Below are 288,358 nucleotides of genomic sequence, written 5' to 3'. Positions count from 1 at the left end.
CAAAGCTGAAGAAAGAGAGAGTAGAATGATGGTTGCCAGGGGCCAGGAGTGGGTGGTAAAAAGAAGAGATTTGGTGAAAAGGTGCAGACTGCCAGAGAAAAGATGAATAAGTTCTGTAGATCTACTATGCAGCACGATGAGTATAGTTAGCAATGTTGTATTATATACCCAAAAGTTGCTAAGAGGGGAGATTCTAAATGCTATCACCACAAAATAAAGATGGTAATTACGTGAGGGAATAGAGGTGTTAACTACCCCTTTTATGGTAATCATTTGCACTATATATGTGTAGCAAATCATCACATTGCACACCTTAACTCACAACAATAGGTCAATTATATCTCAGTAAAGGGAAAACAATTAAGCTATGTAAGTAAGTCCACACATAATACACATTCATGGGTGAAGCGTTGCTATAAAACAAGGTGATCATTGGGAATAACGAAGGCCCAACATGTGTGGTTTAGACGATAAATACTATTGAGAAAAGAGATCAGGAAAGTTAGATACCATGACCATTGTTCTCTGACTATAAAGAAATTCCAATTTTCGATTTTTTTAACTTCTATGAATTAAAATTCAGGCAGACAAAAATTGATATTAGTTTATGGATCACATTGTGACATTGTCGGTGGTTTAGCTCTCCTCCTCACTAAGTTCAAGTGAACCTCCCTCATCTTTAAGTCGAAGATATGAACTGAGTTTAAATATACAAAGAAGATGAAATATTTCTTAACTATCAAACATCTGATCTACAGAGTATTTGCAAAGGCTAACCTAAAACTCTTATTAACCTGAAAGAAAGAACAATAGTGTATTTTTCTCAGGACAGTAAGGATATTTAATAGAAGTATTTTAAAACTATTCAGTATTCTCATGAACCAAACATGCATGGAGAGAAGCTGACAGTGAGATCTACAAACCATAGACTTGCCTGCTAAGAAATCTTTGATCTGAGAGTAACAGTAAGATGAACTATAATGTAAAGATTTCAAGAAACATTGGTTTTGGGGTGCCTGGGTGGTTCAGTTGGTTAAGCATCTGCCTTTGGCTCCGGTCATGATCTCAGGGTCCTGGGATCAAGTCCCATGTCGGCCTCCCTGCTCAGCGGAGAGCCTGCTTCTCCCTCTCCTGTCCCCCCCTGCTTGTGCTCTCTCTCTCTCTCTTTGTCAAATAAATAAATAAAATATTTTTTTAAAAAAGAAGCATTGGGGGGCGCCTGGGTGGCTCAGTCGTTAAGCGTCTGCCTTCGGCTCAGGTCATGATCCCAGGGTCCTGGGATCGAGCCCGACATCAGGCTCCTTGCTCGGCGGGAAGCCTGCTTCTCCCTCTCCCACTCTCCCTGCTTGTGTTCCTTCTCTCACTGTGTCTCTCTCTGTCAAATAAATAAATAAAATCTTAAAAAAAAAAAGAAGCATTGGTTCGATACTTGAATGACAGGATTCTAAGCCAGACATTTCTGAAAACTCTTGAAGATTTTTCCCATTGCTGATGGTGCATTACATTATTTTAGTGAAAACTGGGAACTATTACAACTACTTTGAAAACAGTTTTTCAAGTAAATCAAAGATTTGTAAAGTACATTAGCCAAACTACAATTCCATGTAGGTTAGGGAGAAATCATGGGGATTTCTGTATTTCTTCTGTATGTCCGTATGCACTTGGAATTAAATAGTGCAAGTCTACCCCTTATGTGTCTCTCTCTTGATGTAAGAGCAAAAATGACACATTTCTCGTCCCTGAATATAGAATTTCCATGAATGTTCCAACAGTGGGGCTACCCCACAGTGTAATCACAGGAGTCTTTTTTTTAATCAAACCTGACTTCAGCAACTTTCTGGCAAATTTAGCTGGATATTATATTATGTAAAATGTATAGCATGTGTTTATACATATACATATATTCCACATCACCCCCTGATTTATTTGTCATCTTTTTGTCACTTTAGTTTTGTAATTAAGGATGTTGGTAATATTTCACACTTTCATTTTCATGTAAATCAAGTTTCTTTGGTGTTGCGTGAACCAGTGTTTTTACCGCTTTTGTGTTTGGCTGGTACAAATGTTTCATAAAATAGAATATAACTCAGCTGCTTTTGCATCTTAGAGAAGTAGTATTGAGGGTTGTTAGTTCAGCACGTGCCAGGACTGTTTGTGTATCTTGGCACTGGAACCCATTTATTAAGAGCGAAAGTTCAGGTCGTATAGAGAACAAAGAAAATGAACCTAAACTAGCTATGGCTTTAAATATTGAAGGCATGGTGCCATCTGGTGGGAGACAAAAATTTTAGAGGAGAAATACAAAGCCCGTTGCCTCCACCGATCACAGAAGGTTGCTGGGGGAAAGACACAGGCAGCCAGGGAAAGCAGAGATAAAGTGTCATTTCCTACCCCTCGAATGTCAGTTTGTGGGTGAGGGCGAGGTTGTAAGGGAAGGGTTACAATCTGCAGCCGGTCAGCTACAAAACCGTGCTGTGATGAAGGTATCGCAGATCGGAGAAATTGTCCCATCCATGCCTTGTTCCATTCATTGGCGTTTCACCCATCCCTCCATCCATTCATTGACCAACTACCTGCAAGGCACTGTTCTCAACCAGACAATGTCCTCAACACCATAAAACTTATGTTCTGATAGAAGGACATGGACTACAAACAGTTCTTTTAAGCCATATATTAAATGTTTCGGAGAAGAAACTGAGCAGAGGGTTCCTGGCAATGCTGGGTGGAGGAAGGGTAGGGAGGAGGTGCTCCAATATCGAGAAGAGCGTCCAAATACCCCTAAGTTTTGCCAATGCTCAAACCAATAATTGACGGTTACATTAGGGTTAGTGTATCTTTTATGAGGCCTTATTTCTGAAGGTCTTTTTAAGACAAAAGCAGACTGGGGTCTTTAATGACATGTATAATCACCAAAGATCGATACAACCACCTAAACCAGCTCTATTGAACAATGGTGGGCTAGCAGTGATATCTAATTTATAAGCTCCTAAACATGATGTACTATTCTTCTGTATTCTTTACCTTGTTATTTTTACTAACACTAAATTAGTTAGGTGTCTTTCTTGCTGCTTTATTCAGACATTTCCAAAATCTCCAGTGAGGAATATGGTGCTAGTAAATGGCCCAATCTTTACATATTACCATTTTTATGTCTAATATCTACACTAAAAATTTGCTGTTTGAGTTTTCACCTTACAGATCTTCTAAATAAGATGTAACTGAATATTAAACGAGAAAGCATTAAGGATGAAGATCCTAAGTAAGCAAAACAAAAGACAGATTTTAGCATGTTATCACTTTTATAAAGGGTGTCACTATCTAAGTTATTAAGTTATGCCAGAATCTGTTTATTAGTATTTTTTAAGTTTTTATTTAAATTCCAGTTAGCTATCCTACAGTGTAATATTAATTTCAGGTGTACAGTATAGTGATTCAAGACTCCCATACAACATTTGGTGCTCATCACAACAAGTGCCCTCCTTAATCCCCATCACCTATTTCCCCCATCCCCCCCAAACCACCTCCCTTCTGGTACACATCCTTTTGGTCTCTAGTTAAGAAACCAAGAAAAAGACTCATAAGCTTATATCTTTTATTTTTTTAGTTTTTACCTGAATTCCAGATAGTTATCATAAACTGTAATATTAGTTTCAGATTTACAATATAGTGATTCAACACTTCCATTTTTCCAGAGAAGACATAAAGATGGCCAATAGACACATGAAAAGATGCTCAGCATCACTGATCATCCAAGAAATGCAAATCAAAACTACAATGAGACCTATCAGAATGGCTGACATTGAAAACACAAGAAACAAAGGTGTTGGTGAGAATGTGGAGAAAGGGGAGCCCTCTCACACTGTTGGTGGGAATGCAAACTGGTCCAGGCACAGTATGGAGGGTCCTCAGAAAGTTAAAAATAGAACTACTCTATGATCCAGCAATTGCACTATTAGGTATTTACCCAAAGAATACGAAAATAGTAATTCAAAGGGAGACATGTACCCTGATGTTTATAGCAGCATTATTAACAATAGCTAAATTATAGAAACAGCCCAAGTGTCCATCAACAGATCAATGAATAAAGATGTGGTACACACACACACACACACACACACACACACACACACACACACTGGAATATTACTCAGCCATAAAAAAAGAATGAAATCTTGCCATTTGCAACAAAATGGGTGGACCTAGAGAGTATTAGGTTTATTCGTATTTATTTATAACTAGGTCCATCACTTGAAAGAATTCAGGAAACAATAAATACACATTGAATATTTTGACGATTAATTTAATCGTGGGCTTTGTTCCTTGTGTTGTTCATGCATTTTATGGCATACCATAAAATTAGGAGTCAGACAACCTGGAAGTGAGTTCCAGCCTTGCCCATTGGTTATGACGCTGTGATTGGAAACAGTTCAAGTCTTGTAGCTACCTTTTCATCTAGAAGTGACAGTAAAACTCCATACTAGATAATGGTTAGGGCCATGGGTTCTAATCCCAGCTCTGGCACATTCCAGGTGTGTGATTTAGGGCATGTATTCAATCTGTCTATGCTTTAATTTCCCCGTTTGTAAGACTAAAAATAATAATTATTATTATTTTTACATATAATATAATTTTAAAATCAGAAAATAATGGCACTTTGAATGATATTACATATAAAATTCTTAGCAAATCTTTGGGTGGACAGTAAATAACAAATAAAGGTTAACTCCTTCATTTTTCAGGGGTGGTGTATAATTGCGGTTGAAAAGGGTAACAGTACATGTTATAGCCATTCATAAATAATACAGGACAACGCTAATTTAGCATTGATGTGATTATAATAGTGCATCAGCAATATCACATGTATACCTACAACATATCCCATATCCTCTCTATTTGCTCAAGAAAAAGCTAAAATGTATTTCTAAGGACATGCAGTGGAGAATTAGTTCTTCACCTGGAAAATGTCCTAATTTATTGCTAAAAAACAAAAGATGAAAACACAAAGGAGTTTGCAAGGATTTTAAGTAGAGTAACTTCTGTGTCAATTTCTCCTAAAATTAGCGGGGAGGCTGCCCACATAGCTATGGTAGAGACCACGGTTTCTCTTGATTGAGAGGTCTCTCCTTGACACCTCTCCACTCTGAGAAGCCCTCTGCTGACCACCATAAATGAGCAGCCATTTAGGAATTAAGAAGTTAGAAAATGATTGGTCAATCTTAAATTTATATTCATCTTCCATTTCTCAGTCATAATTCAATTTATTAAAATGGCATTTTAAAACCATTTTTAAACTACATTTTTAACTACTCTCAAAACCACATGTACTTCGAATTTTTCTCTCTCTACCCAGAATATTGTCCTCTTTGCACTGCCTACCAACACATGTTTATTCAACTCATGAACTTGTATATATTCTTAAATTTTTGCTTCAAATTTCACCTCCTTCAGGATGTCTTCCTTGTTTTCCTTAGGTGGAAGTAAGAATTTTCTCTTTTGTCTTTCTTTAATGCTATGTATTCTGCTATGTATTAACCTCAAATGCATTTCTTGTGCATTGAATTTTGATCTGTTCTTGCATGCCTTTATTTCCCCATCAGAATATAAACTTGGGGATCAGAGACTATTTCCTAGTCATTTTCATATTTTATATGCTTATCCCAGTGTGTAGAACATGGTAGACACTTATTAAATCTTTGCAAAATATAAATCAAAATGAAAGAAGTTTCTAAGATGTTAGCTAGCATGGGTTTTGTCCCATTTATGAGAAGGAAATAATTCCTATAAGAAAGTGGTCTAAAATTCAGAATAAAATTATTACATCCATATTTTTAATTGCTATTTATTTTGAAATAAGTGAATAACTTACTTCTTCAACCTTATTATTCAAGTTGAATTTCTTATATGCATTTTAATATTCAAAAAAGCCTAACTACGGGCACCTGGGTTGCTCAGTCGGTTAATCGTCGGACTCTTGATTTCGGCTCAGGTCACGATCTCAGGGTCGTGAGATGGAGCCCTGCATCAGGCTCTGCACTCAGTGCAGAGTCTGCTTGTCCCTCTCGTTCTGCGTTTCCTTGCACTGTCTCTCTCTAAAATAGATAAATGAATGAAATCTTTGAAAAATAAGAATAAAAAAGCCTAACTAGAGAAATACAAATGACATCAAATACCTAATTCTTTTTCTCTCTATGAGGTTTATACATATATAACTGCAATTTTTTCTACATATAAAAGAATTAGTAAAAAAAAAAGTATGAAAGTGTAAGTGATTCAGTGACACTTTACAGAATAGAATGTGAAGTATAGTTTTCCTGGAATACTTGATGTGCAGATGCTTGCTATCAATGACTAGCACTTACTCCTAGCTTCAGCGTTAGCCCCCGTTCCCTATTGTGGGAAAGCAGCAATGTGAAGCAACTCTAGCTTCACGCTTTCCAGCCTTTATTCATCGTTTTCAAGCATGGTCATCCTATCTGGAGACTGCACTTTTCAAAGGAACCAGAAGCACAGCGAGGCTTAAAATATCACTCAACATAAAGATAATGATGCTTTGGCAAGGTTGTGTGATTTGATCGTTAGTTCTTTTGTAAGTGCCACTAAGTACCTCTTTGGCCAAGCATCAGGCTTAGCAAACAATGTGTAATTCAAAGCTCCAACGAGATTGGGCAGGAATGCGCACTGACTAATCAAGGCAGTGGCAGAATGAGACAGCCAAGCACTTTGGCTGGGTGTTCAGCTCCACCTGCTTATCAGTAAGGCAGCTCTCCTGGGGCTGATTCGGGCCCCTGCTGCTGTAGGTACAGTATCCAGAAATAGGAAATAACCAGCCTTAGGTTGCTATACCGACGCCATAATTATCAATGGTCTTTTCTCATAGAAAATTAATCGAGTTTAACAAAAATCAGAGCAATAGTTTAAAAATAGAAAGTACCAAGTTATTAGTGAAAAGTTAGTAGCCTTCCAATAACCTTAAAACATCCCTAGAGAGAAGGAAGCCCGTCTGCACTGGGCCCTTCACCTAAGGGCACTTGCTTTCCCCTTTACCGTAACACTATTCATTCCGTATTATTATGCCTACTTTGCAGATTCAGGGAACTGAGGTTCAGAGAAGTTATATAACTTTTTCAAGACCTCGTGTTTGGGAAATAACACGACTAATATTTGAACTCAAGAATCCAATCTCCTTTCCACGATAGCAAATGCGTCTCTATTTTCTTCCTGGACTTGCTATTTCTAGGTCCTATAAATCCCCCTTTTTCCTGTGCTAACCCGTTTTTCTATATTCTTCTTCTCATTCCTTTTTTCCTGATATTTCTAAAACCTTAGGAGAAAGAACCAACTTCATCGCATGCTTCTTAAGATTTCATTCACAACCCTCAAAACCTCAATCAAGTGTAGGTGAATTCTGGATTCTTATTTCTTGATGAAGTGTACACTTTCTTATTCTAGGAACTCAGTTTCTAAGCATATAGTATCAACCGTGTTTCAGAGTAAACTCAGAAAGAGGTAAAGAGAAAGCACTGCCTCTGTCCCATTGCTTTGTTGGAAAGAAGTGTCACTATTAGCGATGGGTGCCAAGGTGTCCTTGCTATACTTTGCTTACATTCACATGTAACCTGCTAAAACTTCATCTTGTACCCAAAGCTACTTTACCCTGGCTTTTTGCAAAAAAAAAAACAAACAAATATTTCATTTGACTTTCAGGTCATTTTTTCCTGATTCTAATTTTTCAGACCAATGAGCAACAGCCACTGGAGAACAAATTTATGGCAAGGCCTTGAATTCCTGGAAATGATTGCTAATTAGATGCTAGTTATAGAGATTATTTGTGTTTAGATATGTGCCGAGTTTTGAATTTTTAGGCTTTTGGGTTTTAGATTACAGATAAACTACCAACGTTTCAGTATCTGCTGTGTTGTCTGTCTGTCTACCCAAGTCCCACTGTCATCCTGGTCAACATCATCACAGACAGCACATATGACCCCCCAGAAAACCAGCCCCTTGATGTCCAAGGCTCTTTACCTCTGTCCTCCATTCCACTCTAGGAACCCTTATCATGGTTCCAAACTAGCTAATGTTACCTCCCAAATGGCTCTTCTACATTATTCTCAAATTCAGAGTACTTACAACCTACTATAATTAGGACTATCTCACTCTATTGTTCATATCGCACCAATCCTTCTACGTCATCAACACCTCTGGTTCTACTGTCCCCCAACCTAACATCCGTACCTGTATTGACTTCCTTCAATTAAGCTTGGATCCCAGAGCAATAATTTTTTTCACTGTCTGCCACTTCCCTCAACTATCTTGCCCTCCTCCCATTCACAGATGCTTGTAGACCCCCCTCTACCAGTCCCACAACTGTTGAGAACAACTGGAAAACAATCACACAACCTCCTCTTAGGTGAGTGTGTCTACTGACTCGTGGGGACCTCTCCTAATGGGGCCTTCCCTTACCGTCCTCATCCATCCAAGGTGGTTCCCCTCTTCTCCACAGTAGATCTTCCAGCTCTGTTTAACTTTGTTAGAGCTTATTACCCAAACATCTTCCTCTCTCTCACATTTATTTTTTTACTTATTTATTAGTTTGTGAAATATTTATTGAACACCTACTATTAGCCAGACCCTAACCTCAGCAAATGGCTCCACTCGTACTTTGCAAAGAAAATGGGGTCCAGTAGAGGAGTAAGTCTTCAGTTTCTTGTCATGCCACCCAAGCACTGCCTGGCATCCCTACTCATCTTTCCCTACCTTCCTCTATAGGAAAGCGTTCCCAGTCTCATTCTACTACAATATCACAGGTGTTTCCACCCAAAGATGCTTCTATCTTCCCATCCAGCCTTGGTTTTGTACTCCCTTAACACCAGCTCTCCTTTTCCCCAATGTCTGCCTTTCTACTGTCTCGGGGCAGCCAGCATGATAACATCCTCAAACTCTCTAAATTAAAAAAGAAACTAAGCAAAAATCAAGCAAGCAAGCCTCTCCTGAATGTACTTTCCATTCCAGCTACTGCCTTTCTTCTTTTACTTCAACTTCCTCACTTCTAATTTACTCCTCAGCCTCCTGCAAACCAGCTTCCTCTTACGTCACTCTGTAGTGATATCACTCACCAAGGTGATCGGTGTTCTTTGTGGATAGAGCTAATAGACACTTGATACTGTTTATCCTACTTCATCCTTCTGAAATGTTTGACACTCTTGACAGCCATCTTTCCCTTGAATTCAGAGGTGCCTTGTGCTCTTGCTTTTCTTATCATCCTCTTGGGTTCTTGGTGGGTCTCTCATTCTCTCTGTCCCGTGCCTTGAGATTAAAGTCCAAATCCACTAACATAGCAAACCTTTGTCTTCTCCCCAGGGACTCCTGGCCTCCTCCCCATCATAACACAGACAGTTCACTTTGCCTTCTCCCCAACACCTTCCCTTTTCTCTTTGGTCCGGCAATGCCCACCCGCTTACTGACATCACCTTCTCTAAGACTCTTCCCCAGCCTGCCATAGCACTAATCACCCTGTATTGAAATTGGCCTGTCTCCCCACTGGACTCTAAACTTCTTGCAAGCTCAAGTTATGGGGAATACATTGTTTTTTCTTTAGCACAGGACCTGGAAAATCGGGGTTCAGTGATTTTAAATTTATTTTATTTATTAATTCTGGGCATGTTTCTTTTCCATGTACCTCACTGGAACTTTCCTTAGTACTATACTCTCCCAGAAGATTTCCCAAAGACATAAGCTCCCTATTTGATTCTCAAGCATTAAACCATTGTTCTCTTAGATGTAGTACTTTGTAGGTACACACTATTAACATGTATTAACATTCAAAACAATTTAATTGGTCATAATATTATAAGAGAGTAGTAAGAGGTCAACCAACTATAGAGTGTAGTATGCATAATAAATTCTAGTTCAATTGAAATGTTCTCTCAAGGTCAAAGAATTAAGTCACATATTACAAGATACCACAAAGAGTAACATTAAAATAGTAGCATGTTAAACATACAGAGATAGACATCAATAGAACAAAACAAAAATTCCATGGTTAAAGTACACGATGGACAGTGTAATAGTTTTCTATTGCTGCTGTAATAAAATACCACAAATTTAGTGACTTAAACCAACACAAATGTATCATCTTACAACTCTGTAGGTCCGAAATCCAACACAGGTCTCACTGGACTAAATCAAAGTGTAGACAGGGCTGAAGCCCTTTCTGGAGGATTTCTGGGAGAGTTCATATCCTTGTCCCTCGTAGTTTCTAAAGGCTGCCTGTATTCCCTGCTCATGGACCCCTTCATCTTTAAAGTCAGCAACAAGGCATCTATCTGAGTCTCATTCTGTCAACACACCTCTTCTCTGATAACAGCCAAGAGAGATTTTCCTCTCTTAAGGATTCATGTGATTAGATTGTCCTCACCTGGATAATCCAACCATCTCAATGTCTTTAACCTTAATCATGCCTGCAAATTTCCTTTACCGTATTCACAAGGTTTTGGGATTAGGAGATGGAGATCTTTGGGAGACTATTATTCTGCCTACCATAGACATTTAGTATATATAAAGGTGACATCTCAGATTATTGGAAAAGGATGGATTTCTTAATAAACGATGTTGGGTCAATCATACAGACATTTGGAAAAAGATAAATTATATCTGTATCTCACACTATTCACTAGAATAAAATACTTAGATTAGAGCTCTAAATGTAAATCAATCAATCAATCAAACAATCATACATATGCCCCCAAATGAGAAAACATGGAAGACTGATAAATTTGACTTCACTATAAAATGTCAAAATTCAAATGACAAGAGAATGTATTTGCAATCTTCATTAGAAAAAAAAAAGCTAATCTTGCTGAACTAAAAATAACTCTTAAAAATAGAACAGAAGACAAAATGACAATTAAAAATGGACAAAGGGCCACAATAGCCAAACAATGGAAAGAGCTGAGATGTCCATCGACAGATGAATGGATAAAGAAGGTGTGATATATATGCACAATAGAATACTACTCAGCCGTCAAAAAAATGAAATCTTGCCATTTGCAACGATGTGGATGGAAATAGAAGGTATTATGCTAAGCGAAATAAGTCAGAGAAAGACAATTATCATATGATCTCACTCATATATGGACTTTAAGAAACAAAACAGAGGATCATAGGGGAAGGGAGGGAAAAATAAAACAAGATGAAATCAGAGAGCGAGACAAACCATAAAAGACTCTTAATCTCAGGAAACAAACTGAGGGTTGCAGGAGTGGTGGGGGGTGGGAGGGATGGGGTGGCTGGGTGATAGACATTGGGGAGGGTATGTGCTATGGTGGGTGCTGTGAATTGTGTAAATTGTCTGTTGAATCACAGACCTGTACCTCTGAAACAAATAATACATTATATGTTAAAAAAAAATAAAAAAGAAGATAGTAGGAAGGGAAAAATGAAGGGGGGGAAGCAGAGGGGAAGACGAACCATGAGAGATGATGGACTCTGAGAAACAAACTGAGGGTTCTAGAGGGTAGGTGGTTGAGGGGCTGGGTTAGCCCAGTGATGGGTATTAAGGAGGGCATGTATTGAATGGAGCACTGGGTGTTATATGCAAACAATGAATCATGGAACACTACATCAAAAAAAAATTACATAGATGTAAGGAGAATATGGGTGTTTATTATAATCTTTCAACTTTTCTGCATATGTGAAATTTTCACAGTAAATCTTAGTAGTAAAAAGACAAAGACAACATAAGAAATGAAGTCAAGACACTTTTTAGCTATTGTAAGAAGAGATTAAAAAAAGACTTCAGTGATTTTGATTTGACGTTTCTGTGCAATAACCATGCTGATTGGCAGAAGACTGCGTCTGCAAATCCTAATGCTTCTAGGCATATTTCCTATTATATTGCTTCTTTCCTACCTTTTACTTCTTCTTTAACTGTCATACTCTTTGCTTGAGAGAACAATCATAAACTCTAAGTCAAAAAATAAATTCTAGATTCTAGAAAAGTGGATATAATTTTAATACCAAAGTAGAGCATGTTGATTTATATAATATTTTCAATATTCACATGAAAACCTTCACTTTGTCAAGCATTGTGATTCTGAGGTAAATAACAAACTCAAATCAGGAAACTGCAGTTCTAAATCTCAGCACAGTTGTAAGATTTCAGTTTAGGCAGTATGTTTAACCTGCATAACCTAAACTCCTCCCATTAAAGTAAGAGCAGGAGAAGGGCCTTTCTTAGTGGATAATTACCAAGATTACCCTAAAGCATCATTTCACATGCGCTTTTGTTGTGCAGATATGACTGATGTCTACTAATTTACAGACAACTCTAGCAATCGGAATTGTGAAAGTCACTAATTTACAAATTACTTGAGAAATTTAAAGTTGATACAGTAAGAAGCAAAACTTAAGTAATTGTGAATTAACATCACCTCATATCCTCTGAAAATTAGAAGTTTAACCCCTAAATGAGTGAGTCTTTTTGGTTTTCAGAATTTGAGGATAGTAGTTACCAGTATAGTCTTTGCGTTAGTGACGAAATGCCTATTGGATTTACGAGCTAGGCTCTCTGTCATCATATTTCTGGATGATTTCTCTCTCTAGGCCAGTTTTTAGGGCTTAAAGAGAGGCATGGACTTTATCAAAGTCACCTTGTTTAGCAGAATAGGGCAGTACCAGCTTCTTTGAAGGTGTCAAGACGAGGTCAGCTCCAAAGATAATAACACAACGTGGAATTCAAACAAAATTCACTTTGTTTTGTCCTGGTCTCCTTTCCAAAATCTCCTAGAGTTTTAAGGAAGAAATGCTTTCAAAACCATAGTTGTTTAAGAAACTCTACAAATAACCTCGGAGATTTTAGCAGGGCATAGAGAGCATCAATTGTTACTATGAACTAACAGTATTTAGCAGATTATGTCACATATCATACACATTTCACTACACACTAACAGAAAAGTACTAGACTTCTCGCTAAATGGGTTAGTCGGTCAGTGTGTGAACCACACCAAATAAATCATCATGATTATCAAAGCACTGCTAAGTTTAAGGAACATATGGAGGAATCAAAGACATGACACATCTCTCTGTAAAACACAGACCCAATCTTGCCACTATTTTCATAAGAAATGCTATAGTACAAATAGCTGTAAATCAGATATGGACTCTGACCTCCAGATATTTATAGTTTTATAAAAGAGATGAAACCGCTTCCTAAATAGCCAAAAAGCTGAGACAGCTGTGGTAAATCCTCAAGAAAGAGCTTAACCCCAAAATCATCTTTAATTTCTTTTCCCTTTTTTTTAGTTGGACCTCCAACCCAGTAGTTTCTACATGTCTGCTTTCTATTCACATTGCCACCCTCCAAGTTTAGCTATTTTTAATATTTCATTGTAACGGATCACTCCCTCCCAGATGGGATCTCTCCTCTGTCCTAGCCAACATCCACACAGCCACCAAAATGCAGACCTCAGGTTGTCACAATCTAAACTCAGAAATAGTGCCCCAAGAAGACATTCAGGTAGCCAACAGATGCAGGAAAAGTGTTCAAAATCACTCATCAGCAGGGAAATGATCATCAAAACCACAATAAGGTCTCAACTCACACCTGTCTGAATGGCTATTTTTAAAAAGACAATAAATAACAAGTGTGGGTGAGGATGTGGAGAAAAGGGAACCTCATGCACTGTTGGTAGGAATGCAAATTGGTGCAGCTACTGTGGAAAACAATATGGCAGTTCCTCAAAAAATTCAAAATAGAACTACAATATGATCCAGCAATGCCAATGCCAGCTTTGGATATTTATCCAAAGGAAACATATATCAGAAAGATATATGCACCTCATGTTCATTGCAGCATTATTTACAATAGCCAAGGTATGGAAGAAATCTAAATATATACATGTTTATTTCATTTTCTTTAACCATGAATCCACTGATGGAATATTATTTAGCCTTAAAAAAGAAAGAAATCTTGGCATTTGCCACAACATGAATGGAGTCCGAGGGCACTATGCTAAATGAAGTAAGTCAAGCAAAGTAAGACAAATACTGTATGGGGCGCCTGGGTGGCTCAGTTGGTTAAGCGACTGCCTTCGGCTCAGGTCATGATCCTGGAGTCCCGGGATGGAGTCCCACATTGGGCTTCCTGCTCAGTGGGGAGTCTGCTTCTCTCTCTGACCCTCTTCCCTCTCGTGCTTTCTATCTCTCATTCTCTCTCTCTCTCTCAAATAAATAAATAAAATCTTTAAAAAAAAAGACAAATACTGTACGATCTCCCTTATATGTGGAATCTAAAAATAATAGAAAAGGAAAAAAAAACAAGCTCATAAATACAGAGAAAAGATTGGTGGTTGCCAGAGTTGGGGGATAAGGGGTGGACAAAATGGGTGAAGGTGACAAGGTAGAAATTTCCAGTTATAAAATAAGTAAGTCATGGGGATGTAATGGACAGCATGGTGACTACAGTTAACAATACTGTATTGTATACATAAAAGTCACTAAGAGAGTAGATCTTAAAAGTTCTCATCATGATAAAAAAAATTGTAACTTATGTGTGGTGATAAATGTTAACTAGATTGTGATGATTATTTCACAATATATATAAATATCAAATCATTATGTTGTATACCTGAAACTAACATAATGTTATATGTCAATTATACTGAAATTTTAAAAGGAAAAAAATATATACTTTGTCACAAAATGATGCATGATCAGTATGGACATCATACTATTAGTATGGACATCAACGGGTCTTGTTATCGTATACTGAGCTCTACTCCCAGCCTCATCTTCTGTATTCCGCTGTCTCCTGCACACCCAAGACTCTAGCCACACAACTATGCACTTTTCTGGAATATACCCTGCACTTTCATGACCCTGTGTCTTTCGTTATGGTGTTCATTCTGCATGGGTTACCTTTCCTCTACCTCATATACCTCATACTCCTTCAAAATTGCATTTAATTCTTTAAGGTCAACTTCTCTTAAGCCTTTCCCAATGTCTCCTGTCACCATTATTCATTTCTTCTTTTGAATATTCATAGTTTTTTTATTATACCTTTTGATTAGGACATTGTACTATGCATTGTATTTTATTTACATAATGATACTACGCAACTTGCAAAGCACTTTCACAAACGTCTAAAACTCACAAGTATGATTTGAGTGTAGATCAGGTGAGGGAATTGTTTCAGAGAATTGAATGCCATGCCATCACAGTTCAGTAGCTCTTCAACCATCTTTCTCAACTGTGGAACTTGTACTTCAGAGTACTCTATATTTCTGCTTCCCCTCGTAGACCATGGGTCCTTCAGGGCAGGGGCCCTTACCCTGCTTACTGCCTGGAATATAGTGAACCTTAGTGCCCACTTACTCAAATCCTGAGTCTACTGCTGGAATTCCTTCACCAGCCTGCCTCTCTCTTTAGCTGAGGTCACGTCATCCCTTTGAATGAATTTAAGAAGATAGAGGTCAATAATCAGAACTGAATCAAACCCACCTACTTCATATGTTGTATTCCATGTGAAGGAACTGTGTGCCTTTATCCTGTTTCTGAGACAAAGCCTCAAAGTAATGACCAATCTCAGTAGCCAATCTTTGCCTTTTTTCTCTGGTCCTAAATTCTGTCTTAAAAATCTGCCCAACAAAAGCAATAAACAGGGACACCTGGGTGGCTCAGTGGGTTAAGTGTCCAACTCTTGGTTTCGGCTCAGGTCATGATCTCAGGGTCATGAGATCAAGCCCCATGTTGAGCTCTGTGCTCAGTGCAAAGTCTGCTTGATATTCTTTCCCCTTCCTTCTCCTTTCCCCTTTGCTCCTCCCCCACCCCCCACTCATGCTCTTTCTCCTTCTCTAAAATAAAAGAAAACAAAACAAAACAAACTGAGGCTTCTAGAGGGGAGGGGGTGGGGGGATGGGTTAGCCTGGTGATGGGTATTAAAGAGGGCACGTATGGCATGGAGCACTGGGTGTTATGAACAAACAATGAATCATGGAACACTACATCACAAACTAATGATGTAATGTATGGTGATTAACATAACATAATAAAAAAAACCCGCTTAAAAAAATAAAACAAAATAAAATGGAACATGTTGAATAGTATGCAAAGTTGAGTAAAGCATTGATAGGGAAATATCAAATACTGCCATCACTTTCTTTAGGTCACATGTGGTTTGTTATCTTGGAAAATGCCATTAGCAAGAATCAAAATTCTATAGGGATTTCACCATTACATCTCTTTTCCAATGACTATACTATTGATTAGTAAGATTAGCAAGAGTGAAAAATTGATTGTGAATATACTAAAATAATTGCAGATAGTTTATTGGGTACCTACTACATACTAGGCATTCTGTTGGGCTACTCACATACATTATCTAACTTAGTCTTTTCAATTATGTAAAAGTTATTGTAGTGGTATTATAATGTGTCAGGAAGCTCAGAACAGTTAAGTAATTGGCCCATAACTGGTAAATGGCAGGACAAGTTTAACTATATATAATTATGAAGTCCATTCTCTTTCCTCTCTGCCACATTGTATTTAGTTGAGAAATTCTTGAGATAAAGGATTGGTTTATCTTTTAAATGAAAGATGATTTCATGCTTTATTGCTTACAGATGGGCCCCGACTTAACAATGGTTTGACCTATGATTTTTTTACTTTACAATCATGTGAAAGCCATAGGCATTCAGTAGAAACGGCAATTCAAATTTTGAATTTGTACAATCCTCTCTTGTGATGCTGGGCAACAAGCCCCAGCTCCCAGTCAACCACACAATCACAAGGGTAATCAATTGATATACTGACAACCATTTGGTACCCATATGACCATTCTGTTTTCCACTTTCAATACAGTATTCAAGAAAGTATGAGATATTCAACACTTTATTATAAAATAGGCTTTGTGTTAGATGATTTTGCCCAACTGTAGGCTAACATTGGTGTCCTGAGTGCATTTAAAGTTGGCTAAGTAAGCTATGATATGGGGTAGGTTAGGTGTATTAAAGGCATTTTCGACTTACAGTATTTTCAATTTACAACAGGGTTATTGGGATGTAACCCCATGGTAAATTGAGGAATATCTGTATGTTCAATGTTTTGATTATTCAAACATCTTTGATCTGCCTCTGTCTTCCAATTTTGTAAAAGGTTTACTATGTTACTACATTTTCTACATTGCCACAAGGTTTACTACAATAGGTATCATAAGACCTGGGTTTTATTTTAATCTTCCATGTGAACTTGGACAAACCACGAGATTTTTGTGCCATTTTTTATTTATTATATAATTGGGAGCTTGAACTGGGTAATTTAAGATTTTACCTAGCTCTGGTATTTCTCTATTAAATCTAAATGGATTCATCTTTTGAGTTTAGTCTTCAATGGAGGGAAAACATGTGGTTCTCTAAAGAATTTTTTTTCACAACAGTAAAAGACTATTATCTCAAATAACGTGATTTTTTAAAAAAATAAATTAATTTAACTTGGAAGTTATAGGGTTGAAGGACTCAAAATGTTACCTGCTTACTCAAAACACCATACATGAGATTTGTCAACGTTTCTACTAGAAGAGAATTTTTAAGTTTTCATTATTAATCACAATTTTGATACTGTGAGTCCTGAATATTTACCTAAACATGACTAAAAAAGTGGAAGGAAAGAGAAATGCCCACAATCCAAGTATGACATGAATTGACGAAGACTCTCTAGCCTGCAGCAAAAAATTTCAGGTCTGAGGTTTTTGATCTCTTTAGTCTACAGTGACTTTGTCCCAGTTTTTACAAGTGTTATTTTATTATCTTCACATTGAACGAAGCGGCATCTCAGGATGTATTGGAGAAAGGCATTAACCCGAGAATTCTCACTGACATTATCAGAACCGTCGTCCTCCTCTCTTCTGCTGCATGTTGCTAAAAGACCAGCTTCGGAGCATGGATCCTCACTCTCCCACATTACTCCTTCTGGTGAAATTAAAGAAATGTTAGGCAACTCATCAAAACATTTGGCATCTTAGTATCTGCGCCTCCCATTTCAGTGTCTTCTCTGATGTTGTAAAGAAAACAGGTGGTTCTACATTAAGAAAGCAAGATTGTGAGCTGTGAGTTTCTGCTTCACTCTATCTCAGTGTGATCACCTTCCCTGAATTTTAGGTTCTGTCTAAGCTAGAAAGATTCTGTTGTTACGAAGTAATGTCTGAAATGAATGATTAAAGGAGGTAACCGCATTGTGTTTGTGGTAGATTTAATCTAAATGGTAAATCTCTACCATAAAAACATTCTGTAATGAATTAGGCGTTTGAAATAAGGAAAAGAAATTTTTGCTCCACTTAAAAGCATTTAAAATTCATCTGAACTATTATCTTCCATTTTAGGCATTGTACTTTAAGAATAAAATGGCTAAATAGAAATATAACCAGGAGAAAAATCACCAGGAGGGTGAAGGAACATGAGCCCAACTGTTGAAGTAATTGGGGAAGAGGAGGTTATCTTGGAAAAAAAAATGAATATTCAGGAGAAAGATGATGATTATGTGCAAATATCATTTGAACAGGATTACATTTGTCTAATAAGACACGGAGAGTTAAAATAAACCCAATGGAGTGGGGCGGAGCAAGATGGTGGAGGAGTAGGAGACCTGGATTTCGTCTGGTCTCAGGATTTCAGCTGAATAGGGGTCACACCATTCTGAACACCTACGACCTCAACAGGAGATCGAAGATAAGAATAGTAACAACAGCCTGAACAGAAAAGCGACCACTTTCTGGAAGGTAGGACGTGCGGAGAAGTGAATCTGAGGCGATATTTGGGAGGATAGACGGCGGGGGAGGGGGCCTCCGTCGGCCGCTTCTGGCAAGTGCTAGAGCCACGGAGCACAAAATCGGAACTTTTAGAAGTCGGCTCCGCTGAGGGACGTCGCTCCAGTGGCTAAGCGGGGGGTGGAACCCTCGCGGGACAGTGTGGTCTCAGGACCCTCGGGGTCACGGAAAGACCGGGGGTGCCTGAGTGCGGCAGAGCTCCCAGGTATCGGAGCGGGGAAGCCGGCTGCAGAGACGGAGCCAAGGCGCGGGCTCTCAGCCCGGGGTTGCCATAAACTGTGATCCGTGGCCCAGTCGGGCCACTGCTCCTCCAGCAGGGACCCAACAAGCAGCAGAGCCGGGGAGACTCCCCTTCCTCCCCCCACTTCCTCCCCCGGGAGGAGTGGCGCGGGAGCGCACCGCAGGGATCTGCTGGGTTTGGAGACTCCACACAGGGTCGGGTGCCAGACATAGAAACGCTCGATCACAGGCTGGGTGAGCACGGAGTGCGGCCGGAGACCGGGGAGATGGGAGTGACTGCTTTTCTCTGGGGGCGCACTGAGGAGCGGGGCCCCAAGTTCTCAGCTCCTCCGGGTGGAGATTGGGAGGCCACCATTTTCACCCTGGTCCTCCAAAGCTGTACGGAGAGCTTGCAGAGAACAAAATCTCCTGAGAGCAAACCGGAGCAGCTTGCTTAGCCCGGACCGACAAGGGCGGGGCAATTCCGCCTCCGGCAAAGACATTTGGGAACCATGGCAACAGGCCCCTCCCCCAGAAGATCAGCACGAACAGCCAGCAAGCCAAGACCAAGTTCACCAATCAAGGAGAATGGGAGAACTCCTTCGCTAGGGGAATACTGCACATAGAATTCATGGCTTTTTTACCATAATTCATTAGTTTTTCAAAGTTAATTTTTTTAACTGTTTTTTTTTTTAATTTTTCTTTTTCCCTTTTTCAAAAAACATCTTATCAATCCCTTTTTAAAAAAAACATTTTTTATTTTTCATTTTTAGAGTCATATTTTTATCCCTTCATAGTAGTTACCCTTATTTTTGGCATATATATATAAGTTGTTCTCTCTTTAAAATTTTGAGATACAATTTCTTCTAACAGATCAAAATATACCCTAAATCACTAGTGTATGGCTTTGTTCTATTCTCCTGCCTGATAACATTCTCTCCCTTTTTTTCTTTTTCTTTTTAAATCTTCTTCTTTCTTTTTAAAAAACAACTTCTTATCTTATCAATTCCTTTTATAAAATCTTTTATAATTTTCATCTTTACATTCATCTGCCATCCCTTCATTGTATCAACCCTTATTTTGTAAATATATAAGTCTTTCTTCCTTTAAAATTTTAGCAGGCACTTTCTTCTAACAGACCAATATATGCCCAGAAGCTAGTGTGTGGCACTGATCTATGCACTAGCCTGATCATATTTGATCATATTCTGTTTTTCTTTGTTTTGTTCTGTTTTTCTTTGTTTTTATCTTTTTCTTTTTCCTTCTTTTTTTCCTCTCTTCTTTCTTTCCCTTTCTTGTCCCCTAGTTTCAGGTCTTTTCTGATTTGTATACAGTATATTTGCTGGAGACATTGTTAACCTGTTAGCATTCTGTTCTCTCATTCATCTGTTCTCCTCTGGACAAAATGACAAGACGAAAAAAATCACCTCAGCAAAAAGAACAAGAGGTAGTACCATCTGCCAGGGACCTACTCAATACTGACATTAGTACGATGTTGGACCTAGAGTTCAGAATCATGACTTTAAAGATACTAGTTGGGCTTGAAAAAAGTGTGGAAGTTATTAGAGAAACTCTTTCTGGAGCAATAAAAGAACTAAAATCTAACCAAGTTAAAATCAAAAAGGCTATTAATGAGGTGCAATCAAAAATGGGGGCACTAACTGCTAGGATAAATAAGGCAGAAGAAAGAATCAGCAATATAGAAGACCAAATGCTGGAAAATAAAGAGGCTGAGAAAAAGAGAGATAAACAACTACAGGATCACGAGGGCAGAATTCAAGAGATAAGCGATACGATAAGACAAAACAACATTAGAATAATTGGGATCCCAGAAGAAGAAGAAAGAGAGAGAGGGGCAGAAGGTATATTGGAGCAAATAATAGCAGAGAACTTCCCTAATGTGGGGAAGGAAACAGGCATCAAAATCCAGGAGGCACAGAGAACCCCTCTCAAAATCAATAAAAATAGGTCAACACCCCGACATCTAATAGTAAAACTTACGAGTCTCAGAGACAAAGAGAAAATCCTGAAAGCAGCTCGGGAGAAGAGATATGTAACCTACAATGGTAGAAACATTAGATTGGCAACAGACCTATCCACAGAGACCTGGCAGGCCAGAAAGGACTGGCGTGATATCTTCAGAGCACTAAACGAGAAAAATCTGCAGCCAAGAATATTATATCCAGCTAGGCTATCATTGAAAATAGAAGGAGAGATAAAAAGCTTCCAGGACAAACAAAAACTAAAGGAATTTGCAAACACGAAACCAGCCCTACAAGAAATATTGAAAGAGGTCCTCTAAGCAAAAAGAGAGCCTAAAAGCAGCATAGATCAGAAAGGAACACAAACAATATACAGTAACAGGCACCTTACAGGCAATACAATGGCACTAAATTCATACCTTTCAATAGTTACCCTGAATGTAAATGGGCTAAATGCCCCAATCAAAAGACACAGGCTATCAGATTGGATTAAAAAACAAGACCCATTATTATGCTGTCTGCAAGAGACTCATTTTAGACCCAAAGACACCCCCAGATTGAAAGTGAGGGGGTGGAAAACAATTTACCATGCTAATGGACACCAAAGAAAGCTAGGGTGGCAATCCTTAGACAAATTCGATTTTAAAACAAAGACTGTAATAAGAGATGAGGAAGGACACTATATCCTAATTAAAGGGTCTATCCACCAAGAAGATCTAACAATTGTAAATATCTATGCCCCTAACATGGGAGCAGCCAATTATATAAGGCAATTAATAACAAAAGCAAAGAAACACATAGACAACAATACAATAATAGTGGGGGACTTTAACACCCCCCTCACTGAAATGGACAGATCATCTAAGCAAAAGATCAACAAGGATATAAAGACTTTAAATGACACACTGGACCAAATGGACTTTATAGACATATTCAGAACATTCCATCCCAAAGCAACAGAATACACATTCTTCTCTAGTGCCCATGGAACATTCTCCAGAATTGATCACATCCTAGGTCACAAATCAGGTCTCCACTGGTACCAAAAGATTGGGATCATTCCCTGCATATTTTCAGACCACAATGCTTTGAAACTAGAACTCAAATCACAAGAGGAAAGTCGGAAAGAACTAAAATACATGGAGGCTAAAGAGCATCCTACTAAAGGATGAATGGGTCAACCAGGAAATTAAAGAAGAATTAAAAAAATTCATGGAAACCAATGAAAATGAAAACACAACTGTTCAAAATCTTTGGGATGCAGCAAAGGCAGTCCTAAGAGGAAAGTATATAGCAATACAAGCCTTCATAAAGAAACAAGAAAGGTCTCAAATACACAACCTAACCCTACACCTAAAGGAACTGGAGAAAGAACAGCAAATAAAGCCTAAACCCAGCAGGAGAAGAGAAATAATAAAGATCAGAGCAGAAATCAATGAAATAGAAACCAAAAGAACAGTAGAACAGATCAACAAAACTAGGAGCTGGTTCTTTGAAAGAATTAACAAGAATGATAAACCCCTGGCCAGACTTTGCAAAAAGAAAAGAGAAATGACCCAAATCAACAAAATCATGAATGAAAGAGGAGAGATCACAACCAACACCAAAGAAATACAAACAATTATAAGAACATATTATGAGCAACTCTATGCCAGGAAATTAGATAACCTGGAAGAAATGGGTGCATTCCTAGAGATGTATCCACTACCAAAATTGAACCAGGAAGAAATAGAAAACCTGAACAGACCTATAACCACGAAGGAAATTGAAGCAGTCATCAAAAATCTCCCAACAAACAAAAGCCCAGGGCCAGATGGCTTCCCAGGGGAATTCTATCAGATATTTAAAGAAGAATTAATACCTATTCTCCTGAAACTGTTCCAAAAAATAGAAATGGAAGGAAAACTTCCAAACTCATTTTATGAGGCCACCATTACCTTGATCCCAAAACCAGACAAAGACCCTGTCAAAAAGGAGAATTACAGACCAATATCCTTGATGAACATGGATGCAAAAATTCTCACCAAAATACTAGCCAATAGGATCCAACAGTACATTAAAAGGATTATTCACCATGACCAAGTGGGATTTATCCCTGGGCTGCAAGCCTGGTTCAACATCCGCAAATCAATCAACGTGATACAATCCATTAACAAAAGAAAGAACAAGAATCATATGATCCTCTCAATAGATGCAGAAAGAGCATTTGACAAAGTACAGCATCCTTTCTTGATCAAAACTCTTCAGAGTATAGGGATAGAGGGTACATACCTCAATATCATAAAAGCCATCAATGAAAAACCTACAGCGAATATCATTCTCAATGGGGAAAAGCTCAGCTTTTCCCCTAAGGTCAGGAACGTGGCAGGGACGTCCACTTTCACCATTGCTATTCAACATAGTATTAGAAGTCCTAGCCACAGCAATCAGACAACAAAAAGAAATCAAAGGCATCCAAATCGGCAAAGAGGAAGTCAAACTCTCACTCTTTGCAGATGATATGCTACTGTATGTGGAAAACCCAAAAGACTCCACCCCAAAACTGCTGGAACTCATACAGGAATTCAGTCAAGTAGCAGGATAGAAAATCAATGCACAGAAATCAGTGGCATTCCTATACACCACCACCAAGACAGAAGACAGACAAATCAAGGAGTCGATCCCATTTACAATTGCACCCAAAACCATAAGATACCTAGGAATAAATTTAACCAAAGAGGCAAAGGATCTGTACTCAGAAAACTATAAAATACTCATGAAAGAAATTGAAGAAGACACAAAGAAATGGAAAAACGTTCCATGCTCATGGATTGGAAGAACAAATATTGTGAAGATGTCAAGTGCTACCTAGAGCAATCTACACATTCAATGCAATCCCCATCAAAATACCATCCACCTTTTTCAAAGAAATGGAACAAATAATCCTAAAATTTGTATGGAACCAGAAGAGACCCCGAATAGCCAGAGGAATATTGAAAAAGAAAAGCAAAGCTGGCGGCATCACGATTCCAGACCTCCAGCTCTATTTCAAAGCTGTCATCATCAAGACAGTATGGTACTGGCACAAAAACAGACACATAGATCAATGAAACAGAATTGAGAGCCCAGAAATGGACCCTCAACTCTATGGTCAACTCATCTTTGACAAAGCAGGAAAGAATGTCCAATGGAAAAAAGACAGTCTCTTCAACAAATGGTGTTGGGAAAATTGGACAGCCACATGCAGAAGAATGAAACTGGACCATTTCCTTACACCACACACAAAAATAGACTCAAAATGGTTGAAAGACCTAAACGTGAGACAGGAGTCCATCAAAATCCTAAAGGAGAACACAGGCAGCAACCTCTTCGACCTCAGCCACAGCAACTTCTTCCTAGAAACATTGCCAAAGGCAAAGGAAGCCAGGGCAAAAATGAACTATAGGGATTTCATCAAGATAAAAAGCTTTTGCACAGCAAAAGAAACAGTCCACAAAACGAAAAGAAAACCGACAGAATGGGAGAAGATATTTGCAAATGACATATCAGATAAAGGGCTAGTATCCAAAATCTATAAAGAACTTAATCAAACTCAACATCGAAAGAACAAATAATCCAATCAAGAAATGGGCAGAAGACATGAACATACATTTTTCCAAAGAAGACATCCAAATGGCCAACAGACACATGAAAAAGTGTTCAACCTCATTCGGCATCAGGGATATCCAAATCAAAACCTCAATGAGTCACACCAGTCAGAATGGCTAAAGTTAACAAGTCAGGAAATGACAGATGTTGGCAGGGATGTGGAGAAAGGGGAACCCTCCTACACTGTTGGTGGGAATGCAAGCTGGTGCAACCACTCTGGAAAACAGTATGGAGGTTCCTCAAACAGTTGAAAATAGAGCTACCATAGGATCCAGCAATTGCACTACTCGGTATTTACCCCAAAGATACAAATGTAGGGATCCGAAGGGGTATGTGCACCCCAATGTTTATAGCAGCAATGTCCACAATAGCCAAACTTTGGAAAGAGCCAAGATGTCCATTGACAGATGAATGGATAAAGAAGAAGTGGTATATATACACAATGGAATATTATGCAGCCATCAAAAGGAATGAGATCTTGCCATTTGCAACGATGTGGATGGAACTGGAGGGTGTTATGCTGAGTGAAATAAGTCAATCAGAGAAAGACATGTATCATACGACCTCACTGATATGAGGAATTTTTAATCTCAGGAAACAAACTAAGGGTTGCTGGAGTGGTGGGGGGTCGGAGGGATTGGGTGGCTGGGTGATAGACATTGGGGAGGGTATGTGCTATGGTGAGCACTGTCAATTGTACAAGACTGATGAATCACGGATCTGTACTTCTGAAACAAATAATGCAATATATGTTAAGAAAAAAAAAGAAGAAGATAGCAGGAGTGGAAGAATGAAGGGGAGTAAGTCGGAGGGGGAGATGAACCATGAGAGACTATGGACTCTGAAAAACAAACTGAGGGTTCTAGAGGGGAGGGGGGTGGGGGGATGGGCTAGCCTGGTGATGGGTATTAAAGAGGGCACATTCTGCGTGGAGCACTGGGTGTCATGCACAAACAATGAATCATGGAACACTACATCACAAACTAATGATGTAATGTATGGTGATTAACATAACAATAAAAAATTATTAAAAAATAAAATAAAATAAACCCAATGGATAAAAGTTCTAGGTAGTGAAACACTAAGCAACGACAAGGAAAAAAAATAAGCTAATTTTTGGGTATCTCTGAAAAAGGAAGGGCTCCCCTAGAAGATATTGTAGTACTATAATTACTATTGCTAGAGACAGGGTTAACAATGACCTGGTTAATGTAAAATGGATTCTGACACTAAATGACTGAGTGGGCCAGATGACCATTTGTAATTGACCAACTGCAATGAGAGATGATTCTTCTTTTTTTTCTTAAGACTTATTTATTTGAGAGAGAGAGAGTGCCAGGGGGGTGAGGAAGGGCAGAGGAAGAGGGAGAGAGAGATTCAAGTAGCCTCCATGCTAAGCATGGGCTCAATCTCATGACCCTGATCAGGACCTGAGCAGAAACCAAGAGTCGGCTGCTTGACCAACTGCACCATCCAGGCCGCCCATCAATGAGAGATTCTTATTCTAAGTCAATGATAACAGAGTTCTTAGAAAAGTGAAAAAGAACTTCTAAATAATGCATTTCAAGCATAGAAATAAATAAAAGTTATTGTGACTCCAATTACAAAATGTTTCTTTTTCATTCTCCCTAACACATAATTCCAACGGACTTTTCTTTCATCCTAAAGTTTACAAAGAACATGTTAAGTAGACAACTTGTTAGAAATAAAATATTTATTACCAGTTTTGTCAATTCTTTATGCAACTCAATTCAACTAAAAAAAAATGTACCCAGGGATGAAGATTTCATTCATTGAAATTTTGTAGAGCAAGTAGAAAAACAAGTGGCAGAACAGAATAGTATTTGGTTAAAATAAGGAAAAAGAAAAGAAAACAAGTCTGAACATATGCCAAACTACTAAGTAAAGATTGATATAGAGAAGGAGAAATTTTAACTTTTTTACTCGTTCATAACATTTGAAATTTGTTCCAAAAATCTGTCTTCCTTTAAAAAGCTATATTTAAAATATTTTTAAAATAAAGCTAACAGAGGGCTAACTCTTCTGCAGTACCCAATAAATATGAATGAGTTTTGTTATAGAAGTTCTCAAAATATATTGCCTTATATATGATTTAATTTCAGATTATACTCTGAATAAAATGCCTGTTAAATTTAAATGCATACCAAAGGAATAACATAAAGAAAGTGAAACACTATTCCTTTCTTCATGAAGCCTATAATCAAAGGGAAGGGGCATCCATGAACTAACAGAGGGGCAAACTACCAAGCAACGTATGAACAGCATGGTGTTCTCTAGAGAGTAGTACAAACTATGTACATAAGTGTAAAGGATTCTTAAATAAAAGCAGGGCTAAAATGAGGTGGAGTTACACAAAAATATTTTCTGGATGAGGTAGGGATGTTAATGTTTTAAAGTTTTAAAGAAGGTAAGAGACTAGGAACAAAGTTAACTCATTGTAACCGTAAGACTCCTCCTCTATCACTCTTTTAATTATTAAACAATTTAACGGATTTTTAAAAAGAAAAGACCACTCCTTCTCTCTTTCCAGATCATTTGGCTTTTATTTGCTAATTACCACTTTAGTTTAGGTTTGAGAAAGTTTTACGTTATTTAGGCTTAGGTACCCAGATGCTGGCTGTTCTTCATAGGCACAAGATGTTTTAGAACATACTGTCAAAATAAGCTTTGCTCTGACTTGCATTTCAAACACTGAGAGGTCACAAAAGGAGATCCTGTGTTCTGCTTTCTGCGGTGAGTGCCCCGGCAACTCCATGACCCACTTATTCTGGCTCTCACATCCGTTGGGTAGAGATGCCGATGACATAATAGGTAACTTCATGCATTAATAATGGCTTTTACACTTTCATTACTTTTTTTTCTGTTTTTATTGCTTTTGAATGAAAGATAATCTTGTCATTTTCTTACAGACTTAACTATTTCAAGCTAAATTGCCCATTTGTGGCATCCAAGACCTAAGCATTCTCTAAATTACGACCACTGTAGATTTCATGATCACTTTCATCAAAGGAAGAGAAAAAAGGAAGGAGGTAGGGTAAATGTATCCATATTACCACTTTGAGCATCTGTGATATGGAATGAACTAGATGGCTTAATTTGCTTAAGACTTTTAAATCACGTTTTGCCTTTCTTTGCAGAGGTGTGGTTAGAGCAACCCAGGATTCTAGACCGGACTCTCAGTCACTTTGAGTAGTCATGATGTGTCTTACACAGTGTTACACACTTTCATACGTATACACACACACACACACACACACACACACCTCATTTTTAATCTTCGAAATAACCCTATAAGAAGGTATTTTAGCCTCCTCTTTGAGAATTTTCCCCAAAGGCCAAAACTTTTTCATTCTGTGTCCTGGATTCCTTGATGAACTGGAAGGGAATTTCTCAATGTCTTTATCCTTTTAAGATGTAAGGACTTCCTTGTGACCTTGCATGTCTTCCTCAAGGGTGTCTGGACTGAACTGACTGTTCAACACGATCAATGCTAACTTATAAGCCCATATTCCAAAGTAATAGGCAAACATTTAATTCCAAGATTGTCCCTTATTCCTCCAAGAATAGGCCAATTATCTTACTTTGGTTTAGAAATAAATGAGGTCACAATTCAAAAAAAAAAAAAGATATTTTAGCCTCACTTTTTAAATGAAAAGAGAAATGTTCACAGAATTTAAACAATGGACTCACAGAAATTCATAGCATAACCAAAATTTGAACAGATTTCTTCTAAATCAAACTCCCACATCTGTGCACCTCTGAGACCCGGCATCCCTGTGGGTCTTGAGAGCATTGGGCTGGGACCTCACACTCTTGAGCATGGAGCCTGCCATTCCCTTCAGTGGTAGCGTCCCCATCCCTGTGACCTCTCCCTGTACACGGGACCTCTAATTGCTTCTGCACCCCCACTTATGAAAGCAGAGACTCAGTTGCTCTATCTGCCCCACACTGGAGCATATAGTCCCTGGGGGGCTGGGCCCAAGCCCACCCACATCGACACCCTCCCTCCTAATTGTGCTGCTGCACCTTTGGCACTCCTGTGCAGGTGCTCCAGTGAAGGCCATGTAATTGAAAGGTTTGCACACTTCCTGGGGAGCACTCAGGAAAGAGTAGCATTAAACTTGACGTTCTTAATTCAACTGAACCTATCCCAGTGTATTCACTATATAATTAAGTTTGGACTGAGTGATTTAGTTGACTGAAACCCAATCCTACCTCCTGGGCTTTCAATGCTGAAACAGAAGATTCAAGTCCCACGCTCTACTCTCTCAAGTCCTAGGGTCTCTCCTCTGCTTTTCAGAAAGCAATTGTCTTAGTAATTCATTCTTCCCACTCAGAGGTTCTTTGTGGAAACCTCTGTGTATTCCAGGCTTGGCTTTCAGGATTTAAAGGAAAAGCCTTTCCCCATTCAACAAAATCAATTTTCACAAATTAAAAGCACTTGCTTTTAGGCTATGATTTTCCTAGGTACTTAAAAAAAGTGTACTTCTTTTAAAACACAAAGCAATTTCTTCTTTGTGTCAGGACTTTTCACTTTCAGTGGGGGGAGGGCCACGAGATAATTAAGAGAAAGCTGCTACAGGAATTAAAGACACTGATTAAATATTTATCAAAAAGTTTATCTCCAATATTCTACACTTGTTCATTTTTTTTAAGATTTTATTTATTTATTTGACAGAGAGAGACACAGCGAGAGAAGGAACACAAGCAGGGGGAGCAGGAAAGGGCGAAGCAGGCTCCCCACTGAGCAGGGAGCCCAATGCGGGGCTCGATCCCAAGACCCTGGGATCTTGACCTGAGCCGAAGGCAGACACTTAACGACTGAGTTAAGTGCCAAAGGCAGACACTTAATGACTAAGCCACCCAGGTGCCCCATACACTTGTTCATTTTTTAAAGTACATTAAGTTTATTAATTGTTTTTAAATTTCTTGTTGGGTTTGGTTTAAAAAGCCATAACAATCTTTAAGATTATTTAATTTAGAGTAATAGCTCCTTGAAAGCATCTGGGAGAGACAAATAGGAATTATTGGCATAAGAACTGTGAAAATAGGCTATAAAATACCTCAAATTAGGTCATCTGAAGCTTTAGAATATTATTCATACAAATTTCATCACTCAGGAAATTTATGAAAAAGATAAGTTGCTAACTTTAAGCCTTTAGCCATGATTATACAGACACATAAGTAAAGTTTACTCTATAAAATGGTACCTGTTCAATCTATGTATAAATTCAGAAATTAAGCATTAACCTGGTCCCTAAATCATTGGGACCTCAATGGTCAGTTAGATCAATTTACATTATCACATTTTAGAATGTATAGAGATCACTGCAATAAAAAGATACAAAACTGAAAAAAAGAGAGAAGTCATATTCTACTCAACAAAGTTTAGTATCTATGATAATTGAGCAGTAAGTGTCTTGCTTTACATTTTGCCACAGAGATAAATAAGGCTCTGGTGTAATAAAGTTGATTTATGCGTGCAAAGCACTAATTTTTATTTCTTATTACTAGGCAATATTTTCAAGGCCCCCTTAGGAATGTCAAAGCTCACATGAAAAGATAATAAAAATTTCATCAGCAAATAAGTCACTTTACATATTTTTGAAAGCTGATGAGGCAGGTTGTCTGGTTTTTATTCTATGTTCTTTTATGTGACAGATACTATTCTGACATTTTAAAACATTAGGCCAGAGGATGAAGACACAAATGATTTGGAAATGTCTATCTGTATATCTCAGCCTTTCCTAAAAAGTATTTGTTTTGAGCAGTGTAAATTCATGAATAGTTCCGTTAAGAAACACTTATGGCCATGGTCACAAGCAGAATCAGAGAGTCCCTTCTATCTTTTTTCTTTGTGGCTCTTCTTGTCAGCCTACAATGAAAGCAGACCCTTGCCCTCCTCCCAGGAAACAGCACAACAAAGTATGCAAAAGACAGCAAAGTGTACAAAGAACACTTTGATACAGGGCTTAAAGTATCCCAATGAATACAGCCAGAATCTGCATCCTGACCCCATAGTAACAGCACAGACACTGGTGCTGGTCTCCAGGAAGTATCAGGGTCTAGGAGACAAGAAAGATGGAGGATGTGGTCAGAACAACATTGATTTCATTCATGACTGACTAATGGCATCTTCCTTAGCACTAGTGGCAGATGGAAGACCACCTGTAAGAAGAAGCTGCCAGAGGATGCTCTCAGGAAACAAAAGAAATAGCAGAGAGGAGAAACGTGGAGAAAAAATTAGCAGCAAGAAAAAGGAGCTTTGATTCCTTTATATCTCTCAACACCTGAGAAGCATCTACCTACAATTTGGGAGTTTGGGATGCAGGCAAGAAAGCCATAAGCAAGCGTTGTGTGGACATGGGCTGTAGATGTCTGGCTGGTGGAATGGAGGTGATTTCAGGAAGCCTCAGATAAGTGTTAAAATAGCTGGAATGCATGAGTCTCCTTCACCTTCAGGGATACACACACACACACACACACACACACACACACACACACACACACACACACACACACACACAAAATGTGTCTCTGGGCAAAAGGCCAGAAATGAGGACAAAAGCTACTGATTAACATTATTTCCTGATTTATGATGATTAGACTTGTTACATAGGTGTGTTCAAGGCCAATTTATATGTTGGAAGGCAAACCACTACCCAGTCCAGTGTCATGGATATTCTATATAAAGCAAAATATCCATAAGATTCTTAATCCAGGTCATTTGGGGCATCAATAAAAGACTGTGTGTGTGTCTGTCTGTGTGTGTGTGTGTGTGTGTGTCTGTGTGTCTGTGTAGCTGAATTATACAAAGGCATTGGTAGAACATTATTTTTGAAGTACTTATTTTGAACACTGATTTCAACAAAAGAAATGGTCAATTTGGAGAAAGCAATAACCATCTTCAAAACCGTACTTTTAAATTACAGTGTTCTCTTGTTAGGTATCATTCATTAATTTATTCAACTTATTTTTATTAAATACCTACTCTGCCCAACCAGTGTTTGGGCAGAGGAGCTAGAGCAATAAAATGAAACAGAAATGTACTCTTGAGATCTATAAGGAGAGAAAAAAATAAAATATATAAAATGGAAGGCAAAGAGAGTGCCTTAAGGGAAAAAATGGTAAGAGAGTGAAAGCAGGATTGGGGGTTGCCTGAGAGCAATAAGTTATCAACAGAATATGATCAGGGGAGATTCCTCTGATGAAGTGACATGGTAGCAAAACTTTGAAGGAAGTAAGGGAAAGAGTCCTAAGGATATCTGGGGGTGATGGCTGTTTTGATATGGCAGCTTCACTCAGCCACCATTTCCAATTATTCAAACACTTATCTAGGTCCTACTGTGAAGTCATTTTGCATGTGTAATTAAAGTCTGTAGTCAGTTGACTTTCAAAAGAAAGATTATCCCAGATGATCTGGGTGGGCCTAACTTGCTCAGTTGGAAAGTCTTAAAAGCAGGGCTGAAACTTTCCAGAAAGAGAGAAGAAATTCTGCTTGAGAGGAGAAATTGTCAGCCCACACCTGCAGAATTCCATCCTGCTTATAATAGCCCTTTCCTGACTGCCTGGCTTATGAAGCTGAAACATGCTTAGCTAGCCCCACAGTTGCCAATTCCTTTTAACAAAAAATCTTTCTATCCAACTTGTTCTGCTTCTTATTGAGCCCTGACTGACCCACTGGAGAACATTCCAGGCAAGAGGAAGCAGCAGGCCCCGAAGGAAGAAGATGTTTGGCAGGTTGAGGAGACATCAAGGAGCCAACATGGCTTCAGCACAGGGAGCAAGAGGCAAAGGCAGAAGAAATCACTTAGCTCTGGACACATGTTTAGACGCTTATTACATACCAAAGTAGACACAGCAAATAGATACTTGGATATATCGGTCTGGAGTTTGAGGGCAATGTCTGGATTAAAGGTGTACATTTGAGAGTCATCAGTGTAGGTGTAATTTAAGTAAATGAGATTGGATCATCCTCAGGGCACCCAACACACAGAGTTCAGCGGAAGACTCAGAGGGAGAGTGAGGAGTGAGGCTAGAGCCAACAAGACCAAGGAAAAGGGAGCGGCAAGCTCTGTTTGGAGGTGGACTTACCTCTCTGGCTGATTCCTGAGGAGCAAGAGGGAAGTCACTGTTGATCCCAGTAGGAACAATTTTGGGGAGTGTTGGGATAAAAACCTGATGAATTGGATTCAAGGGAGTAGAAGGGAAGTGGAGACAGCAAGGCCAAACAACTATTTTCTTTTTCCGGGCAGTGAACATCACTTAAGAAGTAATCCAAGTAGTTGACAGACCAGCAGAAATGCAAGATTCTGAGAGTTGAATCTGGATTATGTGTAATCATCCTATCCTAAATTTTGGACACATTTACATCCATTATTGGGCAGCCTGTCAGAGATTGTTGTTTTGTTTTTGTAATTTTTAAAATGATTTCAATTAAGATGTAATTGACATGTAACATTGTATTAGTTTTAGGGGTATAACATAATGATTTGATATATGTATATATTATAAAAAAATTACTAGTTAACATCCATCACCACCCAATTATAAAAATTTTTTTCTTGTGATGAAAACTCTTGAGATCTACTGACTTAGAAACTTTCAAATCTACAACACAGTATTGTTTATTAGAACCATCATGTTCTACATTACATCCCCAAGAGTTAAAAATCTCATACCTGGAAGTTTATATCTTTTCACCTCCTTCACCCATTTCCCTCTCACCCCTACTCTCACCAGTGGCAACTACCAAACTCTTCTCTATATCTATGAGTTCAGGGCTTTTTTTTTATTAGATTCCACAGATAAGTGAGATCATACAGCATTTGTCTCTCTCTCTCTCTCTCTCTCTGACTTATTTCACTTAGCATAGTGCCCTCGTGGTCCATCCATGTTGTCACAAATGGCAGGATTTCTTTTTATTTTTATAACTGAATAATATTCCATTATACACACACAGACACACACAGACACACACACACACAGACACACACACACACCATATTTTCTTTATCCATTCATCCATCCATGGACGCTGAGGTTGTTTCCATGTCTTGGCTATTATAAATAATGCTATAATGAACACAAGGGTACAGATATCTTTTCAAGATAATGATTGCATATTTTTTGAGAAAACACCCAGAAGTGAGATTGTTGGTTCATGTGGTATTTCTATTTTTAGTTTTTTAAAGAACTTCCCCACTGTTGTCTGTGGTGACTGTAACCAATTTACATTCCCACCAACAATGCACAAGGGTTCTCTTTTCCCCACATCCTCACTAACATTTGTTATTTCTTGTCATACTTGAAAACACCCAATTTAACAGGTATGGGGTGATAGCTCATAGTGGTTTTGTTTGCATTTCCCTGATGATTAGTGATACTGCATACCTTTTCATGTACCGTTGGCCCTCTGTATGTCTACTTTGGAAAAATGTTTATTCAGATCCTCTGCCATTTTTAAATTGGACTGTTTGTTCTTTTCTATTGAGTTGTAAGAGTTCACTATTTTTTTGGACATTGACCCTTTATCAGATATATGATTTGCAAATATTTTCTCTCATTTGGCAGACTTCCTTTTCATTTTGTTGATAGCTTCCTTTTCTATACAGAAGCTTTCTCTTTTGATATAGTCCCCCTTGTTTATTTTGCTTTTGTTGCCTCTAAAGGTAAAATAAGGTTTTCAACAAGCAATTTATTCAATGCCACAACCTCAAAACCTTTCAGGAATGAGGAAGAACATAAAAAATACATAAAAGTAAACACTAGATACTGTGACATTTTGCTATAAGACTTGAGTTATAGGACAAGTGTAAAACATAGATTATAGGCTTTCAATATAATAAAAATATGTTTCACCTATACTTATGCTCAGAAGATATGATTTAAGTGGGAATTAGATGGAGAATAAAACATTTTTTGCAGTTTTATAATTGCCTAAAAGTTTTTTATCCACTTTTTATGCTTTGGAAAAGTTGGCTTGAAATGAAAAAAAAAAAAGCATTATTTATAATTAACTCTTTTGTTAAAATGTTTAAAAGCAGATAATTCTTCAGAAAACATAACATGGTCCACCCCCAGTTAGAATGAATTAATGCTTCATTTTTCCCAGGAAATATCTCACACCTGTTTCTAATATTTGTTCCTTTGGAATAATTCCATGCACTTGGTTCACTGATTTCTCCTTTTTAGGTCTGCCTAGTATAAAAGAATTGAGGAGAGCTATTAAACCCAGGTGGTCTAGAAATCTTCACCACTGTTGAATTATAGTTGACCCTAGTGCGTGGGAGTGGATATGATGTGAAACAAAACACACCACTTTCTTTAAAGAAATCCCATAGACCACACATTCCTACTTCTTCCCTTCAGAGGTGGATAAATGAATTTGGCTTCTTTAAAGAAAAAGATATAGCAACTTCCAACATAAACATAAATTGTTATTCTCCAAGGAAAGCAGGTGGTGATAAATCTTTCTTGTGGTTTTGAAATCCAAGTAAAGAAAACCTGAACAGAAGTGCTGGACATTTGAATGGATTTCTCCCTCTAATGTACCGGGGCTTCATTTTCATTTTTGCAGTGAATTTTTGCCATTTGATTGAAAGCCGTGGATGCACAAATAAATGATCTTGGATTCATTTGAGCCATGCATGAAATATTTATTCAGTGTTTATTCTGAAAGATGGAATCCCTGCCCTTATAAGGGCCACAGTCTAAAGTGGAAGGCAACTAAAACCACCCCACCAAAGACGATACGCAGATTGCAAATAGCACATGAGAAGATGCTCCACGTCGTATGCCATTAGGGAAATGCAAATTAAAACAGCACAGATACCACTACATACCTATTAGAACGATCAAAATTTAGAACAACGCCAACACCAAATGCTGACAAAGACATGGAGCAACAGAAATTCACTCATTATTGCTGGGAACGCAAAATGCTACAGCTACTTAAGGGGGCAGTTTGGCAGTTTCTTACAAAATTAAATCTATTCTTACCATATGATCCAGCAATTACACTTCTTGGTATTTGCCCAAAGGGGTTGAACTCTCATGTCCACACAAAAACCTGCTCAAGGATATTTATAGCAGTCTTATTCATAAGGCTTAGAGGGAAGGGAGTGTTGAATAGGCAGAGCAGAGACAATTTTATAGTAATAAAATTACTCTGTGTAATTTTGTAATGGTGGATACGTGTCATCATACACTTGTCCAAACCCATACAATGTAACCACCAAGAGTGAACCATAAGGCAAACTATGGATTTTGTAACAAATGTTGCAAGCTGGTGGAGGAGGCTCACAATGGGAAAGGCCATGCATATTCCAGGGCAGGGAGTGTACAGGAGATCCCTGTACCTTCTAACCATTTTTCTGTGAACCTAAAACTGTTCTAAGAAATAAAGTCTATTTTTAAAAAAGTAAAATATTGCTCCTATTGTCTTTTGTTTCAAACAGTTATTTTAGGCTAGATGGTGGAAAGAAGAAACATCGAGGAAGCCAACTGCTACATGCATGGTTCATCTTCTTGATGAACAGAACATGTACTGATAGGATATAAGGAATACCATGCTAGGTATCCCCAAAATACTTCCAGATATTTCCAGATAATTCAGAGCAATGGAGAAACACTTCATTCATCTCAGAGGACACTAAGTCGGAGTTACGCTCAATAACCTTCAAAAATAGAAAGTTTCTTTGTAGACAATTATGAAAGCAACAAGAAAACATGGAAACTGGGTGCATAATACAATGTTGCACAGAGATGCCCCCCCCCGTAAGTCCCCTTCCCTCATATGGAGATAACATCAGTCAGTTAAACATTCCAAAAATGTGCTTGAGGCTTTAGTCTCATAAAAGCCTAGAATTTGTTGCCCTTCTAAGTAAAAGAGATTTCAGAGATCATGGTGTCCCCACCTTTCATCCCTTTTGTCCTCTTTGTAGAAGAGGAAACTGAGTGTGGCACATTGCCCAAAGCTACCCAAAGACAAGGGCAGAATTAAAGCTAGAAACCCAAATTGTTTGCCACCCAGCCCAAAATTCTTTCTGCCTAATTATGACTCCCTTCAGTAAAATTTTCACATTTTTTCCCTAACTTATCAATCCTGCAAGTCTCATCTCAAATATTTCCCTCAATAGGGTGTTAACCAAAAAGAAATCTGACTTCACAGAAACATTATCCAAAATATAATTTACAGGCTATAGCCTTGCTATTTAGTACTGTCTAACCTTTAACTTTTAAAGAATATCATTCTAACATTTAACTGGGTCTTGAAAATATAAACCTGTCTGAACTTGTAATATGCATCATATAAAAAAAAAAAGACAGTTATTGCCTATAGGCCACATCCAGAGAGTGATGAGAAAAGAAAATTGGGCAGATTTGGCAAGCCTTGCTAAACACAATTTGACTAAAAATCATATGATGATCCAATTTCTGGAAGAAAACAATACACGTAGTGCTAGAAAGAGATGTATGTAGGAAAACATTGAAACCAGAGTTTTCTGAGGTGTCTAAGCAATTCTTAAAATCCCTGAGCGTGTTTGTATGTGTGTGCATTTTTTCAAATGCCTTACAGAATAATAAACAACTGAAATATTTAACAAACATATTTAACCTTTTTGTCAGGAAACCATTCAAAATTAACCGTAGTTAACATTCACACGCTGCACTCAGGTTTACAACTTTTTACAGATGGTTCTTCTCCGGTCTTGTAACAATTCTCGTAATTAGGTGGTATTTTGATAATAATATTTATGTCCTCATTTTCCAGACAGGGAACCTGACGGTCAGAGGGCTGACTTCTCCAAGATTACATGACTAGAAAGTGGTCGAGTTGAAACAGGCACAAGCTTTACTTGCCATAGGTCCTGTATCCTTGCCTTAATGATTTTAGATTTTGTGTTGGTCCAGAAGCAAGAAGACCTTAATGATTCTTACTTTAGAAAAAAAAAAAATTATGTTCTGTTCAGCTCCTCATTTAGTTCCCGAGGGTTTGTAATTAAAGATGGTCCAATTAGACCAAGCCTCGGGATCACAAAATGCAGATGAACTGTTACAAAGTTTAAAACAAAATGAGGGCTCCATAATCTCCCTTCCAGCAGCAAAAGTAAAAAGGACTTTTAACTATCTCTGTGGTTGTAAGTTTCAGAAACATGCTAGGATGCTACCACTTTTTATTATTCTGTTCCCTACATTCTTCGGAACCTGAGTCTAAGACGAAAACTTTTTTATTCAAAGACTTCCAGCTACAAAACTGTTTTAGTATCTTGAACTCAATCCTGTATCTCTCCTCCTTACTCTTCACCTCAGGATTAACCAAATGGTCCTGCAACCGTGCTATGCTTTTGACACACGTCTAGAGTATTCACAACGACTTCAAACCCAGTATGTCCAAAGCTTTCATCATTATCTTATTCCCAAAGATAGCCACCCCTTCACCTGCCACTTATGGTTGTCTTACTTAGAGAACAAAACTGAATATACATTGTAGAAATAAAAGCTAAACTGCTATTCCATAAGTCAGAGGACTCTGTCTGACTTGTGGGTGAAATACCTCATGAAATCCCAATATTGTCAAGGTAAACAACTGGGATTGGAGAATGCAGTTTATGAAATAAATCTATATAAGGATGGAATTTGGATTCATTGTGTCTTCAGACAGACCATATTTCTAATTACTCCTGAGTGAGAAAGGAACAGAAAGGAATATTGGAGATGACTTTTAAGGAGGTAGCCCTGTGCATGTCAACTTAGCATGTGGGAACAGGGGGTGAGAGAAAATAGGTTGGCAGAGTAACTTCTCCCTTGGGTAGAGCATGGTCCAGTGACTATTAGGTCTTATATTAAATTATCAACTCCTCTTGTTTTGGGGAAAAGCCAGAAAGGTGTGAAAAGAAAAATAGGAAGGTCTCCTCCCTCGTGGGCCAAAGGGTTGACATACAGGAAAGAGCACCTGAATCTTCCTCGCTTCTCTAGCCCATGGCCTTTTGCCTCTGACCCAAAAAGGAAAAAGGAAAAGAAAAAAAAAAAAAGTTTCTTAGCTTCCTTAGAGCAGGAACCAAAATATTTGACCCTCTATGTTAGTTTTATATAAACATTCTAAATGAATGATTTCTGGAGATTGTAACGAAGTAAGTCTCAACACAGTTTGAAATAGTTTATTTCATAACACTTCTATAACAATTGGAACTCCTAACATTAAGATTGCCAGAAGATATTTACCTTGGTTAAGATTGAAGAAGAGATAAACAAGCTTCTTATCTGACTTAGTACCTTTGTTCCTCACTCAACAAGTGAATTGGCAAAGATAATATAACAATAAAATATTTCTAGAACCAAACTGATGAAGGAACCTAACCAATACAAACAATATTTTTCATCATTCAGTATATCAGTCCTTGTTCAACAATTCAAGTCATCCTTAACATCAATAATGTGTTGACATCTTAAAACTTTATTAACCATTTCATCAAACTTGCTTGGTAAAGCACTTACTTTTTACTTCCTTTTTCTTTCTTTCTTTCTTTCTTTCTTTCTTTCTTTCTTTCTTTCTTTCTTTCTTCTTTTTTTCTTTCGTCTTTCTTTCTTTTTTTCCTTCCTTCCTTTTTTTTGTGACAAATTTTTGTCAGGTTGAGGAAGTTCTCCATTTATAGTTTGTTGAGAGTTTTTATTATGAATCAGTGTTGGATTCTGTCAAATGCTTTTCTTGTATGTATTGACATAATCACATTTCTTTCTTTTTTTTAGCTTAATTGAAGTATAATTGATATACAAACATTGGACACATTAAGGGTCTACATCTTGAGTTTGGACATATGCATATACTCATGATCCCATCACAACAACCAAGGTACTAAACATATCCACAATCACATGGTTTTATTTGTTCAATATAATGAATTACATTAATTGATTTACAAATGATGAACCAATCTTTCATTCCTGTGATAAATCCCAGTTGGTTGTGGTGTATGATTCTTTTATATATAGTTGGATTTGATTTGCTAACATTTGTAGAATTTTTGCAACTGTGTTCATAAAAGATAATGGTCTGATAGTTTTCTTCTCATGTAATCTGTTTATCTTATTTTAGCATTAGAGTAATGCTGGCCTCATAGCATGAATATTCCCCTTGCTTCTATTTTCTGCAACAGACTGTACAGAATTGGGATAATTTCTTCCTCAAATATTTGGTAGAATTCAACAGTGATACCAGCTGGGCCTGGGAATATCTTTCTTGGGAAGGTTTTAATTATTGATTCAATTTCTTTAGTAGTTTAGTTCTCTTCAAATGATCTGTTTCTCCTTCTGTGAGTTTTGGTAGTCTGTGGCTTTCGATGGGTAGGTCAATTTCATCTAAGTTAACAAAGTTGCGGGCATTAAGTTTTTCACTAGGTTACATATTTCTGTGACCATTCCTTGATGTCAGAATTAGATTCAGTCCCTTTGGAGTAGCAAAATTGTTTTCTTTTCTTTAATCCACAAGTTGACTCTGATGGGTTTCTAGGTTTAAAGAACCAGTAATATGTAAGGAAAATCAACAGGTCTAATTCATTGCCAGAGGTGAATTACTTGACCATGTATCTTTTCAGAAGGGGTATACTCTGCTGAAAAGGATAATCATCTAGGCAGCAGAAGTCACTCAGGCACGTGACTACAGACATATAGCCATGTGCCTCCACCAGAATCTCCGTACAAGCTCAAGGTCCATTCTAAAGTGCTTGGAGTATTTTAAATTAAGGCTTCAGATTTAAAAATCCATTATGTGTAGAATATTTTATTATAGAAGAATAAAGTTTAGAATCATCTACGTGATAATGGATTGGTTTTGGAAACATCAGTATGAATTCATGTTTAGCTTAACATAAACACATATGGTTAAATATAAAAATATTTATAGAAATATTTGTATACTTGGGTTAATTTATCCACATTTATCTTCTTGTTTTGTCAGTTAAGGGAACTTACAATCAATGACATCCTTATAGCAAGGAGGGTATCTATCCTTGGAGTAATCCATATTCTAGAACCGGGGCAGAAAATATACAAGATAAGCCTGGAGCATTCTGAAATGCCAGATTGTTAAAATAATTACAGGAGTATGGCCAAAAAACACAGAAGCCAATTAAAAGAGACGCCAACGGCAAAAGCTGGAACAATTTGAACAACAAAATTAAACAGCATTGGACTATAATCCAAAGTCCATATTGATATAAATAAATGGTTGAAAAAATAAATAAATGGGGGAGAATACATAAATATGCTGTGCAGGAGAATTCTAAGTAATTTATATAGACATTCTCCTCTCAAGTTTGTGGAGCACAGAGCATTACTTCCCACTCCTTAAGGGTAGACTGTACTAGTGACTCCCTTCCAAAGAGTACAGTGTGTAAGAGTGAACAATAGTAATTTACAGTGGAAAAACTTGACAAAAAACCACCATCTCAGCCAGGTGATTAAGGTTCACATCCACAGTGATAAGTCATGTAAAGCACATGCTCACATGATATGAGGTGAATGGCACTTTCTCTCAGTGCTCTTCCTCCCCAAAACACTTAAGTCTACCCCAAAGAAAATCATCAGAAACATTCTAATTGAGAGACATTCTACAGAATATTTGACTGGTGCTCCTAACAGGCAAGGTCACCAAAAACAAGACAATTTTGAGAAACTGTCCAAGCCAAGAGGGGCCTAAGAAAATCTGGCAACTAAATATAATACGGTATTCTGGATGGAATCCTGGAACAAAACAGAGACATTGGGTAAAAATTAAGGCAATCTGGTGAATTATTGACTTTAATTAATAATAATGTATCGGTATTGGTTCACTGATTATAACAAATGTACCAAACTAATATTAGATGTTAATAATAGGGGAACCTGAGTGGGGCCTATATGGAAATTCTTTCTACTATCTTTATAATTTTTCTGTAAATCTACAACTGTTCTAAAATTAAAAGTTTATTGAAAAAAAATATATATATATTCCCTGTGTATAAGATTTGGGAACAAATGAACTTAATAATATGTAACACCATCTTAGATTTTATTGTACTACATGCAAATTTCATATGATAATGCACGAACTCTCTATCTTGTATACCAGTGTTTCTCTAGTACATAATACAGTGGCTGGAATATATTAAATTCTTAAAAATATTCATTTAATAGATATAAATACAAAACTATATATATGTGTGTGATCTTATAACATATTCATATAAATATATTTGTATATAATTTTCTATATTAAATGCTTCACCCATATAATATTAAATGGATCTAGTAGTATTTAAAATGTATTCAACTGGGGCGCCTGGGTGGCTCAGTTGGTTAAGCGTCTGCCTTCGGCTCAGGTCATGATCCCGGGATCCTGGGATCGAGCCCCGCATCGGTCTCCCTGCTCTGCGGGAAGCCTGCTTCTCCCTCTCCCACTCCCCCTGCTTGTGTTCCTGGTCTCGCTGTTTCTCTCTGTCAAATAAATAAATAAAATCTTAAAAAAATAAAATAAATAAAATGTATTCAACTAAAGTTCCCCAATCTACTCATATCCAAATTTCAACTTAATTTATTTCAAATAATTTGTTTGATTGCAAACAATACTTTGCTTTCCAATGTATAATACCTAAAAATGACCACTCAAGGGTCACTCAAGGAGGAATTATTTATTGTATTTATTATGGATTTTCTTTGAGTACTTGAGTACTTGACCTGTTAATAACTGCAAAATCCTCCTTATTCCTACAGGTCTAATTCTAGTTGAATAATTTCATGTTAATTAAGAGATTTGAACTATTTTATGTCTATGTATACTTGATGTAACCTTGAATCTTTATGCTCTTTTGGTAAGTATTAATGTCTGTAATGTGCTAGTTAATATACATTATAACCACTATCGTTGTATTTTGGTACGTATTTAGGAATGTTGCCTTTTGATTTATGGCCACAGAGGCATTCCTGACAGGCACCCAAAGGGCTGGATACAAAAAAAGTATATGCAGTCTTTTCCCGATCTAGGCCAGTGACATTGATTCTGGGGGATGCATGCCTCAAGAGTTTAAAAAGTTTTGTCACACTTTATCTAAACTCCCTTTCTCTTTTGCTGAGGGCATGCTTGGAACTTTGCCATTCTCTCTCCCTGTCGCTGGGAGGTCTCTGTCTCTCTCTTTCCTTATTTGCATTTTGACAAATGTCTGGACCTCTTCTACTGTGTTTGAGCCTTCAGTAGGTGGTGAAACTAAGAAGTTTGGGAGTAGTCATTGAGCTGTTTTAGTTTTTAAGTCACAAAATATTTAGTGTTTTGTAAGATTCCCAAAGAGTGATCTTTCTCTGCATTCCTATAGTATTTACTCACTAAATCAGTTGAAAGAATAACCACAACTCAGTACTGTCACCATACACAGTTTACGGCTTCAATTTCATGTAAATAACTTCACTGCTTTTTAATTTTATGGTGTTTCTTGTTGGACAGAACTATGAAAAGAAACTATATTTTCTAAACTGCTAGGGACAGTCTCTCTAATCTACTCATACCTGATACATGACATACAAAACAGCCTGATACCAAACGTGCTTAGATATTTGATACACGTCTTTCACGTCATCTGTCAACTCTCTGACCAGCTGCAGCTTCCACCCACTGTCAAATAAGAGAGAAAAATGTATACTGTGTCTTTTTTTTCTTAAAGATTTTTATTTATTTATTGAGAGAGAGAGAATGGTAGAGAGAGAGCATGAGAGGGAAGGAGGTCAGAGGGAGAGGCAGACTCCCCGCTGAGCAGGGAGCCCGATGTGGGACTCGATCCCGGGACTCCAGGATCATGACCTGAGCCGAAGGCAGTCGCTTAACCAACTGAGCCACCCAGGCGCCCGAGTATACTGTGTCTTAACATGTGCCTTTTGGGGAAGACCACTTAACATTCATTCATTTATTAATAAGTCCAATGGACATTCATCAAATATCTACTATACATAAGGTATTGTTATAAACGCTGTTGGCAGAAATGCAGAAAACAGAAATAGCATTTTGATCTACTTCATCCAAACCCTTACAGCTCATTCCATTTTATGTTTGCATATACTAAACAAGCATAGATTAAGAACACTTTGTATGCACATTATGCTAATAGCTACCATATGTTTTGCTAATCCTTGCAAACTTTCTCTTGACTTATTTGAATAATAATTACTTAGTCTACATTTTAGAACTATGGGGCTGGGATTCCTGACACTGCACCTGTGCATCCAGAAGTTTTTAATAAACCGTGATCTGATGTCTACCAAATATCAGGCTAGCAGAGAAGGGGGAGAACAGAACAAGAGATCCAACCTCCATCCAAGAATCTCACAAGTGAAACAATTTCCCAGGCTGACGCTGGGCTGAAATCAACATGCAATCTCAGAAAATAGGGCAGCCTACAGCTGTAAGAGTGACAAGTGAATTTGCAGGTCATGTCAGATGGAAATCCTACGGAATGCAGGTGAATCATGGTCCCAATCCTGGGGCATGAGGCTGGCAGGAGCAGGCCAAGGGATGCAGGCCCAGGCCTGTTATGTGGGCGATCAGATGATTTCCTTGGGTACCAGCAGAGGTCTCAAGAAGTGTCCGCTGACCAGATTTTGCCTCCCAATAATCCCCATCATGATATCCTCCAGCATGTCAAATAAAAACAAAAACACAGGTTCACAAAAACATTTACACAAATATTGGCAGCAGCTTTGTCTAATATCTAAAAAACAAAAAGAGCCCCAGTATCTATCAACAAGAGAATAGATAAACAAATTGTGGCAGGTTTATACGAGCAAATACTACTCTGCAATCAAAAGCCATGAACTACGAACACAGGACGACGACATTGGTGAATCACCAAAATATTGAGGGATAAATGAAGCCAAACTCAAAATGTACATTTCATATGATTATATTTATATGAAGTTCCAGAATGGGCAAAACTAATCTCTAGTGGAAAAAAAATCCGAAGAACAGTTGCTTCTGGAGGACCTGGTGGCAGGACTGACTGGAAAGGGGCATGAAGAAACTTTCTAAAGTACTGATAATGTTCTATACCTTGATTAAAGCTTCGGTTGCAAAAATGTATGCACTTATCAGTACTCAGCAAATGTATACTTAAGATTATACTTTGTCTTTTATGTAAATTTTACATTCAGCTCTAATTAATAATTTGCATGCCAAAACATTTATGGAAAAGTATACTGATGCCTGCATGGATTTTAAAATGCCTCAATAAGATGGTATGGCAAATATAATAAAATGATCAACAGTCTACCTAGGGGTAGACGTAGACGTCTTCTATAAAATTCTTTCAACTTTACCGTATGTTTTTGAAATTTTTCATAACATGTGTTGGAAAAAGTGGCCTTTCAAAAAAAAATTAGATGGTTGTGTTAATAGTCAAGTTACTCTAATGTTCATATTTATTGTTACATTTTGAAAATTTAATTATATCAAATTTTATTAGCTACTCTTCCAAAGAGATCTCTGATTCTTACTCCTTCATGAGAAAGGTAGTGAGACTCATAAAAATAAAATGCTCAGTTTCTATCTTTATCCAAAGTCAGAGTCTTAGAGTCAGTCCCACCACAAAAAGTCACAAGGTCCATTTCTCCCCACCAGCGCTCTAAGGCAGAGTCTCCTTATTCAACAGTGCCGTACACAGGCTGCTCACGAGGCCCCCCAATGTTCACTGCTTCTGGCATTAAGAGAAATTTAAATCCCTATACTTTAAGACCTGGACAGCACTAATGACAGGAAAGACCAGGGAGGCATAGAAGCTGGGATATAGCAACTTTTATCAATCTCTTTTTAAAATAGAAAGTGCGTCCTGAAAAGATGACTTTGTTGGATCAAGAATTTCAACTCCCGGGGCGCCTGGGTGGCTCAGTCAGTTAAGCGTCTGCCTTCGGCTCAGGTCATGATCCCAGGGTCCTGGGATTGAGCCCCGCATCGGGCACTGTGTCCAGCGGGGAAACCTGCTTCTCCCTTTCCCTCTGCCCCTCATCCCTGCTCATGATCTCGCTCCCTCTCTCTCTCTTTCCCTTTCTGTCTCTCTCTCAAATAAATAAATAAAATCTTAAAAAAAAAGAAAGAATTTCAACTCTCTTCATTTCAAGCTAATTAATCCTAATTAATACCATTAATTACCAGTGCCTCTTATTCCTTAAAGAGGGTTCCAGTGAATAGCTTCCAACAATTTATTTCACAGGTATCGTTGATTAGTATTTCATACGTTGCTCTTATTGTCAAGTGTTTTATAGAAATGAGAAAAATTTTAGAAGAGAATCCAGAATGACTCAAAATTTTTATAGTAACACCCAAATAATCAAATAAAAACTCTAAAGGCCATAAATAGTGGCTTTCTTCATATATTGAAATTCATCCACGGTGTTTTTGTTTTGCTCTGTTTTTATCCTAGTGAATGACAATATCCAGAAACAAATAATGTATTTTCTCATCACTGGTCAAATGATTTTTTCTGCATGACAGAATCATTTTACTGGCAGGCACTGATCTAAACATTTAGTGAGGTAAGAAAGTGCTAATACATTTCAATATGTACAAATGTAAAATAATAAAAGAATACAATAATTATTTTATCATCTCTAATATGGATTGTATAATAAGCTATACTTATTTTAAGTTTGGTTTCAATCTACTAGCCATACCTTAACATAATGCCTCATTCTTTTATCCAACAGACTTCCATTGAGTATCTAACCATGCCAAGCCCTCGCTTGAGCTCTGCAATTAAAATTTAACTTTCTACCCTCAGAAAGCTCATAGTCCTTTGCCACAAAGCACAAGTGCTATACTATAAATATGTGGATGATACCTTGCAGCACATAAAAGTAGTTCTTAACTAAGCCTGGGAGAGTCAGAAAAGACCCCTCACAGACACAGTAATGTAAAACTGTGAAAACACTGTATATTCAAGGAAAAATAATTCACTGCTCTTGAGCCATGGGACGCACACAGGCTGGAGAGATGATGAGGCTAGAGATATAAAGTAGAAAGAGATTAGGCAGGCATTGTATAGCAAGCTAAGGAATTTTGGATCTGCACCATGAGAACAATAGGGAGACAAGGAAGAATTTTAAGCATGCAGGTGCTATAAGCAGAAGAGTTACGGACCCTGGCAGATTAAAACCTAATAGCTATGGCCCTTAACTCATTTCCCTGGCCATGCACTGCTGATTTTAGAGTCTTGTCTGCAATTCTTAAATACGGGCTGTGTTATATGCCAGACATAACTCCTCCCTACCAGATGCACCTTGTTTCTCCCACTGCCTTAATGTACGCAACAAGCCCATGCACTTGTTTTGTAGAAATTGAGATGGGAGAGGAACCCTGAGGACAGTGCCTAGCATGTTCCCAGGATGGGAAACAGTATGGCATAGCTATTCATAGTTGGGCTTTGCCCTCAGAGCTCCAGTGTTCCAAACATGGTTGAGGGAGGTAAGCAAGTTTAACTAACAATCCCTCATCTATCAAAGAAATTATATTGTTAAGTTTAAAGCCTAAGTACTAAAACAGAACCCCTAAAGTACAATGCTTTAAAAAAGTTACAAGTGTATTGCTCTTATGAAACAGTCCAGAGTTCACTGACTGGGTAGAGGCTCCACCCTCCTTAACACATAGTTTTCCTGGGTTCAAGGAGGCTGTTCCAGTTCTCCCCAAGGCCAGGGAAGTAAGTGCACACACCTTCTGAAGGGCATGACTCAGAAGTCACACACATCACTTCTGTTCATATTGTATTAGCCTAATGGCACTGTAAGCAATGCTTGGAAAAGCATGCTGACCAGGCAGACCCATGTCCAGCTAAAACACAGAGCTGCTGTCATTTAAGAGGGAAGAATATCAGTGGAGAGCAGGAGACTCTGCCCCAATGATAATTGTAAAAAGCTGCTTTGCAGATCTGTTGTGTTTCGTACAGTAATGTGGAATGTTTATCATAGTAACAGGCACATAGCAAGCGATCAACATTGTAGCTTGCATTTATAATAATTATTATTATCACCACTTTATGTGTGCATGAATCCAAAGGAAGACTTACATTATCCAATGAGGCTCTAGGCTCAGAAGAAACTGTATTGTCAGCTGAAAACCAGTTCTAGCCTTAATAAGGATCCCTCCCGCAAAAAAAAAAAAAAAAAATCTACTAACATCCCTTTCAATAATGGAATGTTACTCTATTTATCTTGGGTGGTCTGATTTTTTTTTTTTTTTTTCTGTTTCAGTTCAAGGTTCCAAGAAGGGTTACATCACATTTAGAGATTCTTAGCAGGATGAAGTTTTGTTTCCATGACTAGCTATAATTAGGGTTTTTTGAATGAAACAAGTGGATTATGTATACTTTGCAACAGATTTGCTAATTGCCAACAGGAATTATTTTTGATATTCACTTCCTAAAATCATTCCCTTAAAATGACTGAGGTATTGTTTCATTAGATTCAAGGTTTCATGCTAATGGATTAGAAGAAAATATACACCAAAAAATGAAAAGAAGAGGATATAAAAATAATTTTGAGAAAAAATTAAAGCTAGAATTTCCATAGGATGTAGCAATTCCACTTCTGGGCATACACTCAAAGAATTAATAGCAAGAATTCAATAGATGTTTGTACACCCGTGTCCATAGCAGCATTATTGGATGGAGACAACCCAAGTGTCCATCGACGGATGAATGGATTAACAAGAAGCGGGCTGTACATGCAATGGAATATTATTCCACCTTCAAATGGGAGGAAATTCTGAGACAAACTACTACATAAGTGAACCTTGAGGACATTGTGCTAAGCAAAATTAGCCCATTGTGATACTGTATGATTCTACTTGTATGAGGTACCTAGAGTTGTCAAGTCATAGACACAGAAAGAGAATGATGGGTACCAGGAGCTGCGGGCTGAGGGGAGAAGAGTCAGTGTTTAACGGGTACAGAGTTCTAGGTTGAGAAGGGGCAAACAGTTCTGAAGATGATCGTGATGGTTGCATAATAGTGTAGATGTACTTAATGTCCCTGAATTGTACATTTCAAATAGTATCTTTTATGTTGTGCATATTGTACAACAATTTTTAAAAAATAAAATAATGATTGTGACAGGAATATATGTTTTAACTACATTGAGTTCCTTCTCCTGTATTCTGTCACCCTGCTGGTCCTGTTACTAGTCATTATGGATCGGCAGTGGGCCAGATGCGATGATATGTTACTGTAGACATATGTGTACATAAGAAGTGTTGACTAGTGTTTCTAAGTTAATTAAGAGAGCCTTAGAGTATGTTCGTGAGTGATTTCCTAAGAGAAGACGATAATAATACTGCTTTCCTTATGAATGAGTAGTACCTTTTTATTAATGTAAGGATTCATTCATTTATTTGTCCATTTTTTTCATTCATCTCCTCATATGTGTCCGCAGTAGGTTTACTCATTACCCCTCTCCTTTTCCAGATTTCTTTGTGTTGTAACATGAGATTAGTGAATCCTATGGCTGGCAGAGAGAAGTTAAAGCAGAGAAATGAGCCTCAGAGTTCACGCCTGTGGGTGGGAGCTTCAGAAATATTTAGAAATGTCAGCTGTCAAATAGCGTATACACATCTTTAGGAATTTCTGGTTTTTAGATGTTTCGAGATATAATATCAGTCCTTTATTTGCAAAGAAACTAAACTCAAACTGGCTTCAGGACTAAAGGCGCTTTGTGGCTCATAGTGAAGCCCCGGCTTCAGAGATGACTGGACTCAGGGAGAGAAGGGCTCTTCCTGTTCCTTGTCTTTGGTCTTGCGTCCATGTGTGGATGCTGGCTTCATGTCTCCGGCTGTCAGCTGCTCTACGGCTCACATACTCTCCTGCATCTGCACTGCTGCTGTCTTCAGTTTCAGAACGTTGGAAGCATGCTCCTGCCTCGGGGCTACACCCTACTGTCCTCCCTTCTTGAGCCCCTCTCCCCTCCCGCAACCACGCAGCTCACTCCCTCGTTCCGTTCAGGCCAAGTGCCGCCTTGTCGGAGAAATCTTCCCTAGTTACATTATTTGAAATAACACACACATAAGGATGTACTGTATGGTGACTAACATAACATAATAATTAAAAAAAGAAAAAGAAATAATAACACACACACACACACATCCTCTGGCTTACACACACCCTTATCCATCCCAATGCTCCCTACTCTGTTTGACTTTTTCATAGCACTCATTAACCATCTTTGCTTATTGTGAACTAAAATGTAAGCTTTGTGTGAGAAGAGACATTTTTTCCTTTGGTTGTATCCCTAGCGTCTAGACAAGAGACTGGCAAACTAGGGCCAACCGCCAAATTTGCACCACCTGTTTTTGTGTGGCTTATGAGCTAAGAAAAGGTTTTACGTTTTCAGATGGTCGGACAAGATCAAAAGAAGAAGAATGACACACAACACAGGACAATATACGAATCAAATTTCTGTGTCCGTAATAAATATTATTGGACACCATCACATTCACCTATTTATGTGTTGCCCATGGCCGCTTCACCCTACCATGACTGGGTCAGGAAAGTAGGGCAGAGACCATAAAGCCTAAACTCTACAGAAAAAGCTTATGGACTCTTGGTCTAGAACAATACCTGGCACGTAAAGATTGATGAAATAAATAACGATGCACAAATGTGTTTCTGCTCTCTGAATAATAAACCTCTTTCAGAGATCTGAAAACCACACATAGCTTTTGTTGGATCATTAGTTCCTCTGATAAAAGGATTTAACTTCCTCTAACGATAAAGGAATTGATACAGAATCTAAAAAATTATACCACAAGGAGAAAAAAAGAATAGAATAAGAACAAATAGCAATAATATTACAACATATTATGTAAAAATTATGACCAACCCTATCTCCAGGAGCTTAATAAATTTAATGAAATAGTCACCTCCACACATTACATTATCCATAAATGCCTAAATTCATTCATTTTCTCTTTTTTTTTCCTACTGTAATATAACCAAGTCATTTTCTGATACACCCTTTCCTTCAGAAGTAGTTTTAGCTAAACTAAATGTGACTCTCAGTTCCCAAACACAGCCGATTCCCCTTACTCCAGGAAACCTGCACCTTCTCCTCCCTCTGCCTAGGATATTTTCTCATTTGCCCACCTGACGAATGCTTGCTTGCCATTCAAAACACAACAGCTCACATACCTCCACTGCCTCACCGCTCCAGTATGAAAACGTCAGTACCTGATGGCAAACCTCTTCATTCATTCATTCATTCATTCATTCATTCATCCATCCATATGTTCGTGAATTCATTTGTTTGTTCATTCAACAAATATTTGTTGGCAAACCACTGTATGACAAGCATTCCTCCAGATACTAGGGCTATAGCAGTTATAAAGGGATTTCATTTCACTCTCAAGGAAGTAAAATTTTATTGGGGGTAAAAGACAATAAAGATGTTTATATAAATACTATGTCAGATAGTGACATGAGCAATAAAAGACAAAAATAAATTTGAATGTGGTGATAATGATGAGAATGCTTTGTAATTCTGGGCTGTGTGATACTTTATCCGTAGGCCTGTGCCCAGTTAGAAATAGCATTATGTGGGACTGTGTTTATGTTAGGCCTCCAGCAAGCACTGTCTCAGATTTGTTCTTATCCCCAGCACACAGCAGTGCATGGTATATCATCAGTGTTGGATAGACAGAGGGAGGGTGGCTGAATGGGGGTCGCTGATACACATTGTTACTTTGATCTCTCTCTGTAGAAAGTGGCACACAGAGATGATAATTTTGAAAGTATTTTGAAATATGAGAAAAACTACGCTGATTTCACAATTATGACATTCGTGAGAGAGAAAAGAAGAGGTTAAAAATTATTCATATTTACAGGCTCATTTTTAAAAGGAGCATAAAAGTAAAAAAGGGTAAAAATTCAGCATTAATTTAAGATTATGTGAGTAGGACAAGTTTCGGTTGTTGGAACCGAATCAGATCATTTTTTTTTTTTAGTCAGTTGGTTCATTGCTTTGCAACTTATCTATGTAGATGGAATCTGGAAGTACCAGTTTCACACAGTATTAAAGCAGCCCTTATTTTTAAGTTGGACTGACCAGTTTTTTAAGATTTCATTTTTTTAATCCATTGACTCCCTGCTGAGAATAAGGATAAAAAAGGATTTTCTCAAGCTAATTATTTCCATGTCTAATAAAAAATTTAAAAGGCATAAGAGTCCAAGAATGAGAGTATTGAAAATGTTTTAAATTTTAAATTTAAAAAATAGGTAGATGTCCTACTCATTTTCCACAATTTCATATTCAACGTATTCAAATGTATTCAGTAGTTCTGAATGATGGGAATGGAATAAGCCATCATAATTTTTTAAGAGTGTACTTTTTCAAAAGGATCAAAAGGTCAAGATTTTTTGCTGATGCCATGTTTTTGCAAAACTTTTGGAGAAAGGCAGGGAAGACAGCTCTTTGAAATAATGGCTTTAAGAAATATTACTTCATACCCAAAGAATTATGTGTGTGTGTGTGTGTGTGTGTGTGTGTGTGTGAGGGCCCAAGCGATGTGTGTCACAAAGAGAGTCCACGTGTGTGTGTACCTGTGTGTATCTTCATGCTGAGAGTGCAAGGATAACATAAACATTTGGGAATGTTCTTGAAAAAGCCTTACTCCCATGTGATAAAAACAGAGATTACATGGTATTTGCTGTTAACATATCAGTCCTAATTATAGAGTCTCAGTGTCTCAGGGTGATTCTTTTTTTAGACATGTGAAGACACTCCCATTGAAAGAAAGACAGTTGCTCAAGTGTGTTATGTATTAATGCTGAGGGCAGAAAAGAATAGGGTGGGAAGGCCTAGGCTCTAAAATTCATCTCCTTTCTCCTACAAAAGAATCCCTATTTATTGACCTTTTGGGCAATGTGCAGAAAGATCACCTTTTGTCTCAGTTTCTGAGAATTAGAAGAAAAATGCAATTGAGTTGCTGGGAATAACATGTTCTCCTATTCATCTGTCTAATAAATAGTTTCCTGTATCTCATTTCTGTCTATCCAAAGAGTAATCTTCTTGCAGGATGTCTCTGAATCTTAGAGTGTTCTATGTCTTCAAAGATTAAGTACATAATTAAGTACATAAATAGAGTGGGTCATTATCAATCTGTGACTGTCTGCCCCTCATTAAAAGCAAGAAATATCTGACAATCATTTGTTTACATTAAACTGACTTTTGATGCATAGAAATATTTAGAGGATACTTCTGAAATAATCATTAATGTGGTTGCTTCTGATTGGTTTGACAATACGAAAATGTAATTTTGGGTTCATCAAGGAGCAGCTCAAACTTATTCAGTTGGTAAAAGGGGGTTAAAAACTGTGCTTGGAGTATTGTCCATCTTGATATTGCAGTCATCTGGACATCTATTTATCAAACACCAGTAAAAATCTTCATGGTCTAACCAGAATAGACAACCCCCACACCCACACAAGGGTTAGTCATTATTATACCCAAAGAGAACAAAGCAAAATCAATGAACCATTGGATTGGATCAGATTGGATGGATTAAAAACAAGACCCATCAATATGCTGTCTGCAAGAGACTCATTTTAGACCCAAGGACACCCCCAGATTGAAAGTGAGGGGGTGGAAAACCATTTACCATGCTAATGGACACCAAAAGAAAGCTGGGGTGGCAATCCTTATATCAGACAAATTAGATTTTAAAACAAAGACTGTAATAAGAGATGAGGAAGGACAGTAGATCCTACTTAAAGGTCTATCCAACAAGAAAATCTAACAATTATAAATATTTATGCCCCTAATAAAGGAGCAGCCAATTATATAAAGCAATTAATAACAAAAGCAAAGAAACACATTGACAACAATACAATAATACTGGGGGACTTTAACACCTCCCTGACTGAAATGGACAGATCATCTAAGCAAAGATCAGCAAGGAAATAAAGACTTTAAATGACACACTGGACCAAATGGACTTCACAGATATTTTCAGAACATTCCATCCGAAAGCAACGGAATACACATTCTTCTCTAGTGCCCATGGAACATTCTCCAGAATAGATCACATCCTAGGTCACAAATCAGGTCTCAACCGGTACCAAAAGACTGGGATTATTCCCTGCATATTTTCAGACCACAATGCTTTGAAACTGGAACTCAATCACAAGAGGAAAGTCGGAAAGAACTCAAAATACATGGAGGCTAAAGAGCATCCTACTAAAGAATGAATGGATCAACCAGGAAATTAAAGAAGAATTAAAAAAATTCATGGAAACCAATGAAAATGAAAACACAACTGTTCAAAATCTTTGGGTTGCAGCGAAGGCAGTCCTAAGAGGAAAGTATATAGCAATACAAGCCTTCATAAAGAAACAAGAAAGGTCTCAAATACACAACCTAACCCTACACCTAAAGGAGCTGGAGAAAGAACAGCAAATAAAGCCTAAACCCAGCAGGAGAAGAGAAATAATAAAGATCAGAGCAGAAATCAATGAAATAGAAACCAAAAGAACAGTAGAACAGATCAACGAACCTAGAAGCTGGTTCTTTGAAAGAATTCACAAGATTGATAAACCCCTAGCCAGACTTTGCAAAAAGAAAAGAGAAATGACCCAAATCAACAAAATCATGAATGCAAGAGGAGAAATCACAACCAACACCAAAGAAATACATACAATTCTAAGAACATATTATGAGCAACTCTATGCCGCAAATTAGATAACCTGGAAGAAATGGGTGCATTCCTAGAGATGTATCCACTACCAAAATTGAACCAGGAAGAAATAGAAAACCTGAACAGACCTATAACCACTAAGGAAATTGAAGCAGTCATCAAAAATCTCCCAACAAACAAAAGCCCAGGGCCAGATGGCTTCCCAGGAGAATTCTACCAAACATTTAAAGAAGAATTATTACCTATTCTCCTGAAACTGTTCCAAAAAATAGAAATGGAAGGAAAACTTCCAAACTCATTTTATGAGGCCACCATTACCTTGATCCCAAAACCAGACAAAGACCCCGTCAAAAAGGAGAATTACAGACCAATATCCTTGATGAACATGGATGCAAAAATTCTCACCAAAATACTAGCCAATAGGATCCAACAGTACATTAAAAGGATTATTCACCATGACCAAGTGGGATTTATCCCTGGGCTGCAAGTTTGGTTCAACATCTGCAAATCAATCAATGTGATACAATATATTAACAAAAGAAAGAACAAGAATCATACGATCCTCTCAATAGATGCAGAAAAAGCATTTGACAAAGTACAGCATCCTTTCTTGATCAAAACTCTTCAGAGTATAGGGATAGAGGGTAAATACCTCAATATCATAAAAGCCATCTATGAAAAACCCACAGCAAATATCATTCTCAATGGGGAAAAGCTGAGAGCTTTCCCCCCTAAGGTCAAGAACGCGGCAGGGATGTCCACTATCACCACTGCTATTTAATATAATATTAGAAGTCCTAGCCACAGCAATCAGACAACAAAAGGAAATCAAAGGCATCCAAATCGGCAAAGAGGAAGTCAAACTCTCACTCTTTGCAGATGATATGAAACTGCATGTGGAAAACCCATTGAAAACTGCTAGAACTCATACAGGAATTCAGTAAAGTGGCAGGATAGAAAATCAATGCACAGAAATCAGTGGCATTCCTATACACCAACAACAAGACAGAAGAGAGACAAATCAAGGAGTCGATCCCATTTACAATTGCACCCAAAAACCATAAGATACCTAGGAATCAATCTAACCAAAGAGGCAAAGGATCTGTACTCAGAAAACTATAAAATACTCATGAAAGAAATTAAGGAAAACACAAAGAAATGGAAAAACGTTCCATGCTCATGGATTGGAAGAACAAACATTGTGAAGATGTCAATGCTACCTAGAGCAATCTACACATTCAATGCAATCCCCATCAAAATACCATCCACCTTTTTCAAAGAAATGGAACAAATCATCCTAAAATTTGTATGGAACCAGAAGAGACCCCGAATAGCCAGAGGAATGTTGAAAAAGAAAAGCAAAGCTGGCAGCATCACAATTCCGGACTTCCAGCTCTATTACAAAGCTGTCATCCTCAAGACAGTATGGTACTGGCACAAAAACAGACACATAGATCACTGGAACAGAATAGAGAGCCCAGAAATGGACCCTCAGCTCTATGGTCAACTCATCTTTGACAAAGCAGGAAAGAATGTCCAATGGAAAAAAGACAGTCTCTTCAACAAATGGTGTTGGGAAAATTGGACAGCCACATGCAGAAGAATGAAACTGGACCATTTCCTTACACCACACATAAAAACAGACTCCAAATGGTTGAAAGACCTAAATGTGAGACAGGAGTCCATTAAAATCCTAAAGGAGAACACAGGCAGCAACCTCTTCGACCTCAGCCGCAGCAACTTCTCCCTAGAAACATTGCCAAAGGCAAGGGAAGCCAGGGCAAAAATGAACTATAGGGATTTCATCAAGATAAAAAGCTTTTGCACAGCAAAAGAAACAGTCCACAAAACCAAAAGACAACCAACAGAATGGGAGAAGATATTTGCAAATGACATAAAAGATAAAGGGCTAGGATCCAAAATCTATAAAGAACTTATCAAACTCAGCACCCAAAGAACAAATAATCCAATCAAGAAATGGGCAGAAGACATGAACAGACATTTTTCCAAAGAAGACATCCAAATGGCCAACAGACACATGAAAAAGTGTTCAACATCGCTCGGCATCAGGGAAATCCAAATCAAAACCTCAATGAGATACCACCTCACACCAGTCAGAATGGCTAAAATTAACAAGGCAGGAAACGACAGATGTTGGTGGGGATGCGGAGAAAGGGGAACCCTCCTACACTGTTGGTGGGAATGCAAGCTGGTGCAACCACTCTGGAAAACAGTATGGAGGTTCCTCAAAAAGTTGAATATAGAGCTACCATATGATACAGCAATTGCACTACTGGGTATTTACCACAAAGATACAAATGTAGGGATCTGAAGGGGTGCTTGCACCCCAATGTTTATAGCAGCAAACTGTGGAAAGAGCCAAGATGTCCATCGACAGATGAATGGATAAAGAAGATGTTTTTATATATACACAATGGAATATTATGCAGCCATCAAAAGGAATGATATCTTGCCATTTGCAATGACGTGGATGGAACTGGAGGGTGTTATGCTGAGTGAAATAAGTCAATCAGAGAAAGACACGTATCATATGACCTCACTGATATGAGGAATTCTTAATCTCAGGAAACAAACTGAGGGTTGCTGGAGTGGTGGGGAGTGGGAGGGATGGGGTGGCTGGGTGATAGACATTGGGGAGGGTATGTGCTATGGTGAGCGCTGTGAATTGTGCAAGACTGTTGAATCACAGACCTGTACCTCTAAAACAAATAATGCAATATATGTTAAGAAAAAAAAATAGAAGATAGCAGGAGGGGAAGAATGAAGGGGAGTAAATCGGAGGGGGAGACGAACCATTAGAGACAATGGACTCTGAAAAAAAACTGAGGGTTCTCGAGGGGAGGGGGTGGGGGGATGGGTTAGCCTGGTGATGGGTATTAAAAAGGGCACGTTCTGCGTGGAGCAGTGGGTGTTATGCACAAACAATGAATCATGGAACACTACATCAAAAACTAATGATGTAATGTATGGTGATTAACATAAAAATAAAAAAAAATTATAAAAAAACTTATCCAATGAATTGAAGTATCAAAGCAGAGAAAAATTAATAAATTTACCAAATTCTTCTCTCAAAAAAAAATCTCATTTACTCATTTACTCATTTAACATGAGTAATAATTTGTCTCTTCCAAAGCATTGATAATGTGCTTGGCTCTGTTCAACACTCGAAGAAGACACAGCTTCTGGGTGGCAAATACTGTCCCATTTCCATCCATGAGAACTGTTACTCCTGCTTGGCTTCTTTCTCTCAAGAACCCCTTTCCTTTTCATCCCCACACCCCACGCCAGTATATACCTGTCTCCTGATGACACACTAAAAATGGAAAAAATACTCAGCCCCCACGATGCTTGCTTTGGTTCTTTTGGGGGCTAGAGCCTAAAGACTCAAGATATTAAATTACTACTTATAAAAGGAGAATTTCCAATGTATGAACATAGTAATATTCACATCTCTAATTCTCATGTATTTTACCTATTCTTCAACAGAGACACAGTGACACTGTAAATGTGCTAGGACCTGCAGATTTAAAACTAAATGGTAAGTTCAAAATGTTACAAGTAGTTTCATATGGATCACTAGAGAGAGGGGTTAACTTGGAGAAGTAGAGATGGGCATTATCACTTCATAAAGAGCTATGCATGCTAAGCCAAGGGATCATGAAATTTATCCCCATAGCTATAGAGAGCCATTGATGTCATACTGAGTGGTTACTACAGGCAGAGATTGTCATGGTAGTAACATGGAGGGGGCCCATATTAGGGACAAAGGGAAAAGACGGGAGGAGAAGGCAGCAATCCAGGAAATAAAGGGTTACAGCTTGAATTCAAGCAGTGGGTATAGAAGCTGGGTAAAAAGGAAAGATTTAGAGATATTAAGGTGGTTGAATGTAAAAAACTTGGAAAATGAATAAATGTAGTCTAAGTGAAAGTGAAGGATGAATCAGGAAAGAATTGAAGATGCCTTTCAAGTTCCTAGCTTGGGTGACTTTGTGATAGCAACCAGGGTGGAAGAGAACTTTTTTTTTTATTAACATATAATGTATTATTTGTTTCAGGGGTACAGGTCTGTGATTCATCAGTCTTACAGTAACAGAACTTTAAAAAAAAAGTTTAGGGGTTGCCTGGGTGGCTCCATCAGTTAAGTGTCTACCTTCCTTAGGCTCAGGTCATGACTTCAGGTCCCTGGGATGGAGCCCAAAGTCAGGCTCCACACTCAATGGGGAGTCTGCTCCTCCCTCTCCATCTGTCCTTCTCCCCTGCTCTGTCTCTCATTCTCTCTCTCTCTAATAAATAAATAAAATCTTTTTTAAAAACAGCTTAATTGAGATACAATAAACATACCATACAATTCACCCATTCAATATGTATAATTCAGTGGCATTCACTATGTTCATAGAGTTGTGCAGCCATCACCACAATCAAATCTAGAACACTCTCATTACTCCATAAAGAAACACCACACCCTTCAGTTGTCACTCTCAATACCCCTCCCATCTCCCCCAAGCCTACCCAACCATTAATCTACTTTTGGTCTCTATAGATTGGATATCTCTTTAGGACATTTCATATAAATGGGACTATATAATACGCAGTTCTTGGTGACCAGCTTCTTTCACTTAGCATAATGTTTTTAAGGTTCATCCGTGTTGTAGCATGTGTCGGTACATTATTTTTATTACTGAAAATATTTCATTATATGTCATTTCATTATATACCATCCCTTATTGGTCTCCATTTATCAGTTGATGGGCATTTCAATTGTTTCCAGCTTTTGGCTAATATGAATAAAGCTGCTATAAACACCTAACATGTAAGTTTTTGTGTAGACATGTGTTTTCATGTCTCTTGGGTATATACTTAGAAGGAGTATTACTGCACCACATTGTAACTTAATGTTTAACCTTTTGTAGAACTGCCAAACTGTTTTCTAAAGGGATTGCATCATATTATACTTCCACCAGCAGTGGGTGAGACTCCAATATCTCTACATTGTCACCAATACTGGATCAATACTGATTATTCTCTATCCTTTTTGTTATTATAGCCATCCTAGTGGATATAAAGTAGTGTCTCATCGTGATTTTGATTTACATTTCTCTGGCAGCTAATAACATTGAGCATCTTTTCACTGAGTTCTTTATATATTCTGGATACAAGTCATTATCAGATATTGATTTGCAAGATTTTTCTCCCATTCTGTGGGTTGTCTTTTCACTTTCTTGATGGTACCCTCTGAAGTGCAAAGACTTTAATATTGATGATGTTGTTTTGGCTGATACTTCAGGTGTCATTATCTAAGAAATCATTGCTTCCTCCAAGGTTACAAAAATTTATATCTATGTTTTCTCCTAATAGTTTTATAGTTTCAGCTCTTACCTTTATATCTATAGTCCATTTTTAGTTAATCTTTGTATATGGTGTGAGGTAAGGGTCCAATGTCATTCTTTTGTGGATATCCAGTTCTCTTAGCACCTTTTGTTGAAGAGACTATTTTTTCCCATTGAATTGTTTTAACACCCTTTCATGGTCCTAACCGATTGGGGCAGGGTTGGGCATATGACTTAAAGATAAGTAATGAAGTAACCTGAGTTAAAAAAAACTCAGCCCAAATAAGAAAGAACTAGGTCAATGGGATTATTCCTTCTTGGAAATTTGAATCGAGACATATAAGAAGAATTTAGTAACTGGCAGACAAACTAAAAGATGATGAAGAAAAAGAAGTTGTAAGTCATAGAGTGATTATGAATGAGCTGAATTATTAATAAGTAGAAGCTATAGATGGAGAAATATGGACAGGGTAGAGAATGATTTATTTGATCTGACAGCTGAGAAGAAAGTGACAAGATGACCCAGGAAATGCAGAGCCTAAGAGCCAGGTCATTGTCAAAGGTAGAATGGAGAGATGATATAGAAATTGTTGCTAAGAGTCTTTTACGGTTTTCTTTTCCCTTCAATTCCTAAGAACTATTAGACCCTTCCTTGTATTAACCAGAGAGATTCACGGATCCTTGCAACCAAAATGACCACCCATATGTCTCCCAACAGTTAAATCTATGCGCTCTATAGTATACTATTAAATGAAATGAAAAATCTTATGTTAGTGAGCCTAATACATACCTGGCTCTTAAAACAATTTGCACAAATCCCAATTTCCCTGACTTCCTCCCAGACTGCCTTTGTAGGTTTCATGGGCACTATCTGAATTCTGCAGGTATCTGAGAAGCTCCAAGTCTTCCTGTTGTAACATGGGTACATGGCATTCTAAATCATAACTGAAATTCCTTTTGCCTTCAGGAGTAAATACCAAACTAAACTGAACAAATGGAGCCTGTCCAACGTGACTTCTCTCTTTATATTTCCTATTCATTCACCACAGATATTTTTTTTAACTTGGAGTCATTTTACTCATAGAAAATATGCTGGACCAGATATAATATTTTCTTCACTTAACAGGAGAAGTCATATTGGAAATTAATACACACAGATGCCCCGATGCCATTAATATGTGAATGATTTCAGAGACACTGTATCAGCAGTATTCTTCCTTTCAAACTCATTGTGATCACCTTTCTGTCTTTGATTTCAGGTAATGTGTAGTTTTGTGTTCTGTTTTGTTTTTGTTTTTTAATCTCATTTGCCAAGGGATTACATTTGCGATGATAAGCCTCTAGTAATGCAGTTTTGCAAGAAGTCAGGAATATTTAGACAGGAATGATGGGGGCGGGGGTACTCAGATTTTAGGCAAAGTTTCCAGGTAGGCTACAATAACAACATTCTTGAAGACTTAGAACTTCATTCAGATTTTTCCAATGTTGATTTTGCTGCTAATATTTAATGCATTATAATTCCTCTATTTTCATTTGAAAATAAAGGAAAAAATGAGGCAGTTCCTGTCACTGAACTAACTATTCAGTACAGTTTATGTTTGTCAAGCAAATGCTGTGTACAGACACTATGCTGCTAAGTGACAGGGATAAAAAAAATGAGAAAAGAATCTATGTCTAAGCTCAAGGACCTTGTGATCTATATCCGGGGGAAATTATCATAGCCAATTCCTTGATCTGGAAAAGAAGAGCCCGGATCTGCTTTTTGAACCATCTGGAACCAGTAAGATTTCTGGAATCCAAATTCCCTCTCCATGAACCTAGTCAAGTTACTTCAGTTCTCCGAATCATCAAGTGGGAAGAATTAGCAGTTCCTGCTTCAGAGGGCTTTGGAGATGATATTCTGGAAAGAAAATCAAATAAAACATGTACTTGTCACAGTTCCAGGCAATAGCAGGACTCCATAATGTTACCTCCTATCTTCATCATTTTAATGACTTCTTTTAGAACTTCAGTCATCTTATTATTATGACTTAATAAGATTTTCCATTATTGCTAAGATATTAACTTAGATTTTACTTTTGTTTTACAGGCTGCAGAGACAGCACTGGTTGTCAGTTTGACACAGGTCAGTTCCAAAAGCCATTTCTTTAATGTATATCATCACAAATGTGTAATCAAAGGGCTAAGCAACTTCAACTAGGATAAAAATATTCCTCATATGTTGAAACAATGTTGAATTTTATATGAATATTCTGAATATAGTCCCAATCTCCTAAATCTTCCTGGATCTAAGTGACACAATTTTTTTTCATGCTGTAGGAAGCTATTCCCATAAGAAAATTTTATGATGTCGATTTCCATAAGCATTTGTTTTTTAAATATCCCCAGTACTTGACTCTGATCAATATAAAAGAATATATATTGTCAGTGACAGTTCACCTTAAATGAATTAACAACCCTCCATTTACCATCCCATCCATTTGCTTCCCCTGTAGCTACAGTTTTGATTATTTTTTTTTTTATACCTCAGAACTACACTCACTTTCCCTTACTCTTCACACGGACCAGTCTGCCTTTCTTCCTTACCCTTCCACGGAAATGCTCCTGAAAGAACTAAGAATCCCATTGTTGACACATCTTCAGATACTGTTCTCCCCTGATCATGTTCAACCCTTAGAAGTATTGATTCACTTAATACCTGAAAAGTTCTGAAATACTTTTCCGAAGGGAAACATAATATTCAGTAGTATGCTGGCAAATATTTAACAACTGGCTTTTGGGGGGTGGGGGGGAAAAGCCCAATTTGCATGTTGGCTGATTTTCATAGTTTAGATACTTCTACCATGACTTATTTCAAGCTGCCAACATAGCATTGCTGAACACACTAGAGACACACACCAATGCCCCAGCACATCACTTGTTCTATAAGTTGATATCTGCATGCACTGAACACTAGAATAGCAAATAATTGGGGCCTGGGTGGCTCAGTTGGTTAAGTGTCTGCCTTTGACTTAGATCATGACCCCAGGGGCCTGGGATCAAGTCCTGTATCGGGCTCCTTGCTCAGTGGGGAGCCTGCTTCTCCCTCTGCTTGCCGTTCCCCCTGCTTGTGCTCTCTTTCTCTCCCCGACAAATAAATAAATAAAATCTTTCAAATAATTTTACTTTTGTAAAATTTTAACAAGATGTACTTACATATTCAAAAGAGTAAATTTTAAAAGGTTAGTTATATTTAATGATTGTGATTCAAACACTTGATACTAATTAATTATAATTTGTATCTTTGAATTTTAAAAGATAAGTTTGGCTTTTTTAAAAGAAAAAAAAACTTCTCTGAAAACCTAAACAAAACTTACATTTTTATGAAAAAAAATTCTATAGATAGATATCCTTTGGCTAGAAATTTATTTATTTATTTTTACTCTTTAGATCGTTGCTGACAATAGAACACAATTTACATGAAAATCTTGGGTACAACAATATAATTAATGATTTTGTTAAAATAGCACCAAAAGTAAATTTTGTAGAATAAATAATAATTATAAATCTTTATAGGTCTTTATTTTATTGTTCATCTAAATCTCATTGGCCCATCAGCAGAACTTCCTGATATGTAATGACAAATAAACTCATTTGCCTGATATTTTGCCAACTTTTGGCCCATATGAAAAGCACATCTTTACACCTATTTTTGAATATTGGCATTATGAAGATGTATTTTTCAAGGCAGAAGGGTAGGGCAAATTTTTATTTCACAGATTGTTAGTGTTATTTATTAACTTTTAAATATTTAGACATATCAGATATGCATCGTCATTTTTCCTCTGGCCCAATCCCTACAGATTTTATTTATTCATTTTATTTTTGAGAGAGAGCGGTGGGGGGTGGGGGGCGCCTTGGGTGCAGAGGGAGAGAATCTCAAGCAGACTCCCCACTGAGCTCAGAGCCAGACTGATGTGGGGCTCCACCTCACAACCCTGAAATCATGACCTGAGCCAAAACCAAGAGTTGGCTGTTCAACTGACTGAGCCACCCAGGTGCCCCTGGCCCAATCCCTACAAATGATGGGGGACAGCCTTGCCCTAGTACAATACTAAGTCTGCACGTACTCTATATGATTTGGTCATCACGATAAAGTAATAAGGTAGAGATTCTTACCAAGTTTGTTTGAACCTAGGTTCACCTGATTCCAAAGCTATTGTTACTAAGAACTACAGTTTATTGCCTTTTAACTGTTAGAATATTTTAAAAGTTAGTAAAGTTAATGTTGTTTTTAGAATACAATACCTAGTTCGACAGTTCAAATGGGAAATTTGTATTTTCCAAATGTCACTAAACTGCAAAAACAGAATTAAAATTTCCCAAATTGAATTAATTTATTCTGTTCAGGACATTGATCATTACATGCTATGCTACAAATAGTATCACGCACATTATTGCTGAGGAACACATTTATTATTCAAGTAATTCACAATATCAGAATCAAGATGAAGGGATCCGCCATCAAAGCCATGGAGGTGATTGAAAACAGTGAGAATAGAGAATATAGAAGACAGAAATTTAGGGTAGAAGTAAACCAGAGAGTGGGAATGTGGTGACATTGAGTGGCCTTTGAATGAAAAACAAGAAAGAGCAGAACTTGGGCTGAGAATTTATCCATGAGGCACATTGCACCTATTTTTTCTGGCATGCTAGAATCATCTTATTTGCTTTCTAGCTTGCACCCCCAAATGCCAAATCTTTGACACTCAGCTGAAGCCACCCCCAGGTGGCGTGCTTTTGTCTTTAAAACCTCAGATATCTGATAACTGCCTCATTGTTATTCACTTTTTAAGATTGCTGTGAATTATTTCATACAGGAGAAATAACCAGATGTTAAAATAGGAAATGTTTTATTTTCCTGTCATGTTTTATTTTCACACCTAAAATATAAAGACTTTACATCAATGGAGTGTAATGCAAAAATATTTCTGGCAAAGACAAAGGCACATATGCTGCAAAGGTTATAAACACCACAAGTAACACTGGTCTTAAACTAAGCATCATCAGTGTTATGGGAGAGCTGTGTTCCTAGTTCATGATGCCATCTCAACTCTGCAGTGAGGTTAATAATAGCCGCAGGTGGCATTAAGTTATTTTGGTAACAAAAATCAAGTGATTACTATTTATTATTATCACCTTTTTTTATCACCTAAATTGAAGTCACCACTTTGAATCACTTTAAGGATTAAGAATTTTCCTTTCATGCAATTTTGAAGAAGGTCTGCATCAGAAACAATATTTTCGTATTAGGCTTTCTAGAAAGATAAGTTCCATAAGTACATCAAAAGGCAGGTTTCCTGTTACACTACCCTGTCAGGACAGATGATGCCTTCCTATCCTTTAGATCAAAATTGAAACATCATCTCTACACAAGGACCTTGCCTGATTTCCCAATCTAAATTTGGTCACATAGTTTTGCATTCTCATGGTAATGTGCGTGCGTGTGTGTGTGTGTGTGTGTGTGTGTGTGTGTGTGTGTGTGTGTGTTTCCTTTATAGGGATTATTACAACTGCCGTTTACTTATGCCATTATGTGTTTAATGTCTATTCCACTAAGTGAAGTTCCACAGCTACAGGGACTATGGTTGGTTCACTACATGTCCCTGACATCATGCACTATTTCTGGCAAACATTATTTGCTCAAGAGTGGTATGGAAGAAACGTTATTCCCTGCACTTAACAGACACCATTGACACATTCCAAAGCCCATGATATAGAAAGGTTAACAAGTGCAAAGGGAGAGACATAATGATGTGATGGAGACTTAAAGGTTGCTAATGTTTAAGGTCCCAGATGATCACAAATCAAAGAAAAGGAAAAGGCTTAAAGAAGTAGAAAACAGTTTTATTTTTGTATGAAGAGGGGTAGGAGGATCAATTAGGTGGGCCTGATTTCAGTCCCAACTTTTGAAGGATGCCAAGCAATAGGGTGGGAGTATTATGGCCTCTTGAGTTCCCCTTGCTTAACAAAGGTATGACAAGCAGAGGAGGCACGGTTTTGTTCATGCTGTTGTCAAAAGTAGACAGCATCTGTATCAACACCTGTAAAGGGGCATTTACTTCAGTTTAGGTCAATCATTTACTAGTATGGTGGTTGTCCCAAGGGGAAATAAGATTTTCAGACTCTGATGTAAGAGAAACATGGATTGGGCGCCTGGGTGGCTCAGTCGTTAAGCGTCTGCCTTCGGCTCAGGTCATGATCCCAGGGTCCTGGGATCGAGTCCCACATCGGGCTCCCTGCTCCACGGGAAGCCTGTTTCTCCCTCTCCCACTCCCACTGCTTGTGTTCCTGCTCTCGCTGTGTCTGTCAAATAAATAAATAAAATCTTCAAAAAAAAAAAGAGAAACATGGATAACAATGTTTCCACCTCATAGATAAATTCATTTTTGAAGTGTTTAATAAGTTCAAGTTTTCGGGGCACCTGGGTGGCCAGTCAATTAAACCTCCCACTCTTGATTTTGGCGCAGCTCATGGTCTTAGGGGTTGTGAGATTGAGCCTTGCATTTGGTTCCACACTAGGTGTGGAGCCGCTTGAGATTCTCTCTCTCCCTCTCTCTGCCCTTCCCCCACTCTATCTCGCTCACTATCTAAAAAAAAAAATTTTAATTTAAAAATTAAAAAAAAGTTCCAGTTTTCTGTTTCTTGTCTTTCTTTCAGGTTCTGTACTTACTGGCAATATGTGATGGACTTTACTTTGGCCCTACATGAGAACATGAAAAATTAGATAATATCTATAACCCACTCCGCTTCCCAAACTGAAAGTAAACTTCATGTCTTATTCATCTTAATGCCCCTAGGGACTGGGACAGTGCCTGACATATAGCAAATGCCCAACAAGTATTTGTTGAATAAACACCCACGCAAAATTGTCTCATCTATAGGTAATCCCATCCCAACCCTCAATCTCAGATTGAAGAATCCAAATTTGTAAGATCTGCTTGGAGTCAAAGAGATAGCACCATAAAATAAGGATTCAGCAGAAAGTTGCTAAGAACCTGGAGAAGTTCCCCCAGATAGGAAATCAGTCTCAGGCAAGTTCCAACCAGGATTAGGCAGATCTATCCCAGTTTTCAGTGTAGGGCATTTTGGGTATGTGAGGTGAGTAGCATTAAGACCGGATAATTCCAAGACCCTTCTGAAACAATAGGAGCAAATCACCTGGGGAATAGAATAAGGTTTTACTCTCTCCCACACAGTCTGTCCCCAGAGACACAGAATGTCTGGGTTTACCAAGCAAGGTATCAAGAAGGTATAGCTTTCCCCTGCTTTCCCTGGAGGACAATGATCTGTAACATTTTGTTATCTTATACCCCTTAGAGAATCTGATGAAAGTATTGGAACCTATGAATATTGTTTACAAGTTTTCTGTAGTGGGTGGGAAAGGGCTCTATCTTATACTATCGTGGGAGAGCTTAGCACCTTTACTCTCCAACACAGAAATATAAGAATATTTTCAAACCCTTACCAAATGTGAGGCAAAGCTTTTAGAAATACTAAGTAGATGACTCTTTGCTGGTCCCCTACAAAGAAAGAAATAGAAAGAAAAAAACAGTAAGAAAGATATAAAACAATAAGCATGTAGTAGATCTAATTATAAATAATTATGGTGGGGCAAAGCCTGGCACCCACAACACTAGGTGTTAAGGAAAAATACTTTCCACCCACTCTTTATTTTCCATGAAAATTCTTAGGGAATTTACCTGGGGACTTCTGGGCTTTCTACACCCCATTACTCAGTCAGCTCCAAGTGTCTCATCAGATTGATACACTTAGTAAAAATAAATCAAGCATGCCCTGCCTGTTCCTCTTGAGAGCAAGCCTAGGGCAAGCTGTCCCCCAGTGATGAGGTCAACCTTACTCTTCTCGTATGCCTAGGTCTTAATTTGTGCAGAACCTTGATGGGGAAGGAGCTCTTTGTTGGGTCCCCTTAGAGACTGACACCATGTGGTACAAAGTTGTGCAGAGTGTATGTCATATTTTGTTTCATTGAGTCACTGATGTGCACATGTTCTGACATTAGCAAGTCTCTTGGACATCTTGGCATTATTCTCAGAGATTATCATCATAAGGAGGTTTTGACATGTTCTATAGAACCTTTTAAAATTACATAAATTATCTCAATTTCATTTTAAATTTAAACATACTCTTGTATGAAAATCAATAATGAAAGGGGCACCTGGGTGGCTCATTCTGTTAAGTAGTGGACTCTTGATCTTGGCTCAGGTCATGACCTCAGGGTCATGAGATTGAGCCCTGAGTCAGGCTCTGCACTCAGCGTGGAGCCTGCCTAAGGTTCTCTCTCTCCCTCTCCATTTGCCCCCTCCCCTCCCCCGCCCCCTCTCCCCTACTTACACACACTCTCTCTCTCTAAATATATATATATATATGTGTATATATATATATATATATATATATATCAGTAATGAGAAAAAATTATCAATGTTTAGAAAATCTTGATAAAAGCCACTTTAGAATTTGTTCAGAGCAAGAAACAATTTATGATGAACCTGTCACCAAGGTTTTCAAAGTAATGTGTGTTTGTTCTGGGGCAATGTGCTCTATGTGGCTGTCATTGCCATTGCTGTTTTCTCAGCATTTGTTAGGGAGGATTTTTCCTACTAATTTCCAAGGCCATTAAATAGCGATATATCAGGGAAATAAATGGTAGTCAGGCAAAAAAAAATTTTTTTCCTAAAGTGTAATTGCTGAAATAAAGCTCTGGAAAGTATATAAAATCCAAATGCGCAGGTTGTATAGGGATATATAGGTAGATTACTTTCTTGGTAAACTTTGAAATTTGTGATAAATGTCAACAGATAACAACACAGATTTTGCTAAGAGGCTTTATTGTTCAAATGAGTGCCATGTAAAGCGTGGTTAGCTAGTGAATAGAAAGAAGAACATGCCAACGTGCATCCAGCGAAGTCTGGCTGAAGGTCTGCTCTAAGTGGTCTGTCATTAAGAACGAGTTGAACAGGTTGGCCCACTCTCCATCAGTGCATGTTATCAACAAAGGCGGATTAAAGTTTAACTGCACATTGGGAAATGTTTGTGGCTGAGAAGACTGAGGGTATGTATAATACAGGAAATGCATTTTCAGAATGGTTACTAAGAGGTAATTGCTAGATAATATTTGTGTCTATTCTGGCAAGGTTGAATGATGAGACATTTGATATTAACATTGATGTTTAAGTGTCATTTCAAATCCAGCAAAACACAGACACAATCAAAATAATGCTTATTTTTAGCAAATGTTGCTCCTCTGAATATACTGTACTCAGAGGAAGGTTTGAGTATGTTGGGGGTGGGGATGCCTTTAATCCATGCACTGTTTATTGAACTGCCATCACAACTACAAATAGTTATTTCACATTTGATATGAATTTCCTAATCTCTAAAAAACTGTTATTATCTTATAATCTAAACAGTTAACCAAATTTGAATTATTTCTTTAAAACACTTTGTCATTAATAAATCCGCTTCATTTCTTTTTTATTTTAAAGATTTTTTTTTATTTATTCATGAGAGACAGAGGAGGAGAGAGAGAGGGAGAGAGAGAGAGGGAGAAGCAGAGGGAGAAGCAGGCTCCCAAGGAGCAGGGAGCCCGATGCGGGACTCGATCCCAGGACCCTGGGATCATGACCTGAGCCGAAGGCAGACGCTTAACCATCTGAGCCACCCAGGCGCCCAAATCCGCTTCATTTCTATTCAAGTCATAAAAAAGAGTTAATGGAAATAATTTATTCGGCAACTCTGATTTCTAAAATGCTAAGTTAAGCGAAGTATTTAAATAGATCTCAGTTTCGGTGAGACATTCAGTGGTAGGTAAACACAATTTATGTGACAGAGTCACAGTTCATTGCAGCTGAGTATAACCACAATCTGGAATATGCCATAAGAGGAGGGAGGTGCCTTCTGAGGCCACAAGGTTTCCCCTAAGCTACAGCAACTAATAATCCTGTTTTGTCTTTTTTGGTTTTTACTGACGGCAAGCCAAAACATCTAGAAGATGGATGATACAGGTTTGAGCTCATGAGGTAGCATTTTAGTTTTATATCAGTTAGGAGCCCTCACAGACATTCTAAAAGGAGCAGCATATTCCAAACAACACCCGAGCAAGGAGCATGTAGAAGATGAGCCAGACGGAAGAAAATCGTAGGTAGGGAGCAAAGAAAATAATGACAGAGGCCCAGACTCCACATGGTTAAAGCCCACACAGGAGTGGTGATAAGCTAATGCATAGGGTTAAACGAGTGATTGTGAAAAATGTGGGAGAGAAACATGGTAGATTGAACACATGTGTTTTCCTCTACTCTCTCCTGAAACTGCACTCAGATGATGATAAAGGGATTTTTTCTTTTTCTTTTTAAAGATTTTATTTATTTATTCATGAGAGACAGAGGGGGAGAGAGAGAGAGAGAGAGAGAGAAGCAGAGGGAGAAGCAGGCTCCCAAGGAGCAGGGAGCCCGATGCCGGACTCGATCCCAGGACTCTGGGATCATGACCTGAGCTGAAGGCAGACACCCAACCATCTGAGCCACCCAGGTGCCCAAAGGGTTTTTTTTCTAAAGCATAAATCCCCGGGGACAAATAGAAGAGATGATGTGGCACCAGCCAAATTCTGGAAGCTGGAAAGCAGGTGAACAAATAGTAACTAACTTCACAGACTCAAGGAAGCCAGGACCAGAGTGGCAGCAGAGAAAAGCCAGCAGCGAGGCCGTCTGAGCAGCAGAAACCCAACAAAGCACCAAAACTGGAAGGACCATAGGCCTCTAAAAGGAAGGGGGAAGTGAAGAATAAAACTAAGATGGGCTCAATGTCCACGTTGGTAGCAGTTTGCTCCCCAGATCTTGCCCTTTATCCCACCCATCGGAGCAACTGCCCCTCGCCCACTGAGGCGGGGTGCCTTCCAGAAAGGCTGAGTTAGGGGGATTGTGAGGCCAGATACCAGGACCTGCTGGCAAGGCACTTAGCTGTGGAAGCTGCAAACTGAGGATGCAGTGAAAACCCTACATAAGAAAAGGAAAATCGCCCACCAGTTTTTCCAGTCAACTCTGAAAAAACACTAGCGGGCTTACACTCATCCTTCCCAAAAAGAATAGAAAATCCCTTTCGGGGGAAACCATTCAGACCAAGAGAGAAGACACACAGACCCGACTGTTGAGAGTTTCTCCAACAAAATATCCCAACCAGATCATCCTACAGCGAGAACACCCTTCCAACACACACACACACACACACACACACACACACACACACACACACACACAAGTTCCAGTCAGTTTCTAACATGAAAGACAAAGGCCAAAGTAGTCAAAGGAGTAACTCAGAAAAGAACAGAGAAAATGCAAGTAGCAGAAGAAAATTTCCCAAAACTCGAATTAGGATCTTCAAAGATACTGAACTAAACTAAAAATAGAATGTTATTCTAAAAAGGAGCAGTCTAGGGGTGGCTGGGTGGCTCAGTTGTTAAGTGTCTGCCTTCGGCTCAGGTCATGATCCCGGGGTCCTGGGATTGAGCCCCGCATCAGGCTCCCTGCTTGGCAGGGATTCTGCTTCTCCCCCTCCCACTCTCCCTCCTTGTGTTCCCTCTCTCGCTGGGTCTCTCTGTGTCAAATAAATACATAAAATCTTAAAAAAAAAAAAGGAGCAGTCTGATTAAAGAACTCAAGGAATTTGAAAATAAGATAGCAGAAATGGAAAATTTTTAAAAATGAACTGGAAAACAAAGTTGAAGAAATTTTTCAGAAAATCAAAAAGAAAAACATACAAATTGCATAAGAAAATTATGAATCAGCATTAAAATAAGAGACTTCCAGAGAGACAGAGAACAAAAAAATGCCAAAGAGGAGACATGATCTCCCAGAGCTGGGCATGAGTTTCCAGATGGAAAAGTCCCACTGAGTTTCCCAGACAATAGAAGAGCTACATAGAAATACAGCAACAGAAAAATTCCAGGACTCAGTGTCTAAAGAGATAATTATAAAAATTACTGAGGGGGGGGGAAATGATCAAAATTGAAAGATCAAGAATCAAAGTGCCATCATCTTCTGAACAACTTGGAAACTAGAAGACAATGAAGCGATGCTTTAAAAACTCAGATTATTGGGCGCCTGGGTGGTTCAGTTGGTTAAGCGTCTGCCTTCGGCTCAGGTCATGATCTCAGGGTCCTGGGATCGAGTCTCGCATCGGGCTCCCTGCTCAGTGGGGAGCCTGCTTCTCCCTCTGCCCTTCCCCTCTGCTCGCGATCTCGCTCTCAAAATAAATCAATAAAATCTTTAAAATAAATAAATAAATAAATAATAAAAACTCAGATTATTTCTAAACATCAAATCATCACTCAAGTGGGAAAGTATAATTAACATCTTTTTCAGCTAAGCAAGTTTTCCAAAACTACCTAATTGATACTTGAAACTGAAAAATCTGGAAATACCAATAGAAACATATTTACAAATACGAAGGGAAATAGCAAAGAAGCAGCTATGTGAGTTGTGAACTCCTGCCTCCGAGCAGTGACAATCATAACAAAGAGAGGGGACACTATTTTTTTTTAGTTTTATACCTAGTAAAACTAATTTTCTTATACAACCATTTATTTTTACAGTATTGGTTAAAATAAAAGTTCAATTATGTACATTAAAGTACAAAATAAATGGATCTAAAAACTTAAGGTACAAAATAGTACATGTAGTATGCTCTCATTTGAATACAAAAGAATGGAGGTATAAATGTATGCAGAGAATATCTCTGGAGGATAGGAGGAAACTGATAATCATCTCTTTTAAAAAGAAAATTTGACTTGCAATGGAAGGAAGATTTACTTTCCATTGTATGTTTATTGAATTATTTTAATTTTTAATTATGTCATTTCTATTTTAATTTTTTTAATGCTTAAAGTTTTTTTTGAGGGCCCGAGACAGCATAAGATACTCAGATACCAAGAGGACAGCACTCCAGCCCAGCAATCACAATCAATCTCAGAGATAGATGGGAATTTGTCTGAATTCCAGGCAGGGCTGATTTGAAAATACATAAAAAGACTTGAGCACAAAGGAGAAAAGGAACAAGGGATGTTGCTTAATACGGGCTATTGGCATTCTTAATCACCATGTGTTAAAAAAAAAGTAAAATCTCGGGGCGCCTGGGTGGCTCAGTTGGTTAAGCAACTGCCTTCGGCTCAGGTCATGATCCTGGAGTCCCGGGATCGAGTTCCACATCGGGCTTCCTGCTCAGCAGGGAGTCTGCTTCTCCCTCTGACCCTTTTCCTTCTCGTGCTCTCTCTCTCTCATTCTCTCTCTCTCAAATAAATAAATAAAATCTTAAAAAAAAGGCACTGATAAGGATTGAAAATATTAAAAGTATAGTTTGTGATAAAGAATCGTTGAACATCTTTGTCTTGATGTCAGGTAACATTTCCACTACTCGCTTTTCCACGTGAACTGTGGAGTGCTCTTTTCCGCATATGAAAGTTGTGTCATCAGTTCTGTGGGAATCATTTCCCTAAATCCTCTCTACACCCTAATCAATAGTACATTTGCAGGACAGAGTTCTTGGTTTTTGTTTTCCTCTTCTTCTGAGTTGACTGGCTAATCTAGGCACCAAAACCAAGGTCTTGATCACCTAATCCTCATTGTTTGCTAAGACTTTTAACCAGAAACTAGGTAACTATTTTTGGAGTCCTTGGTGTTTTCACATCTTATATCTTTTATGGAATGAAAAAGAGATGAAATACTCAAAGGCAAGAAAGTAGGAAATAGTTATTTTTTTTTAGGACCTATCACTTTCATGTGTCACCTTGAACGATCACAGCTGACAACTGATATATAATAGGTAGACCTATTGCAAATTCAGTACCACAAAGAAGGGTTCTTTCAAGCTGGCACTCCACTGCCATGAATGGTAACTTTTTATTTCTGAAGGTATTTCCATGAATGGTAACTTTTTATTTCTGAAGGTCTTTGATCACTATAAAGCAAATCGCATACTAGAAATATTTTAAGGCACTCACTTTTAAAGAAGAAACACTCTAATAAATTTCCTGCAGTTGGTCCAACCATCCTTTGTTTGAGTAAGTGAAAAGAAATCCCATTTTATGTTGTGATAGCAATTTTCATATTTTCTGAATCCTTTATTCTTGACCGTAGAAGGGAGGAGGGTACTATTTGAGGAATCATCTGTTTGCGCAAATATAGTTAGTTGCCTGGTTTTTGCTATTACCACCCTCTAGTGGATGCACGGACTAATTTTTACAGAATCCACTAGACGTTTTCCTTAATAATAAGCTACCTAGAGCTACTTTGTCCAATATGGTAGCCACTAACCGCATGTGGCTACTTAAATTTAAATTAGTAAAGAGTAAGTAAAGTGAAATATTCCATTCCTCAGTCATTCTAGCAGCATGTCAAGTGCTCAGTAGTCGCATGTAACTATTGGTGATCATAAAAGACCATTCCAGCATAGAATATTTCCATCATCACAAAAAGTTGTATTAGACAATACCGACGCAGAATAATGTGTGTATTATAGAAAATGGGGACATGACTTTATTCCACCTGAAGGGAGTTTATGTTCCTGACAATAGATGATCCCAAACCATCCCAAAGCCCTAGATTCTACTCTCAGCATCCAAGATCCACAGAATCAAGCAGCTAACTGTGGCTTGAATTTTTCATAAGAGTTAAAATTCACTTTTTTATATGAGTTTATTTATTTAAATCTAACAGATTTCATTACTTCAACAGATCCCAGGCTTTGTGGTGAGAATATTTTAAATTATCTTTGACATATTTCTGCCTTCTGATCTAATAAGGTATAACCATATGATTCTCTCTTTCCTTCTTAGATAAGAAAAATCAGAATAAAAACTTTCCAACGAAGTTAATTAAAAGCAGAAGTGAAAAGAGAAATTATTTTAAAGCATGTAGAGCTATAATAGGTGTAGACAGCCCTCATTCCTGACAACTGCGTTAGAGGAAACCTCAAAGCATTCAACATAAAGGTAACATTTTTGATTCTGGTTTTTGGGGGCTCTTCTTTGCAACTCTGAATGTAAATTTTTGCCACTGAGGAAATTACTTTTTATTTATTTATTTTTTTAAAAAGATTTTATTTATTTATTTGACAGAGAGAGACACAGCGAGAGAGGGAACACAAGCAGAGGGAGTGGGAGGGGGAGAAGCAGGCTTCCCGCGGAGTAGGGACCCCAATGTGGGACTTGACCCCAGGACCCTGCGATCATGACCTAAGCCGAAGGCAGATGCTTAACGACTGAGCCACCCAGGCGGCCCGAGGAAATTACTTTTTTAACTCAGTCATAAGAATCTATTAAGCCCTATACTGGGCTGTATACCTGCATTTTTCTAGATGAATTAAATTAACTCAAAACTTCTAAAATGTTAAAACATTTATAGATAACATGTATAAATATTATGCTTTATCTCATTAAGTGAATATCAAGATAATTGATTCAAAGTATTGCTATCCCTGCCTCAATATGTCTTATTAACCATGTAATGGGTTGAAATTAATTCAATCATTATTAGAATGAAAGAGGTAAGAATTTTTTTTCTTTTATACCAAAGCAAAAAACCTATTCTGTAAATGCCTAGGATGTCAGCATTGGACAATATTTAAAGTATAGCTAATTAATATCTGTAAGTGGTGGAGCTAAGTATAGCTCTGGCCTTTATAAAATTTTCAGGCCAGTAGTAGAACTGAGAGTCACATAGACATTACACCCATTTGTATATTGTGGGAATGTATTAAAAAAGATCATGAAACAAGTGAACCTTAAGAATCTCAGATAAAACCCCCATATATCTATTTATTTATTCAATAATGATTTAATGATTTGTGCTATGTGTCAAGCACTGTGCTGGTCCCGGCTGATACAATAATAAATTGGACAAGGTCTTGTAATCCAAAGAGCAATCAGGATTAGTTTATATAATTACATTCAAGTTTTATCTTTTGTTTTTTCTGAAAGCTCATATAGATTGAGAGGGAATTCACCTTGCCACAAATTTCACCTCCTGATTATTTTGTTTGCACACTGGGTGTTGAAATGGGTGGATTGACTCCTTTCTTCAAATCTTAACAAATAGGTTTTGAGCTTAATAAATGGGTTTTAGATACTCACCATCTGATAATAGTAACCAATAATTAAAAAAACACAAAGTGACAAGGTTTTAATAGAAATACATCCAAAGGGTGCCTGGGTGGCTCAGTTGGTTAAGCATCTGCCTTTGGCTACAATCATGATCCCAGGGTCCTGAGATGGAGCCTTGCCTCAGCCTCCCGGATCAGCCACGAGTCGGCTTCTCCCTCTCCCTCTGCCCCTCCCCCCTGCTCGTGCACTCTCTCTCTCTCTCTTTCTCTCTCTTTCTCTCTGTCTCTCTCTCCCTCTCTCAAATAAATAAATGAAATCTTTTTTTAAAAATTAAAAAAAATACACCCCAATACTGCTGGATATTAAAGGGAAATGCAGAAAAGTATGCTAGGGAGAACTAGTAAGGATTTATAAAAAAAAAAAAAGAAGACATTTGAGCTTAGTCTTAAAGGGAGTTTCCTAAGCAAAGGGCATGCCAAGCATAGAAAAAATGGGAGCCTGCTAAATTCAGTTTGGTGATTTCAAGCACAGAGTTGAGGGAGGAAGATGGCAAGGAAATAAGATGACATATTTTTAGAGGGTGTATTTTTACCAAGAAAAATAAATGTGTTTGAACTGAATTATCAATCAAGAGCTTTTTTATAATGTGACCTAAGAGCCAAACATCCGCTTTCCCCTTTTATATCAACCTTTATCACAAAAAAAGTTATCATTTTGAGGCATTCTATTTTGGTCAATGGTGATTGATGGAAAGAGTGTAAAAATCATCCTTAGTACGTTTCAATTTAAAAAATTCATTTCTTCAAGAAGTATTTTAAAGCATCGGCTGTGTCCTGAGCACATTACCTGTAGTAATACAAGAAGTAAACAAGATCCAGTGTACCTTTAAAAATTTGCTGTTTAATTGGAAACGCAAAGGCGATCCAATATAATTCCATAAAAATATGACATGTGCTCTGTGAGAAAGATGAGGGTATTTGGGAAGAGCAAAAATATGGTCACCTCAGGGAAAATCTAGAATGCTTAACAGAAAAAGTGATATTTTCTGTGTCTTTAAGAATGATTAAGAGTTTGACAGAAGGAAAAGTGAGAAGAAAGTATTTTAGGCAGAGGGATAAAGATAAATGATGTCTTCTAGCTATAAATGTTCCTGGCAAACATTTCTCTGCCCTAGTTTTGCATGTTAACAAAAATATTTTCAAATTTAAGAAAATCATATTTTATAAACATACTTGCTCATTCTAAATGTCTGTTTTACTAGATTTTATATGCAGCCAACTAGATATCATACTTCTGGAAAATATTGTTTATGAAATAAACATATATCTAAAATCAAAACCAAGGGACCCACTTTTCATTCCTCTGTCATATCCTGGATACATCTCTTCTACTCAGAGAGTTCCTCTTGTTATTGCTGTTAACAAGAGTGAAGCAACATTGACAGTAAAACAAAACAAAACTAGCTGGGAGACTGAGAAGCCCTATCAATTTAATCTAAAAATTCCTTTCCAGTGTTTCTCTAAATTTGGTCCATGGCAAGGCTGGGAACAGTAATACCCATTTGGATAAGATTTCCCCCCTTCTCATTTTAATTCTTCCGGTATCCCACTTGTTAGTCTTTATAAATTTTTACTAAGGTATAATTTATGTGTATTGAAATGCAAAAATCCAAATGTCTGTTTGATGAGTTTTGTCATCAAAATGTGTATAAACCACACTCTAGACAAATCAAGTATTTCTGTCACCCCAGAAAGTTCCTTCTTTTCTCCAGGTATAAAAATTGGTATCAATCATTATTGGTGTCCTTATAGCTTGCCATACCAAGTGTACAGGAAATCTAGCCTCTGCTCAAAGAGAATGGTGTTTAAACACATACACAGGCAATCCATAATTTAAATTCTAGTAAGCTAGTAATTTAAATTCTGTAATAAGTTTCCTTGTAAATATAGTAATAATTTTGGTAGGGAATAGATATCAAAACATCATCATCACCAAAAACATTTATCAGAAAAAGAATACATATGACTATATTTCTATAAATGAAGCACAAAACCAAATGAAAATTAATGCCAAACAGAAAACCCAAATAATAAAGCAAGGCTGTGCACAGACTTTATAGTAAATACTTCATGGAAGAAATGAGATTTCAGCAGAATGTTGAATAAGGAAGAAAATACAGGAAATATCAGAAAGACATGTGGAAAACATGGAGGAAGAAGCATGTATAAATGGCACATGCGTGTGTGTGTGTGAGAGAGTGTGTGTGTGAGGGTGAGTGATGGAGGGAAATCAAAGATGGAACCAAGTGTAATTTGTGAAATACGTGTCATTAGTAATTGTTTAATAAAAATGAATTGAAATAGACTGTAGAACCCATTGAGTAACTGCCGAGTAAGAATGTCTACACAAATATCTAGTGAATTATGGTACAAATGTTATTGGTGGAGATTTTTGTCCTGATTAGCTGACATCGATCATGGGTGACTATTTTGACCTTCTGCCCTTGGATGATTCTCACCACTAATAGATACAATAATGCTTCTTTTAAATACCTTCCAAGGTTATTAAGAAGATGACATTTTATAGATGAAAATAAATAAACAAAAATCCTGTTTGTATCAGTTAGTGTTAGAGTATTCAACTTTTACCACATTGAAAATATAACCTCATACTGACACAAGAAATCTGTATTGGACTTGCTTGCATGCCTCTTTAAATTCCTTATTTATCTTTCAAATTAATATGATCTGTGTTTCCCATTAGGCTGTAAAACCCCAAATGTCTTGAGCCTACTTCTATACATTGTAAATATTTAATAAATGTTGAGGACTGACTGATTTTAGATGGCCACTTCTAATATAAGCTCCAGATGCTTCGTATATGAGTAAGGGACAGGAAAGGTGAGGTAGGGAGAGACATGTAGGGGGCTAGTGACTAGGCTCCCCCCGGGGGGCCAGGAACCAGGTTGTCAGAAATCCCAGCTGTGGAGAAATGGACATGATACTTACAAGAACAACCTGTTTTTTCTCATGATAGTTACAAATCCACCTGTTTGTTCTAAATATAGACATGATATTCACAAATCCACCATGATATTGACAAGAAACATACCAAGTTCCCTGATCAGAATCTTATAAAAGGCGGATCATACAAGCCCTCAGCGGCAAGTCAGACCAAGCCTTGGGGACTTTCTCACTTTAGAGAGCTTTTATTTTTTTGTTCTTTCCTTTCGATTCTCACCTTTATTTAATAAATCTTCATTTCACTTCACACTTTTGTGTCCCCCAGATTCATTCTTCGAGATTCATTGTTTTGACTCTGTGAGACAAGAACTCTGCAATCCTTCAACAATTACTCTTCAAATATATGCATAAGAACCTTTATAAAAACATGAGAAGTGTTAATTTATTAAGCTTAGGTATATCTTTGTACTCACTTTGCTTTTCTTACGTTAGTGCTTCTATATTTAGTTCTACTGGAAAAGTGCTTCATGGAACTTAAAGATCAGTAGACTTAATGATACATTCCAAGTTAAGAACCATGCTACTCAGCTGGGATACAGTATTATGAGCCGAGCAAGCTGGCTCTCAACGACTGTTCCTATTTGGGAAAGATAAGCCTTTCTGAAAAAAACTCATACTATTTTGAATCAACACAATATAGAACTATAGAAAGTCAAAAGGACAGAAAACACTAAAGGCAATAAAGGGAAGGTCATTAAAAGTAAATGTTATGTTTCTAGGTGTAATGGTCTTTTAACCTGTCCCTTTGGCTAGGCTACAATCCCCAATTAATCAAACATTAATCTAGTTGTTGCTGTGAGGGTATTTTATAGATGTGATAAATTCATAATCAGCTGACTTTGAGTAAGGGAAATAATCCCAAATAATCTGGGTGTGCCCAATTCATCAGATGAAAGTCTTTACGAGTAGAACTGATGCTTCCATAAGGAAGAAATTTCACCTGTGAACAACAGCTTCAGCTCCAGAGGTCCAGTCCGCCAATCCCTACTGTCTGGTCTATGGATGTGGGACCTACCTAACCAGCCCCCACAACTATCGAAGCCAAATTCTTTTTTTTTAATCAAAGATTTTTTATTTATTTGACAGACACAGCAAGAGAGGGAACACAAGCAGGAGGAGTGGGAGAGGGAGAAGCAGACTTCCCGCAGAGCAGGGAGCCCGATGCGGGGCTCAATTCCAGGACCCTGGGATCATGACCTGAGCCGAAGGCAGACGCTTAACGACGGAGCCACCCAGGCGCCCTCAAAGCCAATTTCTTACAACAAATACCTTAATGTATACCTCCTACTGGTTCAGCTTCTCTGACTGAACCCTTTCTGATACTAGGCATGCATACCCAACAATAATGTTACTGTTTTTATAGAAAAACTTTTATCTCTGCTCCTCATTTTTAGTGACAAAGAACTTGCTACAACTGCATCCCAAAGAAAAAATGTCCTGAGACCAGGGAGATTAAAAAAAAAAAAAAAAGGACTTAAAATCATTTCAGAGAGCTTTGTATTAACAGAGAAATAAAACTGTATATTCAAATATTTTAAGCATTTTAATATTTTATAACCAGAAAGTCATAACCAAGAAAATGTCCCTTAATTTATTTGGTGTAACATATAAACAATAACCAAATAAAATTTTTGTGGAGCCTTTGAGGTCATGACCTTCATAGGTTTCAAGGCAAGTACCTAAAGAAATAGTTCGGCATTCCTAGCTTATTTGTTTATGCAATGAGAACCATTAATCATTCCATTTGAGGTTAAGTGTCTGCATTTGAACCTTGAACTAGAGCTCTGAGATACTTGAGGACTGTCCAGGCGAAATTTCTTTTCTTACTTCAACAAACAATTCAGTTCAGTTCAAACATTTATTGAATACTCATTAGTTACTAAGAATATACATTCTTTATGATTAAGTTTTGATTATTTGCTTATTAACATCTCAAATACAAAATGAATGTCAGCATTCAAATATTTATACTATTGAGAAATGTTAGAACATTTGAAAGTCACTTTTATTCATATTATGAAAGAAATGTTCTTCTACCGACGCTCAAATGAAGCTATTTCCAATGATTTTCTCAAATCTTAAACTATGCCTCTCTCTCAAATAGAGGAAAACATTTTAAATTGCCTTTGTAATGCAATTCTGTATCTAAGGCAATTAGCACTAAATACTTTCCTAATGGACAGATCAGAAGAAAAGAAAAAAAATTTGGCCTGTATTTAGGGGATAAAAATAGATGACAGAATTAGGAGTATAAAAAAATGAATATGAAGACAGGGCAGAGAGTTGAACAAAGAAAAAGAAATACACCAAAAAAAATAGAATAAGAAACAAATGAGGGATGTGAATTAAAAGTTGGGAAATAAAAGATAAAAGTAAGGAATAAAGTTTAAGCAAAAGGAATTTTAAAAGCTGTAAGTCTGTGGAATAATCAATCAACAATGAAATATTTTTAGGATCCTTAGAAAAAAGGTTTTATAATAAATCTCACACATTTGGTCTCATTCTTTCAACAACTAGACGGCAGGAAATCTAACTAAACTCCTGTTAAATCTAAGGTGAGAAAGCAGACACTCCAGAATTCAAATTTAATAATATCATTGTAGATGATGTTGGAATACACTCTTATTTTTCTGATCAGAAATCTGGGAGAGAAAACTTAGGCCTAAGAAAATGTTTGCTGGAGAGAATGATGGATTGGGGCACGCAATATTTTTTAACATGTATCCGGGCTTGGGGCACCTGTGTGGCTCAGTTGGTTAAGTATCTTGACTCTTGGTTTTGGCTCAGGTCATGCTCTCATGGGTCACTGGATCAAGCCCACATTGGACTCTGTGCTCAATGGGAGGTCTGCTTGAAGATTCCTTCCCTCTGCCCCTCCCCCACTTCTTTCTCTCCAAAATAAACAAATAAATCTTTAAAAAAATAAAATATATCTGGGCTCATTTTGCTAATATATTAATAGCATAAATTACATATGTCTGTCTACATCTACATTTAGCTGACCACGTCCGTGCAGCTGGCTGGCTTTATTAAGGACTCCTTTTGTCTTGATGGGATTGAATAGGTATGACTGCAACCTATTTATGGAATGAACTGCTGTAGATCTTACCATGAATCTCTGAAGTCAGACCTGTTCTTCCCATAATGCACAAAATCTCAATCTTCCTTCGTTCTTGTGAAGGAGCAGTTTTCTATGCATGAAAGGTTAGTTGTGGGCAAATCCTACGAACCAAGACAAATTGAGGGCAAATTCTACGAACCAAGACAAATTGAAAGAGGGATGCTGAAAGGTCAATTTCATAAAGATCCTTCATCTGATTATTTTCTCTCCTGTTACAACTCCTCTGGGGTAAAGTAAGGCAAAGTGTTCTTTTCTTACAATTGAGATGCTGGATTGTGTCAACACCAGGACACTGGGAGAGGAGGTGCAAAAGAAGTAAAAAGGACACTGAGAGAAAAGACGGCAAAATGGCAAACACATAGCCAGCCAATTTAATGTCAATCCTAAAATGAAAAAACCTTCATTACAAAATCCCTGTTTGCTATGTTAATCTTTCCACCCTCGCCACTGCTGAAGAATTGTTCTCTTCTGGTATTATAAATTCTGGATTTTTTCCCACCAAAACTCCCTAACCCAAGAAAAATGTCTCAAGGTCCTAACCTCTCTATAAAGATCTATGAACATGAAACAAAAATAAGGATTTAAGTATTAAGCATGGTCTCTCTGCTTATTAAGTTGGTGCGGATGTTGCTTCTTTTGGCATAGTTGACATGGTGGTGTTTTATTGGAATGTTGGAAATTTCCAGCTTTGTTTGTCTGAAGTGTTAGTTACTGAGATCCTAAAAACTTCCTATAGTGTATTTACATGCCCAGTTAGAGTAGATGGGAGAAGAAATGTTTCAGCAGAAAAAAAAAGGGGGGAGAGTCATTTTTGTCGATTAAGTGATCAACTAAAATATTAGATATTGAAAGCCTGCAGAGGAACATGATAAGTGGAAAAGGGTATAGGATAGGAAGAAGCAGAATAATGGATAGTATTTAAGGAATAGTTACTATGACGTTGTCACACTTCTAATGGCTTTATATCTCTTATCTCATTCAATCCATATAACCATTCCTCTACGCAGTAAGTTACAGTACTTTTATTTCTATTTTGCAGGTGAACTGAGACATGAAGAAATTAAATAATGTGCCCAGTGATTCTACAACTGGGCTATGGTGAGGGAGGATTCGAACTCAAGCCCTCCGATTCCAACTTCCACAGTATCACAGAATGCTACCCTGGCTCACCTAAATTATTTTCCTGAATTACACACTAATATCTCTATTATCTGAATATGCCTGAGCTACATGTCAGGAACTCCCAACACAAAGGCCAGGATGACATTCTAATCAACGTTTCAGTCATTTACACAATCTCAACATATCACTCAACGATGATCCTTCCTGATTGTTACCACTTAAAAAAACAAAATCTCTTTCCTGCTTATTCCTGTATAATAATGTAGGAAAACAATTCTGTGCTTTTTGCCTCCATGGCTCCTTCATGCTCTTGATAATGTTCTTAGTATTTATTGAGGACGTCAAAGAACTTTTGTCTGTGTAGATGGTATCTTTTTTATATTTGCTGTATTAGAAACTGGAGAAATTTTTTTTTTATTTTTTTTAAAGATTTTATTTATTTGAGAGAGAGAGAATGAGAGAGAGAGAGCACGAGAGGGAAGAGGGTCAGAGGGAGAAGCAGACTCCCCGCCGAGCAGGGAGCCCGATGTGGGATTCGATCCCGGGACTCCAGGATCATGACCTGAGCCGAAGGCAGTCGCTTAACCGACTGAGCCACCCAGGCGCCCCGAAACTGGAGAAATTTTTAAAGGGTGTATTTACTAACTGATTAATTCATTAATTTATTTATCCAGCTGCAATAATCCCATTAATGTTAACATAAGTAAACATATTTTTATGAAAAATAACCACATTCTCTAAAACAAAACAAATAGAAAATTGGCATTACTTTACATTTCTGGCAAATCTTTCAATGTCTAGCATAGTAGAAGACTGCTGAATCTTACGACTACTTCTGCATCAGTAACATTCTCAACTGCACATGCAGTGGGGGGTAAAGAAAACAATGACTACTGGTATAGATGGGTGCACTGTGTGGCTGTGTGCTGAGGCACCATGAGTTTGGCCTACCACTATGTTTGCCCATTCAACATAAAGACCAAGAGAGCTGATGTTTAAATCCCAAATGTTTTCTCTTTTAAAGAGAAAACAAACTAAGGGAACACTGGCCAAATGAAGCCTCTGTTTCTACCAGGACACCAAGAAAACAGTAAAGTAATGGAAGAAATCATTATTTCTTCTGCCATGGTTTTCCTCATTGTCTTCTAATCCAATGAAGAAAGTTTGGGGAAAAGAACGGAAGTCTTGATCTGATGCCAAGAGCAAAGAGCAGCAACACACCCCTCCTTTTCAGGTGGCAGCTGTTTCTTGTAACCAAGACCCATGTTTTGTTTACTAAAATAATTGTGAGGACCAAGTAATAGCTACACATGGCTTTTGTGAAATTAGAATCTCTGTATTTTTATTTGGTGCATGGCTCTTTACCAAAAGAAGAGATCAAACACTGTTTAAAGGAATCGTTTGAAGTACACTGAAGGGAAGGTCGGAGCAAGAATTTTATGATGCTTAGGTCTTCTCTTTGATACATACTGATAAAACTCAGGCAGACGTTTATGTCTAGCTAACAAGACTGGTGGTGCTTATGTGGCCCAAAGAATATGCGTTGGTAATGAAGAATGGCTGGTGGTGAAATTTATCAGCCTCTCTTCCGATAGTAATTAGCACTTTGGTTACGTACAATACAACCAACACAACTTGTCTTTGTTACAGCATTATTGTTCAAAGATACCTTTTACTTGGTATGCGTACCAAAGACAGGAAAATCTTGCAGTAACCAAGTGGGGTCCATAAAACTGAGTTCTCTGTTTCTTCTTCCTAGAGGGCATCTTTAAGCACAGAACAAATGAAGAAAAGAATGAATTGATTCAGAGTGGTTGAACCAACACTATCCAGCTGGGAAGCATAAACAGAAGTCCTGCCTAGATGTACTAACAACTTCCTTGCCACTCGATACTCTGGGCTTTGCCAATCTCAAAGCTGAAAGAGCAACAGAAGTTAAATGTAATGTCCTGTATCATCTCTATTTTCTGAGCATCCAGAATTTTAGCTGAAGACTTTTCACCAGCTTTATTTAAGACAACAGTTTTTCTGTAATACTCTTAAATAAATGGTGCCCCACCAGTGACTTATCTAAGTAAGAGTTTCTCCACTTAGTACATTGTATTTTTGCACTTACTTGAGTGTTTGTATCTCTCTCTTTCTCTGGGAGAGTGATGTTAAGGCTGAGAAACATTCCTCTCTGTGTTCCCAGTGCCTAGCACACAGGGGCATATATGTTATAGTCCATGAGGTCAAGGACTTTCTCCTGTTGTATTCCCAGTGCCTAGAACAGCAGTGGGCATGCAGTAGGCACCCAGCCGATTTTGTGGATTGAAGGTCACCATCACGATTATTGACCCACACATTCCCCCCATGAAAGGTAGAAGAAACTATGTTCCTTTTCTGTTAGTTTATTTTAAATTGTATTCTCCGTATCATGACATAGACTTCAGTGGCTTCTGTTTATCCTGGTGTGCCTTCGCTAGGCCTTTCAAGCTCTTCAAAACCTAAAAGCAGGGGTGTCTGGGTGGCTCAGTCATTGAGTGTCTGCCTTCGGCTCAGGTCATGATCCCAGGGTCCTGGGATCGACACCCGCATCGGGCTCTCTGCTCGGCGGGAAGCCTGCTTCTCCCTCTCCCACTCCCCCTGCTTGTGTTCCCTCTCTCGCTGTGTCTCTCTCTGTCAAATAAATAAATAAAATCCTTAAACACACACACACACACACACACACACACACACACACAACCTAAAAGCAGTTGTTTTACCCATAATGGAACTCTGTACAATTTCTCTTCTCAGTAGTAAATTCCAATGATGTTACTCATGGTAAAATGCCATGTCCTATTCTTACCTCTTTTATTTTATGTTAAGAAAAATGTCAGGGGCACCTGGATGGCTCAGCCAATTAAGCGTCTGACTCTTGATCTCAGCTCAGGTCTCGATCTCAGGGTTGGGAGTTCAAGCCCTGAGTTGGGCTCCACACTGGGCACGAAGCCTACTTTAAAAAGAAAAAGGAAATGTTAAATCTATCTCCTTCATGCCTCACCTTCAACATCCATCCCTAAAGTTAAGAAAATTAAGTAAGCCTATATTAGAAAATGCAATTAATATAAGCACTTAGTAGAATACCTTTCTGTCTCCCATCCACATCTGCCAGCTCAGGTCCAAGCTTGTTCTAAGACATCTCCCCGACAGTAGGGATCAGGGTCTGGCTCAGGAGGCAGAGAGTAGGGTCTTCTAATTTGTAAGCCTCACCATGGGTACTTATGATAAAAGAGGGAAAGTCTATAGAGTCCTATTTCTGTGTGATGTCTACTATGAGAAAATGTCTGTTAACGCTCTACTACGTTCCTGTAATGCTAAAGTCATTTTGGGTCTAAATGAAAAGTTTAGTTTAATACTAAAGTTACAGACATAATCATACCAAAGTTAGGGAAAAGAAACAATTCAGGAAAATGTTCTTTAGCATAATAAAAATATTTCAGTGAGTGAAATCAGGAATCAATGTACAGTTGGATATGGCAGTGTGAATGTGAACCAGTTAATTTCCCTATTATCTTCATAGTGTCCAGATTGTGATAAGCTTTCTTTGCAATTTCCACGTGGTGCTGACGCAGTTCTTGAAACAGTTTTCAGTAACTCAAACAGTAAATACATCTATGTGTGTGTGTGTGTGTGTGTGTGTGTGTGTGTGTGTGAGAGAGAGAGAGAGAGAGAGAGATAGAAATGGATGGAATAATCATGAACCGAAATGACGAGAATGTCTCACAGAGAAATAATACAAATGGGAATGAATAAGCTCATTTTTTGAGTCATGATGGTTGCTATGGATGGCATTTGACTCAGGTCCGAGTGTTTGGGCTAAACAAAAACTGAGAACAGGAAGGAGCTCTGCGAGTTGTGTGCGCCAGCTTCTATCAGGTTTATCTCGACTCCTGATCCGAGGGCCCTGGCAGTCTCACACCGTCCAAATTGCCTCCACAGGCGCCCTGCACCTGGATGTGAATGCTTCAGGCCTAGCAGCCGAGATCAGGGTGGGAATTCACAAGAACACAATCAACACCAATAGGGTAAACGCGGCTCTGGTTCTTAACTGTAAACTGGAACTTCTTTAAGACAGTTTCATCTATTTATATTATGGAGTGCTCCAAGGGAAATGATTCTGAGTGCCAGAGAGAAGCCCAGACATGCACAGAACTCTAAGAGATCACTGCTTCTCCTTCCTGAGGGGCTGAGGTCACAGAGCACAGTTGAATTTTGCTTCTACTAACTAGCCAGATTTATAGGTTGGGCCTGTCCCCTCCGTCATAGAAAGCTACAACCACCTTTATCCATGGCCTCCCTTTTCCTAAACAGTCTGGCTTCATCCCCATTCCACTGCTGAGCTGGCTTCCTCACAAATTATGAATCACCTTCTAAGTTCAAAACCAACGACTGGTACTCACTGCACATGGTGGGGGAATCCCACTAAACCATTTCCCCTTTGACTTCTGATCCCTCCTTCTCCAGTTGCCCCTCACTTTTAAAAATGTATCTTTGATCTTATTCTTTTGTTACCCACCCTTCCTTCCTCAGAGATCCTATTCATTCCCCTGGCCTGTAAGGTGAATCTCTAAAACCACATTTTCATCCTCGACTTTGCCCTGAGTTCCAACCAGTTCTGCATATTCCACTACCAATGGACATCTCCCTCTTGTCACCTCAAATACAATATATTTAAAATTGGGCTTTTCAACCCGGCCATTTGGGGGGAGGGGGAAGCATACCATTGGCTTTCCTTCCCAAAGTTTATTTCTTTAAAAAAAAAAAGATTTTATTTATTTATTTGAGAGAGAGTGAGCACGAGTGGGGGTGAGGGGCAGACAGAGAGTGACGAGCAGACTCCCGCTGAGCAGGGAGCCCAAGGAGGGGCTCCTTCCCAGGACCCTGGAATCATGACCTGACCCAAACGCAGACACTTAACCAACTGAGCCACCCAGGTGCCCCTCTCGCTCTAGGTTTCTTATTTCTGTTTGTGGTAGCATCTTTCTTCCAGTCACCATCACATATTTTGTTCAAATGTTGAATTTTGCCAATCCTTTACTCTATTGAACCGTAGGAAATCTCTCCTTATGTAGGTCCAAAATAGTCAACTATCAATAATTTCATATGATTCATTTTATGATTGCCACTGTAAAAGTTCACATCCTTCTGGTCTCAAATTACTCCAGTGGCCTCCTGCTCTCTGCACGTCCATTTCTCTATCTACAGCTCATTCTGAAGGTTGCCAACTTATTAATGCTTCTGAAAGACCCATCTTTGAGAACTTCCTCTTATCTAAAGTGAAAAGAACTAAATTCCTGTACTTTCACTTCTGCCCCCAAACCTACATTTTCAGGCTCCTGGCTCTACCCACCTTCAGGTTTCCACTGTCCCAATGGAACTGGTGTAAATACCATCTTTCCCCCGCTCTTTATTCAGGGAACTCTCTTCTTTTCCTCCAGACATCCCTGTGCCTACGGGCTTACTCAGATACTAACTGTACATAGCTCAGGAAAATTTCCAGTGTCGTTCACTTCACGTTTAATTATTTTTACCCATCTACCGAACTTCTACACTCTGTTTAGACACCTTGAAAGTAAAATGGTGTCTTTGATGTCTCTTTATTTCTTCATTAAGCAGAGCATAGAACTTTACATAAAGTAAGTGGTCAAAAAATAGTTACTGTCGCTTTTAGTGATTTTTTTAAATGGTCCAAATCCTGGGCCAGATACCATCATTTAATCTGCTGTTCTGAAAATAGCTTTCTCGCCCGGAGATGGGATGTCTTTTAAAGTAGCTTTGGGGCTCAACTCTTTCCCATGAGTGCTACTGCACTTCACGCTATCATGCATTGTGAGCAGATCTATCTGCTGGACAGACTCCTAGATTTCATCAGAATGAAAACTGATCAAAGACAGAGATTTTCTAGAGATTTTTAAGTTCTTGGACCAGACTAGAATCTTTTTATCTTTCTAGCAATGCAGTCTTGGAGAGGTGCATCTCAGAATCTATTAAATCTGTGCAGCTTAATGCTTACAGTTAAATTGAGAAGCTTTGACACGTGAATCCTGTTTTTCATGGGAACTCATAATCTGGTATCTGAATATCCAGGCAAGAAATTGCCTTTTTTGTCATCAGGTCATAATTGTCTGGTTCTTCCACTGCTGGCTTGATTTATTTTCAAATGCCCTTGATCTTTGTCTTCTCGTGGATATAAATAAAATAATTCTTACAAGCCCCACTGGCCTCTGAATGTCTTCTATGCATGTTTCATTTGTGCTGCCAGACAAATGCTGAAATTTAATCCAAGATGACTTAAAAATAAGCTAGTTTACGTTTTAAAATAACTCCCCCAAAAGGCAACTCTAAATCCCAAAGTTGTATTTCTTGAGAGATTTCTATTGTGTTTGTGTATTTTGCTATATTGCACAAAGGAAAAAAGGCAAAGAATGGGTTGTTTTAATTTTATAATAATTCTGCTAAAATTCATCAATAAGGATGAAGATAAGAAATAACTCCTGTAAGAGAGCATACTCCCTTTTGGTCCTTTAGGCCATTTTCAAAGGCCACTTATCAAAAGAAGAGTCAACAGAATGAAACAAAGCCTTATACCATTAAGCTTCAATGAGGAAAAGATTCAGTTCAGAGGATCAAAAAATATTAAGATTTGGGAATAAAATAAATTCAATCTGTAACTTAATCTTCAAATAGAATATACCTAGTTAAATTTTCTAAGTATGATAGCATCCAAAGTCATTTGGTTTAAATTTATGATTAAAGAAATAAAGATAACACATTTATTTAAATATACTGTATTCATTAATTATTGAGCCATATAACCAAGTTGCTATTTTAACTTTAGTTAAAGATTAATTCTGGTTGTTTTTACACTTTCCTTAAGTCCTTTTACTTTGTAATTTAGTGGAAAGATTGTGCTTAAAATTAATTTCTATGTCATATTAGAAAGGAAAGAAAATTGATTGCACGAAGCAGAAGAATGTCCCTTAACGCAGACATGTTGATTTAAAAATGAGTGCCAAATAAAAGATCCTGGTTTTCTTTATTTGATCTTTGTTCATTCCTCATTTATCTTAGGATAGATTACAAAGCTTTCATACTAAAAGCTTCTTTTCTTAATTTATATTCAATGTAATATTATTAAAAAGAATTTACCCCATCAATACAAATTCATACTTCCATTAGTTCTTTCTTAAATACTACTAACTGTGAACTAAGTGCGATTGATATAATTTTCAATTAAACATAATTCATTTTTCAAAAGAAAAAAATTACATTTCTCCTTGCTATATTTCAGTTCACACCCAAATTATTTGTTGTTTGCCTGCTACGTAAAAGTACTTTAATAATTTCAATAGTATTTTGTAAGAATATATTAATATTTTGATCTTGTTTGTATTAGGTGCAGCGGGCAGCCTCTGAGGTGGTTCCCGATGATCCCTGACTTTTGGTGCTTGTGCCAAAATTATATCAGGGATGGTCTATATGGAAATAGAATATGGCAGAAGCATGATATTGTATAATAAGGAATTTTCCTGGCCTTCATGCCTGGTTCCTGGGACAAAAAGTTAGGGTTAGTGTCTGTTTCTCATAGTGCACCTCTCAGAGCACACCATGATTTATGCTAATGAGCTGACTCTTGAAAGGTCCCTCGATAGTTTCACAATGAGGACCAGCCACACTAGAAAAACCAACCACGTGACTATAGGGGTGGGACTTAGAGCCACATGATACCAATCAGATCTCCTGGGAGGAAATGGAAGGCTGACATTGAATTTAATACACTGGTCAATGGTTCAGTCAATCAAGCGCATGGAAAAAACCTTAACGAAAACCCTGGACATCATAGAAGCTGGGTGAGCTCCCTGGGTGATGTATCCTGAAGACATGGAAGCTTTGTGCTTGAGACCCTTCTAGACCTTGCCTTTTAGACTCTTCATTTGGCTGGTTCTGATTTGTATCCTTTAAAATAATTGTAAATATAGTGCCTTCCTGAGTTCTGAGTCATTCTAACGAATTACTGAGCCTGAGGGGATAGTAAGAACCCACAAATTTGTAGCTGGTTGATCAAAAGTGCAGGTGGTCTGGGAACCCTGAGCTTGAAGCTAGTGTTTGAAGTTGAGGGCAGCCTTGTAGGAGGCTGTGCTCGCCATGAAATATAACCAAAGTTAGAGTCAAAATTGTATTGTATATGGTATGTCACTTCCAAGAGTAAGTATAAAAGACACGGTAGCTTTTGCCTTTCTCCTTGGGATCCCTCACTCTGGGGGAAATCTGCTGCCATGCTGTCAACAGTCCTAGCAAGAGTTCCCTGGGTGAGAAACAGACCTCCAGTGAACAGCCATGTGAGCGAGCTTCTTTTGCTACTGGATCCTCCAACCTCAGTAAATCCTTTAGATGACTAGAGCCCTGACTGACATTTGATTGTAATCTTATCTGAGATCCTGAGCTACAATTACCCAGCTGAGCCACTCCCAGATTCCTGAACCCCAGAAACTGGACATAGCAAATGTTTAGTGTTTGTAGGCACTAAGTTTGGGGCAATGTGTAATACAGCAATAAAGAATTCACTCAACAACATGAGGTCATTTGAGCCTGGTTTTAAGATTCAGATTCCTTGTTTTCCAGTTCATCCAAAAGTATAACGTGTTAACTGCCCTTTCCCTGCCGTTGATTGATTTTTCTTTAGCGTGTATCTCAGTAAATTTCAAATGCCCCCATAACAAGCGAGATTATCATTCTTGCCTCTGGGATAGGCTAAATAAACTAGCCCCAAAATCTCAGGGGTTTTTCACAGAAAAGTAAATTTCTTAATCACACAGGAGTTAGATGTGGTCTGGACAACTGTACCCCAAGCAACAGATCAGCAATGCAGGCTTCTTTCATCTTTTCATCTCCCCACATGGGAGAAAGTCAAGCGGAGGATCTCACATGGGGTCTTATCACCAGGGGTGGAAATTGCGCATCTCACCTCTGCCCACTTCCCATGGCCAAACTCAGTCACCCATCACCAAATGAACTTCAAGGAGAGCTGCACAATGTGCTCTTTATACCTGGCCAAGAGGAGAAAATGGAATATGTGACAGTGAGAAGGCTCTGCCATAAAGTAAAGACTGGCTTTCTTTGTGGTGTACTGGATCTGGTGAGGAGCATCAAAAGGTACAAATAGCAACATCCTCCACCCAAAATAAAGGCAGGAGTCTTCATGATTCATGGGACATAGGCTGATGTGGTAACAATAAACATCTATGAGTTGGCACTCATGCTATATCGTGATTTTTAGTTTCTATTTTGATGAAAATGTTATGCTGTTTACTCTGTCACAAAACAAATAGAACCAAATATCGATCTATTTCATGGACTATCAGGTTTTTTATTCACTTGAGACAGTAACAATACCTATATATTTATGTATGGCTTGATTGTGTGGAGTGGATTGAAGGATATCAAAACCCATGATGAATGGAAGAAGGGCATTTTCACATGGATCCCGAGACACACACAGCCAGCTCATATGTTCTGATCTGGGTTGCTTCCAAGATGGACTAGTTAGTGCCTAATTTCTCCAGCTCCTCTCTTCTGCAGGAATTAACTTTATTGAACTTTCAGGCTTTGTTCAGCTCCGATACTGAGCCAGTCCTCATCATGGCAGTCTGCATTCCGATGGGCTTAGACACGCCAACATGCAGCAGCAGAGTATAATTAATCCTGCTGCCCTAAACATATGCTGAGCCTTTACCTGACACCTTCTCCTCCAGTCCACACCCCTGCCCCGTTTCCTCTAACCCTCACCACACACACACACACACACATACACACACACACACACACACACACACACACCTTCCGTGCGTACCCAGGCCACACGCTTGGGCTTATGCCTAATTGTGTGTCCATTTCCCACTCTGGAATTGAAGACACTGAAGCCATGGGCTGAAAGCCCTAATATCCAATTTAGGTCGAGTTAAATTTGAATCTGAAATTTCCCTACCCCTTTATGACCTTTAATGTGAACTAAAGTACTAGAAGGAGACCAACAACATACGTACTTCTGCCTTGAGACCTACCCATTACTGAATTCTTCTGCGTGGGCAGCTTCAGCTGAACTTGAAGCTTGTATCAGTGCCAAGCCTCCGTGGATATGACATCACAGTGTGACTGGTTTGATCCAAATGCTATTGAAAGGCTAGGTGAGCTAGAGACAAAAGAGAAGCTTAAAAGGACTGAATATTTATTTTTAAACATTGAGTATTTTATGTAATTTTTGGTATTTGTAAGACATTAAGAAATCACCATAATATTGCACCTTCACACACATGGATGATAATGCTACAACAAAATGAAGAATACAGAAACATATGAATATGTAAAAATAGATTATGTTGGAAACAAGAAAGACAATATAGAAGAATATAAAACACCTTAAACCATTCTTTTCGTATACTCATTCTTTGGTTCCTGGAAAACCAGAAGAAAAAAAACAGATATTTTTCTTCCCCCAAGCTATCTGGTGCTCACACAGAACGTAGAATTTAAATTGAAACTTGAAATAAAAAAGTCGACTTTTTTGGCTACGAGGCACACACCCTTAAGAAGAAAGGGATGATCCAAAGATCCAGACTCCCTTGGCTCTCAAAAATCTGTCTGTAGTTACCTTGAACTTTAAAGATGATAATGAGATTGAACTTCAATCACGTTTTATTACCTTTCTGAGAAACAGGTGAGGATGGGGGTAGAGAATGGAAAAAATGTGCACTAAAAAGCATAGTAATTGCCCTCTTTTGTTTAAATCTTGATTCATCTAGACTTTGCAAATTTGGAAACTCTTGCTATCTTATTCTGAGCTCTGCTCCTTATCAGTGGATAGATTAGAGAACAAAAATTAAAAAACAGAATAGCCTCGTGTGTTTTGACCTCTTCGGTAAGCGCTCTGAGGTCTACGGCCATACCACCCTGAACGCGCCTGATCTCGTCTGAAAATATGCTTTAAATAAGTAGACATGTAGTATTTTTCTTTCTATTTTCTTTAGAAGAAGAATATGGGGGCAGAAGTTTCCACTGTCCTTTTTTCTAAATACTCTATATTTTATCTGCTAACCATGCTTCTCAAAGAAAGCGGGCTGATTACAAAATCAGTTCCAAATCCTCTTCTTACCATGAGTTTGTATGAGTCATTGAACTGAAGACCTGGGCAAGACCCTAGCTGTTTACAGGCAGTAACTCTTACAGTTGAGATTAAAACAAAAGCTAACAGAGAAAAAATTTAGATGGGAACAAAATTTAACCTTTTCCTCTCTGGAAATTATTACTGAACCGATTTTGTCTTCACTTTAAAACTGGATGGGGGAGCATCTTGGTGGCTCAGTCAGTTAAGGGTCTGCCTTTGGCCCAGGTCAGGATCCCAGGGTCCTGGGATCAGGCTCCCGGCTCAGCTTGGAGTCTGCTTCTCCCTCTCCCTCTGCCTCTGCCCTGCTCGTGCTCTCGCTCTCTCTCACACACACACCTTCACTTTCTCTCAAATAAATAAATAAGCTCTTTAAAAAAAAACTGGATGAAAAGTTTTTCTCCCAAAGAGAACATGTGGAAAAATACTTTTTTTGTCACTCTAAGCATTAATTCTAACATTCATATGTAGCTTGCCTTTTTGGAGGGCTTTAAGGCACATGATGGTGCTTTCCATCATTTGCTTCTGTGAGAGACATGAAAGATGATGCACCTAACCCCCAGCCCCATCCTCACTCAAAGGGGTGCGGACCACAGGGTAAGATGTATTTGTTCACAAAAATTCTGAGCACTGTGTGTCTGACACTATCTGAGTTTTAGGAACAGAAAGATGAACAAGAAGGACAAAGAAGATCATCTGCCTTATGATCTGCAGGACATTCATGTCATTTTCCTCAATTCAAAAGCTTAGTTCCAATGATCCCAGCCCCGAGAAGATATCTCTGCTCCCAAGATTTCTTCCTTCCTTCTTCCCAAGTAATTCAGAATATAGGTTTTCTTACAGGGCACAGAGACAATGTTAAGGTCCTTTGGGATGTTCCAGCCCTCCATGTGTGTAGAGGGTAGAGGTTGGAGTCAGGAGGAGGTGACTGGGTTTCTAGTAAGCTTTCCAAAAGATGCAAGACACTTCCAATCTCCCAAATAGAGTCAACTTCTGAGAAGCTATTGCCCTTCTTCCCAGGTACGTGCTTGGTCCAAGGATAGGATGGAGGAATCAGCTCTAACTGATCTCTTCCTCTCATGTTACCCCACACCCCTTGGGCAGTGGTCTTCTTTCTTATGTATCATACCCCCCCTTATGTGCCACGTGTGCATTTATTTGTTTATGCTAATCTTTTATTCCCTCTCTGAGAGAAATGCTGAAATTCCCTACAATCTGTGTAACACTTGGGTGACATAAATAGGAACAGACTCTATTTTTCAGCACTATTCTGTCAGGGATGCTGTTTTAACTTCTCCCATATATTAAGATTTAGCTGCTCCAGGTGGTGATGGGATTATTTGGGTATTTCTCACTAACAATCCCAACGGGGTTTAGCTTTGCTTGCTTTTTTCTTTGTATTAATTCGGGAGATTATAAAGTCAATTAAAGGATTTGTTAATAAAACAACATAACTCTTTAATAACAAACATTTACTGAGCATTTATTATGTGTCAGGCACTTTCTTGGCACAAACAGACCAAAAACTGACAAAAAAAAAATCCTCTCTTAGGGAGTTTCAAGCTATGAAGTGTAGGCACGTGTGCACGCACACACATACACACACACACATCTACATACAATGGCAGTGTGAGTCTTAGGTTAACTGCATAATACATTAGTGAAGTCTTTAGCAAGAAAGGGAGAAAGATGGGGAGACCAACGCTTACCTAGGCTACTCTCCATCACAGGTGTAATACTCATTACCTTAATTCTCACAATTAGCTGAGATCCATATTATGAGAAAATTGGGAATATGAGAGATTATAGAGTTATGTGGCAGAACATCAAAGTTCTTTTATACCCACAACTCCCTAATGCCTTCTACGAAAGAACAAGGCTTGAAATAAACAAATGAGCCTTTGACATGTTAAATTCAGAATCATGAAAATTCACTGAGCATGCTCAGTGGAGAGAAGCACCTTCCCATTCTTGCCACCTTTGCTTTTATGCTCTCGCTTCCCTGCAGATCAAAGTAGTGCTGCCATGTCCCCAGAAACCAAAAGTGAGAAACAGAGTATTACTAACTCTCCTGGTCTTTAATTTGCACAATTAACTGCCTCATTTCTGTCAAACCCCTTCACATTAATGCCTTTTCCTGAAATCTTCCTATTCTCTGTACCCTTCGCTTGCTTGACTTAATTGCAATATCTCCTCTGAAATATTAAAATCTTCTCCCTGCCTCCCTCTGTCTCACTCCCATGTTACTCCCTCTGACCGCTAGTGCAGGGCAGTCCATGTATGCAGAACCTCTACTCCTCCTGTGGTGTTAGGTCCCAAAGCAGCAGCTAAACCTTCCTATCCTTAGTCATTACGTAAAGAAAGCAAAATGCAAAAAAAAAAAAAAAAAAAAAAAGTTCTTTCCTCATATGTTTGGATTATGGAATCTGTCGTTAAATCTCTAGATGCCATTGCATTTTTCATAGCACAAATGAGAGAACTTTTAGTAAAGTCCAAACATTACACCACGGGGGCCATCTTGCATTTCTTCCATAATGTTGATAAAATCTGCAATTTTCTCCTCCATCACTTGTCTTGGGCTAAGTCATAAGGTCTATGGCAGAGACCATTTGCTTTGCTTTGTTTAGTTTGGCTTGGTTTTCTTTTAATTCAGAGCCTGAGCGAATGAATGACACAAAACTCAAGATTGGGGCCTGGAACAAAAACTGGTCTTGTGACCTAGCTACCTAGCTGCAAACTCAAAATTAGTCAATAAGTATTTACCACATCCCACACAAGGTGTGGTACGTCTGCCTGTGGTCTGCCTCAGAAACTTGTATCTGCTTTTCAGACTGTCACCACGGCTTTTCTTCTGCCTCACAAAGGTAGCAAGAGACATGCAGGGGTGGAGAGAAAAAGAACCATCCTCTGCAAGTTCAAACTTGATGGTGTGTCATTTCGGTGTTTGCATAATAAAATCTGCCTAAGAATGAATTATGTCAAATATGTACAAGTGGTATTTTGCCTGCAGTCGTACCAGAATCCTTACAGCCTTCAAACCAAAGACAGACACACAGTGCCAGCCACCGGGTGATGGAAAGGGAAGGTTTTCCTATTTTGTGGGATAGACCACAGCTCCGAAGTTAAGTCATTTGCCCGCGGTCGTGAAGTCAATCAGTGAAAATACCAAGGTTAACACGAGTGGGGCGACAGAAACAACATATGCCCCATGGAGGAAGATTCTGCTATTTTCACACAACATTTCCTATTTTTCATTTCCATCTGAGCCTCTGCATCTGTAGCTGAAGCCACACTGAAGCTGGGTGACGGGGCAAATGGACCTCCCCTCCCGAGCTCGCTTAGGAAGAATCAAAGGTTATTTAGTAGGGATCTTTGTTCTAACGTTGGTCCACCTTACCTTAATAGTTTTAAACTTCAAAGCTTTCAGAATCAGAACAAATCAAGACAGGATGGGATGACTTTTACGATCCAGCAGAGGGATTCAATCTGAGATTCTCTTCCTGCCCCTCGCAATCACTGCTCTCCGTTTCCACTTCGGTCCCTAGGTGGAAACTTCAGTCTCGAGCCTTCTGTGTGTCTTTCTTTTAGTTTCTAGAAAGCAGGTGCTCTAAATCTAAGATCCACGAACTCCTGGACTCCCGTGGATGAGCCTGGGGAGATGGGAAATTTATATCCACGAACTCCCTGAAACTGCAAGGAAACTTCTCTGGGAATGTGCAGTTGAGCATTTTACAGGGAAAGGGTCAACAACCTTGAAAAAGTTGCCGTAGGTGTAAATACTGCACAGAAATGAGTCCATGGCTGCCATAAAATATAAATAACAAGGTCCCCACAACAAGTCCCATTCGGAGATCAAAAACTGTTTTGTTTAGAAATACAAGGAAAAGCTTGGCTGAAAAAAAAAGGGGGGGGTTGACGAGAAGCCTAATATTGTTAAATGGTGTTACGGCTATGCCAGCCTATGGGGTAAAGCAGAATTATAGTAACAGTCACTTCTCCCCCACAAAGGGTCAAGCTGCCCAAGCTGCAAGAATGCTGTCCTCCAGCTTTTGCTTGTCCTCTCTCCCCTCTTGATGCCTGCGCTGATGGTGATGTCTCTGTTTTCTTAATATCGCCTGCTCTTCGGTTTCACTGAAGTCACAGCTTTACTTCTGATATTTTCTGGACTTTCTCTCTCTCTGTCAAATATATACGTGTATATATTATATATATATTTATATATACATACACATATATTTATATATACATATATTTTTACATATATATATAATACACACACACACACACACATATATATATATATATATATATATATATTTTCTGTCCTTGGGGACAGAAATCACCCTTGGTTGAGAATGACTAAGCAAGGGTGCCTGGGTGGCTCAGTTGGTTAAGCGACTGCCTTCGGCTCAGGTCATGATCCTGGAGTCCTGGGATCGAGTCCCACATAGGGCTCTCTGCTCAATGGGGAGTTTGCTTCTCCCTCTGACCCTCCCCCCTCTCATGCTCGCTCTCTCTCTCATTCTCTCTCGCAAATAAATAAATATATAAAATCTTAAAAAAAAAAAGAGAGAATGACTAACCAAGCACAAGAAGCAAACGTGAGGGTCAATTAAGTAACTTCATCTTTTTGCACAGAGCAGGATGTGACAAAGAAGAGTCACTTATCAGATGTTTTTAAATGATATTCCAAATAGTGAAGTAAAGACAAGGGACTCTATAAGAAAGAATTCACAGGTGACTCTCCAGTAATAATTATCTCAACAATTTGCTCTTCCCAAGTACAGAAATATGCACCCGTTAATTGTTTTCAGTGCATCCATAAATGCATCTAAGTCAATGTGACACATTTACCCCTAAATATTACTGTGTTTTCTCAAGTCAGAAGGCACCCGTCACCATGGTGGTTTTCTGGAGTGACAATTACCATGCTCTCTTTTTCTTAAAACTGGGCAAGTTAAAAAGATATCCATTGTCAAAAATAGGACTCAGAGTGGGCCATCAGGTGACAGGATCTGAGCAGGGCTAAGCGGGAAATTAAAGCGTGGCTAACAAAGCTTAAAGTAAAATGTCAATGCAGGGGAGAGAGGGACAGAGGACACCAATTGTATCCAAGCGGAAACTGAGAACATGATCAAAGGTATTTCTGCAATTAGTGGTTCAGTAGGGCACGTGTCAAGTTGAGCTTCAGCCATAAGTAAGTGAATCAGCCATGGGGGCATCAGGTTCAGAGATGACATGCCTTCCAGCCTGTCTACTTGACGGACATGTACCGATCCCTTGCTCAGGACTCAGCTCTGAGTTTCCATCTTCACAGTGAAAACTTCCTGCTTGCTGTCGCACAGGCAGAGATGAAGCTTCCCTCTATCCATCTATTGCATCCAGAACATAGCTCTGTTCGAGGATTTACTCATTGTTTTGTCATTATCGGACTGTCTTTTTTCCCCAATTAAATGGTACGCTTCTTAGGACAGGGTTTTGTTTTTGTTTTGTCTTCATGACTTAAGCGTCTAGAACGTTGATGCAATATTCATTCAACAAACCTTCCCTGAGTATGAACCAGATGCTGTCTGCTTCAACCCTCATGTTCTGTCCTACCATCCTTTAGTAAGGGGAGAATATGGGGCGCCTGGGTGGCTCAGTTGTTTAAGCGACTGTCTTCGGCTCAGGTCATGATCCTGGAGTCCCGGGATCGAGTCCTGCATCAGGCTCCCTGCTTAGCAGGGAGTCTGCTTCTCTCTGACCCTCACCCCTCTCATTCTCTCTCTCTCTGTCATTCTCTCTGTCAAAAATAAATAAAATTAAAAAAAAATAAGGGGAGAATATGCTGCCCCACCCAAACCCCCCCAAAAGAAGTATTACTTCCCATTGTTCAGAGAAAGATAAGTCAGCCTGTTACCCTAAGTGTATGTATGCTTCTGTGTTGGGCTGTGGTTGCCATTCTCCATCCCAGGAAGAACTGCACTGTGATGGGCTCAGTGTCTCATGAAGTCACTATGCCCTGGGCACTCCCTGTAATTTAAATTGGCTTGTGGAAGGCAAGCACAGAGCTCAGAATCCTTGCCCCAGCTTTAGCATTATACACGTAATGAATGTATGACTCTGTTGATGAACACCATCAGCAGAGTGGAACATTGTATTTTCTATACCTCCCTCAAATTGCCTGATTTTTGTTGCTAGTTCTTAAGAGCTTATATAAATCAGAGCCACCACTTCTCATAAAATTGTTGAGATTTTTCTAATATTATTAAAATCTAATATGTCATTGCAGTGATATTAGAAATGGAATTGATTGCGTTCTATTGGAGGAGTCAAATGGATTCTGATATTCCAACCGTTGTCTTCTTTATTCACATCACCAGTATGGGGGGCAGGCAACATATTCCAAGAAAGAGAGAATATTTAGAATCTACTTTCATTTGGAGGCATCAATTAGTTCTTTTAATAGCCTGGTTTTCCCCTATCTAATATTATCTGGAACACTTGTGAAATATGTTGATATTTATAGTTGTAACATGCTACTACCTTCAGTCACATCAACTCCCAGATGACATCATTGTAATACTCTCTCAAAACTAGGAATGTTTTATAAACTTTTAATATTTCAATTACATATAACATATATGTTTGTCTCTCTCTGTATATGTGATATATATATATATATATGTATTTCTATTATTCTTTTAATAGCTCTCCTACAGTCAGTGGCCAGCAAAGCAGAATCAGCATCTGAGATAATATTTTTAAGCACCCACAGTAGCCTGTCTGGAAACACAATAATATTGTGGGTACTGTGGGCCACATGCTCTGGGGAACAAAGATAGTCAGCAGCTAAAGTCAAATATTCCATCATGGCCTAAGGTAAAAAAAAAGATAATCTTCTGCCATATCATATACCCATATCAGCATACCTATAAAAGCAATATATTTCTAGATAAAACACAGAACCCAAAGATATATATTTTTTTTCTGAGTTAAGACTCAGCTTAATTGCATATTTTTACAAAAAATATCCACACATATTGAAAAGTTGTAGTCAAATACATAGCCAGACAGATATCAACATGCAGGAATCTTGAGGCATTAGGAAGAATAAGCATGAGTGTGCCATAAAATATTAGTTGGGAAAAAAAAAAAAGAAAGGTTTATATACAGTGTAGTTTCAAAGAGTTAAGGATAAAAAATATTGGTTTAGCTACATTAAAAAAAAGAAGGTAACTTGTAGAATTTAAGTCCCAAGGTACACATTTGAAATTTTGTAATTATATTATTTCAAAATCTAAATAATAGTGCAAAGAACTAGAAGAAAAAGGCCCAGTGGAATTTGAGACATTACAACCACTCTCTATAAGCAGAGCCCATTATGAATATCTTTAAATACAACAGTTTTACACCAGGAACAGATCAAAGAAACTTCCCAGCCTTGTGTTTATAATTATAGCTTCCTTTCCTTTGATGGTAGATGTGGTTAATATGGTAGACGTGGCTATGTACACATGGATGTTAATGCATGCTCTTTTGGAAAAAACTTGGGGCAAAATCTCTTACTTAGATCGTGTTGAGTTTCTGTTCTTTGGGCCCATTAACGTCTTCCCACATGCTTGAGCTGTAACAGTTCCTCTTCTGTTCCTTGTGAAATCTATCTTCCACTCTTCCAGTCAGAAACCAGACAGCTATCTTGAATTCTTCTCTCTTCCTTATTCCTTGTGCTTCCTTCTGTTCTCAGCGTCGTCCCTTGCACACAGTAAACATTCAGTGATTATTTCTTCAAATTACCTGCTATGGTCATATTTTTACTTCCAAACGTGGTAACCTTTCCTCTTTCTCCTTCTTTCTGCAGTGACACCGGTCTTTCCATTGCAATGATATCCTAGGCACTACATTCTTTTTCACCCTGCAGAGAGCTAGCTGCCAGACTCATCTTCCTAAAATACTACTTTAATCGTGCATCACTTACAAAATCTCCAATAGCTACTTCTAGTTTAGTTTTCAAATCTTAATACTTGGTTGTTGTTGTTTTAGTGAATCTCTAACCTGAGCAACCACAGCATGTTCATCAATACTTTTCTTTATACCAACAAATAGCCTATTTTCCCCATGACTATCACTACTCAGGTGCAGGTCTAACCAAAGCTCTGAGCTTTCCATCATGTACTCCCTTGGCCTGTGGCACTCCTCTCTTTCTTCAGTTATCCAAACTCATCCTTTGATTTCCAACTCAAGCCCACATCCTTCATTAAAACCTTCCTATTTCTTACTTCAACTACCTGAAGTACCTTTTTTCCCCCCTGAACACAGTCATTAATCCACCTTGCAATATTCTTTATTCAGTTTTATACTATTCTTACTTTCCCTTCCAATGTCCCTTAGGTTCCTTCTAATTATTCCAGTCTGGTCTATCCAATTTGATGTCCTATCCTTACAGGTCAGGACAAGGTTTTAATCACCATCTCTAAGCTCAAAATCATGAATAATAGGTATATAAGGAATACTTACTGATCTTATTAATGCTACATACTGATTTTGATGCACTAAGTCAGAAAATTCAAAGAAACTAGTTGAAAGGGGAGTAAAAAACTACTTTTTTTCTTTCCTGGAAATCAATGCCAATGATAAAAATCATGTGTAAGTTATGGAAAACAGCAGGTACATTAAGTTCAAAGCAATATGAATTTGAAAACTCTAAGGAAATCCAGAAATTGCTTCAGTAGAGTTCACTTTTATTGTTCTTCTAGTCACCTATTATTCTAGCTTTCTGAAGTTGTAAAACAAAGAACATGAGAAATCTGAATATTTTTATAAGTAGTAGGAAAGAATATGATCACATTTTACAAAAAGAAAACAAAAACACTGGGATGCCTGGGTGGCTCAGTCAGTTAAGCATCCAACTCTTGATTTCGGCTCAGATCATGATCTCAGGGTCATGAGATTGAGCCCCACGTTGGGCTTCACACTGAGCATGGAGCCTGCTTAAAATTCTCCCTCTCCCTCTGTCCCTACGCCCCCACTCACACATGCGTTCTCTCTATCTCTAAAAAAACAACCAACCCCCCCCACCACTAACAATTAGAAAAATTTGTTTCAAGTTAAGTTAGTTTTTAAAATGTGTTGGATTTAGTATTAAGTTAAAATACATTCACTCGTTTCAAGTGAGATGAACACATTTTGTTGTATATAACTGATATTTTCATTGAGAAATGATCTCCTTCCTATATCCTTACAAATCTCCTCTGCTTAGCCTTGCACATAGTATCAGAAGTTATTTTCTCAAATTACTTGTGATGAACACATTCTTACTTCCAAATGTTCCAATCTTTCTTTTTTCTCCTTATTCCTGTAGCCACCCTAATCATCCGGCCCTAGCAACCCAAAATATTATGAATAATAATAACAGCACTTGTTAAATAAACATATTCACCTAAATTGATTTCCTGGTGTTCTTTTGTTTGCTCGGAACATGGAGTTAATGAGCTCAAGGTGATAGGAATGTACAGAATCATAGCCTAGGACTCAATAGCATTAGCTCATATATAAAAAGGCAGCATTTCCCTGCCATATTGTGTGAAGTGACTTCTCAGTGAATCCTAAGTCCTACATTCTGCCTTATATCCATTTTGTAACTTCTTGCGCATACAGATGGTTGTCTGTGATAATGTATCTTGACAAAGCTAAATTGAGTAAGAGTTCAAAATTTTCAATAACAAATCTAATTATATAATTTTAACTATATGTAAAAATCAAATAGTGCACATTACATTTACACATTTAATTAAGTAAGTTAAGTCACTTAATTCAACTGAGTATAGATTCTTCAGGGAAAGACTGAAATTTTTACTCTAAATCTCAGATATTGGTATTATACTTTAAAGCCTATTTTTAAAGGTAACATAAATATATTGATCCTTCCCATAAGGCTACAGTGATATATCTTGTTCAGTGAAAAACTATTTTTTAAATAATCAAAGAACACTGAGAACAGAAATCAAGCAACATTTTTAAGGTCTCATATACAAGAAGTAAGTGTAAAGTTAAGATAAAAGAGATGTTCTTGTATTGAACTTGAGAAATCACTAAATATTATTTCCAATATTACTCTATGTAGAAGTTAGTAAGCCACACAAATGATATTCTCAGATTTTTTTAAAGAGAGAACATGTGTGTGTGTGCACCAAGGGTGGGGGGGGCAGACGGAAAGGGAGAGAAAGAATCTCAAGCAGGCTCCATGCCCATGTGGAGCCCATCAAGGGGCTCGATCTCACAACCCTGAGCTGAAATCAAGGTCTGACGCTTAACTGACTGAGCCACCCAAGCTCCCTGATATTCTCAGATTTTTAAGCTCAATAAATAACATTACTTTGAATATGCTTTGTATTGAAAACCTTTTATTCATATTTATTGGGTAAAGATATATGATCATTAACATTGGTTATGAAACAGTACCTTCCACGTTTCATTTTGTGCCTTCAGTTACAAGTGACTCACTATCCTAAAGTGTAAAGGCCTATAATTGTGGTAGGGTAGGCCACCCGATATTTAATAATAGCAAGAAAATGTATACCTTTCTGGGAACAATGTTTACAATCTAGTACATTGATAAAGCATTTTGTATATGCTGTTTTTATTATTATAACAATTGCTATTAAGGTGCAAGCCAATATCTTAAGAGAAGGGAGAGGAAGAATTACAATTTATAGCATGACCAATATTTATCTTAAGCATTCGGGCCTAAGTGTGTTGAATTGTTATACAAATTCAGTTCAAGAGTGGGACTTCGGTTCACCTTTCAAAAGATTTTGGTGTAGCTTTTAAAACAAATCTGGATAAACTATTTAACTTTTAAATTTCCTTTGTTATAAATTCAACAAATATGGTAACCAAAAATAAGTGCCATCCACAAACCCAACAAGAGAACACAGCAATGATTTTCTGTTTTGCATATTACTTCAGTTCTTGTCCATGTATTACTTTCATATTTTGGGATCATAGTATGTAGATTTCATATTATACATTTTCCGTGTTAGCTCACATAATTATCATTTATAAAATATGCATACTAATATAATGAATCAATATACGTGATTATCCTTAATCTTTCCATTTGCTTTTAGACACTTGATTTTTCTTTGTGACTTTTTAAAATCAATAATATTACCATAAACATCTTTATTTATATAGAGCTTATTTCAACTTTGGATTAGTTCCTAGGACAAATTCTTGAAATTGCAATGATGACTTCAAAGGAACAAAAATATCATCCACTCACTGGAAATCAATATACTAACAATAAACTAACTCCTTTCCAACATATACACACACCCTTCATAACTTAGCCTTCTTGCTCTTTTCTCTTCCTTTTTAAATTTTTGTTGCTGTTCTCTTGTTTGTTTTTTGAGAATTTAAAAGATAAAAATGGAGCTGGGGCTCTTTCCAGTTAATTTCCTTCTACTTTGTCACAATATGTTTCAGAAGACAATGTAGCTTATTCTAGTTGAAAATATCTCTAAACCACAAATAATTGAGGCACAGTGTTGCCAGATAGGATTGTCCAGTACAGAGGAAGCCAGTCACTGGATCTATACTATCGGTGTTCAAATCCCAGCCCTGTCACTTATCAGTTATGCAATCCCAAGAAAGCTGTTGTGCTTCGGTCTCGGTGCCACCTTTTAAAAGAGACACTGAGATACAGCAAACAAAATGGCAAGGGGTGTGGGGAATGTGTCATAAGGAACAGTTGAGCGAAGCAGCAATATTTAGTCCTGAGAAAAGATAACATCATGGGGATAGGTTGGTTGCCCTCAAATACCTGAAGAGCTGTCATGTGGAAGAAGGAATAGATAGAATCCATTTCATGCAGAGAAGAGAACAGATGGAAATCACAAGAAGGCAGTTTTCAACTTTAGAGAAGGATGGGCTTTCTAATAATTACAGCTGTTCAGTGATAAACCTGACTTCCGCCCCGAGGAGCAGGCTTTCTGTCTTTGGGGGATTTCTGGTTGCAGCCAAATGACCCTCTAATCTAGATGGTGAAAGTTAAATGCTAGACAGGGAGGTAGGGGATGGGGAACTGGAATTTGGGGGCCCTGCCAAAACCTAACAGGACTGGCCCTCCAGGGAGCAATTCAGGAACACTCCTTGAGATCCTGAGCATGGCACTGGTGGGAACAAGGCAGGCATCTTTCTTTCTTTTTTTTTTTTAAAGATTTTATTTATTTATTTGAGAGAGAGAGAATGAGAGATAGAAAGCACGAGAGGGAAGAGGGTCAGAGGGAGAAGCAGACTCCCCGCCAAGCAGGAAGCCCGACGCGGGATTCGATCCCGGGACTCTAGGACCATGACCCGAGCCAAAGGCAGTCGCCCAACCAACTGAGCCACCCAGGCGCCCAAGGCAGCCATCTTTCCAGTCGAACCTAGAAAATTGCTGAAAATGGGGTCTTGGAGATTGATTCATAAATAAAAAAAAAAAGAGAATATTGGTGGAAATTTTTAAGTGACCTATCAAGGGAATCATTCTCAAGAATTGATACATCTTAAATAATAATTCCTGAAAACAAACCTGTGATCGTTTCTCTATGTTATGACTTTGTATTTCTGATTAAAGCTACTCAAGAAGGAGCTTTTTCCCCTCTAGAAGTGTATGCACTATTCACCTCAGATTAAAATTAGATAGATCTTTTTTTAATTTAAATTCACCCCTTACATTTCTGTCTTACAGAATTTAATTCACGTGAGATAGCACTCTGTATCAGAGGGCCTTTTGTTAAGTCCCCCCGTGGTATAAGCCAAGGACACGGTGAGCATTTCCATGAAGGCCTATTAATAAGAGTCAAAAAATAAGATTGCTATAAGAAACATACAGAAGTCATGCCATAATTTTTTTTTTAATTTAAATCCCAATAAGAGAAGAGCTTTTTCCCTTATTCTTTGTTTTAGTTCCTGTTGGTTCAGCTGAGTCATGGTCTCTTGTTTCAACTGTGTTTAAATTCCACTTCATTCTGAGTTTTGTTTGAAAACTTACAAGTGGAAAATCCACGGATATTAATGCCCCAGAATCACTGGCTTAAAAGATCTCAACAAGCGACAAGCCAAATCTTCGGGAAAACTATTTTCAAGGCTGCCAAGTCAGGGCTTTGTGCTGACCTTCAGGCCACAGGGAGCTCTCCGGCTGGCTCAGCACAGGCCTCTGCGGCCACAGGGAGCTGGTCTCTCCCCTTTCCTCCTCCATTTATGACTTGCCTCAACAAGAAAGATTTTCACAAGGCTCCCCAGTGTGGACATCCAGGAATCCCCATTACCACAGGCTGTGGGAAGATAAGGCTGTCCTGAACCACTTCCCCCACTCTGTAGTTCTCAAAAACCCTTTCTCTGAGGAAGAAAAAATTAAGAAGTTTTGCCAAATATTTTTAAAAGTGAAAAATGGCCTATTTCAGAGGGTAAAAGGAAAAGCAGCCTACAGTAGACTACTTGGATTCTAGTTCATTTAATTTATTTCATCTACTTTATTTAATTCTGGTTTTTAAAAAAGATTTTATTTATTCATTTGAGAAACAGAGAGCAGGGGCTGGGGTAGGGGCAAAAGCAGGCTTCCCACTGAGCAGGGAGCCTGGTGCAGGACTCGATCCTAGGACCCTGGGATCATGACCCAAGCCGAAGGCAGATTCTTAACCATCTGAGCCATCCAGGCGCCCCTAATTCTGGTTTTTTCTGTATGAACCTGAAAAGAAGTCACGGATCCCTGCTATGTCTCTGTTTTCTCAAACATAAAATGGTAAGATTGCTACTTAGCCCGTTATGATGAGTAGGCTGTATTTGGCTCCCTGGAATGTGAACTTCTTTCTTCTAGATGAGACGTTCCCATGGTACGAATCTTAGTGGGAAGGGGAGCCACTCAAACCCAGGAAGCCAAAAAGGCCAGACAAACACTCCCCCATGCCTCGGCAGCTGGGGTGTGGGCCCATGACTTAAGCTTGGATAAGCCAATCCTGCCCAGACCTCTGATTTTGCAGTGACAGAGACATAAAAATCTCTGGGCATGGGCTGCAGTGACATCTGTGCCCACGAGCAGCGGAGGAAGTGGCTTTAAGGCTGCTGACTCACATCTAGTGTTGGCCAGAGTGGGAGTGTCACCTGCAGCCTTCAGTGTCTCACAGTGGCTCAGTGCTGTCCCCACAGACCATCACCAAGTGGAAGGTTTGGTTTTTGGTTCATGTTCACTTTTCTGAGCCTTATGTTGCTGCCTTTCCAGGAATGATGTGAGCGATTCACTATTTTTTTCAGTTCCTTTTTGCTTAATTCAGCCAGTCTGTTTGTCGCTTGCTACTAAGAAAACTGAATAACATACCTGGTTACCTTGCGAAGCTGTTGTGAATTATCTGGCTGAGTTATTTCAAGCGAAATTGCTTGGGAAATGATAAATTGAGATCTAATATCATGTAGTGAATATTTATTAAGATCTTTATGAAGGTAAAGGATGAGTACATGCAGGCTGTGAGCTCAAGATGCTTTCAAAACAGTGAAGGGCACAACAAGAACTCAGACGACTATAACACAACATACAGTCAGAGGGATCTCATAAGAGATATAAGCAAAGGCATTTGGCGCAAAGGGGAGGAGGTGGTATGAGAAAGTCAAAAGACGCACAGCTCATACTAAGTTGGGTAGATAAACAAAATTTCCATGGGGGAGTAAGTATTTGACATCATCCTTAAAGGCTAAATTGGAGCTTAAGGTAGGGTATGGATACTGACCTTGCAGTCAGTCAGTTATCTCTCTGCCTTTCCAGCTCCACTCCTGGGTCTTAACCTCCTTGGTTCTGTTTCCATGCCCATGAAATGAGGAAGTTCCAGCAAGTGGTCTGCAAGCTTAGTAGGGCTCTTAAATTTCCGATTGATTCCCACAGGCCGTTCGGGAGAATACTGCAGATAGAAGGAGCACGGTAAACTAAAAAGTAACTTGAGGAAGCCAAATGGCAGGTCATCCATAAATTTGGTCTCACAGCACCAACACCAAAACCAAAGGGGACCCAAAAGAGAATTTGTCTGAGAAGACTGAGTCCCTTGGTTTACAGCTAGGGAGACTACAGTCGCAAAAGAGAGAGAATTGTTTTTGTTTTTGTTTTTGTTTTTGTTTTGGCTCTAGGGCATTTATTGCAAACAGAACATCTGAGGTATGTGAAGCTGACCAGGAACCCACGACTGCCCCGGCTACGATGGGGCAGTCTCGCCTCACCCCACGCCAGGCCCCCGGCACTAGGGACCCAAAGCAGCCCGCCAGGGGCCGGGACCCACACTCTGAGGTAGCTGCATCTTAAGCCCCCACAGTACAACTCCCCAGGCTTGCCCAACTCCCATGCAGATCCAGGCCTGGAGAGGAGGAGGGGGTCAGTGGATGTCAGAGCCAAGGCGGGGACCCAGGTCTTGGTCCATCAGTCCAGGGCTGTTTCCCCTTCAGTGTTGCTCTGCAATCAGTCAAGTTTGGTGTTTACAGGCAAGCCATGATTTTGAAGCCATCAAAGACTACAATTCTATTGAGAGCTCTTAAAGGTGCCTGGCATAATGCTTCAATCATTCATCTGGGAGCACTCTACAGGGGTCCTTGAAGCCATCTTTTCTAAGGGGGTCTTACAGGCCAGGAGAGTGATATAAGAAAAGTGAAATAAACTTTGGAATGACAACGTTATATTCAAAATTTAACCTGGTGTAAATTTAACCAGAGTCGGTTTACACCTGAATATCTCGCTTGTATCTTGAATTCATCACATAACCTTCTTTATTTTAGGAAATAAGTTCTCTGGTGCTTAACCCTAGGTCGGAGGTCATTTGAGTTTTAACAATGAATAATTTCAGCTTTAAGTTGATTTGAGGGGACATTTTAGCATGTTTTTCATATGCTAAGCAACTTTAAGAATTTAAAAAAGATATTTTGCCCAGAGGAAGCACAGTCAGTGTTACAAGGATAATGAAAGGAGCACTGAATAATTAAGCTCAGATTTAAAAAAATTACAAGTTTGCCAGCTTATTTAATCCCTTATGATATTAAGACTACTGGCCATAAAATAATATTTCCTTGCCACTTAGGTATAGAAATCTTTTAACACTGAGGTATTTATCCTAAAGAGAGATTATCATCATAAATAATGCTTGCAGATGAGAATTTAATATTTCACTATTTTATCAATAACTATGAATGCAAAATGTATTTAAGCAAATCACAGTATGTGTTACTTCCTATGTGATTAAAAAAAACAACAACAAATAATGAAGGCACTTACCCCTCCTCCAAAGAAAAAAAGAAAGAAGAGTAAGAATCATTCCATCACTTCAAGGCAGTCTAAATTAAAAAGTCAAAAAAAGATTATAGTTTATTGATTTCCTTAGGCTACTTAAAAATAACTGTGGACCTCTATTCTTCTTACCATGAAACAAAATACTGAACTCTGCCCTTTGGGCATGCTACCATACTTCAAATGCTGATCTTATCATCGCTTGCAAGTCAAACAGAGTTGGACTTTAAAAGGAAGAAAGGAAAAGCCTGGAGCCACTGGGAAGCATCAAGGGGTCAGGCTGTTGGTCTGGTCCTGGTCAGAGTGGACCCAGGGTCACAATGCCTGAATAAGAATCACTCAGCTCCCAGTTGACAGGTTTCAAAGTATGTAACCAGAATTTGAAATATAATATATAAAGAACCATATTCTGAAACTGATGTTCTATTTCATTTGGCATCTTTCCATTTGTTCTATTTGTGAACGGGAAAGAGTAAAATTTCTCCTTGTCACTGCAATTTGAATTCTGTTTGCCATAATGAATCATTATAAGAAGCTATAAAATAATAACACCAAAGTAAATTGGAAATCGGTGGACTTGGATGGGGGTTTTCTCATATGTTTAAAATTTCAGCCACATCCCTTCTAGGTTCCTGGATGCTCATTTTATACTAAGTTGTGAAATGTATTCATCAATCATAAGTGGGAGTTAAAAGCTCCCCCAAAGTGCAAAGCATTAATAATTAGTTCGATTAATATTCAATTAACTAAATGTCATTTGTTTGCTGGTATGAGTGGCTCCTTTAAATTAATCTCTCTCTGTGTGTGTGTCTGGCTTCTTTTTAAAAGATTTCAGAATTTTCCATCTCTAACTCCCAGGGACAGACATGGCTCAGTGGCCTTCCTGGAGCAGAATCTGACACTTCCCAGCAATACTCCATATAGAGGCTGGGCTGTGACCAGGAAAGTAGCTGTGAGTGTGCTGGCAGGGATCAAAATTCTGGACTGGAGAAGCTCAGGGGAACATCCTGGAAGGGTTAATAAAGTATTTCTTACCGAAATGTACCTCCATATGCGTTTTAGATCTTCAGTTTTGACTGAAATTGAAAATGTCACAGCAGTGTCTTACACTATTTTCTTTCCCAAATCTAAACTATTTTTAAACAGGAAAAGTGCAGGATGACCATGATTCCAATTCTATATTCCGACTAATAATCTGATTTGTGTTACTGAACAGAAAACAACATTCTCCAAAAGAAAACATTTTGATCAGGGTAAGTAAAGACTGCTCAAGAAACGAATCTGGAAATGGCTGGGTTTTAACTGTGAGGTCTCTTCTTTTTTCTTTGAAGAGGTGGGTGCTGTTAGAAACCTTGCAGAAGGGGAAATCGCACACTTCTCAAACCGCACAAACACAAGGGGGCAGGAAGAGCTCAAACTCTGACTTAAAAACCGGCTCACTGAAATGGGAGCTGACCTATTTTCGTTGGCCCTCCGGATATTTATCAATTCTCTTGGCATGCAAAGAAATGTGATGCTGACAAGTAGGTTTAGTTTGTACTTGGTCTAATTACTGCAAAGAGAACAGGAACGTTTCTAACGACAGCTACCCGAACAGCGGCTGCTTTGGGAGAGCCTGGGGCTACATTCCCTAGATCTTATTTTGGGGGGCTAGTCTCGCTATTCCGATCGGGCTGAGTGCATTTCTCACGCGTTCCAAATGTCCCTCCCGACCCCCTCCCACCTCCCTTTTACTCTTACTCTGAACTTTGGTTGCAAAGGAGGGGCTTGTTTAAAACTCACCACCAAGGACTGTGCCCCTTGTAATTTACGAGGAGACGGCAGCGGCCCCGGGTGGGGTGGGGTGTGTGTGTGTGTGTGTGTGTGTGAGCAACCTGCTCTAGCATTGACTTTTAATTCTAGTTGTCCTTCTTTTGCATATATGCCCCAGCCTTTCTTCCCAAACTGCTCTGGGTTTCGAATCAAACACAAGAGACATTGCGAATAACTTTCCTCTCCGGTTTGCAAATTTCAGTGAGCAATAACCACACACTCCCCCGCGCGAGACTGCATCGAATCGAAGGGGATGGGAGCTAAAATGGGTAATCCTAGATCCCAGGCAGCTGAAGAACTGATTTAAGCCCAGCCGCATGTCCCAACCCCTCTGCTGGAACCACAGCCCTGGCATCCCACAGCGAAACGTGAGCAAAGGTGGGCACCCCGAGACCGCCAGTGGCTTCCAGGACAACATGTAGCGCCTTGTATCTCCTCCCCTCCGTACGGTTTCCCCGCCTCCGCCCCTAGGAGCTGATTGGCAGATATCACTACCCAACCCTGGACTCGGGGCCTCCTCCCGGGACCAACGATTGGCCTCCTGGGAGGACTGGGGGGTGCTAGGGGAGGAGTTTCCCTCAAAGCTCTAGGTCCCGGGACCTGGGAAGCAGGAGTGGAGGGACTCGGTTCTCCCAGCCAGTGTGCGGCAGGCGGCGGAGCGGGACGGCCAGTGGGGCTCAGCCTCCGCAGCAGCGCCAGCCCGGCCCGGCCCGCGCAACTTTCCAACCTGGCCCAGCCGCAGCTACAGAGTACGGGTTTCCAGGCACTTTCCGGAGGGCTCTCTTGCTCCCTGCCGGGGGACTGACTGCGCTCTCTCAGGCTGACCTGTCCGAACTCTAACACCCGGACCATGCACGTGGCCAGGACCCCCGGGATCGCCTCCCGCGCCGGCGGGGTGTCCTACTCCGCCAGTTTTCAGCCGATACCTGCGCTGCCGCCCCGCCTCGTGTTGCTGCTGCTGCTTCTCCTGTCACTGGTAAGGTGCGTCCCGGCACAGCCCGCTGCCCCTGGCCGGGCGTTGCTGTCCCCGGATCTCGCGGGGGCTGCAGGGGTCCCCGCCGAGGAGGCCATAGTGCTGGCGAACCGTGGGCTCCGGGTGCCCTTCGGCCGCGAGGTCTGGTTGGATCCTCTGCACGACCTGGTGCTGCAGGTGCAGCCGGGGGACCGCTGCGCGGTGACCGTGCTAGACAACGACGCGCTGGCCCAGAGGCCTGGCCGCCTGAGTCCCAAGCGCTTCCGGTGCGACTTCGGCCCGGGAGAGGTGCGTTATTCGCACCTGGGCGGGCGCAGCCCGTCGCGGGATCGCATTCGGCTGCAGCTGCGCTACGACGCGTCGGGAGGGGCCGCAGTGCTACCCTTGGTGCTGGAGGTGGAGGTGCTCTTCACCCAGCTGGAGGTTGTGACTCGAAACTTGCCCCTCGTCGTGGAGGAGCTGCTGGGGACCAGCAATGCCCTGGACGCGCGGAGCCTGGAGTTCGCCTACCAGCCCGAGACCGAGGAGTGTCGCGTGGGCATCCTGTCCGGCCTGAGCGCGCTGCCTCGCTACGGGGAACTCCTTTACTACCCGCAGGTTCCGGGTGGAGCCAGCGAGGGGGGCGCCCAGGAGCCTCTCCTGATGGACTGCAGGGCTTTCCAGGAGCTAGGCGTGCGCTACCGCCACACGGCCCCCAGTCGGTCACCAAATAGGGATTGGGTGCCCATGGTGGTGGAGCTGCGCTCTCGAGGTTCGCCTGTGGGGAGGCCTGCTTTGAAGCGTGAGCACTTCCAGGTGCTGGTGAGAATCCGAGGAGGGGCAGAGAACACCGCACCCAAGCCCAGTTTCGTGGCCATGATGATGATGGAGGTGGACCAGTTTGTACTCACCGCCCTGACCCCAGACATGCTGGCCGCCGAGGATGCTGAGTCGCCCCCTGACCTGTTGATCTTCAACCTCACCTCTCCTTTCCAGCCTGGCCAGGGCTACCTAGTAAGTACTGATGATCGTAGCCTGCCCCTCTCCTCCTTCACTCAGAGGGACCTGCGGCTCTTGAAGATTGCCTACCAGCCCCCGTCTGAGGACTCTGACCAGGAACGTCTCTTTGAACTGGAGTTGGAGGTAGTGGACCCGGAAGGAGCTGCCTCAGACCCTTTTGCGTTTATGGTAGTAGTGAAGCCCATGAACACACTGGCTCCCGTGGTCACCCGGAACACCGGTCTCATTCTTTACGAGGGCCAGTCCCGACCCCTTACAGGCCCTGCGGGCATCGGACCACAAAACTTGGTCATCAGCGACGAGGATGACCTGGAGGCAGTGCAGCTGGAGGTGGTGGCTGGGCTCCGGCACGGTCACCTTGTCCTTCTGGGTGCCACCGATGGCAGTGCTGCCCCTAAGACCTTTACGGTGGCCGAGCTAGCAGCCGGCCAGGTGGTCTACCATCACGATGACAAAGATGGCTCACTGAGTGACAACCTTGTCCTTCGAATGGTGGATGGAGGACGCAGGCACCAGGTGCAGTTCCTGTTCCCCATCACCTTAGTGCCTGTGGATGACCAACCACCAGTCCTCAATGCTAACACGGGGCTAACACTGGCAGAAGGTGAAACGGCGCCCATCCTGCCGCTTGCTCTAAGTGCAACTGACATTGACTCAGATGACTCTCTGCTGCTTTTTGTGCTGGAGCCGCCCTCCTCAACCGTAGGGCATCTGCTTCTCCGCCAAACTCATCCTCCCCGTGAGGAGGAGGAGGAGGAGGAGGAACTGAGCAGGGGCCTTTGGAGGAGACAGGGAGCATTCTATGAGCAAACGGTGACAGAGTGGCGGCAGCAGGACATAACTGAGGGGAGGCTGTTCTACAGGCACTCAGGGCCCCATAGTCCCGGGCCAGTGATGGACCAGTTCACATTTCGAGTGCAGGATAACCATGACCCCCCTAATCAATCGGGACCACACAGGTTTGTGATACGCATTCATCCTGTGGATCGCCTCCCTCCAGAGCTGGGCAGCGGCTGTCCCCTTAGGATGGTGGTGCAGGAATCCCAGCTCACCCCGCTGAGGAGGAAGTGGCTTCGCTACACTGACCTGGACACAGATGACCGAGAACTGCGTTACACAGTGACCCAGCCCCCCATGGACACAGATGAAAACCGCTCGCCAGCACCACTGGGCACCTTGGTCCTGACTGACAGCCCCTCAGTCGTCGTGGCCCATTTTACCCAAGCCCAGATCAACCACCATAAAATTGCTTACAGACCCCCGCAGCAAGAACTGGGAGTGGCTGCCCGAGTGGCCCAGTTCCAGTTCCAGGTGGAGGACCAAGCTGGGAATGTGGCTCCGGGCACCTTCACCCTTTACTTGCAGCCAGTGGACAACCAGCCACCTGAGATCCTCAACACGGGTTTCACCATTCAGGAGAAGGGACACCACATCCTGAGTGAGACTGAGTTGAGTGTGGATGATGTAGACACTGACGTCGCGCACATCTCTTTCACTCTCACGCAGGCGCCCAAACATGGCCACATGAGGGTGTCTGGACAGGTACTGCATGTAGGGGAGGTCTTCTACTTGGAAGACATAAAACAGGGTCGGATTTCCTATGCCCATAATGGAGATGAGTCCCTCACCGATAGCTGTTCCTTGGAGGTCAGTGACAGACACCACGTGGTGCCCATCACTCTCAGAGTGAATGTCCGGCCAGCGGATGATGAGGTCCCCACGCTGAGCCTTCCTGCTGGCACTCTGGGGTCATATCTAGATGTTCTAGAAAATGGAGCTACTGAAATTACTGCCAGTATAATCAAGGGGACTGAGGAGGACACTGATGATTTGATGTTGACTTTCATCTTGGAAGATCCACCCTTATATGGAGAAATCCTGGTCAATGGAGTTCCAGCAGAGCAGTTTACCCAAAGGGACATCTTAGAGGGCTCTGCCGTCTATGCCCACACTAGTGGTGAGATAGGCCTGTTGCCCAGAGGGGACTCATTTAACCTGAGTCTGTCAGATATGTCTCAAGAATGGGTAATAGGTGGCAATACTATCCAAGGAGTTACCATGTGGGTAACCATCCTCCCTGTTGATAACCAGGCTCCAGAAATTTCTGTGGATGAACAGTTTATAGTCGTGGAAGGTGATAAAAGTGTTATAACCTCAACACATATAAGTGCTGAAGATATTGATTCACTAACTGATGACATCTTGTGCACCATAGTTATTCAGCCTACCTCCGGTTATGTTGAAAACATTTCTCCAGCTCCAGGCTCTGAGAAATCAAGAGCAGGAATTGCCGTAAGTGCCTTTACCCTGAAAGACCTCAGGCAGAGTCATATTAACTATGTCCAGAGTGTCCATAAAGGTGTCGAACCTGTAGAAGACCGATTTATATTTCGTTGCTCTGATGGCATTAACTTTTCAGAGAGACATTTTTTCCCCATTGTCATCATTCCCACCAATGATGAACAGCCGGAAATATTTATGAGAGAATTTATGGTGATGGAAGGCATGAGTCTGGTGATCGATACGCCCATTCTCAATGCTGCTGATGCTGACATCCCCCCGGATGATCTAACTTTCACTATTACCCAATTTCCTACTCACGGTCACATCATGAACCAGCTGATAAATGGTACAGTTTTGGTTGAAAGCTTCACCTTGGACCAGATCCTAGAGAGTTCAAGCATTATTTATGAGCATGATGACTCTGAGACTCAGGAAGACAGTTTTGTGATTAGACTAACGGATGGTAAGCACTCAGTGGAAAGGATGGTCCTCATTATAGTTATCCCAGTTGATGATGAAACCCCCAGAATGACTATCAATAATGGACTAGAAATAGAAATTGGGGAAACCAAAATTATTAACAACAAAATATTAATGGCAACTGATTTGGACTCTGAAGACAAATCTTTGGTTTATATTATTCGTTATGGGCCAGGACATGGCTTATTGCAGAGACAAAAACCTACAGGTGCCTTTGAAAATATCACACTGGGCATGAATTTCACCCAGGACGAAGTGGACAGAAACTTAATCCAGTATGTCCATTTTGGACAAGAGGGCATTCGGGACCTAATTAAATTTGATGTGACTGATGGAATAAATGCCCTCATAGATCGCTACTTTTATGTTTCCATTGGGAACATTGACATTGTCTTCCCAGATGTGATAAGCAAGGGAGTATCCTTGAAAGAAGGTGGCAAAGTCACCCTCACAACAGACCTACTAAGCACCAGTGACTTGAACAGTCCTGATGAAAACTTAGTTTTTACCATCACCAGGGCTCCCATGAGAGGTCACTTAGAGTGCACAGATCAACTTGGAGCATCCATCACATCTTTCACTCAGCTCCAACTGGCTGGCAACAAAATCTACTACATCCACACAGCTGATGATGAAGTCAAGATGGACAGCTTTGAGTTTCAAGTCACCGATGGACGTAACCCTGTCTTTCGGACATTCCGAATCTCCATTAGTGATGTGGATAACAAAAAGCCAGTGGTCACCATCCATAACCTGGTTGTCAGTGAGGGTGAAAACAAGCTGATCACTCCCTTTGAACTCACTGCCGAAGACAGAGATACTCCTGACAAACTTCTGAAGTTCATTGTCACCCAGGTGCCTGTTCATGGCCAACTCCTATTCAACAATACCAGACCTACCACGGTTTTTACCAAGCAAGACTTGAATGAAAACTTAATCAGCTACAGACATGATGGCACTGAGTCGAGTGAAGACAGCTTCTCCTTCACGGTGACTGATGGTTCCCATACAGAGTTCTATGTTTTCCCTGATACAATATTTGAAACAAGGAGACCCCAAGTGATGAAAATCCAGGTCTCAGCTGTTGATGATAGTGTCCCCCAAATTGCCGTGAACAAAGGGGCCTCCACACTTCGCACTCTGGCTACTGGTCACTTGGGGTTCATGATCACAAGCAAAATATTGAAAGCGGAGGACAGAGACAGCCTACATTTTTCTCTCAGGTTTATTGTGACAGAGACCCCTCAACACGGATATCTCCTCAACCTGGACAGAGGCAACCACAGTGTGACTCAGTTTACACAAGGTATGGCATGCTTTTCTTTCCTTATACCCAATGGAAAATGCAGGTCTTATTTTCTGAGGGTATGGCTATCCCCAAAAACTTTGTAAGTAAGGGATCAAATTTGAATGTAAGGGAAGAAAAGGTAAGGGAAATAGATGGGGGGGGCAATACAGAGACTCACTTTTCTGGGAGAAGAGCTCGCCTCTTGCTGTATGTCCCACTGCAGTGCCCGGCCATAAGAAGAAGCACGAGTGTCTTTCAACAGCAGCAAGGTATGCTGCCAAGGCAGGAACTAGACTTGGGTGAATTAAGAATGAAGCAGGCTTTTTAGTTCTGCTTTCTTTGCCACCCCTGTCCTCCACCCCTGTACCCAACAGTGGCCTGTTGGGTATGCTGCAGGTTGCTCATGAAGCATTTGGGCACCTTAGAGAAAGATGTGCTATCTACATTCTTTGTATTCTTCTTGCTGTTATTTTCACCTACCATTGAAATAGAGCCTTCAAATCTATATTACTTTGATTAATTGTGAGAGCATTGTTCTAATCCTGTTACAGTTCTTGGAAACTTTGTAATTGAAAAAAATGTGTTTATACCTACTTTGTAGATTTATAATTCTTCTCTGATATTTTATGACTTAGGCAAACACCTCTAGCATCTGCATTCTTGAAGCTAAAGCGTTTTTCTAACCTAAATTTTCTTTGTGTGTGGACACAATCTGAGACAGGAAGGGCAGGTGACCTCTGCAGAGTTACTCAGTGACTGAAGGGAGAAGCCCATTCAGTATGCTGGCTTGGGAGGCAGGGCTCTGTTCTCTAGAATGTGCGACCTTCACTACAGAGGGCTTCGGGTGGCTTTCATGAAAATCTCACCATGTCAGGATGGAAACTAGATCTCTCCTATGTGGGCTCTGTGAGTGGAGATGAAGTTTACCCTTGGAGCATCCCAGTGGGGGTGTTCTTTTCCTGCAACAGTGTTGGGCTCTAACAAATGCTTTAATAAACGGATGTCGCAAAGTATAGTGTTAAAGTGAACTGCTTCTCTGTTTTAGATGCTGGCAAATAGCCCTTGCACTCCAACCTCCTGATGCTTGGCTGAAAGCCTGAATATATTCTAGGGGCTGCAGGGACAGGAAAAGCTCAGAGTGCCAAGTGTCATGCCAGACCAGCAGGACACTTGTGTGTGAGGGCTTTCTGAGGACAGAGATGCCATGCAATCTTAGACTGGTTTATTTTCATGGAAAGTGAAGAGGATGAAAGGAATATATTACAGGATAGAAAATGTGACTTCACATTGGTCCTCTGACCTGAAAAAGTAATCTGACTTTAGGATTTTTTTTTTAAAGAATTTGTGGAAGAAGACAAGCAGACTATTTAATTTAAAATTCTATGGACCAGGTCCAACAGCTGAAAATGTTGGAATATTATATCTTAAATATCGAACCCTAAATTATGCTATTTCAGAAAGAGGCTGTCTCTCTCTCTCTCTCACTGATAAGGACTCACCATGATTACTCTTTATGGTCATTTGTAAATATAGTCAGTTTATTATAACAAGTGAAGATACATTTTTAAGATTATAAGAGAAATGAGCACATTCCAATAAGAACCCAAACACTGCTTGGGAAGGCTGTTGGTAGTTCATCACAGAGCACTCATTTAAGCAAGTTGAGGCTGCGGTTTGGTTCAGGGTGGTTATTTCTTGAGACGAGATGGATGAGTAAAAATGGAGATGCTCCATTATACAGCTACTGTGTTGCTCTCTTCGAAGGGAAATAAAAGCAGTACCTTTAGTGAGGACGACGCTAACTTTGTATTTGTTTTTGTGTTTCTGTTATCCCGAAGGGATAAGCTGAACTCTATTTTGATGGATTTTCAGTGCGCTGGGTTAAGTCAAGTTAGCATATGTGGGCAAAGAAGGTTATTCCCAAATCGATTTGCTAGTTGGTCCCTGGGAGAAGAAAATCCATTCATTTCTAAACCTCATTCAATTTTATTATTAGGAAGACTTAACAAGGTAGAATTAGACAAATTAGAGAAATTATTTCAATGTTGCCTCTTTGCCAGGGTGCCCCTGCTGTCTCCATCACTTGTCTCAAGGACCTGGACTTTTTTCTCTATAATAAGTACACAGTGATATCTTGTGGGAGATACATTACAGATCACTTTTAGAAACTTCCCCCAACGAGTTTGAACCAAGGTGTGGTTGCCAGGTTTGTCAGTGAACTTAGAATTAAAACGAAAACACAAAATCATGGAATGTTTGTATACATGAACTGAAATAAATCCAATGCATGATCAGTAATTAGAAGAAAAAGTTGAAAATAGAGCTACCCTATGACCCAGCAATTGCACTACTGGGTATTTACCCCAAAGATACAAATGTAGTGATCCAAAGAGGTACATGCACCCCAATGTTTATAGCAGCAATGTCCACAATAGCCAAACTATGGAAAGAGCCAAGATGTCCATCGACAGATGAATGGATAAAGATGTGGTATATATATACAATGGAATATTATGCAGCCATCAAAAAAACCCCCCAAACCTTGCCATTTGCAGCAATGTGGATGGAACTGGAGGGTATTATGCTGAGCGAAATAAGTCAATCAGAGCAAGACATGTATCATATGACCTCACTGATATGAGGAATTCTTAATCTCAGGAAACAAACTGAGGGTTGCTGGAGTGGTGGGGGTGGGAGGGATGGGGCGGCTGGGTGATAGACATTGGGGAGGGTACGTGCTATGGTGAGCGCTGTGAATTGTGTTAAGACTTGAATCACAGACCTGTACCTCTGAAACAAATAATACATTATATGTTAAAAAAAAAAAAGAAGAAGATAGTAGGAAGGGAAAAATGAAGGGGGGGAAATGGAGGGGGAGACAAACCATGAGAGACTATGGACTCTGAGAAACAGAGGGTTCTAGAGGGGAGGGGGTGGGGGGGATGGGTTAGCCTGGTGATGGGTATTAAGGAGGGCACATATTGAATGGAGCACCGGGTGTTATACGCAGACAATGAATCATGGAACACTACATCAAAAACTAATGATGTAATGTATGGTGATTAACATAACATAATAAAATAAAATTAAAAAAAAAGAAGAAAATCCAGTTAATTGTTAGTTGTTTACTGAAAGGAAATAACATTTTTTTGCTAGTAGGTTTTGATCTTCCTAATACTAGTGTGCCTTAAGAAGTGAGTGTTTATATATAATTTATGATGTTTTTGATAGCTTTAGAGTTTCCTATAGAATAACAGCACTATGATCAAAGTCTTTACTTATTTGAGATTTTTTTAGACCTTTTTTAGTCCCTTTTTTGAACCATGAATTATTAACTGAGTTATAAAGAAAATGAAAAGGGTTTTGATTTGTTCCAACTAATCAATATTGCATGCCCTAACATGGACAGAAAATTTGACACCTGCATGTCTTAATTGCATTCATGTTCACTTTTAAAAAAAAGTTTTTAAAAAATCACTTTTGAAGTGGTAATTTATGCAGAGCTTGGGTGTACTAATGAATTTTTCCTTTTCTCATAGTAAAGCCTTTAGATTTTCTTACATAGTTAAAGAGCAAATGGGGAAGTTTGGAAAAAGCTCTTTCCACATGACCAGAGGACTTTGTCCTTAGGCTAAGGATGTGTCCTCAGGGTACAGTTCACTTAATTCCTTCCTGATGAATTAAAAGGTTGTAAGGGGTCAGAGTTGTAGGAGTAGACAGGTAAAGACCTTGCAGGGGCTTCGCTCCTTACCTCTGTTGAAACATCACACATGCGGAGGTAGCAGTCCAAGCGTGGTCCACCAGACCTCTGGGCTCTTTCGTTTTAAGAAACATTTGAGCCGTTACTGAATATTAGATCCTAAGCAAAGGACTCTGGGAAGTTAAGATGGAAAAAAAAAAAAAACCAATCCCAGAAGTTTTCTGCCTTCTAGGAAAGGTAGCCACACAGAAAGATACAAAACTAGGCAGAAATTGGGGAAATTACAGCAGAGTTAGAAATAAAATGCTAAGGGGGAATAAAATGTCTTGAATTTGCTCCATCTCCTATACCCCTTTTACAAGAAGCTACCCTTAACTATTAAATCAATTTTACCCTCCTCGGCTGTCGGGTTGTAAGCAAGTCACCTTTCAGAACTCTATGAGCAAGGGAGCTTGTACGTTTCACATCTGTCAAATGGGGTCACAGAAATTCATGGAGTGTTGATGCCAGTACCTTACATCACTTGAGCTTATTCTTTCATAAAGTCATTTTCTTACATATGATGCTTGTGGACTTGATAGCACAAACTTGGTAGACCTCTTAGAAGATGGAAAAACTATAGAGTCCCCCTGAGACACATAAACATTACATGCCACTGTGGAAGCTACCCTTAGCTGTGATCTTGATTTTAAGTAGCCTTGGAAATAACTACTTACTGCCTGGCCCAGGTCAATAACAGCGTATTGCGCGAGCATCACAGAACAGGATGATGCTTGGTTTATTATGTTGTCTGTGCTGCATAATTTAGGAGAGGAACTAGTAAAATGGGTGAATAAATTTTTGAAGTTGTATGTTAGTCAATCACTGAAAACAAACTATGCCGGTATATTTGAGAGCTAGGGCAGAAAGCAAAAGAAAGAGCCTTCCTGAGGCAGGATAACTTTTCACTATGAATAAAAGTTTCGGTTTTTATTAGATGTTTTCTATGCTAATTGCTTTCTGGGGTCATGACTGTTATTTCAGTCTTTGGGATTTAAAATGCCTTTTATTATTTTTTTCATTCGAACTCTGGAGAGCTTAAAAACAACCTGTTATATATTGCAAGAGGTAAGAAAAGTTAGCCAGAGGAGGGCAGGGAAGTTCTTTCCTCCGAGGGCCGCCCTCCAGGGAGGGAAAGAGCGTGATTTTTGGTAGTGCCAGGAAATCTTTCATGCCTCAAAATATCTCCCTTTCCACCTGTCATGAAGTCTGACATTCCGTATTTAGACAGTCACTTCTTTAGTGCATGAACATGCAAACACCACTGGGAGGGGCAACACCTTGCTATTATTATAGCCTAACTCTTGCACTCTATCTGGGTGAGGGATCAGATTTCCGTGGGACAGCTGAAATCAAGGGGCTTAGAGATAGAAGAAATCAGATATAGCACTGCTTCCCTTGGAATTAGGAAACCTAAACATGGTTGCAGAGAAGTAAGAGCCAGTTGAATTTGCCATAAGTAATGAGTCACCAATCTCACCTTAGTAATGAATCATCTTGTTCTTGGGTTATTTTCTAGCTGACATTGATGACATGAAAATATGCTACGTTTTAAAAGATGGGGCCAATGCCACAAGTGATATGTTCCATTTTACAGTTGAAGATGGTGGTAAGTATTCACTCTCCTGTTAGTATAAACAAGGAGAGTGACTTTTATTGGTTGTTCTTTGATGACTTCACTACAAAGAATCTGTATCAGGTATCCTTTTCAGCTCACCTGAATTTATACTGAGTGAATTTGTCATTTGCCAATAGATAATCTTACATTCTCAATCTGACACTGTACTACTCTGCAATGAGTATAGATAAATGTTCCAGTTACATTATTTTTGTCTTAGGATTTGTAATGTGCTAAAAAGAAAGACCTATGTAAATAGGATCCCCGTGTCCAGTTGTTCCAAATACGTTCTACACAATGCTGCCTGCTTGAGGTGGCAAGAGGATGTTGGAATCCAGCCCAGCTCCACTCTCAAGCCATGCACCTACCCACATGGTGTCTGCAAAAAGGGGGGGGTCCCTTTTGCTAATTTGTACTTGGGTGCTGTGTGGACTAATGCTGATGAATAATTGCATTCGCCAGGAAATCAGTGCCAAGCAAATGTGTGTTTTATCTTACCAATTTCAGTATGTCTAATGATTTTCTTAGTTTGGGGGATTTTGTGACTTAGTCTAGCTAAAATTTTCCTCAGTGGGGGTGCCTGGGTGGCTTAGTCCATTAAGCGGCTGTCTTTGGCTCAGGTCATGATCTCAGGGTCCTGGGATCAAGCCCCACATCAGGCTCCTTTCTCAGTGAGGAGCCTGCTCTCCCCTGCCTGCTTGTGCTTGCTTTCTCCCTCTCTCTTTCTCTCTGTCAAATAAATAAATAAAATCTTTAAAAAATAATGATAAAATAAAATTTTCCTCAGTGAAGTCTGAAGAATACTGTGCTCTGAGTCTCCCAAGCAGTGTTATTGTCACTGTCCCCCAAAGCCCTGAGTGCTGCTCACTCTCTGTTCAGCTCTCTTCCTAATCCTGTAGGCAGAGAGAAAACCTGGCCACTTCTAGATTCATCATAAAGATGTCTCTGTTCTCTCGTGCTCTCAGGAGAAGCAAAAGAATCTCAGGAAGTACATGTGTCGTGTGAACAGGACACAGGAAGTGGGGGCGTATGGGGATAAGAGATGAAGGAAGGAGAAAAGAAATGATTCAGATCCAGTCATCTGTTTTCTTATGATGCTTTTTTTAAAAAGTACACTATTATGTCATCTATCTCAAAAGGATGACATGCTTACCCTCCATATTTTGTGAAGCATTAAATAGCACTTGTTTAAAATATCATCGGACGTAATGTGATCACAGCTCTGAAAAATGGCATCTGCTGGGTGCGTGCGGGAGAGGCAAAAAAGGATGTTAACTTCGGTTCAACTATTTGATTTTCCCTAAAGGCCGGACATTTAATAAATTTGATGCCTTTATTTTTATAGTAACCAAATCATAGTTCAATGTTTTATGTATTGATAAAAGGAATCTTTGTATAAAACCAATTTCTAAGAAGGAAGCCAATTTCTAAAGAATGATGTGCTTATTGAATCTTGATGCTCAAATGGGAAAGTCTACTGTCAGTAAACTTTAGAGTGGAACTCTGAAATAATTCAAATCTGTGTAGTAGATCTAAATTTGTAGACTAAATTATTGGCTCGAGGCACCAGGTTTGTCACTAGAATGACTGAATATACCCCAGTAGCAAAAAAGTATGATTTTTTTTAATATTACCCAAAAAAGCTTGAAATCAAAGAGTTACAATTCTAAGATATGATAGCTTTTACTTTTTTAATATTTTGCTTTTTCCCCTCAGTTACTACATTTTCAATCCGACACAGCACCACTCTGTTATTCCGCCCATTTCTTTCCTTAGCTGGAGAGACTGGTAGCATGTGCTTTAAAATTGTGATTTATACTTCAACTTTAGAAAACATTGTGCTGTATCGTGTTTCAAAATATTAAGTGAGCGATGGCTAGTTGAAGAAACTGGGTTTATTTTTGGATTTGCTGAAAATATGGCTGAGCGTCTAGGGGTTGTGTTTATGGAGATAGGAAATACATCATTTTCAGGAGCTTTTTTAGAGCTGGAGTTTCACATGAAAGGGAAACATTCCAGAGATATTGTTCTTGAACTTTCTTCTAGCCACCGACATGGCATTACTTATGGGGCTCAGGCAGATTCTGGCCAACTATCTATGGAACAGAATCTATCTTAATTCACCTGATATTAGAAAACTTCCCTCTGGCAGAATAAACTCAAGAAACCTGCAAGATTAAAAAATAAAAATTCATGTATGTATTTCAAAATTGTTTTTTAGGATTTTTGCACTGTCTTGTAAAATACTCTAACATTTGAATGAGAAATGCAATACTATTTGAAGAGTATCTTGAATGAAATTATGTCTCTTGGAAGTATGAGGTATTTTGCCATACAGAAATAAAAAAATATTGGCAATATTTGTGGTAAGAGAAAAAATAAAGCTATCTTTCCTTTCTATAAAAATATTAAACTAAGAGTTTTGATTTTTTGATCCAATTATATATATCTCGTTCATACAGTCAATAATTTTTTTTTAAAGATTTTATTTATTCATCTGAGACATAGAGTTAGAGAGAGAGAGAGAGAGAGAGAGAGGAGAGAGCCTGAGCAGGGAGAGAGGCAGAGGGAGAATGAGAAGCAGGCTCCTCAGGGGGGTGGGGAGATGGTTCAGCCTGGTGATGGGTATTAAAGAGGGCACGTTCTGCGTGGAGCACTGGGCGTTATGCGCAAACAAGGAATCATGGAACACTACATCAAGAACTAATGATGTAATGTATAGTGATTAACATAACAATAAAAATTAAAATTAAAAAAAAAAGAAGCAGGCTCCTCGCTGAGCCAGGAGCCCGATGCGGGGCTCGATCTAACTCGATCTAATGACCCTGGGATCATGAGCCGAAGGCAGACGCTTAACCATCTGAGCCACCCAGGCACCCCCAGTCAATAATTTGTTTTTAAAGATTTTATTTATTTATTTGACAGAGACACAGTGAGAGAGGGGACACAAGAAGGGGAAGGGGGAGAGGGAGAAGCAGACTCCCTACTGAGCAGGGAGCCGATGCGGGGCTTGATCCCAGGACCCTAGGATCATGACCTGAGCCGAAAGCAGATGCTTAAGGACTGAGCCACCCAGGTGCCCCAATAATTTTTTTAAAATACACCCAAAAAAATCTTTTTGTAGAGATTATAATATGAGCCTTTATTTTCAAAATCTTCACGTTTAATGCTGTAAATTTTATGTAACAGAATACATGTTTGTGAAGACACATATATGATATGTTTTGACACTTCTCAAAGATATGTATGTCTTAGGAATTATGGAAAGTGCTTGAATCCTATGAACAAACATTATTCATGTTTTTTAGTTGGAGGAATCCAGGTCTCAGAAAAGCCAGGTGACTTCTCCAAATATATCCAGACCTCTGTCAAGGGTAACTTACTCTTCCCGCATAGGTGATGACAGACTTCTGGACCAGTGAGTTTGGCTACCAAAGTCAGCCATAGTGATTTATTATCATCTCTTTTATACAAAGATAGTAAGCATATCCATAAACCATCTCCATGAAATACATGAAATGCTTCCAGTATTTCACATCTGGGAAGCCAGTTACAGCACCATGGCCTAAAATTAAGAACTGTCTACTCCAATTCTCTTTCCAATCCATTAAATTCACCTTCTTCAAGTCCTCAAGAGTGCTTTTAGAGGGGCGCCTGAGTGGCTTAGTCAGTTAAGCATCTGCCTTCGGCTCAGGTCATGATCCCAGGGTCCTGGGGATTGAGCCCCACATCAGGCTCCCTGCTCAGTGGAGAGCCTGCTGCTCCCTCTGCTTGTGTGCTTGTGCTCTCTCTCTCTCTCTCTGTCAAATGTATAGATGAAATCTTGAAAAAAACAGTGCTTTTAGGACAGTGACTAAGGAAATTACTGGAGCAAGCATAATCCTTGAATAACCTAAAAAAGTAAATATAACTTTTACTTTCAAGAGTCAAGAAGAGAATTAGGAAAGCAAAGAGCTGGAAACCGTTGTTTCAGATTTAATTATATCATCATAAGAAACTAGCTAGCCACAGAAATCTTGTTATGATGTCGTGATGGATTTGGACCACCCATCACTAACGGGATGGTGCTTAGGACAGGTTACCACTTTTTAGCTTGGGGCTGTTACCAAATGGCAGGACTGAAGAAGAATAGGCAATGTCAGGATTTTACTTCAGGGAGTGCTACTGTGTTTGGATTTAATAAGTGTTGGTTGATATAACACATGTACACACACACACGGAGAGAGATTCTTATATTTTGGGATTCTTTCAATTAGATCTTAAACCTTATATAAGATTTATGATTACTTGTGCAGTTTTGCCTTCATAGCATTCCTATCAGCTGAGTAAAAACAAACAAAAACATTACTGTTCCTTTTTGGCAGATGAGGAAACAGTCACAGAAATAGGTAATTGACCTTCCTCAGATTTCGTAACCAGGCAACAAGAGGCCAATCTGAATCCCAGGGTTCTTTCTGCAAGCAGTAACTTCCATACTTATTCAGGATAGGCAAAACAGGGAGTTAACTCGATGTTTTCTGGGTTCTCCTGACCAAGGTTTTAAAAATATTTAATGGTGAGAATGAAATTGAAGAGGATTTTTCCATAGGCAAAAAGTTATGTCTCTTATATAGTGTGAATTTTTATTTTAGAATTCTTTAAAGGCCACCGTGTACTCAAATTTATAGGATTCTTTTCTGATATCATACTGTAATTCTTTTTAAAAAATACACGTGGAAAAATATTTAGTCTTTCTAAAGTTCGAATAAACACAAATCAAATCAACCTTACAGTACCATTTTTTGTTTTATCAATTAAATTACAAAGAAACTTAAAAAAAAACACACTTACTATATGAGTCCTGATGACACAGGTATACTTCCATAATGTGTGTGAAGTTGTAAAGTGAGAAAAGGCTTTGGAAAAATCTGTGAATAAGTAGTTGGAGTCCTGCAAGATGTAATAATCCACTTAGGATATGGCTCAATGGAAGCAAACACTTACAGCCATGTTCATGTCACCATGTATTCAAAGAGCAATCTGGAAATTATTCTCAGTGCCCAATAAACGTAGAAAACGCTTTTTAGTAATGGCGGTTCTTAAAATGTTATGCAGTTCTCAAAATTTTAAATTACAGAGTCTGTCATAGTGTAATTCTTAAAATGAGCATTTAGTAATGAAATATAATTTTTGGAATATTGGTAAAGAACATGAAAATAGTATATCAAAAGGCCGTCCATCTAGGTACTCTGGGGCCAGCGATCTACTATATGGTTACAATTTATAAGTTATGATTTACAAGGTCAAACCCTAAGTTGGGAAATGTGTTCTCGTTATCCTTGGCTTCACCTAAAGAGCCATGTAGCCATCACCTGCGGATTCAGCAGAACCGTCTTCCATTTCTTTTTGTTTCACCCTTCCTATCTTCCTGAGGGGAACTCAATATAAAAATACTACAGACCTGGAAAAAACATCCCCATTTGATAATTGCCTCTTTGAAGTCCAATTCCAGATCTAGTGCTCCACAATTTTAGCAGAAGACAGAAGCGTGCATTCTTTTATCCTGCTCCTAATTGAACATATTCTCTGATTTTGTCTCAGCCTTTAAAGCCCTGTAATTTTCCTATAAAGTATTCTAACAGGAAAGTGCTTCTGTCCCTTTTTAGTCTTCTTTCCAAGGAAATTTTCTAGCTCTCTCTTGTGATTCGAAAGCTGGTCTCACACCACTGTTCCCATTGTGTCCGGCCCTCAACCCTGATGAACTTCATCACTCTTCGTCACCTGACTCAAGTGGCATTTCCTCTCCAGAGCTGCTCCTGACATCGTGATGATAAAGTTAGCCACGCCCCTCTTTGTGCATCTGTCCCTACCCTTATTCTACAAGAATGTTGTATTCTGGTTATTTGCTAATGTGAAGACCTCTATTAGTAGAGAAGGAACTCCTTCAAATCAAAAAAAGTGTCGTTAATCTTTGTACCACAGCGCCTCCCCGGGGTTGAAAACAGGGTAAATATTTAACAAATATTAAAATGAATGGATAGATAAATGGGAAAAAGATGCTCCCTTTTTATATAAGGATCATTTACATCATATTCCAAGAAAAGCTTTTTTGAAACAATTGCCAGTGGACCTCGACATTCCTTTAGAACATTCTCTTATCCTAGCATTAATTTAAATCCCTGTGGCATCAAGAAAAATTTTTAGTAAAGCTTTCACATTTTTAAACACATGAAACCAACTGCTGTGAAAATTCCTTTAAAACTTTCAGTGAAATACACTGAGGACCGAAGAGATTCTCAGATTCCCGGTAACCACCAGTTCGGAGCTCACGTTATCTTTAAAGAATTCTTTCCAGGAAAAAAAAGAAGAGTTGTCAGTATCTTATATCAACAATTGTACATCTTTAAAATTTAATGGGTAATCGATATTTTCTATCAATCAGTGTAATTTTAAAGTCAGCACCACTACCTTAAGTATTTTTAATTACCCCTATTTTGTGCCTCATGTGATAAGAGACGGAATGCCAGGTAGAGAAGTAGAAAGCTCTTACTAGAAGAAAGTATCCTCAGTCCCCGTTAAAATGTCATTCTATAAATTTTTATTAGATTCTTGTTTATGTGTTTAAGTTTCAAGCCCTCAGCATCAGATCCAAGACCTTTTTTTTGATGGGCATAGGAAAGAGGAGATGTGATCATCCATCTGGCTCGATACACTGAGTAGGAGGAGCCCTACTTTTTTCTCCATTGTGAAAATTGGTTTGCTGCTTCCTCATTTGACCTCCCGTGTGACTTGGGCTCACGGCGGGAGAGAGTGCCGTCTCCTGGTTTGGCATTAAAACTGAGGCGTCAGATATGATATCTGTGTTGGCCATTGTAACGTATCTGGTCCAAAGCCAGTCATTTGTTGCCTCTGTCTTTGATTATGTCTTTTGGTGCCCAATTTTTCTTTTGCCAAGATCCTTAATTCATATGCTTTTGAAAGATATAAATAGCATCTTGACATAATAGGAGAAGCTGCCCAGTCAGTTCTTATATATGAAATGTCAGTTAAGGACAAGGCTTTCAGATTTTTATTCCATATTTGATGACTGACTACTGAGACGCAAGCAGACGGGAAGCTCTTCGCTCTAGTTAGAAGGAGCACAGATTTTTGCATGAAAGTGACCAGTAACTCAGGGTTTAAGGCAAAGTCATTATTGACAATTAGCTGGAATTGAGAGCAAAGCCTGGAAAAATAGAAATAAGTGCAGTAAGTCGGAAAACGAGGTTTGAGGACAAGCATTAAAAATTATACAGACATATACAGCTTAGAGAAAAAAGCAAGCATTCTTGGCAATAAAATTAATTGCTAGTGACATGAGAACCAAAGGAAAGATACCAGTGCCTTCGGGAATTATAATAAGATGGTGAAGTCATGTCAGGCACTGAGACAAATATTTCTAATCTGTGAGAAAGCCTAAGATCTACTAGACTACAGGTCCTGGGAAGGGCTGTTGGTTACTATGGCTAAACATTTGTAAGCCTTTCTCTTTTTCAACGAGCAGTTTAGAATGGTTCAAATCATCCAGGTCTTTCCATAGCAGAGCCCTGCTTTTAGCAGGTACCTGTACTGTGTGTCCATGAGAGAAGATACGCCTTTTAAATAGAAAAGTATAAAGTAAATGTTATCAGTTACTATTCTTTAGGTTCATTCCAAAATTATATTTATTGGCTTTAATTTAGAGGGAAATTTTCTTAAATGGCTAAATCTTCTGGTAAATATGAATCCTTACTAATCACGTTTCTAGAGGCTTAGCATGATTCTATTTTTACTCGGAAAAGCAATGATAGTTGCCTTTTAAAACTAAATAAATCTTTTATAGGTGATTAAAATACCATAATCTCAAATCAAATATTTATATGTGGTGTATATTACATAACTCTGATATTCCCATCCTTTCTCTTTTTAAGTTTGCTCTGGGTGGCTGAGAGAAATAGAAGGTGGTATTCAGTGGTCTAGTACATAGTCGTAATTGGTATGATTCTATATTTGCTAAAACTTATGCCAATCCAAAGAGAATCAGAATATAATGTAGGAGGAGGGTTAGAGTTTCTCTGGCAAAACTTATTTGCTATAAAGAGGTTTTCTATTCATTTATTTATGGAAATTATGCAACAAGCATTTTGGGAGCACCCACTATACTTCAGGCATCTACTGGATTCTGGGAAAACAATGATGACCATAACAGTTGTGATCTTTGACCTGAGGTTCTGATAGGCTCAGATGATAAAATAGTAGACAAATAAAACACTTATACAATGTTTGAAGTATTAGGGAGGTTATCATTAAATCCGAGAAAGAGATGCAGCTGTCAGGCATAGCTTCTGAAGGCTGATATTTGAGCTTAGACTTAGGATGAGATGAAGCTGCCACAGGAAGAAGGGATAGAGAAATGTTCCAAGCTGGGGAGAAAGCACGTGCAAAAGGCACTGAGTTCTGTGTGTTCAAGTGACTGGAAGAGCATCAACTCTGCTTAACAAAGCAGAGTGCCACACAAGGTGATGCTGGAGAGCTAGACTGGAGCCCGATGGCGGAGAACCTTATAACCCAGCACAGTGATGTAGAATTTGTTCTAAGGCAAAGCGAACCCCCTCCCCCAATCATATTAAAGCAAAGGAGTGACATGGCCTAATTTATGTCTTGAGAAGATGACTCTTACAGCCGTAGAGGATTCAGGGGAAGCGACAAGGGGGAAAGAGAGAGGCTAATAGGAGGCTGGTGCTGCAAGACAGATGTGATATGGAAAGAAGATGACAATTTTTGGGTCTCAATCTATAGGACTTATTGACAGATTGGATTATGGGGGAAAAGGGGAACATAAGCATAATTCTGGGTTTCTTGGCCAGAAGAGAGTGGTGGTGCTATTTATTGAGATGGAAGAGACTTGTGGGGGGGGGGGGGGGGCGCATAGAAAAAGTTTCAGGGAGGAAATGAAGGGGTCATTTTGAACATATTAATTAATGAGATGCCTTACTTTGAAATATGTATACAGGAAGGCCAGCCTATTGACCCTGCTTATCTTCCCGTCCATCAGAGGAGTTAGGAGCGCAGCCAAATATTGCTTCTGTCCTTTGCAGTAACGGCGACATGACCCTGAGTTCAGTCACTGAGTCTTTCTTAGCCTCGGTTTCATTTGCCAAGTGGGCCAATAGTCGTCCTCTAGCTAATAAGGTTCTTTTTGAAGGTTAAGTAAGACAATTCATGGAAGTGGGATCATTCATGCAGCACACTTCCTGCCTCTGAGGAATGACTGTGCAGGTAGCTGATGTGCTTTTGAGGTTACCTCTGGGACGCTTTCCAGGGCTTTTCTTCCTATTTTTCTTTCATTTCTTGCTTATTTCCCCCCTCTCTCTTTTCTCCTTCTCTCCTTTGCTTTCTTCTTCCTCTCTCTTATCTTTCCCACAACAGCTGTTTGGAAAATTTGACTTTGTTTTTGGTGGAGAGATGGGATAAGACAGGGCTGCAAGTGGAGAAATGGGGAGTGCTTCTGCAATGCTCAGTTTAAAGGCTAAGAATGCTTCCAAAGTCGTTTTGCCATTAGCAAGGAGCTACACAAAAATTTTCATTAAGCTAATAATAAAGAGTTTTCCCTGGGGTCAAATAACGGAAATACAAAATACTATCTCTCTTGAGTTCAGTTTATATGTTTTATTTCTTTCTAATAGCTAGAAGTGTAAATTTTATAGACTTGTAAGTTATATAGAGTAACCAGCTTTGATTTAAAAAAAAAATAGCACTCAAACATCTGGGTTTTAGCAAATGGGAGGCTCTGATGATAGTTTCGACTGCGACTCTAATACACTGAGCCATAACTAACTAAAGACACTGATAAAATAAAACAAGTATTAAAGCCATGTGTCTTTCTGTAATTATCCAGTGAGGTCCAAAGGGACAAATGTCACACCTAATCCTGATTGCAAGTAAGGAAAAAATAAAATTTAGCGAGGCTTAATTTCTTGAAAAAGTGGTAAGTGAGTGAGCAACGCACACAAATAAATACAAGTGTCTTTGTTCTTGCTTCACAAGTGTAGATTGCTATCTTAATGTGCATTTTCCTAAGAGCAAAAATGTGTAAATGAGAAAAAAATAATTTTCTCTAATATTCTGTTTTAGAACAGTTAGTGCAAACTTAATGAAATTATCAATTTATGAATCTCGTTCTGCCGGTAAGAACCAAAAAGTCAATTGCCAAGTAGCTGTATAGAAGTAATTTCTCACTGCAGGAATAAATGCCATGTAAAGGAAACAATGTAGCTTCAGAAGTTTACATTTAGAATTCTTCCAGTGCTGTTAGGGTAGAAGTTTCCAAAATGAATTATTCAGTCCTGGCTAGGAACCATTTAACATAAAATTTACTTTTTGCAAAGGGCATCAGTATCATTGGTACCAAGAAATTAAAAGAAAAAGATGAAGGGAAAATAATTATAGCGCTGTGTTTGGTTTTCAATTTAGCACTATTTTTTTATTCTTCATGTAAATTTTGAACTAAGCTGGGAAAATAACTCCCTCAGTAGTAGCTTTTGATGAAGGAAGCCAAGACACAATTCTCTCTCTTTTTGTTTCAAGAGAGCTCTCACTACATTCTTCCAAGCTGAGACAGCAGAAGTACTTGCTCTCCATTTTTTTTTTCCTGCTGGTTAGCTCAGCTCAGAAAGGTTTAATTATTTCATCTTGGTAATGCTCCCCCCAGCTACGTTTAACTCCACTTATATGACTGTTAGAGGCGTGAGTTGAGAACACAGAAAACAGTGTTCTCAAGCTTAGCTCAAGAGAGCCACTTCAGAAATTGAAAATCAAGTGGTAAAACTGGTCAGTAGACTTCAGAAATGCAGGAGACAGAAAAGAAACATTCTGTGTTCCCATAATTCTTCTCTTACTTCATTTTATGTAGAAATAGCCCCAAATAAAGGGCACTGCATCCTTGCTATACAATTAAGAAAGGTAGGGTACATATAACCATTTCAGAAATTATTATTAACCTTTAACAAAAAATTACCCTTGCTACCTAAAGCTCAAGAATCATTTTGTTCCACCATGCATGTCCATCCGGTTACTAAATCCAGTTAATTTTACCGGCTTCCTGAATTCCTGTTGAATCAGATTCCTTCATTAACTCAATCCCTGTTGATCCGTTAGAACCACGTTGAGGTTTGTCTTAAATGACTGAATAGATAAAAACTGCTTAAATATAAGGACCAGCACAGAGTAAGTGCCAAATAAATGTTAGCCATTTCCCCCACTATAATATAATACCGTATCTTTGAGAGCCAGGATTCTTATCTTTGCTTTTCATTGATGTATCCTCAGTGCTTGGCACACATAGATGCTCAAGAACTAATTATCGAGTGAATGAATACATTTTCCCTAATGTGATTTTCCTAATGGATTTCTTTGTCTCTCACGACTTTCCCTTCTGATCCAGGTATACCATTTCTATAGTTACCTAAAAATACAAATGTGATTTTTAAATTGTCTTAAAAAAACAAAACAAACAAAACAAAAACAAAAAATTTCTGTCTTCCCCTCTGCTGCCACAGTTGACTTTCTAGCATGCAAATCTGATGCCATCTTTATTTTCCAACTTGCAAATTGTGTCTTGTTAAGCACCAGATAAAAGTCAGACCCTTGTTGATGTACACACTGGCCACTACGGATCTATCCGGCCGCGGCGCCTACACGGGGTTTCCTCACGTGCTGGGCTAGTTCACGTGTCCTGCCTTTTCTCTTTCTTCCTGAATATCCTTCCTCCTGCCTCCGCAAGAGACTCAGTCTGGATAGCAGTTTCTCCCTGACTTCTTCTACTCTTGTACTTAGGGTCAGACATCACCTTCTCTGTGTTTTTATTATTATTATTATTATTATTATTATTATTATTATTATTATTATTATGTTATGTTAATCACCATACATTACATCATCAGTTTTTGATGTAGTGTTCCATGATTCATTGTTTGCGTATAACACCCACTGCTCCATGCAGTACATGCCCTCCTTAATACCCATCACCAGGCTAACCCATTCCTCCACCCCTCTCCCCTCTAGAACCCTCAGTTTTTCAGAGTCCATCATCTCTCATGGTTCATCTCCCCCTCCGATTTCCCCCCCTTCATGCTTCCCCTCTTGCTATCTTCTTCTTTTTTTTTAACATATAATGTATTATTTGTTTCAGAGGTACAGATCTGTGATTCAACAGTCTTGCACAATTCACAGCGTTCACCATAGCACATACCCTCCCCAATGTCCATCATCCAGCCACCCCATCCCTCCCACCCCCCACCACTCCCAGCAACCCTCAGTTTGTTTCCTGAGATTAAGAATTCCTCATATCAGTGAGGTCATATGATACATGTCTTTCTCTGATTGACTTACTTCACTCAGCATAACACCCTCCAGTTCCATCCACGTCGTTGCAAATGGCAAGATCTCATTCCTTTTGATGGCTGCATAATATATAGACCACATCATAACTGCTCATATTTGTATTCAGGGATGATATTCAAAATGTTTATGTATAGACCCACATATTATCTACGTAGTAATTTAAGTCATGCCAATTGATTGATATATATATAAAGTTATATATACACATATATACACATAAATACATATACAGTATATGTACAATACATATGAATGTGTACATATATATATATACAGTATATATAAAATTGTTTACCAAGTGATAGACATGGCAGCATAAATAATATGCTGTATAAGATTGTTAATATACTGTGTAGTATAAAATATTATATATGTATAAAAGTGCTTGCAAGTGTATTATTATAGTACAGATTACTCACCAAATCACTAATAATTTAAGTGTATTTTATTTTGATGTCATCTTTTATTTAAAGCAGCTTCCACAAACTAAAAAATGCCCTTCCTGGACCATGATTTGACATGAGATCAAACTTTTCTGAGGACTTAGCCTCAGAAAACTGGTTCTTGCCAAAGGGCTGGTAACTCCAATTGGTAGAAAATTGCTCTTAACATCAGTGATACTGTTCATGGTATTAAATCTACTCCCAGATTTTTTTGAATTAATCAGTGACATCCAAATTATTTCTAAGACTAAAAAATACAGGGCACTTTTATATATTCAATATCACTATTTATAGACAAAGTTACAGAAATTATTCGCTGGAGTGCAAGGTTAGTGGAACTTAATATTTTAGGACCAGTGAGAGGCAGTGTAATATGTTGGTTAACAATATGAGCTCTTTGAGGCTTTGGGGGTTTGAATCTTGATCCTGCAAAGTTTTAAATCTTTCTGTCTATCTATTAATCAGTTCAGATGGCATTCTCCATCTTAGAAATTGGTATATCAGCTCAGAACGTACCACTTTGTGCTGCAGTCGTTTATATACAAGCTTCTCCCCTGCAGGAGCTGCTTCGTATGGATCTCCTTGTCCAGTGCTTAGTCTCCACATGGTACTTAGTAGGAGGCCAATAAATATTTGCAGAGTGAAGCCATGAATAAATGCTAAACATAAATAACTGGTTTCTACTTTCTCTTAAAGTTGTATGTGGAATTATTTCAGAAGTGAGAAGAGGAATCTAAAGAAAAATAGAATAGTCTTATCAGTTTAAAAAATGTAAAATAAATGGAAGCTGGTGTTTATTTTTAAATATCTGTCAGACACACATAGGTGTATACAAACATATGTTTTTCCAATATTCTTTGCAGAGATTTTATGGTGACATCAAACTCTGTCTTTCTTATTATAATATGGCGTTTCTTTTCCTGTGGATATGTTTCTAGGTGAGAGATCTAGCTTTTAGACATTTCAGCATTTGTAGATGCTGGAATTTCTTCGACTTACTTATTATAATAAGCGAGCTGGATCTTATGATTTATGTTAAGACACCATTGAGAATGGAATGAGTTTATACCCTACCTTAATAGACTCACTCCAATCCCCTTTCTGCTACATGACTTTAACAAACTGAGATAACAACCAGCCCTTTCCCCGCCCATCCCCCTGTCCAAGCCCACCTCAAGTCTATATGTGGTAAAAGTCACCATTCATAAAAAAAGCACCAGGCCAATTAAATGACATCCGATATCTATTTCATTTAATTTGGGAGAAAAATAACACTAAGAGATGAAATGGATTATCAAAGCATTTTATATTGGAGATTTTTCTAAATAAATGATGTTCCTAAATGATGTGAAAATGCCAGAAATAAGTCATTTTTAAAGATATCCATCTTTGAGTCTCTATTTTTACCTGCTTAACTAAATATTCACTGTACAAATGTATGTGATGAATGTGGTGAAGACCATCTGTTACAGCCTTCAGAATTATAGATACCATATAGCATTTGATTTTGAGATTTCAGAGAAAGGATTGTCTTTTAAAGAGAAAATTCCCAGGGTGCCTGGGTGACTCAGTCCGTTAAGTGTCCAACTCTTGATTTTGGCTGTGAGATCAAGCCCCGCTTTGGGCTATGCACTGGGCATGGAGCCTGCCTAAGATTTTCTCTCTCTCTCTCTCTCTCTTCCTCTGCCCCTTACCCCTATTCTCTCTCTCTCTAAAAAAAAAAAAAGAAGAAGAAGAAGAAAAAAGAAAATTCCCAAAGTTTTAATGTGTTGATCAAATCACCATTTTATTATATTCATATGCAGATAGTTTTAAAAAGTCTTACCACTTACTAAAACATTAAAAATCACTTTGGAGTTTTTAAAGCAGTTTTTTCTATAAAAAACTGAAGTGAACTGAATCCATGTAGTTAAAAAACATGGATTAAAAAAGCACATTCGACACTTTGTTATTATTATTCACAAATAATCGACAGTAACCACAAACAGTTGTAAATACAGTGGCTTACCTTGTGAATTTCCGAAACTGAATTTAGGAATCAGAAGCAGCAGGGCAGACAGGGTATATACACTGGCTGTGGTTAAGGGCTCCTCTGCAATGTTCTAGAAAAACATGATTCTGACTTGTTAGGTAGTTGCTTAATCCCTGGTGATTGTGTTACCTGGCCCAAGATTTTTTGTTTTGTTTTGTTTTTATAAGTAATAGATAGAGCCGAATTCACGATTAAAACTCCTTTGAATCAACAAGGGTAGTTTAATACAGTTTCTGCCATATTCTTATTTCTTCCCCAAGGATAATATACCATATAGACTAGGGGTGCCTGGTGGCTCAGTCATTAAGCATCTGCCTTCGGCTTAGGTCATGGTCCCAGGGTCCCGGGATCGAGCCCCACATCGGGCTCCCTGCTCCGCGGGAAGCCTGCTTCTCCCTCTCCCGCTCCCCCTGCTTGTGTTCCCTCTCTCGCTATGTCTCTCTCTGTCAAATAAATAAATTCAAAAAAATATATATATATATACCATATAGACCCCCTTTTAATATTTTAATGATCATGTAGTACCTTTATTCGTTAAAATTCAGAAAGCATTTTGTATGCATTTCTGTTTTTATCCCATCAGTTACTTGAGGCAGGCAGTTACACACACACACACACACACACACACACACACACACACACACACACACACACCTCGAGTGCATCCTTGTATATTCATACTATTTGGGAACCAGTTTTATACTTTAGTAAATTAGTAACTTTTCCTGCAACTAGCTCCAAAGTTGTCCTCTTAAACAATAGGATGACAAGGGCTGGGAATTTTTTATTATATTTTGAATTACTTCCACATGGTAACTGAATTCGGCACTTAATTCTTACAGTAGTTAGGGCGCTTTATCAGATGCTGTTCTTCTGTTGTCCCCATTTCTTTTAATGGTATGTCTATCCTCTCAATCATCTGAACGTCTTTTAACTTCCCTCCCCCCCATCCTCCCCCTAACCAGTCCTCATAACCTGCTGCTTTTCATTCACACACTCTTCTTGGACCCTTTCTGTGCCTCCCGTGGGTGTCACCCAAGTACTAGGAGTCGCTGAGTCATTCCAGTCGTCTCTAATTCATTTCCCCTCTCCAGTCTCCCTACCTACAAGTTCCTTCTGAACAAAATCCTTCACAGAGGAAGTCTCTGCATTTGTAATTGAATGGGATTTGGAGTTCATCCTGGATTTGGACTCGGAAACTTAGGTCCAGCTCTCTGCTTTGCCACGTGTTACCAGTATGACAAAAGGCAAGTCCGGTAAGCTTGCCTTTGTTAAGCTTCAAGTCCCTTAAACTTCTATTTTCCCATCTTTAAAAATGAGAATGTAATGTTGATGGGGCAGTCTCTCAACTGTGTTACAGGGACTATGTGATACAAGGAAGGTGGACATAGAATGTAATGAATCCGTGATGTATACTACTATTATTGATGTACCTTTCCTTGGCATCATTTTTTTTGTCACTCACCTGCTCAATCCCTTCAATTTTCTTCCTTTATCTACTGACTAGATTGTGCTGTATGTTATGCAATTACAGTCAGCCACTCTGTGGCCCCAACCAACCAACCCTTCTTTCTCTGTCTTCTCCTGTTTACCTATATTCTCCCTCAAATGGATTTCTCACCATTACACCTACTTATAATTTCACTAATCAACACAGTTATTCATGTTATACCTCTTTTAAAGTATAATTTCATGTTTCTCTACTTATCTTTAAAGATTTATTTATTTTAGAGGGGCAGGGGAGGGGCAGAGGGAGAGGGAGAGAGTGAATCGCAAGCAGACTCCCTGCTAAGCGCAGAGCCCCATGCGGGGCTCGATCTCATGACCTTGAGATCATCACCTGGGCCTAAACCAAGAGTCAGACACTTAACTGACTGAGCCATCCAGGAGCCCTGCTCTACTTATCTTTAAAGGACCACTCATGTCAATCTCTATGAAACTTGTCAGATCACTCTATCCCAAAGCAAGCTCTTCTTCCCCTATTTAGACCAATGATTCTCAACTGTGGGCGATTTTGTCCCAGAGAGGGTATTTGGCAGCATTTGGAAACATTTTTGACTTACTAAATTGGGGTGGGGGCATCTAGTGGACCGAGAAGCTAGAGATGCTGCTAAGCATCCTACAATGCACAGGACAGCCTCCTACAGCGAAGAACTGTCTGGTCTAAAATGTCAGTAGTCCCACTGGTGAGACACTCTGGTGTCTCCTCTCGTAGAATTTAGTATAACCCTCTAGACAACAAGATTTGGCAGGAGAGTCTAATAGCCCTGATTTGTTTCTAGGTCCTAATCATATTTTTTAAATCTGCCAACAGTTACTTCTAATGGACAAAGTTGTTTTTTGTTTAAAGATTTTATTTATTTATTTGACAGAGAGAGAGACAGCGAGAAAGGGAACACAAGCGGGGGGAGTGGGAGAGGGAGAAGCTGGCTTCCCACCGAAGCAGGGAGCCCGATGCGGGGCTCGATCCCAGGACCCTGGGATCATGACCTGAGCCGAAGGCAGACGCTTAATGACTGAGCAACCCAGGCGCCCCGAAGTTTTTTTTTTAATAGAAAGCATTTGTTTTCCACATGATTTGAATATTTGGAAGCCTCCTTTTCTTGCTCGTGTCAGAGACCATTATAAATCTACTATCTTTTTTTCTGCGCTACCAGCTTTTGTTGTTTTTCTGTGATCCATTCTATTAGCAGTTTGTACAATATGCTTTGCTATTTTCAATCAAAAATCATGCATAAGTGAAGTAACTCAGACTGAGAAAGACAAATACCATATGGTTTCACTTATATGTGGAATCTAAAAATCAAAACAAATGAAGAAACAAACAAAAAGCAGAATCAGACCTATAAATACAGAGAACAAACTGATGGTTGCCAGAAGAAATGGGGTAGGGGGGATGGGCAAAATGAGTCAAAGGGAGTGGGAGATACAGACTTCCAGTTATAGAATGAATAAGCCATGGGAATAAAAGGCACAGCAAAGGGAGAGAAGAATGTAGTCAGTGGTATTGTAATCATGTTGTATGGTGACAGATGGTAGCTCTACTTGTGGTGAGCATAGAGTGATGTAGAGACTTGTCGAATCACTATGTCATACACCTGAAAATAATGTAAAATTGTGTGTCAACCATACTCAGATTTTTTAAAAATTTACTTAGAAAAATATATACATAAGCAAAGATTTTATCAGCTTGCATCCAGCTACTCCTATACTGCAAAACCATTAGGAAACATCTTTGGGGTTCCAGAACATCAACACAGTATATTTTCATTATAAGCCTTCTTTTGTATCTTACTTCCCCTTCCCCTTTTCCTCACGCCTACTTCCACCTCATTGGCTCAGGAGTCATATCTGCTCTTTCCTGTCCTCCTAACACGTGTCTGCATGCATGCACTCAACCACACATACACACGCGTATGCACACAAGTTTTAATGAGAATCTCTTTTTATTTGTCCCCAATGGTGTGCACCCAGGTAAAGAGAGCTTTTGTTGTCAATGACTTTAAATTCCTTAAGTTTGGAACCACAACCAAAGTGTGGAAGGAAGAGAAAGATATTAGCTAGGCTAGCTGTGATGTGCTGCCTGAAATTACCCAGAGCTGTCGTGTCATAATAATCTTCCTGTCAATAGAAGTATTCAAGTAGACTGAATGGCCATTGTCAAGGGTGTTAAAACAATATTAGATAGGGTGAGACTGGATTAGATATTAATTCTCAATTTCTGGGATTTAAGCTTCACTTGAGAAAATGATCTTTCAGAGGAAGATTGCTAAATCCTTATCTTGATAAGTATATAGCAAGTTAAGAGCTTTTCCTTAAAAAATTTCCATTTTACTAACTGAAAGACTATTACAGTGAGTTTTCATCAATAGGACTTACTTAAGGTTTTCTTTTTGCACAAGTATACATATTCATTATGGGAGAATTCAGAATATAGAGCTAAAAATAACAGAAATCATCATAATCTCACTAACCAGGGAAAATCATGATGGGCATTTAGCCTTGTATCTTTCCATATCACGTTTTACCAAAAAAAGGGGGGGGCATCATTCAACATATACTAGTCTGAATCTTGGCTTTCACATTTCATATGTTTTGCATATCTTTCTAGAACAACAAATAAAGATCTCCAATGGTTTTTAATGATGGCTTTGTATCCCACTGTATAAGTATATGCCACAATTTATCTGAATAATTGCAGACCTTTTTAAAAGTCTATATTTTTAAGAGATGAATTATTAAATGGCTTTAATGCAATTAACATGACTAATTATGGCACCCCTGTTCCAGGGTGAAAAGATATTTTTAGATCCATCTACATTCTCTCTTCCACTGCTAACAGGTGGAATCAAGCTGCATTTTTATTGCTTTGAAGAGTTGATGAGCCCAATACCCCCTTTGGCATTCCTTTTCCCTCTTAGTGTTAATGGAAGGAAAGTATGGGTTTTAATGATCTTTTGAACTTTGAATTCCTGGCATGCTTATTCAGAGCAACTACTAGCTCAGAAGTCATTTTCCGTCCTCCAGTGATAAGCTGTACATAAACAGAGTTTCCTTAATATTTGCTTATGGTTCTTGTTCTACCAGTTTCTCTCCCTTTCCTTCACTATAAAAAATCACACTAATACATTTAAGAGATAATTTTATAAAACCTATTAGACAATTATCTGTTAATTACATACCCTTAACGTAGCCACCACTGCAAGATTTATGGTGGCCATTTGGTAGTGGGCCAGCAGAATGAAAGAAGAGAGAGGGAACAGTATGTATTGAATACTTTCTATATGACAAGAAATTTGCCCAAATTAACTCGTTGAATTATTATAAGAACAATCCGTGTTTTCTGTTATCTCCATGTACTTAGGAAGAAAGTGAAACTCAAAGAATTGAAGTAAAGTTCTCAAAGTTATTATATTAATTTCCTATTGCTGCTATAACAAATGGCCACAAACTTAGTGACCTAAAACAACACAAATTTATTATCTTATGGTTTGGAAGTCAGAATTCTCAAATGGGTCTGACTAGGCTAAAATCAAAGTGTAGGCAGGGTTATGTTCCTCTGGAAGATCTAGAGGAGAAAGTGTTTGTTTTCTTGCCTTTCCCAGTTCTTGGAGGCTGCCTACACTCCCTTGGCTAATGGTCCCTTCTTCCATCTTCAAAGCTAGAAATGTAGCATCTTCAAAAATTTCTCTAATGCTGACCTTCTGCCTCACTCTTCCACTTCAAAGGATCTTTCTGGTGATATTGGGCTCATCTCGATATTTCGCGACAATCTCCCCATCTCACAGCTAGCTCATGAGCACCCTTAACTTAATAAGCAATCTTAATTCCCCTTAGTCACACAAACTAACATATTCACAGATTCTGGGGATTAGGTTGTAGATTCTTTGGAGAACCATTATTCTGCCTGCCAAAATCATCCTATGAGCCAAGTGATGAGTCAGGTCCAGGTTTGTCCACGTGTTGGTGGAAATCGAGGGTCACAGATACGTCCTCCTATGCAAAAGTATCTAACCCACTGCCTGCCATAATACCTGAGATTGCATCGTTAGAATTAGTTTCTTTGAGGTTCATATGCAAAAGTCATCAAGAATTTCTAAGAGGTCTTCAAGAGAAGATTTATCAGCAGCGTACTGAGTACACAGGAAGTAAAGGAAAGGTATAAAAAAAGGTCATTAAAAGGGACAGTGTAATGATGCTAATTTTCTTTCTAGCCTATTACATCATTGGGCCCACAGCTAGTCTTAGTGGTGGGATTTCCCCGTTACTTAGGCGTACATGGCATGTACAAACAGCATTGTAGCTTTTCTTTGATGTATTTTCTGTATTATTAATCCATATTTATGGCTATCTTGTTGATACTTGACAGTTTAACTCTAAAGAAAATCAAATGGCCCACCACCAACTATGATTGGGAAGGAAGTTTATCTACAGAGATTGACACTAAGTGTAGTCAATTCAATTGGACAAAATTTTGCTAAATTCTTAGCCTGTGCAAGCCACATTGCTTAAGGTTATAGGACTGACAAATGCTTCCGCAGATTCTAATTGCGTCTCTAATTCTGGGTAGATACGGATGTACGAAAGTCTATATTTATAAATTCAGACCAGAGTGATCTAGACAAATTAAAGAAAAAAGTTACCTGATTCACACCCCTATAAAATTAGGTACCTGGCCCCAGGCAGGATCTCTGAGCCTGAGCTAGAATAGGGTAAGGATAGGTTTCCAGCCCAGAGCCTAGAGGGCAGAAAACTAAAATCCTCAGTTGAACTGAATTGCCAGTTGAAGATGCTGAGAAGTGTTTTGCAAATACTTTTTGAGGCAAAATGACAGATCCTAAAGAAACGAGGAAGGGGCAACCACTCAAAAGGGAGGGAGAAAGGCTGAATCTGGACAACATAGGGCCTCTTGACCTCCCTGGGGTGAGGAGGGAGATGTTAGGGCCTCCAGAACTTTGGGGTCCAAAAGAAGGAGTCCTATTTCTAAGATGTATTACTCCTTTCCTCAACATGGATCCTGTCCAGTCAGGGTATCGTTCAAAGCAGAAGTAGATGGAGATATCTCTGATCATGGCTTGCGTGAAAACAGGTGCTGGACTAGGAAAGTCATCATGTGTTTGGTAGGTCCGGAAGAAAAACAAATTCTTGTTCGCTGACCGTATGTTGAAATGAAGTCCAGATGTCCCCAGACCTTGAGGAAAGTGAAATAAACTGACAGAACATCGGAAGAAAAGGAGTCATGGAGGGCATGGGTAGGGACAGGAAGAGTGACAGAGAGTAACCCCAAACAATGGACCAGCCTTGGACGAAGATAGCACCCTAGAAGGAGAGCAGGGGAAGCCCCCTGGGGTGGGGAGAAGCAACACCAGCCAAAGAGCTTCATTTGTTGTGTGACAGTGGCAAGCTGATCTGTCCTATGCAACAGTCCCGTAACCTGTACCAAGCCAAATACGGCTATATCAAAGGTGACATCTGCCGATACTTGTCCAAAAGAGGCAGTTTAATAACATATTTTATGAAAAAGAGTGGTTGGCTAGGCTATGCATATTCAAGCAATAAAATATCCACAAATTGCAAAGCTGCAGGGAAAAAAAGTATTAACTGTTTCCTAACTCTTATTTCTGAGGCTAGTCTAGCTCTTCAGAATATTTAGCACTGAGGAATCCAATCATTTTGATAAAATTTGCCAAACTGTCTTCTAAGTAACGTAAATTAAGTAATATTTACACTTGCGTTTTAGTGGAACAAATACAGGTTCATTATCTCCTTATGGTTCTAGTGCCAGAAGATTAAATCCTGAAAATACAGTTTGAAGATGATAATAGTTTCCTCCCTGTAGATAACCTATGGCTTAGAGAGAATAAAATACCAGTTCTTGTCAGATATCAGAATCGCCTGGGGAGTTTTTAAAAATGCAGGCCCAGGAATCAATGTCTGAAGCTGGACACAAGGATTGATACAGATATAGAGAGAGGTAATCTCTTTAGTTCATATATATATATATATATATATATAATTATATAGAGAAAGCAGCCAAGATTACAAAACACTGATTTAGAAAAAGTAGGTTCAAAATCCAGCCTGAAATTCTGACCTCTTTTTATACGCTCATTTCATTGGCCAAGCTAAGTCTACATTGCTTGAGCAGTGGTTCTCACATTTTAGCATGCACCAGAATAACTTGGAGGGCTTGTTAAAACACAGATTAATGGACCCAACGCCCAGAGTATGTGATTCAGTAGGTCTAGGATGGGGCTCAGGCCATATCAATGCTACTGGCATTGGAAGCACATTTTGAGAACCTCTGCTTTAAAAAGATGATATAAAGATAATTAAGCAGAGTTTATACCTGGTAGTATTTTTTTCCATCCTACTGCCTGTTCAAATGACCTCAGAGATTCAATCAATGACCCAGAGTTAGTATCAAACACAAGATTTCAAGTGCCTTTATTTTTGTCATTTCTGACAAATTTTTTTTGCAAAAAAAATTTTAGCTGAATATTGAAATTTTAAGCTTTGAAGTATTTAAAACCTAGCTGGAGATACCTGGGGGCGGGGGGGGGAGGTGCCACAGTCAATTTGTTTGTTCATCTTCAATGAGTTATCATGTCTGTCTGGCACATAGTAAGCACTATGGAGAGCTTGTCAACACATGCATACTTTTTTTTATTTTGTCAAACATAAAAGAAGAAATATTTGAAAATACTAAATTAAATTATGAGAATATTTGAAATCCTTCCCCTGCTCCTCCTTACATAAAGAAAATTTCCATTGTTAACTTTTGGTGAATTGGGGTAAGGAATGGGGAAGGAAAACTTTTGGTTAAGAAATGTGTGGAAAGGATTTTTAGAGTCCTTGTTGTGTGTGAGTTGTGATGTAATTGTACCTTCACTATGTCCTAAATAGAATTTCAATAACTACTACTCTTTATTGAGGTCTTTCTAAATCTATGTATTGGGCTCTTCTCAACTGGGTTCCATGAGAGGATTAATCCCTAATGCCTGAAAGCATCCATTATATGAAATGAATTTACTTCTTTAGCATGCATTTGCAGTGGTTCTTGCTATGTGCCACTCTGAGAGAATTGAAAAAAATAATCATTCACATCATTTGCCAGAGGGCTGAAATCCAGGCATGGCTCCAAGCACTTTGTAGTTAATAGCTCACTTAATTCTCACAGCTATCTTAAAAGTTGAGTCTATCATTTATCCCCATTTTTACAGGTGAGGAGACTGAGGTACAACTAAGTAATTTGTCTAAGGTCATATAGTAAGTAGTAGAGGCAGTATGCAAGCCAAGAGTAGTGGAATCCATGTTCTTATTTGCTCTGCTAACACTGTATTTATCATAGTTCCAGTGTTTCTTAGGCTTGTGTTTCTTTTAGATTTATGTACTGCTGAGTCAGTAAGTGCATCTAGTGCTGCAGTGCATTTAGGCTCAAAGATTGTCCCTTAGCTTGCTATTCCTTCTGTCTTCTGTGTTATATTGTATCTAGAACTAGTTGGGGATGGTAGTGGGAGGTACAGGAAGAAAGAATGACCATCAGAGGGAAAGTCAGCCCTGCTTATAGTAGGGAACCAAACTTGGCTTAATGTTTGCTATGAGCCTTATGCATTATCTCAGTTCATTTTCATGAGACCCTTCTAAGATAAAATATTTCATAGTTTAAAGACATAGAGATTCAGAAAGATAAAGTAATTTAACCAAGCCCCCATAGCCAACATGTGGCAGAATTCACACTACAGGTAGAGTACTAGATTCCAGAGCCCAAGCTTTAGAGGTGTTTATTATCATTCATAAGATTAACCAACCAGTGGTTAGGAAGCAGTTTAGTTTTGTTTAGTTTTGTTTTTATGTAAACAGCAGAAAATTGTTTTCTTACAATTTTGGTGGGAACTCCAAGAACAAGGTGCCAACCATTTCAGTCGCTGGTGAGAGCGCTCTTTTTGGATTGCAGATAGCCAGATTCTCACTGTGTCCTCACATGTCCTCTCCTCAGCACATGTGCATAGAGACCAAAAGAGATCTCTCTTCCTGCCCTGATAAAGCCACCAATTCCATCAAGAGGGCCCCACCCTCATGACCTTATCTAACCCCACTCTCCTCTCAAAGGCCTCATCTCCAAATATCATCACACTAGGGGCTAGGACTTCCACATATGAATGGGGGAAGGGTGCAAATCTTCAGTCCACAGTAGAGAGTTCCTACGAAAAAGCTCTCCCAGAAATCTGTAACATGGCAGGTTGCTTATGGAGAATTGTGGGACTTTGGTTCCAGTCATAATTATTTTCTTCTTGAAGACCCAGCAAATATTATTCATCCTTTTGGATGCTCCTGTATACATGGCAAGGACCCAGGAAAAGTGAGTAACTCCCAGTATAGATTTTTATGTAACATACAAATTATCTTTATGATAGCATCACTCACTTGTGTCTTCCAGGGCCCTTTCTGTTGAAAGTGATCAAAAACAAAACAAAACAAAAAAAAACTGAAATTCCCTTAAGACAAAACTAAATGTATTTGGTCATGTAATTAAAAAGCCTAGAGAGGCTGACCTCAGGAGTGATTCGATACGACCTCATGAGGACCTGGAGTCTTTCTGCCTCTCAGTTTGACTCAGCTCACCTTTGTTGGTTGATTGGAAGGGGCAATCTCTCCGCTATCAGCAGCAAGACCCCAGATGCCAGAGCGTCAAAAATATAGTCAATAACAGCTTTGGAGGTATGAATTTGTAAATGACATCTATCACGTGTGTGGTGGCAGGGGGATGGGTGGAGGGCTGTTAAATGGTTGACAACTATTCACTATCTCAGACGCCCTCAGTAAATGCTGGAAAATGCATCCAAAAGAGAGATTGGAAAATATTTTTTTCCTTTTCATTGTTTTTTTCTCTTCACTAGTCAAGATCATGGTCACAGGGAGCTCAGAGAAATTGCAGCTGCTTCCCCCTACCCCATCTTATTCCCCAAACAGTTTTTACATGATGTTTTACCATAGGCATATGATTGTGGGTGGAGGAAATAAAAATATTTACCCATTATGCATATAATGAGCTTACAGCTGTTGCTACACCTTAATTTGGAATCTGATAGATGTTTCTAAAAGAGTTAAGTGGTAGTTGAGTTAATCAGTAAAACGTCTGCCAAGTTGCTGGGTATTTTAATTAAAATAGTTGAAATGAAAGGTGGTAATTGTCAGGTCTGACAAAGTAAGATTCTTGACTGACTTTAATTAAGGTGCAAAGAAGGTATTGTTTTAATTCCCCAAAGCTTATTAGAGGTGGTTTTTATGCCTTAGATATAATTTCAGTTGTACTCACCCAGAAATTTTCATCTACATTGCACCAAAAGCACCTCTAAATCATAGGTATTTAGGTTTTAGATTTGGGTCTAAGACATAGAAATCTTTATTATATCATCAATATAAGGAATTTTAAAAGAACTTCTCTTGGTAGTGTATTGTTCTGTGCATTTATTTTAAATGCTTTAAGAGATACAGATCAACACTCTGCTGTTCAAATGCATTTGAAAACTTTTCTTTTACAGATAAAATGTTACAGGCTACCTGAGGACAGGGACCATGTTTAGTCACCATTTTACCTGGCACCTTGCATAACTCTTGACACAGTAAGCCATCAATGAAATCTAGCGCATAAATGCATGAATGGACACCAAGTAAATTACAAAGGCAGCAATTACCATGTATGTAATAAGTATTGCCACGTCCTGCTTTCTGCACTGCAGAGCGTCTCAATATCTTGCTTTCTTCAGACCTGTTTTACTTCTGCCAATAGTATTTCATAATTTTAGTAAGTAATTTTATGATGGAAAAAACAGAACAATTCAGAACTATAAAAGTAATTATATTCTTCTTTCATTTAATTACAAGTTAATTCAAGCTCATTATATGAGCATGGCTTAGGAACAGGAAGTTCTACAACAGTAACATTGCCAAAACTTTCAGGTAAGTCATATTTAACCTTACAGACATATTTTGGACATAGCTTTGGCCCATTTCTTGGATGAAGAAAGTGAGTTTTAGGATATACTTAGATTCACATAAATAGTTCATGGTATGTTCAGGACTAGAATCCTCAGATAAGCTTTGCTCTGGTGGGCACATGATACCAGAAATAATGCAGAACATTATGCATTATTTTTTTTCTACCTCGTGGCTTTCTGAGTCTCTGATAATGACCAGGGCGCCTTTTGTCTTTGGCAGGATTGCCATGTTCACCAAGCAGGATTACTAACTACAGGTGTGAATGTACAATGAGCGTGAGCTCTCATGGTCTCCATTGGGTTATTCAGAAGGTCACATAGCAGGGAACAAAAGCTTTGTGATTTAGAAGGAACATCCACAAAGACTCTCCACCCTCTCCTTTCTGTGAATGTGTTCTCCAAAACCCTCAGCTCATGAGATACTCCATGAAGAGTCTCATAGTCAGGTATATTTAGAAAATGCTCCTTGCTTTATCCTCATCCCAAAGAGTCACACGAGTTTGAGAGTCTTGAAGAAAATGAAACTTTAACTCAGAATTTCCCATACTCATTTGATCACAGACGTTTTCTTTTTCAGGTAATACCAATTAGCACACCAATTAGCATATGTTCTTCCAAAGAACATAGCTCATGAATGCACACTATGGGATCGAATGATGAATTTTTTGTGCATATGATACTTTCCTTCTGCTGATTTATTTATGAGATGGTAACAAGAATTTGTATGTCACCCTTGAAATGTATTGACGCATTACTGTCCAAAAAGAATGTGTATTTGTCATAGTTTCAGGAGTATAGTAGCATATAATTTTTCTTATTCCAACATCACCAGGATTGTGATTTTTATTATTTTTTATGTTTGCCCTCTTTTATTTTTTTATTTTAATTTTTACATTTTTACTTTAATTCCAGTTAGTTAGCATGCAGTGTGATATTAGTTTCAGGTGTACAATATATTGATTCAACACTTCCGTACCTGGTACTCATCACAAGCGCATTCCTTAGTTCCCATCACCTATTTCCCTCCACCCACCTCCCCTCTGGTAGCCATTAGTGTGTTCTCTGTAGTTAAAGAGTCTGTTTCTTGCTTTGACGGTCTCTCTTTTCTTTTCCCTTTGCTTGTTTGCTTTGTTTTATAATTCCACACATTAGTGAAATCATAGGGTATTTGATTTTCTCTGACTGACTTATCTCACTTAGCATTATACTCTCTAGCTCCGTCCATGTTATTGCAAATGGCAAGATTTCGTTCCCTTCTCTAGCTGAATAATATTCCATTTTATATATATAGATATAGATATATATCTTCTTTATCCATTCATCTATCGATGGACACTTGGGATGCTTCTATGGGATGGTAATATTTAAATTTTTATTTTAATTATCACTAAATTGGTGATCAAACTAGGATTTGGGCTACTTATATCTCCAGCATCTTCAGTCTTATGAAAGGACTTGGAATAATTCTCAGTCGATTTTCTTTACCAAAGGAATACTTCTTTAAAGACCCTATACTCACTTGTGAGTGATACATTACTACAAATACAGTATGTGTGGTCTGTGGACTGAGGCTTTCTTTAGACCTCCGCATAAGTATTACATGTGGGCTCTATCATCCCTAGAAGTTTAACGTTTGTGGTCAAACCATGGTCAGTATCTTTTTCCAAAGGTGCATAATTATAAGAGTATTTAAAATTGTGTTTCATATAATGAATTAGCAATATCAGGAGGCATGACAGTCCTATCTGCAGTCTGGCAGTAAGCATAAAGTATCTTATGTTGGCTAACTATGGTTTTATCCAGATCTGTTAAGTGATAAAACAGAGGAAACAGAATAAATTTACAAGTCTATGAAGTATGTAAATGAAGAGAATAAAAATATGAGGAGCAATTCTACCCCCCCAAATTATTAGGATAGTTATGTAAGAGTGATAAAGACAAGTAAAGTCATGATGGCCAAGAATTTAGAAAGAGATTTAGGACACTGCCCTTGCCCAGTGTTAAGGAAGCCAAGACTCCATTGCCCTACACATCTCACAGCAGCCCTGGTCCCAGGTGCAAGGTAAAAAAGGTTTTTGCTATAACTGGAATTTTTAAATTTTCTGTTGTACTGTCTCAGTATGTTTATGGTTCATTTGTCTTTTAAAAAGGGGGGGATGGATTTGTATACATTCAACAGATACAGGATATTTATAAAGGATATTCTTTTTTGCTTATAAAGGGATTCTCTCTGCTAACTATTTATTCAGTGGTAAAAATGCAAATGGAACGTAAGAATTCACTGTATGGAATATGTACAGGGCAGGTGATTAATCAAGGCACTTAACGTGCTTAATGGAGGGATTTCTGTGAGCTTTTGCTTTTCTATCAGTGCAAATCAGTATCTTATTCTGGGAGAAAGGAATGCTGGATTGCTGGAGATTCTCATTAAGACTTGGCACTTTCTTGGAAAGAGTTGCAAGAAGAAAGTAAAAGAATTATATTTGACCTATTCCTTGGGCAGCTCACCCTCACTCCCCGCCCTCCCCCAAACCCATTATTTGCACCTATGTGTTTTGCAACGTGTTCATAGCTTCCCTTACAAGACTAAAACACTTTTACGGAACTGTGATTTGTCATCTAGATAAGGCTTCTCACCTTCATTTTATAAGTTCAGGTAAGATGAGAGAGCCAGAAATATTACAGTGTTTGTATATTTTAAAAGTTTCAAAGACACAATTTTTCTTCAGGTTTTAAAGTGTAGGGGGTACGTGGCCAGCTCAGTCAGTAGAACCTGAGACTCTTGATTTGCAGGGTTGTGTGTTCAAGCCTCACGTTGTATACAGAGATTATTTAAAATCTCTTTAAAATAATTAAGGTGTAAAACCTCCCTCAAATACACCAAAATGGCTATGAAATTCTTATGCAACTCAATTTTTCTCAAGTTTTTCTTTTCCACAGTTCTTACATATGTCTTTGCTGAGAAATGCTAATGCTCCTATGAATATTGTCTAATCTAAAGAACCCATACTTTTCTTCCTGAATTTAAATTCAAATGCAAAACTCAAAGCTTAGTGTTCAATTTCAATTTCTTTAAAACAGGGCTCCATTCAAAATCTTACATTAAAGTACTCTCCATTAGGGTGACAAGAAAAAAAAAAAGCCTCAAGAAGGCTTTGAGAAGTCTACATTAACTTCTAGAAAATGTAGCCACTGAGAAAGAATTTCTGCCTAACGGATTTATTTTACTCAGTAACTAGGTATTAAATCAAGAAAATTGGAGCACCTGGGTGGCTCAGTCGTTAAGCGTCTGCCTTCGGCTCAGGTCGTGATCCTAGGGTCCTGGGATCGAGCCCCACGTCGGGCTCCCTGCTCCTCCCTTTCCCGCTCCCCCCTGCTTGTGTTCCCTCTGTTGCTGTGTCTCTCTCTGTCAAATAAAATCTTTAAATAAATAAATAAATCAAGAAAATTACCATGACTAGAGCATATGAAGTAAATGATTAAAAATTATTCTTAGATAATTTGGCTTTAAAGACAACATATAGGTGTTACTGGAGGGGGTATGGGGTGTCTCAGAAATTATAAGATGCCAGTGAAAAGTACCCGAGCGGCAAGCCCTCTGTTGAATGCCTTAGCTTGACACATGGACCTTCTATGTCATTGTCTGAAGGAGTCAGGTGGACTGTGTAATCTGTTATCTAGCCAGGATACTTTTGAGGAGAAAGAGGGCACTAACCACACTGGAAACCAAGACAACTGATATAAACCGGAATAGTCCTGGACAAGTAAAAAGGAATAGCCAACCTACAAAAGAATGCTCAACCTACAGATTATGAATTCTCACAAGAGGGGAAGAAAACTCTTCAATAACCACATGTCATCATTATTTTGTTGTCATTCACGGCTCTGGGAAGCGACTGTGAAATAAACCAACAGGGCAGCCCTCCTGGAGCTTACTGATAGTACTGGTGCAAAATAAAATATCTGCCCAGAACAGAGTGATTTACAAATAATTGACCTCAGTCAGGCAGCTATTGTTCATGTCCGTAAGATATGTACATACATACACATATATATACACACACATATACGTAATATGTATATATTATTCTATATATCATATACACATTTAATATATATATACACATACACACATAACTTTATGTTCTGCGAAAAGAGATTCCATGAATTAACAGCATTTGATATCTAGTATAAAGCAAATGATTCCGAATTTTCATCTTTAGATGTGTCATGGAGAGTTTTGAAATGTTAAAATGGTTCATACCACCAGTTACTTTATATTCAGTTAAACTGGTAACTGCAAAAGAAATGTGGAATATGTACAGATGCATTACCCCTTTCATTTTGAAGCATGTACTATTAAAGGTGCTTAAGGTCTAAGCTTCCTTAAAATCTTCTTAAAAGAATGTAACTAAGTTGGACAAAATTTCATGTCTCAGCAGTCCTTTAAAGTAGAAAATTTTAAATATTATTTGTTCTTAGATTTTTAATATAAAGACTACCTAGAGATCAGGACTTACCATTAGTGTTTCCTATCAGATTTTGTCAATTTCCTTATTAAGCTTTGCTAATCCATGGATGCTGCTAATTGAACAGAAATTACTATGAATAATAAAACATCAGTACTGTGTATTCCTTACAATATGTGATTTATTTTCACTTAATAAACTGATTTAGTTATCCAAGCCATTATTTTCCAAGTATACTGTCAATTCAACAAGTGTCTATTCTTGAGGTGTGTAAGGCTTTCTGCTCAGCTCTATGCCGTGATTCAAAGGTCACCATGACCTGCTCCTGCTGGGAAGTGGTGTGGATACAGGGGAGGGGAAACACTGACACTGGAGTCAGACCAACTGGGTTCAAATTCTAGCTCTGCAGACCTGAAATATCACTGAAGCTCGCCAATAGAACTGATGACGTTGGGGACGCTTGGGTGGCTCAGTCAGTTAAGCATCTTGAGTTACTTAGACGGAGGCTGGCAGCAGATGACAGAGAGGAAAACTGGACAGCTACTACAATCATCCAGCAAAGAGCAAGATGTCTCAAGGTCTAGACTAAAATGTGGGAGCCAAAGAGGAAAAGGGTGTTGAAGGGAAGGCAGTAGAACCACCAGCTTCCGTGGGGCACTGAGGAGTAGGAAATAGACCAGCACCTCCTTCTCATATTGTGGGGAGTAGATACTAAGCACAAAACAGCCTCTGTTGGAGAGGACTCTGAAGGCAGTGGTTTTTTGTTTGTTTTGTTTAAAATCTTATTTATTTGAGAGAGAGAGAGAGAGAGAGCAGGGGGAGGGGCAGAAGGAGCAGGGAGCCCGACTGAGACTCGATTCTGGGACTCCAGGAACATGACCTGAGCCGAAGGCTGAAGCTTAACCACCTGAGCCACCCAGGTGTCCCAGGGCAGTGTTTTGTTTTTTTGGTTTTTTTTCCTGAGGATGGGCAGATTCCACACAGATAAGACAGCAGGGCCGGGGCGGCGGGGGGGGGGGGGGGGGGGGGCGGGGGGGGCGCCACAGAGAAGCTCAAGTACACAGAAACGTGTGCCTGTACTAGAACAGAAATAAAAAGAGCACAGCACATTTTGACACCCTACTTCTCCTCAGCATCTACAATAAACAGACATTTTTAAATTCCATTCCTTTTGTTAAAACGTTGGTTGAGACCCACCCATGGAAATGATTTCTTAAACACTAATGGAATGCATTAGGAAAACATCATAGTAGAGGATTTTTCTTGTCATAAAACAAAGGAGTTTTTAAGAATCTGTAATCTGTATGTATCTACAGCAGTGACTGAACCAGAGGCATATCATTCTTCAGTTCAAATCCCTTTCTTTTGTTTTACTGTTTTAAAAATTGTTGGACAAAATACCACTGATGTTTCTCTTCTGGAAGCATAAGCTACCTGCACTTGACAAAATGTCTGGTATAGAACTATATTTAATGTTCAATTAATAATAAAAATGAGTCTTCTAGTCTCAATCCAAGAAAAATAATTCATCTAAATAAATATTTAGGAAGCCTAATAAATAGATTGTATAAGTTAATGCAAGGAAAGCAATAATTTACATAATTAACTAGATCACCTTGTGATTAGTCATTTATGGTTTTATAACAAAGCTGTTTTCAAGGGAACAAATCAAGTAAAATTAATCTGTCCTAGAGAGGTTTTGATTTATAAAAAAGAGTGTGTATATATTTTTTTCAATAATCACATGTTTACTGAGCTTTCTGTGTCCAGCATGCATTATTTTAGTCTGGCAAGAGGAATAGGCTAATATGAGAAAGGCGAGGCTAGATGAAATTGTAGGAAGAAATGTATGTCTTTTGCCACTATGAAGTCTTTTATGTATATAACTAGTTAAAAGATTTCTCCTTAATCCTGGAGCTTGCGTGATTAAATTATTGTTTATACATATTGTATAACAGCTTGGATCTAGAACCTCTTTTATTCTGAAAAATGTCTTAAGTACCCCAAAGAGCTTTTGTTAGGAATTTCTCTTTTGATATGTACCATAATTTAAGCTGAGAAAACTTTTAAGGACTCATTATTAACTCATTTAAATATAACAATAATGAACCCATAACATTAATTTTTATCAAAAATAACTATTTTTTTTTAGTGAGAAGAGAGGCATCGCTATACATTCTTAGCTATCTATTTAATGTTTGGCTTCAGAGAAGACAGCTGGATTCTCATATGTGATTCTGCATTCAGTCTGTGGTGATAGGTCATTTTGGTTGAAGTGTATTAAGAAAACCTAGCCTCACTACTTTCCCTTTTATGAAGAATTCTAATATCTTCACCCTATATATAGTTATTAGAAACTGCGACTCATCCTTATGTATAAGATGTTAATCCCTATAATCCAAAGTATAAATGTGTAGAAATTACATGGTCCGAGGTAGGTAAGCGGAGACTGAGGACAGCAACATATACCCCCAGTAATGGTATGTTTGAAAGTAAAGTTCATTAAAGGAAGGAATTAACTTGCTCTCTTTGATGGTTTTCTCTGATTATATCTGTGAAAGAGATAACCATTCCTTTGTCATTTCATTTTCAGTTTTTATTCTTAGTATACAAAAAAATCCATTTATCAAACCAGTAATTACTTGTCATCACAGTAAGAAATTGTAGAAAGAGCTTTTAAAAAAAAATGCTTACTCAGGAACTACTTAGGACGCTTAGTTGTTGCCAAACAACTTAACACACAATTGTGAGGAGTCCAGAACAGTTTCCGTTAACCAGAGAAGGGAAGGGCTCTGAGAGTACACCCAGAAGCTGAGTTTCTAGTACCAGAAACATTGCTCGGCTCAGGTGAGCATGGGGGGAGCGGAGCACCTGTACTCTGACAGTCACCCCCACTGCTTCTCCCTGCTTCCCCACCTGGGCAGCCATCTCTACCCATGCTTCCCGGCGATGAGGAGAGGAGAGTGGGGTAATTCTTTTGACCCCCCTCACAGTCACAGAGGCGCTGTGACTTGGTGTGGAAATCGTAGTCCTCCGTTCTCCAGGGAACGGAGAGAAGCCGTCAATGGCAGAACGGGGGTGGGGGGTGCAGAACATGGCTCCCTTGGCTGCCTGAAGCCCCGTCCGCGGATCCTAACCGCCCCAGCCGCAAGCACTGGGGACTAGACCGCACTGCACTGGTTATTCAGCCAAGCTTTCCTTTGCCTGGGAGGTTCACTTAATGATACAAGAGATCTCAAGCCTTGAAAGATAATTTTTAACCAGAAAGTAACCTATTTCTAAGAATGATTTTAGCAAGTGGCTCTAACTGGCTTCTGTTTTCTGGCCTTAGGGCACTACGAAATTGTCTCAAAAGGGAATAAATGGGCCCCACAGCAGATGGCTGGAAACTGGTTGAGAGACTGATATGTGAAGGGCACCTTTTTGGAAGAATCATGATTTTATTAACTGGTACATCTTCAAAACTGCTTTCTGTAACCAGAGAGTGGGCCAGTGGGCATTGTTTTTGAAAAGCAAAAAAAAAAAAAAAAATGGTACTTATAATTTATTATAATATTTTATGTTATTTCAACACATGAAATCTTTTTCATGTTCTACAATGAAATATTTCCATTTTTTACATCCTTTGCCCAAATGTTACTTAAGACAGTGTGTGTTTTCTCTCTCCATTGTTAGGGAACATGATATATAGGAAGCCTGTTTCGAACATGTGGCTTACGAGACAAACAGACCCATAGATTCTTGGCTAAACCTCAACCATTAGGGAGACAAAGCTTAGAATAACTGGATATTCCTAGTTTAAATAAATAGTGGAAAATCACCATGGAGAGAAATTTATATTGATGTTAAAAACCAACATATTTCCTTTTGATGGAAATCCCATTAACCAATGGATGGTGTTAATTTTCAGCAGAAGATACGCAGATAGGTAGCTTACATATGAACTGGTTAGTTTTGTTCCTGCTTCCTTCTTTCTTTTTTATTTGTTTTAGTGGCCTCCATATTTGGTAGTCTCTCTGGCTCAAATGTCCATACTCTCTTCTTTAATCTAAGCCTTCTTTGTCTTTGAAGATTTGTCTTTAGCATAGTCTTCTTTTGAAAACCATTAGTGACTCATGTGAAAAAAACTTCTATTTGCTCCCCTTGCCACAAAAGTCCTGGGTGTGTGTGCGCGTGTGCGCGTGTGTGTACCACATGTGGGTATTTTAGTAGTTGGTGCTCCTGGCCATCTCCCCTCGGGAACAATGTCCCCTTCATCTGTGCATCCTTTACCCCTAACACAGCCCTTGCACATTGTGCATTTTCAAGATCTGTTGAGTAAATGAATAAAATACTGAACAGATTTAGCTTTTGAACGATTAAGAACCCAAAAAGGTCTCAGAGCAGTTGTTATTTTAATACTAGGTGGAAGGAATGTACATGATTTTATTATTCAGATTTTTAACAATTAAAAACAGGATCGAACACATATCTAAAGGTAAAAAATAAAACAATAGTATATTTTCCTCGAATGTCTATGGCAAAGTGCAGGTTGCTAGAGATGATCTGTCATACATAAAACTACAGGAAACCTTTGTTTTTATCTGTGGAGTACATACCAGGTCTGAACTATAATTTGAAAATGGGAACTAATAGTAAACTAAAACAAAGTGACGGCCAAGAAATTTCCAAGAAAGCAGAATATGGCAGTGAAGGGAACAGCTTAGATCAGTGTTCGGTATATAATTGACATTCACTAAATATTCTTTATAGTGGAACACATCATGTTTCTGGGCAGGCAGGCAGTTTGTTGTGACTTAGTGAATGGTTGGTACAGGGGCACCCCGGAAATGAGTCTGGACCATAAGGAGATGACAAATGATTAAGGTTCCTGTGTGACGTTCTAAGGTTTTAGACTTTATCCTCAAGGCAATAGGGAGCTAGTAAGGGATTTTCCTATGGAAATGGTGTGATATAGACTAGCAGGTTGAGAAGATTACTGGGGAACTAAGTGGAGGATGGATGGCAGATAGCAGAGTGTGAAGTGAGGGACAGATCCCTCAGGTAGAAAGCTATTGCAGAAAGATGATGTGGGGCTGAAATGAGAAAGTTGCCATGGCAAAGAAAAAGAAGGATGGATTCCAGAGATGTTTAGGACTTGGTGGCTCATTAGATATGGAAGTGAGGGAACGACAGAAGCTGGTACGACTCCTCATGTTTTGTTTTGGTAGCTGAGAGGAAGAAAGAACTCTTTGCTACAATATAGAACACAACAGGAGAAGCCGCTTTGTGGAAAAAAATACTGAGTTCAGCTCTGGACATATTTGAGTTCCAAGTGCCTATGGGACATCAAGGCAGACACGCAATGGAAAGTGCATGATCTTGCTCTGGAACTGATGAATGTGGATTGGATGCGTCAACAGATTTCAAAGTAATTGGAGTCAAGTAGGAGCGGGAGCCTTGACAATGGATCAAGATCAGTCAGGCACGGAATCTAAGACCAACAGATTGATGAGCATAGAACCCCGGAGAACAGAGCAGCTAAGGAATCTCTTGAGAAAGAGAAGCTTGTGAAGAGCTTGAACCAAATGAGACATCCAGAGAGCTCAGAAAAAAAACCCAGAGAGTCACATCAGTTTTGAACTTCAGTTTAAAAATACTAGCTGTATCATACCAGGCAAGATATCTAACTTCTCTAAGCACCAGCTTGGTTTGAAAATGGGTTTGGTTAAAGTATCGATCTCATAGTATTTACATGAATGAGGATGAGGTAATATCATATATAGAGAGAAGTCGTAAATGTCTAGCCCATAGTTAGTGCACAATAGTTGCTGTTGGTGGAGAAAGTATGAGTAGGCATAGAAATTATGAAGTAGTGGTAATTGTAATAATAATTATTGTCTCTATTTTGTTATTGAGAGTTTCAAAAATAATTCAATATGATTTTTTAAATTGGCAAATACTGGGAACAGACAAAGGAAGACAAGTGCTAAAACCTGACAACTTAGATTTGATTGGTGACCTTGCACAACCCAATTTTAGTGGGACCAGAAAGCTTACTGTGATGTGGATAAGGTGTTAATGGAAGGTAAGGAGACTGGGATTCATTATGTAGAGTCCTCTTTTTTGATTTTTTATGGGAAGGGAAAAAATAAGGCAATAGTTAGGCGTAGCCCGCTCTGCATGGCATTCCTGGCCTGTTTCAACCTGATGCTTCATGAAGCAAACTTGTTCCACTTATAGTTGCCTTCCTTTGCTCATACTAGAAGGGCTCTTTCTAGAAGCCTGAGCCCACCCTGCTCTGATCATCCCTCTCCCCAACACTCAACCAAAGTCCCAACTTCTCCCTGAAGTCTCCTGTCATCTCCCTTCCTTCACTCTTTCACCGTCTCTCCTGTATTCACTCCTTTAGCACATGTCCCCCGCACCCTCCCACCCCTACAAAGCTAATGTGGATTGCCTTCGTGCTATCTGTCTAAGTCCCAAAGAGGTCCTACCTGGGGCCTCTAAGAGCAGGGATGCCAGGTCTTACTAGGTGATGCAGTGCATTGCTGGAACTTGATAATGATAAAGTAGTTGGGACTATATGATGATATAATTTCAAGTTGCTTTTCTGTTAGCTTAGAAAATGTGATATTGGTGTCAGCACCCCAAATTTACATAAGGTCTGAGTGCATTCAGAGGACATTGCCTGCTGATGCCTACACAATTTTATCCTTCGGTTTAGAGTGACTTACATTTGTTTCTGTTTAAATACCAAGACTGATCAGAGTTCTTCAACTGTTCCTTCCACTCTTATAGTTTAACTATTTGAGTCTTTATGGCAGTTCAAAGCCAAAAAAATCCGTATCTTCACAGAAACTTTTCATTGTGTTTTATGAACTCTAAGGAAACTTTAAGTTGAGTTATAATATTAGTACATCCCAATTAGTATATTCTTATATAAATAATTAGTTAAAATGGAAGTAGTAAAATAAAGTTTCTCAAATAATAAGCTATGGAGAACAAATGGTTTTAAAATATTTCCATTATGCACTCAGTTTCAAGTTATAGAAATATATAATTTTGGGGCACCTGGGTGACTCAGTCAAGTGTCTGCCTTCGGCTCGGGTCATGATCTGGGGGTCCTGGAATCAAGCCCCTTGTCTGGCTCTCTGCTCAGCGGGGAGTCTGCTTCTCCCTCTCCCTCTGCCCCTCCCTCCTACTCCCCCTGGCCCTATGCATGTTCTCTCTCTCTCTCAAATAATAAAATCTTTAAGAATATATATATATATAATTTTGATTTATAAACTTTAAAGAATGGCAACAAAGTAAACTAAGTGAGATTTTAAACATGCACAGTTTAAGTTGGGGTTTTACCAATGTGTGCACTGTTAGGAGCTATGGCTTCTCAAATGAACTTGAAAATATATGAATTGTTGATATTATTTGGAGCCAGTAGATGCATCTAATGATCATGTTACTCTGTGTTATAGTCTTTCCTGCAAGAACAAAAGAGACAACGGAAATTATAGTATCCTATTTGCAGGCATTATTCCTCATTAGGAAACAAAGGCATCATTCTGTATTCGGTCTGATTTTGTTACAGTGCTTGTCATGATGAAAAATTTCATAGAGTGTTATTGGCCCTGTAGGCACCAATACATATAATAATTAAAATTTTAATCACACATAGAAACATCGTTGTATGTGATCATTTCAGAAAACTGAGTTCTTGTATAGCAAGGTTTCAGAAAACTTTTTTTAAGATTTTAGGAAACTTTTATGTGCGACATGAATTTGGAAGCTTGCCCCATCATTAGTGGTTAGTTTTAAAGGAAGATAGGAGTGAGGATTGAACTTGCAACTCTTGACCTCTTTGCCTGCCCTCATAGTGATAAGGAAGACAATTCCTCTGGAAAGTTTCACCGTTCAGCAGTGCAACCCTCTTGCGTACATGTAGGTCATGAACACACACACACACACACACACACACACACACACACACACTTCTATAATAATATTAAAGAATATATATTTTAGCTTTATACTCATAGACTCCAAGTCTTTACCCTATAAATTATTTAGTCCATGTCACAAGGTAGGAGACTGAGGCACAGAGAGGTTAATAAGATATCTCAAGTGGTTTGTAGTCATTGGCAGAGCTGGGAGTCAGATTCCTGCGTAGTGAACTCTAAAGCTCATGTTTCTTCCAAAGCCCACACTGCCCTAAGAGAAGGCAGCATGGCCACAAAAGAGACAAGTGAGGCTTCTGCCTGATTCCGCACACTGGGAGGAGAGGCAGGGCTGGACAATCAGAAATAAAACATGAGTAAGTGCCAGCAATCTCCGGTGCTCTCTTAACACATTGTAAAACATGGAAGAAATATTGATTCCAAGTTACAAATAAGCAGTTTCTCCCTAATGAAGACCTTTTGTGCCCTGAAGTGAGTCATGGAATTACCACACACTTGGAGCGTAGTGAATTTTTCTGAAAAATCCACGTACAGGGACAGTCAGCTCGAGTCCATCAAAGGCGGTGTGTGGCGAACACCTAAAAGTGTGGACCTCTACTGTTCCAGGGAAGTCATTGGTCAGAAGTGAATTAAGGCACTGCGCATACTTGCTCTTAGTTTTTCCTAGGGCACGTCACACATCAGAGATAGCTGTTACCTTACTAGCTCTTCACTTAGTGGGCTCCCCGACCCCTAACCTTTTCGAAAGGATTCTTTTCATTTTCTCACTGAATGGAAGCAGCTGTGCTCATCAGTCATGGAAAGTATCCACATGGAAGGTTATGCAGCCCCTGCTCTAGGCTTGCATTTTTGTGGGGAAGTGAAAGTGGGAATCATCTTAATCACAACACCGGTGAAAAATATTCCAAAGCCAAAGTGTGTAAATCTAGAGCTGACGTCTGATATGTTGTCTGGAGGTAAAGGAGGCACTGAGGTCTTTCTGGATATTTTTTCCTACCGTTCATCTAATAAATGTTGACAATTAAAAAGTACATGCTGATCAGCGGCTGGAATGCGCTGTGAGTAAACCACTAAAAATGTATCTTTGAATTGTTGAACTAAAATAAGCCAAAGTAGTACTTTAATTACAATAACAATTAGACCATCATTTTCTTGTCTTGAAAATTTCTTCCTTACGGGATACCCAACTGTTCAGGTTTTAAGTATCTCTACCTGTGTTTGAGCCTATCTATGTTTAGAGCCCCTACTCAGCCCGAGTGGTTTACAGACCCATTTAGGACAGATGAATAGAAATGAATACAACTATAAGAGTTCTGCAAAAAAATATGCATTTGTAAATCTAATGACTATTTCTGCTGTGTTCTGTGAAGCAGAATTCCCTAATCTGTACAGTACAGGGATCATGAAATTGAGAAATAGGATCAGATTCCTCATATAGAGCAATTACGTGGACTAGTAAGGGTACCAGAATGTGAATTTGGCACAGGGGACAAAACAGGCTAGCTGGGAGGGGCTTCATGGTACCATCAACTTAGAAGCCTTTTTAGGGTCCTTAGACACAAATTAGGTCTTTGGGTTTTTCTCAATGCTGATTTCATTTTTTATGTTCTCTACTCTTAAAAAAATCTATTACACTTGTCCATGTGTTTTCCGGGTTTCAAATGTGATTGCATTGCATTCAGTGTTCTCTTGTTCTTGAGGGATCATGCCATTTTTTTGTTTTTAGGATTATAATTTTTGAGGGGCTTCCAAAGAGGGTAGAAGTATCTATGTGTAAGTTGTGTTTCATCTTCTAACCCTGAACCTCAACCCTTTTTCTTTACTACACTACAGTAGTTCTTCAAATGAGTTTTGAGTTTAGGATTTAAAATAGGACTTAACTGGGTCCCCGATCTCTACATCGGCAACGACCAACGCTTGTAAATTACCGCACTGTTAACTAATCATCAGGGCAAAGGCATTTATGTTGTTGGTAGAAATGGCGCAATAGCAAGGTCTGAACTAGGTTTCCTAGGATAACTTAGACATTGAACTAGGACTGAAAATACTGTAATATTTCACGTGCATAAACCTCAACACACTTGACAAACTTACATGTAGAGAACACTGGTAAGAAGGAGCAAGTAAGCAAAATGAGCCACTAATGAACAAAACTGATGCCATTAAGTTCATGCACCTTGCTCACAGATAGGCCCCTGTGTGGCGGGTGGGGGTTCTCCTCTTGTCCAAATCTACACTTAACCTACAATCCAAGGATGCTCCAGCCAACTTTATATTTGGCACACGTGAGTAAATTTTTCACACAAGTTTTTATCACTCTGGATGATACGTTCTTTACCACTATGCTTTTTCCCCAAAAACTGATTGTGGCAAAAGGCATCTCTCATTTGGTTCACTTAGAGCCTGCATTCATTTGTCTCATTATTTCAGGCTCCCAGAAGATTTCATGGATAACCCTAGGATTGGGGTAGAGAGTCTATAAAAGAGGTAAAGCATCGATAACATAAGTCACAGCAAACTATTTACAATAGTGGAAGAAAGAGAAATCTATTTTAAAACAAGCCCAGAAATTCAACTGGCACAATGGGGGCTATGTAGTGTAAGTACAGAAAGCCTTAAACTCTCAGTAAGCAATGAAGCATCACTTTATTACAAAGCAACAGAATAACAGCTGTGCATCATTGGTTCTGGTGTCTTCAAACCTGTGTGTGTCCCCCCTCTCAACCACTGTAGCACCCTTTGCTCTCCAATATTTCTGTCCTTACCAAACAGGACAGTAAAGATGTCTTTCTTTGTCTTTTCCCTTACTACATCATGAACTCGCCTTTTATGTCCTTGTCCCCAGCACCTAGCACAGTGCCTCATTCATTGTAGCTACTCATAACTACTTATACAATAAATGGGCTAATAGATGGGGAGCAATGTGTATAGATAGATAGATAGATAGATAGATGGATAGGTAGATACAAACAGTTGCAGGTAAATATTGCTGCAGGTCAGTGAAATACTTTGGAAACAAAACATATAAAGGCAAATTCCCCTAATTCTTACAGGAATAGATGGGGAGAGGTAGAAAAAAGATAAAGTGAACAGAGCCAACACAAAGATATTTTTGAATTTAAAGAGGGTCAGTTAAGAATATAAACTATTAACATCCATAAATTCAGAAAAAAGGCATCTAAAATATTGTTGCTCTAGCTTACAGATGAGTGGCAAACCTTAGTTTTTCTTTGAATGACTCCAACTTTACCAAATTTAAAATAATCCGAAATAATTCTATGGAAAAGAAGTCAGCTCTTTAACTAAAAAGGAATGCCCCTTTCCTCATCCGGGTGTTAGGCAGATTTTCAATAGTACTTTTATTCAGAGGCCCTAATGCAGTACCAAACAATCACAACCATTATATATTTAGTTTTATATAAACCAACATGGCATGGAAGTTGGCTGAATTACTTATTACTCACTAGAAGTCAGATTACATCTTTTTTTTCTCTAAAGCAAATTAATTCATGGCCATTAAAGTATTAGTTAGGAAGAGTGGCCCAATAATCCTATTTTAAGATGATGCCTGCAAAGAAAATGGAACTATAAGGAACACAAATAGTATATAGAAGCTGAAAGATTGGGGGGTAAATATTCATAAATTAACCAGGTTTTAATCTGATTCAATTATTTTAAATTCTGTTTAAAGTATATTTTTATTTTAAAAAGAAAAGCATTGTTGTGATGAGCACTGGCGGTTTTTGTAAGTGATGAATCATTAAATTCTACTCCTGAAACCATTATTACACTATATGTTAACTAACTAGAATTTAAATAAAAACTTAAAAGAAAAAGCATTGTTGAACATGCTATTTATATTTTGTGATACATCTTCATAGAAAGTTCCAATCTAGGCTGCAAAGCCAATCCTGAAACACACTTCATTTAAATAAATTATTTGGACTTCCATGCCATACTTAAAAGCTTTGGGTATATTCCCTAACATTTCATAAGATTATTCTTTATTTTTCATTCTGGTACAACTACTTGTAAAGAAAGGTCACGCTTGGTGCTTCATCAGCTTCCTGAAAACACCAGGCTCACTTCCACCTTCCCTCTGTGGTTTTCCCAAAATATCCTTAAGAAGGGAAAAAATTTAAGATTGAAAAATACTTCTCTTAATTCGCCCCCTTCTGTGACCTAAGAAGTCTAGGTTGGCATGCTAATCCAGTCACTGTTTTCTCAGATCACCTTATATAAATCCTATCTGTAGACAAGCTGAGTTTTTCTTTTCTCAATCCCATATATCATGGGCGTAGATTGAAACCAGGAAGCTGACAAGGTCAGTGCTAGGGTGTTATCCATATTCTTAGAACAGGGTTAGGGCAAAAGTGGAAATTTTCTGCCTGCACGAGCTTGCCTACCTCATTTCTCCTCCTTCTTTTCCTGGCTTCTCAAGGGTAGCCTCTGTTTTGGCCCCAGGGCCAAGTTCACGTTCTGGTAACGCACATGTTCGAGTCCTCATGATCCCTCATGATGAAGAATTCAGTCCCATTTCTCACTCTCGTGATCCCTATGCCATAGACATGAGGGAATCTTGCCTCACTGAGGACAGCACGAATACTCATTACGAGATGTACTGAGGTATATTGTTTTTTAGGGTATATTTGTTTGGGGGTATATTGTTTTTTAGAACTCTTACAGTTGCATTCATGTCTAGTCACCTGTCTTCACTTAGCCTCTAAACCATTTTATGCTAACTAGGAACTCTAAAAATAGGTCCAGAGTTATCTGGACTTTTTTCTTCATAACATCCCAAGACTATTTGATTTTTTGATAAGGCCTATAAATAAGTTCATAATTAGGAACGAAACCTGAGCACTGCTGAAGCTGCCATATGTGTCTTTCGGACTCTTCCCGATGAAAGAGTTGTAATGCTGCCGAGCTATATTGGCTATAAGGAGCAATAAGGCTCTGATCCAGGTTTTGCCATAACATATCAAAGTGCTCACATTTATATTCACAATACTCAGATCATTTTTCTAGCCAAAACCTTCTCTCTAAGAAATGGCATGGGTAAAGGGGGGGGGGGGGGCAGGCCAGTGGGTGGTGGTAGTTAGATGAAGTGAACTTCATATGAAGTGAACTTCAAACTAATAAAAAAAAAAAATCATATGATTTTTTTTATTAGTTTCAGAGGTAGAATTTAGTGACTCATCACTTCCATATAACACCCAGTGCTCATTACATCAGGTGCCCTCCTTAATGCCCATCACCCAGTTACCCCATCCCCTAACCTACCTCTCCTCTAGCAACCCTGTTTATTTCCTAGAGCTAAGAGTTTCTTATGGTTTGCCTCCCTTTCTGGTTTCATTTTATTTTATTTTCCCTTCCCTTCCCCTATGTTCATCTGTTTTGTTTCTAAAATTCTACATATGAGTGAAATCATACCGTATTTGTCTTTCTCTGACTGACTTATTTCGCTTAGCATAATACCCTCTAGTTCCATCCACGTCATTGCAATGGCAAAATTTTATTCTTTTGATGGCTGAGTAATATTCCATGTATATATTCCATATATATGCCATATATATGTGTATGTGTGTGTGTGCATATATCTTCCATCTTCTATCCATTCATCTGTCAGTCATACAACTTTTATGCATTTACACCCTGGCAGATTAGCCAAGAATAACGGTCTAGAGTAGGCAACAATGAGTGGAATGCCCACGCTTAAAAATGTCTTCTTAGGAGAAGAAAATTTAATGTCAAGAAGCCCCTCATTTATAATAAACCTTACAAAGATAAAATTATGTGTATTTTGAGCTGAAAAACCTAATTAACCCAGTTGTCCTATAGCTGACAATATTCAGGAACAGGGGTTTATCATTGAGGTTAGGAGGAAAGAAGGAAAATGCCGAGCTGGAAGGGCAGCAGGCAAGGAGTGAGGGCTTTAAGTGACCAAAAGAGGGGATGTGACCACTCCAGAGAACAAGTTGAAGGTGTGGAAGAGGAGCTTACCAGGACAGGAGGTATGCAAAATTTGCCTACTTGGCCGCTGAGCCTGGGTCTTTGGTGGAAGCTAGGCAGAATTCCAAACACTGGCCAGGTGCAGCCTTCCAAACTAGTTCCAATATCTTAATTCAGACCTTGAGAGTACAAGCTAGGGCAGTTTGGTCTGGTTTCCTTGTTCAAATCCATTTTGTCCAGCTTCTCTAATGTCTATCAGGTATTTCCTGTTTGAGTCCCATCCCTCACCTCCCCTGTGCCCTCCCCTACTGAGACAAGACAGTAAAAAAAGGAAGAAATATGGTGTTCCCCACATTTCATTTCCTTTGTTATCAGGAAGGTACTAACAGATTTATGAGATGTTCCTCTCTTTTTTTTTTAAAGATTTTATTGATTTATTTGAGAGAGAGAATGAGATAGAGAGAGAGCATGAGAGGGGAGAGGGTCAGAGGGAGAAGCAGACTCCCCGCTGAGCAGGGAGCCCGATGTGGGACTGGATCCTGGGACTCCAGGATCATGACCTGAGCCGAAGGCAGTCACCTAACCAACTGAGCCACCCAGGCGCCCGAGATGTTCCTCTCTTAAGAAAGCATTCTGAGAAGCTTCTATACTCCTCAAGGATAATTTTCCTCAAGGATAATTTTCCTATTATTCTTGCAAAGCTACTCATGGTTTGGTTTTCCGTTTGTGTGAATTTTATCTTGGAAAGATTTTCAGTTTCAGTTTCTTGATGGCCCAAAATGTGTGTGTGTGTGTGTGTGCGTGTGTGTGTATTCATTCGTTGCCCTAAGTCTCCAGAGCACCTAGTATATGCACAGTTCCATACATATATAACCCAGTAGTGGAGTTAATTAATTTCCCTCTTCATTTGGTTCTTCAATGAATAAAAGGTATTTTCCGGTAGAACTGGTCAGTACCAGTACAGCAACCAGTTGAGATATGAGTCGATGGCTCAAAGATGTCTCTCTGCTTCCTTCTGAAATTGATGAGCACAAAGCTGTTGGATTTATTGCCTGCCACTCTCATAATCAGAGTGAGGAAGAAGTGCAGACTAGGGAACAATGTGCTTTCAGATTTTTTATCTGTTTATCAGCCTTAAAGTTTTTGTTGCAGCATTATCCTCTTTCTAAAACCCAGCTTAGTCCGTTCTTCCTGTGCCAGTTGTTTTAATAGCTTCAGAAGCATTCTTTTTAGTAAGCCTTTAAGTCTCTTATCAGAGTTGAGCAGATCATAGCGTTCAAATATCCACAGGGAGTAAGAGCCAACTCAAAATGGGAGGCTGACATGGTCGTTGTACATGGTTGGTGATCTTAGCTGTGTTTTTTGGAACTGGCCAAAATCCTAATCTTTGTCTCTGGTGATATTGGATCCCACATTTGACTAATTAAAAAACACGGCTGGGACACTATACTGTTAAGCTACAAAAAAAAGCAAAGCGTGTGTCTCCCACAATACCTATCATCTCTGGGGAATAAGTAGACCAGTAGTCAGTTGTGTATATGTGAACTCAGTTTACTTTTGTTGGCACTCTACAAGCTACCATATTTACTTTGCCATTTAAATTAGGAAATGGAAGAGTCTTGAACCACAATTTGTATAGCTGATAGAAGGGGAAAGCTCCTTAATTTTATTGCTTTTGTTCCTCAAGATTATGAAGTTGCAGTTTCAACTTTTGGTGTCAAATGTGGACAATTGAGAATTGTTACTTGGATATGATGGATACTGTGCAAGACTCTCTGCTCATATCTGGATTTTAAATGGTTTATACCCAGAGCAACTTGTCCCAAAGTAGGTTCTGTAGAACAGAGTCTCACATGATCCCTTCCAAACTGGGTTCCCTGGTGAAATTGAGACTGGGAAGTGCCACATGTTCTATCCTCCCATATGCCTTAGTGCACATTCCCATATGAAAGACCCTAAAATGTGTGTCAGTAAAGAATTCTGCATACATAGCTTAATCCTAGGACATTTCTCTCCTAGTTGACTCAGAGTGATTTTTTTTTAAGCATAATACCTATTAACAGCAGGAGAAATAAGGTTTGAAAAAACATATTTTGGGAAATGCTTTCCTGAATTGTACAGGAGAAAACCACATAAAGGGCTATGCATTCGATATTTTTGGAGAATCTTTTAGACAGTATTTTCATCTTTTGTAAAAGCAAAAGTAAGGGTGTGTGTGCACACACCAGCACACACAGGAATTGGAATATGCAACGTTTCTCCTTTCAGCTCCGGAAAGTCATGGAAAGCTAGCTGTCCTGTGTTCAGTGTCCACGTCTGCCTTCCTACAACTACCTCAGGAAGCCCTTCCACATCATACTCTCAGCTCAGAGGTGTTTTAGCAAAACCTAATCTGAGGAAAATCTCTAGAATGGAAATCATTACCTGCATGTTTGATTTCATACTAAAATCTAAATCATGCATACATTATCACTTTGACATAGTTTGGTGCATTTTTTTTAAGATTTTATTTATTTATTTGAGAGAGAGAGAGAGAGAGAACACAAGTGGGGAGAGGGACAGAGGGAGAGGGAGAAGCAGATTCCCCACTGAGCAGGGAGCTAGATGTGGGACTCTACTTGGGGCTCAATCCCGGGACCCTGAGATTATGACCTGAGCCGAAGTCAGATGCTAACTGACTGAGCCACCCAGGTGTCCCAGTTTGGTGCATTTCTAAAAATCCTCAGTCCTGACCTCCCAGAGGACTAGCCATAAATTTTGACTGTGTGGGAAAACTACTGGTTCAGCTACTTCCTACAATAAGAGCATAAAATTTGTTGTAGTAACTTTCCCACATCCATGATGGTTTTGAAAAGTTCTGCATATTTATGTAACAAGAGGAAGCAGGTCTATCATTTGACTACATGTCTTATCAATTAATAAAAAAACATGGAATTTACAGAGGAAAGTCAGATAATATGTTTATGTTAGGCTGTATGTGTCTGTATAATATATATGGTAAGTTTAGACCAGAGTTTCTCCATAGCATGATCAACATTTTGGGCCAGATAATTCTAATTCTTATTTTGGGGGTGAGATCTGGCTGTTCAGTGCATTGTTCAGCTCCCACCTCCGTGGCCTCCACCCACTTGGTGCCCATAGCTTCCCCTCCTTCGCCCTTATTATGACAACCAAAACCATCTCCCAGCATCACCCAATGTCCTCACCAGGGCAAAATCATTTATTGCCCGCCCCCCCCAACACACACACTGAGAGCTATTTGTTTAGACTATATTATGACTTGTATGGTTTATCTTTGTCTAAAAGAATCTGTCACATTGATCCTCATTTTTTTTTTAACTTGAGACAGAGAGAAAGAGAGAAACTTTCACCTGTGGTATGCATTTGGATTTTTACCAAATAAACACTTAGGTCCAAAACTCCTCCAAGAAATCTAGTCATTGTTTCTTTCCACTGCTCAAAATAAATGAGCTTTTAAAGTATTTTCCTTCATACCATTTTCTTCAGAACTAAAAAATTGTTATAATTTCAGATGTTGTGGATATTTAAAGAAGGCCTGAGTTTCCAAGCCCTGAATATATAGAATGCTTAAATTGCAAGACCTTTAAATAGAGGTTTTAGTTTCTCATCCTGGTATGTTAAAAAAGTTACTCATAAAGCTTGCTGACGATGTTTATTTCAAGGTTTTTAACCCAGATGGCCATTGAAGGATCACTGGAATACCTTATCATTGCTGCTAATAATGACTTCTGTTTTATAATAATATATTTTTCTCTCAGTATAAGTAATTTTCTTTAAGCAGACTGGAGTGGTGCATTAAACACATAAAATTTTTCTAACCAGAAAGTTACTTTTAGTTTGAAAGCGAGAGTACCCAAGTTGTAAATTATTTTTTAAATAAACATAAAGTTTTTCAAAGTTTTAAGAAGACACCCGTGTCTTTCTAAAACATACCTAATAGAAAGTGTAGACTGTAGAACTTTGCTAAAATTCAGTGGAAGACAGCGTCCTTCTTCTTTCTTGACTTCCATCCATACAAAGTTAGTTGCCAAAAGAATTTTAGTAAGAAGGAGTTCTTCGATGTGGCAGAAGTTTATGTCCAGTCTTCTAGCGCAAGTATTCATGATACTGGCTGCTTATGATGGGCATCTTTAGTTAGCCACTTGATTTGTTCATGGGTAATATTCTAAGGATTGCTCTTTTATTGTGGACAACATTTTTTATTTTCCTTCCAGCAATATTTATAGACTCATTTGTGTCATAATGCAAATTTTCTCTTCCACTGGCAGAAAATCCGTTTCAGGAGGAAATATTTGTGGGGTACCAGTGAATGGTATCTTTGATTCCTAGTCTGTCTTTCTTCATCTAAATCCTTGAATAATTCTCCCAAGTTCCTATTTCTCAGGCAGAGTTCAGATTACATCTTTCTCTAGCCCGTGTCCTTCCTTTCCCTCACTTTGCCGTTTATTTCCTCCTCCCCCGCTTTGCTTCTGCCAACCCCACAAAGCTGGACTTTGCCGCACATGCTGTCCTCCTGTACCTGTTTTCTTGTCATTCCTTTCCCTTAAAGGGGCACTGTCCGCCGATGTCCCTCTACGGTACCCCTTGTGCCACGTCTGTAGTGGTCTCCCCAACTGAACGCCCTCCCTTCCCTCCTCTGAGCCCCAGGTCCGGCATGCTCACGGGTTTACCTTACATTTTGTATTATAACTTAATGGAGGGTATTTGGTGTGCCTCCTTACTAGAATCTAGGTCTTACAGAGGGGACTGTGTGTGAACCATCCTTGAACTTCATAACATGTACTGTGAGCTCTGTTCAAAACAAAACCCAAAACACTGGGGGTGCCTGGGTGGCTCAGTCGTTAAGCATCTTCCTTCCGCTCAGGTCATGATCCCAGGGTCCTGGGATGGAGCCCCACATCCGGCTCCCTGCTCCGCGGGAAGCCTGCTTCTCCCTCTCCCACTCCCCCTACTGTGTTCCCTCTCCCTCTGTGTCTCTTTCTCTGTCAAATAAATAAATAAAATCTTTAAAAAACAACAAAACACTGTTGTATTGCTGTATGTTGGCTAAATCTTTTTCCTGCAAGGTCTGCTGCTCTAAGACCATACCGACTTGTCTTTATACTTACTGTGTCTTTTTTTTTTTTTGTCTTTAGTAGCTAAATATGCAAAACAATGGCTTTTATATTAATCAGAGACAGTAAAATCACTAAAGAGGCCTGTATTTGTGGCCCTGGAATAATTTTAAAGGGATCAGGGCAGCCACCAAAGGTTTTGACTAATTAAATAATACACAAGTTAAGTACAAAAGCTAGCTTTGTAAAATTAATCTGAAAGAAATGAAAAGAAAATCTGACAGAACACACATATGACATTGATGGTATTCTACTTCATTCCGCACCACTCCCCCGCCCCCCACTTTCTCCCCTTCCGCCTTCCCTCCTTCCTTCCTTGGCAGACCTCAAAGACGAGGCTTGTCTATTTGTCAAAGGAGCCATAACCCGGAAACCTGATGTGATTCCACATCTTTCTTAAAAAAAAAAAATTTTTTTTTATTTGACAGAGGGAGGGGGGAGAGAGAGCACAAGCAGGGAGAGCACTAGGCAGAGGGAGAAGCAGGCTCTCCGCCGAGCAGGGAGCCCGATGCCGGACTCTATCCCAGGATCCTGGGATCATGACCTGAGCCGAAGGCAGCCGCTTAACCGACTGAGCCACCCAGGCGCCCTTTCTTTTAAATTTTAAGTCTGGAAATCTAAAACTTCCAAATCTGATTTTGCTGCTGAGCACAAATAGACCTATGAATGTGTGTCTGGACTCAAGGCTTAAAAACAGTAACAACAGGCTAATTCTAAAGTGTCTTTGAGGTGTTTTCAGTCAGCTCTAACATTCTAGGATTCTAAGTGAAAACTCACTCACCATATATCAATTCATAGAATAGCTCTGATGCTGTCATTCCATCATAATCCCTCCTTCCCGGCTACCAAATTTAAATAAATTTTGGTAATAATAGAAACAATTTAGGTCAAAGAAGATGTCTTCTTTTTTTAAACAGATTAAGGCACTTCTGGGGTTTTATTCTCTTTTCTATTTTTGTCTCAGTGTGGATACAACACATTTTCAAAAGATAATCCAAAATATAGCTCCAGCTGTAATCCTGGTTAATTGCAATGGCTGTTGTGTTATGGAAGTGTGCATGGCGCGGTAATACAAATAGGAATTAGAAAACGACCTGACTTCACAGGGAATTAACTAAATGGTGCTAAACCGGTTACTCCGAGAGGTGCTTGGAGCACTGCTTTCATTTCCCCCATAGAGTTTCTTGGGGTGGGGGGAGATGTCTGGCGCCACAGAAGGAATTAGGCTCTGGTTTGAACAGAGACCTTCAGGCTATTAAATTTATTTTAAGAATGTGTTGCCAGAGATCTAATAAATTTATATAATTTGTTGCTCCAGGCAGTGCATGCAAGAAGTCTTGCTGCACCAGGTGTTTTGTTTTGTATTTTTTTTCCTATCCCCAGAGGCAGGAGAGGGTGTGGATCTTCTTGACAAAACTTAACTCAGCTTTTGATAAAGCAGTTATTGTTTCTATGAAAGTATAGGGTTTGGGTTTTTTTTTAAATTCTATTTGTTGGGGTGCCTGGGTGGCTCAGTTGGTTAAGCGACCGACTCCTGATTTCAGCTCAGGTCGGGGTCTCAGGGTGGTGAGATCGAGCCCCATGTTGGACTCAGCGTTCAGCGAGGTGTCTGCTTGGGATCTCTCCCCCTGCCCCTCCCCCACCTCGTGTGTGCACTTGCTCTCTTGCTCCCTTTCTCTCTCTCTCAAAAAAAAAAAGTAAATAAATCTTTTTAAAAATTTAAAATGCTATTTGTTAATGGGGAAAATAGGATGAAAATTATTTCTGGGCTGCTTTAAAGAGAAATAATTAAGTCCCCCCTCAAATTAAAAATAGAGCGATAGATAAATAGGTAGATATTATTTCATACTACTTTAAGCACACAAGTTTTATGATCTTATGTTGAAGAACAACAGTATTTGAAATCACAGTTTGTTAAATAAAAAGTCCACTAGACTTTTTAAACTAGACCTGAAAACCCCTAGGAATTTATTCCTCTTCTGCCAGTGGCTGCTAGGTAATCTTATTCAAATCGCAGCTTTCTGGATCTTGGTAAAATTTGGTAGGGAGAAAATATGCAAATATGCAATCCATGTTTCATTCTTGCTCCACAATGCTTGAAGTTTATATTTGCGTTGTTCACCTGCATGATCATTTCTTGAAATAGTTTGTGCTCTTGTTTAAAACACAGCATTACACTTTCATTTTCAGAACAAAGTTTCCTTGGCCACTCAGAGCACAGCCCTGAGATGACTAAGTTAGCTTTTAATTTCGATAGCACGTGATCATCGAGTAACGTGCATGCTGTAAATGAGAGCTCACCTTGCAATTATGTGTTTGCTTTGTCCTTTGTCTTCTGTGGATGTACACCTGAATTCCTCATCCTGGCCATGCATACCAGCAGTGAAGGCATTCATTCCACGGGGTTTAAACTTCTAATTAAGAAAGCAAAGTACTGCACGGTTAAATCAAGTTTAGATTAAGGAAATTTTTTTTTAAGCCTGAGGTTAACTGGAGATGTAAACTCATGGTTCTCCTCTTTTTCTTTTCTTTTTGTTACAGGGGCTGAAAATAAGTACGTTCGGTTTCTTTTGGGGGGAGGGGGACACGCTGAACGCAGCTGGGAGAGTTTGCAGGCTTAGGCTTGCCACTCTGACCCAGCTGTGGCCTGATGGGGCACTTCATTCTGTCTGGAAGGGTTTTCCTTCCGGCTTCCCTGACTTTTAGCTGTGGCCCCATATTCATTCATAAAACAAGGAGGTCTCACTCCTAGCTTGTGTTAATTTTTCTATGATTCAGTCTCAAATGTTTGGGAAGTGTCCTTTATACCCTTTGTTTTCCCACTGGATTCTTACCATTTGTGAGCCTCACTACTCATTAGCATGAAGTTTGCTGCTGGTAGAGGAAAACACACTCAGATCATCTGGTTTGCTTCTGTTCTAGAGCACTCATTTATAAATTAAATTAGAGCAAATTAAAATTGAGCTAGAGTTATCTGTAAATAGAATACAGACCAAAATGAAGTAATCTGGTTACTCAGAGGAAATATAGAAAGAATACTAGCAGGCTGCCTGTGAATCCCAGATCTATCACATACTTGAGAAATTAAAGCGAATAATTTAGCCTGATAGTATTTTCCTCCTCCATAGAATGTGGAAATGCCTCATTGGCAGGGTTATTATTGGGACATGCATTGAGATAGTGTGTGTATATTACCAAAATGACCCTGACCATGGCCCCATTGTGTTCAGCCCTCCTCTTCATGCATTTTCGAGGTCCCCAGTGCAGAGCTGACATTCAGCCCATTTACACCTGTACTAGAGTGAGTTCCAGTTGTTTTTGGCCAGGGTCTCTTATGATTGATCAGTGCCCATGTTGTGCCAATTCTGGGTGGTCAAGCCCATGTTTCTGCTCAAGGATAGGTGTTCCCCACGATAAGCGCAGCCCCACAATGTCACCATAGCCCTGCCTGGAATCCCAGTTGCAGTGTTCAGCTGCCCCAAAGCAGGGACCTGCCTATGGCGCCAGGAGCCACCAGGAGTGGGAGCCAGTGGCGAACTTTTCCGTTATTGTGTATCCAATGAAAAGGATGTCCAAAAGAGTGCTGCTTGGAACCTGGTATGAAAGAGATTAAGTATCTCTTTAAATTTCCACTCATGGTTTACTCGTTTCATGGCAACCAAAAGTTCATTCAGGAGCCTGGGCATGAATTAGAGATGAGTAACACCCTTACTCTGTACTCTGACTCTCTACTTTGCTCTCATGTTTAAGACTTTGTAGAGATGTACATTATTGTGCCTGACGCATCCAGGTCTGTAACAATGAGCTCTCTCTCCAGAGGCTCCTTAGAACCCAAGAAAATCAGCTTCCATGGGGTCTGTTACTCCAGTTCTGCCAACAAACATAGATAGGCATGAATCCCAGATGGGGGATAGGCTTAAACCGAGATCCCTGTAATTATCCTAAGATTCTCTAGCAGGATTTGGAGGTATTCTGCATCAGAACTCATCTGGTGTGTACTGTTTTCCTATAGGTTAAAAATTAGCAGGGCGCCCGGCGGGCTCAGTCTGGAAAGCATGTGACTTTTGATCTTGAGGTTGTGAGTTAGAGCCCCACGCTGGGCATGGAGCCTACTTAAAAAAAAAAAAAAAATCATCTTGTAAATTCTCTCTGTATATTCTGAGAATATGGCCGGCAGCCCCGCGGGAGCCAGTATACCCTTTATGCATGAGCCACACTGTGTCTGCAGACTAATGCTGTCCTGTCCAGGGAGGGAGGCCACCGCTTCCCATCCGACAAGGCGGTGAAGGTTCCTTTCAGTTCACACTCCTGCTTCTGTACTAGGGAAAGGGTTGACTAAAGGGAGGCAGAATGTGTGTGGATGCAGAACACTTTTCCACTCCTTGTGCTCTGTTTTGTCTTGTCCCAAAGGGTTAACTTACTGTAGCGTGTTTTGAGTAAGTACACTGATTCTTGTTATTTGCAGTAGTCATGTTCTATAAAATTGCTGCAAATACTGAACGATTGCTCCTTGGGGAAACACAGGGGAAGGCTCTCTACAAGCTTCTGGTCGCAACCTTTTGTTATCCGGTCAATACATACCCTTGTTTGACATGTGTTTCTGTTGAAACGTATCTTATTTGATATATGTTGTAGATTCGTTGACATTAAACACACAGCCAAGCTCTAGAACTTATGTTACACATGTATTTTCTCCATAGGACACGTCACAGCTTTCTTGTGCTTAAGAAAACTGAACAGCACTTTGGCTCTATGATTGTGGGATATTTTAATCAATGGACTCACCAACATAAAGTACAAAAATGCAGAAAGTTTGGCACTAAGTAGACTGTGAAAAGGACCCTAGTGTACTGTACGAAACAAGAAGGCAGAGCATCAGGTGAGGCAGATTCTTCAAAGCTGCTCTGCAAGTATCCACAGATGAGCACAAAACCCCTGCGAGTACTGACTTTGGGGTCACCCATAAATTTTAGTGGGTAGACGAATCTGCAAATACAGAATCCAGGAATAATGAGCATCAGCTGTATATCAACCTCTGGTATAGTGGATGAATAGGAATGCAACTCTTTGGAAATCTCATGTACAAATACTGTCATGTACCATGATGGGTATATAAATCAGGTCCCTAAGGAGCAAAACTCCATGTAAGAAAGTGAATTGTGATCTTGGCTTCTAATGTGAACATTGATCTATTTGTCAGCTCCATCCCTACCTCCACCTTATCTGGCAACTTATCTTAAATCCTACAGAAAAGTGTGAACTAATCCATGCCCAGTGCCACTCCCTGCAGGTCATGTGACAATGACCAAGCTATCGCAGCTCCATTTATGGTTTTGGTTCTGAAAGATGTGCTTATAGGAGCCTTTCCTGAGAATAGCCTAAAAGACCACACCACCTGCAGTCCATATGTGCTACGCATATTTCTCTCTGGGTCTTTGGCACACTACTTCTCTTTCTATGCATTTCTCTATCTAGTCTCTGCATCTGTGAATCTGACACTGTGTTCTGTGCTGATGCTTTTTCAGAATGCATAAGGCAGTGGGAACGTGGTGGCATGTGGGGGGTGGGTGTTGAGATTGAAGGAAGAAAATGATACATCCATTATCAAAAGTCACTATTGAACAAAAACAACCATTGGAATTATTAAGTAGCCTACGAAAGTATATACTTTACTGACAATTTTTCTGGGTCTCCCCCCCCGCCCCAGTTCTTCAGGAGCTCTGTCAGTCATACTAAGGCCCAGGAGCCTTCAAGATTCTTCATCTCTAGGGGGCAGGGTTGCAGCAGGATGAATGCACACCCCCCACCCCAATGCTTGGGGCAGATTTTAAAGCATCTTGATCCCTTCCTCTTTGTCTTTACTATTACTATTTATATTTTTATAGAAAAAAAAGAGAAGGAAATGAATATTTAGTAAATGTCCTGAACTCCTACCAAACTGAATTCCCTGAAGTTTCCTTCTCACTGGATTTCTTATCTCTGTTCTTATACTTAATCTTCCAGGAACACCTTCCCCCATCTCTGTAAATGTCCAAATACTACCCTGTACTTAAGGCCCCATTTAAACACTATCTCTTTTATGAATTTGTCTTTGATGCCCTCAAGTTAAAGCAATCCCTCACTCTGTGAACTCCCACAGCATTTGTCAATCTTTAGCTTATACACTTATCTATGTATTTATGCCATCTCCCATCTCTGAATGTCCACTCTCGGGGGCAAGGGGAGGGATGTTTCAAAGCCAAGCTGACTTCAGCTCTGCATCCAGGGTTTTCAGTAAACTGTGAAATCCACCAGATGAAGGGCCAGAGGACAGGAATCCAGGAGCTCTCAAAGTTTGTTGTATGGAAGATTCTAAGGCAAAGCAAAGTTTAAAAGATCATCCCAGGGGCGCCTGGGCAGCACAGACAGTTAAGCTTCTGACTCGTGTTTTCAGCTCAGGTCATGATCTCAGGGTCATCAGATCGAGCCCTGCATGGGGCTCCACACTCAGTGAGGAGTCTCCTTGGGATTTCTCTCCCTCTGCCCTTGCTCACGTTCTCTCTCTCTAAAATAAATAAATAAACTTTAAAAAAAAAAAAGACCATTCTAGCACAGAAATGAAAATGAAATACATCCCTTCTTTTAGCTTTAGTTTTTGATTTTCACCATAATGAGTAACATAGACGTTGATGGAAGCTGCAGGGTTGTTAACCATGTTCCTTGCCTTCTAAGAGAACAAGAACGCTTAAAACTCAAATTATCGTATGTGCTATGGTGAGCGCTGTGAATTGTGCAAGACTGTTGCCTCACAGATCTGTACCTCTGAAACAAATAATGCAATATATGTTAAGAAAAAAAAAGATAGCAGGAGGGGAAGAATCTTCGAAGGGGAGTAAATTGAAGGGGGAGATGATGGACTCTGAAAAACAAACTGAGGGTTCTAGAGGGGAGTGGGGTGGGGGGATGGGTTAGCCTGGTGATGGGTATTAAAGAGGGCACGTTCTGCGTGGAGCACTGGGCGTTATGCACAAACAATGAATCATGGAACACTACATCAAAAACTAATAATGTATGGTGATTAACAACAATAAAAAATTTAAAGAAAACTCAAATTACCTAATTTTCCCAGTAAATTAGGTAATATTGTTGCTTTAATCTTTTCTAATATAAATATCTATTTCTATTGCTGGTTTAAAGGACAATATTCAGCTTTTTAAAATGGCTGCATCGTTGATTGCCAGTTCAGCTTTCAGTCTGAACTTTATTCTGGGCAAATGAAACGTGAGCAAGCTAGAAACATCTAAAATAGAATTATGTTCTATCGGCAACTAACTTTTCTCCAAGAAAAATATTTGTGAAAACATCTTTGAAAAAAAATTGTCAAAGCTAAATGGACACCCAGAAATTACCCTCATCAAGACAAGTCAGAGGTGTGACATTAGTTTTGAATTGAAAATGTGTACTTTGTCTTTAGAGAAACCGGGCAGCTCTGTGTTCCTAGGGAAGGCTAATTGAAGGTTGTGATTCTTTGTTATTCTAAAAAAAAAAAAACAAAAAAAAAACTCTTGTGTTCCCATTGAAAAAGAAAATGAAGAATCCTAAAGACCAGCTGGAGAAGTTCAAAAGAGGTCTTTTCATCAAACCCTTAATGGCTTTAGTGTCAGGGTTTGGGGACAATGCCTATGAGAGTGTGGTTATCAGCTGTCAAGCACCTGTTCTATGGATTTATGACACAGTTAGGGACTTTAGTTTGTTTCCAGTGAGACGCTGAGACTTGCTCCTTGGTGCTACAGATGACAGTCTGCTTTAGAAACTAAAATAAGTAATAAAATAATTTTTAAAAGTAAGAAATAAAAATAAAATTAAATAATAGCATAAGTGAAATTGAAGTAAAAATTTGTCAATTTCTTAAGTTAATTTCACATTCAGTAAGCCACAGCTATTGTTACTCAAAGTATTAACATTTATTATTCCCACACATCAAGGTTCTAGAAGAGTTTACGTGGCATGTGATAAATGAATAATTAATATGTCTTTTCATTCTTTAGATAAAATACAGAGTTCAATTGTGCAAGGTCAGTTTTAATAACAAGAATTGCAATAAACTGCAGCTTAGTCCCTCAGATCCCTGTACTGCTCCTGCATGAGAAATAGTACCTTAGATTTTACAAATTCCAAAACTCAGTAGGATTTGTATGTATATTAAATCAGAGGTGATGTAGCATTTAATTTATTCATCATTAAGTTTTATACACTTAACTTCATATTCTCTAGCAAAATATGTACTTAAAAAGCCCAGATTTAGAGTGAATGCTAAGCATCTCAAACAATTACCCTAGAGCATGTCATGGTCTCACAAAGCAAAGTTACTCGGTACTGTGAATTTTATTTCAAGGAAAATTTCAAAGCAGCGGACATATGAAATCCTGGCAAACTTGTTCAGCTGTGTGTCACTCGAAACCCTTGATTAACCAGTAACCTGGTACCTTCATCCTTCTAGAATATAAGCACCAACCCAAAAATGTTTTATACATTTGTAAGTAGAGATGAAGTTAGCTATTCCTAAAACCATCCAAGCTACTTCATAATGGAAGGGAAGGGTTAAAAAGGCCTGGAGTCATCAATAACCCCTGCAGGTGTCATTTAGATAAACACAAATCCCAGTGATTTACATTCATAGGTAATCACTTAAAGCCTTCACATAGTGCTTAAGAATAGAAGTATGCAGGACATTTTAGAAAGGGTATTATTAAAAACAATTACTTTTTTTTTCAAGCAAAAGACCCAGTACCCAGAGAGTTATGTTACACTTACGTAGGACATTTATATTGCCTGAGAAATGAAGCACTACTAAATTTCCTTCAACAGAGATGGTAGAGTGTCTTAATTCACTGAGGAGGCATTTCTATAACAGTTAAGCAAAATGAACTCCCTGCCCTCCTGGATCATGAGTTGCGAAAGAGGGAGACAAGTGAAGAGACAAAAAAGTAAACCTATTATATAGGGTATGAGGTTATAGAAAGCACTGTGGAGAAAAATGAATCCGAAGAAAGGGCCTCGAGCCTGCTGCAGTTTGCACTGGGGCTGTTTTATATAGTCAAGGGAAAGCCTCATGGACTCCCATATTCCTAAAACATGTAATACTTAGAGGTGTGATATTTTCTGGAATACTCAAGGAAAGGATAGAGTCAGATCTTACAATGACCTAAAAAGTGTCAAAATTTAGAGAAACTGTGTGCTTAGTGATCTCTTTTTGGATATAAGGGAAAGAGATAACAATAAAGTATCCAGAACTATCAACTAAAATTCATTTGTTGAGCCACAAGAGTTACTGAAGAGGTCAGGCATTATTAGTCTCAGGTCAAAACTGAAGTTATGTGCTTTGTGTAAGCTGAAAACTGTTACGAAAAAAAGGAATGAAACAAGCAAGAGTCACAAAGTAGCCACTCGACTCCTAAAAATCATACTTACTCCGCAGGTTTCTTCAGTCCTCCTTGTGTAGCACACGTTACTTTGGACTTGGCGACTAGGATGAAGTTGACCACACCTGTCCTGAGGAGCTCAGGCAGTTAGATGAAGCACACACAGGCATGTGGATAAAGGATTACAATTCCTGGGCGCCTGGGTGGCTCAGTCGGTTAAGCATCTGCCATCAGCTCAGGCCTCAGGTCGTGATCCCAGAGTCCTGGGATGGAGCCTGGCATGGGGCTCCCTGCTCAGCAGAGAATCTGCTTCTCCCTCTGCCCTCCCCCTGCTCAAGCTCTCTCTCGCTCTTGTTCTCTCTTAAATAAATAAAATCCTAAAAAAAATAATAATAATTACAATTACTCTGAGTGGAGAAGTACACACAACATGCTAACCTAGCAGCAGAAAAGCTAAAGGCATTCGGGGCGGAAGACCTAGCCCACGCAAGAGCCCATACCTTATTCGGAAAACGCTGAGAAGTTGGGGTGACTGGATGATCCCCTATAGCAGCATCAGGCTGTGAGGCTGCAGATGTTAGGATGGACAACCAATGGCTTGGCCTAGCATGACAAGAAGTCTGAAGAAACATCTAGGACTTGATGGAGCCACAGCCTAAATGAGAAGTGTGGCATAAAGATGTTTTCATGTAATAATTAGTTGAGAAATTAGAAACGTCTTATGTGTTAATTCCGCTAATTAAATGTTATTCTAGTCTTTCTTGTCTATTACTTTCTGGAAGAAATGTTCCAAGGAGTAGTAGGACATAAACACGATAATTTAAAAGGTATTTTTAAAGGCAGTAAAACGAAGTGTTGGCATTAGTAAAAGAATGAACGGCCACTCTCAATCTCTAACAAAACTTAGTACAATTTAGTACAATTAGTAAATGTACAATTAAGCAATAGGAGAGGATATCCACTAATGCGCAAAACTGCAAAGTAATGAATAAGTGAGCAGGGGCAGAATCACACCCAGAGGAGAGGGCTGGAGTCTGTGCAGGAGGCTTCATGAGGGAGGTGGTAGAGGGAGCCCGCGAGGAGTGGGAGATGTGAGCAGAAGAATGACGTGCTGTCATTTTAGGCCAGACGACAGAGGTGACAGGAGGAGTGGGTGAGGCTAGCAAATCCATGGAGCAGCAGGCTCCTGGCTGGATCGGAGAGTGAGCAAAGAGCAACGGGGACAAGACAGGGTAGGTCAAGACGACACTGGAAATCGCAAGGATGGCCGGCCTTGATGCGCGCAGCAGCTGCGGGGAGACCAGGCAAGCCCAGTGCAGGCGGATCTCAGGCGGATCACCGGTAGTCTGGGCACGTGGGCTGGATTTGGGCATGCGCAGTGCGGCCGGGGAGCGAGCTGCCGAGCTGACGTTTGCGGGACGCGGCCCTCCACGCGCTGCCCTGTACTGTGTGCCCACCTGGCTTATCTCACTAGATTCGCGCTCCGGATGCAGGCATTAATTAATATCCCCGTCCTTTGGCTCTCCAGATGAGGAAACAGAGGTGTAGGGAAGAAACTTGCTCCGAGTCAGACAGCAGATGGGAAATGAAGTAGGCCTTGGACTTCAGGGCTGAGGCGACCCGCCGCCATGGCCTCTCCTCTCCACGACAGCCCCGGGTGTCTAGGAGATGGTGGGCATAAAAAATTCCCAAGGACAAAATGTGGCGTGAACTTCCTGCTCTCCATCCATTTATGTTTTCTATCTAAAAAACGAACTAAAATGGGACAGTCCATAATCCTGTCAATTTAACACACCGAGGAGCGCCACATTTGTAATGCCTCATTTTACAAACTACTTCATTCATGGCATCAATACCATTTGTTTCTGTGTCTCGAAGTGTCTTAATAAGGGTTCCAACAAAATTTTCACATTTATTGTTTAATGACTGGGTAATATTTTATTGATTTGATGTACCACAAAAGCTCAAAAACTTTTTGGGTTTGGGAGCCTATTATAGAAAATAATTGCAACAAAGAATTCCTTACAAATATATTTTGTAATTATTCCTTCCACAGAAGGACTTACAGGATCAAATGGTACCAACATCTTTTTGTCTCTGTTGCCGTGTAGCTGCCTAAAAGGCTTGTGCTAATTTACAATTCAAACAACAATAAACAAGAAAACCAATTTCCCTACATAATTCTGCTGCACTGGGTGTTCTCATTCATCCTTGGTACTTGTCATTTGAGAACTCAAAGTCGCTGTGACTTTTATTTTTAAAAATTTCTAGCCAAGATGAACATTCTTTCGTGGACTTGTTCACTCACTGCGTTTCCCCTTGCGCAGATTTTTTTTTTTTTTTTTTTTTTTTTTTGCCCTCAGTCCATTAAAGTTCTGATGTTTTGGTGTTTTCCTGTCTCATTTTTTTTTTCTAGGGTAGCTCTCTCTCTCTATGTGAACTCAGAAGAGAAGAAACTAGAATTAAAATGGTGCCTCTAGCTGTGTTTGTTATTTGGGCTTTTTCCCACCCTTTTCCAGAAAGACTTAAAAGAAATTACCAGTGCCTTTGTTTATAAACCTCACTTTACTGTGAAATAATTGGTGTAGATCAAAGGAAGTGGAGGGATACTGCAGAGTGATCAGCTGATAACCATTTCTCCTTTCATTTTCCTAGCCTCACAGCTTTCACATTAGAGAGATCACACACAGCTCGGTTTCTCCTCATAGGCAGCCAGCTCCATTTTGGTGGGGAGGTGGGAGGAGAGAGCCTTATCTCGAGAGTAGAATGGAATCAATGAAAAGAGCTGTTTGCTCTACGGAGTGGAGTGGAGTATAGTGGGAAAGGGAGGCGGAGAAGGGATATTTGTTTTTTCTTAAGTGGTTATAATTAAAGCCTTCCCCCCAGTTGCTCGGTGAACCAGAAAAAGGTATTGGGGAAGTGTGTTTTTAACATCACAAATGAGAGACTTGCAGCCTTCTTTAATAGAAAAACTTGCTCTCCGGTGGCACCTTGTGGAAAGTAGGTCATCCTGCAACTCGGATACTTGATTGTGTTTAAAGGAAATCGCTTCTGGTAGTTGTGTGCTCCTTCCCCACTACCCACTTTGCCTTCTAAACATCAAGGGATTTTGTGAAGGATTATATCAGCTGTTGTATTTTTGTATGACAGTCGCTGAACAGTAAGCTATATCTCCGGGTATGTATTCTGGAGTTGCGTGTCAAACCAAGTAACTATAGCGATTCTTAATGTTGCATCAGTAAAGTCATCTGTGGAATTTTTAAGGTCATTCATTCAAGAAAGCACTGATTTAGGGCTTTAAATTTTTGTTTTCCAGGTGGAAACAAATTAACCAAGCAGCATTTTCGTCTGAATTGGGCATGGATCTCCTTTGAAAAGGAATATTACCTGATCAATGAGGACTCCAAATTTCTAGATGTCGTTCTTAAACGTAGAGGTTACTTGGGAGAGACTTCATTTATAAGTAAGTTTAATTTGCACTTCTGTCAAAAAAATCCCCTTTTTTCTAGCAAAAGTTCATAATTTTACAATGATTAAAATATGTTCCGTTTACTGCTCTAGTTTTAAAGTTTAGGGAGATGTTGACATTTAAAGAAATATGCCAAGAGTTTCATGTCAAGGCTAAATCATAGAGACAAAAGGCTGCAAAAATAGGAAATGTGTAACCAATTAACATACCTCTCCAAACCTTCTACCTACATATGATCTTTCTCTGATGTAAATAACCATACAAAAATGGCAGTAATCGCTCATAAGTTAAAAAATTGTAAATGTCACTAGCCCTTAGAAGAGGCTTAGGCTAATCTGTAATTTAACCATAAGATAAAAATCTGCAGAAATGTCAGTATAAAATCTATATGAGGGCCACTTTAATAAGTAAGTGAAAAACCATTCAGTAACCTATTAGGCGTTGAGGTGTAATTTACCATTTGTTGCACTGGAGTGCTTTGCTCGGTAAGGAAAAGTTTACATAAAAGCACTACATAAAAGATGTACTTTGTGACTTCAGGACCAACAGTAAGATATTAAATACTAGTCATTTTCTGCTGCTTTACGTAACTTTTAAATAAAACGGAGAGTCAAAAGCAAAGAATAAAGCCTTTTTTACAAGCCCAATTCAAGTTTTCACATTCGATTTCATGCAGGCACAAAATAGAGAAGAGTAGGTATATTGGTAATTTTAAGCAATAATACAGTTGGCACAAAAAAATTGGCATATTGATGAAAAATGATAGCACCCCAAGCAATATATTATTTTTGGTACCATATGTTTTATAGACATCTAGGCTCATAGAATTTTCTCGAGGTAAAGGAGCTTTCATTGACTGAGAGTGCAGTTAAGGTAGGAATCTAGGAAAATGTTCGCAATAAAAAAATTAAAACTGGGCAATCCTGTGTTAGTCTGGAAAACAATTATTTGAAATTTTACTGGCCCGTGAAATTCAAAAGCCTTAAAGAGTAGATCCCTATTCACCCACGTACACACACGTATACACACATAGCATACACCATACTTGAGCCACAGCCACAGTCCCCACCCCCCACCTTGTTCCTTCTGACCTTTGGATGCCGGATATTAATTACCCCTTATTTTTAAAGTTAACTGTAGAGGAGAGATTTTCACACTATGCTCTGCTGATCCCTTAAGGTTAGTTTGCTCAAGGGGTGCTGATCCACCTGCAGACCTCCTGCAGTCAGGACAGCCCTGCTTCCATCTTTATTCACATGTACCTCTTCTCAGCTGTCATTTCCACTCTGTGTCAAACCCTCAAAAGCATTGTGAACGCTCTTACTGCTCTCTCTTTAGAAACATGTTTTCTCTGCACACATACGCGTGCTCTGCAGATCAGGAATCTGATCCTGTTTTACTTATTGTCAGTGAGTGATGAGCCTTCAGTGTTCTTTGTGCTTGAAAATATGGGGGAAAATAATTATGAAAAAACAGAGAACCTTAGCAATTCTTAAGGATGCCTTCATCTGTTTGCATTTTGCCTGAATTCCTGGTGGGTATGTTCAGTTTACTCACTTACACAGAGTCCACTGAAAGTCATGGGAAAGTTACTAGTGGAAAGATATTTTTTAAACTATCTTTTCACATTCTTCTCTTCATTTTTTTTTTAAGATTTTCTTTATTTGACAGAGAGAGACAGCGAGAGAGAGAGAGAGAGAGAGGGAACACAAGCAGGGGGAGTGGGAGAGGGAGAAGCAGGCTTCCCGCCGAGCAGGGCACCCAAAGCTAGCTGGATCCCAGGACCCTGGGATCATGACCTGAGCCGAAGGCAGACGCTTAACAACTGAGCCACCCAGGCGCCCCACCTTCATTTTCTTTTTTAAAGCAGAATCCTAAAATGTCAAACAAGAGCCCTTTTTTTCTCCTGACGTTATTTTTTCCACGAACTGTTATTTCCTCTGTGTTGAGATGAGCACCAGCCATTCTGTAAAGGTTCTTTAGCTCTACTTGGTTAACCTCACATGTTACTTAGTAACCTGGGGAGATAGGAAGTTGGCAAGACTTGCGTGTGTGGCCCACACCCATCAATCACTGAAGATGTCAATAGCATTCAAGCTGGGACAGAGAATGGAAGTCAGATTAAAGAGGAGGGTAGCCTCCAAGAAGTTCTACAGTGAATGTGTTTCATGTTCCTGTTTCCTAAAACCTCCACTTTCACTTACGAACTTTTAGAATTAGATAGTTTGCATGATACCTAAAGGCAGCCTATCACTACATTCAGGAGCACAGTTAGTAAATCATGAATTACATGAAATCTATATAGGTGTTTTCTCGGAGATGATGATTCATTTTATAACCAATATAACACATTAATAAATTAAATATGTCTGTGCATTTTATAAAGGTATTTGAATTTCAAAGGTCTTATTGCTACCGGTTATCAAGCATTTACTAAAAAATAGATACTTCATTAAGCACATTAGGTACTTCACCTTTGTCTTTTACTCCTTACAACTTAGTTACTCACTAACTCAACCTAATTTTCTAGAGCGCTTACTGAGTGCCAGACACCGTGTAACATAATGGACTATGAGCGGGCAATAATAGCTAAAATTTTATTGAGTTCTTATGATGTGCCAGCCCTAGTTCCCAATACCTTACATAGTCAACCCCATAAAAGGAATGTCATGATAGCCCCCATTATGCAGGTTAAAGAAACAGAAAAGTTGTCATATGCCCAGAGCTACTAAGGGGCAGAGCCGAGATTTGGCCCCACGGCTAACTTTCTGAACTATCACATATCACACCCTGCTGCTTCTTAAATCCTCCACAACTGAGGAAGTTCATAACCTGCCTATGATCCCATTGCTCCTATGTGGTCGAGGTAGGGTAATGAAATCTGCTCTCTCATTCCAAAAGTAGCTTGCTTGACCTCCATGCCATTTTTGTATGCCAGAGGAAAAGATGCAATTGTGGTTTCGCTTAGTAAATCGAAGTAATATGTTTTGTTTAATAATGAATTCTCTTTGAAAAATAAAAGCATATATTTAAGCCCAATTTGTAAGCTTTTTGATTTCCAGAATTCTTTTTGCCCAATCTAATCATGTTATTTATAATATATATGGTTTACCAGCTGAATATCTGTATTTCCAAGAAAGAGCATTTGTTGAGCATTGTGTGTACTTGACTTGTCTCATCTACCACATGAGATTAAAATGTGGACTAATCTGTGTTCTTCACAGTCTATGGGCCATTTCTTCATTGTTTATTAAAATGCGCACCTATATAAAGGGCCCTATGGAGATACAAAGTAGTGTGTGTCTATCTACCCTCAAATTTTAATGCACATAAGATTTACCTGGATCTTGCTAAAGTGTCGATTCTGATACAGGGGGTCTGGAGTAGAGCCTGAAATTCTGCATTTCTGACAAGCTCTCAGATGTTTCTTATGCTGCTGATCCATGGATCACACTGTTAAGTAACAAGATAGATTAGCACTACACTCAGAATAGGTACTGCATGTTAATTATAAAAAGGAAATCTTTATTTTTGATCCAAAGCAAGTTTAGTATTTCATCTAAGTCTTATTTTACTTTCTAAAAATATAACCTGTCCTTCTTAGTTTTATCTCATGTTTGAGAAGCATATCAACAGTTTAAGACCACAATTTTTTTTTTCCACAAAATAAAGGGGCGCCTGGATGGCTCAGTTGGAAGAGTGTGTGACTCTTGATCTTGGGTTTGTGAGTTTGAGCCCCATATTGAGTGTAGAGATTACTTAAAAAAATAACATCTTAAAAAAAGAAAAAAAAATAGCTTGTGCCTTGAGAAAAGAGAATAAATGCAAAAGTACGAAAGACAGACAACACAAAACACAGTTTTTCAGTTGATTAAGCATCTGCCTTCAGCTCAGATTGTGATCCCAGGGTCTTGGGACCGAGCCCCGCATCGGGCTCCCTGCTCAGCGGGGAGTTTGCTTGTCCCTCTGCCCCTCCCTCCTGTGCTCTTGCTCTCTCTCTCTCTCTCCCCTCTCAAATAAGTACATAAAATCTTTTTTTAAGGTTTGTTTGTTGGTTTTTTTTTTTCATCAGAGAGAGATGAGGGGAAGAGAGAGAGAGAGAGAGAGAGCACTAGCTGGGGCAGTGGCAGGCAGAGGGAGAAGCAGGCACCCTGCTGAGCAAGGGGCCTGATGCGAGGCTCAATTCAAGGACCCTGGGATCATGACCTGAGCCGAAGGCAGATGCTTAACCCACTGAGCCACCCAGGTGTCCCTAAATAAAATCTTAAAAAAAAAAGAAATAGAAGTCCATTCCTCTTTCTTGGAGAATCAACAATACTGCCTATTTATAATTTACATCCAACATTCAACTGGGAATATTTTATAAAATCCACCCAAAAAATTATATGTGTTTTTAGCAGCAACAATGAGATTTGGTATTACAGTATGTTTTATTAGGTTGGGTAACTTGATTATCACTTAGTAAGGACGACTAGTTGGAACTAGTGGACATTCCTTGTATTGTACTCATTCCTTTTTTGTTTTTAACTGCCTTTTGAATCTCTAGGAAAATAATGCATTGTTGGTGAAACAAAGCAAAACAGAAAAGTGGGCAGTAGTTATCAGAGACCAAATAATAGATTCTTTGCTGGCCCATGCCACTGGGGATAGATGGGTCAATGAGCAGCATGTGTGCTGGAACCTCAGAGAGAATGATTCCTTTCATCATCACCTTGGCAGTGAATCATGGTGGACCCAAGAGGTGTTGACAACCTGTCTGTGTGTCCTAGGAACCAGAGAGCCAACAGGAAGTCTGCAACATTCAACAAAATATGTAGTGCTGGGATTCCTAGTTCTGTACCCTTTTTCCTCCTGACATTAAAGAGATGTTTTACCTACTATTGAAAAAAATGCAATATTTATATTTTTTCTGAGATCTATAAAACAAAAATATTTTAATGAAATATTTTCATCTTCATTTTAAGATGAGACTAACAGTAATGTATTCAGATGAAGAAATAGTCACATTAATCTTACATAAGCACCACTCTCTAAGAAGAAAATTGTTTCAATTAAATAAGAAATGTTACAAAGACTTTATTTTTCAGACTTTTAATTCTAATAGTCACAAGATTTTATTTTTCCCTTTTTAAGTCTGTCTTTCCTACCAAGTTCTCTCAAAATGCCAATGTTTAAAGAAATATATTTGAAAATTATTCTATTAACTCACTAAGAGGTTCTGATTCAGTACTTAAGGATATATACTGGTATGAGCACTACTGCAATTTTATAATTTTTCTATGACATTGGATTTGTTGACTGTTGACTATTTATAGATAATCTATGATTTGAGTACATGGTATAGTAATGGTAAAGATCCTCTTGTAATGTAGTGAAAGACTCAAGAGATCCTTCAACCTCCTCAGCTCACTGCAGTTGACCTTGAGTGAACCATCAGAGTAAGCCAAACATACTGCTCATAATAACCTTATATATTTAGCTCTCCAGTTCTGTTCATATGGTTTCATGGAATTCTGAAGTATTCCACCAGAAAAAACCTGGATGTGGTCCTGTTGACAATCACTGAATTAGATTCTTTTAAGGGTCCTCATTCTAGTAAATGTGTAGAGAACATTGTAATTCTTTATTATGCTTGACCATTTACAACTTTGATTATCAAAGAATTCTTGACTCACGAATTTTTTTTTGGTTTATATTTTCTAGTTAGAGAACTTTTTTATGTTTTTATCATATAACATGTGCAATATAATACATGCAGAAGCAAATGTGAAGAGTTTTTAGACTGAATGAATTTGTAGGAGTTAAGAATATTCACAACATGAATATCAATTTACTGGGTCTTGCTTTATAAGAGGTTCCATCTAACACAAACATAGCTCAAGGAATATACAGGAAAACCATCATGAGGTCAGAATAGAACAGAATCATGAACCAACCAACACCTACAGGAGAACACTTTCACTGTGGGACCCATACCCAACCGTCCATTTTGTGGAATCAAACCTGGATCTAGTAACATGCAGGATGAAGTAACACACAAAAAGTTAACAACAAGAAAAACCTTAATAATCCAATTGAAAGTGAAACTAAGAAAATGATACCATGTTTTTGTGAAGGTATTGGCACAAGAGATGGGACTGCAGAAAAAGACAAAGACTTCAAGGGCAAAGCACAGAAACAAGTGCAGTTCAACCCAGGCCAGATCAGGGCCACCTGGAGAGTGCGGATCATGAGTGATGGGGAGCACGAACAGTCGGAGACCTTCCAGGTGGTTCTCTCAGAGCCCGTGCTGGCTGCTCTGGAATTCCCTGCAGTGACCACGGTGGAGATTGTTGACCCAGGAGATGGTAAGAGCTATCATCAACTTGTTTATATTGTTGCTATTGGGTTTTTAATGACAAAATACCTTATAAAGGAAGTTTTACATTCAATTTTTGGACTTTCTATGGGGGGAATGTTCTAGACTCATGGTTCAGTATTCTCAGATATGCTGATGGGAGAGGGAAACCAAAAACTAATAAATTCATTAATAAGGGAAGCTGTATTGTTCCAAGTAAATGAATTACAAATGCACATATGATTATCAACATGTTCTTTCTCTTACTATAATTCCATCCTTTAGAAACAATATTGTTCATCTCCTTTTTCTTGAATTAATTCATTATTTCTTAAAGTCTTTTAAGTGTCTTTATAAAATTTCTTTACACAAATAGTTTAAGAATTAGGCCACTTTTGGATTAATTTGCTCCCCATGGTACACTTCATTGTTCAAGTTTCCTGCATATATTTATGAGCCAAAAATTGGCATTTGGCCCATATGCTTCCACATTCGTTATGTAAAACCCACCCAACCTAACCTTGCTCTTCAGTGACTCGTGTCTTGAATCATTGCTCTTAACTCCTATTAGGTGATGCTTTGTTGTTAGTGCACACCTTTGGCTGATGTTGGTAAAAGGGAGTCTCACTGCAATTGTGTGTAATTTGACCCATTCCCTCCCCTGCCATACCTTTATAGTGCTGGCTTGTCTCAGTGCAGTCAGGAAAAAAGAGAGAGAGAGAGAGAGGTTGAATGGCTTTTTGAGGCCTGGCATTTATACAAAGGTGGGAGAGACTCTTCTAATGCTGAAATCCTGTCAGAAGCCAGACGTGACTTTCTTTTCAACTGCCAGCCTACTTTATTTTGTCAGTCAGAAAACTCTTAAATTTTCTGTGAAGATACAATCTACAGAGTACATGAAATGGAGACATGTGGAAATCTCTGGGTTACAAGACTGAACATAATTAGAACGCATAAGAGAACCAGGGCTCTGGGTCTGTTTGTTTAACTAACATCTCTATTTTAGTTAAATATGGAGTTCAGTTATGTTTATAATTCTTTTAAAGAACAGTGGCATTTAATTACATTTAGTTTTATCGGCACTATCTAGGAATAAATAACTAAATTTTCTTCTAGTCCTGAGTTTTGGGTAAGTGCTAGCATAACAAAGCTCTCTTTTGAACAAGGCTGTGGCAACTTTAATACATATAAACTGGACCATCAGTTAGTTTGTTTGAAGCCATTTCTTTCTTTCTTTCTCTCTTTCTTTCTCTCTTTCTTTCTTTACTTTTTTCTTTCTTAAGTAAGCTCTAAGCCCAATGTGGGGCTTGAACTCATGACCCTGAAATCAAGAGTCATATGCTCTACCAATTGAGTCAGCCAGGGACCCCAGAAGCCATTTCTTGATATTTTATTTGCCAATTGGTATAATTGCCATAATTTACTTTAAGAAATAAGACACTAAAAATCATGGGGTGCCCGGGTGGCTCATTCAGTTGAGCATCAGACTCTTGGTTTCAGCTCGGGTCATGATCTCATGGGTCTTGAGATCAAGCCCCATGTCTGGCTCTGAGCTCAGCCAGGAGTCTGCTTGAAAATTCTCTCCCTCTGCTTCTCCTCCCAATCTCTCTCTCTCTTTCTCTCTTTTGCAAATAAATAAATAAATAAATCTTAAAAAAAAAAAAGACACTTAAACTCATTTGAGCCTTCCTATTTATAAGCTCAGAGTAACACTCTATACCCTTAAGAGGTCTGATAAGAGGAATATTAAAAACAAAATAAAGGGGCGGCCTGGGTGGCTCAGTTGGTTAAGTGTCTGCCTTCCGCTCAGGTCATGATCCCAGGGTCCTGGGATCCAGCCCCACATCAGGCTCCCTGCTCTGCGGGAACCTTCTCCCTTTCCCTCTGCTCCTCCCCCTACTTGTGCTCTCACTCTCACTCACTCTTTCAAATAAATAAATAAAAATCTTTAAAAAAAAATGCATACAGGGTGCCTGGGTGGCTCAGTTGGTTAAGCGACTGCCTTCGGCTCTGGTCATGATCCTGGAGTCCTGGGATCGAGTCCCGCATCGGGCTTCCTGCTCAGCAGGGAGTCTGCTTCTCCCTCTGACCTTCTTCCCTCTCATGCTCTCTCTCTACCATTCTCTCTCTCTCAATAAAAAAAAATAATAAAAAAATAAAAAATAAAAAAATGCATACACACAACACACACACACAACTTTGCCATAATTTCATTTCATTTAATGGTCATCTAAGTTGTTATGGAATTTTCTAGATGAAGTTCAGCCCTAGTCATTCTAGGCCATGATCATCCCTAGGATAACTGATAAGTGTCCCATAATGCTTGATATATTCCACATCTTGTTGGAGACCATTGGTCTTAAAAGTTACAAGATCTGAGTTTGATTACCAATTCCGCCATTTCTAGTTTTATGACCTTAATCAAATCAAACAGGTTTTATTAAGACTTGGTTTCCTAATGTGCAAAATAAGAAAAATTAATGATTCTCATATTGCATCATTCTTATGAAAGAGTTCTATAAAACAAAGCACAATATGAGTGTTATTTCTTTTTTTTTTTTAAAGATTTTATTTATTTATTCATGAGAGACAGAGAGAGAGAGAGAGAGAAGCAGAGGGAGAAGCAGGCTCCCAAGGAGCAGGGAGCCCGATGTGGGACTCAATCCCAGGACCCTGGGATCATGACCTGAGCTGAAGGCAGACGCTCAACCATCTGAGCCACCCAGGCGCCCGAGTGTTATTTCTAATATCACAAATAATATTGTTAGATTTCATTTTAAGAGATTAAAGAATCCTTCTCCGCCCCATAAAGGGTCACTTTCCCTACCATTTCAAAATTAATTGTTTTTTTCTACACTGTCTTGTAACTCTTCACATATAAATTGGCTAACCTTAGGAACCATTATGCCTGTAAACCCCCCCTCTGCTTATTACTTCTAGGACATGATAATGAGATTTTATTTTGCATGCATTAAAAATGTATCCAGCTCATACTTGTGCTGGGTATCACTATGTGTTAGGGATGCAAAGATAATAGGATATAGTTCTTTCTATCAAAGCTCATATGGTCTAATGGGAAGGAGAGCCCTATAAGTAAATGATCGCAATAGAATGTGATGTGGTACAACAAAGTATGTGCAGTGTTATGGGACTAAGAAGAGGAAATATCCAACTCTGCTTCACTTTAGTCTGGAAATGGTCATCACTTATTAGCTAGTTTATATAAGCACATGCAAATACATACTTTTCCCATTTCTTTACTTATCCATAACTGCTACTGCTAACGATATTGGAAATTCATCAAACACAATTGGCAGACAATGTACTTAACACATTATATACGTTCCTTCACTCACTGTCTTTTACCTCCCTATGGTGTAGACATATATACCATTTTAGGCATTTTACTTGTTGTTTATAGAATGCTCTCAATTTCACATGTGACAAATTTTATTTTTTTATTTATTCTTTTTTTTAAAAGATTTTATTTATTTGAGAGAGAGCGAGAGTGAGAGAGAGAGAGCATGAGTGGGTGAAGGACAGAGGGAGAAGCAGACTCCCCGCGGAGCAGGGAGCCCGATGCGGGGCTTGATCCTGGGACTCTGGGATCATGACCTGAGCCTAAGGCAGAGGCTTAACCGACTGAGCCACCCGGGTATCCCCACATTTGACAAATTTTAGAATACTCTTCACATGTTTTATGACAAAACAAAACAAACAACTTACTAACATAAACTTTACACACACACACACGTATATATGAATGTATACATATATACATCCTAAATTCTCACATTTTCATAATTATACTCTTATAATACTGTATCCATTTATATTTTTTAAGTTACATAGTTGTGATTAAAGATTTTAAATGACTATTCGTTTTATTCAATACGTGAGTATCTATATCCACTGCAGAGATAATACATACATTTAGGTGCTTATTTGTTTCACCTCAGGTACTATGCAATGCCCATATGGATGTTCTGTAATATTGCTCCTGCCTCCCGATGTTGTGACCTGGCTGCGAATAGATTGACTCTATTCTAAAGAGTGGATCCAGTCACTCTGTCTTCGTGCATCTTCTGTGCAGGAAGGCAGCCTGCTTCAAAGGGCAGACACCAATGATAACAAGTGTACCCCAGTTCTCATCCCTGGATCCCCTGGGGTGGCCATGCATAGAAGGGAGCTAATCTGCTGGCCACATGCAGATCTCGCTGTCATGCTGGTACCTTCCCTGCCACTCAGAGAGGGGCCACTCAGGCACAGCTCAACTGTCAAATGGGACTTCAGAAGCCCACATTTTGTTGAGAACAGACATAGTTTGTTGCATTAAAATGGAGGCCTGAGGGGCGCCTGGGTGGCTCAGTCGTTAAGCGTCTGCGTTCGGCTCAGGTCATGATCTCAGGGTCCTGGGATCGAGCCCCGCATCGGGCTCCCTGCTCTGCAGGGAAGCCTGCTTCTCCCTCTCCCACTCCCCCTGCTTGTGTTCCCTCTCTCACTCTGTCTCTCTCTGTTAAATAAATAAATAATCTCTAAAAAAAATAAAATGGAGGACTGAAAAGGGCTTTTCCTTCTACTCAACAAAGCTCAATGGGAGCACAGAAGGACACACCATTCTGCCATGACTGTGGATATCAATAGCTTCCCAGACAAATGGGTTTAGTCATTTACTGGGTACATCAATAAATTCAATTTCCTCACACATTGAAATCTGTGGTACAAAGAGGAAAATTAGAATAGGAAGAATACAGACAGCTAAGCAGAGCTGTTAACCTCTCTTTGTCACACCATCTTTGCCCCAACTGCTTGTGGCCTTGGAGGCACTCCCATGGAAAATCTACTCTTGGTGTCATGATTTTTACCTCACTGCTTTATTCTCTATCACTGTTATCCTCCCTTGTTTCAGCTGATTCCACAATCTCCATCCTTTACAAATGCACGTAGAACATTCCAGTTGGGAGTGGTTTTTAAAGTGCGTGAAGCGTATAACTCATTTTCTGGATGGGGAACCTGAGAAATAGAGCCAACCTTAAATCTCTGCCTAAATCGACCACTTGGAAGCTGTTGTATTTGGTTGTCTTTAGTATTGGCAGAGATGGGTAAAATAACACTTTCTCTGAGAGGATGGGCACTCCTCTGTGGGGTCCCACTGAGTGGTAACAATTAGCTTTCGCGGAAAGATCCTCTGCAGCTAGGCTGGACTGAATCAAGAGCAGACAGCAGATTGCCGGAAGACAAGAAGGGCTTCGAGGAAATTTCAGGTCACTGTTACTCCTCCTGCCCTCTTTTTTAACCCAACCCAGAGAAGTCCAAAAGGATTATTCCATAGGCCAAGGGTAAGAGAGTAATCATAATAGCAAGCTCTACCATATTTGAGTATCCTCTGTGAGCGTGACACTGTGTTAGGAGCCTCACAATCATATCTCATCGAAACCTGTGATTTATATGTTAATTTCCAAATGAGATCTCTGAGACTCAAAGAATTTATTTCCCCAAAGTTCTCTGCTAATAAGTGCCGGAGCCAGTGTCTGAATATAGAGAGAGATTTTTTTCCCCTATGAAGCCTTTCTCTTTTCCCTGAGTTTTACAATCTTCTGTCATTCCACATGACTGAAAATAAATAATATCCAGAATCATAATTAAATGGCACACTTTGCCAATGGCAACATTGTTTCACCTATTCTTGTATATGAAAAAACAAACAAAACCAGGAATAAAGGGATTCCTTCTCTTCTTCTTCTATTAAATTTTCCCTTTATTTATCAAGCCAAAAAATATATTAGTATAGGTGAACAAAACAAGGGTTCCAGGAAGATGATCAAGACTACTCCAGCTCTTGCACAATGCATCTATGTTCAACAGCTGTTTATTGAACATTCACTATATGCCAGGAATTCTGCTGAGAGCTGGAGATGAGGGAGCTACACTGAAGAAGGCACACTAACTCTGAAAGTGTATCTTTAGGTGATTTCCACCAAACGATCACAGCTAACAATACAGAATGCTGTGTGCTGTGATAAAGGAACAATCAGCACCCAGAGAGGTCTCTTAACCTGGAAGAAGATTCTTAATTTCCTATATATTAGGTTCCCTAACTGTCAAACATAACACCATCTTTTCTCACTCTTAGTAGTATATAGATATTAATTAATATTAAACATTTTTATTTCTGTTAAGAGGAAAATAGGTAAGAGCTAAAGCCTATTTTATATTAAGATCCCATTCCTTTTTTTACCTTGAATAATTTCTAACCGGGGTAAATTGAGTTTTATGTATACTTTATTAAGAGAACATGACCTCAAATATAGGTATTTGAGTATGGATACCTAGCATATAGATGTCTAGAGGCTGTAAGTATTTTATGCAATTATTTAGTATGTACACTTGAAGTGTCTGCAAACTTCTGATTGAAAGGGGCTCTTCTGATACCTTTATGATATCAAAATTGACCATGTACCTAGTGAGTTAAATATTTGATCTCTGTAATCATTTTTTGTATGATCAGATTAGGTTAATTCTCTATAATATATAGTAGAGAATAAACATACCATTCTACAGGAAAGTAGAAATTATACCTCAAGAACCCTAATCTTATTGGATACAAAGAAAGGAAAATTTTTGTGTGCTGAGTGAACCAAACCCATTTCATGCGGTAGAATTCAGATGACATAGGCTATTACATGAAACACAAACACTAGTTATTACTTTTAAAATTTTCTACCATTGTCAGTGTTGACATGGGGGATCACTGGCTAGCCGATGAGTGTGCCAAAATTGAAGATCCAGAATTAGTGAAATGGTAGTTCCCTGCAGCTTATCACACCAAAATGATAAGCATGCAAAAATTCAATTTCGGTGAGTGTGGAAACTTTTTTCTTTTTTTCTTCTCTTTTTATTTATTTATTTTTTTTCTGAGAATGGAAAGCTTTTTGTCTTTTTGAATTCTGTTACTGTAAAGCACAAGTCATTGTCTTAAGAGAGACAGACAATTCTAAATACTTGTTCAAGTAACAGCACATATCTGTACATTTCTGGCACCAAAAGGTAGATATGAAAAAAGGTGGTGCAAAATAAAACCATCTTCGTGGTGTAAAACTGTGTGAAAGTTTCTGCCTTCACAAAATGAAAACATTTAATGATAGGAACAAAGATTACCTTAAGATTCACTCTTAACCCACATCTGCATAGTGCTAAAGGATGATTTTTGGATCTCATGGCATCCTGATGTGAACATGTGATACTTACTATCATGTGATTTAGATGTTTTCATTATTCTCATTTGTGTCTCTTTTGAGTCCCTGTGAAAGTAGCCTATATTAATCACTATGTCTGTTTCGGGATACAAAAAAACAGACCATGGAAATTAAGAGAGCTGTCCAAGTTTAAACACATCAGGGACAGACTCCATACTCGGTACCACTTGTTGACCAGTCTAAGGGCACCATGGTAGCCCGAGGAGGTCCCAGAATATCTTTGGGGTTGGTTTTTCAATGTGCCAAACTTTCCAAAGATGAACACTCAGTGCCTTTCTCCATGCACTGCATTTTCTTTCTCTGTTCCATTATAACAAAGATTTTTAGAAGATATTTTGTTCTATCATGTTTTTAGTAGAATCTGTTTTGTTTTTTTTAATCTGTTTGGGATAATTGAGAAAAGGGCAGCATGAACATTATCTTTCAAATATAACTACAACTACTTTATTTCTGAGAACAGAAGTCATTTTTTTTTGCCTAAGTGACAGCCCAGTCAAACCTAAAAATAAAACCTGCAGTTGCAGACCAAAGCACTCATTACAGTATAGTTGCATTGACTAACAAAGAATGCACTCACTTTATTCGGCTTTATCTTTCAAAATACAGAATAATGAAACCAATCCGAAAATCTAAAAGTAACACATGTTCATCATCAGGAATTCTGAGAGATTTAAAGAAGGAAAAGTCCCTTGTAGGACTACCCCTTGGGAAAGCCAGTGTTAAGTTTGGAGAGATTGACCCTGAAGTCATTTTTGTGTGTGTGTCTCTGTTTACTTAGCAGAGGGTTTACTATTTGTATAAAACCACCCTGGTTTTGCCTCTCAATGAACCCCTTCTCAGAGGCTACTGTAGCTTCCACTTAATGGGCTCATTGGGATCTGACATATGATATGCTGTTATATTACATAATGCAGGTATTATATTCATACACCTATTATTATGTATTTGTACATGTAACACATAATACTTCTATAACTTGATTAATATGAATATCATACAGATTTTATACCTTATGTAATACTTTCATACTTTTATATGTATAAGTTTATATATAGAATTCTATGAATACGTTGGATCTGTAAAGGAATTCTCAAAATACTTGTTTTTAGCTTCCTTTGTTCTGCCTCTGCGGTCCCTGCCGGCTCTGTTTTTGCAGTAATTATGTCTTTTATAATCTCAGTTGAGCCTTCTGTGTGTCTCTGGTGTGAGTGCTGATGCCTGCTACCCTGAATGTTCTTCCTTTAGAAGTAGACGATAGCAGTCATGGGCTTGGTCTTCGAGATGGGCTTCTTGGGTTCAAATACGGGCATTGCCACTACCAGCCTAACCTTCCACTGGTTCCGTAACCTCTGTGTGCCTCGTGTCCTCGGAGGTAAAATGACAGGCATAATAGTTCTTACATGAAAGCTTTGTTGCCAGTATAAAACCAGCCGATACATGTGAGGGGTTTAGAATAAGTCTTCACAAACAGTAAGAACCCCATATGTATTAGGTAATATTTTTTTGGTATTAGCTAATAATTTTTAAGGATGCCACGCTGGGGGGTTTTACACTTAAAAAGCTGTGCTTGCTTGAGGCAGTCAGCTTGTGAGCATCTACTATAAATATGAAGTGAAGTTGAAAAATGATGTTAACTAGAAAAATCTACCAGGGAAGCTTTTCTTCCTCTCTCCTTTTCCCGTTTCTCCCATAAACCATCCATTTCTGCCCAAAGTTTGGTCAGCAGAAGACCTAAACGTGGTGCTGGACCTCTTCACCCTCTGTCAGACCAAGTGTAGGAGTGGGTTCCAGAGCTAAGGGTAAGCTCTGGACACCTAACTTTCATCTTTATTCATACTTCAAAGATCCTGGCTCTAGCAACCAGTGCTGGCTTGTTTAATCAAACCTGCATGGGCCATAGCATGTAGGAGGAACTCAAGGTATGCAGTTACAATGCCATACTTGGGACTTTTATGAATAACTTATTTTTAAAAGTTGGCCAGTATAGATTAGAAGTACAGAATAAGTATTACATATGATCAACTCAGTCTTAGCTCAGACTGCTATAGCAAAATATAACATACTGGGTGGTATAAGCAACAGACATTTATTTCTCATTGTTCTGGAGGCTGGAAGTCAAGATCAAGGTGCCGGCAGATTCAGGCTTGCGGTCTGCTGCCTTCTTGCTAATATGCTCACATGGCTTTTCTTTGGTGCCTGTGTGTGGAGAGACTGAGAGAAAGAGAGAGAGAGCCCCTATTCTTTTAAGGATACTAATCCCAAAATGAGGACCCCACCCCCATGACCTCATCTAAACCTAATTTCTTCCCAACAGTCCCCACCTCCAAATATCATCACTCTGAGGGTTAGGGCTTCCATGTATAAATTTTGAGGGACACGTTCAGTCCACAGCAAACTTTAATAAAGAAACAAAACTTTGTGTAATATATATACTAATGCTGTTGGAGTAAATGACCTGAGGACTGCCAAAACCTAAGTGATACTGGACTTAATTTCCATTAGTTAATAAAGAAACTCATTGGAACTCATTGAATACTTGACTTGAATATTCCATGGCACTTTGTGTATTTTTTCTAATGAAATGTTATGATAATTTCTGTGTTGAAATTTTATGTTTGGTAAAATCCTACTTCATAATAGGCGTAATTTTGCCCTTACAAAGACTCATCTTAAAAATCAACAAGGTATTTCTCTAGATGTCACTCCATTGACAGCAAACTTTTTGAAATGTCTATGCCTTTTGTCTTCCAGTGTCTCTCCTCCCATTCATTCCTTCAGGCTTTTGTCCCCTGACTCCACTGAAACAGTTCTTGTAAAGATAACCAGTGACTTCCCTTTGCCCAAATGACCTATTCTCGACTTTCTTGACTTGTCAGCAGCACTTGAAACATTTCATCGGTCCCTTCTTCTTAAAACACTTTTTGCACTTGGCCTCCAGTATCCACACTCCCTTGGTTGTTCTCATCACTGGGACCCCACTCAGCCTCCTTTGCTCAGTCTTCCTTTATCTCCCTGACCTCTAAATGCCCTGCGGGCTAGTCCCTGGCTCCATTGTCTTGTTTGTCTACAATCCCTCCCTAAATGATTTCATCCTGACTCTGACTTCACACACGCCAGCGTGCCGGTAACTCCCACTTTTATCTCTCCCATCTGGCCCTGTCCACTGAAATCCAGGATTATATGCCCAACTGGCTAATTTTACATCTCAGTTTGGATATTTAATGTTCTTAAAATATGTCAGGTTACAGCACCCCCATATTCAAAGCCTTTCATGCTTTTCTATTGAGAGGTGGATGGACATACACACAAGCAACAGACAGACCACATATTAAAATACAACTCAGACCCACAACAGACAGCAACTGGGAAGCGACACCACAGCCTCTGAAGCAATCAGCCTCAGGGGGTCAAAATTTAATCAATAACTGACAGCTTCCCTAATTTTTCTCCTCATTTTCAATTTAAGACCCACCAGAGAAACCAGATGTGCTCCCATAACTAGTCAGATGGGATGCCCCACTTCTAGTCAGCCTGCCCACAGCTTCCCTGTACCAACAGCCTCTAGTCAGGGCACAGCTGCAGCCTTCCTTTTCTTCTCCTATAAAGCTTTCCATCTCCTCCAACTCGTCAGCCTGCCTTTGAGGCTCTGCCAAAGACAAGTGATGGTGACTGACTCCTTTGCTATGTGGAACTTTGAATAGCCACTGTGTTTTCATCCCATTGGGTAATCTTCGATTATTTACACAGTATTTTACTCTGACTTAAACCCAAAGTACTCCCAGTGATCTTGAAAGCGTCACCTGATCTTCCCACCACCCACCCAATCGCTGCTTCTCTGGTCCCATGTCTTGCCCTCTCTTCCTTACTCAGTTTACTGAAGCCACATTGGCCTCCTGGCCATTCCTTATACACACCTGGCACGACTTGGCCTGAGGCCCTTTTCGCCTGTTCATTCCTTTGCCTGGAATTCCCTTCTGTAAGTTATTCACAGAGGGCATCTGGTTACCACCTTGCAATCTCAGCTCAAATGTGACTCTATCAGAGATACATTGCTATATAACACAGGCCCACTGTGGCACATACCCTGCCCTAGCCCTCCCTGCCCCCTTCAGCGCACTCTGTTCTCTTCATATAACTTGTTACTTCCTGACGTCTATTCTTGTGTATTGGTTTGTTTTATTCTTCTCCCCCACCCCCAACTAGACTGAAAACTCCCTAAGACCAGGGATTTTGTTTACTTCCATATCCCCTCTGCCTAGTAGGAGTGTCTGGCAAGTACAAGTCACCCAATCAATGTTTGATAAATGAATAATTAGTTATAAAATCTTATAACCACCTTTTTTTAACGGTACCATTTTTTGCATTGATATATCAGTCAGAATCTCAGAAGAAAACAAATGACATACTCAATATTTTAAATGTAATAATTTAAATTTAAATTAATTTAAGTAATTTAAAAAGAATGTAATAGTATGACTATTTACAAAGTTGAGGGCAAAGACTGGGAGACCACCAGGCATGATAAAGGCTAGTAAGAGTAGGCACCCTTACCACCTCTAGGCCTGAGGGCAAGGGAAGGAGAAGTTAGCTGAGCCCAGAGAGTAAGCTAGGGAGTCCAGTGGGCACCATGACTGTTACTTGGGGGAAGGGGTGCAGCCAGCCCTGAACCCGGAAGCAGCCAGGGGAATGAATGGTGCAGACCTCATTCTGTTCCTCACCTCCATGTCCTGCCTGTGCTCCCCTTTGGCTGACCCATCGGGAAGCCAGAGCACAAGGGAAACCTCTGATGTGGTTCACATTCATCAGCTCCTGGGGCACAGGGCAGGGTGGAGTGGATGGGACATGGACCCCGAGCGCCTATGTCTTATTCCAACGGTCTTTTATAATCATCAAAAGCAGGGTGGCTTACTGTTTGAAAAATAACCATGAAGCATTTTCTTCTTTTTTTTTTTAAAGATTTTTATTATTTATTGAGAGAGAGAGAATGATAGAGAGCATGAGAGGGAGGAGGGTCAGAGGGAGAAGCAGACTCCCTGCCGAGCAGGGAGCCCGACGCGGGACTCGATCCCGGGGCTCCAGGATCATGACCAGAGCCGAAGGCAGCCGCCCAACCAACTGAGCCACCCAGGCGCCCCATGAAGCATTTTCTATGCATATGCGAGACTCCAGTGAAACAGACTCCCAGTCGCCAAAGTATCTGTTTGGGGGTTATCATGTCAACTTACTGAACTAAATGTTTTCCTGAATTCAACCTACTTTTACATTGAACTATATTTTTCACCAATTTAATTATGCCATTTTTATTACTTAGCATGCCTTTCAACTACCTTAAAAATGAATCACTGAGACTTATTCTATAAATATAATGTTGTATACTGTGTGTTATTGTTATTTCTCGAGGGGAGGAAGGAAACCACAGGTATGTTCCTTATAGCTAACCAATAGATTCATGAATTCTAAAGGAGCTGCGATTTAAAAAAGAAGCAAACAAACAAAAAAATTCAAGTATTGAACAATGCGTTATTATGTTTTTAAGCATTAATCATTCAAAAGGAATACATCTGAGGTAAATTTGAGCAGATTTTACAAGATCTGAATTTTCATTTTGACTCAACCAGTAAGAGGCCTTGGCAAATAAGTTCAACTCTCTGCACCTGAGTTTCTTCATCTGTAAAGTACAAGGTGACTTTGACATCTCTTCTGCCTCTAAAATTCGACTACGCCACTGGAAGGTGGTGACCTGTGTCAAGAGAACAAAGTTGCATTTAAAGGAAGTATGTCAGCTGCACTGATTGAGGAAAAAAACCAATTACTAGAGATAAAAGCAATGTTGGGCTTTATCTCCAGGTTAAGAATTCACTGGCCCAGAACCTGCACGCTTTATACCTATGATTGCTCCCCTCTTCTCTTTCCCCTCACGTTGTGTTATTCTAAAAGAATATGCAAGGGGGAAAATGTTGATCGCTAGAGCAATTTTAATTTGCCTAGGATTGTTAGAAGCTCAGACAAAAATAATAGTAGCTGCGATTGTGTTTTCTCCTTAGAGTCAACTGTATTTATTCCCCAGTCTGAATACTCTGTTGAAGAAGATGTCGGTGAGCTGTTCATTCCCGTCAGGAGAAGTGGAGACGTGAGCCAGGAGCTGATGGTGGTCTGTTATACACAACAAGGTAGCTCGATTTACCAAAGAACTGAACTGTCCCCCCAAAGATGTATATGTAAGCCTCTTTGACATGTTGGAACCGTAACATTATGCCTTGAGGGATATGCTTTATTATTACAGTTTTCATAAAGTACAAAAAAGCATTTATCCAGAAGTCTTCTTTCACTATTACACCTCTGGGGAGAAAAAAAGCAATTACTAGAGATAAGAGGGCCTGGAAGCACTGCTGTTACTTATCAAAACATATGTGATTCGTGTGGTTACTTACTCTAATACTCAAAGCTGTTTGGAGTGCAAGAAATTGAAGTCCCCTTCCCCCACCCAAACACAATCACGTAGAAGAGGGTTCTTTTTTAAAAGGGGGGGTGGGGGGGACAAAAAAATACATACCCAAGGAAAAGAAACTAATTTCAAAGTAGTTTAAAACTCTGAATTTCAAAATATTTCTTTTACGCATTAGGTAATCCTCCTCTGAAAGGTGATTTTATGTAATACAAAATTAAAATTAATACATAATATTCATTAATATGCTAAGTATCTTTCTAAGAAACAGGTAGACTTTCTAAGAATGTAAAAGAGAATGTCATATAGGCAGTTGATATCTGAGCAGACATTAGTGAAAATTTCCCATTAATGTATTTATATGAGTTGAAAGGCGATAAAGAATTGTGGTCTAAAACACAGCCTTCAGGGTCCGCCTTGGGCTCTGGGTCCCAGAGCAAGTGGTTTAACCTCTGTAAGTCTCCAATGTGTAACCCCCAATAGAGTGTTGAGAGGATTAAGCAGGTAATGCATGTAAAGCACTTGGCACTTTGCCTGCACCCAGTAAGCATTGGAATAGTAGGAGCTATTATTTTGTAATGTTGTGTTCTTCTGAAAGACCAGTGGCAGGAAGTAGAGAAGAAAACACTTGAAATGTAATATTCTTTGTATGTTTGAGACCACTGCGAAGGGGACTCATGATGCTAAAACGGTATGTAGGCACTATTGCAATTTCCAGGGAGGTTCAGATATACAAATTGACCACGAAGATGTTGCATATGAAAATAATTATTTCTGGAAACACCCTTGTAACATGTTCTACATAAACACCATTCGGATTCTCTGTCCCCAGGCACGGCAGGCGGAACTGTGCCCACATCAGTGCTGTCCTATTCAGATTACATATCCAGGCCCGAGGACCACACCAGTGTCATCCGCTTTGACAAAGATGAGCGCGAGAAAATGTGTCGCATCATTGTTATTGATGACTCCTTGTATGAAGAGGAGGAAACATTCCATGTCCTTCTGAGCATGCCCATGGGTGGGAGGATTGGATCAGAGTTCCCAGGGGCTCAGGTTAAGATCGTCCCTGACAAAGATGATGGTAAGTACTAATTTAATTGAAAATTATTCCTCCTACCAGGCAGACCAACATCAGGCACAAACTGTGACAGACAAATGAGAGTGTAAAAAAATTATAGCATGCATGTTTTTTTATGTTTGGTTTTATAGTGTGATTAAGTTTCCAAGTTGGCTGCATCAATTTGTCTTTCTTGATTTAATATTTTTAAAAGGCAAAAGTCACACTTAGGTATTTTTTTTCTCTGTACAGTTTTCTTTTACAATGCCATTTACCATTAAATGATTAAACTCTTCCAATTTCATGAAGAAGAATTGAAGCAATTGTAATCAATGTATTTCCTTTTTGTTTGTTTTGTCTTGCTTTTAAAAGCTTATATTTTGCAATGTTAATCTCAGTATTTGAACTTGTTTAACAAAGAAACCCATGCGACAAGACTGTTAAATAACTAGAAAGATAATAAATGTATGGAAAATGAAATCCAACAGGCAGCTCCCTGCCGCAAAGAGGGAGGAGGGTTTATCCTAGACCACTCTTTCTGAGGGAAACTCATTTACCATGAAATAATCCCACTTTTGGAATAGAAAAAGGAGCAGAAGGGTCTTAATCTTCCCAGCTCAAGAAATAAGTTTGTGCCTAATAGGGCACCAGGCTGGCTCAGTCGAAACAGCATGTGACTCTTGATCTTGGGGTTGTGAGTTAGAGCCCCACATTGGGTGTAGAGATTACTTAAAAAAAATAAAACCTTAAAAAAGGAAAATAAGAAATAGCTTATGCGTTGAGAAAAGAGAAGAATAAATGCAAAAGTACAAAAGACATAGACAACAGAAAACACTGTTTGTTTCATTTGGCTAATCTTTATCCTTACCGTTTGCCTGACTTTCAAAGCCAGAAAGTCTCTTCAAGTAAGAGAGTTAGTTTCCTTCAGCCAAGTAGAATCTCCCACATCCATTATGTACTCCCCAACATAGTATAGCTGACCTTAATTGCTGTCACTTGACAAGAGGTCTTTCTGTTTCGCTGTTGAAAGTCATCTTAATACATCTACCATATACTTCTTTGCACAAATATCATTAAGAGAAATATGGAAACAAAAATGTCTTTTCCCTTTTTCCATGAATCAAAATGTCTCTAGGGTATGTATTTGCTACTTTAAGACATTAATCTTCCTGCATTAGGGCAAAGCACTTTGGTTTGGAATCTTTGTTTTTTATTGAATCACTCAGCTTCCACTGATGTCCAACGTTGGGCATGACGTAGTGATTAACTGGACAGGAAAGTCTGAAGAATAATGTTTGGGCTTCTAGCTAGGGCAGTTGAGTTAACAGTGGTCCAGTTCACCAAGCTAGGGAGAACAGGGAAAGGATGGGTTTAGGGATGAAACGATGAGTTCATTTAGAACATGTTGGTTTGAAGAGCCTGCATGGTTTCAAAGTGCTGGACATGGAGTAGGAGAATGGAGATATGGGTCTGGAGATTAGGACGGACATAGTTGTACACTAGAGACATTGTTGCTTGTATCTCCATTGATAATCATAAAATCATGGGAGAATATATAATTGCTTTAGAGGACACGCAAAAGTAGCCCTCATATGATTTATAATATGGGCATATTCTATTCAATTCTCTTATTTCAAAGGACAGAGTGCATTCCATGAATGCAAAGGATACAATGCGAAATGATGAAGAGGAAGGTAGTCATTGTAAGGGTATGAAATCCCAGTAAAGAAAATGCTAGGAAGAATCTAAGAATCAAACACATTTCTGTGTCTAACTGCTGTAAAGCATTATAAATTGGTATTATCTCTCATGCAACAAGCTAGGTCATTACCTTAATTTTTCTTGCTTGTCCAAAATTTTTAACAAGTCTATTTGAGGGATTTTTTTTCAACATGTAAATATTTCACTTATTTTTTTTAAATGATATGAACGAGAAACCCAAAGCTTATGTAAGAGGAGTTTGCTTTGTTATCATCTTTGTTGGAATACTTCACATCTTACTAGCTGTCTGGTCAGATTTTATTCATGTCTCTAATACTCCATCAGTAAAATGGGGATACTAATTTTACCTACATTTTTTTCATTTTGGAAGTTGACATCTTATAAGTGTGTTTTGCCTGTCACATACATAGTTTATAAATGAAAACAATACTGCTAGCCATGAAGAACTTTCATCATGGAGAGAGGAAAGAATGCTGGTTTAATGGGGAGAAAGTCAAATTTCACGCATGAGCAGTAATACCGATACAAACAGTTGTCCCTTCTGAACACTTATCGTGTACCAAGAACTTTACATGAATTATCCAGTTAAATCTCAAAACCACTCTAGGAATAGGTAGGTCTCTCCTACCCTTGGCCGATGGAAAACTGGACTCAGGCTAAGAAAATTGCTTAGGATCACACAGATGTAAAGTGTTGGATATATGTCCTAAATTTATGTCTGTTTCACTCAGATTTGATGTGCTTCATCACTAGGCTATAATGAATCCTGAAACTCATCAAGGGGATTAAAATATAAGTAACACCTAATAACATAACTGAAGGGAGGCAATTGTCATAGAATCTAGAAAAGAATAAATATAGGTCCACACTGGTAGGGAGGGGAAAAGTATTGTTTCTGAGGAGAACCAATCTTTCAATCACTAAAAGTCATGTAATTGGAGTAGGGAAAATGTTCAAGCCTGTTACGTATCTGGATGAAATATTTCTCCTGACTTTCCAACACTCTTTGCTCTGATTGCATGTCTATTTCTGTGATAATGGGTACACTAGATGACAAATATCCAACCATTCCCTGACTAATAAGAAATAAATTCTTTGTAACTTTGTAACTCAGAGTAATTGGAATTTTAAAAAGTGAATTGATTCTCCAAAGCTAGATTATTCCTCAATGAAGTGAAGAGATGTTGTTTCTGTGCCTGCATAGGAGAAGATCAAGACCTGGACCACAAGTGACTCTTTTCAGGTCCCAGTATCAGAAGATCTCACCCAGAACCAAGGGTTTTCTCTGTGCACACTCTCAGTGTATGAGAATAGAACAGGGGCTCAAAGTGCAGAAACACACCTGGCCAAATCTGTATTGAATCTTTAAGAAACAGCTGAAGCCTTCATTGTGTTTGGAAGAGACTTTCACACACACTGACATAAGAATAATGCTGTCATTTTCTGCGGCTTTAAACGTCCTCCATCACTGTCCTCAGTCCTCAGTACTTCAGTAACGGTTATGGCCTCTGTTCACTGGGAAGAGTATTAAGTCGGGGCTAACAGTATTTCACTAATCTTTGCTGTCCGTCTGTGGAAGTTAATTAAGGAACATTCAAACTGAATCCATTTTCTGCTTTTGTGCAACAACCCCCAGGGGTTTTAGCTAAAGTGGCTGGCTTCCTCAACCACCCTGGACAAATTACCATTCTAGATAAGAGCCGCTGGGACTCGTTAAGAGGCGGTATGGTGAGCCCTATGGTAAATGTAACTCAGTTGAGTGCCATTCAGAAGCTTACTGACATCAGAAAAGCTTTCTCAACTGTAGGACTGCTTTAGAGAAGAAAAACATTTCTAATACTAGAAAAATACATTGTGGTATGGTGTGTGGGTGAAATATGTTTTATTCATTTGTGCTGAGCTGAAAGACCTGGTCACCATCTTTTTTCTTCTTTAATACCATTATTTGCATTAGGGTAAGCTCCAATTAAGCAAAGCCAGGCCAGTCATTGGAAGGAACGGCCAAATTCAATTAGTAACAGCTTGACAAAAAACAAAGTTACATTCTGACTTAGTGTGCTTGAGTTAGAACGATATTAAAAATCAAGGTATGGGAAAATGAGTCTCTAGCTGCTTAGAATATTAATTCATTGCAGCCATTAGCAGACTATTTAAAATAGTTGGTGACGCTAACTAAGGATTTAGTGAATGCCAACGGATGTTCAGTGAGTGAAAGGTATTGTCAGAGTGCACTGGATGATAAAGATTATACCAGGTTTTCCGCATGGCTAGGATTCTAGATATAATGATGTAGATATTCTACACTTGGAAAACAACAATAACATGAAACAATGTATGAAATATCCTGCCATCTAAAAAAAATAGAATCACACATATCGTACACACACACAGCAAATATTTGTTGTGCATTTACGAAGAGTAATAGGCGGAGGCTACAGAGACATTTAAGACATAGGCCAGAATCTCACAACGTGTACAGTCTGTTGGGGAGAAAAAAAACTAAGTGCATAGAAGGTTAAATGAGAATCATTCATTTCAATCATAATTTGAGACAGTAAAAGGGAGACTAAGAAGGCAGAGTGGGATTAAAAGCAATTGCATGATCACTTTGTGAGTCAGAGGAGGAAAAGAGGAGAGCTTCACAGGCAGCAAGGATTTAGGTAAATGGAGAACAGAGCCAAGTATTCCAAGATTACGTGGAATAGGCAGAGCTCTGGGAGGTCAGAGCTCTGGGAGCAGTGGACAATCTAGTTGGGCCAGGTTGCCTTTCTGAGAAAGGTTGAGTGCTCCAGTCCTTGGGTTAACTCTTGGCCCTGGGCTATAGATAGACTTTGCTATTCTCTAGTAAAGGAGTCTTGACCGATCCACTTTTCTTCTCGGGTCTGTTTTCCTCATTTGAAACATGAGCATATTATCACCTGAATTTCTTACCTTTCAGAATTTTTGTGAGGACCAAACATGATCTGTATGGAGGCACTTTAAAAACCTAGCTAAAGAAAAGAAAGGTGGGCATCATGAACAGTAGAGTCTGAGAAAGAGATTAAAGCATATCGTGGGTGCCATTGAATGCGATAAGGAGTTCCAAATTTATTGGGTAGGGAGCTCCTGGAAGTGTTTGAACAAGAGAGTGCAATAATCAGAGCTGTATTGGGAGGTTATTAATTAGATAGCCGTGGAAGTGAACAGGATTGGAACCAAAAGTGTAGAGTGAGACAGTGAGACTGGCAAGGAAACAACCTATTGCTAAAAATACCTGCTATGACTTGGATCTCATGCAGGTAAGAGGGAGGAGGGGAATTTAAAAAATATGTTTCTAAAAAACCTGCTTGACAGGTTCAAAGAAGGGAGGTACCATTCATTATGGGAGGCGAGGGAACCAGCCAAGGGAAAGGAGATTGGAAGAAGGTGAGAAATTCTATTTAAACACACCAAGTTCAAGTTAGCTATGGCTTCACGCCAGTGAAACTGGGCAGTAGGCCCCCATGAATATGGAACTGACCAAGCTGGAGTTAGGGATTTGTGTTACATACACAGTTGCACACCTGATGTGACAATTGAAATCAGTAGGATTCACAAGAAAGAGAGGAGAAGGTAAAACGGTAAATCACTATGCAGTACAATTTCCAATATATTTCAGTAAGTTAAGTGTGTAAAGTAGAATAAAGGTTACTAGAATATTTATCTACTAAATATTAATATACAGACTTGGGGGCTGTTAATTGCAAATAAATCATTAAGTATCACTTGTTACATAGCAAGAAAATTGTGGGAATATGCAAAACAAAGCACATTATTGGAGTTGCCAAACAATAAGTACACTTTTAGGCCATTTAAACTGGTTTTAAATGTTGCCTCTTTTTAAAATAACTTAACATCGGGGCATCTGGGTGGCTCAATTTGGTTAAGCGTCCAACTCTTGGTTTCAGCTCAGGTTATGATCACAGGGTTGTGAGATCGAGCCCTGTATCTGGCTCCACATTCACAGGGAGTCTGCTTGAAGATTCTCTCTGCCCCTCCTCCCCTCTAAAATAAATAAATCTTTAAAAAAAAATTAACTAACATTAAAATAGTGTGGTTTAGTTCCCTCATCTTATACAACTTCTCAGTTAAATTTAAGCCATTTTATGGTAAAAAGTTACTTCGTACTATTTTTTGAAATTATAATGGTTTCAGGAGGGGGGTGCAAAATTAGAGGCTTAATTCATTATTAAGAAACTCATGAGTGGGAGAAGGTAAGAAAAAGAGCATTTGTGAATGTGAATGAGGGGGGTCAGTCACTAAATCTGAGTAGGAGGGTCCAGAGAACTGAGACTTCCCAGGTTTGACCTTTGGGAGGACGCTCAGGGTCCCTATTCCTGGTCCTGTCTGCCTAATTGTGAACCTGGCTGGCCCCAGCGCCCAGCAGGCTAGCTGTAAACAGGGAGCCACTCCGCAGTAGGCTGAAGTACAAGAGCATGTATTAAAATAAGGCAAACGAGGGGCGCCTGGGTGGCTTAGTCGTTAAGCGTCTGACTACAGCTCGGGTCGTGATCCCAGGGTCCTGGGATCGAGTCCCACTTGGGCTCCCTGCTCCGTGGGAAGCCTGCTTCTCCCTCTCCCACTCCCGCTGCTTGTGTTCCTACTTCGAGTCCGAAGGCAATTCCTTAGCAATAGGAGTACATTTGACTCAACCGGTTACGGTCAGGAGCTCTAAAGGACCTTGCCGCTCTGCTTCTGTGAACTCCCTTCGCCTCCTGAAAACTGTTGACACGGTGCACTGCTCGCCGCGGGAAAGGCACGGAGAGCTTTGTTCCACTCTGCGCACGCACTCTTGGCAAGCAGCCACCTGAATCTCTCCTGCTAGACGCATGAAAGCATTCACCACCGCCACCAGAAGAGACAGAGGCTCCAGAGCTCTTTAGAAGACCAGCTAACCATTTTATATAGTTTACACTGAAGAATGACCTTGTGGCCCCCAACAAAGTGAGCACAGGGAACCGGAGCCAGGACGCAGGGCCAGTCAACCCAGAAATAAACCCTCACATTCATGGGGTGTAAGTTTGCAGGCATGTCATTGGCTAGGGTGGTTGTAAGATGTTAAGATTGTGATACTGAGTAGGACCATACTGTTGACAAGATGAAATTAACTCCTGTCTTTCTTTCTTAGGGCTTCATAGATAATCAAATATGTCATAAAATAATAATCACTGACATGAGCATCTTCGGTGTGCTAAGCCTTTTCCTTGAATTATGTTGTTTCACACAAGGACACACAAACTACGGGCAAGGTTTTATGATGCCTCAGTGTCCTCATTTGTGAGTGGTTAGGTAACTTGTTCAGGGTCACATAGCTGGTAAGCATTGAGCTAGGAAGACCAGAGTGACCATGGAACTAACCACTAGGCTGGCTTCTGATTGATTCTACGCTGTTCTACTCAAAGATAGTAGGAGGTATCCTAATAGAGAACTTGACAAGATGAAACAAGCTATATACTTTTATATGCATATAGCACCCGAGAATCCTGGAATAATTAAATTGCTGACAGTTATAGGCTTTAGGCGTGAACTCTGTACATAAACCATTCAGGTTCACCTTTTACCAGTTTGAATTCCGAGGATCATTAGGAAAGCATAGTAGTACCTTCTGGTACTTTAACTGGACGAGGAGCAGCATTGATTTTTCCCCATCATTTAGCAATCTGCCCACTTCTGGAAGGATCAGGTTTGGGCTCTCTTGTCAAATCCTTATGGGTGAATGCCGTCTCATGTTTGTTTTGTCTTGTTCATGGTAACACTAAATGCCTGACTCTCATCTTTTCCACACAGGAGAGTGGGCACTGGCCATGTAATACCATCTTGTAGACATCAAAGGATCTGTATTGCTGATTTATTATCACTAAAACCCTGGAAGTAGATCACTAAACCTTTGTAGAAACCTCGAGATCTCAGTCACAGACGAATTCCATTTTAGTGCTAAAAATCACATAAATCTGAGAAGTGACTTCTCACATACTTGACTTACAGATTTTTGTGAGGTTAAAATTATTAAAAGTATTACAGTAAAAACAATAAAAACATAAGAGGTTGAGTAATTAGAAAAGATCTCTTAATAAATGCAATTGTTAGCATCAGAAATTGCAAATTATTCTCCAGAAACAGAGGTCTAGTGCCTCCTCTTGTTGAAATCGTAACACACAAAGAAAATGCCGATAAGCCCAAAGCTACAACTCAGCTGAAGTAGGAACTTCAAAGCTGTGACCCTCACGTCCCATGATGTAAGGAGAGGCCAGAGTCTGTGAAATACAAAGAACTTACACAGGCATGATGATTCATTGACTAAGTCCAGACAAGGTGTATGTACCTGTGGTCTGTTGTGGAAAACATGCTCTTCATAAATTTCATTATTAAGTGGACAACAGCATCTCCTTTTATGGTATTAGAAGGAAAAAGTAAGGAAAAAAATTTGGAATATGTGTACTATTTTCTGACACTGTTGATCTACCGGTTTGTTGGTCAGTGTAGAAATGTGACGCTTGTTCGTTTGCTTCTTTATAAAACCTCCCAGCACCCAGAAGCAGTTCTCCTGGAATTAGGGCTCCCTACTGGGTGGCCAGGTCCTCTGTGCACGTTCCTTTCTCTCTATGGATACATGTTACCTTTCACAGGATTCAGATGGGTTTTATGAATTCCCTAAGCAACAGGTCTTCATTCTGTCTTACTGAAGCAGACATTTGGATCTTTTTTCTCCCATTATTCCTATAAATCCTATACATACCTTTCTTGTAATTGGCCTTAAATCTTCCTTTAAATGCTATAGAGAACCTTATTACTACTGACCTAAAGAGATACAAGATTGCCCGGTAAAGAATATGGGTAATATCATTTGATAAAACTAGTGACCTATATCATTATTATATCAAATAATCACAATAATAATCTATATTGGGAATATAAAATGTAGTAAAACTAAAAATACCTCTTTTCTTTAGGCCATTTGAAGCACTTAAAATTTGTCCTGTCCTCACTTCACATATTTATTACACCTTACTAAGCGCTGGGCACTCTCCAAAGCACTGAAGACACAGCAGTGAACAAGATGGGGCCAATCTACAGGGGCAAACAGATTCAACATGGCGAACAGTAAGACCAGGCTCCCCATGTAATGGGAGTTTTCAAAGGAGCATCCAGTGTGGCCTCAGTTCCGGAAAGGCCAGGTCTCCTCCACACAAAGAACTGCGAAGACTGAGTCACGCGAGTTGGCAGCTCACAAATTGATGTGCATTGTCACATGTCTCCTTAAGCTGTGACAGTCTCTCAATTGTGAAGACAACTGCACAGTTCGGAATGGGCCAAGTCACAGTCCAGATCAGCAGTCGCCGAGTTTAAACACAGTCCTGTGAAAAGAAATTAAATGGTTGGTAGAGCTTTATTAGCTAGTACTTTTTTAAAAAGTCGGAATAGTCAGAATATAGGCATTGTGAGAGAAAAAGAGCTCTCTTTTTACACCTACCCAGGTTGCGATATATCTCAGCTTCAATTTCTGTGAGGGTGTTTCACAAACAGTCTGTGTCACACTCCCAGGAAGTACACCACAACGCAAAGCTCTGTGCTCAAAATGCCAACAAGAAGCTCATTCTTTTCTCCTCCTCCACCTCCTCCTTCTTCTCCTTCCTCGTCATCTTCTAGAATCACACCTATTTAGAGGGGTGATTTTCAAGAGCACACTCATTGCCAGGGAGAGCTTGAAAAAGCCATAGCCAGAAGGGTTCTTCGCATTCTCACTGCTGCAAGGGGGTATCCTATACATATAAGATACGATTATAAATAGTATAGGTGTGAGCTTTACACCTTGTAGGCCGAGGGTGCATGGTGTACAGCTCAGTGAACTGATGAAATACTATCTACACTATGCATCAGGGTTGAAAGAGACACAATTTTAAACGCACTTTCCAGAGGATCTCTGTCTTCCTACCGAATCTAACTAGCATGTTTTAACTGACACTGGTCCAGAATGCATCTTTTGAAGTTCTTTAAAATGTCAGTATGTCTAAATACCAGTGTAGATGGATCCAGTTCAGTGTACTGAGGGGACAAATAAACTACCAGCAGGAGAAGATGTTTGATTAAGTCTCTGAGGAGAGCTTCATTACTTTGTTCAAAACACTGCATCCCTTGACATTTCTGTGTAGAGGGAAGCTCCATCAAACCCTTGTGTTACAATTATGGAAAACCCAATAATTTACTTATGTATGGATCTTCTTTTTCTTTTTAAACAGTAAAGGGAAAGTATGTTATCATGGGTCTAGTGACTTGACTTCTGAAAGAAATCAAAGCAAATTGGGAAAACACAAAACAAAGTAGGACAGGTGGTTCTTGCTCTAACCTGGCTTTTCTCCTGTATTCCTAATCTTGGTAAGCAATTCTACCAGTGCTAGACTCCTTTCTCTCACTCCCCACCCCAAATCCCTAATTCTGCCTCTTTTATATCTTTTTTTTTTTAGATGAAGACCTCTTTTTTTTTTAAGATTTTATTTATTTGACAGAGAGAGACACAGCAAGAGAGGGAATGCAAGCAGGGGGAGTGGGAGAGGGAGAAGCAGGCTTCCCATGGAGCAGGGAGCCCGATGCGGGGCTGGATCCCAGGACCCTGGGATCATGACCTGAGCTGAAGGAAGATGCTTAATGACTGAGCCACCCAGGCGCCCCTGCCTCTCTTACATCTTTGAATACTATATCCTTGCTCTCTTTGCCGTCGGAACTGCCACCACCTCTTGCAGCCAGCTTCATACTTTGCCCAGCTGCTGTTAACTAGTCTCCCTGCTTCCAGTTTGCCCACCCCCAGCCTATCCATCCTCCACACCCCCTAAACACTCATTTTATCACGGCCCTACACTTCTTAAAACTGAGCACACCTTGAGGCGCCAGTGGCTCAGTCGGTTAAGCATCTGACTCTTGATTTCTGCTCAAGTCATGATCTCAGGGTCGTGAGATGGAGCCCCACACCCAGCGCAGAGCCTTCTTAAGATTCTCTCTCCTTCTTGCTCTGCCCTCTCCCCCACTCATGTGCATGCACAGGCTCGCTCGCTCTCTCTCTCAAAAAAAAAAAAAACAAAAAAAACTATACCTCTCACATGACAACTTCTAGGCCCCTTAGCTTGGCACCCAAGGTCCTGTGTGACCTGGCCATTTCTTTGTTTTTCTCCTTCCCCCACCTCCTCACCCCGGGCAGCGTCCCAAACATGCCAAGTGCTATGCAGTCCCCAGATGTGTGAAGCTCTGTGTTGCTGCTTCTGCTGGGGACATCCTCCCACTCCACCTCCTCATGCTTTCCTGTCTAGTATCAGTGCTGCAAAATCCAGCTGCTAATAAGATTAATGATTTACAGGCACCACGTGGCACTTAAAATGTGCAGGTAATGTGCTGAGCATTTAATGGCCATTTTCTTATTTTGTCCTATAAAAGGAAACACCCACAATTAAGGGACAGGGGAGAGAGGAGAGAATAACCAGAGGAGAGTGGTATTACAGAAGGAAAAGGATAAAGAGATTCAGGAAGACAGGTATGGTCTACAGCGTTACATTCTGCGGGGAGAGAAAAGAACACAGGTTCGCAGTATGCAGTTGGATTTAGCAAAGAAGAGGGCACCAGTCAACTTGGAGAGAGGGTTTCCAGATGCTTTGGAAGATGAAGCCAATGACCAATAAGTTTCAACGTTAATGGGAGCTGAAAAAGTTAAAGATAATGGATAGTCTTTTAAAGTTATTATGCAAGGGAAAGGAAGAAAGGAAAATCTTTCAGATCAAATAGTGATGTTTGTGGCTGTGAACGAAGGTGTGGTAGTATTGAGGGAAAGATTATTTATGATAATCTTAAATTGGGAAGAATGAACAAGGAGATAGATACAATTTATAACATCAATAATTAGCAAGATCAGGTAGCACAATTCAAGCAATTAGAATTGCTTCATGTGTGGAGACTATATGCCTGGGAAGCCATACTGCCTGGTGTCTAATCCTGGCTCTGTCTTAGGAGATACATCACCTGTCAAGACCCAGTTTCTGGGGCGCCTGGGTGGCTCAGTCATTAAGCATCTGCCTTTGGCTCAGGGCATGATGCCAGGGTCCTGGGATGGAGCCCCACATTGGGCTCCCTGCTCCGCGGGAAGCCTGCTTCTCCCTCTCCCTCTGCTCCTCCTGCTTGTGTTCCTGCTCTCGCTATCTCTCTCTCTGTCAAATAAATTAATAAAATCTTTTTAAAAAAAGACCCAGTTTCCTCATGATAACACCTATCTCATAAGGCTGTCATGAAGAATAAATAAGTTAATGTATGTAAAGTACTTAGAACACCAGTATGTTTAGTTAGCATTATTATTGTCAAGACAACAGTGCAATAGGGTATTTACTTTCTGTTTCAACTACTGGACCAGAAACTCTTCAAAGAGAAGGGCTGTGTCTCCATTGGTATGGCCAGCATGGATCATGGTGCTTAGCCCGTAATAGGTGTTCGATAAATATGTGATAAATAAATGGATGAATGCCTAGAGATAGCAGGCTGACCAGGGCTACTTACTATTTTTTTCTAATATGAAAAAAAGGCAAAACAGAATAGAGCTCTGTTTATCAAAAATAAAAAAAACATTTCATGTCTTTACAAAATGCTAAAACAAGAACAAAATGTGTACATTTTAAGAACAAAATGGGTACCTTTTAGCTCACTTGAATTTTTGAGGTCCTTCTCAACCAACCAATGTTGGTTTCCCACCTAAGGGTTGAAAAGAGGCATTGCCATTGCCCCCTGGACAACTCTGTCCACTCCAGTCTCTATTCAGCTGTTAGATTATAGATGCTCAGCAGCTTCTTAGTGACACTATATTTATCTGAACACTAACGGTCTTGAATTAGCTTTTAAGTTTCCCTATATAAGCCATTTATTTAGCTGCCCAATTCCATTACTGACCTCCTTTCTGAGCTACCCTTTAACCACTAAGATCACACATCTCAGCCACAACTGTTCCTGAATCCCAACTCAAGATGTATGGAGAGACACCCTAGGAGGTGATATGGCTTTATTTTATTTTATTTTTGAGAGAGTGTGTGTGTGTGTGCACAAGCAGGGGCAGGGGCAGAGGGAGAGGGAAAGAGAGAATCCTAAGCAGACTCACCACTGAGCACATAGCCCAACACAGGGCTCAATCTCATCACCCTGAGATCATGACCTGAGCTGAAATCAAGAGTTGGACACTCAACCAACTGAGCCACCCAGGCGCCCCTATGGCTTTATTTTTTAATTTTACTTCTTTAAAAAATTAGTTTTTGATTCTCTATAAATTAAAACAAAACACAAGTTCGAATGATTAAACAAGGTGCTATCTTAGGAGGTCCTGTATGTTACTGAGTACATTTTATCTGAATGTAAGAAGTCATATGAAAAATCATAATGTCTACATTTTTATCATCTTGGTTTAGGGTTTATCCTTAGTTTGCAAACCATTTCTGAGACAAGAGTGGTCTTCTAACTATTTTTCCTTGAGAGGAAGCAACTATTTTCTCTTCAATAAAGAATGCAGGAAGTGAGCATGAACAGGTTACGTGAATGTTAAATGAGAGAAAACGCTGCCAACTAGTATCATATTGACAAGGAAAACACCAGTCTCCAAGAAGGGCAAGAAGAATGTGCACAGACCTGAAAGCTTGGTGATACGACTTCACACAGACCCAACTGGATTATCCCCATATTGTAGACCAGAAAGCCAAGAACCAAAGAGGCTGACTTTGCCAATGTCAGGCATTTCAGAAGTGCCTAAAAAGAGACTAGCTAGCACCCATGGCCTGTGGAACAGTTGTGCGTTTTTCCCCCACCCAAACACAAAAGGATGGAAGACTCTTGGGACCCCTTTCATGTACTACACCAGAAGTGATGGAGCAAAGGCAAAGCTTCTACTGTGCAGCACTCACAAGGAGGAACAAGGAAGAAGGATTCTTACGATAAAGGAGCACATTCCTCTCAGCTTGAAATGGAGTCGTTTTGGCTATTTATTCTGGAGTCCCTTCCTTTGCCGCCTGCGGGCATGTTCCAAGTGTCAACTGTTGAGTAGTCTGTGGTCAAGATTATTTATTTTTCAAGTGTCAACCACATGCTTTTATTCCTGAGACCTCACACAGATTGTGTTTGACATTATGTTGGTCATAATCTTTCTTCGTTCAGCTGTTGGGATTCCCACATAAATCACCCTGATGTCAGAGTCTCCATTGATTCTGAAATCTTGCTTGTAAAGTTCACTTTAGTCAGTAGGAATAAAAATGTACACATTTGCCTTCTGATCGGTGGTTTTTGGAGCAGTAACAGTTTTAAAGGTATGGGGAGTTTGAGCCTAAAGTGATACCTCATTTTCTTCCCCTCCTATGATGATATATATATATTTTTTTGATGAAGAAATTTATCATCACAACTGAAGAATAATGAGCCTAATATTCTAGTTTTCTCTTACATAGACTATTGTGTTCCTCTCTTGTCACTCAAGGAGACTCTCATTACACATCTTTAAAGAAAATACTCTAAAAATGTTCACCTCTCCAGGTATTTAATTGTGTTCAGAGAAAGAAGAAATACGATTCTAGGCATTCTCATGTGACTGGCAGAGGCAGACACTCAGTAAATGTGGCAATTATTTTGTTATATTACTGTGACAGTAACTATAATATTAATTGGTGTATTCTCCCTCACAAGAGGAGCTTCGGAGCCAAAATGATTACTTTGGATAAGAAACTCTGGAAGCAGTTAATCCTCCTCGCTTATGTCTCCACGCATTTTTTGATGACCGCCTCCTATGCCGGGCTGCGTGCTTCTCCTTGGAGTTTACAGATGAACAATACACGGTTTCTGCCTTTGGGAAGATCTAATGAAGGACACGAATGAGTGCATGAGTCATTTGAATATACCGTGTCGCATGCAGTGTGAGCAGTGTTGGGGGCAGGACTGGCTTGGCAGCTGTCAATGGGGAGTAGGGTATATAGAAGAAAGGAAAGACAAATTTTGCAGGGCCTTGGGACTCAGAGATAATGGTTTCTTTGAAGGTGAAGTAAGAGCTCAGTTCCCTCGAGAGTGTACTCATCCACAACACTGTGAAATACCACAGCAAGTCGGTAAAGATGCCAGAAACTGTTAAGAGTAAAAAAATGTCTTAAAGATTTTAACAGGAGAGGACAGACTTTTTGTTCTCTGATTAATCTTTTTTTCTTTAATATTTTGCAGCTATGTTTAAAGGAGGTATGTTATGCAGGTTAACCCTCGTTTAGTATTAGTCTTTTTATTACAAAAGTATTACATGAATACGAAAAAGAAGTACATCAGCTAAATGGGGAGTGTCTGGTTATGTCTCTCACCAAACCCACACCTCTTCTTTGAGGTCACTTGAGTGCGATGTGTGGATTTTTTATATACACACTTAGATGCACACATGTATCCAATCACTTTGATTAGAGGTAATTACTGCTATAGTGAAGTGGCAACCAGCACATATTCTAGAAGCAGAGGGTCTGATTTCCTTTCATGTACTGGCTATTGATCTTAAATGTCTGGACTTGATTAGCAGTCATCATCAGTAAAGTGGAGATGGTAATAGTACCTACTTCACAGGGTAGTCAGGAGGTTTAAATGAGATACATGTATTAGAACAGCTCAGACGCACTGAAAATAAGTATTTGTTATTCCTACATGATCATATTATACATATTACCTCATGCTATGTTCGTTTCACAGAGCAGCATATCATGAAAAGCTTTTTATACCAGCACACATAAACCCTGTTTATTCTTTTTAGTGGCTACATAGTATTCCACAGAGTGGCTGTAACATCTTTTTCTATCACACAGGTGCTGTAAGTAAATATCCTTTCTCACATACCTGTCATTTAATTGTCTAATATTTATCATTACTTTTGGTTTTAGATGGGACAATATACCTATGAATAGAAAATATCTGTAAAATATAATGAAAATAATGATTCATGTTTATTGAGCTCCTGTGACGAGCCAAGCACTTGTACCTTTAGGTTTAATTAAATATATTATCTCTGTGAAAATTAGAGGATGCTCTCCTCTGGCTTCTTAACCACAAATAATTGGGAATCTTCATCTGCCCTAAAGGAAGGATCCACAGATGTAAATACAGCATGCTCGCGTATCGTTTTTGAAGAAACATATCATCCAAGAGTCTTGAGAAAGATAGCAAATGAAAGCAGAGAGAAGGATTACGGAGCAGAGCAATCGGTTGGTGAAAGCAACTACGATTGACAACATGGATGCCCTTTACAGTTAAAAAGCTGCCCCATTGACAAAGCTGGATACCCCCTACTCATCCACTTCTTATCGCTGGCCACATTTAATTGATCACAAAGCATTGCCACTCTATTTTTGAGACTCTTCTTGAAGCTGAATTCTCAATTTTCCCGCCTTCAGGCCCTATCTTAAACCTTACCAACACTTCCATCCATTGTAGTTCCGTAACCCTTTTCTAGTCTCTAATCTCGCCCTTCCTCTATCATCCTGGGTCCCCTTTTTGCAAAGCAAGTCCTGATTGTGTCACTTTTCGCTTAAAAACAATCAATGACTGCCCATTATCCATAGTGCTTGGCATCGAATACAAGAACGCACACAGCCACCACTCGTTGTAACCTCAACTTCAGCCTTCATCTTTGCGCTCTCAAGAACTCCATATAGTTGAGCCACACTGCAGATGCTCAGGACTTGGCTGCTTCTAATCCTTTAGAGATGTCCTTCCTTTTCACTGCTGTCAAAACCTGCTCAGCCTGAATACAGAGCATTTTTCTTGTTCAGGATGCCGTCCTGCTGCCTTCAGCACACTACATCCCATGGAAAACCTCTGCACCATAGCACCTGGTGCAGTCCCTGTGCCCCCGTGCCACCCCCCACCACGATTCTCAGACTCCAGTGTGCAGGCTCTTCACTTGAGACAGTAAATCTTTTGAGATTTTGATTTTGTTGATTTGATGTGAGACCCCCAGGAATTTACATTTTTAAAAACGCCTCAGGGACTTGCAATACAGATAAGTGACCATCTTTGGGAAACCTTGCCATAAATAAAGAGTAATGTTTAGGAAATTGTAAATTGCATCCCATTGGGTTGAGAAATCCATTAGTGGGTCATGACCAGTTTTTTCTTCTCCTCTGTTTATGCGATAATCATTTAGGATAGAAACAAAAATAAAAAGTTACACAAAAAAACCCACAACGCACTCCTAGAAGGCAGGATGCTTAACAGTATTTGTTGAATAAAGAACATTCTGGAAGATTTTCAAATGCTATTAGATGGTGGAAAATTCTGATGAGCATAATATTTAAACTTTATTTTAAACTTATATAGACCCTGGAAAAGACAAAATCAGAGTTTTGGAGTGAAGCTAGATTGACAGTAAAATCTCTGATAACGTTATCCTTTTGGAGAAAAGCTCGCCATATATTCTCAGCTGAAATCTTGGGAAGATTCAGTCCTTAAATTATCAGCATTCTAGACATGTACTGACTTTTCTTTATGCTCTCTGAGAAAATTATAGTTGGCAAGAAAAAGAAATGTCAAAACATGCCTTTAAACTGATACATACTCCTAAGCTTTCCCCTTAAATACACATTTGAACTTTATTTTCCAACAAGAATTTTGAAAATGCTTTTTAAAGCCTAGCTATGAGGTCATTCTTAAGAATGTATGTTTATGTATTTAAAGTATTTCTTGAAAGAAAAGTAAGGAAAGGCCCAGTCAAAATTATTTAAAACTAATTTTTTGAAGATATTATTTATAGGAGAAAGTTCATCATATTTTCCCCCCTGGTTTTTCTTATTTACAAAATAATACATGCTACTTGAAAAAAAAGTTAAGTGTATGTATGTAATTAATGTATGCTAGAAATGTGTAGCAAAGGAGGTCAGATTTCCTCATAATGCCATCCCTAGGGAATAACCAGTTAGCAGCTTGACATATATTCTGTTCTGTTTTTCTATGCATTAACAATATAGGGCACCTGGGTGGCTCAGTTGGTTAAGCATCTGCCTTCAGCTCAGGTCATGATCCCCGGGTCCTGGGATCGAGTCCCACATCAAGCTCCCTGCTCAGTGGAGAGTCTGCTTCTCCCTTTCCCTCTGCCCCCACCCCCCGGCTTGTGCTCTCTCTCTCTCCCTGTCTCTCAAATAAATAAATAAAATCTTAAGACAATATATACATACCTTTTGATAAAATGAATTACCTTATGCACATCATTCTATAACTATCATGTAAACTTTTTTTATTACAAAAATGTAAAAAATAATACAGGATAACATGTACTCCATCTAAAACTAATGGTTACCATTTTTCATAGTTGCTTCAGATCTTTTAAAGGAATTAAACACTTTTCATGAAATGGAAGTCCTCTCTGGTATTATTCAACTACCATAGTCCCCCAAAGCTGCAATGGTCATGAAATGGTTATGTGTCTATTGCAACTTGCTTTTTTTTTTTTTTTAATTAACATAGTGTTTCCAAGATCTGTTATTTTGATGCATTTAGATGAGTGTGGCTTTTTGTTTTTAGTTTAGTTTTGTTTTGTTTTAGTATGGTTGACACACAATGTTACATTAGTTTCAGGTATACAACTTAGTCATTACAGTTAGATGAGTTTTAATTATACATTCTCTTACTCATGAAGATTTGGGTTTTCTCCTTGTTTTGTAAGTATAAATAATGTTGCATTAAACATACTTGTAAATGTTTCTAAGTATACATGTGCAGAACTTCTGTAGGATATTTACCAAAAGGTAGGATTGATGGGTCATGCTGGATAATCTATTTGCACTCCCACCAGCAGCATCTGACAATGTCTGTTTTCTCATCCTGTTGAACTATGTAGGTTTTGTGCATATTAAATTTTATGAGTATTATTTTTTTGAGTTTGCATGAGTATTAAATAATGTATCGTTTTAAGGTTATTTACATACAACAATGGAAGTTTCCTCTTCTGAGACTTGAATGTTTATATAACTGCAATATTTCCATTTGCTTTAGAATTTTTGCTATAGGGATGCCTGGGTGGCTCAGTCAGTTCTAAGTGTCCAACTGTTTATTTCAATTCAGGTCATGAGATCGAGCCCACGTCAGGCTCTGCGCAGGGCATGGAGCCTGCTTAAGATTCTCTCTCTTCCTCTCCCTCCCTGCTTACATGCACACTCTCACTCTCTTAACTCCAAAAAAAAAAAAAAAAAAAAGACATTTTTAATAGATTCATGGGAGGTTTAATTTATTTTGGATACTAATCTTTTGTTTTGGGGAGCACAGACTCATACATACATTAGGCAAAGATTATGTTGCAATTTTTTTTGTATTTCTACAAATTGTTCTGACTCATCTATCATTTTCTGAGAATTGTACAATTAAAAAACCCCACTATAATTGTAGATTAATCAATATTTTCCTGTAATCTTGTCAATTTTTGCTTTATATATTTCAATACAGATTCAGGATTATTACATAAACTTGGTGAACTCTTTATATAGAGAGTTCCTTTTTATTAATGATTTTGCTTTAAATCATACTTGGACTTTAGTTAATAATGCTACTGAAAAATATCAACTGTGATTCTTATTTATGTCTGTAGTTAATAGTTAGTTGGATTTACCAGCATATTTTATTGGTTCTTGTATATACAGTTCTTCCCTTTGAATTTATGTATTTTTTCTGTGCTTTTAGCAGTTTCTCAGTGTGCGTCTATAGATGACTAAAAACCTCTTTATCTTTGTTGCCTAGAAATATCTATATTTTGCCCTCACTTTTGAATTATGTTTTCATTTGGTTTCTGTGACTCAGATGTTGAGTTACAGCCCGTCTTCAGACTTCAGAGATGAGCACAACCATTGGCTCCACTCATCACTATGATGGTCTTACCTTTTTAGTTCACAGAGATGTTTACCTTGTTTGGAGCATAGCTCTTCCTTTCCTTATCAAGTATATTAACAATAAAGGGGAAAATCATCAAAGCTACCAAGAAATGGCATATTACCTTTAATTTTTAATCTATCATTGCTGCTAGATTAGAGAATGTAAGACAGAAAATCACAAAACTGCCTTTAAGCAGACGTCAATGTTACATTAGTTTCAGGTGTACAATATAGTGATTCAGCACTTCCATTTGTCACCTGGTGCTTGAAAACCTTTTGTATTATGACTCCTCTCCTGCCTTAGTTAACGTTAGTTAGTTCAGTTAAGGGCTCGGGCTTTGTCTGGGTGTCCATCGTTTCCCTCATGTGTGACTTTGGACAAGTCTCTTAACCTCCTTAATCCTTAGTTTCCTTCTCTGTGAAAACAAGATTAATATAGTACATACCTCATAAGGTGATGGTGAGGATGAAGATACTGAATCAAAACAATTAGTGTGATAATCCAACAAGTAGTCATTTTTTGCTAAAGACACGGAAATGAGCTAAAACACACAGATTGCTGAAATCTGTAAGGGCTTTTAAAAACACTGGTGCAGGGTGCCTGGGTGGCTCAGTTGTTAAGCGTCTGCCTTCGGCTCAGGTCATGATCCCAGGGGCCTGTGATCGAGCCCCGCATCAGGCTCCCTGCTCAGCGGGGAGCCTGCTTCTCCCTCTGTCTGCCGTTCCCCCTGCTTGTGTTCCCTCTCTCGCTGTGTCTCTCTCTGTCAAATAAATAAAAATCTTAAAAAAAAAAAAACACACTGGTGCAGTGTGGGAGGGGGCCAGGAGTATATGGGAAATCTCTTTTCCTTCTGCTCAATTTTGCTGTGAACTGAAAACTACTATAAAAAATATTTTTCATTAAAGAAGAAGATAGCAGGAGGGGAAGAATGAAGGGGAGTAAGTCGGAGGGGAGAGGAACCATGAGAGACAATGGACTCTGAAAAACAAACTGAGGCTTCTAGAGGGGAGGGGATGGGGGGATGGGTTAGCCTGGTGATGGGTATTAAAGAGGGCACGTTCTGCGTGGAGCACTGGGTGTTATACAGAAACAATAAATCATGGAACAGTACATCAAAAACTAATGATGTAATGTATGGTGATTAACATAACAATAAAAATTTAAAAATATATATTTTTTTCATTAAAACAAAAAACAGTGGTGCCTGGAGCGCCCCCTGGAAATTCTAATTCCATAAACTGGAGGTGAGGCCTAGCATCCAATCAGTTTTTAAATCTTGGGTGATTCTTTTTTTTTGTTTTCTTTTTAAGATTTTATTTATTTATTTGAGAGAGAGTACAAGCAGGGAGAGCGGCAGAGGGAGAAGCAGCTTCCCCAATGAGCAGGGAGCCTGATGTGGGACTCGATCCCAGAACCCTGGGATCACAACCTGAGCCCAAGGCAGAGTTAAAGACTGAGCCACCCAGGCGCCCCTGATCTTGGTTGATTCCGATGCACATCCAACTTGGAATCCCCTGAGGCAAAGGATTAAAAAAGAGAAAGAACCTTCTTTCTTTGAGTTCACTGTGATTCAGTTCCCTTTCTCCTTGGACTTCCTCCAGATCCAAAAGGCAGCCCTACGAAGTCCTTTTACTACAAGGATGACCACTTGCTCCTTCTTCAGAGGCTTCTTTACTCCCACTACCTGATGCTAAGAATGTACTCTTCTTTGAAGATTTATTTATTTATTTGAGAGAGGGACAGACCAGGTTGGGGGAGGGGGGCAGAGGGAGAGAGAAAGAATCTCAAGTAGACTCCCCTCTGAGCTCAGAGCCCAATGTAGGGTTCAGTCCCACGACCTTGAGATCCTGACCTGAGCCGAAATCAAAAGTCGGACACTTAACCAACTGAGCCACCCAGGTGTCCCAAGAGTGTAGTCTTCTAACTCACCCACCACAAAGATGTATTTATTCATTTGTTCTGGAAAAAAAAAAATCCTATTTTATTGATGTTCCTTCACTCTACAAATGTTGATTGAGCACCTACTGCCAAGCATTCATTACATTAAGTAGAGTGAATGAAAGAGGCTTAATTCTTCCCCTCAGAAAACTTGGAGACCCCACCAGTGGAGAGAGTGGGGCCTTTGATGGGGAAGACAGAGTGCTTCCCAGCACAAGTAACTTACTTCTAAGCAGAAGTCTGGAAGGAGCAGGGGTTACCCCCATGAGGAGGAGGAAAGAAGTGTGCAAAACCAAGGGGGTGCTACAGCAAAGCCTGGAAGCAACACTTTTAAGACATTCAAGACCCTAGACTATTGAGCAGAAGGGGGCCTAAAATGAGATCTAAAGGTAAACTTGAGACCAGAGGCTCCAATGTCTTGTAAACCATGTTAAGGAGTTGGCGAACAATCTATGAACGGTGAGGAACACTGACAGGTTTTCTGTAGCTGGATTACCATGATGAAATTTTCTTTGAGGGATGAACTTTTTGGTTAAGAGCCTGGTTAAGTGGGTGTGTGTGGGGGTGGGATTACCCCCCCAGCAAGTGTGCTGGCCAAATCTAGGAAAGTGGCCCTTGAGCCCAAGAGAAACCAGGAGCAGGCAGTGGAGGTGACTCTCCTGACTTTCTTTGAAAGAAGTTTGCTGTGAGGCACACGGGGCTGAGGAGGCAGCTAGCTATCAAGGTCCAGAGCTCAGAACAGAGACCTGAGTTGGAAATAATTCAGGGAGGTTTCTTCGTATTATTTTCAGCACTAAACCAAAAGACAGCATGAAAGCTTGCATTTTTGTTCCTTTCTAAGTAAACGTGTTAGTTAGAACTACAAAGCTTCCTTGACTGATGGTCCTTATACGCGTGAGTAAATAAGATTTGGCTCCAGATAGCAAATACTACTGGCACCTATTTCTTTCATCTCATGAGACACAATGTAATTGTAAGCATCAATCTAGACACCATAGACTTAGCAAAAAAAAAAAAAAAAAAAAAAGTTTACTTTTTCCCTCTGGGGAAAAACGTAAGTTATTTTCCCTTTGTCCTGGTTGTGGGTGTCTTATCTGGCTTGCCAAGCCTCATCAACCACATTTGTAAGAAACAGACAGGATCCTATCCCTGCTGTTTGTGGTGAAAGTACCCACCCCCCCCCCCCCGGAAAAGTGTGTTCCTTTTTTTAAGCGTGTAAATTCTTTACAAGCGTGTTATTTTTTAATGAGCTAACATAGACTTTTCTGTAGTCAATAGCTTCATCTGTGCCCTCTACTTAAAAGAGTAACACCACAAAGAATACAGAGAATAGGGTGGCTTCCCTTGTAAGTTTCACTAGGCTAAATTAAAAGCTCCCTTGCACTGCACTGCTCAGACACACACTATTTGGGTATAACTTATCTTTCCTCTGCAGAGGGAATAAACATGGATTCCAGAGTATCATTAATGGGTCCCGGAGTGATGAGGAATAACTATTTTATGGTATTCTGTGGTGCAGGCTGTAGGATACATGACTTTATCAGATTCTTCTCTCATTCCAGGTCATAATATCAGCCACCTACTGTGTTCTTCATTAAGACTATGAACTTATACAGCCCAGTGCCTATTTGAGATCTGATTACAGAATAAATAGGCTTTTTCTAAAGCACTTAAAGTTGTAATGTGGGTCTCTACAAAACTAATAGGTAAAGGTCTGCAGTGAAATTTAAAGAGAAGCCAAGCTCCTAGACAAAAACAAACAAACATGTTGCCGAAGAAAGGGGAGTGAAAATCTTGCTCATAAATTAGAGTAATTTCCCAGAACAAGCCATTCTTCTGGATTCTGTATAGGTATCCTTCAGCTGTTGGCAGTCTTGGTTTATTTACCCTTTGCTTCCTTTTACTTGCTTATTACCTACACATTAAAATGTTCCAGGAACATCTTGCCATTTATCTTCAGTGATTGTAACTCAATTCACTGCTTGAAGGATTTTTAACTCATTTATATTACATGAGATTCTGTCCAAATGGTAACAGTTATAAACAATATTAAAGTTGTAGAGATTTTTGACAAGGTTTTGAGAAATTGAAATGATAATAATGATTCTTTTCAGTTCTCATTCAACTACACTGAAAAGATAGAGAGGTACTCATGTCTAGCCACTTATTTTTATTTCATATCCTAAGAAACTAGGCAGTTAACAAGAGTTGTTTCTTATAAAAACGGTTGAAGTGTGTTTTAAGCTTATATTAATCACTCTATACATTCGCCGTAATGATTACAACTGATTAACAGATCGATTTTCTAGTTGTCATCAGTGAAGCGTAGGAGGGAGAAAAATCACATAAATCTACCAATTTTCAACAAATTAATTTTAAGGAAATATCTTTTCCAATGCTTCTATTGGTTGCTGTAGTAAAATTGAGAGGTTTAGGATTAAAACTTTTTTCCATTTCCCCTCTTTCTTTCTGCTGGAGGTAACAACATACCATCCAATAAGCAATTATGATAATACTGTTTGTATCAATTCACATAAATCATATTATTTATTGCATTGTCACATGTGCCAGACCCTCTCATCTCTCTCTCTTTTTCTCTCTCTTTCTCCCCTTCTCTGCCACACACATCACACACACACAACCACAACCACACAGGCCTATAAAGCATATATGTCAGACACATAGTTCATGTTATAATATAGTAACTATTATCATTACTCTTCATGCTGACTGACATAATTTTCAGAGTAGTACATAGGACTTTTTAAATTTTTCCTTATATGAACTACCCATTAAACTATAACATAAAAATTCCTGACACGTTGACAAAATGAGTCTAAACACACACATGTTTTGCATCAGTTTGTCTCTGATATGTAGCCCATTCAGTGTTTAACAGTCATATTCCCTTACATGATTTAATCTGTCCCACTTCTATATATATCTGTGAGGAGGAGGGAAATCGGAAGATAGGAGGTGCTGTTATATAGATTCTCCCCCTCACCGCACTTCATGGCTCTCTCCCATAACTCAGAAACTTAACTTGTACAATGATACAGTTTGCCAGCAGTGTGAAGAGAGAGATCACGTTGGATGCCAATGATCAAGCCTCCATAATAATGTTAAAAGCCTTTGAAAAAACATACAGATGTGCCTGGTTTGGCCATCTGGTCAGAATAAGCATTTTCAGAGTTCTGTCTTCACCTTTGCCCCCTACTTAGGTGTGAGAAATGTAAGGAATTTATTGGCATGTACTTGAGGCCTGCCTTGACTGAGGTTAATAAGCTAACACCCTCATCTGTACACACACACTCACTTGCCCTAATACCATCCAAGTTGAAAGGATGAGAAGGAGGTGGAGTATGCCCTGGGCAGATTTATCACCTCGTGAACCAAAATAGGCAAACAAAATTTCCAAGGTCGGTTTTGTATTATTCAAGAGTTCAGGGGAACTGCATGCCTCTTATTATGCCCCCCATATGGAAAAACAAAGAAAACATAATTTTCTAGTTTTAATAAAGGTAATTTATTTGGGTCAGAAAAATAAAGAATTTATGCTCAATTTAAACAGTGCGCAAAATGGATTGCCTTTGGTTGTAAGCCATGATTGTAGGGTTTTGCTTGATTTTTGTGTGTTTAGTAATTCAGTTAGATGCTCTGAGATATGATGGTCGTCTCTTTAAGGGTCTTGTGTTTGAAGAACATTGATGAGCTGTATGACTCTTTGAGACTCAGTCCTTTTGACTCTTGTGAAACCAGACAGAGATGACTATAAAGTCTCGAGTCAAAGGGCTATTATTCTCAAATTAATTTATCTTTGTCAAGGTTTGGTTATAAAACAAACTCACAGTGGGTAAAAATATACCCTCTATATTATTTCTGCACTTTCTTATGGCCTATAAATATTTCAAAGTAAGTTTTTTATAAGTCAGCCCACAAATTCTCTCTCAGTGTCCCCCCTTATTCAGCTAACTGCTACCCCTGTGACTTTTGGCAGCTGTCTCACCAGGGAAACTGTCCGTCACAGGAGGAGTCAGACAGAGTGACAATGATTAGATCAATTCATCACCAGTACCAGAGAAAAACAGAGTCTCCAAAGCATGTGTCCTACCTTCATGACTAAGTCCCATCATTTTCATACATGTTTAAGACAAATCCCTTGGTAGGAGCTTATTTCTCTAGTGGAACCTCAGTTGGTATTAGGCACCCCCAAAACTCTACAGGTAACCTACAGTCATGTCCGGGTCTCCTCAAAGTCTTCAGGACTGGCAATTATATATGTTTAGTCTAGTTATGCCAATAGGTACTAACTCTGCAGTGGTTATTATAGACCCAATGACGCTGGATTAAGGCCAAATGTAACGGATCAGAAGACGTCGTCATGCAAATAGTCTCCAGGTGACGATACAATGAGCAGTCAGCCCAAACTTACTGCATTTCAGCCTGTGTGTTTTGTTTTCCTTGGGGGACTATTTTACCAGCTAAACTGAATAGGAAGTACATTTAGAGCCACTTATAATCCCACAGATGGGGGACAAAGTAACTCAAGCCTCAAGACGAGAATGTTCCACGAAGCACTTAACCATAAGTATTTTTGCTTTTCAGCAGAGACCTTTTGACCTGAAAACTATATAAATCTACAGATTAAAGGACGTTATCTTACTGAAAGGAGAAAATGTGATAGAAGGGAGACAGTAAAAGGAAGCTAACTCTATTCTGGAATTCCATCAGTCTGGCTTGATGTGGAAGAAAACAATTAACCACCAGGGCACTGTTTCCTTCTTCCCAGAACCTGTCTTCTACTTCGGCGACGTCGAGTACCCTGTGGATGAGAGCGCCGGCTACGTGGAGGTGCGGGTGTGGAGAACAGGCACGGACCTATCCAGGTCTTCCAGTGTCACAGTCAGATCCCGGAAAACGGATCCTCCCTCTGCTGACGGTGAGCGGTTTCCTACTGGAGCTCTTTTGATCGTTCTCCTGGGTTCAACTCACCTTGACGCAAAATACTTTAAAGCTAAACCTTCACGCCTGTGAAAATGGTCAGGATGAATGGAATTATTTTCTGAAATTATTATTATATCGTAAGTAAGTCTAGGCTCTATGTATTACTGTGAGAAAATACATTGAAAAGCCACAAATTGGAGATTACGTTGCAAACATGTAAGTCAATGACCCTAAATTCTAATGCCTGTCCTTGCATGAATTTGGTTCTCTACACCTGACTATAATGGCATCGGTATGCACAAGAATGTTCATGCTGGCCACCCTCACAGAAATCTAATGACTTGTAAGTGTCATGCAGATGTGCATCTCCAACTTGGTTCCCTCTTCATTTTAACCAGATGGCCCCATAAATACTTCAGAGCCAAAGGCTTTTTCCACACTTCATTATATAAGCTACCCTAGCCAGGAAGCACTTGCCTTTTATTCTGGAATTTACATCTCTGAAGAGTTGATCATAAAGTTTAGGGTAAGCATAGGATTAAAAATTTCCTTTTTTTCTCTCCTAAATTGCCAATAATGCACCCTTTCTTTCTTATGTGCGCACACACATACATCATATGCCCATTGCATACTTATCACACAGAGCAAACAGGGGCCATATCATGTAGTGGAACCAGCATGATGCTTTGCATGTAGTAGGTGTCCAGTAAGCATTTGATTCACCCGAATTAGTTATTTTTTAAGAAAAATTCAAATCAGAGAAAGGTGAGAACAGAGATGAAGAAGCAGAGGAAAAGAAAAATACAAGAAGAACCACAAAGAGATACAGATAGAGATTTTAAAAAATGAATTAAGGGCAGAGGCACTCATAGATGTGTATTCAGAAGTGAAGAGAATATATGTAAAATGAGGGTTAGAAGAACAGAAGGTATGAAAACACAAAAGCAATAATATCAAACCCTTGTCACCCACTCCCAGTCTTTATGAATGTGGGGCCTAAAAATTGACAGACAGTTTTGTTTGTAACTACTTTAGACATAAATGGAGGTGTCAACTCTAGGTTTGCATCCCATGGTCTGAAACAATAAGCCAAAAATCAAATACGTTTTTGAGAATAAAGGATTGCTCTCCTTGCCCGGGGTGAGTGTGGGCGGATCGTGTGGGACAAAAGCTTATATCTGAAATGTGTTTCTTTAGCCAACAGGCAAACACACACCTAAATAGGATATTCTCTTGTAGCTTTGGAAAATAAATAGAGATATTTAACTGATGTTAACAAAATTTAAATGTATATATTTTATAGGTCATTGATGATGATCACATATATGATTCATGTGATGATTCTTTCAGACCTGATTTTTATTAGCTCCCTTCAAGAATTCCAAAATAAAGATAGAGGGATTATATAACTAAAGCGAAACTAACTCACTAGATGTAAATAAAATAAAGTTTCAGATGGTAGACCTTTGTTCTACCATCTTGAAAACCAATATGATACTAATCCTTTGCATTTCACTAAATGTATTTTTCTGTAATGTTATACTGGTCTCTATATTTTTTTAAAAAAGAATCATAAATAGATCTACATAATTTGCTTCTCATAATTTTGTTTACTTTAGTCAGTCCCCAACTGAATAATTCTTTTGCTATGCGTATAGCTGGAACGGACTATGTGGGAATCAGTCGGAATTTAGATTTTGCACCTGGAGTCAACATGCAGACTGTTCGTGTTATCATCCTGGATGACCTTGGGCAACCGGTGCTGGAGGGAATTGAGAAATTTGAACTGGTGCTTCGTATGCCTATGAATGCTGCCCTCGGCGAGCCCAGCAAAGCCATAGTGTCCATAAATGATTCTGTCTCAGATTGTGAGTGTTTATTCATTTACAATGATAATTAAATTCATAGGCTATTTATATACAGATTAAGTAAAATGATGACCTGCGTGTATAAGTTTGCTAGGGCTGCCCTAACAAAGTCCTATGGACTCAGAAATTCTCGTCTTACAGTGCTGGAGTCTAGAAGTCCAAAGTCAAGGTGTCGGCAGGGTTGGTTCCTTCTGAGGGCTGCGTGGGAAGGATCTGTTCCATGCCTTGTCTTTGGCTTGTAGATACCCATCTTGTCCCTATGTGTCTTTATATCTTGTGTGTGTGTCACAGTGTCTAAATTTCCCCTATTTATAAAGACAGCAGTTCTATTAAGATAGGGCCCATTCTAAGGACCTCATTTTTACTTGATTGCCTCAATAAAGACCATAGCCTCAAACAAGGTCACATTTTCAGGTTGTTGGGGTTAGGACTTTAACCTATGAATTTGGAGGGGAAGAAATTCAACCCATAACAATACCCTGTCTGACCACGTCTTCATTTCTACTTCTGACCATTTTGATAAAATTAGGCAGTCCTTTCAAATTTAAAAAAAAAAGTGAGATTGCCAGCAATATCTTGATTGTGTCTCAAGAGTTCCCTCACCACAATTTGAGAAACAAGACAGAGGATCATAAGGGAAGGGAGGGAAAAAATGAAACAAGACGAAACCAGAGAGGGAGACAAACCATAAGAGACTCTTAATCTCAGGAAACAAACTGAGGGTTGCTGGAGTGGTGGGGGGTGGGAGGGATGGGGTGGCTGGGTGATGGACATTGGGGAGGGTATGTGCTATGGTGAGCGCTGTGAATTATGTAAGACTGAGGAATCACAGACCTGTACCTCTGAAAAATAATACATCATATGTTAATAGAAAAAATTTTTTTAAATAAAAATACAATAATGGGGGGGAAGAGTTCCCTCACCATAGATAGGTGGAACCAACCACATGTAATGAGCTTTTTCTACTTCTCAACACAAGACTTTCCTGTCATCTCCTTAGACCCAGACACTCCTGAAATTTCCCTAATAAGATGCCAAAAACATAGTTGTAAGACAAGCAGCTGCTGGATACATGGGAGGGCTCTCTGACACATCCTCAGAAGGAATTCTGAATAATTTTCAACCATGGTGATCTTGACATTGCTTGGGAGAGTGTAACCTATTGTTAATGAGACCTATATTTAATTTACCCATCATCCGTATCACTTAAATACAGACATAATATTTCTTGTCAAAAATATTTTATATATATATTTACTTTATATATATAAAACACTATATTCGTTATCAACTTTTCTAACATGGTCTGGGTAAACTATGCTTCTAACTGTGTGCACAATATTGAGTGTTATTTGGAAATAATTCAGAAATTATTCAGAAATTTCAGAAATTCTGAAAAGCTCATGATTAAGCAACACATATAGAACAGATATCTTAAAGTCTCTGGTTTTATCTACTTTTTAGCATTTTGCTGCATCTGCCTGCTCCATGAAATAGAGCAGAATTTCAAAGATAAGAAAATCAAAACAATTTATTTAAGTGATTGCTTAAGGCCAAAACATTGTCAAGTGGCTGGGTGGAAACTGGAATCCAATTTTCATTTCTGTTCCATTCTTCTTTCCACTAAACCTTGCTTTCTGAAATGCCGTTTTCCTTGAGGAAATTTCCGTTCATCTTGATCCATATGTCTGTTTGCTTTGCAGTGCCTAGGATGCAATTCAAAGAACGAGTATATACTGGCAATGAAAATGACGGGCAGATAGTTGCAATGATCCACAGGAGTGGAGACGTTCACTACAGGTCTTCAGTGAGATGCTACACCCGGCAGGGTTCTGCACAGGTGATGACAGACTTTGAGGAACGTCCAAACACTGGTAGCTCCATCATCACATTTCTCCCTGGTAAGGTGGAGCTTGAAATTTTTATTTGGCATTTGAGGAAGCCAAGTTGTTGTTGAGAAATATCAGGAAAAGACACCTTCTTGACCTCAACAAGCTTATGATGTGGTTTTGTGTGCACTATGTGATAATAAGGTGAAGTAGATTGTAACAGATTGAATCGGTGGTCTTTTTGGTGTCTGTATCAGTTTATGAATTAATTTCCAGTGATGTGCTATATTGTTTATTCAAAACGAATTTGGTGGTATAACAAATATGTAGATTTTGCAATGCTGGGAGATAGTGTTCAAATGAGAGAAATGAAAGGAAATAGAGATCACACTTTTAATGTGAATTCAGAGCCTTAAAATGTTCTATCACTGTGATCCTGTAATTGTACTAGAAACTAATCCTGTAGTCAAACTAACTCTGATTGTCCTGTACAAGGTGGATAAATTTGCTTCCTAACCATAATGCTAGAAATTCATACATAAAATTGGTATTTGCTCTTTATCCCTTGTTTTCTAAGATGACTTACAGAACTTAAAAACAGACACTGGAGAAATTTCCCATACAAATAGGGGCTCTCATTGTGTATGTTCAAACATTTAGTCATTGATTCAGCAAATTTTTTTTTAAAGATTTTATTTATTTGACACACAGAGAGACAGCGAGAGAAGGAATACAAGCAGGGGGAGTGGGAGAGGGAGAAGCAGGCCTCCTGCAAAGCGGGGAGCCCGATGCGGGGCTCGATCCCAGGACCCCAGGATCATGACCTGAGCCGAAGGCAGACGCTTAACCACTGAGCCACCCAGGCGCCCCCATTCAGCAAATATTTATTGGAGGCTTATTACACATCGGATACTCTTCTTTGCACTCTCAGTACAGCAGGGAAAAAGACAACATCCATGCCCTGTGGTGCTTATATTCTAGTAGCCCAGGTATCCTTTGGGGCCTGGGAGGTGATTGGGATGTCATGATGGGATGGAACTGACGTGCTGTCATTATCATTGCTCCAGGTGAGACCGAAAAGCCTTGTGTCCTTGAGCTGATGGACGACACACTCTTTGAGGAAGTAGAGGAGCTCCGCCTGGTTCTTGGCACCCCACAAAGTGACTCCCCCTTTGGGGCTGCAGTTGGGGAACAAAATGAAACTCTGATAAGGATCCAAGATGATGCCGATAGTAAGTTATTTCTTGTCCTCGCCTGTAAATTGGGAATTGAAACCCATCTATGTTAACGCTTTAGGTGGCTCAGAAAATAATCCCCTCTTTCTGACAAGGGTTTTAAAACAATTGAGAAATAGGAAAAAAGACTAAGATAAATGGGGAACCAAATAAAACATAAAGTCGATGTTGGAGAACGTGCTTTACATCTAATGCTAAATCCCACATGTTCATACCTCCGGTAGGGTAGAAGCAGCCCCGGGCCAGCAGTATCTCCCTCCCCTCCCACTCTCAGGGACCCACTCCTATAAGACTTATGGCACATAGAGGCTGCCAAGAGTACATGCTCTCTGGGGCTGGTTGATTCCCAAAGAAGGAACTGGATGATACACACTCAGTTTCTCCTAACCCACTCACCAATAATGATGGGTGAGGGGACAGAGAGAAGCCATGAGTGTAATACTAATTAAGTTCCGCTCATATGGAAAGAGACATTAGACATGAAGAAAAAGCATTTCCTTTACATTTTAATTTGTCCACGTTTCCCACAATTTTAGAGACTGTTATTAAATTTGGAGAAACCAAATTCAGCGTCAGTGAACCCAAAGAACCGGGACAGTCTGTGGTTGTAAAAATTCCAGTGATTCGCCAAGGAGATACTTCAAAGGTTTCCATCGTGAGAGTCCACACCAAGGATGGCTCCGCCACCTCTGGAAAAGACTATCACCCTGTGTCAGAAGGTATGGGAGTTCCCGGGGCCTGCCCCCAGGGGGGTGATGCTCACACTCTTGAGAAAAAGAAGAGAAATATCCAACTGAAATAAAAATAGGCATATTCCTTTACATTAATCTCCATCAGAAAAATAATGGCAGTAGAATTTAGTTCCAGAATTTTCCTTTTTGACTTACGGGGTTTATGCATGAGCACTTAGGGAAATTTTGAGTAGACTAGATGACCTTCTGTTCTGAGTCTACTTTTACTTTTAATAGGTTTTACCTTCATTATGGTAATCGGATGCTAAATAATATCTATTCTAGAATATTCTAGTACACTAGTACACAAAATATACATGGTAGCTGAGATAGCTTTCTAGTCTATGGAACACCAATGATCTAAAACTTCAAGGTAGAAAATTTTGTGTTAATGGAGGTCAGTAAAAGGCTGGTGGAATGCCACGCAAAAAGACTATGAATTTTCTGGGCCTTTAGGATTTCCTTATAGGTGCTTTTCATCCATCCCCCTCCTTCAAATTTTTGGACCATTTCACCATTTATTTTTATGAGGAATTAATACAAGTCAGTTCTTTGCTCTATGAATTATCTGCTGACAGAATAGATGTAAATTGATGTGTAAAGTTAAGTTTATAAATTATGTAGTTGCTTATTCACTTTGTGTCTAGTTTCCTACTTCTTACTACCAACAGTCTTCAGTTCTTGATCGTAGAGCTTCAGGCATTCATCTTGATCTCGAGACTTGTGAAAAACAAAGTTTAGAAAGTGATGGATAGGTTTTACTAAGTTTGTAATAAAGTTGATGAGACAAGAGAAAAAAAGGAACTTGTTTTCTTTGCATCTACGGTAAAAAGTTTGACTACTGCAGAGCTTCAAAGTTATCCTCAGATTATTCTCTATGCAGAGAATGACAATATATTTGAAATAAATCACATATAACCCAAAAGGAGAGGAAAAAATACTGATTAGATTTTTCTAATTTAGTAGCTAAAACAAGTCTTTCTATAATGAGCAAGAGCAGGTTTTACATGAAGGAAACATCTTCTAAAGATGGATAATATGACCTTTAAGAGAAAATGTTTTTCTTAGAAACAAAATAATTCTTTTTGCTGAAGCACAAATAAAAATTATACCTCTGTGGTAAACTGACCAATGAAGTCAGGAAAAGGTTAAATGACAGTAAATCAGCCTGTCTCTTATATCCCATAAATGTAAACATGCTGTTTATAATGCTCATGATAAAAATTTAATCTCTTCTGACCCATATTCTAATTTCTCCCTTATGGTCAAAATTGAGGTCAGTTCCTTACAAATAAACAGAAATAATAAAGATAGAAGAAAACTTAAAATATTTTTTGTGCTAAAAATATCTAAAATGACAGATAAAGACTAAAATAATTGAGGAAACTTAATTATATATCATCTAGCATGTATACTGTAAGAAAACAACAATTTAAATATTTAAGGGGTGGCTCAGTCCGTTGAGCGTTGAGCGTCTGACTCTTGGTTTCGGCTCAGGTCATGATCTCAGGGTCCTGGGATCAAGCCCGGAGTTGGGCTCCTCACTCAGTGGGGTGTCTCCTTGTCACCCTACCCCACACCCCCCATGCTCTAGCTCTCTCTCTCTCTCTCACATAAATAAATAAATTAAATCTTTAGTAAATAAATAAATATTTAAAATAAATACTTAAGCTTTTAACTTCTTAGAAATTGGGTTTCTGTAATTCTGGGGGTTATAAAACTTGAATGCTTACAGGGCTAAAACAAGCAATGAATGAGGGAAATATGAGGGGAAAATGACAAGATGGGAACATTACTGAACCAGAAAGTCCATTCACTGCTGAGAAAACCCTGTACTGTCAGAGCCAGCTGCCTTTAGCCAGGCAGGAAAGTACAGAAGAACTTTAAAAAAAAAAAAAAAACTGTGTTTTCCAATGAAATCCCCAGATATTTTTGGTTTTAGAAACTAATACTCTTTTGTTTTTATTTTTATTTTTTTTAAGAGGGAGAGCACGAATGGGGAGGAGAGGCAGAGAAGAGAGTGAATCGTAAGCAGGCTTCATGCCTAGCGCAGAGCCCAGCACTGGGCTCAGTCTCACGACCCTGAGATCATGACCTGAGCCAAAATCAAGAGTCAGACACTTAACTGACTGAGCCACCCAGGTAGCCGTAGAAACTAATTTTCTAATGAAATGTCACACAGGTCAGACCGAACAAATTGGTGGGCTGGAAATGATCAGCTGTTTTCATTCTCTGATACAAGAACCCTAAATTCTCTCTGGGTATGAGAAATCTAAGACTAATAGACCCTAAGAACACACGAAGCCTAATGTGGAAAATGGCTATATCTAGAAAGAGAACTCATTTTATTTTTTTTAATTTTTTTTTTAAAGATTTTATTTATTCATTTGACAGAGAGAGAGACACAGCCAGAGAAGGAACACAAGTAGGGGGAGAGGGAGAGGGAGAAGCAGGCCTCCCGCCGAACAGGGAGCCTGATGTGGGGCTCGATCCCAGGACCCCGGAATTATGACCTGAGCTGAAGGCAGACGCTTAACGACTGAGCCACCCAGGTGCCCCCAGAACTCATTTTTAAGAGGAATCTGGCTTACTCAATTTTAAAGAAAAAAGTCTTTTTCATAATTGACAAAAAAATAGAAGTAGCAGAAGAAAAACACATTGGAGACACATTTTCTTCTGCCACATTTTAAAGAATTTATAACTGAGAATTAAAATGATTGAACTTCAGTTCCATCAGAAACAACATCTGCTATCTTCTCTAATTAGAACAATTATGCATTATATTTTTTTAATTTTTCTCCTGAGCCAGTTTCTCAAGAGGTATAGTAAAACCAACAAAAAAGTTTATCCAAATCTCATGGTATGGGCAGCTGCTGACTCTTGAGTTCAATAAAATCAGTTAATTTTTAATGTTTGAAGACTTTTCAAATGAATCGTTTAAAAAGGGTATTTTCATAATTGAGTTTAATTCTCATTACAATGAAGCAAATTTTTTTAGTGAGGAGAGACAGGATTAAGGGAAGCATAGCATTCCACATTCATCCAAAAAAAGTTTTTTAAGTTTCCAAGATTAACATCAACAACAGAAAAAAGTCTTTTTAAGATATAATTTGATATAATATTAAAAAGCTCAACAATTTTATATCCACCTTTAATTATCCATATATACATAATGCAAATGCCTCTCACACTTCATAATACCTCCAATTGTAGTCACCTGACCTGTGTCCTATAGATTCAGAAATTTTGGAAATTAGAGGCCGGTTTATCTGGTTATGCCTCAGTATTAGAACTATTGATCTGTTCCACAACTTAGTGTTTTTTCGAACTGTCAGTCAACAAATTAATTTAGTAGCTTCTGATTAGAATTTTCTTCAGATGAAATGGAATAGAATGGAAAATATTCAGATACAAAGTGTACAGTAAAAATAAGTGATGTTTTTCAAACTCAGGATTCCATTTTATTCACACACACACCTACACACGCACACATGCACACACGCATGCGTGCATACACAAATATACTGGGCCACAGTGTACAATGTTTTCCTCATTGTGAGTCACTGTCAAGAAAGCTTGACAAAAATTTCACGTGTTCCTATGTAAAAGACTTAAATCTGTGATTTTTGCATTTGTAGAAATTGAGTTTAAGGAGGGAGAAACCCAGCATATTGTTAACATTGAAGTAATCTTCGACGGGATCAGAGAGATGAGAGAGGCCTTCACTGTTCACCTAAAACCCGATGAGAACATGGTAGCAGAGACGCAGGTACGTACTAAGATATGGATAGAAATTCAGGGCCAGCTGGGGTGCCTGGGCAGTTAAGCATCTGCCTTCGGCTCAGATCATGATCTCAGGGTCCTGGGATCAAGCCCCACATCAGGCTCTCTGCTCAGTGGGGAGTCTGCTTCTCCCTCTCCCTCTCCCTCTGTGCTCCCCTCTCCCTCTCTCAAATGAATGATAAAATCTTAAAAAAAAAATTCAGGGCCAGCATTTTAATTGGGGAAAATACATATAAGCATCACACAGTGTACAATAGACTACTGGGATTTTGTGCAAGCCTTTATAAAGTTGATGTGCATAATCCCTTTTTCACCTCATAAATAAATTTTGTTCCTATTACTCTTTCTTTGAAAAATCATGTGTATAGAAACTCAGGGACTAGAGTCACTGAACCCCACATCAGCCCACTTAGTTTTCTCATATCAGTTGGCAACCACTGAATTTGAGATTTATTTCCAGAGAGAAGGCATCATCTCGACACAAAGATGAGATTATGAATTCAGGGCTACCGCTCATTAAAACATACATTTTAATCCACAACACAGTTTGCTAACCCTCAAAATTCCCACTGCTAGTCCTACCTTTATCAATTGATGTCCAGAGCCTCAGTGACCAAATGTTATGGTCCTAATACTGATGTTCTGTGCTTATTAAATTCATATTGTGTCATCAACCAGATTTTCTTCAAGGTAAAGGTTTTCCACAGAATTTTCACCTTTAAACATTAAATAATTTTTTAAAACTAAATAATTTTAGGCACAGACCAGTGTTTATTATATCCATGCTTAAATTTACTCTAGTTCTTTTATTATTTGTTTTACTATTGGTATGAGATCAAATTGGGGAGATTTTTTTCCCTTAAGTATTTCTTATCATTTTGTAATCTTTACTACTCGATGGTATTCCTGCTACAGTGCTTACCTTTTTTTTTTAAGTCATATTTAAAATTCAAGAAGTATGGGCAGAAAACCTTTAACACATATTTTTTATAAGTCTTGATGACATTAAAAATGATTTAGTGTTATTTTTATAGAGCACTGTATTAAACTCTGGGGTGAAAGGAACAGAGATTCATTCAAATTGCTTTAAGTGATAACAGCTTTTTACAAATGCAAGTAGATACAGATTTGGAAACTGTGATATATAAGATATTAGAAGGTTATTCAGGAGCTAAGACAAATTTATCAGCAAAGTGTCTTGGCACCTTACCAAGAGATGTTCCTAGACTCCTCTCCTGTCTGTGACTCAGTGTCTCACTCTGCCTGGGTTTCAGGCTTTGCTTCTGGTCTCTGCTCATTTATTTTTTTTAAATTTGTATTTAAAGCCAATTTAGTTAACATATAGTGCATTATTCATTTCAGGAGTAGAATTTAGTGATTCATCAGTTGCATATAACACCCAGTGCTCATTACATCAAGTGCCCTCCTTAATGGTCTCTGCTCATTGAGAGCCTTGATTTTCGCTGGCATCCCCGTCAGCATGGCTATGCTATCACATGACCCCTAGGATCTGCTTTTTCTTAGCCTGTCACTCAGCATTCCTCTCCCTAGCAACTAACTGGCTTTTTCATGGATCTTCCCTGCCATAACCCAAGACAGATTCAGCCACTATCATCACAATTTGGAGAAAAAAAAAATAGAACCCAAATACCTCATGGGCCACTGGCCAACCCAGGCTGCCCTGGGCTCATGTACCCTCCCCAACTGCCATAAGACATGGCCAAGTTTGTCAGGGTCACCTAGAACAAACCACAAAAGGCCTGTCGCCCTGCTGGGGCTCTGCATGTGACAGTTTTCATCGTAATGAAGCCAGGGGCTTGTCAAGCATCATGTGTATCATACTATACAATAGAAGCTCCTAGATCCAAATATTTCAATAATCACAGATAATTATCTTTTCCTTGTAGGTGACCAAAGCCATTGTGTATATAGAAGAAATGAACAGCATGGCAGATGTCACTTTTCCTTCTGTCCCTCAAATTGTGTCATTATTGATGTATGATGACACTTCCAGAGCCAGAGATAGTGCTGGACCGATGTCTGGCTATCCTGTCGTCTGTATCACAGTGAGTAGGAAATTGACAAAATCGAGAAAAATTGTAAAATAGCTAGTTAAAATAATTATAGATGTTAATCGATATAGCATTGACTTTGCCATGAAGAAAGGAAAGTGGGAATACTACAAGGTATAAGCTTTGAACTTTGGATATGAAAATATCACATTAATCAAATAAAGCTCCCATTTTTCTTCCTTATCCAACAGAGGTTTATTAACTGATGTGTACACAGTGTGTTATCTCGTGTTATCTCAGGGTCTGCCATTGATAGAAAAATAAATAAGGGTTGAACTCTGCACTCAAGGAACTTAAAAATAAGGAAGAGAAAAATATATAGGAATCAGTCATTCTACCAGAGGGCAAGATGTGATCATTACCATGAGAATGTCACCAGCCAGCTAGAGATGCAGCTCCATGTGTGAGGCGAGGCTTGGGCTGCTTAAGTGGAATTTCAACAGTTGAAGATAAGAGTTAGACAAGGGGAGGCCGTTCCAGGAAGAAGCGATTACAACACAAGTGACATCTAAAGAATAGTATTAAAAAATGGCATATTGTTACTACTTTTGTACTTGCCTTTTCTTGACTTTAAATTCTAAGTTCCTTGTGAGCAAAACTGGGAGGTACTTATTTTTATATAACAACAGCCTTGGTATCATGACCTATGTCAAATAGGCACATAATAAATATTTACTGAATTAACAAGGCAGAAATAATAATTTGGTGCCAAGTTATAGAGGTCTTTACATGTGATGTTAAAGACTGGGCTTCATTGGTGGGGTGGGTAGCAGGGGGGTTCTTGGGCAGAAGTACGGTGTGAGAAGAGGGGGTGTCACCTCGCAGCAGTGTGTCCCTTGACTAGCAAGACCCCAAATGAGATGAGAGGTGGTGCTGGGAATGGGAAGGAAGGCACCCACTTGAACACTGCAAAAGAAGAATCAGCCAAGGTCACTGACCTACTTGGGGGGCAAGGTGAGAGAGAAGAGGGAAGGAGGGAGGGAGGGAGAAAAACAAGAATGATTTGGGATCTCGGAGAGTCCTGAGATGATGCAGAGAATAACAAGTTTATACGCATCAAGTTAGAGTGGAACTGTGCAGGGGGCTGTTTGAAATCAGAGTCCATGAACACTGTTAGGACTAGAATAGAAATGTGAAGGTTGTGGGCGCCTGGGTGGCTCAGTTGGTTAAGCGACTGCCTTCGGCTCAGGTCATGATCCCGAAATCCTGGGATCCAGTCCCACATCGGGCTCCCGGCTCAGCGGGGAGCCTGCTTCTCCCTCTAACCCTCTCCCCTCTCATGCTGCTTCTCTCTCTCTCAAATAAATAAATAAAATCTTAAAAAAAAAAAAAGAAATGTGAAGGTTGCATGAATAGCATGTAGCAATGGAAAAAAGCATCAGGGAAAGCACTAGGCTAGAGAGCTTGAGAGTCGTAACTTCCACATTGTTCTGTACTGTGGTCCTGACAGTTATTTGTTTCCTGTAGGCTTGCAACCCTAAATACTCAGACTATGACAAAACAGGCTCTATTTGTGCAAGTGAGAACATCAACGACACCTTGACCCGGTACCGATGGCTAATTAGCGCACCCACTGGCCCCGATGGCGTCACCAGCCCCATGAGAGAAGTGGACTTTGACACCTTTTTTACATCATCCAAGATGATCACCTTGGATTCCATATACTTCCAGCCCGGCTCCAGGGTGCAGTGTGCGGCCCGCGCTGTGAATACCAATGGCAATGAGGGCCTGGAGCTGATGAGCCCTATTGTCACCATCGGCAGAGAAGAAGGTAATGCGCTGCCATTTTCACATGAAGACCACTGAAATACCATGGAATATTATCAATATCTGATCTCTGGTTATTAGTTCTCCCAAATGCCCCCATATATTCCTTAATACTCATCAAGTACTTAAAAAATGACATCCACTTTCACAAAAATATTCATTAGAAAATAAATATTTATTCATTCCACATTTTTTTTTGATCACCTATTATATGCCAGACTATGCTTTCTGCTGGCACTCAGAAAAAGGAAGCAAGACTCTTGTTCTCGATGAGTTCACACTCAAGCTAAGGACACATATAAATTTTAGTCTGGACAAGGCACAGTGAATGTGACTAGTTCTATCCTGAGTGGGTCAGGAAACAGGAGTGTTGAAAACAGCAGAGAAAAACAAAAGCATGAGCAATGACTCATAGAAGCATGGAAGAACATGCAATATTCTGGAAACTACAAGCAGAGAAATGGGGAAGCAGGTGAGAGGGAGAGTGGAGAGGAGATGAAGCAGGATGGTATGCAAAGGTCAGATCTGGACAATGTGGCTCCTATGTGATGAGTTGGTTGTCGCAGCAGTAGGAATTTGCTGGGGACGGGGACAGAGGAATGTCAGTGCAGGTGGAAAGGTATCCAAAGTGGCCACAGCTTGTGATTATAAGGGAGGTTGTGTCCGGGGCTGGGGCCCAGACACATGGCAGGTGGAGAATAGAATGTAGCTGGAGCAGCACTGAAAAGACAAAAAATCCAATTTATAAACTCATCCTTAACTCTGCCTGGGAACTTTTAAGTTAGATTTTAAAAATAACAGTCTGTTTTTAAGATTCCATTTTTAAAACTTTATCTGCATCCAGTGGTTCAGAAGTATATTTGTTGCATAAAGAAAGGTTATATGTACCACCTTCATATACTCAGGATGAATATTTATTGATGTCATATATAGTAAACATGCTCTTTTGTTAAGATTAAAATACATGGTTATTAAGACCAAACTATTACATTGGTACCAAAAGGAAAAAAAATTAAACAACGCCTTAAAATGAGTCCCCCTATTAATAAAATAGCCCAGGTGCTGGAGCCTGCCTCTGATTTTATCGCTATTCTAATAAATACTTGTCTATTTCCTTTGTTTTGTACAAATAGTAAAGAGATTATATATTGCCTAGTGCCCTTAAAATTATAAACCAGCATCTTAGTCCCTTTCATAATATTAAAATGAAAATTCATCACAATTCTTTTAAAGGAAATATTGGGGGCAGATTTTCATGTCAAAATGCTTGAGAATCACTAAGAGATAGATGATAGAAAATAATCTTATCATGTGTTTCCATATGTATATGGGTATATCAGTATCAGTATGTTTTGTATCAGTATGTATATTATAAATTAAAATTTATGATACACATACCGAAAGAAGTTACATATAGAGAGAAAACTCTACTGTATATAGTTCTCTGATTCTAAGGAGACTTTAGTTTTTGTTTTACAAATGAACACGTTTTTAGTTTATTTGGTTATAAATAATGATACTTTATGACTAGTCATGCACATTATTCTAGAATAAGCATCCAATTCACTTAATTAAACCACAGTTACTTTTTTCCTGCTGGCTTTTAGTCCTTTTTTACTGTATCTGTCCACATTTTATATTAGAACGATTTTGTAAATATGATTATAACCTAGAATGTCCAGCACGTATTAAAGTACACTGAACAATAACTGTTATTTCTCAAACTTTATAAACTACCTGAAATGTAAAGAAGTAGCTACTAAACTGTCTGCTGCACTTACTTCTCACGCCAGGGTCTTTGGCTTTTTTACAGCTGCTCTTAGCAATGCCTTAGTCCACAGAGAAGTTTTAATTTTATTATTTAAAAAACTATAGGGCCCAGGGGCGCCTGGGTGGCTCAGTCGTTAAGCGTCTGCCTTCGGCTCGGGTAGTGATCCCAGGATCCTGGGATCGAGCCCCCCATCGGGCTCCCTGCTCGGCTGGAAGCCTGCTTCTCCCTCTCCCACTCCCCCTGCTTGTGTTCCCTCTCTCGCTGTGTCTCTCTCTGTCAAATAAATAAAATCTTAAAAAAAAAAAATTATAGTGCCTAGCTTAAAAATATTCTTTCAGCGTTGTCTATTACGTTCCTTGAGCATAAGTACGTTCATTTTTCCCTGAGGTCTGTGTCAGCCCCGGGTGCCGGGGGCAGTGGGGGCAGAGCCGTTCTCAGCCAAGCTGCGCTACACGGGCCCCGAGGACCCAGACTACACAAACCTCATCAAGCTCACGGTCACGATGCCACACATAGATGGTAGGTGGCTTGGGTAAGCAAATCCATGGGAGTGGTGTGGGCTCCTCATTACCTGGTTTATGCCACTGAATACCTGAAATCTCCACGCAGATGATAAGATGTTCATTTTGCAATGTCACCTTCAAGTCTTTCTGTTTCTTTCAAGTGATTCTGCTTTCTTTCCATCCTGTTTTTTAAAGTCTGACAACTTAAGCCTTCTTTAATATTAAATAAATTTAATACATTGTCCAAACACGATGGAACAAAACTTTGGTCCATGTGCTAGCTTTTATGAAATGGTATGACTGCGTCTTTAAAACTCTTGAACTTGGACTTCCAGTAAAGTATTTCAGTATCTCATTGAGCACCTTCAACATGTATTTGCTATTTCATAGCTGGAATTTTATAAATCCAATTTATAAATGGTGTTCATTTTCTCCAGATAGGAAAGTGTGGCCAGAATTTGTGAGTCGATAACTTTATCCACACTGTCAACATTTCCCCAAGTACAGAAAACATCTTCGAGTTCTGTTCTTCTCAATTGACTCTCTACCTAAATTGTTAATATTAACTTTATGACTTGGTAGTTAGTTATATTTTAAGTAGCTAAGCGAGAAGAAACATGAGGCAGTATTAGGAATGATACGGTAGAATTTATCTTTCTCAGAAAAAAGATATAATTCTGCTTTTTCTGCTTATTGCAAACCCAAATTTGTGTTGGTGGGAGGTGGGTGGACAGGAATCTGCACCTCTTTACAGCATAATGTGGGTCTCACATATGGCCAGCCTATCTCTAGACTCATGTTGGAGGTGTGACTCAGAGGTGCAAAGGGCCAAAGGGGGACCCATCAGCAAAGGGCCAAAGGGGAACCCACCAACAGATCCTAATAGAAAGACTGGTCCCTCATGCTACTCCTACAGCTGACTTTGCATTGCCTGACATAGTCAATAGACACAGCTCTGCCAGAACATGGTAGAAGCTGACCAGTTCTTTTGTGAGGCCAGGGTTTTGCTCTGGGAGAATCTGAGAATAAGAGGAGGGAGATAGTCCAGGAGAACACCTCTCTCGTGGTCCTTTTTGCTGCATTGCCCATGCCAGGGCTCAACAAACTCTGGCTTCTGTGCCAAATCCAGCTTACTTGCCTGCTTTCATATGATCTTGCAAGCTAAAAAATGGTTTTTACGTTTTTAAATGTTTAGAAAAAAACAAAAGATTTCGTGGAACATGAAAATTATACAAAATCATAATCCATTGTGCATGATAAAGTCTTATTGCACAGTTATATGAATTATTTTGCATGTTATCTGTGGCAGCTTTCATGAGACACAGACCTTATGGCCCACAAGTCCTAAATATTTACCATTTGACCTTTTAGCCAGGAAGTTTGCCAAACCATAGCTTACACTGTATAGTGGTATTTTTCAAACATTTTAGTCTCAGGACATCCTTACAAATTATTTAGGATCTCAAAGACCTATAGTTTTTATGAGTTATATCTATAAATATGAACTGGATTTAAAATTAAAACTGAGGAAATATTAAATACTTACTTTTTCATTCATTTAAAAATAACCAATCCATTACATATTCACAGGAAAAACATACTTTTAAGAAAAATAGCTATAACTTATAAGTCAAAAAAATTGTGTTTTTCTTACATTTTTGAAAATACCTTTAATGTCTGGCTTCATAAAAGACAGCTGAATTCTTTTATGTACCTCTGCATTCAATCTATGGCAATATATGATGACTCTCAAAAACTCCACTGTACTGAGAGAATAATGGTGGAAAAGTCAAATAATGTCTTAGAATCATTATGAAATTAACTTTAATGTCACAGATCTCCTGAAAAATGCCAGAGGACCCCTGGGACACCACGTTGGTAGTAATCACTGCTGTACAGTATTTTATAACACTTGTCTTCTTGAGGATAAAGAAATGATAAGTGTTCTAAATCCTTTGCTGGTGACGATGGCAACATGATCACAATTCCTTGCAGGAATGCTCCCTGTGATCTCCACTAAAGAGCTTTCCAACTTTGAGCTCACCCTCAGTCCTGATGGCTCAAGAGTTGGAAACCACCAGTGCTCCAACCTTCTGGATTACACTGAAGTGAAGACTCACCATGGTTTCTTAACTGATGCTACAAAAAATCCAGAAGTAATTGGAGAGACGCATCCCTACCAGTACAGCTCATCTATCAGAGGCACCAGTACATTACGCTTCTATCGAAACCTGAACCTAGAGGCCTGTTTGTGGGAGTTTGTTAGCTACTATGACATGTCAGAACTTCTCACTGACTGTGGAGGCACCATCGGGACCGATGGACAGGTAGGAAAACCAGCCGGTTTTGTTCAGGTATCCAGGTGTGGACTAAATCCCAACTCCAGGCTTCCATCTTGGTGGTGAAGGTCATTAGGCACAGGAGGGAACTGGCATGCGTGGTATGAAAATTCATGTTTATTTCTGGAAGAAGGTGTCAAAATTTTGACACATTTTTTTAGCAGTGGGCCCATAACATCTTTGTATCGAAAGGTCACTATGTAATTGTTGCCGTAAACTCCAAATCTACTCTGGTATTATAAAAATCTAAATACTAATTTTTCTTCAAAGTGTACATTATCATTTATTGTGTATATGTACAGAGATGTCTCCTATATGTCATAAACCGTCTAAAGTGAGGATTTATAATCCTTAGAGTCAGACCAATTTTTCTCTCTCCTTTTCTTCTTCTTCCACCTTCTATCTTTCTCTCCTTTTACCCCCTTTTCTGCTCCCTAGTTTCTTCCCCATTCCCTCCCAGTCTGCTTCATTTCTCCATCACTAACATAGTCAAAAATATTTTCATTAAAAGCTTATTGTTACTTCTCCTCTAGAGTTACTGACTCCTCTTCATACTACACAGACATTTACATCTAAAATACACAACACACACATACACAAAATCCCCACCCCTGTTATCATCAACAAAGTTGTCAAAATGATAAGGAAGCAAGGTCTCCATTAGCAGTCATGATAGAGAATCTAAAATATGTTGGGTGTAGTTGAGAAGTGTAGTGACTGTTTGAACTAAAAGCCATGCTCTGTCCTACCTGGACTAAACAAAGAGTTCATATAGGTTGGCTTACACATTAGAGTGTTGAATGGTACCCAGGATATATCAGGTCTTTCAAGATTTAACCAGGGTGAGGCCGATTTTGTCAGTGCTATATCCCTGTGGTGTTAAAGTATAAAACAAGTAGTAGCATAAGAAAGGGAGATGATAACTGAGTATCAGTTTAACCGCATGGCAGAGCTGTGAGACCTGACACGTTCAGCTGGTGCTGATGCAGAATGGGCAGCCATTCATTCCATCTGGGGACTACTGGACTCCAAAGGAATGAGACATTATCTCCTTCTTCTCTAAAAGCAGCAAAATACTCAGAAATTTGCATGGATTAGTAAAAATCCCCAAACAGCAATAGGAAGACAGTGTGGAATGGTGGGAAGGGCTTGGTTATTAGAATCCAGCAAATGCAGACCTAAATTTGAATCCCAGGACCCTGAGATCATGACCTGAGCTGAAGGCAGACGCTTAACAGACTGAGCCACCCAGGCGTCTCGGTTCTAGTTCTTTCTTATCATTCACTTTGTACCATGGGGCTTTTCTGTGGCTCTCATCTAGTCTCTAGTCTGTTTTCGCCCTTGAAAATGTTTTCCATCTTCTCTGCAAAATGGCAGCACTTTCTGATCTTTATATCTGCAAGCCAGACAGCCTTGTCTAACGAAAACCCTGCACTTGCCCTCGGAAGTCCTATCCTGTTACATCTGCCCCCTCCCCCAGTGTCTCAAGGGCATTTTGAATACAAATCCTGTCCCTCTAATGTGTGCATCTCTCTGACCAAATCTTACCATAAAATGCTCAGCTAAACTGACGATACTTTGCTGCATGTGTATTTTCTTAAATTACTGTCCTCTATTTAATTGTTTAACTTCAGTACTTCTCCTTCCCATTACCGCTGCCAGCTCAGAAAGTCACTGCCCTTCTGTGGCTGAGCTGCTAGGGGCTCTGCTCCATTAGGTGAAAACGAGCAACTGCAGGTTTTTCAGTTAAGATTTACCCGCCTGAAAGGCTCCTGTTACAATAACACTAGGAATATAAGCATTATCCCATCCAATTTTTAACGAGTTTGTGTTACCCTCTTGATGTTTTGCTTTTGCATTGTTGCAAATAAATTTAATAGCATCACCGCGATGATCAACATACAAAGAGATGACCAGATTCAGTGTAAATCATTGACATTTCAGGAGCTTGTTATAAAATTTTAAAAGCCTCAGTGTGAACTCAACATTAATACAGTCTAATAAGACGTGTTTGCTCATTCTTAGAGTGGAGCTCAGAGATGGTCATCTCCTTTTCCCCTACTTGGTTCCTTGGGCTTAAACTTTTACTTCTCCCCTAGCTCTTGATATTCTCCTAAATCCCCACCTCCCCCCAACACACACATTACTTAAATAAAGGCGAGGAGGAAGAAAATGTAAGTTAAAGTGGAAGAAATATAATTCTTTCAGACATTTCCTTAATGTTCCCCATTAGTTTTGGATTCTAGAGAAGAAGAGAAAATACCTAATTGTACCAATGACAAGAATAATGATTATAATAGTAATAGCTAACAATTATTTAAATGTTGTACTGTGTGCCCTCCATTCTTCTAAATACTTTACATATTTCTACAAATTCTGTCCTCACAAGAACATTATGAAATAACTATGAGCCCCCCCTGCCCCTTTTAGAGATGAGGAGGCTGAAGCAAAGAGAACTCAAATAATGTGCCCAAATTCAATTCGCTTTTAAGGCTGTGCTCTTCACCACATCATGATTCTTATCTGGATATTTAATTGAGTGAATTAAATGTCATTTGATTGGGTGAAGGTGAGGAATGGATTTGGTCCCAGATACAACTGCAGGAAAGGCAAATGAACTTGTCTGTCATTCTCAGGACAGTAATGCTGCCCAACGGGTCATGAACATGTCTGCCGGATTACGCTTACACCCGTGCTGATAAAATTATACAAGTCTGTGCCTTCATGACAGGGGTCCACAGACTCAGCTGAGTACCTGCAGATCAGATCGAAATGAAAACATATTTCATGAGGCTACACCTGAAGGAAAACAAACTAAATACTTGGTGAACAGATTCTGCTTTAGGGTTTCGTAAGAGTTTTGCAAACTTTCACATTTCCGAATTTAGGATGGGAAAATGGGGAAGAGTAAAGGTAAACCATCAATATGGGTTGTCTTCCTGGCAGCTTTGTGATTGGGTTGCCCACTCCACTGGACCACAGATCCCGAAGGAAGTCAGTGCTGCCCCCAGTCTGTTTGTCCTCTGCCAAGAATGCACGCCCCCAGCCAAGTATTTAATAGATGTGACTTTCTCTTTTCTAGTCCTTTTCTAGACTTGGCACCTTAGATCAAGATGATCACTGTGCAAACAAATTTTACTCACTGGTAATTGCTTCCCCCAGAAACAACATGATGAACTTTTTTTCCTTCGTGTGCTCTCAGTGGCTAAAGCTACTTCTACAAAACATTGGCAAGTCCCTGCATTTCTCTTTGTGACTGAAAAGCTGTTTCTAACACTCTCTGAGAAAGATTCTCTACCTTCCCTAACCTCCCACATTCAGATTATTTAACTTATAAGACAGAGTTGCCAAACTGAAGGAATCATCTGAAATATCCAAGATAGTTCTGTATTCATAGCAAAGGAAGTTTTATGAAGTTCTATGCAGTTTGACTACAGCTATAACTTTAGCTGATATCAAGAGTATTTCTGCTTTTCTCACCATATTCATTGCACCTTCTTCGTGCATTAAAGAAATATGAACTGAACACCTGCTCTGTGCCAGGGACTGTCCCAGGCCCCTGGTGAGGACACCAGACACAGAACTTACACTCCCAACAAAGCAGAGTTCTAAGAGTCAATCCTCATTCTTATAAAAGTTAAGAATTTTATTTGCTGAGAAAAAGAAACACGGACTTTTCTAATCTTCAATGCTAACGTCATTTTTAATAGTTTCTAAAATATAAAAGCAGATGAATAGCAGGAAAAGAAAAATAGAGATCAATTAAAAAATGATACTCCTCCATTGTTTTGTGTGACAAAACAGTGTTCTGTAAATCAAAATTTAAATTGTTTTGGTGTACAATAAAAAGCACTTGTGCTGCAAAATAATCATTAAAGTTAAACCAAGTTTTTTAAAACTATTGGATATTTTTGGTGGCGACTTTTCTCTTGAAAACAACTTCTTAAACAAATGAACGCCCTCAATTCATTCCACTTTTCAGGAGCCTGGCTATTGGTCTTGTGAGGTCAGAATCTTAGCTCTTACCTTGTTGGGTAAACACCAACTGATAACATCCTTCAAGGAGAATAAATAAGCTACAGAAATGCAACCCCAAGTAAGTTTGCACTGAAAACATCAAATTGTAATTTACTTATAAGAAGACATGATTTTCCATGATTTTGGGAAAGTAAACGTGTTTTTTCCTAGTTGCTTGGTTTGAGGAATAATTTTTCTTCCTTGTTACTGTGTGTTGGGATTTAGAAACATGGAACTTTAGGGCACGAATATACTTTAGAAGTCATCTCTTTCCATCCCAGTATTTTATGCTTAGTACTTGGATTTATTCTTTTACACATGTATGTTACTGTAAATCATTCTATAAGAAATAAGATCCAAAATGTGTAGCTTACCTGGAGCATGTTGCTTCTTAGTTTGTCAACTTTGTCAATTATTTTTTTTTTTAATAATGTGGTTTCTTTGTTTTTTTTTAAGATTTTATTTATTTATTTATTTGAGACAGAGAGAGAGAACACAAGTGGGGAGGAGAGGCAGATGGAGAGGAAGAAGAGACTCCCTGCTCAACAGGGAGCCTGACACAGGGCTCGATCCTAGGACATCCCAGGACCCTGAGATCATGACCTGAGCTGAAAGCAGATGCTTAACTGACTGAGCCACCCAAACTCCCTGGTTTCTTTGTTTTTTTAAGTAATGATAGCACAGTGGAAAGCTGGGAAACTAAAAAAATGTAAAAAAAAAAAAAATCTTATTCCACTATCACTGTGCACAGATTTTCTAGTGTTTTCCAATGTACATACACATTTTTTAATAGTAGCAGTGTAATGTTATTTATACCATCTTGTATACTGCTTTTTAACTTAACATTATGAGCATTTTCTCATGACAAAGAAAACAGATACATGACTTTTGATGGCTACATAATATTTTACCTTGTGTGTCATCATAACTTATTTAGCCATTCTTCTGTTGTTGGTCATTTAGATAATTTCTAATTCTATTATTGTAAATATCCCATAGAGTTGTTCTTAATATTAAAGAATTTGTGGACCAATATTGACCCTACCTCATTCCAGGGTCTCCCTTGTGCATCTCTGATCCCATAGGCCTTTAGAAAGGCTTGTAATTGGACAGAAGCCAAGGTCTCTTTCTTCCAAGTGTTCCTGGATGTGTAGGCTGCTATTACTGCTAATCCCTTGGCTAAGGATTCTAACTTGTTAAACAGTGTTCTCCACTGAGTAGCTAAGTCCATGCTTTACTGAGACTTCAAGCTATTGAGATTTATGAGCCTTCTTTACACATTCACAAGCACCACCATCTTGATGATGTAGACATATTTCTGGAAACAAGAGGAGCAACAGAAATTTCAGTCAGTGGGAAATCCACATCAGTGGTAGCCCTCAGATAATATTCTAACAGCTCTAGTCCAATTTTCAATCTTTGAAGTGAGCACAAACCACATATCCCACATAAAGGAGGGTAGATATTGGATTATAAAATATTTTAAAATGATTACTGTTTTCAACCTATGTGGTCCAATTAAAGACCTTGGGTAGAAGAGTCTAATCAGTGCTGCCCAATATGGTAAGCACTAGCCATGTTTGGTTATTGAGCGTTCAAAACTGAGATGTGTTGTTCCTGTAAAATACCAACCAGATTTCAAAGACTTAGTAGCAAAAAAAAAAAGTCTCAAAAATTACTTTATACTGATTGCATATTAAAATGTAATATGTTCGATATATTGGATTAAGTAACTATTCTTAAAATTAGTTTCACATGTTTCTCTTTACTTTTTGAAGTATGGCTGCTAGAAAAATTTTAAATTACATGTGTGGCTCACATATTTTTATTGAAGAGTTCTGGTCTACATACTTGAGTGTTAGCACTGATTGTACTGAATAATCTTGAGCAAGCTAATCGACTTCTTCACAGCTTAAGTTCAACACACGTAGAATATAACCTTGCTCAAATGAAAGTTGCAAAGGAACAAAGTAAATCTAGATAGTTTTCATTAGTGCGTGTGTATGCTGCCAACTTCTATAAGAAACAGTGCATATATATACTGCCTATTTCAATAAAGCAATATGTAATTTGGATAGCTTAAGCTGGATGCCCCAGTGAGTGAAGAATTCACTCCACTGGGATTTACCTCAACACTAGTCCCCACCTTAGGCAATATTCCATGTATAATTTCTCTTTTAGCATATTCATTTTCCTCCCTATTCTTCCCTTCTCCTACCATCTGACACAGCCCAGCAGAATTGCTTTTGTGTCTTTAGCTGCCAATACCTCCCCAAATATATACTTGTTGCCCATTATTATCCACTTAGTAGTAGTAGTAGAAATTTATACCAGTGTTACCTTTGCCAGAAAACTCGCATTTTATGCTTTCCCTTTAAATTTGGAATTTAAAGGCTCGCTTGGTTTTGTTGAAGACACTTCAAACGTCTGTAAGGACATGTAAACTCCTGTGTCGTGTCATGGTTGCTTTAAGAGCAGTGTACCAGATTTAACATCTATTTCTTTTAGTATAAACAAATCCCTTAAAAAGTACTGTGATACAGAGTGAAAGAAAATTAACTGCTCACTAAGATGATATCCAGAAGTTAGATTGACGGCACTGCATTCTTCAATTTTGCAAGAATGAACAGGTAGGCGACCTGGATGATTGACATTGTTGCATTGGCACCAGTTACTCTAGAGAGAAGTTCCAAGCAGACAAAGAAGGCCTGGCCATGGTGAACAAGAAAATGCAATAAGATGCTGATTCCATGTCCGGAAATGGTCAAACTCTAGGTTGCCACAAGAATCAAATGAAAGAAAATAAAAATTAGTCAGGGAGCTTTGTGCCAAGTAACTCATTCATAAGAAGTGAACGTTAATAGTTCTGTCCAAAATAGCACACTCCGTAACATTTGATAGATAGAGTATAATGTTGGCAAAAATCATCAGCACCCAGACAGTTTAATTGGAAAGTCATTCCTAAAGTCTAATTTTTAAAAGATGATGGTTTATTAAAATCACAGGATGAAATATTAATCTTAATTTCCAGTGGCATATACATTGACTTGATCACTCTTCTTTACACTGTTAAAATTGCACTGCAAGATCAAGTTCTCACTGAGTGCAATAATATTGACCCTTAACAAATATTATCTCAAAGAACTTTTCGTTCCAAGGCCCCTCTTCTGCTGGCTGTGTTAGCAGATGATGGGGAGTGCTAGTTACCACACAGCTAGGAATTAAATAAGTTGCTTGGATGATGGTTTCCTTTTTATATATTTTTGTTGGAGATTCAGGTCATCATTTTTTTGTGATTTAAGGAGTTTATTTTTTTACTCTATGACAAAGTGATACAATATTGTTATCATTCTTTATATTATTCACTAACTCATGTGTATGATCTCTGTTGCCAGCTCAATGTGGAAAGAGAATTAGAATGGTATTAGAAAGCCCAACTGGAACTTCTAATGTGTATGATCTGACCTAAGTCCATCTCCTCTTGTGTGGAAGATAATTATAGTTGCCCAGCTCTTCTGCAGAGCTATTTTGAGAATTAAGTATGATAACGTTGGTTAGGTGATCCTAGGACTGCCCTCAGCTTTGTTTGTAATGTGATGACGTGTGATAGAGTAGAAAAGCACAGGCTAAAGGCTGGGTTCTAATACTGGCAGGGCCATTCAGAAAGCTTAAAGAATTCTGTGAGAAATTTGCTTTATTTCTTTGAACCTTAATTTTCCTTTTTCCTTTTCTATGCATTATCTATCCATCCATCCATCTAACCACCCATCCATCCATCCATCCACACATACAACCATCCACACATACATATAAATATAATTATGGGGGAGAGTAAAAATATTAAATAGCTTTTATTGTGAAGCTAGGGGCTCAATAAATGAATATTAGTTTATCCTCCACTACTCCTAACTCTCCTACAAAATACCTGAAGAAGAAAAGTATAAAATTCAAAGCAAGTCACTTCATTTCAACTAAAAATTAATTTTGCGACATATTAAGTATTACGTGTCATTACTCAACATGCATCCCATACCATGGGATGCTATTCGGAAATAAAAGTATTGAAATGTGCAGCAACATGGATGCACCTTGAAAACATAAGTGAAAGAAGCCTGTCACAAAAGACCACATACTGTAAGACTCCATATATATGGAATTTCCAAAACTGGCAAATACATAGAGACAGAAAATAGCCTAGTGGCCACCAGGGGAAGGGAGGAGGAAGGAATGAAGGCATGACTTCTAATGGGTCTGGAATTTCCTTTGGAGGTGATGAAAGTGTTCAAAAATTGACTGTGGTCAAAGTTACACCTCTCCCTGAATACATTAAATACTGTTGGTTTGTCCACTTTAATCAACTGAATTATATGGCATGGAAATTATATCTTAATAATGCTGTTAGGAAACCAAAAGGACTGTGTAGGTATAATATGCTCAAAATAATGCAATTTCCTTTCACGTTTGCTGCCGCATATCCTTTGTTGCAAAGGAAGGTAATGGTAACAACTAGTTAATTCTCCAAAATTAAGTGAGGGGGCAATAGTATAAATGCCGTCACTTTGTTTCCTTAAGGGCCACTCAAAATCTCTAGTTGAGCGAAAGGAGAAAGTGGCTTGTACAAAGTTAGGTTCCTCTCGTTAACACTGAATCATGTTGACAGATAATTTTATTGTTTTAGGTCTTAAATCTAGTGCAGTCCTTTGTGACCCTTCGAGTGCCTCTGTATGTTTCCTACGTGTTCCATTCTCCGGTCGGGGTGGGAGGCTGGCAACATTTTGACTTGAAGTCGGAGCTCCGTCTGACTTTTGTATATGACACTGCCATCTTGTGGAATGATGGAATCGGCAGCCCACCAGAAGCTGAACTCCAAGGTGGGTTAATATATTTGGAAACGAGTGTTCTCATCTATCTGAATTACTTAGGATTTTTTTTTTTTTTTTTACCGTAGCTAAAAATAATAGAAGTGACTTTCAATAGATTTTATTTTTATAATCAGTATTTCAAAATTATTTCATTTTGTCACGGGAGAACTAACAAAACCATATCAGTGCCTCAAACTGTGCATAACATGTGACTGTTAAATATATTATGTCCATTTCATGGGTGTTTAACCCTTAGAGTCCATTTTAGGTGATTCATCATGTATGCGTTATGCAACACAGTCCACGTGTTTCCTAGATTCTAGAAAACCTATAGAGGAAGTTCCAATTGAAAATAAGAAATGAACCCAAGAGAAAAATTTATGTTTTTTGTTTGTTTGTTTCTGAAAATGAGATAGATCCTGGATTCTAGTTCTGGCTTCCACCACTAACTAGCTATGTGATCTTGAACATACTGCTTAACCTTTGTGGCACTCAGTTTCTTCTCAAAGGTAGAATAGACTTCTAATACTCCTTTTATTTTAAAATTTTATTATTCTGTGATATTTTAGCAGAATGTCTTGGAACAGTGGTGGTAAGTACAGCTTTGCCCATAAGCATCTGCCAAACTTTGTTTCAATCTCCATATCAGAATAATAATTCAAAGTCTACAGGCATAAAGCTAATTTACCTATCCGTAAAATGAATACTGTTTCTTTTCAGGCACATGCTACTGTTTGGGTTCCATGCCTATCTGAGCACTGTGCCTGCATTCCTTTTTATTAGCCAGAGGGAAAGTACTATTGACAGTGCACCAAATTTGCTATCTTACACAGATTAAGATTGCCTCAGAGCTATGTGAAAGGCAATATGATCACCCTGAGTGATCATCCCAGATTATTTTATATTTCAATGTTTTAGTTACATACCTTGCCTTAAAATATATATATATTTAAGGAAATTTTACTGTGGATCCAGTTCTCAAGTTCTACGTAAGGATCACATGGTTCCTTCTTATCTCTGGAACCAACTTTGGTCAAACTGCAAAAAGTTTTGGAAAACCTCCAGTGTTTTTATTAAGTCTATAAAATTTGGAATCATTCTGGAGAACACAAACCCACTTCCATGTTCAAATCTTTAAAATGTGACAATTTTACTGTGTCTCTCCCAATTTACAGCTTCATTTATGTAGACTGAGGCTTTTAGGGGAAAAAAAAAATCTTGGCTTATTGTCCTCAATCTATTTCTATTTCATATTGACTTCACTCACGTTACCTGATTCTATTTTGCCTCCCTTCTTGACACCTTTTCTCGTTAGAAAACAGAGCAAAACAAACAAAACACTTCTGCTTCTCTTATCACTCAGAATTCTTCTGATAACAGCTTTTGGCTAGAATGCTTAAAGATGAGAGGTATCCGAATTCAAATTCTGAAGAAATCCTGCACTTAAGGAGCCCCTGGTCACCAATATCGCCACTCTTGTGCACTATCCCCATGTAGGTTCTCTCTACCCAACAAGTATGCGCATTGGTGAAGAGGGGCGCTTGGTGGTGAACTTCAAGACAGAGGCTCAGTTCCACGGTTTGTTCGTGCTATCGCATCCCGGTAAGCCTTGTTAGCCACTAGGAGCCACGCCCTGCACCACAGGACACAGATTTGCCATCCCCCACGCTGCCTGAGGAGCTTCAAAACCCTTAATTTCAAGTGAATTGTCCATGTGACTTATCCGCAGGAGGGCTTGATAATTGTTCAGCTACATCTCAGAAGCTACAAAATGGTTGTTGTCGACGTAGACTTTTAGAGAAAATACAAAGTGATGAAATTTAAACAAAAATTCCACTGAGTTCATTTTAAGTGGTGTTTTCTTTAGATAAAAGAGCGTAGCAACCACAATCCCCTTCTCCACCTCCTTTCTTGCTGCGTAAAAAGTTGAATTTTAAGTCGTTTGTTCAGCAAGCACGTCTCTGTTCGCAACTCTTTTCTAGATACTGTAAGAAACCTTTATAATAGAGCCAGAAGGGGTACTGCGCTATGATACTTATATTTCAGACATGTTAACTAATTATCTTTAAGAAAGCTTGGCTGTGTCATTTTACTAACTATGAGGCGCTATGCTTTGAATAGCAATAAGGAAGCAGTCACTCAAGTCTAATGTCCAGGCTTTTTTTAAATATAAAGGATATTTCATTAGAAATAGTTTTTTTATTTGACTCTCCATATCACTAAATTGGTTCTGCATATTTTGCCCATTTGCCAACTAATGTCAGATTGGGCGGGGAACGTAGTTCACTTGATGTCTTCTCCCGCCTTCCTTTTTCTGGGTTTGCGCTCTAAACAAGGAGAGAATAGGGCCAAAATTCAGAAGAGAAAGAGGGTTCATTGTATTTTTATGAGGCCGCGCTACAAGAACTGCCGACCCAAAAAGAATCATTTTGCTTTATAGTACTTGACAGTTCTGGAAAATAAGGATTTCTTGGTCTTTAAAGGTCCTTTGCACATGTCTACCTTTCTAATAAACTGAATCTTTGTTTAGACACAATTGCAGGCAATCTAATTAAAATTAGATTCCGTTTAGAAATTGGTTTTGCCCAGCTCTGTGGATGCTAAGAGACTAAAGCCAGCTCATAGCTTTGGCGCACAATAAATGCATTCACATCAGCTTTTATTACACTGCTGTGCCTTCCCTGGAAAGTAGCCCTGAACTATTTGAGCATTTCTACACAATTATCTTTTCACAGAATCATAGAGTGGAAAAAGCACTGAATTAGGAATCAGAAGGATCACACATCCTAGCTGTGTGATCTTGGGAGAGTCACTATAATCAGTCTCAGCCCACATTCCCTGGGGGGTGTGGGGGGTGGAAATGAGGCTGATTATACCAACACTGGGGCTTTGAAGGCTTAGTATTAAGAATAAAAGCAAGCAAAGCAATGTACAGTCAGGTGCTTTGAAAACTCTAAGCTGTCATGCACTCTTAAAACCACTCTACCATTATTCTTATTGGCACTTTTCTAGCATCCTTCACGAGCTCAATGATCGTGTCAGCTGATCATCCAGGCCTGACCTTCTCCCTGCGCCTCGTAAGGAGTGAGCCGACCTATAACCAGCCGGTGCAGCAATGGAGCTTTGTGTCTGACTTTGCAGTAAGTGACTTGGGCTCTTACTTTTCCTTTTCCGCGGCCTGGGACAACACCTCAGATTCTTAAATGAAAAACATAAATGTCCTCCCTTCTCCTTAAAGGTACGTGACTATTCGGGGACTTACACGGTGAAACTCCTGCCTTGCACCACTCCATCGCATCAAGAGTACCGCCTGCCAGTCACCTGCAACCCCCAAGAGCCTGTCACCTTTGACCTCGACATACGGTTCCAACAGGTGCATCTCTTGCAGTTATTTTCCCTGGACTTCTCCAATTCCACTTTATTAAGGTCGTGGCTTACTTGTATCAGTAAAAAAATGGAAGGGAGGGAGGGAGGGAGGAAGGAAGGAAGGAAGGAAGAAATTCACACTATGACTTAAATTCTTGCATGCTGAGAGAAAAGGAAGTCAGACAGGAGGGAAGCAAGGGAAGAATGACAGAGGAAAGAACTGCCCTTTATCTGTCGTTGGTTCAGGATATAAAATCCAGAGTTTAAGAGTACGCAAGGGTTATTTATTTTCCTATGTGATCGTGTCTCCTCCTGGAGTGTGCTGCCTTGGAGATTTGAGGATTTTCCCCTAGAGTTCTTCTGCACGTCTTTGTCTCATTCTTGATCTTCAAGGAAAATAAATATCCTGTAGTTCTTGCCATCTCAGAGTACCTAATTTCCATTATATAGTAAAAGAAACATGATGGTGCTTTTTGTCCAAGGACGAAGACTAAGTGTTGGTTTTGCATTGAGCGTGATATGTACAAGTCCCGTAAAACACCCTGTGAAACCAAGGGAAAAGAAATCAAGTAATGCTATTTAGTCCCAGTCAAAAAACATTTCACCTCGCCAGTTTTGCCTTCTCACGAAGGATAAGGCCAGTGTTACAATTCCCTACATTAGTTTGGTAATTGCAGTGCAGTCTTCAGGAATCTACACGTGTCCGTGGACAGCACATGTGTGTGTCCGTGAATAATGTATTTGTGCACCACCAGAGCAATCGACAAACCATAAAAGGGCTTTTACACTTGGTTTTAGGTCAGCGATCCGGTGGCAGCTGAGTTCAGCTTGAACACCCAGATGTACCTCCTCTCCAAGAAGAGTCTCTGGTTGTCTGACGGATCCATGGGATTTGGGCAAGAGAGTGATGTTGCCTTTGCAGAAGGTATTCGTTTCACAAATGAGACATCTGCTCTGTTTGCCACGGCATCTGCTGTGCTTTGCTTTATTGGGATCATGTTGGAGAGGGGAAATTATCACGTCTGGTATGCTTTTGAGAATATTACTGGGTCTTTGCCACTTTGGCAGGGGTGACGTAGGGCCACTGAAATTGGATATAAGTTACTGGATGGTTTTTCTTCTGGGGAAATTAATCTCTATTTCACTTACCTAAGTGACTTTGGGAGCAAATCTAGGTTTTTTTCTTGAATCTTCTTTCAAGGTGCATATACTCAAATTCTGCAGCTACTTGAGACTGTAAATGCCTCCTGGGCGAGGGTTATATCTGTCCTGCTCAGTGGCGTGTTCCTGGCACCTAGCAAAATGCCTAACATGCATGGTGGGAGTTCAGTAATAGTTGTGAAATAGATGATTGACTACCTGGGAATTTCCGCAAACTCTCCTTCAAAATCAAATAAAGCCAACTCAGCTTTTTATCAATATTTTCTTTTTTATATACTTTATTAGTCTGCACCCTGCCAAGTAATTTATTTATATGAAGCAGACTTTAAACCACAGTGGAATTATGAATATTAAATTATAGGCCGAGCCTTGACTGAGCATGTGAGGGTCAATAAATCTGCAGTCACTTGTGGTCCAGTCCCCAAAGTGGTCTCCCCTGAGGCCTGGGAGTGGGTGACATCCTGAAGGTCTTCCAACATTTGACGGCAGATTAGGGAAAAAAGGCAGTACTCCCTAGGGGCATCATGGTCACCATGGTATGCAGTGTCACGTGGACGCACCTTACCGCGTAACAGAAATGACCCTTCCACATCTCTGTTTCAGGTGACATCATTTATGGGCGTGTCATGGTAGATCCTGTCCAGAATCTGGGTGACTCCTTTTACTGCAGCATTGAGAAGGTTTTCCTGTGCACTGGAGCTGATGGCTATGTTCCCAAATACAGTCCCGCGAATGCAGAATACGGCTGCTTAGCTGACTCTCCTTCACTCTTATATAGATTTAAAATTGTGGTAAGTGCTTTGACCCAAACAATGAACCAGACAGATGATCAAAGTTCAATGTTTTTGTCTGGTATTTAAAAACAATAGCGTCTTTTCAAATGAAATGAAATGGTGACATTTTATGGTAATCTGTACTTGCACAAACCTAAAGAAACCATTCTGTACTTGCAAAAGTTGGCACTATCTACAGGACTCCTCATTTTCTTTTATTGCTTAAAGGACAAAGCTCAGCCAGAGACCCAAGCCACCAGTTTTGGAAATGTCCTGTTTAATGCCAAGCTAGCAGCAGATGACCCTGAAGCTATTCTCTTAGTGAATCAGCCTGGATCCGATGGCTTTAAAGTCGACTCAACGCCACTCTTTCAGGTGGGCCAGTAATAAGCTACTTATACCAGCTCTGGGAGCACATGCAAATTACTCAAAAGTGGGATGATCCAGTGTCTTCTGTTAAAGGGCAGTGATTGTAATATTGCATAAGTAATAGTAACACTGAATAAGGTAATATAGGTAAACAACACAGGGCCATAGTGAGCACGAGGTGAGCATTCTGTAAAACCTAGCTAGTACTATTTTTATTAGTGCATTCATATTATTTTAAGTCTACAGGTAATGAAGACCCTTTTATTCAGCCCGGAATGTAAATCTAAGTCTGACATTTCAAAACTCTGTTTTTCTTATTCAAAACTTCCTTCCTGTTGACTTTTCATGACCATCTTTATTAGACTGATCTTGTATGAACTGCTGGATTCAGAAAAAGAAACGGGCACGGCTCATAAATCTCCACTCTCAAAGACTTTATAAACCAAGACAGAATATCCTAACCGAGCGACAGACGGTAGAAGGAGACACAGGCGACCTTAAACCCTGAGCAGACAAATGAGACAAGATTCAGAGATGTGTTCCCACTGTGAATCCTTGGTGGGGGGGAGCAAGTACACCTTTTAGGAAATTTCCTGAAAATTGTCCACACAGGATGGGCTGCAGACACAATATCTGTATTCATCCTAAAGAAGGAATCTTAAGGAAGCATATTTGTTACTCTGAATAATTTTTTTAAATTATTTTCGCTGTTAATTCTCAAAGCATTAGGCCCCTTCTAAATCCGGAAGGCTTCAGAGAGCCATCAGAAATTCCCTTCTTCTCAGAGGCCCTAGAAAAAGCAGAAAAACGGACCCCTTCTATGGTCTTATATGTAAATATGCAGCCGGGCGAACCGAAAGAGAGTCCTGAGGGTCAGAAGATCTGAGTTCTAGTCTTGCCTCGGCCACAAGCTAGTTGAGTGACATTGGCAAGTTATGTAACTGCTGTGCATCCTTCTTTACCCATGTTTTAAATGAATGATTTAAAACCGTGTGACAGCTCTGACATTCTGTGGCAAGTCACAGATAACCAAATATTTACCGGCACACACTCCCTCAAGAGCTGCACAAAATATTTTGGAGTGCTTTACACAAAGCCTTGCACATACTACCCACGCAAAAATATGAAGTGTATTAATTCTGCAGACTAAAGTAAATTATCAGTTACTGTCTCTGCCACTAATTTCTCTTGCAGGAGTCTGAATTAGGTCGGTGTGGTATTTAATTTTCTAACAAATAGAGTTGCGTTCCCTAGGTCGCCCTGGGCCGGGAATGGTACATACACGCGATCTACACAGTCAGATCAAAAGACAATGCCAACCGAGGCATTGGCAAAAGAAGCACCGAGTACCAGCACCACTCCGTAGTGAGTCCGAGGAAGCCCCCCGCGATGAGCCAGGGCCGGAAGAAGAGGGAGATCAGGAGCCCACCCCCGCCGGCGTGGGAAATAGGTGCTGACAACAACCGGGGAACAAACATCCAGCACATTGCCCTGCAGCGCACCAACAGGAAGCGGAGCCCCCAGGGGCGAGTTCCTCCCGACGGCGTCCTCCCCCGCGAGCTCAACCGGCCCAGCTCCGACGACGTCAGCCTGGTCACCGCGGTCGGAGGCACCGCGGTGGGATTACTCACCGTCTGCCTCGCTGCCATCGCAGTGATGATGTGCAGGAACAAGAAGGGCGCCAGGAGGAAGGGCGCTCCGAAGGGCTCAGGCAGCAGCAAGCCCGTGACGCCCCCGCAGAGCCACCACGGCGACAGCTCAGAGGTTTGAGGGGAGCAGGTGGGATTCAGCCTTTGCCTCAAGTGCCTCGGAAAGACGGTAGGAACCCAAATGCTTCTGTCAACGGCCGAGAATTGGGGCCTTCTGTTCCGGAGCTGCTCAGAGGGCCTGACTGTACTCATGAACTTGGATTTGAATTCTGTCTACTCTTTCATGCATCAGAGAACACATGCAGACCACAGACCACGCCTTTCCTCTGGCCCAGGAGGCAGCAGCAATGTATTCACGTGTACACACAGCCATCGATGGGCTTCTCATTTTAGGCATTTTTCTCTACACAGTGGAGACAAATCTATTCAAAGGTGCTGCAGACTCTCTCAGAAGTTTAAGAGGAGTCTATTATAGTTATATGAGTATGAATCTGGAAGGTGCAATTATCACATGGTTTATTCATTGTGTAACAGTTTATTACTAAAAAGGTTTTAATGCGCAGTCTGCAAGAATGATAAACACACTGTTTATTATGACAAGTTTTCGAATAGGTGAAGACAGCATGGAATTATGACCAGGGGTGGCTCAACCCATCATTCACCTTTTCTACTACTACGTGGGAGGGGATGGAAGGAAAGATAGAGGGAAGGAACTCACTAGCTTGGATTTGAATTGTTTCTCATCCTCGTCAGAGCCTCCTTGTTTTATTTGCTTATTTAACTTTAAATTAAACCAAAGAATATGTTAAGTCTGGAAGAGATTGTCGAAGAAAGACTTTCCTGTTACATAGTGAGGAATAGTCGAGTCCTTGCCTGATAGTATACCTTATTGGTGCTCAACATTTGTGGGAAATGAGAGGGTTGGTGGCGTTTTGATGATGAAGAAGAAATGCTATAGAGTTAGATTCACATTTATAAGACAATGTTCTCTAAGAACTGAGCCTAGATATTTGCAGTATTGAACCCATCGATGATAATGAGAAATATCATTATAGGTGGTGGAGGGAGAAAGTGGTATTTATTAATATCATGTGTTTAACCAAAGTGCCTCTTCTATATACTTTATGGAATTAAAGAACATTCTGACAGATGATACATGAGGTTAACCCTCAGAGTAGCATAATCACACAACCAATGTCCAGAACTTAAATTGGCCATAGGACATTTTCTTAGCCTTCTAATCAGCCTCTGGTTCTAAAAATGGGAACCTCTGCAACTGTCATTCCAGAGATGGCCTTGGGGGTTGCCATCTTCTTTGATCCAGGAGGAAAGCAGCATTCTTTGACATCTCCAGTCCAGTGAGCTGATGCAGCGAGGTCCCTCTCAGTATCTGAAAAAATAACGTGTAACACTGCTTACAGTGTTAAAAATCAAGAAACTTAGTGAGCTTGCTTGGCAAGGCTCCCATCGCCTTTCTGAAAAAAATATACTCTTGCCAAATGGCAGAGATTTCAGTTGGAAAGCGAAGGAAAATGTCAGTAGTCTAATGACCAATCTTCCAAAAGCTAGTGAATGTATTTCAAGCAAAAATTAGGGTCAGGAGAAAAAGAACTGTGTGTAAGGGCTAACTAACCCTCAAGTGTTGCCTGAAATGTTTTCACTTGCGTTCCTAGGCTGGCCACACTGAACATTCTAGTGGAATGGATCTTATCTGGTGTCCGTGGGCACCAGCCATCTCTTTACTGAAAAAAAGGAATCTACATTGGTGCTGAGAGAGAGGTAAAAAGTGTCCAATGCTCGCCTCTCTCCTTTTGGGCAGCTCTGTACTTCACATTCAAAGTCTTTCAAAGAATATGGTAGACTGGAGTCTCCTTCCATTGGGGCATTAATGGATATCAGCTATAACTCAAAGGTCCCCCGGAGGACTTCTATAAAGTACTGTATAGCCCAGGAGTTCATTTGTCAAATAAACCATTGATGCTTTCATAATTATCCCCTTTTCTTTTGCTTTGCCTTCTGACAGATGCCTTGCTACTTCTTTAGCTACCTCATGACTTGTCTAGGAATGAGCATGAGTTAAGCTGCTTCAAATAGTGTGTGGAGTTTTCATGACTTAGCACTGGGTTCAATTCACTTAGGCTGTTAGAGCAAGTACTCGCAATTGACTTCATGTTCGTTTAGTAGTTTGGATGCTTCAGAGCCTGACTCTCATGCTATCTTGAGCATCTCTGTCACTGAATATAGTAATCCGTGAAGCATCGTTACAACAAGTCTGTTTGGAGCCTTTGGGCCACACTGATTTTATATCAAATTTCACTCTACAATTAGTTTTTGTAATGAGACTGGCATATATGAATTGGAGGGCTTATAAAATACAGAACATGTCTATCCTTTCTTAACAAAGGAAAGTTTCTTCCTCTCTGCCCATTCCTTCTCTCTTTCTCTCCCTTTCTCTCCTCTTCCTTTTCTTCCTCCCCTTGAAAACAGAGTCTGTGGGAAATAGGCAGGTGTAGCTTTGTTAAGTACAAAGTGCTTGGATTTCGGCATCATTTTCTTTATTTATTTAATGTGTGATTTTATATACATTAATCATAAAAAAACTCTTTAGTGGAAAAAGGAATCAGGCAAAAATGCTTTATTGTTCAATAAAACAGACCCTTTTCCCCAATATTTTATTTTTAGACATTTATGCTGGTATTATCAGAACAATTACATAAAATAACTTCCCATAGACAATGGGATGTGAGCTATAATAACTCCTTAGATGCCCAGTAGCTTCTGACGCTAATTAAAACTATATAATTGAAATTGTATTGCAGAGTGAACCCAAAGCACAAAAATATATACGGAGCCTTAGCGCCTCTCCCAGCATATGAACTGTGAAGCATTACAATACATAATTACGTTTTAATGATGGTTTTATTTCTTCCAAATTCATTCCCTCTGTTAACATTTACTAAATGCTCACCTAGGACTAGCCACTTTGAGAGACTACATAGAAACCAAGATGTCCTCCCTGGTCTCGGGCAGGTTATTAATCAAATGTGGCTCTTCCTTTAGACAAGAGTGATCAACGTTTGCATTGGGTTCTGCCCTGGACCAAGAACAAGCCAGGCATGTCTGTGAACCACAACTTAAAATTCTCTCCAGAGCACGGACAGTGGAGTCTACTCTTTTTCATCTAAAAGAACCCCATGTTATGGATCACTGTGATCACAGATCTAAGGCAAATTATTTCAGATCAATAATTTAATGGAATTGCCCTCACAAATCTACACAGAAAGGGTATATTACAGGGATCTGCCTAGCCTGGCATATACTTTTCCTCTTAATGGAAGACAGGCCCACTTTATTCCAAGGATGGGATATAGCACATAAATTCTTGTTCCCTTCCATTCACATCCCCAACAGCTCCTGAAGTGCATCCTCCCACAAGCATCCACAGTGTTTGAACGGTATGAGTGAAGGTCAACTAGAATTCCTCTGTCATGGTACTGCATAGCATTTGTGATATGAAGGACCAACTCTAGGCTCAGGATAAAGGGATTTAGTTCTATAAGCAGCAAACCACTTCTTTATCAAGTCATCATACCTTTAAGTCTTTTCCAGGGTACCAGCTCCAAGGTCAACTTCGAAAATGGAAATGGGCCTGCGTAAAAATCACAGAGCCTCTCCTCGTATAAATCAGTGCTAAGGGTTAAAATAGTCCTAGACTGAGAAACGATAAAGTAGCAATAACAGCAAAATGTAATGACATTTAGATTTTTAAAGTTGGAAATTTGATTTCTGCTACTATTTTGAAAATACCTACTTAGTTTTGACTTAGAAACCAATTTAGTCCTTTAAAAGAAAAAAGAATTTTTAAAGATGCAAGTGTTTTACAAATTTGGAATTTACATAATTGTATTCATTTGAAAACAAGGGAGCTATGATTCTTTGAAACTCTTTTGTTTCTTCTAGAAAAAAGAGCAATAACAAAAGGAAGAAAACAGGTGTCTTTACTAACTGTAGGGCAAAAGATCAGTAGGGCTTAAGTGTTCAATCAGTCTGATGGCCATGGCTTAGAAATGTGTAATTTGGCAGAGAATTAGAAATACGACTATTATCTGGCATTGCACACAGGCACATGTGCACATAAGACAACCAAAGTTCTCATTTCTAGAAAAAGATGACCCTAATACAGTTTTAAATACAGTGGAGATTTTCAAGGTCAACAGAATGGTCATTTGTGTAAACATACTATCGTGGGATTTTCTTTGACATTATAATGTTCAAAGGTTACTATGTTTCCTTAAGATTTTTCTTAGAATTGATTCTAGTGTGGCCTGGTAATGACATAAAAATTTTCAGAAAATACTATCAATAGGTTCAAAGTTCCCCTCACTGTCTATTTCTCCTTGTTGCCATATCCTTTGACGTTAAAAACAGAAGACTGAGATTTTGGTAGTTATTTTGCTTTTAATAAGAGAGTCTAAAATAGAAGTGCATTGTATTTTCCTACAATTTTCCCTGGAAGGATTATACAGAAATTTTATAGATAAAAGAAAGCTCAAGAGAGAACTGAAGTTGATAAAACAGACTATACCAATATGAGCTCATGATTTTAATTTTATCGGGAAAACAAATCAGAATATTGAATTGGCAGACTTTTAAACAGTTCTGCTGTCTTCCTTATCTTTCAAGTACATTTGTTACCTTTTCCTGTTATCTCTTTGTATTTTTTTTTTTTTTAGTATTGTGTTTTACTTAAGAGCAACAACAACCAGAAGAAAAAACCAAAACCAAAACCCTGCTGTAGCAATGACGTCTCCTTCTACTTTCCTTCCTTCCTTCCTCCCTCCCTCTCTTTCTTCCTTCCTTGGTTCCCCTCTGGCACAGACTAGGGTATTTTTCTTCCTCTGAGATTTGTTTATCATTCTTCCAGCAATGCTTCCTTTCAGTTTGGAAACCGTTGCCATTTTCACTACGTAATTAGCATTCTCCTTCATCTGAAAGCTAGGAAGTGAGCGCAGCATTTGGGCAGTGTCCCTTCTTTATCAAATGTTAAGGCTTTTGGATGATGGAGAGAACTCCCTTCAAAAGATCAAAAACATCATATTGAATAATGTGATGACAATCTGTGCTTTGATTTTCTCCCAGTGAAAGTTCAACACTGACATTTATGACGCACACACAAAATCCCTTTAAGGGTTTAATTGAGCAAAAATAAAAGGCCAGAGATCACATATATGAAGTTGTTTTGCATGATCGAATACTTTGCAATGAAATAAATGGCAAAAAAAAAAAAAAACAACTGTTAAAATGTTAACAACATTGAAGTGTTTTAAATTGTAATTATTAAATGCACAATGTTCCTTTCACTATGAGCCAGATGTTGCCTACGCTGATTGCATGATTCCTTGAATACTCTAAGTGAATCTCTACTACAGATACTTATTTTTCCAAAGTTTGGATCGTCCCATCGCATAAGAATTGTCAGTATTGTGCCTTAGAAAAGAAGAAAGAAAAGAGAGAAATGTGAATTTTTAAGAACTAACATTAATAATAAAGAGCATTGTAATACAAATCGCTTAAAATATAGAAAAGCAATTACTGGTAAGAATAAAAGATAATCTCTGTAAGGGCCCAAATTGAGCCCATTACAAAAAGAAGTACAAAGCCTAGTCTCTTTCTGTGGTTTCAGGAATTCAAGTTTTTGGCAAGGTATTTTTAAGCCCATTTGTCTCTAAAAGAAAACTTCAGCCTGGACAAGGAGTTGTGTGTTTGATAATTGTATTAAGTTCCTGCTTCCTTCCCCAAAGCCCTCCAAAACATTCAGTAAATTTATATTTATCTAGCCACTGAGTGACGTATCTGTGTGTAATGGAATTATTTGCAGAGCTTAATGGCCTTTGTGATTTTCCCATGGGAATTCTTCAAAACCTAACAGGGTCTAGTTTTTGTTGTTGTTGTTTATTTACTGGGGTACTTCATGTTTGTTGGCTATTGAAGCTTATCCCTGGGAAACCAATTATGCCAATAATTTGGAGCCATTCAGTCTTCCATCCGTGTCTAAAATAATTCTTGCTGCCACTTGTGTTGCGTAACTACCACTGTTTTCCTTTGAAATATATCACATGTTTAATATAAATAAAGCCCATGTAAATGTAAATGTGTTAACATGGTCAAGTTATTGTGGTTCCTTCTGCAACTTTGATTTACACTAAAATCCAAGAATTCGTGTAGTCTGCAATGAGTGTCTGTTACTTTCAATCTGAGTCTGAAGCTTAAGCTCCTGCAGGCTTCTAGAATGGAACCTGTGCTCCCAGTACCTCTCTGATGCCAGTGGCAAAATATTTTGGCTCCTCGCCAGGATCTACCTGCAGGATCTTAGTGCTTACTGGCCAGTTGTAGCAGGTGCCAACACAGGCCTGCCAGGGGCAATGTATACTTAAAGGAAACCATATATTTAGGTGATTAGCTCTGTCCCAGGGAGCAGGGTGTCTAGACCTTACTACAGATATGAATCCTACTAATCAGGATGAATCCACTGATCGGATCCATTGCTGGGGAGCTTCCCTGACAAGGTAGACCAGTCACCTTTATGCAAACTTCACTCAAGTCAGTAATCATTTGATTTATTATATGGTCAGATTTTTAGTAGGTGGCCACCACTATTTAATACCAGAAGGAAAGGTAAAGACAGCCCCCTATAGCTGTTGAAGGATAATCCCAAGAAAAGGGCCAAACACACAAGAGAAGTTAGAGTGGAAGGTTGGGGGAGGAAATGGCCGTGTTATAGCAGAAAAGCTGTGATCAGCTACAGAAATGAGGGGCTCGACCCATCTTCATTACAGAAGAAAAGAAAAGAGCCTGTGTGCTAGAAAATTTCCCAGCTGCTACGGAGAAAGCCTGGCCTTCAGGAAGTTAGGGAAGGGGACCAAGGAAGGGAAGATTCATGATCCAGCCACACCTGGGTATTAACTGGGAGATAAGATCTCCCTGTCATAATGTCACAGTCACCCCAGAGGCACCCAATTTAAAGGAAAAGTCCCCAAACCAGAATGACGTAGACCTGACTAAGAGGCAGTGGTGGGGGGGGAATCATCAGGAACAGAGTTGGGCCCATCTGAGCCCACAAAGTACTGATTCCCCCCCACACACATCCAGCAGCCAGGCCAGGAAGCTGCTGCAGAGGAAGATTGATAGCAATTTTTGAAAATCCTACTCCTAACAGACTGCAAAGCATTTCAAGATGCTAAGATCTCATCCTAGAAATTTAAATGTGACGAATTGCAAAGTGGTTAAAGGTGGTAGAGAAGGTAATGGGACAGAGTAAGAATATCCAAAGGAAGTTGAGGCAGGTCAGAGATGATGCAAGGTACTCACAGGGGGAGAAAATTTGGAGAAGGGCGTATGCAAAAAGAGGTACAAATATTTTCCCAGGATTCCTCAGAGTTGAAACCATTCAGAAGACAATGAGTCTGAAACACATGGGCTGCATTACAACATACAGTGGCTGTGGCCTGACACGGTTCTGCAGGAGTCCCATCTCCCTGCACACTTCACCACCATTTGGCTTGAATTCTAAAGAGACCACTAAGTCAAGAGGCACTGGTGATACTCAAGTGTCATCAGAGAAGGCCTCAAAAGCAGTGGCCCGATTCAAAGAAGTTTTGTTTATAATTTCCAAACATACGGTTTTCTGTGGGTATGACCTACACAGTATATTATCTTCAGAGACAGGTGCTTGCCCTGAGCTGCCTGGGTGGCTCAGTCGGTTGAGCATCTGACTCTTGGTTTCAGCTCAGGTCATGATCTCAGAATCATGAGATCGAGCCCCACATCAGGCTTCTCACTCAACACGGAGTCTGCTGGAAATTCTCTCCCTCGCCCTCTGCACCTCTCCTCATTCTGTCTCTCTCCCTCTTTCTCAAATAAATAAATAAATAAATCTTTAAAACAACAACAACAGGCGTCTGCTCTATGTAGGTGAATTACAGAGAAGTACTTTCTCTATGGAGATGAGAACTCCAGGTTCATGACTTGGTATTTTTTAAATGTAAATTTTATTATTATTCAGATATGACAAGTCCAAAGAATCAAAAAAAACAATTGCCATTGAAAAGAAAGCTTAGTATGCTCACAGATTCCAAGGGGAGCTGACGTATTACACCAGAGGGGCCACACACAAGGAGGCACCAGGGTCAGTCATGAGGCAGAGGGAACAAGAGAAAGTGTGGGCAAGAGCCTTTCTTGTAGTTTCCACGAGCAGAAACAGCCAAGGTGGGGTAAACAGGTTGAGGATTAGCCGATCTGAGTAATTTCAATGGGGTCTAGGGCTTGGGCTCTCCCTAGTTGTCTGGTACCTGGCACTTGGGGGACTGGGCAGTTGGATAGTAGCCCAGAGAGTGGGAGACAGATAAAGATGGCAGCTGGGGGTAGGGGCTGTGGACTGTTTAGTTTGCCTATGAAAGGCACAAATCTCTAGGAACTGGCTAGCCTGTTTTGAATCTTAGGGGCAGAGTTAAAGTAGACTCCAGAAGAAGAGCCGGGATCTTTTATCTGGAGCCCAGAGTATTTAATTGTACCCAAAATCAGAGCAGTAAGAACAAAGACTTTGAAAATCAGAGTCAGATTTTGTGTAATGAAGTCCTGACAGGAAGAGAAAGGTAAAATGGGTAAAGGCTTACCTATTCTAGTAGCAAGGGATTGTGGGAAAGGCAGGCTGAGACAGGGGGACGCTGGGAGACTGGGACGCTGATTGGGGGTGGGCAGGGATTACAGCAAGAGCAAAGGAGGATCTTGCCCCTTCCCTACCATTTCCCATTTAAGACTTTGGAAAGAGATCACCTCTCCAGGGATCCCTGTTCCAAGGTCAGGCACAGCCAAATGCACCTAGGGACCAGTGGGTGCGATATGATTGTATTGGCCCAGCATCTAAAGGGCAATCAAAGCCGGGGACACCTGGGGAACCCTGCCAGGGCGCTCCGATCAATGACACACCATACACGCTGCTAAAACAGGAAAAGCACCAGCAGGGGTCACCTGTGCTAGCTTAAATCTTTTTGGGGATTACGGTGATCCAAGGTGATCCAAGCCTGCATCTAAAGAGATCAGATGCCTCCCTCTCTCTGAGAGTTGTCTGCTATTTCCTCCGCCTGGCCCTTCCAGCTACCCTCCTCCCCAGAAGAAAAACAAATCTCACTCTATCACCCTATGACTGTGTTTTGAATATCGTCTTTAGCAGTCACATTCCAGGAGAGCTGTGACCTTCCCTGATTCATCTATGCCATTCACCCCCCAAAATACTTCTCTTCAAAGGAGATTTCTTTAGTCAGCCCTTAGTAACTGATATATTAAATGACCTATCGCAATCCTAAAGAATTAATGAGGCTTAATGCAGGAGGGATGTAGTAATTTGAATCTCTCAGAGAGCTTTCAAACCACATCTGCACAGGACACCTGGGTGGCTCAGTAGGTTTAAGCATCTGCCTTTGGCTCAGATCATGATCCCTGGGTCTGGGATGGAGCCCCTCTTCGGGCTCCCTGCTCAGCAGGGAGTCTGCTTCTCCCTCTCCCTCTGCCCCTCCCCCAACTCATGTGTGCTCTCTCTCTCAAATAAATAAAATCTTTAAAAAGATGGAAAACACGCAATTTAAAAACAAACAGGCAAGCAAACAAACACATCTGCACAGCCCCAGAGATTCTGAATCAGCTCTCACACCCTATTCCCACCCTAGGGGGATGGCCCTAGGGGAATGCCAGTGGGCTGTGTGTTTCAAAAAAGAGCTTCTAATGAGTGAGAGAACCATGATCTTCAGAGAGAACCACTGGTTTAGAGTTTGCTGTACGTTGACAGGAAAGATTTGCATTTTTAGTGCAATCTTGGAAACCAAAAGAAGTAATAAGTGTGGGTTTCTGGCACAGGGTAGGAAGTGCGCTCACAAAATGTCCTTGTACAAGTAGGGCCTACCCCTCAGGTAACCCTCAGGGTCCAAGCCTGTGGTCAGTCTCTGCACCACTCACTGTTCATCAGATGTACGGTCACTGGCTAAGCGTCTACATGGTGTGACTTCATCGACTCAGATTCTGGCTGGTGTGGGTGAGCTGTGATAGGTTTCCATTCCCAGTTTTTGTTAAAATGCAAGTATTTAGCTTATAAGGAAAAATATGAACCTCAGTGAGTTAAAAATGAGTGCTAACGTTATAGAGTCATTAGAATCTACTAAAAAATTTATTAACTGTGAATTGTCCAGAATTCATATCAAGTATGATACGGTTTCATGAAAAAAAGCAGGTTACAAAACCAAAGGCAGGGATGCCTGGGTGGCTCAGTCAATTAAGCATCTGCCTTTGGCTCAGGTCATGATCCCAGGGTCCTGGGTTCGAGTTCCGCATCGGGCTCCCTGCTCGCCAGGAGCCTGCTTCTCCTTCTGCCTTCCGCTCCCCCTGCTTTTTGCTCACTCACACTTTCTCTCTCTCTCCGACAAATAAATAAATAAAATCTTAAAAAAAACAAAACAAAACAAAAAAAAAACAAAGGCAGAATGTGACCCCTGTTTTACATTTATATGCAGCTAATACCTATACAGGATGTGTGTGAGGGGAACATATGGAGGGGATGTGAGCAGAGCTGGGGGTGTGTGGGGGGGAATGTGAGGGTGGGGGATTATATAGGAAGTACATGTGCCGTGTGCAAGGACCATGAGGGGTGGGGAGCGTGTGCACATGTGTGTGCGTGCTCTCATAGTCCTGGACACAATGAAAAACTATAGTGGGTCCCCACACTTCCAGAACCTGAAAGGCAAAAATGGAATGGGAGGGCTCTATCCCCACCCCCTCCCACCTGCCCCAAGTAAACCTCGATGATGTTTAAGAGCAAGGACTTTGGAGTCAGACCTTGTTTTAAATCCTAACCCAAAACTAGCTGCAGGATCTTGGGCAAGTTATTCAACCTCTTGACATCACTTTCTCATCTGCAAAATAAAGATACTTCTTGGCATCCATAAAGGGCTGAGCATGGTGTTAACACATAGCCGACATTCAATAAACGGTAACAAAAATCCTAGCCCTTTGCTCAAAATGGAACTCCCAAAAGAAAATTGTACCATGGCAACAAAAAAAAATCTCTGACAAAGCAATTTTTAAAATACATCACATCTGTATTCTATTCTATGGCTTCTTTATTTTGAACAGTTGGGGTTTTTTCGGAGGGGGTGAATAGTGTTTACAAACAATTCTTGACTACTGGTGGCTCTTGGGACTAATAATGGCGTGAAAACATGAAGTCCACAGGATGATGTTCCCCAGTGATTCCAACCAACAGAACCTGTTATAAGCATCATTCTCACTTGCAAGCGCTCTGCCCTGTCCCAGCCGCTGACGAAGGTGCGGGGAGGCTGAGCATTGGCCACTGTTCCAGGCAGGGGGCTGGGCAGCAAGAGAGCGGGAAGCAGTCTGCCCTGGGGGTTGGTGATGAGTTTACAGTTGCCACTGAAGCCTAGGTGCCTCTTCAGCCTTTCACATGAAAATCAATCAGAATTTCAAATACGGGGGGGGGGGGGGGGTGTTGGGGGAATTGTTGTAATTATTGGAGATATAGCAAATAGTTACTTGGGAATTATAAAAAGCAAATATCTAGTATAAATAGGAGGCCTATGTTACTTTATAAATTATCTAGAGAGCTTCTCAAAACCAATCAAAAATAATGCTGAAATCTTAGTCACTGTCACCCAAAGATTTCCTCCCCCTACTGCAAGAAAGTTCCTGCCTCAAGTCAGGAACGCCTGCTAACAGACTAAAAAGGATAATGCACAGTTGTTTATGCTCTGAATAATAAAAGTAGTACACAGCCCTCTTTTTTTTTTTTTTTTTTTTTTGTAGCCTCTACGGCATTTCCCCGCTAATGCTACTCCAGCTGCAGCGTCCCTCTGTTTCAGTAATGTTGCAACTCTCAGCACTTCTGAGTGCTGGGTTCTCCGGAGAGATAGAAACAGCTCCCGCAAGCAATGGCTGACTACAGCAGGAGGACCTCAGGCTCTGTTCGGAACCTTCTGTTGGTTATGGTAGCTGACACCACCAATGCCCTCCAGGATATTCATGGGCAGAGGAAACACGATGGTGGAATTCTTCTCCGTGGCCACGGTGGTTAGGGTTTGCAGGTAACGCAGCTGCAGGGCTATGGGAGACTCGGCCAGCACCATGGAGGCTGACTTCAGAGATTTGGAAGCATTCATTTCTCCTTCCGCTGCAAGGACCTGAAACGGCAGAAATAAAAGAGCTCAGAAAGAAAAGCTTACAACGGTGACTAAGGATCTCTTTTTTCTGGCTGCGTCCCGATGCCTGCCTGCCTGTGGGTTTCATGGAGTTACTGCGTTGACGAGGGTGAGAGTTTCACATCCTAATGTGATTAGGGGAATTTGAGGAGGTTGAAGGAGGCGGGGAGATATTTTTACAAATTACGAGTCCCTAGATTTCCTTTGCAAACAAAATAAAAGCATCGTCTTTAACCCCAACAAATCCTGGGCGGTCTGTGCCCTAGTGATGCTGGCCGATCACCCCGGAGCCTCCCCATCCCCTGAGTTAGCTTTCACAGAAGTTTGAAATTCAAGGCCTCCGCTTGGCTTCTCTCTGTTGTCCTTACTTATCCTAGGAGATGTTTTTTCCTTTTATTCTGTTGCCAGTTTAGCCTCATCCTTACAATGTAAGGACTATTTCAAGTTCTCTCTGCTCTTGATTACCAGGAGCAGCAAGTGCGGGTCTGAGAACACCCATTGGAAGGCTCTCTTAAGTGCTGGCTCCCTGTCTAGTTCTCTCCTGCCCAAGACGGATTTGCACCTCGATTGCCCCAGCCGTGGGCACTCACTGCCTCTGTGCCAAAGTGCCCTCCAAGTCCACTGCCAAGAAGCTGCTGGAGCTTCACAAATAAACCAGAGATGGGGAAGGGAGGAGGGCAGGAAGACTCATCGATTCTTCAGGAAGATTCTGAGTTGGGTACGCAAAAGGCTTCTCATCTTCCTTCGTTTCTGATACTCCAGGAAACCCATCCCCGCAGACATGGCTATAGGTCCTGCAGAAGGCTGTAGGTCCAACAGACTCAAGAACATTCGAGACCAACATATGTTTACGGTTTGTCATTCTAACCTGGATTGTGAATCCAGCACACTTAACACATGCAACAGTAATGTTCAAAAGATGGGCACCGTTTGGCTACCGCCGAATCACCAGCTTTCAGAGGGTGACTACACCCACTGTGATGAGTACTGAGCAATGTACAGCACTGAGTAATGTACAGGATTGTCAGAGCAATATTTTGTATACCTGAAACTAACCTAGCATTGTCGGTCAGTTATACTCCAATAATTAAAAAAAAAAAAAGCAGAATTACTAGCTTTATACAAATGTAGATTCCTGAGCCACAAGAGACTCAGCTTCACCGAGTATGAGGTGAGGCCTGAGAATTAGTGTTTGCTATGTTGAGTTATCTCTAGGGGACTGAAATGCAGCCAGACCTGGGATCCACCTTGCTAAGTCACTGGGCATGTTGCTGAGCAGCCCCTGTCCCAAGACCTGTTGCCCTACTTCCTCAAAGTACATTAAGCTGCCCATTGCCTTTTAATTCAGGAGGAAATTCTCAGTAAAAACTGTGAAAAAGAGGGTGCCTGAGTGGCTCAGATGGTTAAGCGTCTGCCTTCGGCTCAGGTCATGATCCCAGGGTCCTGGGATCGAGTCCCGCATCGGGCTCCCTGCTCCTTGGGAGCCTGCTTCTCCCTCTGCTTCTCTCTCTCTCTCTCCCCCTCTGTCTCTCATGAATAAATAAATAAAATCTTTAAAAAAAATTTTAAAAAAACTGTGAAAAAGAAACCCTTTTCTTATCAAAATCATTGAGAAGGCCTGATCTTCCATTCAAGGTCTATTTTTGTCTGCTTCAAAGCTAGGCATCTTGCCTTCCAGTGTAGACAGAGTGTTTCTTACCCTAGCCCTGGCTTCCCGGGTGGCCTCAGCCTCCGCTGCCATGGACCGCTGTAGCTGCACCGGAATCCGGACATCTTTGATTTCCACCCGGGCCACCCGGATCCCCCACAGCTCGGTAGCATCATCAAGTAAGGTCTGTTTCCAGATCAAAAGAAAAGGCATCGGTCAGAAGACAGAGGATGTAAGGTTCTGATGTGCTTTATATCTGCAAGATAAATTCCTCTTCCTCTTCTCCTTTTGTATTCACAGCATTTGGAGTGAGACAACTGGAGAAAGGAAAGGGAGTTCTTACTGATCACTCCCAGGAATTGAAGGGAATCCCGGGAAGGATTCAGAAGGAGAACCTGGGGGCGCCTGGGTGGCTCAGTCGTTAAGCGTCTGCCTTCGGCTCGGGTCATGATCCCGGGGTCGTGGGATTGAGCCCCACATCAGGCTCCTTGCTCCTTCGGGGGCCTGCTTCTCCCTCTCCCTCTCCCCCTGCTTGTGTTCCCTCTCTCACTGTGTCTCTCTCTGTCAAATACATAAATAAAATCTTTAAAAAAAAAAAAGAAGGAGAACCTGACAGATCTTTCAGGAGGTATCAGGACTCACCCCCAAACTATTCCTAATGAAGTATATGCCATCCCTCTAGAGTTGAGCAAATACCCCACATTTTCTTGTCATTGACATTAAGCCAGCAGCAATGCATGGGCTTCTCAGATACTCCTGGATTTTGTCCTGGCTCTGCCATTTGCAGCCGTGAATCACTGGGCCAGTTCCTTAACCTCTCTGATTCTTTGTTTTCTCACCTATAAAGGTTTCCTTTCAGGATTTTCATGAGATTTGGAGATAATACACGTAAGAGATCTACCAATGCCTTGCAATAACTCAATAAATATTATCGGGTACTTGTTGAGATACTCTGTGCCTTGCCCTAGTGAACCTCTGTCCTGTGGCCAGTTTTAAACAGGTAGCCAGGCATATTTTTTTTGAGAGCACCATAGCCTAAAATCAAAGATATGCTTGTCCTTTTAAAAACTGAAGACCACTGAGGATGTCCTGTTGGTTATCCTGCAGAGGGAGGGGTGAAAAAGAATGCTTTGCGAAGAGTGAGATCAGACGGCTAGTTCCCTCCGAGGCCTGGGGCAGAGATCCCCACTACCAAATGGCAAGCGATCGCTTGCCTTTCTACAATTTCTAGAGAACTGTGGGAGACGGTGAGACCTCCCGAGAAGCCGGTCACCGGACTGTGGCAGGGGAAACATCTGAGCTGTCAAACTTATGGGGCTCTTACAAATGATATGGAGAGTTACATAGCACCAACACTATCTCAGAAAGCCTTAGGGTCTTTGTGCCACATTAAGCACTGGAAGAGATGCCAAGGACCAAAGCTGAAATTCCCTCCTAACGTACAGCAGGGAGGCTCAGAATCAAAACATTCTTGATTTAGGACCACACAGAAATGTAACTGTCTATAAACTGGGGTGTGCAAGAGTTGAGATGGATGTAACTGTCTATAAACTGGGGTGTGCAAGAGTTGAGATGGATACCTGCAACATCCTCATCAATATTATGATTACTTTTTTTAAAGATTTTATTCATGTATTATGATTACTATCACGATAATTACTGATATAGGTGGCACCATGTCAGATTTTCCAGGGATGGCAGGCCTGCGATGTCTTGGTTGAATCCTGTTCTAATATTCCATTGACATGCAGAAATACACGGGCTGTCTGAGAAATGGTGACCTTTCTTCTCGAGTAACCCGAATTTAAAATGATGCTAACCTCTTCAGAAAAGGCCACTGTGTACAATGCTCACTCATGTGCTGAATTTCAAAGAAAACGGGTGAGCTGTACAATTCCTACAGCTCCCCTTCTCCTGCTCAGATATTTAAATCTATACCTTGTGATTGTAAAGGAATAAAACCACAAACTGAAGCCATGTGTTTATAGCAGCTCTGTGTGTGTGTGTGTGTGTGAGTGTGTGTGCGCGCGCGCGCACGCGTGCGTGCATGCACGGGAGAGGGATTCTTTGAACTACTGATATTTGATCATCACCGATAATTAAAATAAATGAACTAAAGACACAGGCTATTTGTTCTCAGCATCTTTACCTGGATGCTATGGGCAATCTCTTCTCGGCCAGCTAAAATTTGGGACAGGGTTTGCGTCCCTAAGACATTTCTTAGAGTAGTCTGAGCCAGCAGAAATGTGGCTTGGTGGACATCGTTGACGTTAGCCACTGCTGAGACAGCGCTATAGATTCTGTAATAGACGACTCCGTCCACTTGAGTAGTCACGGAGTCTCTGGTGAGGATCTGGAGAGCAAAGACAGGGAAAATCGCATGTTTATTATGACTGTCACAGTGACTGACAAAGTGTCAGCCAGCCTAAGAGCCCTCTCCCCAGGAGGAGAGCATTCATGACAGTTCATGCCAGCATCACCCAAACTCTGCCCTGGCTCGAGTATAATGTCATCCTAGGTGGTGACAAAATCCTTATCCAGCCCTGCAACTTCATCTTAGGCAAGTCTTAGACCCCACAGGCAGAGGCTCTTGATATGCCATGGGGAGCATAAGCACTTCTATTTTAAAATGTGGCAAGTAGAAACTTTGTGGAATTCTACCTTCTACACAGAGATAGAACACTTGTTGCCCTGATACCTGAAATCTTTTTGGTTTTCAGTTTTTATCAGATTTGATGAACAGCAGTGCTTCTCAGAAAACATAGATGTCACCAGAGACCGGGCTCTGTATTCACATAAAGAGAAATCTATTTGCTTTCATCGAGGTTTTGCATTAATCATTCTGAATAATGAGACGAGGTGCTTTGCAGCCACTGAGAGCTCTCTGGCAGGACCGTAGGAGCAGAACCTAGAGCTCCCTTCTCCCATCCAGAATGGTGGACTCTGAGGCCAGAAAAGGCCCATGATAGGTCACTAAGCATCTCCAACTCCCTTACGACACAGGCTGACTCCTAAAGTAAGGACTCCGTAATTCCCACCAGTGATATGGCGACGTGATTGTTGGGTCATGACTGAGTTTCCTGGACCAGAGAGAAGAAAATTAACATCGACTCATAATCCTCTCATCGCCTCTGCCCTCCCACATTGTAGGCCCTACTCACATTTCCTTTCATTGTTTTGGTTCTTAGTAACTGTTTCTCTTCCCTATTGTCCTGTTATTGGCCTTGGATATTTAGTTACAATACTTTAAGAACTGAAAAGAATTATTTGAAATCCAAAAGCAGGTGGGCTCTTGTGCTCGTTCCTTACACTCACCCACTGTGTTGCATCCAATCACACACAAAAAAGTGAATGATAGAGATTTTACTAAAAAATCTTCTGGAAAGGTGACAGCAAGGATAATATCCTAACCAAACCCTACCCTCCACCAAATTAAATTCAGCTCCTTTATACAACGACTCAGCTGACTCTCCCAAGCATCTTGGCTGCTGCTCTCCATCCCAGCTTCTCTGCCAACTGCGTCTTTTCTCTATCTTCTCTGGGACTTTCCCCTCTGAGTCATTCCAAGTCTTACAGCAAGCCAGCCCTTGCCCTTGGCTTCATTCTTAATGGGAAAAGCAAAACTCAGTAGTTTTAGGACCCACCCAGGGCTCCTCGAGCAGGTCCCTTGAAATTTGAAAACACAATGTAAAACATCAACTGTCCGTGAAACAGGGAAGATAACAGGTTTTATTTCTAATGACATATCTTTAACTGGCATTACCTCTTGTGGAGGAATGTTGCAAGGAACAGTTCGGAGATCAACCTTGACAAATACATCTATGCAGGGCAGGACCAGGATCAGACCTATGAGAGAGAAAAGATGAATTTTACCCTACTTTTACCCTATTGAAACTAACTGCAACAAATTGTCTCCTAACTATATGATACATTATTTTCAAGGGACTACAAATGCTTCTCAGAGGATCCTCAATATGAACACCTCTAACTTTGGGGAAAATTAGTTCCTCCTACTAGTCAGTGACTAAAGAAAAGTGGTTCCCTAGAAATTAAAATCTTGTGGTAAAGAGCTTAAGATCCTTGACATTTAATTTTTAGATTTTATTTTTAAAACACTCAACCTACTTCTATCCAAGTGTTGAATTTGACATTAATTTAAAAGGATATTTTGGAAATCGGTGTCCTTATTAAAGATATTCATACAAAAGATGTAAGTAATAGATTTTTACCCTTAAATATCAATGACTGTCAACATTCTCATTCATCTTCAATAGTACCGAAAAAATAGTGGAAGCAAAATCTTCTCAAGATTTCAGAGTCCCTAAAGGCAATGTATTTCAGAATTTGCTGTTTCTCCAGAGCTGTGTCCTAGTTCAAGTATAATGGCATTCCCCAATTATAAACGCTCTTACTTCTTTTTGAATTGTGAAGTATTTGGGTTTGGGGCTGGGTGGGGGAAGGATGGGGATAAGAAAATTCAGTTGAAGACCCCATGCATGAATCCCTGCCATAAGCTTGGTGAATGCTCTCTACAGCAAGAGTCACCAAGATTAGAACCACAAAGCATGTCAGCAAGATGCGGACACCAATCCATTTCCATTCACCAGAAAGATTTTGTGCTGTTGTTTTTGTTTTCAAAGAGGAAACAGGTTTGTAGGTGGCATACCTTACAAAGGGCTGGTAACATCAAAGGAAAACACTGCTAAGGTGCTTTCTTTCTTTTGGTCTCTCAACTTTCCTGAGACTTGTAGTGAGGATGGCTGCTTAATTTACTTCCTTATTTGGTGTCAGGTCACTGGTTGAGGTCCTGGCCCCTAAAACTAGAGGGTTAAGTCCTAGCCCTCGCCCTTACTAGCTTGTGACCTGGGAACACTCTCATAACTTTCCTGAGCTTCAGTTAGTTAATCTCTAGAAGATGGTAGTGAAGATTAAGCATGATTCAACATGATAATGAAATAAAGTACTAAACACAGTGCCAGGTATGTATTACTTGCTCAAGAAGTGGCACCACTTATTATTAATACTTTCATTATTAAAGAATAATTTACAATTTACAAAAGTGGAGAGGTTTTCCATTAGCAATTTGGCTTGTTTCTCTCTAGCTCTTACGGCTTTCTGAGGTAACTCATTAGCCCCAGAGACATGTATGACGAGGGTAGTTATCCTGGGACATTTAGTGGCGAAATCTTCTGGGAAAATTCATTTAAAAGAGATCCACTTTTCTCTAGAGCCCTCCAAGTTATGGCTAGTCTACTTCTCTCAAATCCAGTTTTACTCTAATTTAGAAGCTTGGCCCCACCAGATGCAACATGACCTGGAAGGGGTCAACCTTGGTCTGTTGTACCTCAGTTGGATCAGTCTAACACTTCTATTTGGATGAACTCATAAGAGTATCCATAATAAGTCATTCTTGCACTCTTTCCCCTCAGGTCCTTTATGAAATTAGACAAGTAGGATTATACTACTTGAAACGACCAAGCCTCTTTAACAAGCTTCTGCTTTTGAAATTTCTCATATATATATATATTTTTAATGCAACAGATATCTAAGGGCCTACCATAGTGCATGGCCAAGTGTAGAACACATGCAGGATCACAGTGACTAAGAAAGTCCTTGCCCTGCAGAGAGCTTATAGTCCAGCTGGAGAGAGAATGTGTTTACTCAAATACATCATAATAGAGGGCAGAAAACAAATGTTATTAAAGAACTATTGCAGATAACCATTCTTTCTCATGTATCTTGTAAGATGCTATTTTTGATGGCCTCTGCTTCTAAAATATTAGAATTTATCGTATGAAATTGTCATACTTGCAAATCAAAAAAAATATTAGCAATTTCATATTGTTCAACTACATATACACCAAGAGAAGTTATGAGAATTAAATCAATACCTAACGTCTAGAGTTTTAGTACCTAACACCTTCCCATGTCCACTCCCCACCCCCCAAAATCCCATCCTCTTATAACATGAAGAATTTGGAACAGTCTTCATTCTAAGGTAGAGAAAGCATGGAAAGAAACACTACATTTGACCAAAGGAGTTGTGCGATAGATTCTAGCTCTCTATTTCCATTAGTCTACTTGCCAGGAGAAGAAACTACCTTTTACTTTTCCATTAGCTCTTTTCAAAGGGTGAGAATCAAAAACCAGCTCCCGGAATACTCTCTCTGAGTAACTTAATCGTCTACCTTGGCCATTTACTCCCTCCCTTCATTCTTCAGTCATTCTTCTAGTGGTCTTGATAATAAGGG

General features: G+C 39.4%; 2 protein-coding genes across 2 annotated transcripts in view; one reads left to right on the top strand and one right to left on the bottom strand.

The window, feature by feature from the left end:
• Positions 1 to 113,017: 113,017 nt before the first annotated feature.
• FREM2 (FRAS1 related extracellular matrix 2) lies at positions 113,018 to 274,348 on the top strand. The gene is made up of 24 exons (XM_027589614.2): positions 113,018 to 118,430; positions 123,671 to 123,760; positions 186,352 to 186,498; positions 192,621 to 192,851; positions 206,142 to 206,267; positions 207,375 to 207,626; positions 233,953 to 234,102; positions 235,766 to 235,975; positions 237,679 to 237,876; positions 238,872 to 239,036; positions 239,576 to 239,758; positions 243,409 to 243,539; positions 245,461 to 245,619; positions 247,093 to 247,396; positions 249,551 to 249,682; positions 251,662 to 251,993; positions 260,701 to 260,893; positions 262,382 to 262,486; positions 263,897 to 264,024; positions 264,123 to 264,257; positions 265,049 to 265,175; positions 266,015 to 266,202; positions 266,413 to 266,559; positions 267,808 to 274,348. The coding sequence occupies exons 1-24, from the start codon at positions 113,240 to 113,242 to the stop codon at positions 268,321 to 268,323; spliced, it is 9,540 nt and encodes a 3,179-aa protein (XP_027445415.1). The 5' UTR covers positions 113,018 to 113,239; the 3' UTR covers positions 268,324 to 274,348.
• Positions 274,349 to 280,036: 5,688 nt separating this feature from the next.
• STOML3 (stomatin like 3) overlaps positions 280,037 to 288,358 on the bottom strand; it is a 21,135-nt gene continuing 12,813 nt past the window's right edge. The window contains exons 4-7 of the mRNA XM_027590277.2: positions 285,871 to 285,953; positions 284,257 to 284,460; positions 282,159 to 282,293; positions 280,037 to 280,441 (exon numbers count right to left, since the gene is read on the bottom strand). Coding sequence (XP_027446078.1) covers positions 280,217 to 280,441; positions 282,159 to 282,293; positions 284,257 to 284,460; positions 285,871 to 285,953 — 647 coding nt within the window. The 3' untranslated portion in view covers positions 280,037 to 280,216. The remainder of the gene's footprint in view (positions 280,442 to 282,158; positions 282,294 to 284,256; positions 284,461 to 285,870; positions 285,954 to 288,358) is intronic.

The sequence above is a fragment of the Zalophus californianus genome, chromosome 3 (genome assembly GCF_009762305.2).
Source record: "Zalophus californianus isolate mZalCal1 chromosome 3, mZalCal1.pri.v2, whole genome shotgun sequence".
In the NCBI taxonomy this organism is placed as follows: Eukaryota; Metazoa; Chordata; class Mammalia; order Carnivora; family Otariidae; genus Zalophus; species Zalophus californianus.
The sequence above is the reverse complement of the archived record's forward strand: the minus strand, read 5'-3'. Positions and strand labels throughout refer to the sequence as shown.

Coding starts and splice junctions, on each gene's coding strand:
- FREM2 (XM_027589614.2), top strand. CDS start 113,240: ATGCACGTGGCCAGGACCCCCGGGATCGCCTCCCGCGCCGGCGGGGTG. Junction 264,025..264,122: donor GCTTTGTGTCTGACTTTGCA/GTAAGTGACTTG, acceptor TTCTCCTTAAAG/GTACGTGACTATTCGGGGAC. Junction 265,176..266,014: donor TGATGTTGCCTTTGCAGAAG/GTATTCGTTTCA, acceptor TCTCTGTTTCAG/GTGACATCATTTATGGGCGT.